This window comes from Dermacentor albipictus, chromosome 10 (genome assembly GCF_038994185.2).
Source record: "Dermacentor albipictus isolate Rhodes 1998 colony chromosome 10, USDA_Dalb.pri_finalv2, whole genome shotgun sequence".
NCBI lineage: Eukaryota > Metazoa > Arthropoda > Arachnida > Ixodida > Ixodidae > Dermacentor > Dermacentor albipictus.
Window position 1 is genome coordinate 85,207,017 of NC_091830.1, and position 288,358 is coordinate 85,495,374.

A 288,358-nucleotide genomic window follows, 5' to 3' on the forward strand; every position below is an offset into this window, starting at 1 on the left:
TTTGGACTCATGTTCTTAGGGATTGGGGCTACTATGATCCTTTCACGAAGGACTCTGGCCAGAGATTCGAGTTCTTCTCCCGCATACTGTGGATGAGTAGGGTAACCCACGCGGCAAAGTAATTTTCTGCCAGAGGTGGTTAAGCTAAGCCGCTCCCGTTGAGATATGAGCGTCGCTGCCCGTAGCTCCTCGTAGTTATTGTGAATCCCGAGGGCCAGCAGGCGTTCAGTAGAGGTTCCCTGTGGTAGGCCGAGAGCCGCTTTGTACGACGTTCTAATCAACGCATCTAGGGCCTTTAGTTCTGTTTTCGTGGGGTCCTGGAAAGGGAGGCTATATGTGAGACGACTTAGCACAAAAGCCTGAACGAGCCGGATCGTCTCTGTTTCCTTGAAACCTTTTCGGTGATAAGTTACTCTACGGATCATACGAGAGATCTGTTTCACCGTAGTCCTAAGGGTTTTAATGGTGTGGTCTACTCGTTTGTTGCTTTGCAGCCATAGTCCGAGGATTCGCATTTTTTGGACTTCCTTTATCTGGCTGTCTCCTAGAAAGAGGTTCACCGGCTCGTGAGTTTGACGGCCTCGCCCTCGTATCCTGATAAATTCTGATTTATCGGGAGCGCAGCTCATTCCACTGCTGCGAGCGAAGGTCTCAACAACGGTCGCTGCTTCTTGCAGGATTTCTTCTTTTTGTCCTAACGAGCCGCTGGTTGCCCATAGGGTTATATCGTCTGCATATATTGCGTACCCTAGCCCAGGTATGACGTCGAGTGATTTGGCTAAGCGTCTCATACCGATATTGAAAAGAAGGGGAGAGAGTATCGCCCCTTGCGGTGTACCTCTATTGGGCATGGGAAAAGGGTCTGAGCGCGTAGTGCCAATGCCTATTGTCGCGATGCGAGAGGTCAGGAAAGAGCGGGCGTAATCATAGATTCTTTGTCCACAACCGATGTCACTTAGCTCAGATAAGATAAGTTCATGTGAAATAGTGTCAAATGCGCTTTTTAAATCAAGAGCCAGGACGAGATGTTCCGCACCAACCGTGGTGTTGCATAGAACTTCTTCGCGAAGTAGCAGGAAAACATCTTGTGTCGACAGATGCTGGCGAAAGCCGAATATGTTAGTAGGAAATGGGTTGCGGTCTTCAATGTAAGACGTGAGACGTGTGTGGATCACCTTCTCAAATAATTTGCCAAAACAGGAGGTTAGTGATATCGGCCTGAGATTTTGTAGATCATGAGGTTTTCCTGCTTTCGGAATAAGCACGATTTTGGCCTCCTTCCACTGTTGTGGAACTGCGCCCCTCTCCCATATTTGTTCATTAAAATACCGGGTAAGCTGTTCTAGGTGGTCGTCGCTCAGGTTCCGGATCATAGCATTTGTGAGCTGATCTGGTCCTGGAGCAGTATTTCTCTTCGCAGCTTGCGCTGCCGCGAAGAGTTCTGCCTTAGTTATCGGAGCGTCTAGCACCGCGTTTTCTTGCCCTTGGTATGGCAAGGTGCATGGGGGAGTGATTACTGCTCCTACGTACTTCTCTTTAAGCTTAGTGAGGAGGGCCTGATCTGTTCCTGAAAATTCTCCGGCAAGTTTTTGAAGAGTGCGGTTATTGGCCGTTTTTGTTTTTCCTGGTTCCATTATGCTGCGAAGTATCGCCCATGTCTTGGAGGTGTGTAACGTTTCGCGAAGTGAGTCGCAAAAGCTCGCCCAACTCGCTGTCTCTAACTGCTGTGCGTACGCGTTTGCCCGCTCTGATATTTCAGCAATTCTGTGGCGCAGTTTGCGATTAAGTCGCTGTTTTTTCCATCGTTTAGTTAGCCCCCTTCTGGCTTCCCACATATGTAGCAGATGGTTGTCAACTACCGGCGTTTCCGCTGTGAGCGCTAGCCGCTTAGATGTTGCTTTATGAGCGTCTCGAATGTGTTTTGCCCACTCTTCAGCGTTCTCAGGTGATATCTCCGGCACGGGGATTTTGCGATAATTTACCCAGTTCGTGATTACCACCTGGCCACAGGGTCGCCGAATTTTCGGGGAGCCTACCGACACACTGATAATGAAATGGTCACTGCCTAGATTCTCTCCTAGATTGGTCCAGAATACCTCGTTGACATTATTTGTGAATGTGAGATCGGGAAAGGTGTCTGCACTGACGCTGTTACCTAATCTTGTCGGGTTTTGAGGGAGAATTATGAGTTGGAGATCATATGCTTCGGTCGCTCGCTCGAGCTCTCGGCCTTTGGGGGTGTCTGTTCGGTAACCCCAGCTGGTGTGAGGAGCATTGAAGTCCCCAAGAAGCAGTATTCTATCCTGGGTGCCGGAGTGACACATGACGTACCGAATGATGACCTCGAAATCGGCCCTCCTTTCTTTAGGGGGGCTATACACGTTCGTGATTATTGTTTTTGCCTTGCTACGCTTCTGCGGTAGTATTGTTACAATTTGATGATTGATGCTGCTACTCGCCAGATAATCTATACTGATTGCTATGTCCTTGAGCACCATCGTCGCGACCTTAGGGTAGTCTGGGTGGATTATCGTGTAGTAGCCAGTCAATCTGACTGGCTTGTTACCGATCTCTTTCAAACAAATAACATCAGGTTTGACTGGCACCGTGTTAATGTATTGTTGTAGAGCTGCCGCCCGTTTGTGGAAGGTGCGGCAGTTCCATTGCCAAATTTCGAGATATTCGTGATGTAATCGCGTTCTACTCGCCATGAATAGTGCTTTCGCTGTCCGAGGTCGATATGGGTCGCGGACGGCGGTTAGATTGAGCGCTGGGGCTAATGCTGGCTCGCTTACGAGCCGCGCTCTTTGCACTGGCCACAGATTCGTCGACGTAAGTTTTTAGGCTTTGAAATTCTGCGTACATCTGCTGCTGAAAATTTTGCATAGTTTGTAATTGATGCACAACCTGTTGGAGTGTAACTTCCACAGAATTCGGCGTCGTTATAACCTCGAGAGGCATGCCTGCTGCTTTAGTATGTGTTGTTTTGTTCGTTTCGGTACAGCGACTAGCTTTGAGGGAGGCCAACTCTCGCTTAATTTCTGCCAAGCTCTCGCGGAGGAGCTTGTTCTCGTTAACGATCTTCCGATATTCGGGATTTTCTGTTATAGGAGCAGTAGGAGAAACGACTCGTGCCCAGCTTACCGTGTTATCTTGTGGCACTTGCTTGGTCACAGTGCCGAAAGCCCCCGATTTAGGTGGTTTTGGTGATTGGTAATGAGGTGGGTTTTTGGGATTGGAGTTCTTTCGGGTCCGCGATCTTGACCTGGATCGACGGCGAGTCTCTGATACCTCCGGCGAGGAATCGGAGGCGGATTCTCCATCATCGGAACTGAACCAACGTAGGCGTTGAGGTGGCTTCGTTGAGCTGTCCTTCCGGGTAGTCCGTTGAACGCCAGTCCTCGGCGTTCTTTTGCTTTGGGGTTTGAGACGCTTTTTACAACTTCGGTCTCCTGTCATGTGACCCTCCCCACAGGCTGCACACTTGGGAGCACACTCATGTCCGGCTACAGGGTCTCGTTGTCCACATATACGGCACACTGGAATGTCCGGCTGGGGACAGACGTCCGATCGGTGACCAATTTGGTGACACACTTTGCACAACTGAGTGGTAATCTTGTAGGGAGAGCAAGCAAGTTCTCCGCCGTTGTAGTAGACGTACCGCGGCGTAATACCTCCAAAAAAGGTGATAACGGCCGTTTTAGTGTTACGGAACATGCGCGCTTGGAGAATTTCAACCCCTTGCGTGCGTATGCGTAGATTCGCTTTTAGCATTTCAGGTGTCGTGTGCGGGTCCAAGCCGTGAATGACACCCTTGGTTGTCCCGTCACTTGTCGCTACGTAGGCGTTGACCGAGTGAGGCCGGCCGTTGATGTTGAGCATTTCAATACGTCTAACGTAGTCCGCCACTGACTGGTGTGGCGTGGACACGATAAAAATGTTGGAGCCCGGCTTGATTCTGAGCAGAAATTGCTCACCTGATATTTTCCCGTTGCACGCAGCAATCACGGCATCCGCCAGTAGTGGACTAGTCAGGTTCTTGACCGGTAGCCCTTGATGCGGTCGCACCACTATCTTAAAATCATCCTTTGGCAGGGAGGGTAAGCGCCTGTATGCTGGTTTGTGTTTAGATTTATCAGTTGCTTGACCAGTGGAAACTTGCTGATTCTTCAAGGTCCCCGAATATTCCAGTGCTCTGATCTTCTTCTCTTTCGCATCCTTCTTTTTCTGCCGAAGCGTGAGGACCGTCTGCCAATCCCCATCTGTTTGACTTTGGCTCTCTGTCCCGGCGTTCTGGTCGCTGGGTCCTTTTGGTGTCGTGAGGTTGTGAGCAGCGGAGTCTTGAAAATCCATGCTGTCAAGGTCCTGGCGGCGCGTGTCCGTCACCCGCGATGGCCCGGGACGCGCAGGTGCGTCAGGCGGTTGATTTGCAAGAGCCATCGAGCGGTCGGTGGGAAACGGCAAGAAAGCCGCTTCCCATATGGCTTCCGGCGAAAGCGGCCCGGCCGAGGGCGGTCGGTGAAGATGGCGTCGTCTTCTTGGTTGGGGAGCGCGCCGACGACACGTCCGTTCCCTTCCAAGGCGAAACTCTCTGGGGTCAGCTGGGATCGGTCGATGCCGCTGGCCTTCACGGACACATTGGTGCAAGCAAAACGAGGTAAATAGCACTGCGTAATTAGCTAGAAATCATGGAGCCGATCTCTGGCTAGGAACGAGCGCTTCTTCTTCGTCCAAGCGCAGGAAGGCTGCATCTCGCGTAACCGAGGAACAAGGCGTTATAAAGCTGCAGCATTGGCCGCGCCGACGTGCCCCATGATATTACTCCGAGAAATTTGAAGAGATATATTATTGTCATTAACCCATTCTTTAGGTATGAAACGTACAGGCTTCATGATAGATTGCGGTCGATAATTATCCCTAAAAAGGGGAGTTTCCGTGCATTTGTAACTCCTTGCCCATTCAAACTTGCAGAGTAACGCTTCATTACCTTCTGAGTGAATTTAACAAGGCAGCATTTCTCTGATGACTACTCTCAGTTCTGTTTTCGCAAGTACAGTGATGTTAAGTAGCTTCCTTTTGGTGCTGTGCTCGTACCTGCAGACGTGTTACAGCAGACGCCCAAAGACAAATGTCACCGGCATATATTGATACTTCAATTATGTTTGGCAAGCATCTGACTAGGCCAACGAGCACTACGTTGAATAGCGTCGGGCGAATTACTCCGCCTTGTGGCACTCCCCGGAACGTTTGGTGTTGAGTCGTTGCGTCATCCTCGGTCATCACGAAGAAGTGCCTGTCGGTCAAATAACTTCACATCCGCTGAAAAGTGCGGCCTCCGATTCCGGTTCAATCAGAGCATCTATATTTGCATAACGTGCTATATTATCATAGGCGTCTTTTATATGAAGGAATATTGCCGCAGTGAGTCATTTCAGACGTTGATGATGCTGAGCGAACCTGATCAAATCGATGACATTATCTGTGGATGAATGCCCACGCCGGAAGCCAGCCATAGCATCTGGGTACACGTTGTAATTTTCCAGGTACCATTCCAGGCGCGTCACAATCATTATTTCCATTATTTCCCTATGCAACTTGCCAGAGCGATGGGGCGGTAGGCTGAGAAATCTAACGGTGATTTACTGGGTTTGAGAAGTGGAACCAAGCGGCTGCATTTCTATTCACGTGGAACCAAACCGCTGCGTCAAGACCCGTTTTAATGGTTTAGCAGCATGAATTGTGCTTTCGGCACAAGATTGGTGAGCTCCGCATTGGTAACGCTGTCCTGCCCAGGTGCTGAAGAGCGCCTGGAAGTCGCCAGTGGCGCTTCAAGCTCCTCCATCGAAAACATTACATCCATGCGGGAATATCGTGGCACAGGAGTGGCACATGGTGTAAGTGCGCGTTGGAGCTGCAAGCTGGCAAGTCTTGAGCAAAACTCTTCAGCAACGTCAATTTCACTGCGACCTCGGTGCAAAGCAAGGAATTTGAAAGGAACACGCTGTGGCGGTGACACGAGAAGTCCACGCAAAGTTCTCCATATCTGAGATAATCGCTGACGTGGATCCAACGACTCACAAAAACGTTTCCATCTTTGAGATTGTAGTCCGTCGATGCGGCATTAAATTTTCTTTAGCGTTCGCCTTGCCTCTCGGAGATCATGGATGGATTTAGTTCTCCTGAATCTTCTTTCAGCCCGTCGGCGAATTGCTAGTAGTAGCTGCAGTTCGCCTTCAAGTTCTTCATGTTTCGGGAAAGGCTGAAAACTATGCGTAGCCTCTTGCATGGTATTCTGAATTTCGTGTTGCAGACTTAAATATTTCCCTTGCTGACCTACTCCCGCCATGTGCGGCCGAAGCACCGACCAATCAATTCGCCGGAGGGTCATGGATGAGTATTTAGATAGTCCCTTGATCTTCAGCTACGTCGGAATATTGTCGCTTCCATGTAATTTGATGTCTGGAAACCATTGCACGTTTCTTTCAAGGCGCCGAGAAACCAGGGCAAAGTTTAGGCAGCTGCTGTACGTAAGCCCATGTAAATATGTCGGACTACCATAGTTGAGGCAGTAAAGGCCGTGCTGAGTGGTAAAGGATGCTACTCTCCTCACCTGGAGTCTAACCTCAAACTCCCCCAAAGCGGATGGTGAGCATTAAAATCTTCGGTGAGAATTGTAGGGCCGGGTGTCGCTGATAGCACGTCGTGCAGTCGTTTAGAATCGAAGCCACTTGAAGGAGCAATGTAAACACCGACGAGTGTGAACGTCAGCTTATTCGTTTTCACTATTAAACCTACTGGTTGTCGACGTGAGGTGCGACTGGGTGCAACACGTTGGTCAGATCGTATCTAATATATAAAATTACCTTGCTTACCGCACCACAGGTGGAGGACACGAATACCTCATAACCGGAAATGCATATAACTTTCTGCACGTCCGGTTCGCAAATTACAAGGATGGTGAAACGGTTATCGAAGACAAAATGTCTAATATATGGAATTCTATGTTTGAGACCACGGGCGTTCCGCTGCAGTAGAGATGATTGCTTGACTTCCTTGTGGAAGGGCAGCGAGGGGTGGGTGTTACGCGATGTTTCAAGTAATGGACTCAGCGCGTCGAATATTTGCAGTGCCCTACGAGCAGCCCGAGTGTCTATGTCAGTAGTAGACGTATGACATTCATAAGCAATTTCAGCATAGCAATCACTTGCGAATCCTTGTCTCGCATTTGGTGAACTGTAGTGATATTTGACTTTAAGTGGTGGGTCATGTGCAGTGGCTCTGGCGCGTGGCATATCTTCGGCAGTGCTGGCCACACCTCATTTGATGAAGCATGAAGCATGATGAAGAATGATGTCCTACTTTGACAAGATTGCTCAATATGAATATTTGTCATCCATTATGCGTTATCGGCAAATATCACTGGAATATTTTATTCTAGGAACAAAAGAAAGCAGCAAATAGTGATGTACACTATTTCGGATTGTTTCATCGCACAAGGGTAAGGGTGAAAGTTGGCTGCCTTTCAGTGAACTAAGAAGCAACAAATCCCGGCTGTACAAACCGCGTCATGAACTAATGCGCAGGTCTTCAAGGTTAAACACCCTAGCTGAAGACAAAAAAAGAAGTTCACGCATGCAGCATGACAAAGGTATTTTTAGCGATATATCTTTTAGTCATTCGATATAAAGGCACCATTTCTTGTTTTGCTGTAACTGCAAAATGAACTATCTTGCTCTTTGAAACACGCCATTTCCGTGGTATTATATCATTTTAAGTAAAAAAAAATATGTCATTCGGGAACAGCACTTTTTATTTGGATTAGCCTTTTCTTGCTTAACCTGTGGAGCGATGGCAAGGCAATGCCACTCAGGGAACACCTCCATTACGCAGAAACTTCCGAATTTCTCCCTCGATGACATCAACGATGCTCTCGCTTACTATATTGCTTAGAATATGGTTGTTCACCTAGAATTACTTTATTGCACTATAGCCAACCAGAATGAAGCGTTTGAATGTACATGTTCAGCTAACAAAATACATTGAAGCTCACTAGCCAATACTTTTGCCTTCAAAGCAAGATATACCTTCCGTTTATACATAGCCAAAGATTATAAAATGTTAGATGCTGTTTAAATAATTCAGTATATGTCGTGAGGAGAGTAGAAACAGACATCTTCAATTTGAGAAATCATAATGAAATTCATCATTACATTAATCATACATTAGGCATCAACTCGCATGTCCCTAATAGCACTTCATCATTATAAATATTTCGGTGCATAAATAAAATTTGGCAGAAGTAACAGCCACGAAGAAGACACACCAGCACCCAAAAAGAGAGCTGTAGTTACGGAGGCAGAATTGATGTGCTTGGTTCTGGAGGAGATTAGGAATGCGATTAGGGACCTAAAGGACACGGTAGACAGCGTTAACCTTAAGGTGGATAAAACATGGAAGTGGAAGTTAATAGCCGAGAAAAGGTTGAAAAAGCTAGAAGCCCAAGGAGAAGATGAAGAATATATGCCCTTGGTAGCCGAAAGCGCTAGAACACCCCCAGGAGCTGTAGGTGGTACAGTCAAGCGAACAGCGACAGGGGTAGCAAGTCAGGGGGCAGCGACAATAATAATGGATAACAGAAATAGACTTATTGTGTGGCAGTGGAACTGCAGAGTATTTCAGCAAAAAATAGCCTCACTAGCACAGATAATCAAAACGGTTGAAAATAGGCTGAAATTATTAATGTTGCAGGAAACTCTTGCGGAGGAGATCGGGCTGTCCGGCTTCAACTAGGTCTGCAAAGGCAAAGAACCGTGCAGAGGAACTGCCACCCTAATTGACGAGAAAATTCCCTACATAGAGCACGATGTAAAATTAGGGGAGAGTAAAATTGAATACATATTGATAGAAATGGTCCTAAAAAGGCACAGAGGTAAAGCGCAAAGCTTGTTCTGCCTCAACATATATAGCAGTCCCAGAGAGATGAGACAGAGCTTCAGAGCGATCTTTAATAAGGCCATGAGGGTAGCCAAAACTGCGCCACTCATAATAGAAGGGGACTTCTACGCCCCACACCAATCTTAGGGTTGCCGCTGGAGTACTAAGAAAGGGGAAGGAATCTGACATCTCGCCTCGGATTTAGGCCTTTCTCTTATCATGGACCCAGCCTTTCCTACCAGGGGTGGCAGTTCCACGCGTAGGGACACTACCCCGGACTTATCCTTCACTTATAACTTACCCTGGGCACGTTGGAGCAACTCTGGTACGGACCTAGGAAGCGACCATTACATACAACACCTATTGGTGGCAACGACGGGGGGGGGGGGGGGGGGGAGGTAAAGCATTTCACTTACATAGACTGGGATCATTTTAGAAAAATCAGTAAAGACAGAGCAGACACAGATAGAAAGGGGCGCATCAGACTACAAGAGTGGTTGGCTCAGCTTACGGACGACTTGAATGCAGCACCTAAGGCTATAGAGACACAGGAAGAGGTCGAACAAATTGATAGTAGATTGGCGCATTTGATCGAAGCCAAGCAACGGATTTTACAAAGATGGAAATCACAACGCTTAAACAGGAGACTTAGAAAACGAATTGCTCAGCTCAATAAGAATGTAGAGGAACACGCACGATATTTGCAGAAACAAAAATAAGATGAGGTGTGTAAATGTGTAGACGGAAGGATAAAACGTGGAGGCAATTGGAGTCTGCTCAGGCATCTGCTCAACGAAAAAGGCACTCAGTCGAACAGGCGTACCGCAGTGGCGAAACTGGTACTCCAGGAAAGTCAGACTGCAAGCGCAGAGAGCATAATGGCGCGTTTGGCTACTAAATACTTGCCTCTCAGGAAAGAAGATCAGGATGTGAGTTATCCCGATTACTTAGGGGTAGAATGCAAATATATCGATCAGAAATTCACCGGAAGTGAGGTACGCACGGCACTGTATGATCTCAATAGTAGGTCAGCAGCAGGCTCGGATGGCATCTCTAACAGATTGCTTAAGAATTTGGACGACGGATCAATAAAATATCCGACCACATACATTAATCACCTATGAAAAGATGGGGTATACCCAAAAGAATGGAGGACGGCCAGTACTATCTTAATACCAAAGCCGGGCAAGCAACACAACTTGAATAATCTGAGGCCAATTTCGTTAACATCATGCCTAGGGAAGACAATGGAGCATGTCATATTGAACAGGCTAACGAAATATGTGGAGGACAATGACATCCTACCATACAATCTGATTGGTTTCAGATCAGGCTTGTCCACACAAGATGCGATGTTGTTAATCAAACATCAACTGCTATTAGCTAAACCAAAAAAACACTAGAGCTCTCTTGTGGTTGGATGTCGAAAAAGCTTTTGACAGAATTAAGCATAGAGCAATACTTGAAGTGATTTCCGAACTGGGATTGGGGAGGAAACTCCATGAAGTGGTCAAAGCCTTTCTGGGCAATCGTTCAGCTCACCCAAGATTCGGGGATAATAAGTCAAAGAAGATGGATCTCTGTGACAGAGGGACGCCACAAGGGTCGGTCTTGTCACCTATGCTTTTCAGCCTGGCCATGTCAAAAGTGGCAAAGGGACTAAAAGGGATAGAGGGCATTCACTTTGCCATTTATGCAGACGATGTGACTATATGGACCGCTGAAGGAAGTATGGGACATGCGGAAAGCAGACTTCAGAAGAGCATTTATGAGGTAGAGTCTATTTTAGAACACATGGGAGTCAAATGCTCTGCAATAAGTCTGAACTTCTTGTACTCAAGAACAGAAGAAGGGGTAGAGAACCGAGGGGATACGTTCCCGAGGAAGAACCCATGTTAGTACTAACCACGAAAGCAGGCGAATCTATTAAGCAAGTAGAATCCATTAGAGTCTTAGGGTTATTCCTGGAGGCAGACGGGGCAAATGGAAGAACAATACAACACATCACACGCAAGACTGTGGAGGCAATAAGACTGCTAAGGAGAATCACTAACAGACACAGAGGGCTGGGAGAAGAGAGCGCCATGAGACTGGTCCACGCTTTCACCTTGTGTCACTTCTCATATGTAGCTGGGATGCTCAGTTGGACACAGACAGAGCTAAACAAGTTGAACAGATTAATTAAAAGGCTAGTCAAAACAACAGTAGGGTTACCTATTAACAGGCCGGATAACAAATTAATGAAACTGGGGCTCCACAACGCAATAGCCGAGGGAATTGAAGCTCAGCAAATTGCACACAGAGAGAGGCGCTCGGGAACAAAGCCAGGTAGAGCAATACTAGAAGAGGATGGTGCCCAACCGAATCCAAAATTTCAGGTGAAGACACAGTAGAATTAAAGATAGCATAAGAAAGATAATAAAGACGACTCCTTTCCCCAGAAATATGCACCCGGTGCACAACCTGAAAAGACGAAAGGCAAGGACCAAAGCTCTCCTGACAGCGATAGAACACGAAAGAGAACACGCGGCATTTCTAGTTATTGCGTAGGTCAGAGAAAAGAAAGCCTTTACGGCAGTAGTAGTGCATACAGATGGTCTCACTCGAGATGCTACTACAATCATGACTAAAGACACGACAGTCGCGGAACAAGTAGCGATAGCATTGGCTTTAGGTATAATAAGTCGACGAATATTTGCAGTGACTCTAAGATGGCTACTAGACACTTTACCAATGGCTTTGTAACCAAAAGGGCTGCCCAGCTGATCGGTGAGATGGACAGCCAAGAGAACGAAATCCGCTTGTTTCCTGCGCACATGGGGTCTGTCGATTCATCTCGGAATAATTTAAACGAGATGGCTAACGCAGCTGCACAAGGACTTACTATCCGTACACTACGCGACCAGGAACATAATAATATACAGGAGGAGAACAGGGACCAATTACTTACATAGAATGACATCACGAGGCATTACTACATGAACAGAAGGGAATTCCCAGTGCCACACGCTGAGCTCAATAGGGCTCAAGCGGTGACTCTGAGATTGTGGCAAACAAGAACTTATCCAAGTCCAAACTTTATTAACAAGATCTATCCTGAAAGAGAGATACCAATCAATTGCGAGAAGTGTAATGGCATCATTACTCTGGATCACATGCTTTGGCAGCGTCCTGTGACTTTCATAGACTGTGACAAGGAGAGAGACTGGCGGCGGCGAGTCCTACAAAGTGGAGTCCTTTGCGATCAAGTACAGTCCGTCCAGAAGGCCCATGATACGGCGGTAAGGTTAAACCTTACTGTCCCGACGTGGGAGCCGCCTGCGTGAACCTAAGGGTTGATCTTCAGGACATTAAATAAAGTTCATCAAACCATACCATAGAACCTGTCTCACGATGACTTTCGATGGTATCTTGTTTCTTGACTTGTATCTTGTATCTTGACTTGTATCTTGCATCTTGACTTGTATCTTGCATCTTGACTTCGATGGCAGCTTGTTGCCGCGGTCGAAACGAGTTGTTTATAGGGTGTCGCACGACCGTTTGCCAAACTGTTCTGCAAAAGTAAGGCTCAAAAATATGTGGTACAACATATGATTATAAGACCTACTGTGTTCGGTCTTCAACGGTCCGTCAAACGAAGACCGTAAGTTTTATGTTCGTATCATGCAGCGTGTTTTCTCATTCTTTTTGTTGTTGTTCATACGCTTGGCAAACGTTAGCTGTAACGGATGGTACGTGTAAAGCGTGTACCGCAGCGGGACTTTCGCGTTTCGCTACGAACGCTCGCCGCCCTCTGACGTCGCTGCCGCGAAGCGTGGGTGTGCCGAGTGTTCTTATGGAAGCGTGAAAGAGGAGCCCTGCTGTATCACATGCCTCATACACAAATCGTGTCTGTGTTGGCATCATGCTGGGACAATGTATTGATTCAATGTTAACACATTGCCGTCAACAGTGATGCTGAAATGGGTTCTGCCGCAATATTTTCATTATTGTTGTTTCTTTATAGGAGTAATTCAGTAGAAATTCTTTACTTGTTTGTTCTTGCCTGTCTAACAATTTCATTAACGAGACCATATCATGATCAGCAGCCTGGTTACGCCTACTGAAGGGCAACGGCCTCTTCCATACTTCTCCAACTACCCCAGTCATGTGCTAATTGTGGCCATGTTGTCCCTGCGAACTTCTCAATCCCATCCACCCACCTAACTTTCTGCCGCCCCCTGCTCCGCTTCCCTTCTCTTGGAATCCAGTCCGTAACCTTTAATGACCATCGGTTATCTTCCCTCCTCTATACATGTCCTCCCCATGCGCATTTGTTTTTCTTGATTTCAACTAAGTTGTCATCAACTCGCGTTTCTTCCTTCACCCAATCTGCTCTTTCCATATCCCTTAAGGTTAGAGCCATAATTATTTCCATAGCGCGTTGCGTCGTCCTCAATTTGAGTAGAAATCTTTTCGTAAGCCTCCAGGGTTCTTCTCCGTAGGTGAGTCCTGGTAAGACACAGCTGATATGCACCTTTCTCTTTAGGGATAATGGCAACTTGCTGTTCATGATCCGAGAATTCCTGCCAAACGCACCCCAGCCTATTCTTATTCTTCTGATTATTTCAGTCTCATGATCCGCACCCGCGGTCACTACCTGCCCTAAGTAGATCTATTATCTTACCACTTCCAGTGTCTCGCTACCTATCGTAAACTGCTGTTCTCTTCCGAGAATGTTGAAGATTACTTTTGTTTCCTGCAGATAAATTTTTAGACCCACCTTTCTGCTTTGCCTTTCCAGGTCAGTGAGCATGCATTTCAATTGGTCCCCTGAGTTACTAAGCAAGGCAATATCAACATCGAATCGCAAGTTACTAAGGTATTCTCCATTACCTCTTATCCCCAATTCATCCCAAACCAGGTCTCTGAATAACTCCTGTAAACATAATGTGAATAGCATTGGAGAAATCTTATCTTCCTGACTGACGCCTTTCTTTCTTAGAGTAATAGTAGATTTTAATGAAGAGAAAAGAGAAGAGGTCGGCCTGGAGAGCGTGTCTCTAGCCTTCTGCTCCTCACTTGGAAAAGGGTAGTTGGAATACAGGGCAAGGAAGGTGGCGGGTGATTATGTTAGGGTACAATGAGATACAATATACACGTTGTCCAAAATGCGGATGCGCACTGTAGACGCCATGCACGCAAGAGTAATCTTGTCCACGCAAAAAGTGATCTTCTCAGAAAAATGTATTGCGCAAAGACATTTCGCACAGACTGCGCGTCTCACAGGTTCTAGAGGACATCGCTCTAACCAGTCTCAGAAACTTCAAAAGTGATTTTATGGAACGTTGGGCATAATCAACACACCTCCACGGGCCCAAAATCTTTTCTTCCGAAAAGTGGCGGGTGTCCAAGCAGTGAACAATAGATTTGAGTGTTCTTCTTTCAGCCGCATATTGAGGGCACACGCAAAGTACGTGAACTATTGTCTCGGCAGTGTGACATACGCTACAGCCAGGGTCCCCTGCTTGTCCAATCTTGCGAAAGTATCGGTGGGTGTACGCCACACCAAGCCTTAATCGATGAATGAGTGTTTCCTGGCCTCGCCACAACCGAAGTGGAAGCCGGAATTGTAAACCAGCGTCAAGTCTGCGGAGGCGCTCTTGCTGATTTTCGGGGTTGCCCCACGTCACTTTATTGGGATTTTGTTGATTTCTTTATGGAGGACAAGGGTGGCTGTGGAGCCACTATAGATATCTTTCAGTATTTTTACATGCGGCTCGTCTACACCCTGATTCCATATTGCCTCCATAACGGCTGAGGTTTCGACTCAATCAAACGCTTTCTCGTAATCAATAAAAGCTATTATAATGGCTGGTTATATTCCACACATTTCTCTATCACCTGATTGATAGTGTAAATATGGTCTATTGTTGAGTACACTTTACGAAATCCTGCCCGGTCCTTTGGTTGACAGAAGTCTCAGGTGTTTATCACTTTTTTTGCTTACCTTAGCAAATACTTTGTAAGCAACAGACAGTAAGCTGGTCGGTCCATAATTTTTCACGTCATTGGAGTCCCCTTTTTTATGGGTTAGGATTATGTTGGCGTTCTTCCAAGATTCCGGTACGCTCGAGGTCATGAGGCATAGCGTATACAGGGTGGCCAGTTTTTCTTGAACAATCTGCCCACCATCCTTCAACAAATCTGCTGTTACCTGATCCTCCCCAGCTGCATTCCACCTTTGCATAGCTGCCAAGGCTTTCTTTACTTCTTCCGGCGTTACTTAAGGGATTTCAAATTCCTCTAGACTACTATGTATTTCATTATCGTCATGGGTGCCACTGGGACTGTATAAATATCTTTAGAACTCGTCAGACACTTGAACTATCTCATCCATATTGCTAATGATAATGCCGGCTTTTTCTCTTAACGTACACAACTGATTTTACCTATTCCTAGCTTCTTCTTCACTGCTTTTGGGATTCCTCCGTTCCTGAGAGAATTTTACATTCTATCCATGTTATACTTCCTTATGTCAGCTGTGTTACGCTTGTTGATTACCTTGGGAAGTTCTGCCAGTTCTATTCTAGCTGTTGGGTGAGAGTCTTTCATACATTAGCGTTTCTTAATCAGATCTTCGGTCTCCTGCGATAGCTTACTAGTATCCTGTCTAACGAAGTTACCACCAACTTCTATTGCACACTCCTTAATGATGCCCATGAGATTGTTCTTCATTGCTTGAACACTAGCGTCTTCATCCTGAGTTAAAGCCGAATATCTGTTGTGTAGCTTCATCTGGAATTTCTGTATTTTCCGTCCTACTGGTAACGCATTGATCGGCTTCTTTTGTACCAGTTTCTTCCGTTATCTCCTCAAGCTTAGGCTAATACGAGTTCTTACAATCCTATGGTCACTGTAGCGCACCTCTCCGAGCGCATCCACATGTTGTATGATGTCAGGGTTAGCCCAGAGTATGAAGTCTATTTTTTTTCTAATCTGGCCATTCGAGCTCCTCCACGGTCACTTTCGGTTACCCCGCTTGCGGAAGGAGGCATTCATTGTCCCCATACCGTTCTGTTCTGCAAACTCTACTAATAACTCTCCCCTGCTATTCCTACAGCATATTGCCCAACCAATTTACCTCCTTCCTGCTTCTTGCGTATGCCACGCTGCAGCGGTGCCGCAAAGAAAGAGCAACCGCCTCACATGCAAGAGGACCGTGGTTCGAATCCCGATGCCCCGCAATTTTCCACCGAATTAAAGAAAAAGACCATAGCTAATCTGTAAATACAATTCACCTTGTATGCTTGCAGCAACCGGCACTTTATATTCAAGCAACAGTGTCTAAAGAGGCAGACGATGTCGCGTGGAGCAACCACATGGACGCGAAAATTGCAGCAATAAATGTACATTGCTGTCCGAATAGGTACTATAGTACACTCGTAACCAAATCTCAAGGAGGTAAACGTTTTGTATTCAGTGCAGTCGTCTAGGTATGCCATATTGTCGTCGCCAGTGTGGATCCCTTCAATGCCGCCAACGGTAAATGTGAAAGTGAAAGTGAAAGTTTATTTTCTTTTCAACGAAGAGAGAACGCCGAGACAAAAGGCAAGAGCCTGACAAGGTCCCGGTCACCCGTAAAACAGCTGGCATTGTGCACGAGCGTGCACAATGCCGGCTATCATCGTGCGCACAGCACGTCAAAGGCAAGTTGTGTGATGAATTGAATTGAGTCGTGTGAAGTGTACAGTCTGCATACAGATGTGGCCAAGTATGCGGATATTTTCATTCCTTAAAGAATCAATCTGTGAAGCAACATACTATGCAGAATATAATTACACTTTATTGAAAAAGACATCACTGGACTTATACCGTATTTACTTTTGCACTCGCTAGCCCCGGCGACCTGCTTCTGTAAAAAAAATCTCCGAAGGTGTTTCCGCAGAGAAGCAAGGTGGTTCTCTAGAGTTGGTGCTGGTGGCCCCATTGGATGATCACTTACGTATTTCTCCAGGCAATATAAAAGAAGAGTGCAATAAATATAGAAGGAAATTGTTTTTGCAATGATTTGTAGCAATAAGTAAATGAAGGAAATCTGCAATCACTTCAAGTGAAAGATCGATTCAACAAAACATTCAAATAACAAAATGCAACAAATGTTACACACAAACATGCTACCCATTGCGCAAGCCAGCTCAGGTTTATTTGGAGTGAGAATGCAAACCCATGCATCGCATTGTTTTGCAGATATACATGGGATGTTTGCATGTTTTTTGCCAAAGCCACGCCTCTTCTCATCGGGAGGTTGGCTTAACTGCAAAATTTATTCCTATGGCAGCTGCGCTGAAAGCCTTATGGGGTGGATATTTGGCTTCTGATTTTGCATAATTTGTCTGCTCTTCGACCACCCGAATTTCTGTCAGATTGGGATAGCCACAATTTTGCTACACTGTCTCTAACGCATGTAAGAGAGCTGCAAGGTGCAAGCTGTCTGGTTTGTCCTTTACATCATTTGTTAGCATTACTTGTTGCTCGTGCAGTTGGTGAGAAAGGAGGTCGTAAGTTTAGCATTTGCTATATAGGCATACAAAAGTTTATGTAAAAGCTGTAATGATTGTTGGCTTGCAAGCTTTATTTAGCTGCAAATGATGGCAACCACTGTTTTTACGTGAAGCTTTCTTTGCCTCTTTTCCCAACATTACGGGCGCTGCTACTGCTATGGTCTTGTCGTGCGTGCCGCTGGATATCTCGCAACATCACCAGATGGCACTCACCACTGCACATTGTGGCTAGCGCTGCTGTGCTAGCATTTCGCAGTTTGTGTGTATAGCACGGGCTGTGCTTGTTTTAATTTCTATGCGAGAAAAATGCAGACGCTGGGCTGTGATAGTGTAAACATTACAATCGTCCTTAGCCTGAAGACAGAGCTTTGAGCTGGAATCTCAACAGTGCGTTGGCCACGTATGTAGAAGGAGCCCGTAAACACGCGCCAGCAAGACGGCTCCAAGGCGTGCACTCGACGTCGAGGACACCCAGGCCCGAAAGAAGCGTCACACAGAACAGGTGCGTTTTCTCTGCGCAGCGAAATGTAGTGCAGACTGCGATCTTATGTATACATTGTATACATACAATTATAATAGCTAATTGAAGTATGCACATCCTCATAATTCAAATAATGTTTAATACTTCTGCCCTGATGTGGTGCACCATGTGAGGCAATGACAACGCTCAATTCCCTCTCAGGGATTATGAACAATGACTCGCAACAACGCCGCAAGCAAACACGTCTCCCTGTGTGTTCTGTGGACTATGCAGATAGACAGAAGTAGTGCACGCAAGGTAATGCTTAACATCAACTCGCCACTCTCGTATTGAACTAAACGCTGAAAAAATTACAGATTTGACACCAACATCACCGTTAATTATTGTCAATCAAAGCAAACAGCGTACAAAGTTTCGTGTACATCGATTCTCACACTGCATGGGAAACGCCATTTTTTGTGTTCTACTTTTCAATCTCCACATTGCTACTTTGCTGAGATAACCTACATCTTCAATGTAAATAAGCCTAAAGAAGCTTCTTAACATAATACAGAGAAATCTTTCATGCTCATCTCTTTAAAAGAACATATTTCTGTAGGAAACGATACCTGCGGCAGAGTGTTGATGCCAGTGCAAGAGTTACCTCTACTTTGATCGATAAAACATTGAATCTTAGCAGAAGAAGAAGGCCAGTTACAGCCACGCTGTATAGTCGTGCATTCTAATCCAGGCTGACAGAAAGCGCTGGAACTCGGCATGATTCCCAGCACCTTGCTTTTTTTGACGCCGACGACAGGCATGAAAATTTTAGGAAGCTTTGCGTAGAACAAGATCAGCTATCCAGGCCACAGTGTACATGCGACTAATGTACGAGGTGCTTTCTTTGTGTAGCAGTTCTTTCCTCATTCTTATGCTTACATAAAATGAGATCACTGAAAGTAAGGCGAAAGTGCTGATAGGCCATATATTACACATTTCAGTAAGCAGAACATCCAAAATCAAAAAAGGGGCTGACAGATGCAATTGCACACTGTGGCATAAAGGTTATAAACAGGGACGAGTTGCCTCAGAAAGGCTGGCCAACGTTTTAATAGGAGGAGCTATCTTCATCAAAAGCGGCCGGGTCAGCCTCGGCATGTTAGTTTTAAAGGGCTTGTAGACTGACGTCACGTGCGGTTGTTGACAGTGGCAGCTGGTTGTAAAGGGACAGACGTTAAAGAGAATGGGCGCAGTTGTCTGATGTCTGTAAGCATGGTTATTAAGACGAGGGCACAATACCTTGAGAGTGGGAAGGCAGTGAGAGAAGAAACTAGAAAAGCAGAAAAAAAAAGATGCCAAGAGGGAAAAAAGAAAGACAACAGAAAGAAGTGCGTGGGAGGGTGTTGGAGATGTGAGGGGTTAGGGAGCATTCGGAGGTGTCGTTGGCAGCATGTTTCCGCCGCTTCAAAAGAGCTGGTAAGATGGTCAGTGCGCGAGTAGCAAAAAAGTCCCAAAAAACATCAGTTGAAATAATGACTTGAGTAGCTTAGCAGCAATGCATCGGGTAATCTTGAAGGAGTCAAGATGGCGACGAGGAGTCTGGAATGCAATGCATGCAGTAGCTGGAAAGGAGTGGCATGATCCTTTAGGAATGGTCCTCAGTAGCTCAAGGTAGGTGTCCTCACGGCAGGATACAGAACTGGTGATATCCTGTGTGGCTGATGCGCAGAAAAAAGTATCCTGGAGTCTGGGACTTTGGAATGTGTTTGTAAGCGTGTGAAAAAAAACATGTTAGAAAACAGACAAAAAAGGAGGGAACTTAAACCGGAATAACAAATAGGAGGGTAGACATGAGTAAAAGCGGGCGGAGGCAGGTATGTATAGGAAAAGGGTCGTGCAGTTGATATAAACGTTAAAACATGAAAGAGTATATTAAATTGAGTAGAAGGCAGGTAAAAATTGGAAATGGTGGAATAGGTGAAGTTAAGAATTAAGGTTAGCTGGTGGCACAATGTGTTTTGTGGCTTGGTTGATGACACGAGACTTTCAGATTTAAGTCACAGCTTTAAAGCTTTTAAACATTCTAAGTTGCTATGTGCTAAATAATTTCCCATTGAATGTAGGTATTTGAACTTCTCTATGAGGTATGATTCCCTGTATTTCCTCTAGTGAGGTAAGCGGAAATTTGTTTGTAGTATATAGAGCCTTGCTTTGTCACATATTTGACATGTTCACTGCAGTGGCTGGCTGCTGCTTTAGGTAAATTGTGTCATGTATCTCCGCGGTGACCTATTAGTCTTCTATGAATTTGTTGTCCAGTCTCGCCTATGAATAATTTGCTACAAGTGGCGCATTCTAGACAGTCGACTACATTGCTTGATGTGCAGGTGAATCTCGAAGTTACCTTGTTTGAGTAATTTGATGCTGTACTTTTTACTCTGGTAGTAGATTAAATATGCTTTCATGTAGAGCCACAGGAACTGGTTCCTAACTTCGTCTTTGTCCCTAGTTTGGCACGTACGTACAAGAATATCCTTAATACTAGTGTTGCATCTCAAGACTACTCTGGGCAGGTCGGGAAAAATCTGGTTTCTGGTTGCTGGTGAGAATAGGGTAGCATTTATTGAGGATGTTGTTCACGTTTAGGAGTGTGTTTCAGAATTTAGTATTAAGAAGAGGCATTGTTTTTGTGATCCTAGGGTGGAGCTTGAGGATCTCGGCTCAGTCAAGTTTGGTTGCATCGGTGTAGGCTTTCTGAAGGGCACTCTTTGGGTGGTTCCCGTTTGATAGGGTTTCCTTAAAGTGATCAAGTATATCTATGTAGTCTTGGTTTGCAACACACATGCGACGTAGCTTTGTGGCTTGACCTTTAAAGATGCCTTCTTTGCAAAGTATGGGATGGTGGCTCGCATTTTCTAGGTACTGTTGTTCCTCAAGAGGTTTCCGATACAGCGTTGTCTTTAGTGTCCCATTGTCAATGTATATTGTGTCCAGAAAGTTCATGCAGTCTATTGAAGGTTCTGATGTGAATTTTATTGTTGGGTGAAAATAATTTAGAAATCCTACATATTTATCTAGGCTGTCTTGACCATGTTCCTATAATATGAATATGTCGTCTCTGTATCGTAGGTATGTGTTGGGCTTGTCAGTGCAGCGCGACAGGAAATCCGTTTCCAGAATCCCTATAAATATGTTAGCATAAGTATGTTTTCCCATGTACACCTGCTTCCGCCCGCTTTTGCTCATGTGACCCTCTTATTTTTTATTCCAGTTCCGTTTCGCCCCCATTTTTGCCTGTTTTTATTATATTTTTTTGAAACAGCCTCATCAACACATTCCGAAGTCCCAGATGCCAGGATACCTTTTTCGGAGTCTCAGTCACACAGGCTATCGTCACTTCTGTATACCGCGGTTACGATACCAACGTTGAGATACTGGGGCTAACGTCCATAGAAAAACCATGCCGTTCCCTTCCAGCTACCCCATGCACTGCATCCCAGACTCCTTGTCGCCATCTTAACCCCATCAAAATTATCCCACGCTTTGCTGCTATACTGATCAAGTCATTCTATCAACTGGTGTCTTATTCGGGTCTTTTTTGTTACTTGAGCGCTGAGGCCTGAGCGGCTCTTCTTAATCTATTAAATAGCAGCGTGACCATATGGTCACGTTAGTCTTCCTAGTGGATTTCTATTATTTAGATTAGCAAAGGGGCACCAACATCGCCTTTGACGTGCCGTTTGACAGATTAGAGTTCCCTTTATGAATACCAAGCGGCAGCAGCTGTCAGTCATTTTGTTTGAGCCCCTCGCAAAGGTGGGGATAAGTGTTGCTCTGCGAGTAGCGTTGCCATGCATCGCTCCAAGGGGTAAGTGTGTTTTCTTTTTCACTAATTGTTTAAGCAATAGTCGGATATCCTTACCTCCGTATTGCTCTTTGAATATGTGACCTTCGATGAGCATTTGTGAAAGATTCAAGTTTGATTTATCCACGAACGAACATGTTATCTTGCGCGTTGCCATATGGTCACGCTGGGCTTTTAGGCTACCTAACTTTTTATTTCTTTAACTGCAGTGTCATCTTTTGCACCTCTGCTGGCGCGTTCTTGCATTGGTTATTTTTTTTTATTGTCTGAATAGGTTGATGTTGGAAAAAATAGCGAAGACAGTCGTAGAGGAAGATGACGTCGTATCAGGGATTTATATCGAGCCGCCAGAGCTAGCACCTATTTGGATGAAGCCTCGGCTGATGAAGAGTCAGGTGGGCTCATTAACAATCTAAGCAGGTGGCAGCTATGAGACGGCGATGAAACGCGGAAAGCCTCTCCGCTTCGGGTATAAAGTATGGTGCCTAAATGCCAAGAACAGATACCTTGCAAACTTCAAAGTGTATCAAGGCAAGCAGGGGAAATCCCGGAACATCTGAAAAATATGAAAAGGACTTCCGAAGAGCAGCGGCGCCACTTCTTCAAATGGTGGAAGAACTCGCAGCAGAGACGCGCGACCTTCCTTTCTTTTTCTATTTTGATTATTCACAAGCATGAAGCTGGTCAGGCATCTCAAGGCACAGGGCTACGAAGGCACGGGCAGAGTGAAGCAGAGCAGTGTTCCCAAAGAGTGCCCTATCGCTTGACCAGAATTCGTCAAGTGCCAACCTCGCGGGCACGAAGATCCCGTGCTGAGCGACAATAGGATAATTGCTGTCGGCTGGATGGACAATTATGTAGTAATGATCGTACGTAAGCACCATTCATGGCGTAGAGCCAATGTCATCTGCAGACAGGTACTCTCGTGTTGAGAAGAAGCAAATCAAGGTGGCCCGTCCAAACACTGTTGCTCAGCACAAGTTTTGTAGGAGGTATGGACCAGATGGATGCGAATGTAGGCGCCTATAGGGTTGCGATCCGTGGCAAAAAGTGTTGGTGGCCGATTTTCACTTGACTTTGTAATGTATCTATCAGCAACGCTTGGGCGCTAATTCGGAGCACAGGGCTCAACGTCACGCAGGTAGAATTCCGCAGGCAAATTGCACAAATCTATCTGCTGCGATGGGACAATAAGCCTAGAGGACCTGGTCAACGCAGAATCCCAAAGACTGGTGATGTCCTGACTGGTACACGGTATGACCAAGTTGCCCACTTTGTTGCACCGATACATGGGTGTGCATGAGATAATTGCAACAGTGCGGCGCACACACAATGCACAAAGTATGACGTCGGCATGTGTATTCCATGATTAAACCATATCACACTAAATAAGTGCTCGACTATTCGCTATGTATGTTTTTTGTGATGTTTCATGGCTTGAAACAAATGTTTTTAACTTCGCGTATTTTGCTGTAGCATAAGGGCCCTGCGTGACCATATGGTCACGGGCTATATTTCAAAAACTAATTAGGCAAGAGTAATAAATTCTTGCATGCGAATTATTAGTATAAAGGTAAGCTTATATATTGAATTTGTTTCAAGATAGCAAGAAAAAAAAGAAACCGGTCACGAATGGGTTAAGCGACAAGAACATGCTGCGAAAGACACCCTTGAACCTTACCTAACCTCTCGCTTCCCCAACACCCTCCTACGCCCTTCTTTTTCTTTTCTTGATCTTTTTTTCACTCTTGGTGTCTTTTTTTTCTCATTTTCTCCCCACCTTCCTTCTCCTGCTCTCGTTCCCTCGTCTCAGGATCCTTGCTTACAGACATCAGGTGACAGCGATCATTCTCTTTCAAGTCTCTCCTTTTACAACCAGCCACTCCCGACAACCGCACGTGACGGCACTCTACTAACCCTTTAAAGCTAACATGCCGAGGATGACAAGGCAGCCTTTGAGGAAGATAGGCCCTCCTATCGAAACGTTGGCCAGCCTTTCTGAGGCACTTTATCCCTGTTTATAACCTTTACATCACACTATTCAGAATAGGGTTTTGAAATTGCATGGTTGTGAACGCTGCAGATGATAAAGCAGCAAATCAGGTGACCACAGTCCACACTTTGGAAAGGTAGTGGTTTAAAAAGCTTCATTTAGACCATACAATTTGGCAACCTGTGTGGGTACGCAATTTTCTTCGGAAGCATTTTTTGAAAAACCGTGGAATGAAAGCTGCAGCTTGAGAAGCTGCAAAACACATGCCAATTCTACATTACAATTTTCAAAGACAATAAGGTGTGTAAATGTTCATTTCTGTTATTAAGACAATAAGCAGCAGGCGAATGCAAGCTGCCAATGTCCTGTCAAAATTACGCACTCGTGTAGCCACCCGACTTTCTTGATTGTTTTTCATTCAAACTGATTAAGGGGGAAAGTTTGTGGGCGGTTTTCACTGGAAACGCATGTACCAAAATTATCTTGTGCTGCTTTTCATACGCACAAAGACATTTAAATTGTGCACCGAGACACTGTATATACAGCAGAAGAATATATACGTATAGGCGATAGCCTGATCTCGCTTTGGCGTTTCTTTTCGCTCTGTATACATAACGCAATGCTAACTCATCCAGATAACTTGTAGATATGCAGTTATGTTTCTTAAATGAGGTGACCGTTGACTTGCTCTTCAAAGCAGCCAGTTTTTCCGGCATTGCCAGAAGCTTCCCGGATGCATGGCACATTGTACGGCAGGCCTGTCCAGTCAGGCTACTTTCACCTGCTTGCACTGTTGTCCACAGGTGCCATGCCACATCTAATTTACAGTTTCCGTCCGAAGCAGACTTGAATATGTAATGCCACTTGTTGAGTGGCATCACAAATTCTACACCAATCTGTACCTGCAATAGATATCAAGTTTTTTTTTCCTGAGCAGTACTCTTAACACTAAAACACACTTGTATAAAACAATATTATATAGGTTAACTAGGACCATAGATTTCTGTTGCAGCTCTTTAATTTCTCTTTTCTGCCCCTCGAACAAGCTTGAAAAAATGGAGTTAAGCCCAACTTCACCAAGAAATTCACCTTTGTGTGAAGGACTAAATAAAATTTTCCCATTTTAAGGGCAGCAAACATTCATATTTCATACATTCTAACCTTCCAATAATGAAATTAACGGAGAAAGCGAAACAATTGGTTCAAATAGGCGCAGCGCCATGCAGAGAACAGTGCGAGAACGAGTGCCATCAAGACCTCCAAGATTGCAATGTCACACGGAGAACAGCGCAGCACATGTTACCTAGAGAGCTAAGCGTGCTAGTCTCCAAAGGCCAACGCCATCATACACTACATGGCCCTGCTCTAAAGCACACTGGACACATGCCTTGAAAGTACGATTACTCTTGCATGGTTGAAAACGAGTGACTTCCCTTGTGGCCTCTGAAAACCACTCGATCATCTCAGCAGTTATATTCTCGTCAAGACTAAACTGCAGCGACGGATGCGCCAAGTCCCGTCGCAACTTCAAACTTCAGAACTTGGTGTCCACGCTCCTTTTACTGCAACCAAGTTTGAAATGTTCGTTGTAACAGTACAGCGCCTTTGAATATATTCATACATGTGGACACAGTTTCCACAACCCTGGTTAGAAAATCGTAAATTAATGCAATGAAATATGGTGATTTTAACCAATAATTCGTTATATGTAGGATTTTTATAAGTGATAACTGCAGTGTATATGAATGTTAGCTGCGAAATTCTTTTGATATGGTGCTCCAGTATTAGCAAAAGTAACGGCATTTGATAAACTGCTGAAAGCCACCACTGTTTCTCACTTCTTCGCTACACTTCTAACTCGCGCTTTTTTTTTTCTACACTGCAAAGTGCAGGTAAAGGTAAGAGTTGCAGAAAGCATCCTCCATTTTCTGCCCCCAATCCCCCTCCCCATGAGGCTGGCTCAATGGAAGTTTCAGTGTGCATATACCGTGAACTCTCCACCACTGTCGGAACACAAAATTGTCTGAGATACCTAAACTAGTGTTTGTACAAAGTCTCAGAGAAAAAAATTCAAGGATATCCAAGGAGTTTCCAGGCCCTGTAAAAGATTTTTAAAAGGTGCAAGGTCCTAAGCAGAAACAGGAGATAAAATCAGCATGCTAAGCTTTTAAAGTTAAAGTCCCTGCTGCTTGAATAAAAGGCTTGAAGTTCAGTGCTTGTGCTCAGCAGTATATGTGCCTTTCCATATGCCCCTTTTTGTGTTAATGACAAGTTTCACAGTTATAAATAAACCATTATGGAGCTTTAACTAACTTCCAAATAACAAACAAGAAGCTTACGCTTCTCGAGGCCGAAGTGTCTCTTGGGAGGCAACAGTGTAAAGAGAAAACCTCGTTACTACGAACATCACATTAACAAACTATTCAGATTTACCAACTTTTCAGAAATCTCCTGCTGACATCTTATAGTTTCAATGTAAAAGCATTTTAGTACTACAAACTTCCGAATACCGAACTTTTCAGAATAACGATTGTTATTCAGTTTCCCTGTGATGTCAAACCTTTTCTACTGATGTATCCCTATTGAAAATTTGCCCGATGCTGGGCATAGTGGAATCCATCATCCATCATCATGGTGGATTATGGTGATGGGTGGCATGCCGGGTGACGGGTGGCACGGTGGGTGCTGGGTGGCATGGCGGGTGACGGGTGGCACGGTGGGTGCTGGGTGACATGGTGGGTGACGGGTGGCATGGTGGGTGACGGGTGGCATGGTGGGTGCTGGGCAGCATGCTGGTTGCTGGGCACAGCGGGTGCTGGGTGGCACGGTGGGTGATGGGTGGCACGGTGCGTGATGGGTGGCACGGTGGGCACTTGGTTGGATATCATCGTGGGCGCAGCACGTCAAAGGCAAGTTGTGTGATGAATTGAAGGAGCAGCCATTGCTATACGGAAGCTCATGACGGGCTATCTTTATATGTGATGTTGAGTCTTATGAAGTGCACAGTCTGTATATACATGTTGCCAAGATGCGGCTATTTTCATGCCATAACCAATCAATCTGTAAAGCACCATACTACGTAGCATATCATCACACTTTATTTAAAAAGCATCACTGGACTTGTACTGTGTTTACTTTTCCACTCGCTTGCCCTGGCGTCCTGCTTGTGTAAAAGAAAGCTCCAAAGGTGCTTTCGCAGGGAAGCAAGGTGGTTCTCCGGATGTGGTGTAGGTGGCATCATTGGATGATCACTTATGTATTTCTCCAGGCAGTCTAAAAGGAGAGTGCAATAAATATATAAGTAAATTGTTTTTCCAATGATTTCCAGCAATAAGTGAATGAAGAAAATCTGCTCTTATCACTTCAAAAAAAGTTTCAGATAACAAAATGCAGCAAATGTCACACACAAACATGCTACCCAGGGCGCAAGCAGGCTCAGGTTTATTTGCAGTGAGAATGCATACACATGCATCACATTGTTTTGCAGATTTACATGGAATTTTTGTATGTTTTTTGCCAAAGCCACGCCTCTTCTCACCTGGAGGTTGGCTTAACTGCAAAATTTAGACACATGGGAGCTGTACACAAAGCCTCATGGGGTGGATATTTGGCTTCTGATTTTGCATAATTTGTCTGCTCTTCGACCACCCAAATTTCTGTCAAATTCGGAGAACCACAATTTGGCTACACTGTCTCTAACGCATGCAGGAGAGCTGCGAGGTGCAAGCTGTCTGGTTTGTCCATTCTATCATTTGTTAGCTTTACTTGTTGCTCATGCGGTTGGTGAGGAAGTCTTAACTTTAGCATTTGCCATATAGGCATAAAAGTTTTCATGTAAAAGCTGTATAATGGCTGGCTTGCAAGCTTTATTTAGCTGCAAATGATGGCAACTAATCTTTTAATGTGAAGCTTTTTGTGCCTCTTCTCCCAACATTACGGGCGCTGCAGCTGCTATGGTCTTGTCATGCATGCCGTTGGATTTCTTGCAACATTACCAGATGGCGCTCACCTCTGCACATCCTGACCGGCGCTGCTGCCCCAGCATTTCACCGTTAGGGTGTATTGCACGTACTGTGCTGGTTTTAATTTCTATGCGAGAAAAATGCAGATGCTGGGCTGTGATAGTGTAAACATTAGAATCGTCCTTAGTCTGAAGAGAGCGCTTTGAGCTGGAATCTCAACAGTGTGTTGGCCATGTATGTAGAAGGAGCCCATTAACACGCGCCAGCAAGGCGTGCACTCGACGTCGAGGACACCCAGACTTGAAAGAAGTGTCACACAGAACAGGAGCGTCTTCGCTATGCAGTGAAATGTAGTGCAGACCGCGAACTTATGTATACATACAATTACAATACCTAATTGAAGTATGCACAGCCTCATAATTCAATTAAAGTTTAATATTTCTGCCATGATGCGCTGCGCCATGTGAGGCAATGACAACGCTCAATTCCCTCTCAGAGATTATGAACAATAACTCGCAACAACACCTCAAGCAAACACATCTCTCTGTGTGTTCTGCGGACTATGCAGACAAACAGACTAAACGCTGAAAAAATTACAAACTTGCTACTAACATAACCGTTAATTATTGTCAATCAATGCAAACAATGTGTGCTTCGTGTACATCGATTCTCACAGGGCATTGGATCTGCCATTTTTTTTCTACTTTTCAATCTCCATATTGCTACTTTGCTAAGCTAACCTACACCTTCAATGTAAAAAAGCCTAAAGAAGCATCTTAACGTAATACAGAGCAATCTTTCATGCTCGTCTGTTTAAAAAAAAGCATATTTCTGTAGGAAATGAAATCTTCGGCAGAGTGTTGATGCGACTACAAGAGTACCTGGTACTTTGATCCATAAAACAATTGAATCTTGGCAGAAGAATGCCAGTTACAGCCACACTATACAGTCCTTTCTAATCCAGGCTGGCGGAAATCGCTGGAATTCCGCATGATGCCCAGCACCTTGCTTTTCTTGGCACCGAAGAGAGGCATGAAAATTTTAGGATGCTTTGCGTAGAACAAGATCAGCTATGCAGATCAGAGCGTACATGCGAATAATGTACGAGGTGCTTTCTTTGTGTAGCAGTTCTTTCCTCATTCTTATGCTTAAATAAAATGATATCACTGAAAGTATGCCGAAAGTGCTGATAGGCCATGTCTTACAAACTTCAATAATCAGAACATCTAAAATCAAGAAAGCGGCTGACAGATGGAATAGCACACTGTGGTATGAAGGTTATAAACACGAATGAGGTGCCTCAGAAAGGCTGGCCAACGTTTCGATAGGAGCTATCTTCGTCAAAAGTGGCCTTGTCAGCCTTGGCATGTTAGTTTTAAAGGACTAGTAGGGTGACGTCACGTGCAGTTGTCAGTGGCAGCTGGTTGTAAAGGGAGAGACATTAAAGAGAATGAGCGCTGTCGTCTGACGTCTGTAAGCATGGTTCCTAAGACGAGGGCACAAGACCGTGAGGATAGGAAGGCGGCGAGAAAAGAAACGAAAGAAAAGGAGAAAAAAAAGACATGCCAAGAGGCAAAAAAAGAAAGACAAGAAAAAGACGGGCATGGGAGCGTGTTAAGGAAGTGAGGGGTTAGGGAGCATTCAGGAGTGTCATTGGCGGCATGTTTCTGTCGTTTTAGAACTGGTCAGGCGGTCAATGTGCGAGTAACAAAAAACACCCCAAAAGACATCAGTTGAAAGAATGACTTGAGTAGTGTAGCAGCAACGCGTCGGGTAATGTTGAAGAAATTAAGATGGCGACAAGGAGTCTGGGATGCAATGCATGTGGTAGCTGGCAGGAAGAAGCATGGTGTTTTAGGGATGTCAGCCTCAGTAGCTCAACACAGGTGTCGTCACAGTGGTATATAGAGCTGGTGATACCCTGTGTGACTGATGCGCAGAAAAAGGTATCCTGGCATCTGGGATTTTGGATTGTGGTGGTGAGGGTGTTAAAAAAATATGATAGAAAACAGACAAAAGGGGGGAACTGAAAGTGGAATAACAAATAGGAGGGTTACATGAGCAAAAGCGGGCGGAGGCAGGTGTACATGGGAAAAGTGGTCATACAGTTGATATAAACATTAAAACATGAAAGAATATAATAAATTGAGTAGTAAGCAGGTAAAAATTAGAAACGGTGGAATAGGTGAGGTTAAGAATTAAGTTTAGGTGGTGGCACAATGTGTTTTGTGCCTTGGTTGATGACATGAGGCTTTCCGATTTAAGTTACAGCTTTAAAGTTTTTAAAGATTCTAAGTTGCTATGTGTTAAATTGATTTCCATTGGATGTAGGCATTTAAACTTGTGTATGAGGTATGATTCCATATATTTCCTCTAGCGAGGTGAGCGGAAATTTGTAGTCTATAGAGCCTTGCTTTGTCACATATGACATGTTCATTGAAGTGGATGGCTACTGCTTTAGGTAAATTGTTTTGTATCTGCGCGATGACCGTTCAGTCTTTTATGAATTTTTTGTCCTGTCTCACCTATGTATTATTTGCTACAAGTGGCACATTCTAGACAGTAGACTACATTGCTTGATGTGCAGATGAAACTCGAAATTACCTTGTTTGAGTAATTTGATGCTGTACTTATTTCTGTAGTAGTAGATTAAATGTGTTTGCATGTAGAGCACCCGGGCAGGCACAGGGACTGGTTCCCAACTTCGTTGTTGTTTTTAGTTTGGCACGTACAAGAATATCCTTAATATTATAGTGTTGCATCTCAAGACTACTCTGGGCAGGGCGGGAAAAATCTTGTTTCTGGTTGCTGGCGAGAATTGAGCAGTATTTATTGAGGATGTTGTTCATGTTTGGCAGTGTGTTTGAGAATTTAGTATTAAGAAGAGGCGCTGTTCTTTGTGATCCTAGGGTGGGGCTTGAGCACCTCGGCTCAGTCAGGTTTGGTTGCATTGGTGCAGGCTTTCTGAAGGGCACTCTTTGGGGGGTTCCCGTTTGATAGGGTTTCTTAAAGGTGATCAAGTCTATCTATGTAGTCTTGGTTTTCAACACACATGTGACGTAGCCATGTGCTTGGCCTTTAAAGATGCCTTCTTTGCAATGTGTCTTGATGGTGGCTTGTGTATTCTAGGTACTGTTGTTTGTCAAAGGTTTCCATACAGCATTGTCATTAGTGTCCCAGTGTCAATGTATATTGTTGTGTCCAGAATGTTTATGCGCTCCATTGAAGATTTTGATGTGAATTTTATTGTTGGGTGAAAAGAATTTAGAAATCCTACATATTTATCTAGGCTGTCTTGACCATGTCACCATATTATGAATATGTCGTCTATGTATCGTAGGTATGTGTGGGGCCTGTCAGTGCAGCGCAATAGGAAGTCTGTAGAATCCCCATAAATATGTTCGCATAAATATGTTTTCCCATGTACATCTGCTTCCGCCCGCTTTTGCTCATGCCACCCTCTTATTTGTTATTCCAGTTTCAGTTCACCCCCATATTTGTCTGTTCTTTATTATATTTTTTTCGAAACAACCTCACCAACACACTCCAAAGTCCCTGGCGCCAGGATACCTTCTTCGGTGCCTCAGCCACACAGGGTATCGCCACTTCTGTGTACCGCTGTGACGACACTCACGTTGAGCTACTGGGACTAACGTCCCTATAAAGACCATGCCGCTGCCTTCCAGCTGCCCTATGCACTGCATTCCGGACTCCTTGCTGCCATCTTAACTCCTTCTATATTATCCGACGCATTGCTGCTATGCTACTCAAGTCATTCTTTCAACTAATGTCTTTTCGGCTTGTTTTTGTTACTCGAGCACTGACCGCCTCACCGGCTCCTTTAAAGCCACAAGAACATGCTGCCAAAGACACCCCTGAATGCTCCCTAACATCTTGCTTCCCCAACACCTTCCTTTGCCCTTCTTTTTCTTTTCTTGTTCTTTCTTTCCCTCTTGGTGTCTCTTTTTTTCTCCTTTTCTCCCCGCCTTCCCACTCCCACTATTGTTCCTACGTCTTAGGAATCATGCTTACAGACATCAAGTGACTGCGCTCATTCTCCTTCAAGTCTCTCCTTTTACAACCAGCCACTCCCGACAACTGCATGTGACGTCACTCCACTAACACTTTAAAACTAACATGCCGAGGATGACGAGGCAGCCTTTGAGAAGATAGGTCTTCCTAACGAAACGTTGGCTACCCTTTCTGAGGCACTTTATCCCTGTTTATAAATTTACATCCCAATAATGAGAATAGTGTTTTGCAATTGCATGGCTGTGAACGCTGCAGATTGTAATGCAGCACATCAGGTGACCACAGTCAACACTTAAGAAGGCAGTGGTTTAAAAAGCTTCTTTTAGACCATACAATTTGCCAAGCTGTGTCGGAACCCAATTTTCTTGAGAAGCATTATTTCAAAAAAGTGAAATGAAAGCTGAAGCGTGAAAAGCTACAATAACGCATGCCAAGTCTACATTAGAAATTTCAAAGACAATGAGGTGCTTAAATGTTCACTTCTGTTAAGACAATGAGCAGCAGGTGAATGCAAGCTGTTAAGGTCCTGTCAAAATTAACCGCTCGTGTAGCCACCCGACTTTCTTGATTGTTTTTAATTGAAACTGATTATGGGGGAAGCTTTGTGGGCGGTTTTCGCAGGAAACCCATATCCCGAAATTATCTTGTGCTGCTTTTCATACGCACAGAGACATTTAAATTGTGTGTCGAGACAAAGTGCATATACAGCAGAAGAAAAAGATATAATATATAGGCACTTGCCTCATTCTTGCTTTGGCATTTCTTGTCGCTCTGTATACATCATGTAATGCTAACTCATTCAGATAACTTGCAGATATGCAGTTATGTTTCTTAAATGAGGTGACTGTTGACTTACTTTTCAAAGCAGCCACTTTCTCCGGTGTTGCCGGAGGCTTCCCAGATGCGCGGCACATTGTTCGGCAGGCCTGTCCAGTCAAGCTGCTTTCACCTGCTTGCACTGGTGTCCACAGGTGCCATGCCACCACTAATGGGCACTTTCCGTCGGAAGCAGACTTGAATATGTAATGCCACTTGTTGAGTGGCATCACAAATCCCACACCAATCTGTACCTGCAATAGATAAGAAGTGTTTTTTTCCTGAGCAGTATTCTTAACACTAAAACGCACTTGTATAAAAGAATATGATATAGGTTAATTAGGTCCGTCAATTTCTGATGCAACTCTATAATTTCCAATTTCTGCCCCTCGAACAAGTTTTAAAAGAAACTGGGGTTAAACCCAACCTCACCAAGAAATTCGTTTTTGTGTAAAGGTATAAACTAATAAAATTTTTCCATTTTAAGGGCAGCAAACACTCATATGTCGTACAGTCTAACCTTGCAATAATGAAATTAACAGAGAAAGCGAAACAATTGATTCAAATAGGCGCACCGCCATGCAGAGAACAGTGCAAGAACGAGTGACGTCAAGGCCTCCTAGATTGCAGTGTCACACGGAGAACAGTGCAGCACATGTTACCTAGAGACCTACGCGCGCCAGTCTCCAAAATCCACCACCATCACACACTAATGGCCTTGTTCTAAAGAACACTGGAGACATGCCTTGAAAGTATGATTACCCTTGCATGGTTGAAACAAGTGAATTCTTTTGTGGGCTCTGAAAACCACTCGCACCAGTCACTGATCTCAGCAGTTATATTTTCGTCATGACTAAACTGCAGCGATGAATGCGCCAAGTCCCATCACAACTTCAAACTTCAGAACTCGGTGTGCACGCTCCTTTTACTGCGACCAGGTTTCAAATGTTTGTTGTAACAGTACAGCGCTAGTACAGCGGCAGCGGAATTCTCTTTAGGGACAATTGCACCTTCTACATCTTTTTGTAGGTTTTTGCGCAATATGTGCGTTGCTGCTTTTTGTCATTAAGCCCTTCAGTTGATGTCTAGCGCCCGTTCAGACTGTGTCTCTTTGTGTGTGTGTGTGCCCTTGCACTTGTCATGATGTCCAAGTTCAGCTACCACCAACTAGAAGTAAGTTTTGCATTAATCAGAAGTACATATTAGCACGCTTTATAAAAAGCCAAAGGATTAGCACTATGCTGACCGGAAATGAGAAATGGTAAGAATATTCTGGCTGAAAACAACATTTCATGTTTATCAACACTGACGGGCAAGTAATTAAGAAAGTTGGTGTACGTTAATGTTTAACTTTTGAGTGACAAAAGGGACAGAAAGAAGACAACAAGACACGAAAACTACCAATTCAACATTAATTTTGATGCAAAAATTAAAGATAATATTTATCCTGCGTGTGCCCTTGCACTGCACAAGCGATCTTTTAAAACAAAGGGCACAAGTTGCAATACAAATGTATAAAATCATGATAAACAGTACTTGCATAAAAATAGAACAAATAAGCACAGAGTGATCACTATTCTGTGTCATTTAGAGAGTATTCCTCTTTGTAATGCAATCATAATGAGCACTGGCTGACAGATGTCCCTCTTTTTTAAATGGTATGCCTCAGCGATATTGTTGATCAATCGGTTGCCTTAAGTAAACAAAAGAGATGAACAATCTAAATCTGGCGTACATCACCAGTTGTGTCAATGCATTGTCAAGTGGGATGAGCATGCTTGTCCCTTGAGTGAATAATGGTGCTCTCCTGGGCACATGCTTATACACCGGCCAGTCTGCCCCGTGTACAAGACCGTCCATTCTTAGTACGAAGATGGTGCAGAGTGGCCGAACTCCGCGGATTGCCAGCGCGCATGGCATGGCTGTGCAACGGAGCTAAGCGGTGCAGGCGCACAGGGGCTTAGAGGTGGGACTTCATGTCGTGTGTCATCCGCTAAAGCATGGCGTGCTCCCGCACTTTAGCAGATGACACGAAGCTCCACATCCCCCCTGCGCCATGCACGCTGGCACTCCGCGGGGCGTGGTCACACTGAGTCGTGTTCGTGCCAAGAGTTGACGACCCTGTACATTTGACCAAACATACACATGAACAGAGGCATAGACTACACTACTAATGACGGACACAAGACATTTAGTGGTAATTTATACAAATCTCCCTTGTCTGGACGCCTTTCTCAATGCGCTTGTGGAATGCTATGCACACATATTTCGAGCGAAAAAATAAAGTAGGCAGGTATGCAGCACAATCCACAAGTGAACTGAAAAAAGCGAGCAGGCAAGCGAGGTACGCTTGGTTAAACATACCACGAAATATGTCTAGTGCGTGTTAGGGGCAGTGTACTGCATTGTAATGTTAGGAACTAAATATGTACCAAAGAAATCACCACATTTTACTGAGAAGACCGGCATGCTCGTCTGACTTGGCCGTGCATTGCCGCGATAGGGCTTGAGGCCAGATTAAATTAGTTTATCTATTTCCACCCACGGTGAAAAATTGACAAGAGAAATCAGAGAGGCATACCACAAGACGTGTGAGCAAGCCCCCATTATGAATGCATGAAAAAAGGCGTCCTTTCTAGATGACAAGGGATAGAAATTAGTCTGACTATTCACCTTTTTTTTACGTAAATACTGTTTATTGTGATTTTTCACCTTTGTATTACAACTCACATTTTCCTTCTCAAGGAACTTGTGCACAATACAAGCACACATTCAGTGTTAATTTTATTCCTTCTATCAAATTCAGTCATCACTGGTCATGTTGTATGGTCTCCCTTCCTTCACTGTGTAAATTTTGTCCTCAAGAGTTATATGAACTCACTGGCAAACTCAAAACGACACTACAAATTTCACCTAGAGGATACGGCTGGTTCTCAGAAAATGCACAAATACGGCGACAGGTGTCTGTTGGCACACTGTAGCAATAATGGGTGGAAGCTACCTTTGACATTGCTGCAATACATCAGTTGTCATATGGCTACAACCCTTAAGAAACAACAGAAATGTAAGTGCACAGCAAAAACAAGCAGGTTCATCAACCACAACTTTGACTTCAGCAGCCAGAACATAGGCAGTTTCATATAGCTAAAGCATTAGCTAATATGTGGAAAATACATGCACAAGCACCCTTAACTTGAAATACCTGCATACCAACATAAAACCATGAGTTGCAGTGCATATGATGCTTGTTCATGACACTAGTATTTTGTGAAAAATACTTTTTGGATTACGTACAATGCTTTCAATTCATCTGCCCAGTAATCAAAGGCGTTTGACAGCATTACACTTTGTACTTGCTAGTTGAAAATATTCTCACCTGAACAGCACCATGCAGAATAAATAGAAAACAGCCCATTGTGCTAACCAAATATGTGGAGAGACCCAAACTAATAGAATTATTTCTGGACAGCTGTAGACTTAGAGCTTGTTGGCTGATAATCACTATTAAAATTACACCACTGCCAAGCAGATGTTCTGTGTGGTGCTGTTGAAATCAAGTTCACTTGATGAGCAACATAGCAATAACCAGCAAATGCTTTAGCAATAGCGAGCAGGCAATCTTGCATGTGCAAAACTGCATGCTTATTTAATGATAGTGCATCAATAGACTGAACTATGTACCAACTGTGTGGTCTATGCAGTATAGACAAAGTCGAAAACGATGCAACTGGACACAGACTCTGCCACAATGCCTACTTGCATGAATGGGTATAGCTTAATAAGAATATAAAAAAAATGTAGAGAAAGAAAGCAAGCCTACTAGAAAACTCCTCACTGCTGTAGTACTTACAGCATAGTGAATAGTGGCCTTCATGTACCATTTAAAGAAATTCAAGCTCGTGTCCATTGTTCTGGGAACTTGAGAAATAATTGTGAAATTAATGGAGAAGGCTGGGCTAGTTGGCGTTGACACAGCTCCTGTGGCATAGTTACTAGCACAAACAACGTGTATGGAATAAAGGTCGGACTAGCCAAAGCGGTAGACTTCAACTGACAAGCTTTATTCAGAAGAAACACGCAAACAGGCCACCGCATGCTCAGTTAATGTGGAGACAGATGCATAAACGAATGTGCCACATAGGGGGATAACGAAATGCACATAGAAGCTGATAAGCATCCACAAGAAGCCATTAGAAAGCATTCACCAGATTTTTCTGAAGACACAACACTTATTTATCAGCTAGTACCAGTGTTGGAGTGCTTATGCATTCATCAGCAGCTTTCGAAATGCAAAACACCCCAAACATTTCCCTATATAACTGCCTGGCAAACTGACTGAGCACTGGTGTGTTATGAAAACATGGGGAGCATTTATGGGTACTTTAACAGTGATCAGCCAAGTAGCCAGCGCCTGTGAGAGCATTTACAGCGTTCCGGTACTCCCCAAGCCACTCATTCAGACACCTCTTTGTTCAATATACCACTTTCTACAGGGAAGTGAAATGTAGTATACCACCACTACATTTCAGTTAACAAAGCAGGTGACATGCTCCTTAGTGCATGTACCTTGACGCCCGGCAATGTTTACCAACTTGCATATTCTTGTGAGCGTTAGTGGTGCTGAAAAAATGCCTACACCAAACTTGTTCGCCACCTTTCTTCTAGGCGGTGAGACACCCTGTGTACGTATGGCAGCGCTGCACGGCTACCACTGGGACATGCGTTACTGCACATCCAGTGGGCAATGTGGTAGTGCCAATGACTTTCTCGTTGTGCTGGCTTTGCTGTTAAAAAACATTGTGGGTGTTTTCGAACAGTGTTCAGTAGGACTCAAGTTCACACATGAGTTGCCAGAAGATGATCGCCTGCAATCATTCGATATTCGTATAATTTTAAATCATACTTTCCTTTATTATATATACTCTCTTAGGAAAAAGAAGCCCTTGCTCGACTACCGTTTGGCATACTCCATGTTAAAGGATGCATAGCTCCTAGCTGCCCCAGAGCTGTTCTGGTTAAATCTTGTGCACCAGGTTTCCTGCAGCGCTCAGCAACAAGCGAGCCATTTAGGTAGGGCCGGGTATCTCGATAACACCTTGGTGTCAATTAGTGGGAGCCTCATTAAAGAGGTAAAAACAGATCTGGCAGCTGCTCGGTGCAATAACGCACGTCCCAGTGGGCGCCCTGTGGCTGTGCCATCTGTACATGGGGTGTCCCACCACCTAAACAACGTGGCAAACCAGTGCAGTGTAGGTGTTTTCTTCAGCACCACTAGAGCTCGCAAGAATGTGCAGGTTGGTAAGCAACGCCGGGAATCAGGGTACATGCACTAAGGAGCATGTAATCTACTTTTTTAACTGCAATGTGGGGGTGGTATACAGGATTTCACTTCCCTGTAGAAAGTGCTGTATTGGACAAAAGGGCAGGTTCTTGAATGAGAGGCTTAGGGAGCACCGGAACGCTGTAAACGCTCTAGCAGGCACTGCCCGTTTGGCTGACCACTGCCGAAGATGTGCTCGTAAATGCTACCTGTGTTTTCAAAACAAGCAAGTGCTCAGACCGTTTGGCAGGCAGTTAGGTAAGGAAATATTTGGTGTTTGGCATTTCAAAGGCTGCTGATGAATGTGTAAGCACTCCTTCACTGGAACTCACTGATAAAGGAGTGTTTGTTGTACCTTGAGAAGAACCTGCTGAATGCTTTGTAATGGCTTGTTGTGGGCAGTATTGGCTTTGTTGAGCATTTGGTTTCCTCCCATGTGGCACATTTATTTATGCATCTGTCTGCAGATATTTTTGAGCAAAGGTGGGACCTCATTGCGTGTTTTCCGAATAAAGCTTGTAAGTTGAAGTCTAGTGCACTGTCCTGTCCAACTTTGTTCAATTAGTCTTGTTCGTGCAAGTAACCCTCACAATAATTGTAATACCAATGTTAAACAATGGTAAGCATGCTTCATGCTTAGACCTGTGACATATTTGGCCCATTACACTTTTAATCCTTACGTTAATTTGCAGAAACTGCACAAGGGTGTAGCCTAAACGAAAAAAAAAAGTAGATATAAAAGGTATAACACAGGCTAGTTTCAAATCAATAAAACAAAATAACAAGAGGTAGATATATTGTGTACTAAGCACAATAAAATGTAACGCGCAGCCAAGTGATTGATGCAAGAAAAAATAAACCTCAAGACATGTTAGGTCTAGTTTTAAAGTGAACAAGGTAATGTGTACATAATGTCTACAAACACAGATAAGCAGCAAGTTGAATAATGTTGAGCAGATATTTAGCCTATTTAGTAAGCAAATTGCTGAGTAATATGTCCATAAACTTATTGACGAATGATACCGAGATCCTACTTTTGCAAACACATACACTTCAGTCATACCTGACCAGACCATCCGATTACACACAGTGCTGCTGCAGCCATAGCTCCTCCCTGACGTGGACACTGTTGTTGGTCACGGCCTTGCCACTGCAAGATAGGTTCTGTGTTAACTTATAGCAGTGGCACTTTAAAGTAGTCATTGTGAACACATGCAAGGAGCACAGAAAAAGTCACACAAACAATGTTTGCACCAATGCAGGGTGGGAACAGAGCACAAGGTCAACGTTACTGATGAATATTGTGATAATAGGGACCTCTTCATGACAATAAAATTTTTAAGACCTACGGCTACAGTACATTACAAACAAATGTTTGTTTACGTAACAATTCATTTTTTTCTATCAGTTAAGCAACTTTCCCTTGTCATCTCTAGTTATGTCAAAGTTATGTCAAAACACCTTGTCTCAAAACGTAAGCTGTAGTAGTAGCAAGCCGTAATTGCTTAAATTTTTTTGCCCGAACCATATGAGGAAGATTTTGAGCGCGACGGCGACGCGCGACGGCTTTGAGCGAGAAAACGGGCCGCCGCGCGAACATATCGCTTGTTCTTTGTCGCCTGGTTCTGGAAATCTAGAATTCGTCGCTCGTCGCCCAGAAGTGCTATGAGCGAACAGACAATAGCGCGAAGCCGGAACTGGACGTACATCAGTCGAATACTACCGCTTGTTGCATGGAACGAGCAAACGATTATTTTGATACGTGCAAGGTTAAGAACCTACTGCAAGACTCTAAAGAAATGTTTTACGCTTCTCCTTTGAGTAAAACACAGCAAACTAAATTAATATAGCACACTTTTGGTGCGTATTTGCTGCCCTCATACCGGCAACACCGGGGAGACGGCCCTCAATGTCGTCGCTCGCATAGGGTACGACTTGTACGGAACGAGCTAGCGCGACAGCCATCTACATCGCGTCTCTGTCGCGCGCAAGACCGCTCGCATGGGGTACGACTTGTAGGGAACGAGCGAGCGCGACAGCCATCTACATCGCGTCGCTGTCGCGCGCAAGATCACTTGCATAGTGTTTATACTTTTTCCCAATAACTGCTCACAAACCGACAACCGCGTAAACAGACATTATTTACAACCTCGAAGCATAATTAAGAGAGGAAACGTCATTGCAGTAAGAATAGGTAAGAGGCAGATGAGTCTTTATTATCCAATTTCAGCAGAAAAGTGGCAGCTCGCGCGAATGAGGACTGTTGCCGAACCTAATCCCTCTCACCGGAAGGAAGCGCTCACCAAGACTTTAAATTTAGCATTAAGCCAATAAACTTGCGCAAGCAAATTATGTCAACCAACGCTCAGCAAGCATCGGCACAGTCAATGTCGTCGTGGGAGTTCGATTTCTTACGCTCGCAAGGCACTCTAGGCACACACGAGAAGCAAGCACAGCATGCGTGTACTCACCTTTTAAATGGTACGATGCGGTCGAATAGCGCCCTCCAAGTTGCCGGAGCTGCAAAGTTATTCCCGCATACATGCAGTTGCGTAGTGGACGTCCTGCGGAACGCTAATAGTGCGAATCATTTCTTTGCGGCGTCCACCGAGCTCTCCACAACCACCACGGACAAAGGGAACGCACTCCATGGCATGAATATCGTTGGTCCACGTTTGCCTGGCGCACCACGCATACCGCGAGTTTGCAGCGAGACACAAGCTATCTTCTGGCACTTTTGTGCACGCGAACTAAGTCACAATTTATTACAGAAAACGCTAAAACACGACCAAACAAACACATCGTAGCAACTCGTACAACCGACAGCACATGTAAACAAGGGAACAAGATTGGTGGATGGATACTATGAGCAACCACTTTGAAACGGGGCGGTGGGTGGCGCTACCTGTGAAATTGGGAGTTTGGTTGGCCTCCGCGATGACTAAAATAATAACCAGCACACACTCGCTTTGTGCCTTGTTGCGCCCAACTGCATATAGATGTTGCAATACATAAACAACCATCGCACAGTTTATATTATCCGCTTTACTTTAGCACAGAAAGAAATTCTATGACGTATGTTCGATTTCCAGGAGCTTCCGCCGCATGCGGGCAGTAAAAAGATGGCCTTCGAGATTCGCATAAGCCATTCTTAGGAAACCTTCTCTGAGCTGTAATTTGAAGAAATATATGTAAAAAGGTTTAGTAAAAAAGAAAAAAAAAGTGTGGAAAGCGAGGGGGTGGAGCCCCTAGCCCAGAACTGCACTGGCTTGTGCGGTCCGCCGCGCCTGGTCGAGGCTGGCGAGCCAAGTCTCCCATTGCTCCCTTCCGGAAAGTTTGCCGCCTACTTTCAGATGTTTTGAAGCCCATGCATGCCCACCCACGACGCCTTGCGCTACTGCCCGTGCATCGACCTGTGCTACCGACGCCGTCACTTCGTTTTAAACGACTTGTTGCTTTCGTCACCCTCTACTGTAGCATTAGAAATTGTTGACATGATCTCGGAAGTAAACGTCCAGTGTGCGATGCTTCCGTGCGCATTGTAACTTATTCAGTCAGAAAGCATCAAATCTACGAGGATTAATCGCTCGTGTGGCGCGGGTTGCACCCGTGTCATCCGCATTGCTTTCGTGTTGGTGTGGTGAATGTGTGCGTATTGCGCTCCAGTCGTCCATGCCTTCTGTATTTATCGTGCGGCCCACGAATATTCCTGGAAAAAACCGCATGTCTCTGCCGCGTGAATGTGTCCTATGTGGTGGGTGCCAAAAATGTGCGGCGGTGTACAATATGTTCGCAGCCAAGTGCTACCGTGCATTCCAGCGAATAGACGCGGCTGCTTATGCACGGTTTTATTCAGTGGTTCTTCATTAGCTTTGTGATTTACTTGCGTCTGCGATAGAATCCACAAAGTACCCCAGTTGAAAAAGACAACAGGAATTCATGTCGCAACTAGAGAAATTTCTGTTGTACGACAGAAATTGTACGACAGTTCCTCACGTTTCCGTAGTTGACAGACATTCCTGACGTTACGACAGAAAGTCTGATGTCGCAACAGAAGCATTCTTTCGCGAAGACCAAGATCTCTGAAGTCGCAACAGAAACGTTCTGCGACAACAAGAGTTCTGAAGTCGGAACAACAGCTTTCTATCATGACAGCGACTCTGACATTACGACAGGAATTCTGACGTCGCAACAGAAACATCCGGTCGTGACGGCCAAGAGTTCTGAAGTCGCAACAAAAGCGCTTTCCGTCGCTGCCCTTTAAAATTGTTTGTCAGTTTCGCATCAGTGGTGTGCACTGTACTTTTCTTTTGCGCGGTATTCAACCGTGCTTCTCTCAAGCCGGCAATGCTGATAGCACTGACACCGGTATTAAAGTCGACGTGGCCAACTGTTATAATTGTGCCGTGACGACGCGGCACCTACCCGACTCTTCAAAATCGGCCGCTGATCAAAATCGTACCATCTGCGGGAATGGCTGCGTATCCGTTTTGTTTTATTTGGTAAGATGTGGCACACAAGCCTGTGGACACATGCGCGGTTACACTGTCACATTAGTTAATTTCCCAGAATTAATGCACAAGCTTATGCGAAGCGGAAAAGAAGTTCTCGGTTGTTCCACAAAGTTGCGTGAAAACCTGTCTCGCTCGGGTCTCATTAATCTGGTACAGCGCTGCCGTGAGAAGCCAGTATGCTGTCAGAATGAAGACTCATCCACGAGTGTTTATGTAGCTATTTTGCGTTGAGCACACGAATTATGTGCGCGCTCAAAAGTATAAAGAGCGAGAGACAACTGTCGAAATTAGCAGTAACAACCCTAACAATGTCCCCGGTCACCGTTGTCTATTTCTGAATTTCTTATTCAATATGCATATCGTACAGCAAAATCGATGTTCTATCACTCCACCTGTCGATGGTAACAACACTTGTGCTCTTCTAGAGATGCGACAGCTGACGCGGTGGAGGGAACCCGCATCTTGGCTTTTAAAATACAAATGTAAACAGCAACGCAGACAGCGGTTTTTACTGTTGACATAGCCAAAATGTTCGCTGAAAGGTAACATCCGTGGTGCAAGAGGGAGGAACAGATTGTCGCGCCGCATCGATTCACAACTGGAACTCCAAATGAATGTTGCAAATACGCGATGCAGTGCCTGAAGGCGAAGTCTTGAGCAGTGCAGTACTTGCAGTACATACATAAGACGGGAAGCTAAGAAAACGTTACACACTTCAGCACGAAAGAACATTGACAAATTCCGCCCTCGCCATGAATTCACTTTACGTTGAATTTTGCCAACTTCTCCCGACCAATGAGCGTTGCTATTTCTATACTGTGAGAGAGGCACACCTAAATAACGCAGATCTTCTTTCCATTGAATGCCTGCGTAATGTGATGGCATTGTGGCCCATAATCCAAACCAAAAACCTGAACTTTTTTCAAAGTTAACGCTTGCACCAGAAGCCGCACAATATTCTTCTGTAATTGCAAGAGCAGTCTTCACACTCTCTTTATCTGTACAAAAAAAGGCCACGTCGTCTGCATACGCAAGAACCCGAACCTCATTAGTCAGTAATTTAAACCCTTGGAAATTTTGTTCTTTAACAATGCTCATACAAAGTGGTTCTAAATACAAGCAGAACAGGAGCGGTGACAAGGGGCATCCTTGTCGTACTGATGATACAAGCCTAATCGAATCGGAGAGAGAGCCATTCACTATCAGCCGCGTTGAACCATTAGCATAGCATATCCTGACACCTCTAAGGAGCAGGGACCCGATATTTATATGCTCTAGTACAGTAAACAGGAATGAGTGATTTACCCTGTCGAACGCCTTAGCCAGATCTAGCTGTACCATTGCCACCTGTCCAAACCCTTCAGCTACACACTCTAGCACCGATCTCGCAACATGAATGTTCGTCTGAATGGACCGGCCCCTGATGCCACATGTCTGATGATCACCGACCACAAATCTTATTACAACTTGCAAACGGTTAGCTAATACCTTAGCAAAAATTTTATAATCAACGTTGCTTAAGGAGATAGGCCGATATCCGTCAACTTTTTGCAATTTAGACTCATCATCGCTTTTGGCTATAAGGACGGTGTGTCCTTCGTACATTGTGGCGGTTAGGTACCCTACTTCCAAGGCCTCACGGTTCACCTGAAGTAACAATGGTGATAAGAGGGAACGAAAACACTGATAAAATTCGGCACTAAGGCCATCGGGGCCGGGCGTCTTGCCCTTCGCTAACGCATCGATGCATGAAGTTACCTCATTGATATCAATGTTTTCATTTGTGTAATCGTAATCATCCTGATTTAACTGGGGCAGCAACGATACAATTTTTTTGGCAGCATCTGTATCCAATGGCTTGTGTTCTCGAAATAGTTTTTGATAATGCTCGAAAAACGCTTTAGTTATTAGAGTAGGCTCGTTAACAATGATTCCACCATACTCTATATGTAGTATTTGTTTCGACAGCGCGTGTCGGCGTTCATCACCAAGGGCCCTACTGCAAGGCTGTTCTTCCAGGAAACGCTGCTCTCGCGCCCGCACTAGTGCACCTCTGTATTTTTCTGCGTTCAAAGTTTGTAACTGTGCCTTCACCTTATAAATATCATCAATATATTGACCCGGGTGTAGGCATTCAAGCTCATGCAATTCATTCAGAAGTTTATACAATGATTTGTAATTATTCTTTTTTTCAAAGGCCAATATCGACGATTCTTCGATAGCTATCATTTTAACTTCCTGTTTGAATAATTCCCACACAGCAAAGAGTGGCAAGTCCTTGCGGCATGACGCATGAGCTATAAGCTCAGTAACACGATTTAAGAAACACTCACGCGAAAGTAATTGGTTATTAAATTTCCACAGCTCCCAGCACATACGCCGACTTTGATACCGACGGCTGCCAAACGATGCTGAGACTAAGCAATGGTCACTAAAGAATATAGGGTGCACAGTGTAACCATAAATAAGAGGTAGTGCGCTAAGTGAAACATAAATTCGATCAAGCCTGGCATGCGAGGTGCCCTGGAAGTGCGTATATCGACATCCTGCCTTTTCATTTTCCCCAATGTCCACAAGCTGATAATCACATATCAGGCGTTGCAATGCATCACTACTTGGATCATGTCTCAGCTTCAGTGACGTACGATCTTGCGCGCTACATACACAATTAAAGTCTCCAAAGAGGACCAATGCACGATCAGTACAGAAATGATGTTCTAGAGATAAGAAGAAGCACTCGCGTTCACGTAACTTGGTCGGAGCATAAATACACACAAATCTAAAGCTCATACCACTGATATCCATATCGCAACATATTAGGCGCCCTTCCCTATCTGTAAACAAATGTAGCAAACAAATGTAGTTCCTCCCTCTTGAACGTGGTGGTCTAGGATTAGTACACCTCTTCATCAGGCAAATTGTTTCACGCCTGTTCTTCTTTCGAGACAATGACCATCCTTTTTTGCGTGAAATGTTGCAACTCCGTTTAGTTCATTATATTCCTAATATAGTAGTGTCATCAAATGCCAAAGATGTCCCACAGGCTCCTTGGGGCTTTCTTAAGGAGGTTGTTGACACATTTCTTTTCTTGAAAGTTAGATTCAACCTGGAGTACGTGTTCACAGCGAGTCGAAAAGCAATTTCTGCGGCACTGGTTGACTCTATTTTCCCAGATCCCTTGTATCGTGCACCTTATTTAAGCCGACCTTATCAGGATGTACTTAAGCGCGTCCGAAAAATGTGTGTACCTCCTGGAGTAAAAACATTTTTCTTTAAATTACATTCGGAAACACTCCCTGTTAAAACTTGGTTGAATTCGAGGGGTTGCTTTGTGCCGTGGTCAACGAACTGTCGGCTCTGTCCACTTGCCGAAACCATAGATCACTGCTTCATAGACTGTAGGGACGCTGTATTCTTTTGGGACATTCTCCAACGGACGCTCAAAAAGGACATTGACATGACTCCATATACAATTAGGTTTCTACCGTTTAAGGTTACGGGTGGTCCTCCCTATGACATGTTCATAGTACTTGGCTTACATAGCCTATGGAGAAGTAGACTGTGTGACCGCCATGCCGAAAGCCCGCGATCTACAAAGTCCTTCTTTCGCGAAAGTGCTGCTTATGTAAGAAGTGTCTACGCTGCGCAGGAACCTCCGCCAGACTGGATGCACTTGTTGGATGCATGTGTGTGTTTGCCTGAGTTTTAAGTGTGTAGTTGTGTCCACTTTGTAATACACCTTCAGTTTTCTTTTCCATGTAATAAAGAAAAAAAAAACATCCGTGGTGCAGTGGTAAGATGCTAGGCTCGTGATCCTTACGTCCCAAGTTCGAATCCCGGTTGAGGAAGTATTTTTTTATAATTTTTTTTTGTACTGAGAAATTTACATTTTCGTTAAAGAGATCTCTCAATTTTTAATTCAATATTCATCAGGTTGTGTTTTCAAAGTGGGACATGCCGTCACATTGTGACTAATTTTGTCTTTGCCTTCTTCAATAAGTGCCCTGTTTCTGCTTGACAGTAAAATGCCTCTAGTGTGGTTGAAATATCATAGCAATAAAGCTGTAGAAATCGTACTATAAAGCAAAATTTTTCTTCACTATGTGTTTCACGAAACACCGAGTACACCCACCATTCACCCAGCATGCACACCATTTACCCACCATTTACATTTCACCCAGTACGTACATGCAGTATTCACCCAGCACATCCATCATTCACCCACCATTCCCACAGTTCACCCAGTATGTACCCACCATCCTCCCAGCACGCCCAGCATTCACCCACCATTTACACGGGTCACCCAGTAGTCATCCCACCATCCACCCACTACACCCACCGTTCACCCAGCCCGCCCACCATTGAGACAAGTCACCCAGTATGTATCCCACCAATACACCCCACCATCTATCACTGTACCCACCATCCACCCATTATACCCACGATGAATTCCACCATCACCACCATGTTTTCCATCATGTCCAGCACATTTTCCATCATGCCCAGCATAAAATTCATGATGGGCAATGCTGGGATTTTCAATAGGGCGGGTGATCATTTTTATGTTTCATGGAATTTTTAAAGATTTCCTGTGGCAGATAGCATACTTCTCGTCTTTGAGCTAGATTATTTGAAGAGGCGGACATTTCTATCATGAGAAATTGAAACAGATTTTCAACTAATTAACAAATATTGACTAATTAACTTTGTAATTATTTTACTGCACATATTGCAATTTACGAATTGTAGGCAGTGAGCATGGAAGACGTATGCACTTGATCTTCCAGGATGGCACCAGTTCAGAAATATTTCCCAAAGTATCGAACAAGATACATGGGTGTTCCAGTTCCTTTTGTGCATCAGTGGATAATAGCGCATTTTGTTAAAAAAGTAAGTGGAACAGTGCATTTTTATTGCAAGTTTGATGCTGCATATCTCCAAACTCGCATCATTCTGGAAATCAATTACAAGTGGATACACCTTGGGATCTCACTGGCTATGATTCGTAATATACAGTATGTACCGTACAGTAATTCATCCAAAAATAGAATTAGTCAATTCTTGTTAATCAGTTACATTTTTTTTATTTCTCGTGCAATATATGTCTGCCTGTTTGAATAATAATGCTCAAGGGCTTCAATTATGCTGCCTGCAACAGGCTACCTTTAAAAATGACATAAAACAGAAAATCATCACCCTGTATAAAGACAATGTGAATTCAAAAACAGGCTTCGGTGCGCCTTATTGAATCTTCAAATGGCCACTGTAACCAGCCTGATCATCCGGTAAATATTTTGTAGCTTATAAGCATAGAGCATTTCAATTACACATTTATGAATGCGAAATTGTCTTGAAAACAGCACTTTCTTTTTAACAGCTAGCATCAATGCCAGTTTGGTTAAACATAATTTTGCATCACTTCAATAGTACTGAAAAATCAGACTTTCTTTCTGCTCCCAGTGTCTAGTAATGTACTTTCGCAGTGTCTTTAGCAGCTGAGATAATTAATGTTGCTGCGGGTAAATAACAGAAAACATTGTGATAACTGCCAAGCAAATGCAATCGTGTTTCTTGTTTACAATACAGTATGTGCTCTACCTTGCTCTAGGTTTGTTCTCAATATTAGGCCAGCATGCAACTTGTACAAGAGGTACCGTTCGCATGCATGAAGATATTTTATGAGGTTATGGTGGTGTCAAAACATCACATCAACCATAATGCTTTAAACTATTATATGAGACACTTACTTTTACATGCCTAGAAAAGGCACCAATTTTAAATTTATCACGTTTGGTTTAGTGTACCATAGCAGAAATGGCTCAACTAGTACAGGTATGCAACCGGGCTAGTGGGTATTGATCCAGGACGTTTGACAGCGTGAACTCGACAAAGGATGGTTAAAGAGGCGATCGCGTTTGTGTCCATTTGTCGCCATCCTTAGTACAAGTCCGTGCTGTCAAACGTCACGGATCAACTAGTACAGCCTGATAAAAATGTATCATGAGAGAAAACTTGGCTTTCAACCGCAAGTCAATTCTGGCTTCATGTATTATGGTTTCTTCAGACTTATTGCTTTATACAAAGTCTGACCCATCAACTAAAGCTTACTGATAAAGAAATGAACAACATCATCAACACCTCTCGAGGCACATGCACCAGAGGAGTCAGAGCTTCATACACATTACCTTTAGTGCAAGAGCATTCTTTTTCTTAGACAAACTGCATTTATATTTTCTTAAAGCTTATATATTTATTTCTCACAGCTATAGGAAAATTACAAGGCAGAAAAAGATGTGTCGGTGCAATTTCAACCATTATGTACAACGAAAGGTAAAGCACAGGAAGTCTCACTGCTCCTCTGCCTAAATGACGTTTAGTTTCATTTGTCGTGTCCCCTCCCATACTGATGGCAACAGCAACGGGAAGACAGCAGCGTGGTTCAGAAAGCAGACGAAGGAGCTGATATCCTAGCTGACATAAAGAGCAAAGAAGGTAGCTGGTCAGGCCATGTAATGCAGACTTGAGACATCATTAACTAGCTTAGAAAAGAAAACGGATGACAGCTAGAAGCACACAAGACAGAACTCTAGCGTTGAACTGAAATTTTTGCTACACAGAAATATAGGATTCAGGGCATGTGCAATACCTCGACGCACGGAAGCAACATTCATCTTTCCCTCTCCCCGTCTGATACTGGAGGTATCGGAAGAAATCGATGGACAGGTTAATTTAGAGTTACGAACTCTTTTCTGCTGAGAGCCAGGGACATGGTGCTTACCCACCTATCACCCGCTTTTGTTATGCAAAGTGCTTTGAATATTTCATATCGACCTGCCTCTAGAACCGCCTGAGCAGATTACTGCTTTGAAAGTGCTCAGTGCACGAGCAGCTACGACAGTGATCAGCCAGATGGCCACCAGCCACTTACAGCTGCCGTATCTATGTTCCGTCAAGCGGTCATTCAAACACCGACCTGTTTGACTTGAGGGAACATAGGGCAGTGCTTTAGTGGCTGGTGGCCACCTGGGCAATCATCGCCATAGGTGCTCGTGCAACGAGCAGCTTCAAAGCAATTGTGTACACAGGAGACTCCAGAAGCAGGTTCATTGGGCAATATACGAACCGCTTTGCATATAAAAACGGGGAATAGGTATGTAAGCACCTGTATGTGGCTATTACCAAGAGTGTTCGTATGTGACATTAACCTGTTCATCGATTTGTTCCGATAGCTCCTGTGTTGTTTCCGTGCGTCTATGTTATGTGCATTCCATCAATTCCATGTTTCTGCGTAGCACAAATTTCAGTTGAAGTCTAGAGTTCTGTCTTATGTGCTTCTTGATGTCGTCTGTCATCTTTTTCGCGCTAGTTATTGATGTCTCAAGTATGTAATGAGCACCGACTAGCCCAAGCGTCTTCTACAACCATGTAATGCATAGGTCTGATAACCGGTGGCACATTAGAGCTACAGAATGGATGCCAAGGGGAGAGAAGGCTAGCAGAGGACGATAGAAAATGGGACTACGATAAAGTTAGGAAATTTGCAGGCTTTACTTCTAATCAGCTAGCGCAAGACAGAGGTAATTGGAGATCACTGGGAGAGGTCTCCATCCTCCAGTGGAAAAAAAAAATTAGGCCAATAGTGATGAAAGAAAGCATACCGGTCGGCTGAGACGTCTACACTGTCTTTTCAGCAATGTGTAGGACCAAGACGGTGAGTCGGTTCCCATGCGATTGCTTCATGCTGACTGCAACTGCATGGGCACGGGAAAACAATTCGCTGTTAATACCACACAGATTGACTACTTAAAAAAAGAACCTCTCAGTAGTACAAATACAAATAAGCATTTACCACCTTAACATATAAATATAAAGGCCAAGTTACAATAACCATAAGCTTTATAACTAGACATAAGAATAAGGTAGTGTACAATAGCCGTAAGACGTTCATTGAAATTTATTTCAGAAATACTGTCGAACCCTGACAGGACGCATTAGGAAGGTTTCAGTCATACGACAAGAAAACATAAATAGTAGTAGAAGTGAGCTTGTCTACGTAAGACCAAGAAACGAATCCAAGGACGACAAAAAAAAAAATAGATTAGGCTCCATGTACTTATGCGGAAAGAGAAATTTATAAACAAATCGCGTAACCGCGCCTTCATCCGTAACAATACCACAGCTTCTAGAGCAAAGAACACAACTGAAAACGAAGGATAAGTGGATAGTCGAGATGGTCGGGGTTCTTTTGTTGTCTGTTAGTTCTAGCGATGAAAGCACAAGCACTGGAGGCTACCTGCGCCATTACCTACCACGTGACCTGTGACAGAAAAAAAAAACCAACAAACCAAGGAGCACTTAACACGGTTGTCACATTGCACACTTTTGGCCGTGATCGATCCTGATTAAGATGGAATCTCTGGACCCGTTTGGCTTCATGCAAAATGTGGGGCGTTCATGCTCTCTTGCGCAATCTGCGGACGGGAGCCTATCGCGGACGAAAATTTCGGTCAAGCACGGGCTTAATCGTGATTGAAGATGGCCGTGTGTCACCGGTATAAGTCTGCGCAAATTTTTAGTTACAGAATGAACCAATTAGGCCAAACCAAAGTCTTATTTACCTGCCTGCGCCGATTACTGACGCGCAGCAGAACTTAAGAGGAAGCTTTAGCTCGGGCCCAACTCCGACGCGGCCTATTCAAATACATGTAAAAACGCAAAAACATTTTTCTGAGATAACCCTTGGACCGATTTTGATGAAATTTGTTGCATTTGAGAGAGTAAGATAAATCCTAGTGACTGTTGGAAGCAGAATTTTGATTTAGGGCTTGAATTTTGTTAGAAAGATTTTCAAAAATTCAGAAGTTTGAAAAAAATAGAAGCATGAAGTTTACAAACTAATAGCTCTGCATCAAGAACAGATATCGCGGTTCTGTAAACGGCATCCATTAGATCATTCAAAGCGGACAAATATTATATGTCATTTTACATCTTAGGTGAATTTGTTACATTGTTTACGAGGGTTCTGCAAAAGTTGTAATTACATACTATTACATTTTTTGAAGTTCATGTGTAACATATCAATTTTGTCCGCTTTAGATGTGCTATCAGATACAATTCACAGAATTGCGATATCATTTTTTCTTGTTGAGTTACAGAGTTGTAAACTTGATAGTTTCGTTTTCTGAAAATTTGCAATTTTCGGCAATTTTTTATAAAATATTGACGGCCTAACTCAAAAATTCGAAACCAACAGTCACTAGATTTTAAGTTTTTCTTTTAAATGCAGCAAATCCAGTCAAATTTAGTGCAGTGGTTGCCGAGAAAAACGAATTCTCCTTTTACATGTATTTAGATAGGAGCACCCGAGCTAAAGCTTCCTCTTAAGTCTCTACAATTCTGTGTACTGTCACAATTAGTTGAGGACACGTGAAGGAGGATCTTTTTTTCACATTTGCTGCCCATCGGCACCGCCTGGTGTACACATAATTCACTCACATTTAACACGCCTTGTGCTTTCCTGCAAAGAAATTATGCGAAAATCAATGCCACAATGACGCACCACAATAACGCGACGCTGAACGTGACTACGTACCTACCTTTTATATGAGCACCATGCGCCTCGCCAATGGCCCTCGGTTTTAAGGTGGAGCGCTGTCACGATGTGTACTCTGGGCATGGTATTAACGCGATAGCGTTAAGGAGCTCGTGTCGCAGAAAAGCCGGTGTCGTCGGCGTCGGGTGTCGGCGTCGGCGGCGTTGACCGTGAGCGATAAATCACGGCAGGCGCTTCATAAATAAAAAGCAACTTCCAAGATTGGCCCGGTGGGAATCGAACCCGGGTCTCCGGAGTGTGAGACGGAGACGCTACCACTCAGCCACGAGTTCGATGCTTCCAAGCGGTGCAAACGCGCCTCTAGTGAATGCGGTGTTGCCTTCGAAACGAGCCGTGGAAAGTTATACTGCGGTGTATATCGGTAATTATGAACATGTAACGTACAGAAGTCACAATTACACGAGTTGCGAAGTGCGTTTCCGCTGCATTTCTTCTGCGCTTTCCGCACACGCAGAGCCATCTTGCGGCAAACACAGAAGACCCCCTCCTCGCAATGTACGGCGCTGCCCCGACAGGAGGCGCGCCGCGCGCGCATTGGGACCGCTGCCAGGCGCGTCGCGGGACTCCCTCTCCCCTGACGACGCTTCGCCGTGCTTCCGGTTTAGATTACTATCTATCTCTCTGCCCGTGCCGATCACGACGTTTGGCTGGCGTAGATCGTTTCCCCTCCGAGACACCGAGTTCTTTGGTTCGTTTCGTTCGCTCAGGCGCACGTTTCGTTGCCGCGCCGAACGCTGCGTTGCTCGACGCTCACCGCGTGATAGGTGGGCGCTAAGTCCGATGCGGGGCGCATCGTAAGTGATTGCTGTGCCGTAGCGCATTGTCTTATAGCCCTTGGCGGGTCGACGGGAACGCTGTCGCGTCCCACTCTTGAAGGCGAAGCTTAAGCGTCCTCCAATTTTTTTTCGTCTACATAGTGAATGTGCGATGTTGACGATGGTTTCCGCCGAAACAAAAACGTTCACTTCATCACTGTTCAGGCCGATTGAAAGGCGTTTTCTCCTTTGCCACGAATCACGGCCGTCGTAGGCATAGTAAACAGACGATCACGACGAAACACCGATGTTGTAGGCCACTGGAGCCGTTCTTTCTCACGCATAATCGCGTCGCCTTCAGTGCGGACGCTCACTTCGCGTCAATAACCACAAACGTTCACCAAAACAACGAGGTGCTGCAACTAAATTCAGCAATAAACCAAGGTCGATTCAAATAGGTCGCGAAGCTTCGGGCGAAAAGCGGTTCAGTACAGATTGTCACCGACATCAGCATGGAGGGTTATGGGAGCAGCGATTGAAGCGCGACTATGTTTGGAGGGAACAAACATTGGGAAAGAAAAACGCGTTTTTTAATTGAAACGAGACACAGTTAGATTCATTCAACGAAAATAAAATTCCTAGTCAACTTTATATATTTGGGATGAGTTCAGAAAATACAAGTTTAATTTTAATATTATTCATAAATGCATTTCTTTTCAGCGCCCATCGCTACAGGGGGGGCGTTGACGCCACTATCACTCGCAATGCTATGCACATCTTGAAATGGGCAGAAAGGCGCACTCGTAAGTTCACCCGCTGAAATACGCCCCCCTCAAAGTTTGTGCTTTCTTGCTTGTCGAAGTTTGTCTGAATTTGGTAACGCGGGTAGCTTCATCGCTTCTTAATCTGTTCAGTTAAAAGGAGTGGGTTACGACCGCCAGATAATTGTGTAGTTGTTTTCGTGAGACTGCGCTGGCCGACGGGCTTGGCATCCGAAAATAGGATCAGCACTCTACACCTAAAGCGTTCGTCAGCCTCCAAAGAAAGAATCTTCTGTGCAGGGATGCGATTTCGACAACCGTACGGCTGGCCTTTTCCTGCATCGCTTTCCACGCTGAAAGTTCGAAACGCCCATCAAGTCGAATGGCGGGGCATTTGAATATATAGCTCCAAAGGAAGGACAACAAAACAAATTTCGCTCCTTCGAAAACAAAATGATGTCACTTCTGCTTTTAACAGACAATGCGTCACATTATTTTTTCTTCCGCCGGAAGTGTTCCCACCACATACAGATGGCGCTAAGCCCCATGAACCGCCGATGGACCGTCATGTTTTGAATGTATGGGCTGCTATGGAAGCTTCGCTACCAGGTATATTTACCTTGAATAAACTATCTAATTACCCACCACAACTTCGAGACATTCACGCAGAACACAGGCATGCACCCGGTGGCCTGCCGCGAGACTCAACAGCGACAGCGGCGACACCCATCGGTGGAAGTTATTGCAATTTCGTTTTCGTTTTCAAGGCATGAAAACAAATATTAGTTTAAACTGCGTGTGTATATTACTTTCTAAGCTATTTATTTTACGCTATATCTAAGCTTTTTTCTGTGTTTACGGGTACGTTCACTGAAAATTTATTCGCACACACATTGGCTGATATCAAATTAAACGGAATGGCAAGGGTGAGCTGGTGGTAACTGCGTGTAATTGCATGTAACGGATAAGTTAATTCATTTTCTCGAGTTTTTTTCTTTGCTTGGACGTTCTTTTGCGGAAAGAGGCGACCATTTCTGATTGTATTAGATGCAGAGGTACTTGCGAGTCTGTCTGTTTTTTTCAACAGAGAAAGAGAGAGAGAGAGAGAAGCTTTAATTGGCATTTTCTAGAAGTCTCCAATGCTGATATATCTCAACTGGATTGGTCACGCAAATTTTAAATAGTTGGACGAACGACAAATATAGAAGCTTACTAATAATTATAGCTTACTAAACGTATAGACCAAAGCACGAAATAGCACATGTACAGAACTACCCGAAAACATTAGGTTTCCAAGTGCAAAGTCTTTCTTTGCGTGTTGTCATGTGTGTGTAGCCAGAACAGGTCCAGTTCTCGCTTTTTTTTTTGGTTTTAGAGCGGGTGAGCGAGTGGGGCCGATGACCGCTCAAACAAAAGAACAAATATAGCACATCTCCTTTTTGGTGGACAGCACCGTGAGTTGCCGTCATTAAAATGTGATGTGGGATTTTGTCTTACTGCACTTGCTTAGAATTGCAGTTTGACGGGTAATGAGGAAGATAGATCCAAAATTGAGGTATTTTTTGCATGCGGTAGACAAGTCATTTTCAGCCCAACTACTCTTGCCCTTAAACTACCTCTATCAGAGCTATTTAGTATTGTTTCCATCCATAGGCTGCGCCTATACCGTCGCCGAATTTTGCTAGGCGAGGGTGCAGCTGTGGTAAATGCTATTGAATAACAACAATTTATTCCTTCTTGGCAAAGTGTGGGAACTGTGATGACTTACAGAGTGATGCGCGAAAAATATTCGAGCTCCCCCTTCATCCCTGTATATGGACAACTCTAAGAATGCCGACCATTCTGACACCTCCCACTAAAAACTCTCGTCCACAGACTCCGTACCTCCTGCGTGCGTGTCTTGCCAAGGCACGTAGGGTTCTCCTGAAGTGGCCCCCGCTAGCAACAGGAGACCTGTAACTACCAGTAATAATAATAATAATAATAATAATAATAATAATAATAATAATAATAATAATAATAATAATAATAATAATAATAATAATAATAATAATAATAATAATAAAGTAATAATAATAATAACAATAACAATAAAGAGATCCAGACTCCACGCTCTTTATGAATCGATATAAGCACAGCTCACTGGTGTATTTGCGTTCACTGAACATATTTGGCAATGATGTTGACGGCCGAGCACAGTCGTGATGTGATTTTGAATGTTATAACACAGAGAGACGTGTTTGCTCGAGGTGCTGTTGTGCGCCACTTTTAATAGCTTACGTGAAAGTTAATGCTCTAACTCCCTTACACGAGCGCATCGCATCGGTGCTAGAGGGTTGATCTGCAGGATAGCCGCTTGCGTATTGTCGTCTTGACGATGCTGTGCTTTAGTGCGGCTTTGCGCCACTGCACGCCCTGCGTCAGCTATCCACGTGCACAAAACTGCACGGTGCCTATTGTTTATAAATAGCAGAAACGTACCCTATCGTACATTGAAGTAAAATTATTAGTTTGCTCGCAACTCTTGCCATGTCTAGGAGTAGTGTTTCTTTTATTGAGGAGACCCCAAACTAAGCATGCTTTGTGTTTGTAGGGTGTGAGACCGGGCTAGTTGGTATTCCACGCCGAAGTGACAGGCGCAGGAGTGGCCACGGGGCACGAAATGGCGACAAGGGCAACAGCGCCCTTACCTTCTCTGGTGATCATCCCATGTATGCGAGCTGCCACGTGCGAAAAGTGACTATTATGCACCCATTTCATCTGGGTGTTGGCTTTAAGCATTCTCTTGTCTCCCCTTAGTATCATACTATCTCTCCTCTGCGCTGTTGCATGTGAATACAAAAGTGAACGCTGCAGCTTCTTCATTAGTTTTGCGAGGGGGGGGGGGGTTAACGCGTAGTTAGTCTTCCATAGGGCATTGTGTCGATGGCCAGGCTGCTTCAGTGGACATTGCGACGACTAAAGAGCTTCACAGACTATTGGAGTGACGCCCACGAAATTCACGCTAAAATGACTCGCACAAGCCTCCCCCGCGTCCCTCTCATGTACATTATACATGCTCTCAAACCACCCAACGACGCGGCTGGCGAGGCAGGGACAGCAGCAGTAGCAGCAGAATGGGAAAGGATGAGGGAGGAGGCATAGAAAGCTTCGCTTTAACATGTGGCATCCAGAACTCTGGTATTTTGACGGAGTTCAGTTTCATTCTACGAAGTATTGCTTTCCCGCATTCAGCATGTGCACCTGTCGTACCCGTCTCGCGAGGGGAGACGGGCGAGTCTCTCGAAGGTGTGCATATGCCAAGACATCGCGAACGTACTTGGAAGGTGGGAAATAGTGCGCACATTTGAAAAACATGTCTCGACACTGTTCCGTGAACAAAGGTGGGTGTTTAATTAAGAAGGCGATTAATTGCCCTATCGCTGCAAATATATCTAGGGAAATTTATACCGCTGTAAGCGAGCGGCGATTTGCACTACACTGTAAAATAATTTACACCCTCAAAGGGAAACAGGTGTAAATGTGTACATAACTGACAGCCTTAGGGTGTTAGTTATATGAATCGCACCCTAGGGGCCAGAGTTATAGACACATTTACACCCCCTTTCACATTTAAGGGTGTAAATTATTTTACAGTATACTGCGCGTGAGGCCGCCGTAGCGCCGGATACTGTCAGTACGGCAGAGTCACGATATATTCAAGAAGGCGATTATTTGCCCTATTGCTGCACATATCTCTACGGAAATTTATACCGGTGTGAGCGAGCGGCGATTACCACTACTGCGCGTGAGGCCGCCGTGGCGCCGGGAACTGTCAGTACGGCAGAGTCACGATTTATTCAAGAAGGCGATTATTTGCCCTATTGCTGCACATATCTCTACGGAAATTTATACCGCTGTGAGCGAGCGGCGATTACCACTACTGCGCGTGAGGCCGCCGTGGCGCCGGGAACTGTCAGCATAAGTCAGAGTTAATTGCCCCCTTCTTTCGTAACAATGATGTTGTTGCCTAGTGGTTCGGCGCTCATTCAGCGAAATCACTGGGCTTCAGAGCAGACGTGCGATAACTGGCCTGCCTGCAAACGTTGGAAGCAGAAGGAATCGATACGCGTTTTTTGTCAAGCGCTTACCAAAGCTCGAAATGTCAACGGCATATCTGGCATTCCTTGGCGAGGTTTTGCAGCGGCCTGGCCATCACTACATTTATCACGTAAGTATTCCACAGATACCAATCCTGCAGCGCGTATTGTGAGGGAAAGGCTTGTTCCTTAATCACAAGTTGAAATGGCGTTGTTTACTCTCATTTCCGCCAACAGTTTTTTTTAATGTCAATGTATATTTCCAATTCGATTTTCAGAGCATTGAAGGACGCGACTTAGGAGTCAGTTGTTACTATACGTGGTTCTAGAAGTAAATTACAAGTGGCTGATTATCTAATTGTATCTGCTTCAGAACCACCATCACAGTAGTCACGAAATCTATTCCGCTCGTTGAGAATCATCAGCGCTGCGGTTATGCCATCTACCCGACAGACGAAGAGCACTAGAGATGTCGGGTCGCTAGTATCGACAAATCATTTAGCGCATCTTGAGGGTGGCACCCGGGAAGCCTTTCTCCCTCTTCGAGATGGCGAATTTTACAAACATGTTCTTGTCAAATGTAAAATACTAAACTAACGATGATGCATTTAGGGAGCTAGAAAAAAATTCAAATAAAGTTGGCCGAATGTATATTGAAGAAGGATGGGAATCGAGCCGTACAGTTGTGGTTATTCACAACCACATAAAGCCAAGAGTCAGTGAGCCAACAGAATCATAGGCGAAATAATTTCGCTATCTGTAAAAGTTCCGTAGAAATGATGAGCCGAGGGAAAACGAAAATGAATGAAAAAACAACTTCCCGTCCTTGGGAACCAAACCCACACCTTCCTCACTACGTGTGCGTTACTCTAGCCCTTCCCCTACGCCGACGGCTGTTCCTTCGATCACATTCTCTGGTGTGCATGCATTTATACAAGATCTAAACCCCGCAGCGTGAGCCAGCGCGGCTCGCACTGGTGACAGCGGATGCAGAACATCCTTATGACCTCAGGCCTAACACAGCAGCTGAACTTCATAACAAGGCGGCTGTAAGAATAAATCCTCGTTTATTACCGCAGTCGAAAAACAGATACGGTGTCTGAAAGGCGCCGTCTATCTGCAGGGCGAGTTGACCACAAATCTCTTCGGGCTTCATCCCTTTGCCGCCTGGAGCACTTCAGCGTTGGGTGGTCATCATTTCCTGTCGTCTACAACCACAGCTCAACACGCAAAAGAAAGAAAACGTATTGCCTTGTAGTTGCAAAATGCATAAGTTGCGAAGTTTAGGCATTTAATCTTTATAATAATGCAAATGTAGATGATTGGTACCTTCATAGCGGTAAGGAACAAATTAAACAGAAAATGTTGATCAGAATTAATACCCATAGGGATCCTTGGCCCCCATAGAATATGCGTAGGGAAGCTTTAGTAGGCGTAGGCAAACTTGAAATTCGGGGGTGGGCCAAATAAAATTTGTGGCTTCGCTTACGCATACTCGGACAACTGTAGATGAGTTTCTGCCACTATTTCAACACTGTTTTGTTCACGAACAATCACCATCACATTATTCTTGCAGTATATTGCATCATTCACACGTAAATGTATATCCTGTGCATTTGTGCACGGGTTATCGTGCCTTTATGTTTCTTGAATTTTCGCCCAAGCGTGCCATGTTAAGCTTCAGTTGGCTACGTGGACACTACTCGGCACAATTTAAAGTTAGAATAGAGTAAGTTGCAAGATGCTCTTGATTAAAGTAACAAATAATAAATCTAACTTCCGCGCTTAGTAGGAATGCGCTTGCTTGGCAAGCATGCTAACCACGAACATCGCTGCAATTCTCAAGCTTTCGTTTCTCGCCTTACGCACAGAATTCGAAAAACTGCACTTCGCAACAGCCGGGTGGTTTTACACTTGTCATAATATTGACCACAAATCTGTTTGGGCTTTATCCCTTTGCCGGCTGGAGCGCTTCAGCGTTGGGTGGTCATCATTTCCTGTCGTCTACAACCACAGCTCAACACGCAAAACAAAAAAAAAGAAAACGTATTGCCTTGTAGCTGCAAAAATGCATATTTTCCTAGTTTAGGCATTCATTCTTTATAATAATGCAAATGTAGATGATTGGTGCCTTCATAGCGATAAGGAACCAATTAAACAGAAAATGTTGATCAGAATTAATACCCATAGGGATCCTTGGCCCCCATAGAATATGCGTGGGGAAGCTTTAGTAGGCGTATGCAAACTTGAAATTCGGGGGTGGGCCAAATAAAATTTGTGGCTTCGCTTACGCATACTCGGACAACTGTAGATGAGTTTCTGCCACTATTTCAACACTGTTTTGTTCACGAACAATCACCATCACATTATTCTTGCAGTATAGTGCATCATTCACACGTAAATATATATCCCGTGCATTTGTGCACGGGTTATCGTGCCTTTATGTTTCTTGAATTTTCGCCCAAGCGTGCCATGTTAAGCTTCAGTAGGCTACGTGGACACTACTCGGCACAATTTAACGTTAGAATAGAGTAAGTTGCAAGATGCTCTTGATTAAAGTAACAAGTAATAAATCTAACTTCCGCGCTTAGTAGGAATGCGCTTGCTTGGCAAGCATGCTAACCACGAACATCGCTGCAATTGGCAAGCTGTCGTTTCTCGCCTTCAGCACAGAATTCGAAAAACTGCACTTCGTAACAGCCGGGTGGTTTTACACTTGTCATCATATTGACCACAAATCTGTTTCGGCTTGATCCCTTTGCCAGCTGGAGCGCTTCAGCGTTGGGTGGTCATCATTTCCTGTCGTCTACGCACAGAACTCGAAAAACTGCACTTCGCAACAGGCGGGTGGTTTTACACTTTTCATAAACCAGGAAACACGCTGTCGTTACACTGGACTTCCACGAGTTGTGAACCACAATAATGTCTCCACAGCGCTAATAAGCTGAGTGCTTTAGGCGGCTAAAGCTGAGCTTGCTTCCTAAAGTATCGTCAGACGCTTCGACTGGTACACAGGCAAATATGGGACAATTTACTAGCGATTCTATTGAAGAGAAGCACAATGTTTGAGTAGCACCGCGCATGGAGCCAGCTGTTGTCATTGACCCCCAGTAATCCGTGCCAATTGACAAGAAAAGCGCAAACTGCGACATCAAAAATGGCCGGTCCCGCAGCGTCGTTCAGACACCTTATCTGTTCTTCCACCGTATTTAGTACCGACACCCTCTCGACGCAGTGAGAGGAAGGAAAGCGGAGTTGAGGTTCCCAAATATTGTTAGCCACATTAATAAGAAATGAAAAGTTAGCAAAGCGAAGGAACGCACGCGATGTCTTTCTTTAAATTAATGTGCAGAAATGAGACCGTAAAAGGTAGAAGAAAGTGCAACAAAAAAATTAATCGCCAATTACGATTCCTTAATGTCAAATTTCAGCGCAGCTCTATACGTGTTTTCACTTCGCGATGTACCTAATAGCTGGCGCGGGCAATTTGTCGCGCGCGGCCCGTTGCAAACGACACAAAACGAAGTGTGGCCCGACTCCCTCGTCAACCTGGAGATCGCGAGAGACAGCGCGTGGGTGACGTGTGGGCGCGATTGCCACCAGCCGCCGCCGCAGACAGACCTCCGCTCATGCAGCGCTTTGTTTCCCTATAGACGACGCATGCTACTGTGGCGCCATCTCGTAGCCATCTGTGCCGCAACGCCCATCTTCCGCGGCACTACGCTTTTCTTATCACGCTTTCACCCTACTCTCTGCTCCCGCATTCCTCCTCGCGCTCTCTTCCCCATCACCTTCTTTCATCTCCGGCTGCGCTGCGCGTTCGCTTTTATCCTTCTCTATGTTCATTCGCTCGCTTACGGGGGACAACGCCGCACGCTCGCCGCCATAACGGTCGTCTAAGAGCTGCGCTCTAAAATGCAGGAAATCCAACATGCCCTGTGGTAATAGAAGTTTGCCGCAAATACATAGGAAGTGCTGAAACGCGTGTGTGTTTATTCAATGTCATTGCAAAGGGAAACGGAATGCTTTATCCAGGCATTTTATGCAGTTGACGTGGTTGCCAGACGGAGCAACGCATGCGCCTCGTGGTGTCATTTCTACCGGTCCTCTCTCTCCTGTCTCATCGCGGCTGTTCACGTCACAGCACGTTGGCCATGTCCGCCAGGGGCAAGGACCCGTATGCGCAGGCCGGCTTCTTCATTCTAACTTCCGCTACTGCGGGCGAAGTAGTGTGAGCCATCGCTACTAGATGGAGCCGCCATCTCGCTGACATGCGTGAGCTATTCGGCGAGAACGTACAAGCTGCAGGTGGCTGTCGCAACCAGCACGAAAGGCGGGAGCGGCATTCGCAAGAAAGCGTTGTGTCAAGAGGCGTTAAAGTTTAATTGATTAAACGCTCAGATAGCAGAGCACGTAGCGAGACGATGACAACCACTCGTTGTCATCGTCTTTTTCGAAGCAGTGCCTGCTGCTCGTTCTTCTCCACTACAATTACCTCCCCAGAGAACAGGAGCCGTCTCTGCGACCAACGGGCTAGATAGCGAAGGTGGATCAAATGCGGCTTGCGCCGCTGAACGTGTACGATTTAGCGCCCTCGGCGGCGCTTATCGGAAGTCGTCTCAAGGGTTTCTACCAAATAGTTCACAGGAGGCGTTTGACTGACCACATTGTAGGGACCCTCGTACTTGGAAACAAGCTAGGGTGAACTCCAGGGCTGGTAGCGGGAACCCAAAGCCAGACTAGTGAGTCAGGGGCGTAGGGTGCCGGAACGGAGGGAATATCCCGAAGGTGTTTCTGTCGCTGCTGATCTTCCGAAGTAAATGTGCGGGCGAGCTTTCGACACTCTTCTGCGTGTGCAGCAGTTTCGGACAGGGTAGTGGCCTCTGTTGCGTCAGGGCGATACGGAAGGATGGCGTCCATTGTGCAGGAAGGCACGCGTACGTAAAAAAGAAAGAACGGGGAAAATGCTGTAGTGGTCTGTGTGGCGGTATCATAAGCGTACGTCACGAAGTGTGGGATTCGGTCCCAATTGGTTTGGTCAGATGCGACGTACATGGCTAACATATCGCCAAAAGCTGGTTACAGCGCTCAGTCATGCGAATAGTTTGCGAGTGGTATGGAGTAGCAGTACGGTGAATTACATCGCATTCCTTGAGCAGGGCTTCTATAATATGAGACAGAAAGACGCGGACTCTGTCGCTCAGCAATTCTGTCGGGGATCTATGGCGAAGTATCAGGTTACGCAGAAGGAACCCGGCAACATCCCACGCACATATGTTGGGTAGAGGCGAAGTTTCCGCGTAACGCTTGAGATGGTGTATCGCTGCTATCACCCAGCGGTTGTCATCTGAAGTACTCGAAAGGGCCCCATAAAGATCAACTCCGACCCGGTCAAAGGCCCCTGCTGAACAAGACAATAGTTGCAGCGGAACAGCTAAGGCATGAGGGGTATTCTTGCGGCGCTGGTAAGCGAGGCAGCAGCGGACATATTGGCGCACCAGTAATAATGGATTCGCAGGTGCACGTATGTTTTTAGTACTCCTTCATGTGCGCATTGCGGGTCATCGTGAAACGCTGCACATAGGTGGCCATGATGCAGTCGTGGTTATGCCATTGCCTTCATTTACGCTAGGTCATCCGACTGCCATCGTGCCACCGTCTTCCTGCTACCATCGGCAAACTGTCAACGTGCGTCCATTGTTGTACCATCATCGTGATAGCATCGGGGTCATTCTACATGCGTCACTCCAGCATCATCATCGAACTCTCGCCATACCGCCATTCTCACGCCGTCATTGTCATACAGCCGTTGCAATATCGTCGTCACGCATCTGCCTTCTTTCCACTCTCCTGATGCCGTAATCATGCCACCATCGTCCTTGCGTCGCTACCTCACGGCCGTCATCGTGCATAGTCAATCGTCATTCTAACTTCGTCACTCGACTCCCGTAATTCCTTCGTTGTACAGCCGTTGTCATACAACTGTAGTCATGTTGTCGTGCTAACACTCCTTTTAGCGTTGTCATCTCTTCAGAAACGTCAAGCGACTGTCGCCATGCCGTGGTCACCATACCGATTTAATTCTTTCGTCGAAATGATTTCGCCTTCGTCGCAGCCGCGCAGTCAACATTGAAGCGGGATTAACGCCATTTTCGTGCCATCATCATCAATTCACATTCGTCATACTGTCGTCGTGACAACATCGTCCTGATATCGTCATCACACCATTGTCATCATGCCCTCGTCGTCATGCTGTGTCGTGTTACCGTCATTATTTTAGAATCGTCGTCTCATTTTCACAATGCCTACTATTTCGTTCAATTAGTTTAATTCCTTAGTTTTCAGTGCGATGTCGTCATGCCGTCATGCTCATAGAGAAGCATGGCAAGCGAGTGGCGCAGGAAAGTGGACTGATACCGGAGACAGGGCATACGGCATATAGCTTAACAAGCGAAATACTCAGCATGACCACTGCAGATTTTAAATAAATGTGACTCCCTCAATAAGGTGAGTCGCTACTTGCGTAAATGGTAGTTTCATTGCCGTCAACATTCATCTAGAGAAAGGCTCTGCCACATTTTTTCTTCCTTGTCATTCTTGGAAATCTTTCCTGATCTTTTTTCTTTGTAGCCTTTGCATCCAATTTACCATCTCTTTTTCTTTTGTCACTTCTATTTTCTAACTACTGCTTGTCTATGTAAACTTTTAAATTTTGGTACTCGCTTGAGAGCTTCTTTTACCTCTTTGTCCATTCAGTGTCCACTATCTTGGAGTACAGATATTTGTGAACTTTAGCCACCCATGAATTTTAATACATCTTCCTTAGTGTTTGCTGTAAACTAATCTTGTTCTGCGTTTACAAGATTTCAAAAGAAGCCCAAACCATGTCACCTTGCACTGCCTCGTGTGTGATTTTACTGTTGGCTCGCGAAACCTCTCGGTCCACCTTCTTCTGGTTACTCTCCATCCCTGACAAGATTTACTACTTATAGAAAAGAATTTCATTTGCAAACATTGCGCTTGTACCATTAGTCCATTTCTGTGTTCCTCGCACCACCTCATGTTTATAGTAACCACAAAGCGTTTTGTTTCATTACTGCCGCCTTCCGCTACCCTTTCATTCTCGGAGTACGGCATCCTGTTAAATTGATACCACGTCATCACTCATCTTGTCGTTGAAGATGATGATTCCCATTCACTGTGCTATGCTTTAATTAAGCCTTGATTCGCCGCTACATTGCCGCCAATATTCGCAAGTCTGAGCAAGTTACTTGCATTTTCCGCTAGAAGCGCCGCATCGTCCGCATACAAGAACTTCATGGATGGCATCGTCACCTATTGTCGAAGTCGAGAGCAAGGCACGACGGTGCGTGGCCTCCGAGATCGGGTGATCTCAGAGGCCATGAACGGCAGGATTGTACTGATCTCACCGCAGATCGACAGACTTTCCATAGAAAGTACCAACGCAGCGTACTTCCGGCTGTCATTGCGCTGACTCTCCTACTTTTCGGAGGCACGCCCAAAATTTGACCAACAGACAGAACCACTTATACGTGCTATGCATCCGAAATTTTAGCGTGCACTATCACGCCATACTACGAGTCAAGCTCGGTTTCTGCAAAGTTCGTTTACGGAACGGTTATTTCCTTTAAACCTAACGGCAACGTTAAACGAAACTGGATAATATTCCATCGAGTCACTGTGGCTGACGATCTCTGTATTCTAGAGTGTGACCTTATGTTTGAAGCATTGGAGCTGTATGGTTATTCTGCCTACGGTGGCATCACTAGATTTGACGTAGACCAAATTCGTCCTGTGGTTTCAACGAGCTGAGGAGGTCGTACTTTTTGCAATAGTGTTTCGGCGCGCGGTGGTACACTTGCAAAAGCTGCTAAACGATGTTCTTCAATGTTGCACTTCAGATGTCTAAATGCAGCAATAACAGGTACAAAATGTTTTATTCCTTTTCAAGGATCAGATGGAGTACAAAAGTGAAAAAATAATGGAGCACGCGCGCCACATAAACCCTGGGTTCACGGCACGAGCTTTTTTCTACAACAAAGAAGGCCGGTAAGTTGCTCTTTAAATCAGCTACAATAAGCAAGTCGGATGTTTCTTGTAATTGGTTGCCACTATTCTGACGCTAAAGCGACAATAATGCTCGAATGAAGTGAGTACTTTGGCTCGTAGACGTCACTCAACAAGTAGAACCGGAACTCTGCATGTGTTTAGATACATTTTAATGCTGATTCATAATAGTGGTTACGGAAGAAAATGAAATAAATTAAGTGTTCATTGCAATTGTCTCTGCATAAAAAGTGCCAAAAGAAAAGCCACCTGACGAAGGGGCCCTGAACCACCCCACCCCTCGAGTTTGCTGAAAAAACATACTCCCCGGATAGCATACACTACTGCGCACACTTGAGCAAAGTTTTGTATGGCGTACGCGGTACATGGATCTCCCAAGCGTATCGCTCGTTCACCTTTCTCTCAAATGTCCTTATTTCAGCTGGAGGCCCAGTCCCCACTATCTTCTGGACGCTTTAGTTCGTCATCGGACGCTTTATTGCGTCATTCCCTTAGATGGCTGCTATTGGCCGATAGTCGACATCAGGATGCGGTCGTCTACACGGCGTAGGTACCGTGGACGCCGCGGGGTGCCACCACGAGTCCACTGGTTAAGCGCACTGCGGCTCGCCGACAACAACCACGTTTGGCTGATGCTTAGCGCCTCATCGGCACCAGAGGTGGAAGTCGTGATCTCTACAATAACATCGAAAACGAAATTTGAACTGCGAGGCACGGTGACGCTTAGAATGCGGAGAATTGGGGCACGCGCCGCTGTGCCGTAGTCGCCGCAGTGCAAGGCATTGCAGAAGGAACGGGGGGCACAGCGGAGGCAGTGCTCGATTGCCAGTAACTGCGCTTCTGCTGAAAGCACTAAAGTACTTTTTTGTGGCAAAGTATTTCTGAAATAACCTATTTTCACTTCAAATGCCTTTCTCCACTCCGACAAAAAGTGGTTCAGGGCCCTTATGGTTGTATTGGCGAATATCGCCGCGACATGACCGTAAGTAAACACATACTAAGCTACCGGAATAGCTTTATGACGGCAGTTTGACATATTACAAGTCATATATTTGTTAACCTTCTGAACGTCATGTCGTTGACAGCTTTCGCCATATTATCACTTGTAATTAACTTATTGCTGTCTACAACAAATGTTTTCCAGAATTGAATTAACGTAGTGCTAGGCCTGGGCTATATATCGCTTAACTTCTGCATTACTTGAATAATGCTTGGCCTCGAAGCTTTTCGTATAAGATTTGCTGGAGCGCACATGAAGAAACTTAGGCGAACTTCAGCACCAGCGCTCTACTTTGATTTGTTTTTGATGGTAGGAAGAATACTACACGGTGAACACTCAGACTTATACAGCTACGCCGTTCTACTATTAGCCTTTTATTCTCATAACCGCTAATATGCCGTAAAAAGCAAAATGAAAGTACCAGTTTCTCTCACTAGTCGGTACCATTGCAACTGGGGCGCGCTACGCTTTTAGTCGCAGGACACGTGATTCAACTGCAACATTATGGATGATTTCTTCTGACTGAGCTTGATAGGGGGTAGTAGGAAGCTCTCTCTCTCTCTCTCTCTCGTTATATATATATATATTGTTACGCTCTTAGGTGCATAGTGGGTTCACGCCTCAACAAACAGTATGCGGGGGCACCGAAGGGTGGTGAACGAAGAAGACGACGTGTGTGGCTGGCTGGCTGAATCTCGACAGGCGCTCAGCTGATCTAGGCCATCGCTTCTAACTCTACCCGGCTTCAAAGTAACGCCTTTTGTGGGTGCAACAGAGTGGTGGAGGTGCGGGGTACGACAGGACGTACCACGGAGTCGCAACATCCAGAACTTCGCCGGAGCCGTCGTCTTGCCGGTCTCTTGCCAACGACCTTCCCTATGGCTCAGGACGGAGGTGGACAAATGCCAGCTCTAGTTTCACCTTCTCAAAGGTCAGCGCCAGTTGGACCTTTGCGGCACTACATGGAACCACGCTCGTTCGCGGGAAAAATGGGCGAAGACGTCGACGAGTGGCTGATGCACTACGCAAGGGTGAGCCGCTACAACCGCTGGGATTCTGTCACTCAGCTTGAATATGTCGCGCTCTTTCTGAGTGAGACAGCGCTGATGTGGTATGAAAACCACGAAGACTCCCTAACAACGTGGGAGCACTTTGTCGAGGAAATTAAGAAGTGTTTTGGCGACACCCACGCCAAACAGAAACGCGCCGAGAGAACACTTGCTCAAAGAGCTCAAGCTCCTGGAGAAACATGCACTATATACATAGAGGAAATCCTCAAGCTGTGCAAAATCGTCAATCCGCAGATGTCCGAGGAAGACCGAGTCGGACATCTCCTCAAAGGAATTGCCGAAGATGTATACAATTTCCTCATAAGTCGGGAACACGTTGATTCCGTCTCAGATGTCGTGCGTCATTGCCGTACGTTTGAGACGTTGAGAACACGTCGCATTGTGCCAAAGTTTGGACGCCTGGCGAATGTGACAACCATTGCCAGCGTCGATGACAGTCCGTCTGCCGATCTTTCGTCTACTATACGGCAGATCGTGCGTGAAGAACTGCTGCGGCACCAGGAACTTGCGCGCGACGTCATACGGCAACCTGACGCTTATTACCCGCAACACATGGCACCTGCCGCACCCTGCGCTTCCTGGCAACCGGCGGTATGTGTCACAGACGTCAACCACAGAGGTGCTCCATGGTCACGTGAGGACACATTTACGCCCGAACACCGACCAGCAGAACACCCTCGCCCCAGCAGGTTTGCACGCAGACCGACCGTTCCTCCTGTGCAGCAGGCTCAGCCGCTCCGCTCTGCTACACGACCCCCCACGGCTGATCGCTTCGAAGGGCAGTTCATCGATCGTCGTTTACCTGTGTGCTATAGCTGTGGCGACTTGGGTCACATTGCCAGGTACTGCAATCGCCGCCAACCACCGAGGTTCGACCGATCGACGATGTCTAGGCGGTACCGCGGTCCTCTGGGCGAAACATATTCGCCCTCGCACACATATTCAGGAAGCTTGCCTCGCCAGCACCCGGAGCCGCTACGGAACCGTTCTCCAGCATCCGATCGCAGCTTGACACCACCACCCGCTCCTCGTGTAAGCCGGTCGCCCTCTCCGCGGCGTCGATACCCGTCGCTACCTCCGGAAAACTAGCCAGCGCGGCCGTTGGAGGTGAGGTCGCTGGACAATCTTCGATATCGACAGAGATACCTCCAACCATTTGTATGTTCAAGAATAAGGTGTTTGTATTAATTGACGGGATTTCATCCATGGCCTTAGTGGACACGGGAGCAACGGTTTCAGTGATGAGTCTTGCGTTTAAAAGCCTCCTAGGACGAAAGGTGATGTTTCGGTGGGACCGTGCCGATACGTTTCGCGGAGTGAGTGGGGAGTTGTTGTATCCTGTGGGCGTGTGTAATGTAGACGTAACCTTGTGTGGTCAAATATTTAACGCGGAGTTCGCTGTGCTACCTCATTCTACGCATGACGTAATCCTGGGCCTTGATTTTTTGAAACTGTGTGGTGCCACCGTCGACTGCAAAACGGGTGAAATCAGTGTAGGTACGAGCTTTTCTGCTGCGTTTATGGAAGGCCCACCGTATCGTGAAAGTGTGCTTTGTGTATCCCGGGATACCGTTGTGCCTCCGTTATCCGCAACGTGTGTTTCAGTCGCCTGTTTCCCCACCACCGACGGAACGTTTGACGCTACCGTGGAGCCCGTTCACCTGAGTTGCATTAAGAGGAATGTACTGATACCGTATTGCACGCTGTCAGTCGTTCAGGGACGCACCAACTTATGGGCCGTAAACTGTTCCAGTGAACCTGCAATACTACCACAGGGTCTGAAACTTGCCGCCTACCATGAGGATCACGTGCTATCGCTCGCCATTCTTACAGAGGCCCTTGATTCTGCGGATGAGCGCCATTTCGCTAATGTCTGCCCTGCGGCGCACTCCTCATTTCTGACTATGGTAAACAAGTCGCTCAGCACTAAGCAGCGTCAGGAAGTGGCGAATATTCTGCGAAAACATGCCCGACTGTTTGACTTCTTCCAGCAAGAGGGACCACCATTGTTTCCTCCTTCTCGTATACACCATCGCATAGATACGGGATCTGCCCAACCGCTGCGACAGAAACCATACAGAGTCTCACCATCGGAACGCAAGGTGATCAATGACCAAGTCCACGAAATGCTAAATAGGAATGTAATCAAAGAATCCTGTAGTCCGTGGGCAGCGCCAGTGATCCTGGTTAGAAAGAAAGATGGTTCATGGCGATTTTGTGTTGACTACCGCCGCCTCAACACCATCACTAAAAAGGACGTATATCCTCTTCCGCGTATTGATGATGCTATCGACTGCCTCTCATCAGCGTCTTACTTTTCGTCGGTTGACTTGAGGTCGGGGTACTGGCAGATTCCTATGCACGAGGCAGACAAGGAGAAAACGGCATTTGTAACACCAGATGGACTTTTTGAATTTAATGTGATGCCGTTCGGGCTCTGTAATGCACCTGCAACTTTCGAGCGCTTCATGGACAACATCCTGCGTGGTTTGAAGTGGGAAGTATGCATGTGCTATCTAGATGATGTAGTGATTTTCGGGCGCACGTTCAGTGAGCACAACGCACGTCTCGATCTTGTGCTAGACTGCTTGGACAAAGCGGGTTTGGTCCTCAACTCGAAGAAGTGCCATTTTGGAGAGCGCCAAACACTCGTTCTGGGACACCTAGTGGATAAGGACGGTATACGACCTGATCCAGCGAAGACTGCTACGGTGGAAGCCTTCAAGCAACCTCGCCATGTAAAAGAGCTACGCAGTTTCCTAGGGCTTTGCTCGTACTTCCGCCGGTTTATTCGTGGATTTGCCAACATCGCGTATCCGCTGACATGCCTCCTCCAGAAGGGCGTTCCCTTTGAATGGACTCCTGAATGTGAAGCCAGTTTTCGTGAGCTGAAGTCTCGTCTGACGTCTCACCCCATTCTCCGACACTTCGACCATGCGGCTCCCACAGAAGTTCATACGGACGCTAGCGGTATTGGCATCGGCGCTGTCCTTATTCAACGCGTCGACACCAAAGAACACGTCGTCGCCTATGCGAGTCGTTCTTTAAGTAAGCCCGAGCGTAACTACACCGTTACAGAGCAAGAATGTCTTGCAGTTATTTTCGCAGTACAGCGCTTCCGGTCGTACCTGTACGGGCGCCCCTTCACTGTGGTGACAGACCATCATTCTCTCTGCTGGCTGGTTAATCTCCGTGATCCGTCGGGCCGGCTTGCGCGTTGGACACTCCGTTTACAGGAATATAACTTTACCGTTTCTTATAAAAGCGGCCGCCGACACGCCGACGCTGACTGCCTCTCGCGCATGCCGCTTCAAACGACGGACTGCGACGCGGACAACTTCGACTGCTATATCGCATCACTGGAGCCGGGGTTTCCTGATATAAATACCTTCAAGGTCGAGCAACAAAAAGACAGAACTTTAGAACCACTGCTAATTACTGCAAGGCAATCAGCACCATCCAATCGTTTCTGTGTTCGTGATGGGGTTCTTTACAAAAAGAACTATTCTACCACAGGCCCACGATATCTTCTGGTGGTCCCGGAGAGTCTCCGTGTCTCCGTCTTGCGCGCTATGCATGACGATCCAACATCTGGACATTTGGGCTCTGCGCGAACTCTCTACCGCCTTCAAGAAAGGTTCTACTGGCCTAAAATGCGCCAGACGACCGCCCAGTATGTGGCCAGCTGCAGCGAGTGTCAACGTTATAAGTGTCCGACGAGTGCTCCTCCTGGTCTACTCCATCCAGTGCCACCCCCCAGCACTCCCTTTGAGCAAGTTGGCATCGACCTCCTCGGTCCTTTTCCGCGTTCATCCGATGGGAATCGCTGGATTATCGTGTGTGCCGATCACTTGACACGCTACTGTGAGACAGCTGCAATACCATCGGCTACTGCAACCGAAGTGTGTATTTTTCTGCTGCGTTTTGTCATTCTCCGACATGGACCTCCCAGAGTCATCATCAGCGATCGTGGGCGGCAGTTCACTGCAGACGTGGTCGAAGAGATGCTTCGTCTATGTGCTTCAAGGTTTCGACATTCCACCCCGTATCATCCCCAAACAAATGGCCTTACGGAACGCACGAACAGAACTCTTACTAACATGCTGTCCATGTATGTCGAGTCAGATCATAAGAACTGGGACAGCGTGCTGCCTTTCATTACGTACGCATTTAACACCTCAAAGCATGAAGTTACGGGCTACAGTCCCTTCTTTCTTCTTTACGCTCGTCCGCCTCGTTATACACTAGACACTATCTTCCCGTTTTCCAGCCACGATAATCTTTGTATATCAGAGACAGTCTGTCTTGCTGAAGAAGCCCGACGACTTGCTTCTTTACGCACCCTTGTTTCACAAGACCGCTCGAAGGCACGCTGCGACCGCCGACGCCGACACGTGATATATGACCCTGGTGATTTAGTGTTGCTCTGGAAACCAACCAGGAAACGTGGACTATGTGAAAAACTGCTGGCCCACTATGTTGGACCCTATGTTATTACGGAGCGCATCAGCGAATTAACCTACCGCATAGCACGTCTCACATCAAATGGCCGACGGTCAGCCAAGACTGAACTTTCGCATGTCGCCCGTTTAAAGCCCTTTATTTCTCGACAGCCTGTTTGACTTGCCCGGCGGGCTTCGTCTCCGCGGAGGGAAATGTTACGCTCTTAGGTGCATAGTGGGTTCACGCCTCAACAAACAGTATGCGGGGGCACCGAAGGGTGGTGAACGAAGAAGACGACGTGTGTGGCTGGCTGGCTGAATCTCGACAGGCGCTCAGCTGATCTAGGCCATCGCTTCTAACTCTACCCGGCTTCAAAGTAACGCCTTTTGTGGGTGCAACAATATATATATATCAACGAGAAGAAAGGGGGTTAACCGAGGGGCCCGATTTTTATTAGTCATATCATAAGCCAACAAACAATGACACCAAGGACAACAGAGGGGAAATTACTTGTGCTTAACAAATGAAACAAAGAAACAACAAAAAATGCGAACATAAAGTGTATGAAAAAACAACTTGCCCCAGGTGGGAACCGCACCCACAACCTTCGAATTTCCCATGTGATGCTCTACCAATTGAACTACCGCGGCGTCGCTTTCCCATCCACTTTCCATGGGTATTTATGTGTGCTAATAGAACCCTGGGAGTGTTAGCGAGCGCAACCACTCAAAAAACTTGGCGGCGGACATGGAACGTCCTTTTTGCCGCAAGCTTCACGAGAACGTGAACTTTCTCTTTCTCCGGGCAGGCAAGTGGACAAACAAGTGGACAAACAGCCCCTAAGTTTGGACAGGTAGGGACAAGAAGGAGTGGGAGGGAATGAACTGTTGAACGTTACCTCGCTCGCTTGTTCATCGCGAGAAGGGCTGGAAAAGGACGCATGCACTTGGGAAAGCGAGCATCCCCTTAGCGTCGTTATCAGCAGTTCGGACTTGCAAGCAGCAGGACGCTCGTCGTACGCTCTGAGGAAGAAGAACGTGCCCTCAAAAGCGAAAACAAGAGCAAAATTGCCAATTGGCGCGAAAGCGATGACAAGCCGCGTCCGCCGAACGCTCAGCGACTGGTCGGGACCGTCGAGTATGTGCCGTGCAGACGGAAGATGGGACCGTCGTCGCGACGGTCTACCTCCACCCGGCTGCGTTCAAAGGAGATATTGAGGCGTTTCACCTTTGGTTGCATTGAATCCGAAGTTGACAAGTCGATGGTAATAGTGGGAGGCTTTCACCTCGACCTAGCGCGCACCCACTGGAAGTGTATTGTATTCTCCCTGTTGGAACGCTTTAAAATTGAGTGCTACACGGGCCTCAATGTGCCGAGAACGCGTCAGCTGTCGTGTGTAGATGTAACCTTTGTCAAGAGCGTGGCTAGCATAGCATTACAACCTATCACGCTGTACCACAGCGACCACACAGCTATGGTCACTGTGGTAACGAGTGAGACAAAATCAAGACGGTACCAACCACGAAGATACGTGTATGTAATTGTTAAATCAAGATAGCAACGAACATATATGTCACTATAGTCAACATAGTTATCCCAATACAGCTTGGCTGACTATCCTTCTTCGCAGAGTGCAAGGGCAGTAAATTTTCTTCGCACGCTTTCGCAGAACGATGAGGGCTAAGTTCCGCCTTCACTGGCTCTGCGTTATGATTTGACGTTATGCCGTCTACTGCCGATGTCTTGTAGCCACCGCGCGAAACCTATCCCACCTCTCCGTTATCCGCTTGGCCGTAGATCTCCAGCAAAAGCTTTCCATGCAGCGTTTGCAGTGTAAGCTTTGTCGTAGCATCGAGCGTGTGTCAGCTTTGTCGTAGCACCGAGCGTGTCCGGCGTTCGGGTCAAAGCAGGCGAGCTGGGCGTTCGGAGGAATGGGTAAAGTCGTAAACTAAAGCCATACTGGTCCCGCTGAGATCGAGGGCGTTTAGCGCAAAGATGAGCGGCCTGAGCGGCCTGTACTGTGCAGCCACCACCTGGTACCGTAGAGCTTGAGAAGCCACACACAATGTTAACGTTGCTGCAAACGAGGGTAAACATTTTAAACATTTAATACAACTTGCTTACGATTACACTGTTACCGAAAACCTACACCAGCAGCGAAATAGAATACACTAGGTAAGTGGTGTGGCTACATGCTACCAGGTAGCTGCAAAGTGCACGTCCGTCTTGCGTGAAAGCAAAATGAACCTCGTCTACAAAGACAAAGGCAATAAGGATAATACTAGCACGTGCAAGCCAGTTACTGTAACGTCGGTGATGTATTGCCACCTGGTGTTTTGAGCCAGAAAACGGTCAGCAATGTGTGCCCAGCAAAAACGGTCAAGAAGACGACGAAGTCAAACATCCCACGCCAGCTGGAGAACCATCCCTTCGTGTCTGGTATTTTTCGTGTCTGGCTGCTGGTACTGTTGCTTACTCTTGCCTTAGCGCGTGACAAACTGGCGGAGGTGCGGGATAATCTAATCTATGCACAAAACCCCTCCGAGCAGCAGGAGCTCCAGCCCCGCACCGGTGGTTACGTCTGTACACCGCGCCAACAGAAGCATCCGTGGACAAGCCCCTAAGTTTGGACTCCTCCCAGAGAAAATGGCAGCTGCGACCGCCCCAAACAGTATGGAAGGCACAGCGCCGATTCATTGTACGCAACTCAATCCGCGAACGCCGAATCCCTTCTACGGCGCCATACATGAGGAAGCTGAAAATTGGCTGATGCACTATGAACGTGTTGCCGCGTTCAACAAGTGAGATGACGCAGAGAACTGAAAAAAAACGTATATTTCAGGCTTAACGATGACGCACTTGTTTGGTATGAGAGCCGTGCAGATGCCCTAACTTCATGGGTAGAATGCAAACGCCGGATTCCTGAGACGCATGCGAGCCCTCATCGCCGAGAGCGAGCTGAGCGCGATATCCAGTCCCGTAAACAAATGCTGAACGAAGGGGTCGCAGTGTATGTCATGGACATGACGAGTCTCTTTCGACAAGGCAAACCCAGCATGTCGGAAGAAAAGAAGGTGCCGTACCTGATGCGAGAGGTGAAAGAGCAGCTGTTCGGCGGTCTCGTGCGCAGTATTCCTAAGACTGTGTCAGAATTTCTTTCCCAGGCCGTAACCAACAGACTCTTCGGCAGCAGTCACCATCATACGAACGCCAACTGAACGCTGCCTCACCTACGGACTGCTTCGGAGCTCTCGGGGGCCACTTCGACTTCTTTCGAGAGCTCATTCGTTCCGTAATCCGCGAAGAACTCCAGAAACTGTCGGTACCCTCACAGCCGACGCTCCGCTCCTTGTTAAGCGTTCTCCGTGACGAAGTCCTGCATACGCTAAGGAAACCACCCTTCAACACAGAAGGTCGACCGCTAAGAAGTGGCAGCCCCCGTATGTCATATTCGCACGCTTTGAGAAACTTGCCCCACCCCACCTTCCTCCCCACTTCGAACCGCGTGCCCGGCCTGGACGGGCTGTCTAAGCGGGCAGCCCGTCCAAGCGGCCTCGTATTACCAGGACCACTGACAGGCTCCAAGAAAAGCAGACGTGTGGCAGGCGCGTGATCACCGTCCCCTTTGCTATCCCTGTCGAGAGCTCCTATCGAGAGCTCGGACTACGCAGATTCTCAGCAAACTCGCCGCGGCCTAGGCTCGGTCAGCTTCCTCACGAAATTGAAGGATACGTTGCCCAGCAGCGGTTAGCGCCATCAGCTCGACACCAGTCACGCTCCCCTTCGCCGCGGCGGTTTCCTCCAACTCGTTGTACGTGTTCGGGTGTGGTTCAGGGTCGGTCGCCCTGCCCGCGCCGCGAAAACTAACCACAGCGGTCTTCGGTGGTGAGGCCGCTCACTCTGGACGTGCTGAAGGACACCGTACTGACGCGTACGCCGACCGACCATACATCGACGGTGACATTACTTGCTGAATAAGTAAGAAGAATTTCCTTGGACATTCCTGTACTGCTCGACGGTCGTGAATTGACTGCTTTAGTGGACACTAGAGCGGATTATTCTGTAATCAGCAAAACACTGGCCAAAGGTTTGAAGAAAGTGACGATGCCTTGGAATCAAACGCCATTTCGTACAGCTGGCGGGCACACCTTCACACTACTCGGCATGTGCACGGCACGGTAGTAAAACTAAGTGGGCAGGTAAGGTGCACAAGTACGTCTGCCTGTAAGCGTAGACGCAGAATGAAAGAAGAGGTCAAGAAAGCTGGCATTCAAGTACAGGGCAATTGAAACAGTATAGGCAATCACCAACAAGAAAGTTAGCGAAAGAGAGCAAGTTAATTGGAATCCAAAGAATGGAAACAAAAACGACCATGGTGATTTACAAGAATGAGCACAAAGAAATTGTACGGAAAATGTTTACGATAATACAAAGGGCAGTGCGTTGCCACTTCAGGATCCGGCCGACCGGCTAAGGACAAAAACATACCGGAGCAAACATTCGGAGCTTGATGAGGCATGTGTATCCTGCAGCAAAATCCGGAGACCACTCAACACACCCTTTTAAAATGCGAAGGGTTCACCCAGTGAGAACAGTGGGTAACGTACACCTTCCACAAGCGCTGGTGTTTAAAGTGGATGGAAGCGTCATCCTGTCGGCTGCCGAGATAACAAAGAGACGTTTAGAATATTGGCGGATAAATAGTAGGGAACAGATTGAAACCACCGGATCTCTGACAATCATAGCTAGCGTTACAAGGTAGATTTCAAAGGAAAAGGAAGATTACGGAGATGTATACAAAATGCTGGATAGTATACCTGTATTGCGTTCCTGATTAAGCCAAACAGGTAAGTCACTATTTTTTATCATCGCATTTCAAAAGAGCTGCAATGAAATCATCATAATAATCTTCGCGTTTACACCTCCGCCCATGAATACCGAACAAGTTAAAAACTATCGTTTTTGGTAGTAGTCTACCAGCGGGAAGCTGCGACCACAAAGGCATAGATTCTGGTGCCGATGGGCTACCGATAGCCCCATTAGATGCCGCCAGTCCTCCCCTCTGTTGCCTTGACGAGGGACATGACATCGCCGCTTTAGTTGTCGTCAATCACTAGTTTTGCAACACATAACGCAACAAGAACAATTCAACAAGGAGAAAGCGGTAGCTGGCCCATGCCATCGTCCTACTGATCCACGCTAACGACGTTGTTGAAGGGAGGAACGTTTCCTCATCGAGAACGAGGAGCACGGGATTTATGAGCGCCTACATGAAGGGTGCAGAACGTTATATTTCAGGATTCCAGCATGACTTGAACGAAGTGCACCGAAGAGACTGAAACGGGTGCGCAAAACCCCCTTTCTCTTCCCTGCCTTCCAACTTTCGTCCAGTCGGAGCGTTCAAAGTCGTCCAAGGACTCGCTTTTGAGGGTGAAAGTTCGCACACTCACTCCCGCACTTTTGTTTGACTGAACACAACGAATGGAGTGGGGCCTCGTAGAAAGTGGTTGCCATGCTTCACTCAAGCTGGCACGTCTTGGTTCCAGAGCGGACTCTGCAGTTAGCTCTCGTGTCTTTCAAACAATCGTGACGATGACCGGTGTCCGTGGGGGAACGCTGTAGAACACCATTTCCCAGGAGTTTTCTTGCTCAAATGAGTCAGCGAAGGTGACAGCGAACCAGCTAACAATACTCCGTCCGCTAAACGTGCCTAGCATTACTAGTTTACTATTAGGCCATTACTAAGCCATCCAACAGCGCACCCCCGAAGGGAGTGCGCTGTTGGCTTCACGAAGTGATTCGCCACAGCGGGGCAGGAGAGGCCAGAAGGTCACTACCCTCGTTGGCCGAACAGTGGACTCAAGCTTGATCGGTGCAGTTGGTGTCAACACAGAGCACGTTGTAAGACAAGCAGGCGTTTCCTTGCCCTTCGCCGGGAGTTCTCTAGTGTAGCGATAAATTGTCGCTTTGCATGCTCTTTGTGCTGCTTTTTGCAAAGAAAGTAATCACTTACCATTGCAACTATTAAAATATTGTTTCGCCATACATGAAAAAAATTCTCGATGATGTTGCATGGGTAGCCAACGGGAATTACAGCTCCACTGACGTCAAGTGTACCAGCTTCCTAGATTTTAAGTGGGTCACTGGAGAAAACATTCTGTGCACCGCAGAGGTACGCGGCATGGCTACGGTTGTGTCAAATGGTTACGAGACAGTAACAGACACCCCCACACGTATCATACCAAATTCGGCTACTTTAATTGATGTTTTTATTACCAACATAAACAAAGATAACGTGGAGTCAGGTGTATTGTGTTGCGATATGAGCGACCACCTAGCACTTTATTTTATTACAGACAGTACTACCAAAAAACCGACGGAGTTACCGATGCAGCCGCGATGTGCACCGCGTCACAACGCGATGCAGCCGCGATGTGACGACCAGAGATAATTGTAACGCAAGGCCAAGAACCCACGATCTCGACGTGGTTCTCGGCGGCCACGCAGTCACCACCTTAGGAGACACAGAAGCCGATTACTCCGTCATAAGTGGACCCACCGCCGCCAAGTTGAAGAAAGTAAGATAGCATGGAAAGCCCTCACATTCGGACCACTGGAGGACACATCATAACACCGACTGCTGTCTGCACGACAAGAATTACAGTTCATGACTGTACATACCCTGCCGCCTTCGTTAACCTCCAACAGTGTTTATGAGACTTCATTCTCGGCATGGACTTCCTGTACCAACACGGTGTAATCATCGACCTGAAGCCTAAGTCAATAACGCTCTCACAAGATCAAGGCATGCCGCCGGAGAGCTCTCGCAGTCACCACGCTTTGAGTCTGCTCGAAGATCAAGTGACCATCCTCCCTTGCTTCAGCATTCATAATTATGTCGGCCGATGATTCCGTCGGCTCGACTGTGAAATTTGTGTCGCAATAGGGATCACGCGACTACATGGAGGGAAATCGGAAGGGACGCTAACCAAGTTCAGCCAGAGAATGCGCACATCAACAAGGGCATGACAATCGCGTACATCAAGACAATTGGCGAAACCAGCAATGCATTTGTCGTCTCGGATTCTGCCGCTTCTATCCCGACGACACAGTTCCCGAAGCAGACTTGGATCACTCCAAGTCTCCCTATGAGCAAGCAGCAACAGCTCAGGACTTTTCGCACCAGTCGCAAAGCATTGCATAATAACTGAAGTGTGTGCTCGACCACTCTGCCAGAGCCCTTGACGAGTTTCGACGCGAGAACATGAAACTATAAGACAACACGTCAGCGAAATGCTGCGCGACCACATCGTCAAGCCGTCTAAAAGCCCTTGGGCGTCCACTGTTGTATTCGTGAAGAAAAAGGATGGAACCTTACGTTTCTGCGTAGATTATTGTCGACAGAACAAGATCACTAAGAAGTACGTATACCCCCTACCATGGATAGACCACGCATTGGATCGGCTCTGCAACGCTAAACACTTCTCGTCGAGCGATCTGACGTCTGGCTATTGGCAAATAGATGTCGGCGAAAGAGATCGCGAAAAGACTGCCCTATTCACTCCAGATGGCCTCTATGAGGTAAAGGTTATGCCATTTGGACTGTGCGCGGTGCCTGCAATGTTCCAGCGCTTGATGACGTGGTTTGAACAGGATTGAAGTGGCAGACCTGTCTTGTTTACTTGGATGATGACGTTGCCTTCGCTGCAAATTTAGACGATCAGCTTAGGCAGCTTGCGACAGTAGATGAGGCCATCAAATCAACAGGACTCATCTGAAGATGTAAAAGTGCCGCTTCATTTAAGTTTATTTTTCTTTACATACAATGCATTGGTAACATACAATATACAGACGAGGGTTCCGAAGTCAACGACTGCAACGGGACCCTCGGTAAATAACAATGTAGAGAAGTATTAAAGAATAGCAAGCTAACTAAAACAAACGAACGCAATCGCGAAAATACAACATAGAAAAATAACATAAATGAAAACAAATGGTATTTATATAAGCCTGTAGTGCATAAAAAAACTGTCTATACATACAAATGACAAATATAGTGCAATGAATGAAGTAAAATTAGTTACAAATATAAAACAGCTTAAGGGCATGACTAAATATATGAAAAGATGAAGATTTAATGCTAACGGGATAATCATCCAACATTTTTAGTGCAGCGAATGAAGATGTCATTTTTCTATAGTTAGAATGAGCCATAGGTAGTAGAAAGTTAGAGGTACGTGCAAACCTGGTATTATTGTTATTTTTGAGGTGCCTGGAATCAATGAATTGGTATGAGAGCTGTTTATAAGTTATTTATAAAAAATATTGATTAGATGATATTTCAACAAGTTCGTTTGAACAAGGATGTTATTTTCACGGAGTCGTGGAGTAGCACTCGTGAAAAACCTACTGTAAGTGATAGTGCGTATTGTTTGGTTTTGTAAGTGCTGAATAGATGAGATATGACATTTATGTGTTTCCCCAGTAAGCAATGCCATAATAATGTGACTGTGAATGAAGGCAAGGTATAATGCTAATAATGCGTCTTTCCGTAAGTGTGGTCTTGATTGATTGATTTATTTATTTATTTATTTCATGTACCCTCAGGGCCATTGCCATTGGAGAGGGGAGTGGTTACAGGCATACAAAACAAGAAAAAAATAGGAAATGTGATACAAGGAATAGGAGTATTGCAAAAAAGTTAACAAGCGTGTCTGCTCATACAATACAGTGAAAGCTCGTTAATTCGAACTTCAATCATTCGAATTTATGTATAATTCGAACTGTAAGGTTTGGTCCGGCCAAGCTCCACAGAAGTTCATGTATAAAAAAGCCCGTTAATTCGAACGCGAGAAGGTTCGGCTACGGATAATTCGAACTACGCTCCACCGTGCTGGCGGCTTGGCGCCTGGCACACGGCCGGAGAAACGCGCCTACTGCTTTAGCACAAGGCTGCGTCGCCTCCGAAACGGAGAGAACGGCGAGAGAAGGCGAAATTGGGAAAAATCTAACCGGCGCGGGGTCGGCCAGAAGGCAGCGGCGGCTGCCTCCTCTCCGTTCTACGTTGACCTCCGAGACTTCTTGCCCGTCGCAAATATGGAGGCTTTGCAAATCTTGTGTAGCTGCTAATGTTGTGCGGCAGATGGCGCGGCAAGCACCAAAACACAGCAAGTCAAGTGCGTCGCAGCTGCGCTTGCAATCAAGAACCGACGAATCGGGGCTTTCGCCACCTTCACATGTTCAGCGTCTTTGTCTCGGCCGTCTTCATCGGTTGTGCAGGTCTGTTTTCAGCTTAGGGTGTACCAGCCGTCACGATTCTTGGTGATGGTTTTAAGCCTCGGTAACATTCGTTTTGGTGGACATCGGTGGTGTGGCACAGTCGGACCCAGAGCTGCGACGATTTGAAAATGGCATCTGCCCGCGGCACACGCTATCACTGCGCCAAAACACTCCAAGAAAAGAGTGATATCCTGCGGGAAGTGGACGTCGGACTCTTGTCTAAGCAAGAAATTGCAAAGAAGCATGCAATACCGAAAAGCACGCTATCTACTTACATAAAGAATAAGAGGGCTATTGAAGATGCCTTGGCGGCAGAAGTTGCCAACGAAAGGAAGAGGCTGCGGCCCGCAAAGTATCCCGACCTCGAGAAAGCGCTACTGCTTTGGATAAAGGACATGCGTGCTCAGGATATTCCACTGAGTGGCCCTGTGATACTGGCAAAGGCAGCGGACTTCGCCATGCAGCTGGGTTACAGCGACTTTGCTGCTTCAGATGGGTGGCTGCACCGTTTCCGCGAGCGCTACAACCTTGTTTTCCGTGCTGTGACGGGAGAAGCAAAGGCCGTAAACGTTGAAACGTGTGAAGCTTGGCGTTCGGTGGTAATGCAAGGCCACATGGAGAAGTACTCTCCGCAGGACATATTTAATGCGGACGAAACCGCTTTATTTTTCAAATTGCTGGCTTCCAAAACAATAACATATAAAGGCGACAAGTGCACTGGAGGGAAAAGAAGCAAGGAGAGAATAACTGTATTGGTTGCAGCGAACATGGCAGGAACTGCAAAGCTGCCGCTTTTAGTGATCGGCAAATCTAAAAGTCCGCGTTGCTTCAAGAACATCCGGTCCCTCCCAGTGGACTACGCGGCCAACAGAAAGGCATGGATGACGGGGGAACTCTTCGGACAGTGGCTAGCGAAGATCGACAAAAAGTTTGAGCGTTGTGGCCGGAAAGTCCTCCTGCTTGTTGACAACTGTTCGGCTCATAAGGTCGACGTTGAGACGAAGGCCATTGAGCTAGCCTTCCTTCCACCTAACACTACAGCGGTGCTGCAGCCCATGGACCAAGGCATCATTAAAAATTTGAAATCATTTTACCGGCGCCATCTGTTGGGGCAAATTATTTTGTGTAATAATTATCAGGTGACGCTATTAAGTGCGCTACACATGCTTGTACGTGCTTGGGAGCAAGTAACTGCGGCTACGATAGCAAATTGCTATCGCCACTGCGGCTTCGGCGCGCAAGCTCTACGAGGACGAAACCAGCCACCTGCGCTCGAAGATGGCGTTACCGCTCCCATGGCAGACGTTTTGGATGACATCTCCTTTGCTGACTATGTCGACGTGGACGAGAATGCAGTGGTGTGTGGTGCGCTGACAGATGAGGACATAATTTCTCAGGTCAGAAGCGCTGAACCTGTCGCTGTCAGTGACGACGAGGAGGAGGAAGACGAAGCACCAGTGCGGCCTTCCGCTGCGGAGGTCATGGCTGGATTGAATGCTGCTCGTCTCTTCTTCAGCGTTGAAGAAGGCGAAGAGGAAGCCTTCCGCCATATTCGCTTGTTAGAGCAAAAAGTGATAGCTGTCGCCTTCAAGGAAAAAGGCAGACTACGATCACAGATTTTTCAAGCATTAAATTTCTGACATGCCCTATTGCTTCCAAATCGCAGTCTACTGTTCTTCTCCTTCACTTTCGTTAGTTCGAACTTTCGTTAATTCGAACTGAAGCCGCTTCCCCTTGCGGTTCGAATTAAGGAGCTTTTACTAGCTAAGGCGTTCTTGAAAAGCTGGCAATCTTTGATGGTGGCTGTCAGTGCGGGAAGGGGAAGGTATAAATGACTGGAAGAAAGCGTTAGTTAATGCTCTAATACAGAAGATACACTTTTTTTCCTAGTGAAGGCAATGTGTTGAGAAAACTTAAGGTTAGATTCTAATTTGATGCCCAAAAATGATACACAGTCGGAGACGGGTGTATGATGACCATCTACAGTTATCTCAGGTTAGCCAGGTTTCTTCTTCATCAGATCATCAGATCAGGTTTCTTCGCTAGATCGAAAAATCATTAATTGAGTTTTTGAAGGATTGATAATTATGCGATTGGACGAACGCCAAGCAGCAATATGGTCAATCTCATTGTTTAGTTTAATGATTAGGTTTGTTAAAGAATTATTACGCAGCGAGACAGTAGTATTGTGTGCGTATAGTACACAATGTACCGACTTAAGACAAGCGGGTAAATCATTATTATGAATAGAGAATAGTAAGGGACCTAGTATGGAGCCTTGTGGTACACCTTGGTTAATAAATTTTGTATCAGAATAAGCACCTCCAAAAGAACTATTTTTTCTCTATCATCTAGACACTTTTTTTAGGAGTTTTACAACTAGACCGGTAACTTCCAGGGCGTCTAGCTGATTAAAAAGTATGTCATGATTAATTGTAGCAAAAACGTTAGTGAAGTCCAAGAATACCGAACCAACGAAGTTACCCGTATCAATGGAGTGACGATTGTAGTCGGTTAGAGATATAAAAGCTAAGGTATTCGAGCTGCCTAAGCGAAAACCAAATTGAGAGAATTGCATCAGTTTTTTTAATTATTTAGGCACTTACAAAATAACTTGTCAAATAATTTACCAATCGACGAGAGAATAGAAATAGGACAATAGTTAAACACCTCCGTTTTATCACCTTTCTTGTGTGCAGGAATAATTTTAGGCCTTGTAGGCGAAGTGTGAACAATACCACATTTAAATATTATTAACTATAATACAAAATGTATCAGAAAAAGGCGGTGCAACAAGTTTAAGATGAAATACAGAAATATTATATAAGCCAGGGCAAGAATTCTTTAGAGCTAATACCGTGGAACATACCTCATCCGCAGTTACGGGAAAGAGAAAAAAAGAATGATTGCAGCGATAAATGGGATAAGTAGTAGTCACGGACGACTGATGTATACATTGTAGAGGTAGCCACTGAAACTATTTGCTATGCTGGAAGAATCTATACGAGTATTTATGTTGTAGTTTATTTTATCAGCAGTATTACCAGACTTAGGTAAGTTCATGAACGCATTAAGAAGTTGCCATTGCTTTTTCGGATTGTTCTTGTGCTTAGCAAATTTATTTTCTGAATATTGTCATTTAGACTTCTTTAGCAAGTTATTCAGAATGTTACAATAATTTTTATAGCGTGCCGCTAAGCGTACATTAAAAAGTTTCTTTTTAGTCTTTTTGGATAGGTTCTCTTTTTTTTCTCATACTAGTCAGTAGACCTCTTGTTACCCAAGGGTTACCGGGAAACTTAGAATGTCTCTTGCATCGGACGGTAGTGGTGTTAGCATGAACGGCCTGTAGAAAGATGGAACAAACATTTTCAAGAGCTTGATAGGGATCATGCAAGGAGTTAATCGCAGACCAATCAGTATTTGTTATAGAGTTAACAAAACTGTCTCGGTAAAGCTTGGATGAAAAGTAGCAAGGCTCGGACTGAGGTGTTTCAGCCTCAAAGGAGACGAATATAGGGAAAGGGTCTGTGATCTGAGTATATATGACACCAGAGTTTGGAGTTGGCGCCATGTTAGTCAGAGCATGGTGAAGAAGCGTATTGGTACCATGAGTAGAACACCTTGCAGGACAAGCACCGTAGTTCCAAGTCCAGCGAAAACGCAGAGTCAGCCTGCTGAGTGTGCGCACTATGCTCTGCAAGGCAGCTGGCAGAATGAGGCCTTCTGCTGCGTCAGAGGGGAGGCACGGTGATATGGACTGCAGACAGCGGGAAACACGAGCTGTAGTAAAAAATGTCGGACAGTTAGGCTGCGTCCTATTTTGTTGCAGCCGCTGCTCGCTAATTATGAGCTTCTGTTCCGAGGCCACGTAATCAGCAAATCTGGAATCAACCCCGACCCGCAAAAGACAGCTGCGATCGCAATGTTCCTGCAGCCCATCGAGAAGAAGGTAGTGCGTAGATTCCTTGGCATGTGTGCCTACTACAGGGGCTTTGTCAAGGACTTTTCTCGCATCGTCGAGACGCTCGCTCTTCTGAGCAAATGTGATATTAAGTTAAAGTGGGAAATGCCTCAGGCCCATGCATTTCAAGGACTCAAAAGACGCATGCACCCACAACCAGTACTTCCGCACTTCGACAAGGACGCCTTTGCCGAAATCCACACTGACGCCAGCAGCTTAGGCTTCGGTGCCTTCCTAGTCCAGAGGAATGGCGGACTTGAACGGCTGATAGCTTACGATAGATGGTCGCTGTCGAAAACGGAAGGCAAATATTCTAGAACTGAAAACGAATGCCTTGCCACCATTCAGGCTACAGCTAATTTATACCCTGGCTTACATAGCAGGCCATCCAAAGTGGTCAGCGACCATTGCACATTGTGTTGGCTAGCAAACTTAAATGACCCTTCAGGACGGCTCGCGCGGTGTATCCTCATACTGCAAGAACGTCGCATCACTGTAATCTAAACGTCCAGAGGAAAATACTCTGATGTTCATTGGCTGTAACTCGCCCCTATTGACCCTCAGCCGCTAGATGACGAGGATGACGACGCCTCCCTTAAAATAATAAGCGTGCAAGGCTTCGCTGAACAGCAACAAATAGACACTGAGCTAAAATGCCTCGTCGAGAATTTGGAAGAGAACACCATCGTTGTCCCTAGGGCATTTAAGCGAGGATTGTCTTCGTTCTCGCTTCAAACAACTACTCGTAAAGAGCAACTTCTCACCAGTCCGCGCCAACTACCTTCGTGTTGTCCTCTCAGCGCTGCGTCCAGAAGTACTGCACACCCTACATGACGATCCACCCTCTGGGCACGTCAGATTCTCCCGGACGCTGCCGAGGATAGATGAAAAGTATTACTAGTCGCACTTGACCACCGACGTCGCCCGTTACGACAATACATGCCGAGACTGTCAGCGACGTAATACAGCACCGACAAAGCCAGCGGGATTACTACAGCCTGTCAAGCCTCCTTGCCGACCTTTTCAGCAGATCGAGATGGATTTTTTCGGACCATTTCCGACGTCAACATTCGGAAATAAGTGGATCGTCGTGGCGATGGACTGCCTTACCCGCTTCGTTGAAACAAGATCTGCCAAGAGGTAGCGCTGCGAAATTGTCGAAAGTTTTCGACGAGAACAGCCTGCTGTGACACGGTGCCCCAGATGTCCTCATCTGCGAGAGAGGAATGTCCTTCACAGCAGAGATAACCCAAGCCATTCTGCAATACGGCTGGACAAGCCACGGGAGGACAACTGCCTACCACCCGCAGACGAACGGTCTCATGGCGCGCCTGAACAAGACCCTCGCCCACATGCTAGCAATGTACATCGACGTCGAGTACAAGACGTAGGACACGGTCCTTCCATACGTAACCTTTGCTTAAAAAACACGGTGGTGCAAGAAACACAGATCACGCCGTTCAAGCTGATTACGGCAGGAATCCGACGACTACTCTCGACGCCATGCTGCCGCACGTCTGCGACGAAGAGAATTTTGACAGCGCTACCTGTCTCCGCCGCGCCGAAGAAGCCCTACAGACCGCCCACCTGCGGATCAAAAACCAGCAGAGGACCTTATTCCGACACTACAAGCTTCGACGACGCTACGTCATGTACCAGCCCGGCGATCGTGTTTGTGTTTGGAAAGCAATATGCCGACGAGGACTTAGCGAGAAGCTTTTACGCCGCTATTTCGGACCCTCCAAGATCATCGGATGCATTGGCGCACTCGATTATGGCGTCGTACAAGACAGTATTTCGCTATTACATCGGTGCCGCTGACGACCTGAAGTAGTCCATGCTTAGCAACATAAGCCTTTCTAGCTGCGCTAACGAATTTTGGGACTTTGCATAGCTGAACTTTGGATGTTCTTTGGATTTTCTTTGGACTGTGTTACTTTAGACTTTCTTTCATTGTTTTTCCTTGGTTTTGTTTAATAAGTGTCCTTTTGCGTTCGACTCTCCTGTTACCTTTATATCATCGGCACGTTACTTGAAAGGGCGGCATTGACACGTGGACTCGTTTAACTTTTACGGTTGAGCGCTTTTCACCACCTAAAAAATGTTATCGCTCAACGCAGGATGCGTCCGCATGTATCGGATGTAACTGGAAAGTTATCGGAGCTGGTTAGGCTGTCTGTTGTCGCCAAACCTTGTGTAATCTGATTGCATGTAGGCGCGACGCGAATGGTGTAGAACTCTCTGGAAGACATGCAGGCACCAGCGATTACTCTGGAACGTTCGGTGGCTCCTGTATAAAAGCTGACGCACTTGACCCGCTAGTTAAGTTTTTTGATTGTGTTCTTTTCTCCTTGAAGTCGACCAAAGTCTCTTCAAGGTGTTTATCGGCGTTGATGAAGCAGGAGGCAGGTTGGAGGTAACAAAACTTGAAGATATATTGTAACGGAAATATTTACACAGTCAAATACACAGTGAGCAAAAGAACACTGATACAAAACACACAAGTAAACAGCGCCTTACTCTTCTACTTTCTCTTAAGTTAGAGCCTAGGACAACTGTCACTACATACGACCAACCGAGTCTCACTGTTCTACCACTAAGTGGTTACGGCCCAGACTAGCGTTGCATCGTACGGAGTCTTACTGTTCTATCAGGTTTAGTGATTACAGCCTAGACTCAGGAACAAGCACCTCGTCTCGGTTGTTATAGGGGAAAGAGACAAAGAAAAAGGGCGGCAGGGTCGTTAGCCCATCCCACGGAAGCAATTGCCAATGAGAGTTGACAGTTTCTTAAGCCACAACCCAAAGGGATGGGCTTACTCTCATAAGTGAATCTATTGGAAAACCACCCTGCTTTCCCTCTTCCCACATCTTCTTCTCCCCCTCTTATTTCCACGTGGTCAGTGACGGCCTCGTCAAACACGCCAGGCATGCATGATTTATTGAGGCCATCTCGCACCTCAGCGGCGTTTCTAGCCAGCAAGGGGGGGGCTCGGGCGCTGGTGTCCCAACACCGCGTACCGTAGTCCCCCTCAAGGTTTTTCCTGGTAGAAAACTAATTACCGCTGGCGGCATCCGGACTCGGGTGCTCTTCAAACGACGCCGCGCCCCTCTCTACGGCGCGCACTGCATGTTGTAACACGACACAAAGCGGGCTCTCCCCAGCGCTCAAAACAAGATGCACGTGGCTGCCGTCCGAATGCGAGGGGCGCGAACCCCCCGCTCCGTACGCGCCAGACGTGGTCAACATTGCTAGCAGCTGCGTCTCTAATTAGCAGGGGACTCAAGAGCCGGCGCCACAACGTCGCGTATACAACCTTTGTCCGCTCGAGCTTTGTCCGCGTGGCCCTATTATGACCATCGGCGGAATGTCAACAAAGCCCGCGTAAAAGCATTTTCTCCGAGTCCGTTTTCCGCCTCTGCACCGCGCCCCCCGCGGCGGCGCGCGCCTCGGCTCGTCACCCAACACCACGCGGGCCGTCCGACCCCTCACAAACAGAATCGGTTGCCGCCCGAGGCGCTGGGGGGTGGACGCTTCCCCATTCACAAAACGCACGGGCCACTCGCGGCACTTCAAAAGTATATACAAAACAATCATGCAGCCCTACGCCGTCCATTCTGCTTGTTCGAGAGATGAGCGGCCTAACAGCTGCGCCAGTTAAGTTTTTTGATTGTGTTCTTTTCTCCTTGAAGTCGACCAAAGTCTCTTCAAGGTGTTTATCGGCGTTGATGAAGCAGGAGGCAGGTTGGAGGTAACAAAACTTGAAGATATATTGTAACGGAAATATTTACACAGTCAAATACACAGTGAGCAAAAGAACACTGATACAAAACACACAAGTAAACAGCGCCTTACTCTTCTACTTTCTCTTACTTGAAGGTAGTAGGAGAAATACGTTTTCACTCGCGACGCGAACTGTGACCACGTTTCCTCCTTCCGCTTCACTGCTCTCTCAAACCTTTGCAGATACTCCGCCGGAGAAAGCTTCAGTTCCATCAACACTGCCTGTTTAACTGACTCGTAATCTGTACTCTCTTCCTGGTTGAGGTTACGCAGTAGGTAGCGAACGCGCTCAGTTAGAGCTGGCATGACTAAATGCACACGACTCTCACACGGTACCCCGTAAGTAGCAAAAAGTCTTTCTACCTCCTCAAACCATAAGGGTACATCCGCGTCACACGGCAGGCGGAACCCTTTCAGCACTTTTGCGCATTGCTCGACGGAGTCGAAGCCCATTCGCCTCCGATCGCCCCGCTCCGACTCAGCGCTGGACGACGTGCCATTGAGACGTTCAGCATTCGTCCTTGCCTGCAACAGCCTTTCGTACTCAATCTGAAGCTGTATACAGGTAGTCTGAGCATTGAGCCTTTGAATTTCAAGCTCAAGCGTTCTTGTATCATTCGGAATTTGCAAAGGCTGAGATGCCTGCTGCGAAAATTCCTGGCTCTGAATGGGTTCTCTCATTTCATTTGACTTATCGGAATTTAACCTATCGTCATTTGATAACTCCCGATTCCGATCCATTTCCGCCACCGTCACACCCTCAAGTCCATTAGACTCCATTGTCTCTGCGCCCCCGCGTGTCCTCACCATTTGCTCTACACATCAACTGCCATGCCAACTTGAGAAAGACGCAAGAAATCCTGCTCACCCTTTGCTGAATGCACTGTCGTTTTCGGATCTCCTCCACGGTGCCGGCTTGACTGCTGTGGGATCTTCTCAAAGGTGCAGGAGGTGCTCGTTGGATGACTTGATCCCTTCACCACTGGTCCAGGATTCGATGTTGTAGAGCTCGCCGATCCTGTCGACTGCGCCAGTTAAGTTTTTTGATTGTGTTCTTTTCTCCTTGAAGTCGACCAAAGTCTCTTCAAGGTGTTTATCGGCGTTGATGAAGCAGGAGGCAGGTTGGAGATAACAAAACTTGAAGATATATTGTAACGGAAATATTTACACAGTCAAATACACAGTGAGCAAAAGAACACTGATACAAAACACACAAGTAAACAGCGCCTTACTCTTCTACTTTCTCTTAAGTTAGAGCCTAGGACAACTGTCACTACATACGACCAACCGAGTCTCACTGTTCTACCACTAAGTGGTTACGGCCCAGACTAGCGTTGCATCGTACGGAGTCTTACTGTTCTATCAGGTTTAGTGATTACAGCCTAGACTCAGGAACAAGCACCTCGTCTCGGTTGTTATAGGGGAAAGAGACAAAGAAAAAGGGCGGCAGGGTCGTTAGCCCATCCCACGGAAGCAATTGCCAATGAGAGTTGACAGTTTCTTAAGCCACAACCCAAAGGGATGGGCTTACTCTCATAAGTGAATCTATTGGAAAACCATTCTCCCCCTCTTATTTCCACGTGGTCAGTGACGGCCTCGTCAAACACGCCAGGCATGCATGATTTATTGAGGCCATCTCGCACCTCAGCGGCGTTTCTAGCCAGCAAGGGGGGGGCTCGGGCGCTGGTGTCCCAACACCGCGTACCGTAGTCCCCCTCAAGGTTTTTCCTGGTAGAAAACTAATTACCGCTGGCGGCATCCGGACTCGGGTGCTCTTCAAACGACGCCGCGCCCCTCTCTACGGCGCGCACTGCATGTTGTAACACGACACAAAGCGGGCTCTCCCCAGCGCTCAAAACAAGATGCACGTGGCTGCCGTCCGAATGCGAGGGGCGCGAACCCCCCGCTCCGTACGCGCCAGACGTGGTCAACATTGCTAGCAGCTGCGTCTCTAATTAGCAGGGGACTCAAGAGCCGGCGCCACAACGTCGCGTATACAACCTTTGTCCGCTCGAGCTTTGTCCGCGTGGCCCTATTATGACCATCGGCGGAATGTCAACAAAGCCCGCGTAAAAGCATTTTCTCCGAGTCCGTTTTCCGCCTCTGCACCGCGCCCCCCGCGGCGGCGCGCGCCTCGGCTCGTCAACCAACACCACGCGGGCCGTCCGACCCCTCACAAACAGAATCGGTTGCCGCCCGAGGCGCTGGGGGGTGGACGCTTCCCCATTCACAAAACGCACGGGCCACTCGCGGCACTTCAAAAGTATATACAAAACAATCATGCAGCCCTACGCCGTCCATTCTGCTTGTTCGAGAGATGAGCGGCCTAACACCGCTGATAAGATTTCGACGATCGCCGAACCGTGATCGCCGCTGTCGCCGTTCTTTGAGAGTAGGTGGTCTTTGTGGGAACAGGTTCGCCCAATAAGAGTTAAGGCCCGTTTATAGTCCGACGTTATCGGCGCGCGGGCGAGCGTCGTTCATGGTCAGTCACGCTACGTCGGTTGCGCTGCGCCAGCCGAGATGCCATCCCCTCTATACTTCAACGCGCGCGCCGTCGGCTGCTATCTTCGGAGCATGCGCAGAAGGTTCGCCAAATCGCGCGCCGGCCGCAAAAGCCGTCTGCGGAGTTGTGTTGGCGCCTTTTTCTTCGCGCGCAATGCATTGTGGTGCGAGAGTTCCGCCGACTTCGACGCGCGAATGGCTCCGGAGCCAAATCGGCGCCAGGCCCGTCGGGGCGCGTTGGAAGCCGCCGGTCACGTTAGCTGCGCCGGTGCGCCCGACTATGGGGAACCAGCGCTGGCCAGGAGGCGCTACGACATTTTTCATGCGTTACTAAAATATGCTGAAACCGTCCGATAGGGAGGCTACGAAGATGGCACGACATATTTAACGATAAGAAACGTGCGCCTGTATCAATGTTTGCCTAGCCCGATGCGGCCAGCCAAGTTCTGTCCATGGCCATGCGCGCTGCGTAGAGCGCATGCGCTGCTACGTCCTAGCACGTCGGTTCCCTGCCATTTGAGGAGCCGTGAAAAGTGTGACTCAAGACAATCGGCGAATTTGCTGACACGAAATCACTGCGTGTGCTACTGGAAACTGTGTCTACCGCTCGCTAGGCTGTGTGTTACGGCGCTGCTGTCGGCACGTGAAGCTTCAGCGCTGGTTGCCCATAGAGGTGCCGTTTTCGCCGACGTGACGTAGCGCGCGCGCGTGCGTTACGTCGGACTATAAACGGCCCTTTAGTTTCATCTTTCACAGTGTTGCTACTGTGTTCTTTACGGTCACTACCACGTGACAACAGACATGTTTAGAATACCGTTTGCGCCTTACGTATGTTCAACATAAGCGCCTTTGCGGGAGATTACGGTGCGTATCCTTTCAAGTCCTTTAGTTTACCTAACCGAAGCACGAACGTAAAGAAAACGGTATAAAACAGGGCGCCGACTGGTGCCTCGTGCCAAACGTATCCAAACTGCTGTTAACGTAACCATCCTGCTGCTGGTATGTGGACGCGTCTCGTTAGGTGTACGGGCGCCAGAATCGCCGAACAATCTCAGAAAATGTACGTGCTATGCGCTCATAACTAGCCTTTCAGGAGAGTTTAGAGAAAGCGAAAGCTCATTACAATAGTTACTGGCGATCAACGAGAGTGAGAGCATAACCACCACGAAAATTCACGCTCAAGTGGGAACCATGGGTCCCGCTATGTTCGACAACGCTATTTCTTAGCGTCTGTAAATATTACGGACGTTAAACTCACCAAATAGCGCGTGTAAACCACAGAATCTCAATAACGTTTCGAGCATGCGCATTGAGGACGACGCATTTCTTTACGTACGTAATGCTGTTACATTCGGGTGCAAATGCTAAACTAAAACTGCCTTATATAATCATAAACGTCGCAAGAGCTTTTAACAAATATTTGTTGCTTTGGCAAACTTAAGATCACTGTGTATGCGATAGTATATTGGCTGCGTCACCTAAGTTTAGCCAGAATCCGAAAATTTGTAAGTACGACGTAGCTGGACAGAACAAAGACAATGTGGTTGCCGTCGCAGTTGATACCCAAAGTATTTTTCTTCTGATTCCGCCTAATTTGATATCACTCATAATAATTTAATCAACTTCTCCAATATTATAATTACCTAGATAAAAAAAATGTCAATCCGAAAATTGGAGAGCGACGTGAAAAACTCCCGGTGTAACTTTCCATTGCTAGATTCTTGCTGCATAACTGTTTTCCGAGCTTGAAAGAAGCCCCTAAATGCATGCAGACGTGCCGCGCCACTGGCCACTCCAGGAACTCTGCATGTATTGGCGGGCTCTCGCGCGCTCGGCAAAGCACTTTTGTGTAATGCTAGGAGAATGCCAGCAAACTTTAGAGCAGGAAAAAATCGAGAGGCAGACTTTTGTGTGGCACATATCGAGCAACAGAAAGCTTAACGGGAGTTTTTGATGTCACTCTGCAGTTTTGTCAATGATACTTTTCATCTAATCGTAGTAATATAGAAGCTGAATAATTATATAAGACTAATTATCGCATTAGGCGGAATGCACAACATAATATGTGTATCTTTGGGCGACGGCAACTGACAGTAGGTTTGTTCCGCCCAGCCACGTTGCATGTGCATATTTTGCATGTGCATATTTTGCACGTGCATGTGCAAGTCTAGCGCAAGCTAGCTTTCACAGCCTGCGTAGTAGTACATGGCCCAGAACGGGAACAACCTTGAACACAGTTTGGAAAATCACGTCCTAGATTAGCACTCCTTGTTTTCTTGATTGTCTTAATTTTGACCAATATGTTCTCGCCACGGTAGGAATGCAGTTTGTCGGGAACAACAAGAAGTACCTCCAAAATTTGGTGAAGTTGCAGCTGAGAGAGTAAAGCGTACATGCAAAACCAACAGCATGCCATCAAGTTTGCCTGCTTTTAAACGGCACCGAGAGCTGCGTATATTTTATTCCGATTGAAATTATATGGAAACCCCAGGTGCATTTCTGCCTTCGGCGTCGCCATCATTGACATGTTCCGCATAATGTCCAAGGATAATATCACCGTCGCTGCTCGCCCTACGCTATTGGGGGAGAGCTCCACCACTGGAACAGCTGGCGCCTCCGTCGCCGTGACGTAGGATGAGGGATTACGTGGACACAGCAGCCGCGTCGGCTGCTTCTGAAGTGCCGAAGTGCGCTGAAAAGGAAAGTTTCAATCCACCACCTGTGCTAGGGTTCTGATTAGGTGATGTCATTTTCGCGCTTAACGTCTGCGCTTAACACTTGAAAGCACTATAATAGATAGTGGCTGCAGTTGAAGGCGTCCAACATAGTAGGCCACTGATTGGTGCCGCAGCAGCGGACATACACAATACGGCCCGGTGTCAGCCTTCAGATGTACCCGCAGGACAAGAAGCTGCGTTAGGCCTGAATTATAGACAAAAAAAAATTCAACAAGAGCGGACACTCCCAGAGAGCCCAGCGGCCGAATTGACTGTAGCGCAACAAGCGGATGGTATTAATACCTTTCTGTTTCGGTTTTGGGAGCACGCGTTTTGAACGCCAGTTGGTGCGCGCCACGCCCGCTCCTCTGATCGGCATGGCGTTTATTTCGTTTTTCGCTTCTACTGCTGAACCACGTGCGGCCTTGGCGCGGAATCATTTTATTATTTCGTAAAAGTGGTTGTGAACGATCTTCACAAGCCTCCACCGTTATGTGTCACGTGCTATTTCATAAAAAAAAAAACGCCAGACTTCGTCTGAAATGATGAAATGTTTATTTTGCTCTATATAACTGTTCGTTCCGGGCTTCTTGTGCATTCATCTCAAGTTGTGGCAACAGGTAAGCAGCAGTCGTTACCGTACGAAACTCCACCGGATGCCATCAGCTAAAAAAAAAGTATATTACAAGCGTGTATCATTTCGGTATCTTGACCGAACAGGTATGTTGCGTGTAGAGGTGAAACGTGCGTACGTGGTAAATGAGCGGCATTGCAGATAAATTCACTTTTACATACATTTCGTAGCAAATAGACTCCGGCCAAACAATGCCTTAAAATCTAAAGAAAACATTATTTTAAGCATCCCTCCCTTCCTGGGCATTATTTAGTGCACTTTAAGAGCACAAATACGCGGGTGACTGCTCGTTTCCAAAACAAACGAACAAGCGAGCGAGATAAGATTTGACGGTTCGTCCTCTCCCCCTCCTTCTTGCCCTTCCCTCTCCCGTTGCCTGCCCGGAGAAATAACACATTCAGAGCTACCGCCGCGACATCACGCGGAAACAGTTCGACGAATGATTGCCCCAGCGCATTGGCAACACCTTGGGCAGCTGTTTTCCCAGATACTAGCCATGGACGACTGTGCTGTAAAAAGCTTCGGGCTGTGCACGAAAGCCTTTGCCACGATGGCTACGAGATGGCGCTAGAGTCGCGCGCGTCGTCTGCATGAAAAGAAAGCGCTGCATGAGCGGGAGTTGGCTGCAGCGGCTGCTCTGAATCGCGCCCACGCGTCACGTGCACACTTACTCTCTCCCGATTATCGAGGCCGTCTCGCCACACTTTGCTCCATGTGGAACCTGCCGCTCGAGACAGATTGTCCGCGCCGGCAAATATATCGCGAATGAATGCACGTAAACATGTGCGCTCAATTTCGCATAAGGCAGTATCGTAATAGTCGGTGCATTTTTTAGACACTGCTTTGCGGCTTCTTCATTGTTTCTCTTACATTTTTGTGGTGTTTAGCCTTGAGAAGTCTTAAAGATGATCAGAAAAGCATGCACGTGCGCAATTGTAGTATGTCATTCCACGCTTTCTGTTTTTCAGGGGCACAGCAGATATCAGTATTTATTATAAAAGCGGCGCCTTTGCGTGGTACATCGAAATGAAGTACGAAGATGGTAAAATGCATGCTATACATAAAAAGAAAACCGTAGTTAAATCTGTATCTCCTGACATCAACATAGAAAATGACTCTATCTACTCACTCACCGTTCATTGCAAGGACGAAGAAAATATGGAGGTAAGTTTTCACCACCAACTGAAGCTAAGGAAGGCCTAACCGGTTCAAGAAGCCTGGTTTTTCTATGTTTTAAGGTTCTGAAAACATGGGACCAGACTGTTTATCAGACTTCGGCGACGTGTCACGTTTGATGAGGTAATGTGTGGCGTAATCGGGGCATGAGAATTTTTTTTTCGGTGCTACCCACTCTTTAACCACTCAAGCATAAAACCACGCTCCTCTGGTGTGCTTGGCCTTACCACACATGAAGTCATTTCGTGCTCCCCGAACAGTTGATCTTTAATGACGTTGTGGTAACGCACAGACTTCAAGCATCGTTGCCGTATCTATCTATGTTTCACGTAAAATACATCCCTAACTTGATCGCCAACTCGCGCTAGGTTCCTCGAGGCAGGAAATGCAAGCTTGACAATAAATGCGCGCCTCCAATGTACCCAAAACTGTGGTCGAACTAACTAGCGAGTTCCGTATTATGAATACGGCCGTTTCACTTTAGAAGCCAAACGGCTTTAAACGTTCAATGCGAGTTGTTTTGCTGTAACTAGTGTTACAAATACACTTTAGATTATTGTCACGTGTAGCTTTGCATCCATACTACCAAAGTACCATAAAGTTGTATGGCTGCGTCGATAAAAAAAAGTATGCCTATCTAGCGAACACTTTAGAATGTTTTTGTGGTGAAACTTTTGTTATGAGGTTAATAAAGTGCTATATATTTTCCAGTTTCTTCCTGCGCCTTTCAAATAATGGAAACTTGTGCGCCCACGTTCACTCGCTCGCTCCTGATACGGAATGTGAAGAGGCTTATGTTAGTATGTGGTCCTTCACGTTTTTTTTTTTTTACATGAAACGGCCGGTACTAGGCCGATTGGCCGTTGTGAGTATCACCTTAAATCATCATAAACCCGCACCACCAAGGTATGGTAGGTTTAGGCCAATCGAAAATAAATGACGAGGGGTAGGAACCGAAAGTGTAAATTGAGAACAAGATAATTGAACAAAGAAAAAAAAACGAGGTAAGTCGACCTAAAGTGAATACAAATGAAAAGTAAGGAGCAGGAATTACCGCGATGTATAGGTCTGCATTGGCACGGCATGTGGCGACTCGCGATTCCGGCCAGTTCTTTATTAAGTCACACAGCAGAAGTATGAAGAGGGAAATCGAGGGAGAAAAGGGACAGCGAAAAACAAAGAAGAAAGAGTCAGTGCGACAGAAGAGGGCAGGGCAAGAGGAGGCCTGGGCAGGTCCAGCAGGATGCCGGGCAGCAGATGTTCGGTTGAGCCGGGCTGCAGGAGGCTGCAGATGGACTGGCACTTGGTAAGTGGCTCCTTGTTGATTAACGCAGTGGTATATGCGTGAAGGCTCGTGGGGCGGCGCGCATCTGGTACAGGTGACCGGAGGTCTCAGGTAGGTGAGACAGTGGGCCAAGCAGCAGAAGCAGAGCACAGGGGCCGCTTGACTGAATATCTGCGCGACTGAATATCTCAATAGGCTTGAAAGCGGTAGCAAAGCAGTTTCATTAAGTGTATATTTAGCATTCAGCAAAGGAGACAGACAGGAAAAGGAGGGAAAATAAACGGGGCTGAGCCGGGAGGTCTGGCATTCCGTCTATCGTGTCCCCGGAGACGAGCTCCACCTTAGTTGGCATAACTAAGGACACTATAGAGCGAAAGGCGAAGAGCCAGGTGGAAAACGTAAGGCAAAGAGAAAAGGAGATAGAAGGAAAAAAGACCAATGATGAAATATGGATGGCTGAAGGAAAGAGCCTATTAGGAGGGATCAGGAAAAGTGAACCAAGGGATGACGCGATAAAGACGAATAAGGAGTGCCCGGCTTTTTTGGTCAGTAAGAAGAGAGTTATAAAGATCAGGTGTCACCGTTGTCGAGTGATTAACTTTAAGGAGATGTGCAATATGAGAAGTGAGGGGACAGTCGTTCAAATAATTTAGCAAGTCTGACCAAGGAGTGCCACATGCGCAATTACAGGTAGCTGAGAGATGAAAGCGCAATTAGTTAAAACAGAAGCGGCCATGAGCGGTGTTGAGGTGAACGATGGGTCTTTTCGGCGCAAAGAAAGGGGCAATGCGATTAAAGTTTTTGATCCATTGAAAAATTCCAGTGTCACTTTTCTCTCGCGTCCAATGAGCATTCCACTGGGCGAAGGACTAGGCACGCATCTTAGATTTTATGGAAGAAGCAGTGGCAAGGAGAAACGTAGAAACACCATGGGAGGCGGCGGAGTTAGCAAGGAAGTCCGCCATCTCATTTCCATCGACTCCCTGATGTGAGGGCTCATGAAGAAGAGACACCTGTCGCAAGGTAGAAATGAAAAGGAGGAGCTGCTTGATGCCCCGGACATAGGTATTGGTGATTGTAAAGGTGCTCAATGGAGTGAGCAATGACAGACAATCGGTGTAAATGTGCTGAGGGGTGAAACGAGGCAGAGTCTGTATGTAGGCTAGTGCCTCTAATAAAGCGAAAGTTTACGTGGCGCAAGAAAAAGTGGCACCAATGTGTATAAACTTGCCGACCTTGGTGATATCGCCAGTTGTATTATAAAGTATGAAAGTAGCGCCAGCAGGGTGGGAAGTATATGAGCCATCAGTATACAGTTGGTAGGCGTGCACAGCGGTAACAGAGGGTACCTCTTGAAGTTGAAGGCGATGATAAGAACGAGATTTAAGGCTGGGAGGACAGTCTCAAGGGTTCAGGGGGTAGGGGACAAGCGACGCATGGTACGTGTCAGGGCGATAAACGTTAAGGGCCATGAGCGTGAATAAGGAAAACTTAGCATTTATGCAGTCGAGTTCAATGGGGAGCGGTAGTTCATTAGTCAAAAACTGAAGAGACGAGGTACGCGTCGTAAGAAAAGCACCGGTGATTGTAAGAACAAGGGTACGTTGGAAAGAGGTAATTTTGAGTTTAAAACTGTGACGTAGGGAAACGTGGGCCACCAGACAGGGGAAGCATGTGTTATGGAAGGAAGCAGAACCTGATTATGGAGGAGACTGAGAGCGGAGGGAGGCATCAAAGAGTGCATTCGAAGGAACAGGAGAAGAATGGAAGAGAGAAGGTCTGCTTTAGCACGGAGATACGTTAAATGCGCCTTATGTGTAAGATGTGTGTCCAAGATACGCCAAGAATTTTGATACTCGACCGAGATTTGAGGGCGAAACCGTTACGGTGAACAATGGGAAGAAGGGTCCGTGAAGGGGAAGAGGAGTGGCTATTGGGGAAGTAGAGGAAAGAGGATATATCGGTACTGATTGTGAGTTTAGTGCGCTGTGCCCAGGTCGAAATAAGAGTGAGAGTGAGACATGCCTTCGATTCTAAGGCGCGACGATTGGCTGCAAACAGCGCGACAACAGTGTCATCGGCGTACGCTGGCACAAACGCGTCCGGTGGAAAGGGGAGATCAAGTAATACGTAAATAACAATATTCCGCAGTACAGGAGTGAGGGGTGTCGCTTGAAGGCTGCCCAAGGTAGCCGTGGCAGACACCGCACCAGCCTGCAATCGGAAAGTGACCACGCGGTGCTCTAAGAAGGATTTTAGGAGCTATTATAGGTTAGACAGGCAATTGGAGGGGCGTAACAAGTGGCGAACGACCGGGTGCCAAACACTGTCGAAAGCGCCTTTGAAGTCTAGGCAGATGAGAATGCCTTGCAGTTTTAGGTCTTTGTTGGTGTTTAAAGTTTTTCGAAGGCAGTACAAAGCGGTGGACGCACTCTTTCAATGCGTAAAACCAAATTTACGCGAATGAAGTAGGTTATTGGAGTGAAGAAAAAAGTGGAGCCGGAAATTGAGAAGACGTTTCAGAATTTTTCTAAATAAAGAATTCATAACAATAGGACGGTCGGATGAAGGAGAGTCAGGAGGGCGGTTGGGTTTGGCAATAGAAAGTTTTAGTTACACGTACTTAGAGGCTTTGCGGACGTAGAGCTCCTACATGTGAGCAGTGCGCATGCGTAGAACGTAGCGGGCGCGCGCGTCTCGCGGACGTATGTGAGATTCATTTCTTTGCGTGCGTTTCTTGCGCACGTAGACAGCTTCGCGCGAGAGTTCCGCGAGATCACAAACAAGCGATAGCGGGCCGCGCGCGTGCAGACGGCTCGCATCGAAACACGGCGACAGGATTGAATTGGCTACCGCCGTGTTCACATTTCCCGATAGATGGAGATACGGGGTCGCTCTTGGTAAAGCCCCTGAAACTTCGTAAAGTAGTGCCACTCTCCTCCTCCGCCTTCACTCCTCCTCGTTTCTCCTCTCTTTCACGCTCCCTCCTCGACCATGGCACCGCCTACTTGCTCGAGCGCAGCAGACGACCTTTCGCAGAGTGAATGCACGCATAGCAAGGTAGTGCTCTTTAGGCGTTCACGTTGGCTTTCCAGCTCCGCGTAACTTCGTGTACAGCATAGAATCTTTAGTCGGATGCTTATACAAATTCGGTAACGGCAGCTTTTGTTTCATTTTTGATAACTATTTCTTTAAAAAGTATCTGACGGAGTGTTAACGCTGTGCGTTGACGACTGCGAATGTATCGCGTGCCCTACAGTTAGGTACGCAACATTTGTCAAGGGCGTGTCGCAAGATCTTGTTGCGAATGGTTGTAAATAATACGTTTATGATCGAATGACAACCTCTTGGCTTCCAGCAAGCCCTCAGCCTAAAGAATCCGCGCCGCCCTTACCATGTGAATTCGCGGCGCGTATCAGCTATGACGTACAAAGGCTGCCGGAGATCACTGCTCTGGAGGCTCGAAAGTGTATTACAAGTACAGTGCCGCCAACGTGCGTGCTTGCCAATCTAAGCGCGCGCAAAGCCTCAGAGGTGGGCGATGGTGCTATTATGTTTCTCGTGTCTCAACGCCGACAGAAATACCGCGGCCGATCATCGAGTCGGGACTGTGCGTACACAAGAAAATAAAATGAGTTTTTAGCATTCGTGCGCGAAGCGGGAGCGCGATAACAATGCTTGACCCAATCTCAAACAAGACTACTGTGGCCTTCAGTAATTTTTTGAGGTTAATGACCTATCACGAATAACACTTCATCGTGCGTTGGTTCGTCCGTTTACTAAGTGACGTACTTGTCGCGAACCGAGTTGCACTGAGGTGCATGCATTGAGGACGGTTGAACTCCCTTCGAAGTAACATTTGCGAGATATGACTTTATTAGTGAAGTCATGATCGCGCAAAGAATCCCCCCGCCATGACGCGGCCGAAATTGCGGCAAGTGAAATGATGTTTTATCCATAGGTTAAAATGATATGAAACGGCATTCGAGTTGCAAGTTAACAGTTTATTTTCACATAGATGCATTACAGATTTGCCTTTGCAGTCACAAGTCCGTGTGCACCATTTATTGTCTCATTGCGTAAATAAACGCACCAGCCTAAGAGTCCTACAGCAAGCGCGTCTCAATAAGGCATAGTGACTGTAGAAACTAATAGTAGCATAGACGAGCAAGCGAACGACTATATGAGCGCGCGAACTAACGAGCGAGCAAACGACTAAACGAGCGTGCGAACGAACGAGCAAACAACTAAGCACGAACGACGACTAAATCAGCCAGGGAACGGGCGGGCGACCGCACGTTTTCTTTGCGAGTGCTGCACCGCCGCATCTTCAGCTTCGCACACTTTAAAGCTCACGCGAATTAGCACATACGTCTCAATTACCTATGATGCGGTCGCTCGACGACGAACGCACCGCGTAACACTGTTTCGGGAAAGCACGCACGCTTTTCATCGGTGCCTCTGTATCGCAAATCCACCGGGCGACCGCCAACGAGGAACACGAACAAATGTGGCAAACAAAGCTAGTCTGTCTAAAGAAGGCTAGTAAGTAACCACAAAAGGCTGAGAGCTGCTCTCCTGAGGCGCTTTCATGATCGAGACTGAAATTTTATCAAAAGGACTGCGCTGAATCTTACAAATTTCGTGATCACGTTATCGCACGCAACCTCGCGTGCCCGCGAACTCAAGCCGGTTGGCGTTCAAAACGATCAAGCGCACCAAATATGACTAACACGACCACGTAGTGCGCATATAAGCAAAGCAGACGTTGCGTAAAAATCATGTTAAAGCGTGCGTACAAATGACAACATGCACAGTGAACTGTGCAATATCTACTACGTTATTGCCCGCAGCACAATACGCAAGCCTGGCACATACAATACTCTGAGAGAGTCACAACTTACATCACATAGTCGCGCGGAGGAAGTTGGTCGGAAGTTCTCCCTCCCGATTCGGTGAAGCCATGTCTTTCTTCTTAACTCGTTGCGCTTACCGGACGGTATCGCGAACATATTCTTGCCTTTGCTAAAACTATATTGGCATCCAAACGCGCAGCAGGTCATGGTAACAGAAAATGACGTGAAGCGACGTCGCAGTTGCCAAAAAACATCCTTCAAGGCGTTCACAAGCTCAAAACAACACAGAATAGGAACGGAAAGAATGCCGCCAACAAGCGCCGCTTCTCGAGCAAAGATGGCACTGAAGCGCGACTGTAAACAAACAAAGCCGGCGCAAGGGGCCACGTGATGCCATTGGGCCAATAGCGACGCGGTGTCGGCTTCGGCCAGAGCGCTGGAGGAGGAGGCGGCATTCTTCAAAGCGTGGCACTACTTTACGAAGTTTAAGGGGCTTTAGCTCTTGGCGTGCGTCGCGTACGTGTAGCTAAAAGCGTTTCAGATGGCGTGCACGCAAGGTCCGTAGGCTTTTTACGCTTGCGTACGTGAAGCTTCTACGTATGTTAACTAAAACTGTCTAATAAACATGACACGTCGTTTACGCCAATCAGGAGGGAGGTAAGATAGATTGGGACATTCGTAAAAATGAAGAGGAAAAAGGACAAAGAGGACGGGTGATGGGGAAAAAAGCGTCTTGAGCTTGACAAGAGCCAGTCCATCAAGGCCTGGGGCAGCGTTCGTGTTGCTTGAATTGAGGGCATGTTCAATGTGGCCGATGGAGAAAGGGAGCCAATAGTCCTCGTAGAGTAAGGCGTGTCGGTTATAGTACGAAAGCGGTCGTGGTCGCATCATCCGTTGAGGGGGAGTCTCTAGAAACGTGAACAGCAAAGATAAAGCGGTCAGAATCAAGCACGCTGCATGTTGAACGACCATCGGGTAATAGGATGGAGGAGAGTTAATTGGTGCGAGAGAGTTTATCAAAGCAGATGCGGAAAGGAAGGCCGGAAAGATTACGTTTCGAGAGATGGGAGCAGATAGATCGGGAGGCCGCAGATTGGGCCTGGCGAATGTGCATATTATAGTTGGCATGGGCATCGTAATATTAAGCCTTAAACGTCTGTCGAAGGAGAGGTTCAGTGGTGCGTTGAAAGCGCCGACGGAGAGCACGGATGCGTTTGCGTTTGACGGTGAACCCGGTAATCCACCAAGAATTGGTCGGTAAGAGGCGCAGCCTAATCCAACGAGAATGGAGATGATAAATCTGGTCAAAGAAAGTGTAAAACTTCGCTAAAACCAAATCGACCGCGTTGGGTGATAGCAAAGTCGTCTGCTGCACCATCGAGAACCATGGAGAAGTAATGAGTGACTGCAGGAGATGAGATGTACTGGATTTGGTTAAGCATTTCTGCCGAGGTTTGGTATAGCCAAAAAGAAAAACAAGATATATTTGTGGTCGGAGACCGTTTCGGCATCGTCTATCGAGACGCTGTAGCTGCATAAGGCGACAGGAACCGATGCAAAGGAGACACCGCTGCAACTCTCAGCAAGGTGGAACTGGAAGGTAGGCGGCCAGCGTGGATCATTCAATGCTTTAAAGTTGTTTGCGGCAGCAAATTGTGCGAGCTGCGCGCCACGGGTATCACCTTCCACGGGGCCCCACAGTAAATGTTTGGCATTAAAATCACCCACCATCACCAGAAATGGCTGAGTGATACAACACAGGTGAGCCTCTAAGGCATAAAAAAGGGGTTACAGTGGTTCGTCGGGGGGGGGGGGGGTGAGGAGGAGAGTAAACTGCGAGGATGACGAAAGAGACGGAAGGTGCGACACAGGAGACCATGACATAGAGAGGATGGGAATGTATTAAAAATACATCATATATATATCATCATATATATCAGATATCAGATATATCATCATATATCATATTTAGGTACTAAGAAAGCCAGGCGCGGAACAACTGGTGAAGCGAAAGTGATGTGAGTGTGAAGTAGGTCCGGAAGAGAGTTGCCTAGTGTATATGTCGATGTGTTACTGCTGAATAAAATCTGACCACAGCAATGTTGGTTGTCGGGAGTGCGCCTGATTTGGCTGCAGGAATTTAATAGGCGTGGAATGGGCCACGGGTGACAGTATACGCGATGGGGGAAGAGAGCATTAAGATGAATATAGATGCGGACATGCCAGCAATGATGGAAGGTAAACTAAACGGAGTAAAGAGACAAAACAGACAGATAAAACGAAAAGAAGGAAGAAAAAGAGAGAGAAGAAAGAAGGGCAGCAACAAGAAAGAACGAAACCACAGAAAAGAAAAGACGAAATGTTGAGCAACAGAAAACGAACGAAGATGGAAGAGGAGGGAGGGACATATGAACCCGCCTTGGAGGGAAAAGGGCTGCACAGTGGCGAACCGACCCTAGCGTCAGGTCCAAAAACCGAGGGATAGTGAGCAGGCTGATGCGTCTGACAGCAGGAAGTACAAATGAGAAGAGCCACCACGAACCCCCAAGTGACAGGAAAAGGCGGTGCGCGTTTGCCTAGCCATAGCCGTGCGCATGCGCATACGCGTAATGCGTTCCAGCAAAACCTGTCAAGTCGCATTGCCCGTGGAATGCGACGACGCCCGAGCCACCCGCCGCGTCCCCCTTGCGGACCGAGCACGTTTCCGCATGATGTGACTCTGCACACTTCGTGCACCCTATCTGCCAGGGGTCCGACTTGTGCGGGAAGGCGCGTTAAGAGGGCCCGTACATCGAGCAGTTAGTGCACGTGGGGACATGAAAACTTCCGGCACCGTAATTGAAGTCGATCTAATGATTAACCTTCCGAGGGCGGTAAGGAAGCCGAAAGAGGCAAGGAAGTGGGTAACGTTACCGGAGCGTTTGCGGAAAGAGACTCGCACTTTACAGGATTCAGGGTCGAGCTGGACAGATGGGTTACGCGCATTGATGGCTGCGAGGAGGCCATGAGTGGGCACGTCAGGATCGACACCTGAAATGCGAACATGGTTGTCGCTTTTCGGCTAGCTTGATGGATATCTCTGTAATAGTTAGCGGGTTCCTCTCGATTGCAGCCATAAGATGGTCGAAGGAGTGTCGCTCATGAGTGAGAATTGTTATGCCGTGGCGTGTACGGCGCATCGAGACGTCTACTATCTCCTCAGTGATCGGCTCTATATTGGCCTTCAGAAGGGCCACGAACCCGCGTGCAGGCGAGGCGGATGGCGCAATAGTTCTAAGAAACATGATAAAATCGTGCTCTCGCCTGAGTGCACCATGTCGTGGAGGAGGTACGCGCGGGTCCGGGTCAGCGTGTAGAAACTATTATGGAGCAAGTGTTGGGGGTTGCCGGGTCGTCAGCGGAGAAGCCTGCATCCCAAGATGCGCCGCAGCACCGTATGTTGTGGACTGCCTGGGAGCTGGCGCAGGAGCTGCCAGCGTATCAGCAGCAAAGCGCCTCGCCTGCTGCAGCTGGTCCCGCAATTCGTCGACGCACCCCGACTGATGGGCAGCAATTGCGCGCAAATCGGAATATGCCTGCAAAATCTCAGCCAATCAGGTGGCAGCGAAGGGTGACCATTCGGTACTTTTGAAGATGGATGGAAAATCAAGTCGTTGATTTGTTTTTGTTTCGCCACTATACGATGGATAGAGGCGGTAATCAGTTGTTCGTGATGCGGTTGTATGGTGGAAACCGAGATGCCACAATTGAAAGGCGGGAAACTGCGGGCAGCAATATTAGGAGGTAAAAGCGCGGTAGTGGGGACATCCCTTCCAGACGGATCGCGTTCCCTCCCAGGTATCTCGGCATCGCTAACTAATGCGTCCCCATCAGCAGAAAAGACTGACTCGTTTGAAACGTCCGAGAGAGGCGATTGGACCCCACTATGGATGTCTCCCGCGGACGGCTGCACGTCCTGGAGAGTCTCAGGATTAGGCATGGCGCCGTACATAGGCGGCCATGGCAATCGGCTGGCCTGCAGCTCACGGTACGAGATGGTCCAGAAAAGCAAAAGGAGCGCATAAAAGGCGCCATTCGCGCGACGGAGTGACTGCTAACAAACTCAAAAGGAGCCTCAATGCAAGATTGCGTTGGCGGGTTCGAAAAAACCTCGCCTTTTTCGAGTAAACCGAGGAGCAGATACAGCCGCTGAACCGTACCCACTGCCACGGCGTACATAATATTTCCATTGTATGGAAATTATCACCATCACCAGCATATAACATGCCCACTGCAGGATGAAGGGCTCTCCGTGCGATATCTAAAGACCCCTGTCTTGCGCCAACTGATTCGAGCTTGTGCCTGCGGATTTCCTAATTTCATCGCCCTACCTAGCGTTGGCCGTCCGCGACTGCGCCTTCCTTCTCTTAGGACCCATTTTGTAAATCTAATGATCCAGAGGATATTCATCCTACACATAATATTGCCTGCCCTGCTCCGTGTTTTGCTGTTTATGTCAACTATAATACAGGGTGTTCTGGTTTTCTCTCTGATGCACATCGCTCTCTTCCTGTCTCCTAGCGATACGCCTAGCATTTTTCGTTCCATCGCTATTTACGCGGTCAACTTTTTCTGGAGCTTCTTTGTCAACCTCCGAGTTTCGGCCTTATATCTTAACACCAGTAGAATTCAGTGATTGCACACCTTTCTTTTCAATGACCCATCATCCTAAACAGCACTTGGACAAGCCTGATAGCCGATCGTCAATTGTGGGTACAGGGTATGGCACAGAACTCATAATCATCCTCAACATAAGGCAATAATTGCATAGGTTCTAGTTGGTCGCACGATATCTAGCGCTCCTCTCTGAACCAATCTAACGCTGTGGATATGTGCCATAGTATGCAAATCATCATCATAATGAACACATGGCGACTTGTTATTGGAATAAATATTTGATACGTCGAGGCGCGCGGTTGTGTGATGAAGTGCTCCCCTCGAGCAACTGTAGCGTCTATGCCTTGCTGCGGGACTATGCAGCTGTGGCAAGTGATGAGCATTAGGTTGTTTTGCCTACGCTTCCCATCAAACTTATTGCAAAGGGTATTGTTTTCTTACGTAGGTAATTTCCGTGCAAGTACATACAATTTCGAATACTTTATAGACATCCTTAGTCACCTATCTGTGCTCCTTGAGGTTTTGCTTTTGGACTGCACTGCATGAGTGATGCCTCGGTTATCATATCTGCTAATCTTAAAGCCAAAAATCTGGTCAAATTCGGTGAGTTGAAAGTAGAAGAGCCACGATGCATCTTGATAAATCCTGGGAACCAAGGTGTAGGATGAAGCTACGCTGACTTCTACACAACATTCCTGACGAAGTTGTCCGACAGGCCTTTATTACTAACGGATAGGTCACAGCGATTGGTAAGGAATGCTGGGGTACCCTTGGTGTGGCTGACAAAGTATCCACTCTGAGGTAACCCACGTTGGCACTGTTTCTTCGAGAACTACAGCTGGATGACTTGCCGCATCTCGAGAAAATTGATGGTAAGTGAGCGCTGGTGGCCGTCACGGTTGGAGCGCCGCTTTGGCTGATGTGCATGGAAAGTACCACATCAGACGCGAAAGCCATGTTCCACGATGCTAAACTCGTCACCGATTTGGGCATAATGAGCGGCAGTGCATACGCACATACGCTGGCGCAGCCAGTCCTGAGGGCAGCGAAGGCTTATCTGAACTGTCCATTAACGAGATGGACGCCGAGATGGCCTCAGCGTAGAAAGAAGGCGAGGCACAGACGCCGCCATCGATGTTGTGTACAGACAATACAGCCCCCACGCGTCACCAAGGACTTGTCGCTCGTTGCTCTGCTCCGTGCCGCTGCAGCGAGAACAGCCAAATCCCTCCTCCTCGTTCTCGGTGACTGCAACGTCAGGCATCTGGACTGGGGTTATGCCAAGGCCGAAGGCCCCGGCACGAGGCTGTGGCAGCTCGCACACGACCTCCACCTCTCCCTGCTCACTGACCCCACGCAACCCACGCGCAGCGGCCACAGCGTGTGCCGCGACACCACTCGGGACCTCAGCTTTTGCCATTACGCGCAGGACGCGCTGGTCGAATACACATCAGTCCCTGGGCAGCGGCCACTACGTCCTCGCCATCCAAGCCTGTACTACCCCGTGCAAGCCGCACCCACACACGACCCGCTATACGGATTGAGATGTGTTCCGAGCCCGCCGGCTGCACTCTTCCGCCCCCGGCATCGAGGGCCTTTCGATGTGGACCGACCAGCTACTGGCGGACCTCGACGGGATCACCGCCTCAATCCCCACCACGGAGGACGATCCGGCACTTCACTCCCGCCTCGCCCACCTGTTAGCCGCTCGCACGGGCCTCACCAACCGTTGGCATAAGCAACGTCGCAACCGTCGCCTGCGCCGCCGTATCGCATACCTCGATCGCGAGATCGAGCATCACACAACTGTGCTCGCCCGCCAACAGTGGGAGCAGCTTTGCTCAGGGATCTCCGGTAAGTTCGGCCGCAAGCAATCCTGGCATCTCCTCCGCCACCACCTCGACCCTGCTTCCGCCAAATCAGTCGCTCGGCAACAATTACAACGTGTTGCCTGGGCCATCGTCGCTGATGGCAGACCTGGCCATCAAATACCTCCAGCTGCCATCCCCTGGCACCTCTTCTCCCCTTCTCGCGTCCTACTCCGGGGCCCCCAACCCCGAACTAGATGCCGATATCACGGAAGCTGAAGTCTACGCGGCGCTGCACAAGCTCCGCACCCCCTCCGCTCCCGGTCCAGATCGCATTCCCAACAAACGTCTCCGAAATCTTGATGCCCCTTCTGTCGTTGCCCTCACGTCGTTCCTGAATGAGTGATGGTGCTCCCGCAACCTCCCCCAGTCGTGGAAACACGCTCGTTTGGCTTTCATCCCGAAGCCGGCCAAGAAACTCACAATTGAGAACCTCCGGCCCATCTCACTCACCTCGTGCGTCGGCAAGCTCATGGAGCACGTCGTCCGAGCTCGCTTGCAAACGTACACAGACGCTCACCACCTCCTTCCCCACACCATGATTGGTTTGCGCCCCCGCCTCATCCCACAAGACGTCCTCTTGGAACTCCACCACGACCTTCTTGATCCGCCCACCTTCTCGGACACTAAAGCTCTCCTTAGCCTCGACCTTCACAAGGCGTTCGACAACGTCTCCCATTTGGCTATTCTTGCCGAACTCGCCATCACCAACACCGGCACTCGCACCTACCACTAGATTCGCTCCTTCCTCACGGCCCGCACGGCCGAAATCATCGTGGGAGATCTCTCGTCTACCACGTATGCGCTTGGATCTCATGGTACCTCTCAGGGCGCCGTCTTGTCACCTTTCCTTTTCAATCTCCCTCTTCGCTCACTACCCGACAAGCTCGACCGTATCGGCGAGCACCCGACCCGTATCCGACGGGCACATTGAGCAGACGTTGCAACGCGCAACTGACGTCGTTACAAGTCACGTGCACGCGGCCGGTCTCGCTTGCTCGCGGCCAAATTGGTCCTCCTCCTCATGCGGCCCCCGACCGGCGTCGTCACAAGACGCCTCCCCCCGCCATCATGATTCATGCCAATTCTACTCTCGTTCCCGTCGTCTCGCATCTCCGGGTGCTCGAGCTGATAGTACAGTCAAACCGCCATAATGCTCACACCATCGACCAGCTCTCGCTTTCGGTTCAGCAAACCACGCGCATGCTCGCTCGTGTCTGAGCGCGGCGCATGGGCATGTGCGAACACGATCTCCTCCGCCTAGTCGACGCTTTCGTCGTTTCCAGTATCACGTACGGCCTTCCTTATACTCGTCTTCTCAAATCGGATCGCGACAAGGTCGACGTCCTCATCCGCCGTGCATACAAGACTGCTCTCCGCCTTGCCCCCAACGCGTCCACGGCGCGTCTCCCCCGCCTGGGAGTCCACAACACGCTAGACGAACTGATCGAAGCTCACCGCTCAGGTGCAATGCGTTCATCGTTCGCCGACCGGTCGCTACATCCTCTCTTCCATGAGTCATGACACCACTTCTAACCCGCCAGACCTGGTCTCACTACCACATGCTCTTCGGGCAGCCTTTTCCATCCAGCCACTACACAAGGATATGCTCGCGGCACACCACGACGCCCGTCGCCAAGCCCGTGCGGCCATGCTTCACGTCAAGTACGCCGACCACCCGGCCATCGCCTACGTGGATGCGGCCCGATACGCCTCGCCCGGGGATGCTTTCGCAGTCGTCTCCGTATCGCCATCCTCGGCACCCTCGGCACCTTCGTGGCCGACAATCACGGCTGCCACCGTTTGAACGCCCTACGTCCTCGAGGCTGAGGAGGCGGCCATAGCTTTAGCCGCCACCTTGACCGACACCAGCGTCATACCCTCCGACTCCAAGCACGCCATCTTCAATTTCGCCTGAGGTTTCGTCTCGCCTACCGCCTTACGGCTCCTTCGCCCACTCCTACTGGAGGACGATCCGTGTCCATTGAACTGGCCTGGGTCCCCTCCCCCTCGGGTCACCCCGGCAACGAGTCGGCTCACCAGCGTGCTCGAGGATTGGTCGACCGAGCGGTGGGCCCCTCCGCGTCGGACGCCCCGGTGCCGGAGCCCCTGGTCACCTACCACGACATTACCCAACATTATCGCCGCCTCGAGCGGTACGCCTACCCACCCCCACATGGCAGTCTTCTCAGGCGGTCCCAGATCGCCTGGCGCCGCCTTCAGACCCGCACCTTTCCGTGCCCCCTAGTGTATTCGCACATCCACCCTGGTGTTATTGATCCACGCTGCTGCCTGTGCGGTGACGTTGCCTCCTTAAACCACATCCTCTGGGGCTGCCCGGAAGACCCCCCCGCCCGCCGACCTCGTCTCGCCACCCCTCACCGACGAACAATGGGAGGCCCTTCTCTCCAGCACCGACCGAGACATCCAAACACAGGTCTTGGCACGAGCTGAAGACTCCATCGTGAAGCACAACCTGGCAGCCTACGTATCTTAGCATCCCTTATCCCTTACCACTTCTAATAATAAAGTTGACACTCTCTCACTCTACCGACAAGGTGGACGCAGAAACAAGAGCTCCACCGTGCACAACTCAGCAAGGCTCTAATTACGACTCCGCGTTTATGCCATGCGATGTTAGTGGGAATTTGATTGATTTGCCTGTTCCGAGATACAGTGGATGGATGCCACGGAAGTCCGGGAAGACGAAGTCGCTAACGAAACCGCTATGCGCCATAGCGAAAAAAAAAACGTTGCCGCGATAGTAACGCCAGACGCAAGCAGCGGTCCATAGCTACCACCCAAAGCAACCATAACGTATAAGAAGAATAAAGCGAGCGACACCCAAAACGCAGCCAAATATATATGCAGATAAGTGCCAGACACACAAGACGAACACCTAATCGCACTACTGTGTTAGGTAGGGCGTGTGGGTGATGATGCGGAATCAGTTTCAGTGACAGCAGTGAGTAGTGCATCGATGAAGAGAAGTGACTCTGCAGAACACTTGGAGGGTAACCAACGTGCACGTAAAGGGATGTGTAGCTACGAAGACTGACGCTATACTACACTGTGGGACACGATTTTGGTGAATTTTACCGATTTCAAGCAATAGTAATTCAAATTAGGACAACCCTTCGTTCCGCCATGCTGAATGTTAGAAGTCTAGGGATGGAACCATGCCAATGTGCGTTGACTTGTATTTTGCTTTAGATTTATCTAGATTTTGTTGCGGTGAAAGAGACAACAGCAGAAACGGAAGAGAAGACAAACCAAATGCTGGCTCTTTTCCGAGATCAGTATGGCGTACGTGTAGGACACTGTTAGATGTCAGGAGGATGTGCTGTCTATTCGAGGGAATTTAGAAATTGTAGAAGTTCTATCTGTATGCGCAAGTAGTCAGTTGTTGGTTATGCACTTTTTTATCTTGGAGTAACTTTTAGGGGTGCTTTATGTATTTATGCACGAAATATTCAGGTGGACCACTTTGTTATTTGGAAAACTTATAAAGTATATCGGTTCCGATAAAACGTTAACCAGTCTAGGTAATTTGAACAATGTGTATACCACTGCCCACAAAGCTACTTGTGCTGCTCTGAGTGCACGAGTACCATGATATTGAACTTGGTGGCAAAGCATAATTTAGAAGATATTAACAGTACTATAACTGTCTCAGCGCCGATGTGCGGACGCACTGACGACGATGAAGCTGGCAAAGGCTCGAACGGAGCGAGCACTTGATCACTGTATAAATAAAGTAGTTGGTACTTGCATTTCAATGTGGCAACTGCGTTTCGTGATGCGCCACAGGGGTGACTCCGGATCACCAAACACAACGTTGGCGAAATTTCCACCGGACCGCTACCAAGCACGGACTAAACCAAGTCCCCACCTCCGACGATGAATTACAACTCATTGCGGCTGCTTCCGTTCTGGTCTGAAAATCCGGACGCATGTGGTTTTTGAAATAGAGGCGAGTTTCCAAGTATCTAACATAACTTCGCAATACGCAAGGTACGGCTACCAACTCTGCGTGATACTTTACCGCTGAAATGTTCGACACAATAGTAGAGCCACCAAGCCAGACACCGTACGACACGCCGATGATGGTCATCCTTGACCGCACAGCAATTTCTCAGTCGAAGCGGCAGAAACGGTTGCTATGATCAATGGATCTTGTTGATCGCCGTTCATCACCACTCCTCAGATAGATGCAAGCACTTCTCAGCACTCGGGTCGGATGTTTCGACGGCGGTATACTAAAGAAACTTTGTCCAGAGCCTACCACCTATGCTTCAGTGGGTCTTGGCATCAGCATCGGAGCTGAACCTGTTCGTGCTCGCCGATCTCGCCGATAAGGTATGCAAAAAAGCGCCTGCCCAGCTATTCGTAGCTGCTACATTGTGGGAGCCGCACACTTATTCCACGCTTATAGGGGCATTGCCCACGAACCTATTTTCCATTCCGCAACCTACTTCGCCATAGCCAGATGACATCGGCGAGATTCACGCCGACGTTCAGCGAGTCACAGGTATTGTGGCGAGCAACCTCATCACAAGGGACGACGATACCTTAGCGAGATATTAGCAGTGGCGGTTGGAGCTGTTCTCCTGAACAAACTCATCACCATTTGGTCGTTTTACATATCCCCGCATTACCAATTAAACAAACATGAATTCCAGTCCTTTAGAGATCAATTGCCAGAACCCTATGCTGTTCTTTGCAATTACAATGCACACAGCAGCTTGGGGGAAGACTCTCTTACCGATGCGCGAGGTCGTCTCGTTGAACATTTTGTTTTTTCGTCCGGTGCATGCCTACTGAATAAAAAGGAAACCACAATATTATTCGCTTGCAAACAGAACCTCTTCTTGAATTGATCTTAGCATTGTTTCCCCGTCTGTACTGCCTGAATCGAATGGGAAGTTACCAACAATTCTTACGGAAGTGACCACTTTCCCATGCTGCTAAGAACACCTAAAGAAAATGAATATCTACCACAGGCTCCTAAGTGGATGATTGATGCAGCCGACTGGGAGAAATTCGGAATTCTCGCTAGTATCTGATCGGATGACATGTCCTCATTAGGAATTGATGCTGCTGTTGAGTATTTTGCAACCTTCATAATAGATGCCGCATCTAAATGCATATCAGAAGTAAATGGCTTGGCATGCAAACGGCGTGTCCCGTGGTGGAACGACGATTATGGGATCGCTCGTAAAAAACAGAACAAAGTGTGGGGGTTGCTACGCGCCTCTTCCATTGCAGAGAACCTTATTACCTTAAAAAAAGTAAAGTCCCAAGGCAGGCGAACTCGCCGACAGGCCAGAAGAGAGTGTTGGCAGAAGTTTTTACCGGGCATCAACTCGTATACAGATGAGGCCAAAGTCAGAAACAAAGTTAATAGGATAAGAGGGCGAAAAACGTATTAACTCCCTTTGGTAAATACACAAGGCCATACAATGAAAGACCAGACAGACTCACTTGGGGAGCACTTTGAGTGCGTGTCGAGCTCAACCCACTATTCCCAAAACTTTTTTAAACGGAAAGAAATAGAAGAACGTGAGCCAATCATAAGTAAATCCAGACAGAATGAACTGTATAACCGGCCTTTTAGTATTGCCGAGTTGAGAGCTGCATTGAACCCATGCAAAAGCACTGCACCTGACAGAGTAATGTATGAGATAATCAGAAACTTGCATACTGACACACAAGTTTACTGCTCACACTGTTCAACAGTATTTAGGCTGCGGGATACATCCCAACCACATGGAAAGAAGCGATTGTGGTCCCTGTTCTTAAACAGGGTAAAGACGCTTCCTTGGCAGCAAGTTGCCGTCCGATAGCTCTTACAAGTTGTCTCTAAGCTTTTCGAAAAAACTGTTAGCCGCAGACTCATGCATTTCCTTGAACTCACCAATATGCTCGATCCCAATCAGTGTGGCTTCAGAGAAGGACGATCGACAACCGATCATCTTGTGCGCATTGAAGGAAATATCCGTGATGCATTTGTTCATAAACAGTTTTTCCTATCATATTCCTCGACATGGAGAAGGCGCATGACACAGCATGCCATTATGGGATCTTGCGAGACTTGTCGGGAATGGGCATCAGTGGAAATATGCTGAACACAATTGAAAACTCTTTGTCAAATCGTATCTTCCGCGTGAAAATCGCCAATGTATTATCGCGACCTTTTATACAAGAAACTGGTGTACCGTAGGGAGGAGTGCTCAGTTGCGCACTCTTTATCGTCAAGGTGAACACACTTCGTTCTTCACTGCCACCAGCCATTTTTCATTCTGTCTACGTAGACGATATATAAACAGGTTTCAAATCCTGCAACCTTACAGTGTGTGAAAGACAGATACAGCAGGGCCTAAGCAAGATATCCAAATGGGTAGACCAAAATGGATTTAAAATCTGTTGTGTCATCACCTCTTAGATAGAACCGGCAGTGGCACTCTTACGTCACTGAAGTCTTGAATTGTGTATCTTAGATAGAGGGCACGTGCTTGTGTGCGTGTGTCTGTGATGTCACTGATTAGTAGCACTGTATAGCTATATAAGACGGCCACGTAAGTACCTTGTGGTTCTTTTTCGTTGTATTGCGAGTGGCAATGAACATGTCTTCTTGCAAGTAGGCTGCTGCGTACTTGAAGACACAACAGTGGCGACGAGGATGAGATACTCATAGCGGATGATAACCAGGCCATGGCTGAAGCGCTGCTTGCGGCTCCAGCAGTTTGGGAACAGCAGGCGTCTAGGCAGACTACCACAGCATGGCTTCCTTCGGCCGCTTCAAGCCGTTCACGGAGGAGGGAGACGAAGACTTCGAATCTTATGTGGAACGCTTTGAACACTACATCCGTGCCACCCAGGTCAGCGACGACTTGAAAGTATCCGCTTTTGTGACGGCCATTGGAAAACAGACCTACCGCACGTTGAAGAATTTGTTGGCCCCAGTGAAGCCCGAAGACAAAACATGCGACGAACTGGTCAGGCCTCTCAAAGGGCACTATTCACCGAAGCCCTTAGTGATAGCGGAAAGGTTCCGGTTCAACCGTAGGTCGCAGCAAGAAAACGAACTAGTTGCTACGTTTGCATTAGAACTGAAAAGGTTGCCTGCATCCTGTGAGTTCGGGCAATTCCTGGATCACACTTTGCGGGATCGGTTCGTGGCCGGGCTGAGAAACGAAATAACAGAAGCTGAGCCCCTCAAGAAGAGTGCCCTGACGTTCAAAGCTGCTTATGACCTTGCCAAAAGCGGGGAACTCGCTCGCACCGAAACAAGGAAGATTCATACAGCGAGGTGAACTTGGTCCAGCAACCCCAACAAAGGAAACCCGAGGCCACTACATGGACAAGACGGGCAGCGAGCAAGCACACGGTGCGGCAAGCCGAATCAACTGACTGTTTCCGTTGCGGATCAACGCATACCGCCGCAACCTGCCCCTTTCGGAACTATCGATGCCCGGCCTGCAAAAAGGTGGGACACCTGGCAAGGGTCTGCAGAACGACGCCACGTTCGTTACGCGCCCTTGAAGAGAGCACTGGATTAGAAGGCTCCTGTGACTCGGACAATATAAGTGGTGAGGACGATATTTTGCTGAGGCATATTTTTTCATGTAACACTAATGACGGTAGCTACATTGTGAAAATTAGGGTGGCAGGTAGGAATGTCAAAGTGCAAGTTGACACAGGAGCATCTGTGTCTATCGTACCAGAAAAGTTGTACCGGCAATATTGGTCTGATTTACCTCTAGAAATTTGTAGTTTACGGCTAAGAATGTACGGAGGTGTCCCGCTGGCAATTGCAGGCAAGTTGACGGTGCGCGTAGAGCACAATGGCCAACCAGCGACTTTGCCTTTAATTGTAGTCCAAACACCACAAATGTGTGACACTTTGTTGTTGGGACGTCATTTGCTAGAGGCTTTGAAGTTGGGTTGGACGAGCGCGTGTAATATCGGTCTTGATAAATCAGCCGCTGTCATCGAAAAAATTTCGGAAGTGTTTGAGCCGGCACTAGGACTGATAGGTGGCGCATCGGTGAACTTAGTGCTAAAAGAGCTGTTTACCTGTACACCTGTTTTCTGTAAGCATCGACCTGTGCCATTTGCACTCAGGAACGCCGTAGCACAGGAATTGCATTCACTGGTGGTATCGGGAGTACTGGTGCCTGTAGAGCAAAGCGATTGGGCTGCGCCCCTAGTAGTCGTACACAAGGCTAACAACAAAGTTCGCATATGCAGAGACAACAAAGTCACTGTAAACCATTGTCTGAGAACCGATTATTACCCTTTGCCAACATTGGAAGATGTTTTTGTCACGCTGCACGGAGGCAAATGTTTACTGTTCTTGACCTTTCTACAGCGTACCAACTGTTGCAACTGCACCCTGATTCGCAACCTTTGGTCACTGTGAACACCCACTTAGGCCTTTTTCGATACACTCGTATGCCGTACGTAATAACAAGTGCTCCGTCTATTTTCCAAGCAGTGATGGATGACATGTTAAAGGGTTTACACAAAGTTTCATGTTATCTTGATGATGTGTTAATAGCAGGAGAAACAATGGAAGAATGCTATAACAAGGCCGAAGCTGTGCTGACACGGTTCAAGGAACGGGGTGTGAAATTGCGGAAGGAGAAATGCAAGTTTTTTGCGAAGGCGGTGACCTATTTGGGTCACGTGGTAGATGACAGAGGAATCCGTCCTTCAGAAGGCAAGGTTCGCGCTATCAAGGAAGCACCAACACCAAAAAAAAAGAACGAGCCTAGCGCCTACTTAGGCTTGTTAAATTTCTATAGGAAATTCGTGCCGAACATGTCAGCACAGCTTAAACTATTATGACTTGCTAGCTGAGAATGTTAAGTGGAACTGGGCGGCGTCCGCAGAAAAAGCCTTCAACGAATCCAAGGGCTGGCTGCTCAGTGCATCCGTACTCACCTACTATGACCCTTCCAAGGAGCTAGAGTTGGTTTGCGACGCGTCTTCGTACATGCCAGTTGACCCAAAATGTGGCACCCAAAGTTCCTGTAACGTCATGGGGAGTATCTAGGCGCCGGTGGGAGCGTGTGCACTCAGATTTTGCTCATCGTGACCAACATTGGTTTCTAGTGATAGTTGACTCCTATTCAAAGAGGGTTGAAGTGTTTGTCATGAAGTCAACTAGTAGTGAAAAGACAATAGAGAAGCTGTGCACAGTATTTGCCGCGTACGGGTTACCGGAAGAAGTGGTCACAGACAATGGCCCGCAGTTTACGTCAGCACTTTTCGAGACGTTCATGAGACGGAATGGCATTCGGCACACTAAATCGCCTCGTTATCACCCAGCATCGAATGGAAGCGCGGAACATTTTGTACAGACATTAAAAGAAATCTTCTTAAGCAGGTCATGGACGAACAAAGGAACGTGGACGTACTATAGGAACACGCCAACAGGGGTCACTGAAGACACACCAGCCCAGCTATTCTTATCGTGGAAACCTAGGACAAGGTTGAGCCTTCTCCATCCAGACATCGAGCAAAGGATGAAAGAAAAACTTAAGCGAACAAATCAGTCGGCAAATCAGCGATGAGGTGCGTGGAGGGACTTCGAGGAAGGAGAAGGCGTCCTTGTACAGGGTCTACGACCCGCGTAAGGGGAGTGGCCGAGCGGCAAGGTAAATAAACGTCTGAGTTAAAGCACTTATGTGGTCGGGATAGGGAACGAAGAGAGGTACGTTCATGTTGATAATCTGCGAGTGCGAACATTTCAGGACTGCTTCCCGCAATCGGTCCATGCAACATCTCCAAACACGCCAGCATGTAGCCAAGACATTGTGTCTCGCACGTCTCAAGCTGCACACCCTGTAAACGATGGCGGAGCGCGAGAGACGGTTCAGGCGCCGTTTCCAAACACCGAACCGCCAGCATGTAGCCAAGACATTGTCTCTCGCAGGTCTCTAGGTGCACACCCTGTAAACGACGAAGGTGCGCAACAGACACCTGACACCGATCAAGCAGGTGAGAAGGCAGTAGCTACCGACAAACAGGCCACCCCTCCGGACCCATCGTCTGCAGGCGGGGAGTCCAGCGGTGGCGCATCGCCATCTTCCCAACAAGAGCTTCGACGCAGCACCAGGCAAAGACGACCGCCTGACCGCTACTAAGAACACTTCAGGGGGGGAAGGGAGTGTTGTGTCATCACCTCTTAGATAGAACCGGCAGTGCCACTCTGACGTCACTGAAGTCTTGAATTGTGTATCTTAGATAGAGCGCACGTGCTTGTGTGTGTGTGTATGTGATGTCACTGATTTGTGGCACTGTGTGGCTATATAAGACGGGCTCGTAAGTACCTTGTGGTTCTTTTCCGTTGCCTAACATGAACACATGTTTATTGCCTAAGTGGCAATAAACATGTGTTCTTGCAAGTAGGCTGCTGCGTACTTGAAGACACAACAAAATCAACTCCCACAAAAGTTCTTGTGTTCAAGAAATAGTGGTCTTCTCCCAGATCCTTGTGTAAAACTGCACGGACAACAAATACTTGTGAACAATGAACACAAATTCCTAGCGTTTATCCTTGACTCTCGGCTTACTTCCAACTCACACATAAAATGTCTTAAGGCAAAATGTCTAAACACTGTTCATTTACTTAAATCCTATCCCACACAGCATGGGGTAGCGACAGGAAGTGTTTACTGAATATTTACAGGGGCCTAGTTAGATCCCGATTAGATTATGGTGCCGCAATATATCACTCTGCTGCACCGAGCGCGTTAACGATGTTAGACCCCGTTCATCATCTGGGTATCCGCCTGGCCACTGGCGCATGTAGAACGAGCCCGGTCGAAAGTCTATATGCAGAGTCAGACGAGTGGTAACTACATTTGCAGAGAACGTACATCAGCTTTACCTATTCTCTCAATGTGCGCTCCAATAAAGAACATCCGTGCTTCAACACTGTTAACGACATGACGTGTGAAACAATTTTTCATAATAAACCCTCTATGAGTCTTCCTTTATCACTACGTGCAAGAGAACTTAGCACGGAAATGGATATCCCAGTTCTCGAACATCGCTTAATGCCTCCAGTTAAGCTATTACCGCCCTGGGGGCGGCAGGTGAAAGACTGACGTATCCTTTGTAGAGGTCACAAAGCACGCACCTGGCCTCGAAATCACTATGCATTTCCGTGAACTTCAATCGAGGTACAGCTGCTCCGAATTCTACACAGACGCGTCAAAATCGCATGCTGGTGTATCTTATGCTGCTGTTGGTCGCTCTCTTTCTAAATCTGACTTATTGAACTCGCTAAAAAGTACGTTCACTGCAGAAGCCTATGCAGTGCTGTCTGCACTGAAATATATACAGAAATTAAAACTCGACAGAGCAATTGTATACAGACTCGCTAAATCTCGTAAAAGCAATAATTTCATGACGAAAGCATAAAAATCCTGTTTCAATGAATTTTACTCCTCTTATGCAGTACTTATCTATCGCATATACATGTAGTAATATGCAGGGTACCTGCCCATATAGGAATCGAGGGTGATGTAGTGGCTGATAAAATGGTGACATCACTCACATCACTAAACACTATTCCTACAGCTGCTGTCCCTGTCACAGATCTGAAGCCTTTCTTGCGCAAGAAACTGCGACAACACTGGCAACGCATTTGGAACGCAGACATAAATAATAAACTGCACATTATAAAGCCACAGTTAGGTTTTTGGCCTTCCCCAACAAAATCACGGCGAACATTCTGCCGCCTCAGAATAGGGCACACATTTGGTACTGACAATTTTCTGCTTACTGGGAATGAACCGCCAACATGTGATCAGTGTGGCGAGAGGCTGACCGTCCTCAACGTCCTCTTGGTGTGTCGCAAAGCTGAATCTGAAATAAAGAAACATTTTCCTCTTGCATATCGTTATTGCGTAGCTCTTCACCCAGCTATGTTTCTTGGTAAAGAAGCATTTTTCAACACCAAAGTAGTCCTCAATTTTTTAAATGAGGTTGTCCTACATGTTATAAGCCCAGTAAATTCGTAACGCATCCTCTTTCCAGAGGATGCCGCTGTGATAGTTGTTTTTTATAGCACATGTCTCCAGGCCCTTGTGTCTCAAGGGCTCTAACGAGGCCATGGTGCTCTAGTGAAATTTAGAAACATAAACATTTTTTATATCGTATCATTATTTTGTAATGCACCTAATGCTCATAGTACACGTCATTTCTCATCGCCATAATCTTAGTACACGTACATTTTACGCACTTTAGAGTAACTATATTTTAGGCCCCTTCACAGCCACGTGATATAAACTTCATAGAACCCATAACTCCACTGCGAAATCACTAACACTTGGCCTCGGCGGCCGCATTTCGATGAGGGCGAAATGCGAAAACACCCGTGTGCTTAGATTTAGGTGCACGTTAAAGAACCCCGGGTGGTCAAAATTTCCGGAGTCCTCCACTACGGCGTGCCTCATAATCAGAAAGTGGTTTTGGCACGTAAAACCCCAAATATTATCAATAAATCACTAACACTTGCGTGTCCCTCTTTGGCCATACCTGGCCCTTGCGCCAATAAAAACCACACATTCGTTCAATCAAGGGGGAGAGTACGGAGCCCAGCGGCGTGCACGCACCACCCATTCGGACCGCCCGCGGCGGTGCCCCATCGATGTTGACCGTCGCCTCGCGCCCATTCAGGAAGCTGCTGACATGTCGGCGGATCCTCGCCCCGTGATTGAGTGGGGTGATGTTGTCCAATATGGCCATGTGCTTCAGTGTCAAAGTCGCTCTTGGGGTCTAGCCTGAGCAGGGCGCGCACGTGCGTGCTCCGAGCGTTTACGACGTGTTCATTGATCTGCTGCATGTCGTCCTGCGTAGAAAGTTCCTTCCGGAAACTGGTGATGTGGGTGCGGAAGGCGTGCTTGTTCTCGAAGAGCGTCGTCACCTTGTCGAGGGAGGCACGCTCCATCACTGTCCCGACGCAGGATATGGGGCAGATCGGCCTGATGTTTCGGTCCTCTGGCTGTTTTCCCGGCTTTGGATTGAGTATAATGTCCGCGGTTTTGCACTCTTGCTCAAATTGGCCCTCCTTCCAGCATGCGTTGATGTACTCGCAGAGCTTCTCGATAGCGTCCTCGTTCAGGTTCCTCAGGATTTTTGGTTATCCTCTCAGGGCCGGGCGCCGATTTTGTCCTCAATAGCTGGAGGAACACTTTAAATTCCTGCACGGGAAAGTTCGCGCCCAGCTTCTCGTTGGCAGCCCAGCGTTCCTCTAGGTGAGTGCACGATCTCTTCCGCGAAGACCTCCGGGTCGTCGTTGTACTTGTGTTGCAGCTTGGCCATCTCTGTACGGCTCGCGGTTCTGGTGCTTGCCGGGTCGAGCAGGTGCCTGAGAATCTTCCAGGTGCGTCCCGCGCTCATGTTCCCATTCATAGAGTCGCACAGCTCCTGCCATTTTCGCTCGCACAGGCGGGCGCAATGCGTCTCGATCTCCCGGTTGATTTCGGCGATCTTCCTGCGTATCTTCCTGTTGAGTTTTTGCTTACTCGCTCTCTGTTGCATGGATTTCCTGGCCGCAACGAGATGTGCCAGCTGGATGTTCACTCTGGACGGTTGGGGAACGCCATCGTCTCCGGCTCCGCGGGATCTGTCTTCACCTTCTATGGGGGGTTCTTGTTGCCAGTCCGTACATTCGATCTCATCGGTAGCTTTCTCTACGTCCGCGAGCAGTTCTCTGCACCATTCGCCAATGTCTTCAATCGGGCCCTCCTTCTTGTCTCGTTGTCTATTTTTCCGAAATCTGTCGCAGTCCACGATTCTGGCCTTTCGGCAGACATCCACCTTGCTTTCAACTTCTCCCATGGTCACGCACAGGGTCCTGTGGTCACTCCCCACGTCCTCGAGAGTGCACCTTTTCGCGTACCCTTCTCACAGCTTATACAAGGCGGATCCCAATAGGTCACGAAGCTTCGGGCGAAAAGCGGTTCAGAACAAATTGTCACCGACATCAGCAAGGGTGGTTATGGCAGCAGCGATTGAAGCGCGACAAAGTTTGGAGGGAACAAACATTGGGAAAGGAAAGAGCGTGGTTTAATTAAAGGGAGACACGTATAGATTCAATCAATGAAAATAAAATTATTGGTCAATTTTGCATATGCATGACGAGTAAAGAAATAACTGGACCATTTTGTTTTGTTATTCTGAATAACTACATTTTTTCATGGGCCAACGCCGCTATCACTTGCAATGCAACGCAGATCTTGGAGTGTGCAGAAAGGCGCGCTCGTAAAGTACCCTGCTACAATACACCCTCCCCCTCCCTCCTCCTCTAACACTTTGTGCTGTTTGGTTGTCGACGTTTGCCTGAATTTGGTGACGCGGGTAGCTTCATCGTTTCTTAACCTGTTCAGTAAAAGTAGTGCTAGCAGTAGTGCTGCTAGCAATGTGCTAGCAGCTAGCACATTGCAGCGCATGAAGCAGCACACGGTGCACCGCTCCAAGCCTCTTCGCAAGCCAGTTCAAAGCTGTCCGCTGGTTTCCGAGTCGTTGTGCTTCTGCATTTCTCTGTACCATTTCTCAACCAGAACAAAAATAGAACGTGCTGAACCTGAACCCAACCAGTATGCTTTTCAGTTCAATATCCATGGGGTATATATATATATATATTTATATATATATATATATATATATATATATTGCCTGTGATTCCAATTCCATAACTTTATGAATTTTTCAACTGAGCCTGGTACCGTGAAAAACTGTTTCTGGTTCAACGATACTTGCAGGAATCCCGATGCTTAGATAACTCTGCGATGTGGATAAAAACATGGATTGATAACATAAAAAATCTCCGTTCAAGCGATCCTGTTAGCATTCATGGTATACTGACTTGTGCAGCTTTGGAAATATGACGTCATGATCCGCCCAGCTCAAGCTACGATGGACTTTAATGTTTAGCAGAATACGATGATATGAATTTTTATTGTGATTGCCTTTTGCTAACTTAAAATGCCCAAAAATGAATCAACAAATGTATAATATACATTTGGGCCAGCAGAGGTTAAAAATGAAGAGCAAATAATGGAGACAGGGTTTCCTGTAGAGAGAAATGTTGCACACATCTTAATAAATAAATACATATATATATATATATATATATATATATATATATATAGAGAGAGAGAGAGAGAGAGAGATACGCAGGAAAGAGACGTCGAAGTTTTTGGAAGACTTCCTTTACTTAACGTTTTCGGCTGGTGGACCAGCCTTCGTCAGAGTACAGTACAGTATATATATATATACACACCCACACACATGCACCCATATTGCTGTGTTGAAAAATTGGCTTAATTGCTTCATCGACAATGTGCATTTTTATGTGGCACACATAGCTTATTGCATGAACCAACTTCTTAATGTTTAATGGTCAAGGGTGAGTGGTTATGTTAACGGTAATGATTATTTATTGACACCCGCCTTGGTTGCTCGGTGGCTATGGTGTTGGGCTAGCTGAGCACGAGGTCGCGGGATCGAATCCCGGCCACGGCGGCCGCATTTCGATGGGGGCGAAATGCGAAAACACAAATGTGCTTAGATTTAGGTACACGTTAAAGAACCCCAGGTGGCCGAAATCTCCGGAGTCCTCCACTACGGCGTGCCTCATAATCAGAAAGTGGTTTTGGCACTTAAAGCCCCACAATGTTTTATTATATATTGCCGTTTTTATTTATGATCACCGTCCTATACAAATGACTGTTGTTCTCTTCAGGGTTACATAGACAAGACCATGGTACATGAAGGATCTGTAGAGAAAATCCCGGGTAAGTACTCTTTCTTACAAACAACAACTTTAGTCTAGAAACTGCAGAAGAATATTAGCACAATTGCAAGTAAGTATTCCTTTCTATAAAAAGCACATTTGGGTAACAAACTGCCACACAATATGGGGCAGAACGTAAGAACGGGAATGCCTGCAGGCCATATACCCTACGTTCTCGTTGCAATAATTTGTATGCAACGTGCAAGATATATTTGCGGTGGAGAACCTTCGAGGGCATTCGGTACAGCAGTTAAACGATGCGTTGGGTATCTTACAACAAAGCTTGTTGATGAACGATTTGATGCTTAGTTTGCATGGCGTAGCCAGCGCAAGCAATACGAACACGAACGACAACCCCGCTTTTTTGTTCATCTGTGTGCTTTCGTTTGCGTCCCTATTCTTTGCGCTGGCGTTACCATATACTGTATTGACCACTTCACTGCATTCCGTTCGTTCTCTTTCTGCATTAGTTAGAGGGAAGTTTCTGATAAGTAATATCTTTAGACGTGCTATGAAAATCGATGAGGTGCTAAACCGAGGAAGCTAACTTTATTTCAAATATTTAAAAGCTTCACTTTCCCCACCATTGTGTGCAGATGTCCATCTTCTGTTTCAGCTTTCTTCCGCGACTAGAGACGCCCAACCTGACATTACTTAGGCGCCATTCTATAATATTTATGTGCACATTGCTGTCTCTCACATTTGCAATATATCACCTAGTCCTTATTTTCTGAACGTTCTAGAGGGTTCATTGTTGGCATTAATCCGCAAGTCAGATTTGCTGTTCTCGTAGGATTGCATGGTGGTTTGTGCTATGGACCTTATTCGCTAATGGCTGATATTCGGATGCTGGAAATTTGAGATCAGGCATTCTACAAATCTAGATTACAATAGTAATGTCTAGGCTTTATTGTGAATATTACATACTGTCTCCATAGTGCGTTTATTTGGCCACTTTCCTTCTATATATCGTGCGCTCCAAGTCAAGGATTTGCTCCTCTACTTCGCGCATATACGCTTGTTTTCGTGCTATGATTCCAAATTGTAGCCAAACGGCACAACCTCCTGGTCACATCGCTTCCCTTCGTTTCAGTGTGCAAGGCAGATTACCGAAGCCCATTTAGGGAGAGCAAGAGTTATGTTCCTTTCTCTTTTCCTTCTGCTAGCTTCCGTATTATTTAGAAAGCAATATTTTTGAAGTTCGAAGTCGGCGGCCCTCGACTACTCACGTGCGAGGCAACAGCTCAGATGGAATAGCCGTTGTCTCATAAAGAGCTGCTTCATTCAAACGCCAGAGTCCGTGTCCAAGGTCGAACCTACGCTCCTCACTCAACCACAGCGTGGTGGTAAAACCCTCGGTGACCTAACCAGTCGCTCACCAGCCAATCACACATGAGTATTCACAACATTACCAGCAATAGCACCAAAGCTTTCGTGAAGAAGGCAGCATAGCTCAAAACAATGACAACACGCAAGGGGATATGTTCTTTTAAAGACACGTCATTACACTCTTCCCTACATTTGACACCGAGTCTTCGCCTTGACGTCCTCCGGCACCGGAGGCCAGGCTCGAGCTCGCACTTGTGGCAATAAACTGTCCGCATGGTTCACTTTTGTCTAGGCACAAGCACACGTGTTGAACACACAGCACGCCTGTTGCTGTTTCCAAAAAGCTACGTCTATTTGCGATATGGCTGACTGACAAGAACTGCCGAGGAAGCGCTAGAAAAACTTGGACACTCCATGCTGCTGTGGGCCGGGTGGCTTGAATGCCCCGAACACAGAAACTGCCCACAGTCAAGTTTTCTGTGCAACCTCGTCCAGTCAGTTAACATGTTTTACGAAACAAAACAATTACCGTCACTGGGAAAGTAAAAAGTATTAGACGTTTAGTGACACACACGAGTTCCTTGTTAACAGCGCTGCGGACAATTCATCGTGGTCAATTTATATCCGTATCACGTGACGTGGGGAGCGAAAATAAACTTTGGGCAGGGTACCGTAGGTCCTATTGGGTGTTTTCTGTTGCACGTATATGCAAAGAATGAAGCAGCAGCCTCGTGGTCACGCTCTTTTCCTTTCCGATGATTGAAGCGTTGTACCCGTTTATCGTGTGATTCGACTTGTGCACGTGTTCCGCCACTGCGTTCGACACACGACAATATTTCTCGACATCGAGTTCACGTTTTTTTCAATCGCCTTGCGAAATTTCTACTTTCGATCATCTAGCAAGAAGCTCACGGTAGCGATCGCATACAATAGCCCCCATTGGTCGCAACCGAATAAATGTTCATAAACAGATCTGCGTTTTCTCAAGGCGAGCGGAAAAAGCGCGCGGATGCCAAACAGCAGTACTGCAAGCGGGTCACCGTCTGCCACGTTGCCCCTCTTCCGTGCATACGCCTCACCGCGCGGCGGCGACGCCCGTAAAGAGGCGACAGTAGCGGCCGCTAATGTCAACGAGGCATCTGGGATTCCCGGGGGCGCCTCGCGGTAGTGTGTGGCTGGCGCCCCACGTTTTCATCTTCTGCTTACGCTAGTCTCACCGTAGGTTTCCCAATCATGTCGCACCGTCCTCCAGCGAGGATTCGGCTTTGGCAACTCTTGCACAGCGCCGCTAGGGCATCTTCCACGCATACATATCGCCCGCATCCTGCATTTAAAAGGGGCAAACGCGAATGGACCATTATACGGAAATTGGCCCATTGAGCAGATAGAGAAGTTATCGAGCACTTTGCAGCATTCACATAAACTGGGCGATTCTGTTCATAAAGCTTCGTAACAAATCTGGGAAGCCCCTAGGTTTCCTGGACAATCTTCATTGGGAAACATTTCAGCTTAGCTCGTCGAAACACCATTGCGGCCGCTGGCAAATTATCGTGTTTGGCCACCTCGTGCAAGGTAACGGCGTGCAACCAGACCCGTAGCGAATCTACGCCATAAGAACATCCCTGTTCCCCGCCCTGCTAATTATATTTGTAGCTTCCTCGGAATAGAGTATTGCTTGTATTTTGTGAAATATTTTGCCGTCAACGCGAATCTGCTTACGGGGCTTTTCAGAAAATGTATCCGTTTTTGAAGGCGCATCCAAGAACCTCCCTGGTTCTTACATATCATGAACCTGCTAACCAGCCCTCTGATTTTCCTACATCGACCACACTGTACCTGCCAAACCTGGAACTAAAGAAATAAGCCACGTAGTCGGCGCTGTATTACACCAGCGCTAGCATGGTCATGATATTGTCATCGCTTACATCAGCTGGAAAATATCGATCGCGAAGCACAATTACGCCACCACAGAGCCCAACTTATGGCTTTTGTGTGGGCGTTTGTGAAATTCCTAGTCTATTTATACAGCAGGCCGATTCTTATATTGCCGCCCACCGCGCGCTCTGCTGGCGGTCCTCATTCAAAAAGATATTCCTTAATATTGATAATTTCCCTCAATATTGCTATTCGGCTCTTTATGAATCTGGCCGCCTACATCGTGATGAATATTGCGCTTCCCGCTATTCGGTCGACTACCGTAACGATGCTGATGTGCACACCATCCAGCCCTTGTCTGACTTGGCTTGCATTGGTGAGGAACCGAACCGATACTCCCTGCGAGCGATCATCGAAAGTGCGATATATTTTGCCTGACATGCTTCCACTCGTCAATTCGCGTTCCAGGATGGCATCTTGTACCACTGCTATTTCCACCATGACCAACCTGACACTCTTATTTTCGTCGCTAAAGATTTACGCCGGAGCATTCTCCATGATGCACCAGTGCCGGTTAACTCGATGTATCTGCTACCTACGAATGTCTCCGCGGTCGTTTCGTTTAGCCACGCCTTGCAAGCTGATCTATTGTGGCAGCTCGCCAGTCATGTCAACATCATCAAACGCACCCGCCGCTATCTGCTGGTTCCATTCGCTCGCCTTCCCTACAGAACCGTTTTTCTTGCGCTATGCTGAACTTGCTAGGGCCTCTTCCCACATTTATTTGAGGAAATAAACTAGCAGCCGTGGCTAATCATTAAGCTATGCGATCACTCGATCCCTGCTGACCAGTTCTGCAAGTCAGGTTGCGTTGTTTCTACTATCTGATGTTACCTTACTTCACAATTGCTTAATGACCACGGCTGTAACTCTTTGTCCGAAGTTATTGTCCACATTTTAAATATTGCTCTACTCAACCTGAAATAACCAATTTTATCATTCCCATAGGAATGACCACACGGAGCGCTTGAACCCCACTTTCACATGTATGCTGGCTATGTATGTTCTGGCAGATAAACGGATGGCGACGAGGTTATAAGAGGTTTATACTAGTTGGTACTGGTAGAGCATCGCACGCGAAATGTGAAGGTTGTGGGTTCAGTTCCCACCTGCCGCAAGTTGTTTTTTTCAACCAGTTTAATTTCCATTAATTTATGGTTTCTGTATATCATTTATTAAGCACAAGTAATTTCCCCTATATTGTCCTTGGTGTCAGTGTTTGTAGGCTTCTTATGATATGACTAGTAAAAATCGGGACCCTCGGTTAACCCCCTCTCTTCTCGTTGAAGTAAAAACGTAGCTTACATCCCACGATGCGGGAAGCTTTCTTCCCAGTGAGGCCTTCCCAGTTCAAGCCGCAGCAGCCCCATTTCAACGACATCTTCATGATAGTTAGAATTACCATATTTAAGTATGGTCACTCTAGCCATCATAAATAACTAATTAGTCATTCTAGTACGGGTGAACTTGAGTTTTCAGAGGCTAGTTGGAAATGGTTCTGATTTTTAGGTAAGGCGCCTGCAAACGCAACTTCGCACGCATAGTATATTTGATAAATTGCCTAAGGACGTTTCTGGCAAATTTACCGAATGACCCCTACACGCTACTTATACGTATGTGCTACGTGCAAATGGTCTTTTTTCTTGTGTATTTCGTGTATATACCGCTTGACCGCACGCTCCATGTCAGTTGCAAATGAAATTAATTTGTACTGCACGAATGTGTGTTCTAGTCGCAGTTTCTAAAATATTAAAGTTATATTAAATATTAAATGCTCCGATTTTGGCGCTTTATCTGGCCCACAACGCACTGCCGAGTCATGTAGTAGGCAAACATGAGAGATTAAGACTGCAGATTAAGCAGGTAACTTTGGTCTTACAAAAGGAATCGAGCAGCCAAATATTGGTGTACCTGGTAGTTACAGCCAATTTCCATCCGGCGAGGACACGTTTGGTTCAGCGCAAATTCCAAATATCAAGGAGCAACACTTAGCTTTGTAATCGTGGAATGGAAAGTATCGCACAGCAGCTGGACTTTGCAAGGAAACGATAGGACCAACATCTATAACATCGATACGGCACATCGATAGGCACATCTTTTCACGCATTGTTCATGTCTAAAATCTGGATGCGAGATGTCAGGTGATTCACCAGTAATGTTATGTCTTCGGCAGTTTTACTTCAAGACTCATATTATAGTCTCAGGTGACACAACGTTGTTTTGTTCCATTAAAATAAATACCTTAAGTAGTATTCCTAAGAATATAACACATGATCTGCCTCGGAAAGCATTTTAGGAAGCGCTATCATCATTTGCCAAGAAATGGCCAAAAAACCTGCGCGACACGCGGCCCGATAAAGAAAAGCAGCCTCTGCAGAAAAGGCTGCTTCTCATATATATGCAAGTTCGCATTACGCAAACGTCAGCATTCTCCGCAAGACATGCCTTTACTGAAGTAAGAAGTTTTTGCTGTGGTACATATTAAAATATTGTTACACACGAGGTGTTTTAATGCAGAACCAGATGAATCTGGGTGATAGGCGCGGTTGTTGAAGAGCGGTCTCGCGGCAGCTTGGCTCACGTCGTTCTCTTCTTTCTTTCATCTGGTTGTTTGCGCGGCAGGCGTGGTTCATGACAGCTTGTGACATTTCCCCGCTGGCAGACGAAGCCCGCCGGGCGAGTCAGTCATCTCGCGGATTGTAACGCCTCAGACGCGCGACGTGTGTCACTTCAGCCTTGGCCGAGCGTCGTCCACTGCTCGTGAGACGCGCAATGCGGTAGTTTACATCGCTGAGGCGCTCCAGAATAACGTAAGGGCCGACGTAGTGGGCGAGAAACTTCTGGCACAAGCCACGCTTCCGCAACGGCGTCCAGAGCCACACAAGGTCACCAGGATCGAAGTAAACGTGGCGGTGACGCCCGTCATAGCGTATCTTGGACCGGTCCTGCGATGCTATGGTGCGTAGCCTAGCGAGGCGTCGCGCTTCTTCTGCTCGACATAGGAGCTCATCAATTGATTCGTTGTCATGAGCGAAGTAGGGAAATATTGTGTCGAGGGTGTAGCGCGGCGGATGAGCATACAGAAGGAAAAATGGTGAGTAACCAGTGGTCTCGTGTCTCGCGGTATTGAAGGCATAGGTAATGAAAGGCAAGATACTGTCCCAATTCTTGTGTGCTGAATCGACGTACATGGACAGCATGTTGGCAAGCGTTCTGTTTGTGCGTTCGACCAGAACATTAGTTTGTGGATGGTAGGGCGTAGAATGGCGGAAGCTACATGAACACAGACGAAGGGTTTCTTCAACCACGTCCGCGGTAAACTGTCGCCCACGATCGCTGATTACTATGCGAGGAGGTCCATGTCGGAGTATAATGTTAGCCAGCAAGAAGATAGAAACTTCTGTAGCTGTGGCCGATGGCAATGCGGCGGTCTCACAATAGCGGGTAAGGTGATCTACGCAAACGATAACCCAACGATTACCCTTGGAGGATCGCGGGAAAGGGCCCAGAAGATCTATACCAACTTGCTAAAAGGGGACGCTAGAAGGGGGAACTGGTTGAAGCAGGCCATGTGGCGCTTGTGGCGGACGCTTGTAGCGCTGGCATGTAGAGCAGCTGGCGACGTACCGTTCGATATCTTTCCGCATCTTAGGCCAGTAAAAACGTTCTTGAGCCCGGTAGAGTGTCCGTGTGGAACCAAGATGACCGGAAGTTGGGTCATCGTGCATGGCGTGTAATACTTGGTGGCGAAGGTTCGTGGGGACAACTAAAAGGTAGCGTGCACCGGTGGTCGAGTAGCTCTTCTTATACAGCGCGCCACCATCCCGTAGGCGAAAGCGACTGCCCGCAGGTGACTCCTGTGCTGCCGCGAAGAGCGGGTGTAAGCTCTCGTCCTTGTGCTGCTCGGATATGACGGTACCCATATCCGGAAATTCCGGGGACACAAAAGCGATGTACTCATCAAAATTGTCCGCATCACATTCAGTTGTTTCAAGTGGCATCCGAGAGAGACAATCAGCGTCAGCATGCCGCCGACCACTTTTGTAGCAAATAACGAAATCGTATTCCTGTAGACGGAGGGCCCAGCGCGCTAGTCGTCCTGAGGGATCCCGCAGATTCACAAGCCAGCATAGCGAATGATGATCTGTTACGACAGTGAAGGGGTGCCCATAGAGATACGAACGAAACCGTTGCACGACGAAGATGACCGCCAGACACTCTTGTTCGGTGACTGTGTAGTTGCGCTCGGAGCGGCTCAAGGACCGGCTAGCGTAAGAGATCACGTGTTCTCGGTCGCCAACACGCTGAACTAGCACAGCACCGATGCCTACGCCACTGGCATCGGTGTGAATCTCAGTTGGTGATGAAGGATCAAAGTGGCGAAGAATTGGTTGGGATGTCAACAGGAACTTGAGCTGGCGAAATGATGAGTCGCAATCTGCAGTCCATTCAAAGGGAACGCCTTTTTGGAGAAGGCGTGTAAGGGGATGAGCCATGTCAGGAAACCGGGGAATGAAGCGGCGAAAATAGGAGCACAAGCCCAAGAAACTTCTTAACTGCTTGACAGAGTTGGGTACTCTAAATGCTTCTACGGCCGCAGTCTTTTGCGGATCTGGTCGGATGCCTTCTTTAGCGACCAGATGGCCTAGCACAAGAGTTTGCCGTTCCCCAAAACGGCATTTTTTTGAATTGAGCACAAGATCCGCTTTCTCCAAGCAGTTCAAGACCAAATCCAAACGTTTGTTGTGCTCACTAAACGTTCGCCCGAAGATCACAACATCGTCTAAGTAGCACATGCAAACTTCCCATTTTAGGCCGCGTAATATCGTGTCCATGAACCTTTCGAACGTTGCGGGCGCGTTACACAACCCGAAAGGCATCACGTTAAACTCGAATAGTCCGTCGGGTGTTACAAATGCTGTCTTTTCTCTGTCGTCCTTGTGTATAGGAATTTGCCAGTAACCTGACCGTAAATCGATTGAGGAAAAGTAAGATGCCGCAAAGAGACAGTCGATGGCGTCATCAATTCGGGGGAGCGGATATACATCTTTCTTAGTAACGGCGTTTAGGCGACGGTAATCAACACAGAACCGCCACGTACCGTCTTTCTTCTTCACCAATATTACGGGGGCTGCCCAAGGACTAGATGATTCTCGAATGACGCCTTTGCATAGCATTTCTTGGACCTGATCACTGATTATCTTGCGTTCTGATGGGGATACACGATAGGGTTTTTGTCGGATTGGCTGGGCGGCTCCTGTGTTGATGCGGTGACGAGTTCTGGACGCAGGAATTGATGGCGGTCCATTGTGCTGCGCAAAGTCGAATACCGAGGTATGTTTCGTAAGCAGGGCCATCAAAACTTGACGCTCATTATCGCTGAGTGACTTATCAATCATGGAAAGTATCTTCGAGCTCCCGGAGCTCGAGACACTGGTTGCTCCTTCATCGGGGAGTTCCGCAAGTACTGCCACCGATACGGGAGAGTCTGTCGGAAACGTGGCAATCTTTAGGCCTTGAGGTAGCACTGCCGCTTCAGTGGAACAGTTTAGCGCCCACAGCCCCGCGCATCCATTGGTCACTGAGACCACGCAGTGCGGAACTAATACGTTTTTCTTGAGGCAGTTCCGATGTACAGGTTCCACTGCAGCATCGAACGAGATAGGAGTCGGAGATGAACAGGCGACGGCAACACGCATCGCGGATAAGGCGGGCACAACTGTATCCTCAGACACGCACAGCACACTCTCCGGGCAAGCTTCACCTTCAAAGAGCACAGGTGAAACACTGGTGTCGACACTGAGTTCTCCCGTCCGGCAATCAACATTCGCACCACACAACTGCAAAAAGTCGATCCCCAGAATCATGTCATGCGAGGAGCGAGAAAGAACAGTAAACTCTGCATTAAAAACTTTCCCACCCAAAGACACATCCACGTTACACACACCAACCGGGTATAATGCTTCACCACTGACTCCACGGAAACTTGTGCACTGGTCCCAACGAAACATAACCTTGCGTCCCAGAAGGCCTTTAAACCCCACACTCATGACCGAGACAGTTGCTCCCGTGTCGACTAAAGCCATTGTGGAGACCCCATCAATCAGTACATGAACCTTATTCTTTAGCATGAAAATAGTTGGAGGCAGTTGAGTCGGCAGCACACATTTTCCAGCGACCTCACCTCCATCGGCCGCGCTGGCTAGTTTCCCGGCGGGGGCGACACGAAACGGCGCCGAGGCGATGGTGACGTGAATCGCGGCCGAGGGGATGGTGATCGGGAGGCTCGGAAGGCTGGTGGTGGCGTCAGAGTACGGTCGGAGGCAGGGGAGCGGTAGCGGTTCCGGGTTCTTTCTGCTCCAAAGTAGGTCTCCTGGGCGGTGCATCGGTCCTCTCGAAAGTGGCTTCCTGAAGAGGAGTCTCCTGGCCACTGAGTGCGCAGTGTACGACCGCTAGACCGCGTAGTCGGCGCTGACGATCCGTAGTTTGATGCTCGGCGTCGGCTACAGTACCTAGCTATATGGCCAGGCATGCCGCAGCAGTAACACACTGGCGAAGGGCGAACTTCAGAGTGCGGATTGAAGTAATCTGCCGAAGACATCGGTTGAGGGTAACGAGGCTCTTCCCCTTGAAAGTCGTAGGTAGTGGCGAGTCTTCGTGGACGAAAGTTGCGTGGGCGTGGATCAAAACGTTGAGGGGGCGAATCATTGCGTGGTGGTTCGGTCGTAATGTAATGCGGTTCGTCTCTGGAGCCGATAAGATCCGCGACGTTCACGGAGTGGTTCCAAGTAGCCGAAGGGGGTTCCCGAAAAGTGTCTCGGAAAACGGAGGAGCTGCAACGAGGCGCCGCATAACGTGCCTGTTCGTCATGTCGCTGGAGCTCCTCGCGGACTATCTGGCGGATGGCGGACGAAAGGTCTGGGAGCAGAGGACTCGTGTCAACACTTGCTACAGCCGTCCAAACTTTGGTGTAATTCGGCGAGTCTTCAGCGCCTCGAACGTACGGCAGTGCCGTATCAGTTCTGATACAGTGTGCAAGTTCTCTTTACCAATGAGGAAGTTGTACACGTCTTCCGCTATTCCTTTTACCACGTGCCCCACTTTATCTTCCTCTGTCATTTGAGGGTTGACGGTGCGGCACAGCTTCAAAATTTCTTCGATGTAGGTAGTGCAAGTCTCGCCGGGTACCTGAGCTCTCTGGGCTAATGTGAGTTCCGCACGTTTCCTCTTTGCGTCCGAGTCACCGAAACACTTTTTGATTTCCTCAACGAAGCGTGTCCAAGTAGTTAGCATGTGCGCGTGGTTGTCGTACCATACCAACGCCGTGCCGGCCAAGAAGAAAACAACGTTCCTAAGCTGACTGGCAGCGTTCCAGTTATTGTATTGGCTTACCCTTTCGTAATGGGTTAGCCACTCATCCACATCTTCCTCTGCCTTCGCCGAGAACGTGCGTGGCTCTCGGTAGTGCTGGATAGGGACTGGGCTCGCCGAGGCACTGCTGGTGAGGGTATTTTGCTCTGTGGCCATGACTGAGCGCGACGGCGAAAGTCCGGCGAGGCGACGGCTTCGGCGTAGCTCTTGTGCTGGTGGCTCCGTTGTAGGTCCTGGGAGTTACCCCGCACAGCTCCACCAAATGTTACACACGAGGTGTTTTAATGCAGAACCAGATGAATCTGGGTGATAGGCGCGGTTGTTGAAGAGCGGTCTCGCGGCAGCTTGGCTCACGTCGTTCTATTCTTTCTTTCATCTGGTTGTTTGCGCGGCAGGCGTGGTTCATGACAGCTTGTGACAATATGTCCTCCCCATCCAGCGAGAAGACGTTCTCTCTGAGTTCGTTACTGCCAATGTGTTGGCATGCGTTCGTTGAAATTCTCGTACGAAAGGAATCATTCCCCGTTATCATAGAGTAGAACTTCATTTCGTTTTAGTAGCTTACAGACCACTAAGAAAAGATGTAATACACAGGAACAAAGTAAACACGTTTTACAGGTATTTCTCCGGCTCTGGGTTTGGTCGCTCTCCTGCGCTTTATAGCACTTTGATGCGTGATTCGATATTTGGCGGGTTGAAACGGAGCTCTCGAAACACGTTCAGCTGGTTCCATCGGTGCAATCGTATCGGGTGGGAAATTCTGTGAGAAAAAGTCGGAGCAGCTCCGAGATCTTAGCGAACTCCGCTAACGTGGTGCCCGATATTTCTGTTAATTGGGTGATGACCGCAGAAGTCGTCATCTTTTTCGGGTTTCTGGCGAAGTCGCGTAATTATCGTGTGCTACAATGTAGTTAAGTGTGTCGTGTGCAGTGGAAGGGAAATCTTTCGCGATGACGCCACAAGACGGCGCCATCCGCAGCAGGCGCGTTCAGAATAAATCAGCTGCAACGCACAACCTGCGCTTACACATGTTGGAAATTTGTTAAAACCAAAAAATAGGCGTTTCTCTTGTATATACAGATTTTTTCTTCCGAGTTCATTCTCCTGCACTTATATTTGCTTCCTAGAGAGAGAAAGGACAGGAAACGCAGGTAGGTCAACCAGACGACCGCTCGGTTTGCTACCCTACACTCTAAGGGTAAGGGAAAGGGGAATAAAAAGAGGGAGAGAAGGAGCATTGAGCGCACGTGGTGTTATGCACGGGGACACTATAAGCGGTCTTTTAAGCCTGTGCACTTCACGTACTATACAAGTGCAGGACTCGCTTTTTGCGCCAGTGTCGCGTTTGGCCACAGTTCGAGTGTCTTTGGCTCAGAGAACGGTCTCGAGTCCAATCGGTTTAAACTTGTCCGCAGAGAGCGGCGTTGTACGTCGTAGGGAAGCATGGTACACAATAGGTGCTCGATGGTTTCGTCGCGCCCACGGGAGTCGCACATCGGACTTTTGGCGATGCGTAATGCGAAGACATGGGATCTTTCCCCAGCTGCGGCAAGCGGTTTCTTTATCCACTTTCATTGCCATTATTTATCATTTCTATAATTCAATTACTAAGTATAAGTAATTTCCCATATCTTTTTTTAGTGTCCTTGTTAGTCGACTTCTCATGATATGATTATAGAAAATCGGGACCCTCGGTTTACCCCCTTTCTCCTCATGTAAGAGATGTAGGATTAGATGCGGTCGTGAAAATATCTGTGCTATAGGTATCGCTATAAATTATGTAGCCCTGAAACTAAGTTAAAGTGTCGAGGTAATTCTCCATTCAAAGAAGCACAGTTGTCAACGCCCCTACGCTCTCTCCAGGGCCCAGAAACAGCTTGGTCATTCTAGAAATGGGTTCTTCCAATGCACCCCAAGTTGCAACTTCTTCCACCTATACCTTTTCTTGCCCCTCAAGCGTACACTTGCGATTGCAATATCTCGGCTTTATGTACTTCTATCATGCTTCAATACTGACAAGGGTATTCGCTGCTAGTTTGCTGCCATGCTCTGCAGCTTCAATTTGGCCCTCACCGTACAGAAATCAACTTTTGATGTCCGAGATAGCGATTTATGACCAAGCTGAGGACACATTGAAACTTGAAAATGTATGTGCTGCCTTACTGGTATCGCCATTCTCAATCCTGAGGCCGTTTACGTTGAAGTTGCACATCTCAGACGCTTCGTTTTCAGCAGAACATCGTCGTCTTCGCTTCAGCGCAGAAACACTGGTCGCGCTGTGTTCTCTCTTAGTTCTCTTCTATGTGCGCTTTTACAATTTCAAGGTACGTATAGCAACTCGTCAGATATGCTGCTTCCTCTCCTCTCCATTGGCAGCAAGCACTTCGGCGCGTCCGGAAATGAAGGAGAAACAGCGTCATACGTGAAAATCGGCAGATCACGGTCGCTCTAAGAGTTTCACCGCGAATTTCGTCTGGGAGGCACGCTCTGCAAATTGAGGCTTGAGCGGAAGTTCACCGACGACGCTCCCGTCACCGATGGTCCTGTCTGTTCTCTTGACGTAGCCGGGCGCTTCGCGACGGTCAGATTCTTCTGCGGCATGAAAAATTGACAGAGCTTCACGCGAACGGCAGGCACGGTTAGAACATGCTGACAAGGCGGCCCTGGCTCGCTTGTATCGCCGCCTTATTGTCACCTTATTGACATTATGTTGCATCACAGTACTTCTTCTTACGCGATCAAAGACGACATAATGAAACAAAATAGCACAAGGTTATTTCGCAGCCGGCGACAGTGGACTAGCTCTCAACACAGGCGCGTAGCATAGAGTGAACATTTCGTCGCACGCCTGCTGAGGACAGCGCCAGGTCGGTGCCCGATTGCTGCGTGGCCCCCCTCGACTTCTTTCTTTTGCGCCGCAGATGGCACACTTCCCATTATCCTTGTACATTGCAGCATGATTGCGTAATTTGCTCCATTTCAGTCTGCTGCACGGGCTCTCTTCCCGGGAAGCATGGCAGTTACACGGCCTCCATTATCCGCCGCGTTTACGCTCTGATTGGTTGTGAGAGCTCACGTGCCTTGATATTTAAGTCGGGAAGCGGAAGTTTTGAAAAATGTAATTTCGCGTTTTCATCAAGATAGCGAAACGTGACGTGTAGGTGCAATTTTTATCGACTAATACATTTTTCTGTTTCTTGACAGCTATTGGGGCCGAGGAGCATCTTTTAAGAACGCCTGCCTTGCGCAGTATAAGAGATAACGCGGCGCGGTCCTCACACATTCGGCTTACGGCGTTCAATAAAAAATACCAGGTGGCGGCCCTCCTAGAGATTGTTTGTATGTACTGTCAAAACGAGGGAAGTTTTTTACTGTAAAATAATAAAATTGGGGTAACTGAAAGTACAGAATCGTTTACAGACGCTATCTCTGCCAAATAGGACCAGTGAACGCCACTGCGCGCGGTCGCCGCTATGGAGTCTCCCGAACCGGCTTCTTGCGTGAAAGGTAGCCAAACGCTGAGAGCAAACTATGCGAAATATGACCTTACCGTGGGCTGTCTGCTTGACCAAATGTAGCATAACAGAATGAAGCCACAATGCGGTGATCGCACGGGTTCTCAGCTACCGAAAGCACGTCCGCATGAATGTCCGCGTGCATGGTTTTGCTTTCGCTGCGAGCGCGTTTTCGCACCGTGCCGTGATCTTTGGGCCGTAGAATACGACCATTTGGCAGTACACAAGCAATCATTGTTACGTGGTCGCTAAAAGAGCTGTTCAAAAATAATTTCGTTGTAGAGACTTCGATGCCTAAGGCGACTGTGATGCGCATCGCGACGATTCAATCTTTGTTAGAGCGACGCTGCAAAGCTCTACCGTCCAAGCAAAGTTTCGTGTCGTTGGCGGGTAAGCAAAGAGCTCCCCATACATGGGCCGATCCCGGAGATAATGAAAGGCCAGGCCGATTCGTGGCGGAGGATTGCGCCGTCCCTTCGACGCACAGTTCCCAGGTTTCCCAAATGTGCGTGCAATGAGAAGAAATTATGCCTCAAGAATTTCGACGCTCGCCCGTTTGGCTGCACAGCGGTGGGCGCACGAGCCGAGCATGCCTGCAAGCAACGCAGGGTGAGTCGAATCCTCATAACGCTACTCCGAGCTCTCAGCACAAAACCTAAATTCAAGAAGAACATTAGGGCCGCAGTTATTCGGGCAGCTCGTATGCCCGCGATGCGTCCAAAAAAAAAATGAAGATCGTTGTGCGGCCACGCGGAGGGCTCGATATTTCCAAAGCAGGAGCGGCATGAGTGGCTACTGCCATCATGGCGGCAGCGAGAAGTGAAAAGGCAGATCGAGCTGAGGATACGGCGTGTCCCAATACCCAGCATTATGGCACACAACACTCGGAGCGAGGAGCGATCGGAGAAGTATGCTCGAAATAAAGCCATCAACGTCCAAGCCAAAATATACGAAGTGAGCGCACACAAAACGACCGCCCATGACATTCAAGGGCGTGATCCGGGGCATAGCGCTCGAGGACAGCGAAGCAGAAATAATGCAGCAGATCGTTGCCAAGTGCAACCCCCTCGACGAGGGGGCGAAGCGTATGCGGAACTCGATGACAGTAATCGTAGTTTTTAACGGTATCAAAGTTCGCAAGTATGTGCGTAGCGCATCCAGGCTGTACCCATAGTCTTTACGGGAAGCAAATAGAAGTTTGCAAAGTATGCGGCGAGGTCAGCCACAGGCGTGACGTGTGCCCCACACTGATCGTCTCTGTTTGTCTTGCATGCGGCGTTTTTAACTCTAGATAGGACCAAAGTTGTCCCCAAGTGCAAGCTCTGCGGCGAAGAACACCCCACCCGGGGCCGCCTCGGCAGAGCCAGATACAAGGTTCCATACGTCGTGCGAAGAATAGCAAAAGCAAGCATCCGAGTCAAGCTCGTTTCCGCGTCTTGGACGCTCACGCTCGCGCAGTGCTTCCCGTAGCGGATCCCGCAGCGCTTCGTGCCATGCCTGACGCCACGCGCATCCCGCCGTCATGACTCTTCTGAGAGGAATAGCTGCGGCGCCAGGCGATCATGCTCCCGTGACAGAGTCAACTGGGCCGACGCAGTAAAGGGCGAAGTTAAAAAGCATAAGTGCTGGCTCCAGCAGCGCCACTAGTGGCTGAAGCACTCCGAGCAGCCGGCAGGCGTGGACTACCAGCGCCTACTACAAGGAACTCGAACTCCGCGCAGCCAACGCGGCGCTGGTAGGAACCACGTGCCAGCTTGCCCAAGAGCTAGCCATGGTCAAGAAAGAGCTCCAAGTAACGCGAACTCAGCCTAACACTGACCCAGATTTGTTAGTCTGTGCTCGTATTGTGGACTTGCTCTCGTCTTTCGTCCGGGTGGCGCTGCCCACCCATAGGAACATGTTCAGCTCTGTCACCAGAGACACCTACACCCTCCGTTATCCTGGAGCAGAACACTGACACGCCATCACGGCAAGGCACACAATCAATGGACACAACCCAAGACGAGCCCCAGGAGGGGAATACCATTGACCTGACCCCCAAGAAATGAGCGCGCGCCGAACCTAGACCCGCCGTTAGCGCTGAACAGAACACCGTTACGCCATCACCCCAAGACACACAATCAACGGCCACCACCCAAGCCTAGCACCGGGAGGAGAAGACCGCTGACCCAACCCTCAAGAAACGAGCACGCACCTCAACATGACATTACAAGGACGTGACCCAATTGGAAACTAAGCTGGACGCCAAAATTGAAGCTCTCGCCAGAACCTACGCCAGCACGGCTGCCATCACCGACCAACAACTGGAGTGGCTGGAGGAGCTGATCACCACGTCCTTCGGTGCCATAAAATAGCATTTCGAATTTATTGAACAGACCCTCAAACCCATACCTGTTGTGCCAAGTCCCAACATCGCCACAACCATGTCCCAGCCGCAATTCACAATGGTAGCGCTACCGGGCCTTACGGTCTGGCAGTGGAACTGCCATAGTTACAAGAGAGCAGCGCTGCAACAACACATCACCACAGTAATCAAGAAACCTGACATAATCTTGCTGCAAGAAACGGCGACGGCGACCCCATCCTTCTTGGGTATCGTGCTCATGTTAGCCTGGTGGAGGGACGGGGCGTCTGCACGTTCGTCCGTAAAGGGCTCACGTTCCACGAGCACCAACTCATACAGGGCAGCATCAGGGTGGAATACACCTTCACCGAAATCATCCCAAGCAAACAAATGAAAGGGAGCCTGTTCATCGCCAACATCTACCATATCTCCAAGCACCAAACACAGAAATTAAAAACCCTACTACACATAGCTAGCTCCAAAGCCAAAAATAACACGTTGCTGATCGGAGGGTACTTCAACGCCGCCCATCAAGCGTGTGATTACGTGAAGGACAACGCCAGAACAGAAGTTAGCACCTTAGGAGACAACCCACACCTTCGGACGAACACCAACTGTGTCCTAAGGAGTAATTTCTGCTCTGGGAAGTCAAAACTCAATGTGAAAGACAGTGTTGACTATTTATTTTTCAATTATCTTACTTTGCTTGTGTCCGACAAGGAGGGCGGGTTTGTAGTGATGCCGAAGCAACTGCAAGGTAAATATACCTTGTAGCGAAGCTTCCATAGGAGCCCATAAGTTCAAAACATGGCGGTCCATCGCCGGTTCATGGGGCTTAGCGCCATCTGTATATGGTGGGAACACTTCCGGCGAAAGAAAAAATAACATGACGCCATGTCCGTTAAAAGCAGAAGTGACGTCATTTTGTTTTCGAAGGCGCGAAATTTGTTTTGTTGTTCTTCCTTTGGAGTTATATATTCAAATGCTCCGCCATTCGACTTGATGGGCCTTTCGAGCTTGCAGCGTGGAAAGCGATGCAGGAAAAGGCCAGCCATACGGTTGTCGAAATCGCATCCCTGCACAGAGCATATGGAACATACTTTCTTTGGAGGCCGACGAAAGCTTTAGGTGTAGAGTGCTGATCCTATTGTCGGATGCCAAGCCCGTCGGCCAGCGCAGTCGCACAGAAGAACAAATATTGTTACTATGTAAATTCCGGAAACGATGTCAGACGTTATCAGGGTATAACGCTGCTGACCTCGGCAAGTACACGACATCGCAGTGCCAACTCTTCTTTGCTGAGGACCCATGTCTAAAGGCGTATTAAACTGCCCGTGCCACTCCGCAGCAAATTTAGAGCAGAAATGCCAAGCTGCGAAGGGGAAGCTGACCACTCAAGGACGCCGTTACCCCTGTCCCGGTTACCAACATACATTGCGGACGCTTGGCCCCAACAAACTTCTCTTTGCGCAGTCCTCGTTAGTCGATTAGATAAGGTAAACCTGTCGATGTAGACAGTCCAAATCACTTTAAAACGAAACGTAAGACACCTCCCATGGTGAACGAGCGCGCCAAAGTGAAAATGGGTATGTCCTTTATGTTTAGTGTGTGTTTCCTGGAGATGGCAGGACGAAACATTCTTTGTATCTTACAAGTTGAAATTTGGCCACTGCTTTTATGTTACCTGCGTCTGTCCGTCCTTTGTGTATATTTTATCTTACCGTAATTTATGTATCGTAGATGTTGAAATTCGGGCACTGCTTTTGTATTTCCTTCATGTGTCCGTCCTTTATGTATAGTTTACGCTACCGTAATTATGCATCCTAGGTGATAAAATACGGCGACTGATTTGATGTTTCCTTCATGTGTGCCACCTTCTTGCGCCCTTTGTGTGCCTCTATTGATAAAATTATGTAGCTCACGTAGACATTCATAGATGAAGAGCACCCTGTGCCAATTTTACACTTACGCACATTTTGTGAGTTTTAATGCTTCGCATTGGTGTTTACTATAAGGTTCCTGATATGTCGTGCCCTGGTATACAAGAGAACTGTATGGTGAACATAGAAAGATGAAACGTTTATTGTTCGCTTCGCGCAGTTTTATATATAGGAGGTCCATGACGTGCACATCACGTGCCTAGAGTCCCGGATGCTGTCTCGCGTTGTCAGCTGACGACACATCATCTTCTCCCCCCTACAGATTGAGGCACACAGGAACTCTGCGTTGTCGAATTGACTTTCGGACTGATGCCTCTGGGTTTGGAGCTTTGACCATTGGCACAGCCTCCGGGTCCGACTCTGACGGCTCATGTCTTTGTGCAGCCCCGCTGGACGGTCCAGACACAGCGTTGTCTCTAGGCTATTGATATTGTTCCGTCTGTTGATCACTCACTGTTTGTGCAGAGGCTTCTCGTTGTCGTACTTGGTCCCAATGTCTCCGCTGAATCACCTGCTGTGACCAATCTTACTCAATGTTGTTCCCTCATTGCCGCAGGTATTTATTTCGCTCTCGCCCAGCTTCGCGTTCACACACATTGACCCTCTTCCCATTATTGTGCACTCGTGTTCTGCGCCACTGTATCCGTTGCGTGCTTGTTTGGTGTGATGCAGTCGGTCTTCGTCCTTATTTGGTACCCATGTAGCCACTCTGCAGGAGACCCTACTTCTTTTCCTGCGGTGCGACGGTGAGCGCACTAGCATCGGGCCAGCCGTGTCTCTAGTTTCACCTGGTCTGTTTTCTTGTGTCCTTATTTTACTGTGCGAAGTGCCCTTTCCGCCATGTCATAGGACTGTGTATGATATAGAGCCGTTTTGAAATTATGTTTGCAATTCTGCTTCTCGATGTCCCCGAAGAAAGTAACTGTGGCCCATTTTCGGTTTCTATGGTTTTAGGAAGACCTAATCTAGCAAATATGACTGATGGGGCGTCCACAGTAGTTTCTCACGTGGCTGTGTTCATAGGACACGCTTCGATCCACTTAGTTGCTGCATATACCACGACTGATATCGCGTGCCCCTCCTATGGTCCGGTGAAGCCCGGATGCAGGCGGCTCCACCTTTCATTGTTGACTGGCCACAGTACGGGCGTATGCTGTGGGGGCGTGGATGCGGTTTCCATACAGATTGAACATGCGCGTAAAAGGCGTTCAATTTCAGCATCCACATTTGGGAACCAAGATAGGGGACCTGGCTGTTTTCATAGCAGCCATCCCTGAGTGACTCTCGTGTAACACATTTAAGACGTGTCTGACGGCAGCTGCTGGTATGACAATACGGTGTCCCCAGACAATCAACTCCTGCGTAAGCGTCAGTTGCTGTCTTTTGTTGAAACATGGTTGGGTTGACTTGACACTCCGCTAAGGCGTTGGGCCAGCCTTTAACAATCCAGCGTCTGACTTGCTGCAAGGTAGCATCGGAGCCAGTGGGCTGTACTGGGTTTCTTGCTGTTACGGCTTTGTTTGCTAAGGAAGCAGTGTACAGCCCGTGGTCGGGTGTTTCTTGAAGACACTTGGCGTCTTCGCTGGTCGGAAGTGGCAGCCGACTCAGTGCATCCGCACTGGTGTTGTCCACACACTTTTTTTCTCTACGCCACATCTGCTCACAGCAGACCTCGAATTCGGTGTCTGGATGGGAGCTCCCAGGGCCCCGAAAAACAAAGCACACAAAGGCCATTTTTTTTCATTTACGAAATAAATTTCATATAGGCAACAAAAATTTACCTGCATGCTCACAGCTAAGAAACATTCAGAAGTCAAAAGGTAGTTCATAAACAAAACAACAGGGTAACACAGAAGCCTTATACTAACTGTTGTTTAAAAGAGACAGGGCTCTTGCTATCTGCCTGTTCAGGTAGGTATGAAACTGCTATTTGATTTCCTCAGTAGTTTTACTGACACTTCAACTGCGTTCTCAACTGTAACAGCCACACGTGAACGGTGGGTGATAAGAGTGACAAACATCGAGTGGAAAGCATCGCTTCAAAATAGCACACCTTATTTTATTACGCAATGCTGCAAGCTACTGCCTCAAAGCAAGATCACAAGCGCTGAGATGTTCTGCAGATGCAAATATTAATAAAATCAACGTCTGATTTATAAGTCTCGATCAAAAAAACAAATTTGGCTGTTGTAATATAGGCCTATGTTTGCCGTGCAACATGGAGTACAACTACGCGAGTACATTCAAGAATAGAAACAATGCAGACAGGTTCTCGCGAAGAAGGACTTGCTAAACTGTATCTAGAAAAAGATCTTCACACAAGCGAATATCTGCTCAATTGTCAAATACAACAGTCGCGCACTCAATTGCGCTGCCCACCATACATCGACATACATTACACACGTAACCTGCGGAAATGCACATGCACGGAAGAATTTCTTGCCGGGAAACTACCAAACAAGCAGTAACTTTCACCGTTTACGTAAATTTTTGGCCTTTCAGCCCAACAATCAGTGGTGGTAACGCAAACTTCACTGCACAAGAAAGTAAGCGAGAAGAACACATTTCGGAGTAACTCTCGGGAAACTGATTGTTAAATATGTAGAATCGCATGAACAACCTAAGATCCGAAAGTGGTCTGTTCGCGCTGCACAAAGCTTATCAGATGAACTACAAGCTAAAAGCTAGAAAAATGCGCGCAAGCGTGAGACATGCTTACTTTTGAAGATGTGAACTCATCAGAAGCTTCTTCGTCTCGCTGTCACCACGGCACCAAAGCTCTTTGCGGCACGAACACTGTCGAATTGCCAACGAACTGCAGCAGGAGAAAACGCAACTTACAACAAATTAATCCAGATACCGCGATTACAAGCCATAGTACCACGTTTTTCACAGGAGAACGCGGACAGGCGAATACAAAGGCAGCTCGTATGGCCGCTGTAGTACACACTGGCGTATCGCACAAAACCTACGGCGAAATAATAGCGTTACGAGTCCAGAGGTTTCGTGATGGTGAATGCACAGAATAGGGACCACATTTTATTTAGGCCCTTCCAAGATATGGTTAAATTACCCTCATTCTGCAAAGACCACTCATTCGCATAAATGTGGTCCAGCGGCCGCGCTCAATATAACGTCCAGTACTTTTACCGGTCATACGCGTCACGCTGCGGCAGAGCCGCACCCTGGCTAACAAATGAATGTAGCGTCCGAAATCAACGTTCGCTTCTGGAGAATGCCGCTTGGGAAAGCACGGTCTTCGGGATCTAGTTTTTTGTTTTTGTTGTTAGTGAGACTTAGTCTTAGCTGGAAAGACGGCTGGTGTTTAAACACTATTTATTTCCATCAAAGTACCTGGGTGTGCTGTCGCTTTTATCAAGCATATAGAGGGATTTCAGGTGGACTAGGCGCAAACATTCGCTGGCGGACACGAGCAATCAGCGCGCAGCATGTGCAGCTCCATCTGCTTGCAAAGGCGGACCGCGTCTACAGGTAACTGCGAGACCCGCCGAGCAGAAATTGCTGATCACCGCCTATGTACACGCTTCTTGCGGCGCTAAGTGTTGTGTTTAGGAGGCTATGCGACCACATCTTCAATCAGCGGTAAACATTTCTTTGTACCGTATCGAAAAAGGGTGGCAAAACGCGATGATGGCTCGTTTGCTACGGCAGCTGCAGCTTTGGCAGAAGTGAAATAGGCGTACTGCTCGCATGCACGTGCAAACAAATAAATAGGGCCATGCTCTGTATAGAATTTTCAATACACAGCCCACTTACAGTTACAAATTATTCAGTTGTGCACCCAAGCAAGCATTCGCGAGATCGGCGCTGCCGTACTACTACCGCTGCTAAGGTCAACAGAGCAATCACACGTAGTGTTCTGAAGAAATGAACCTCTACCAGCGGCCGTAGGTTCTGCATTTGTTAGTGCGCGGTCTTTATTGCATTAGATTATTTTCGTAAAGTAAGAGAGGGAAGGCATAATAACAAGACCGGAAGTCCGAAAAGGCCCAGCTCCCCCCCCCCCTTGCTCTTTACCTGGAGAGGCCAGGAAATACTATATCTTACAGTTACATTATCTATCTCTAGCATGTCTTAACTGATAATCACTGTATGCACTCTATCTTACCTGGATGTGCACTCGAAGGAGTGCAGAGCTAACATAGAGTGCACATACAGGTAACATCCTGCCGTAAGCACAAAGGACACATACTACACGAAAGAATATGTTTCAATTCAATTGCATTCTTTATTTGCACATATAGAACATACACAAATAGCAAAACTAGTTGGACCCACAGCCACAGCCTAGCTGTGGGTCCAACACACAGCCTAGTTGCGGGTCCAATGAAAAATGAATAATAATTGCAAGTACAAAGGAAGAAAGATACATCACGTGCATACACATATTTGTCGCATACCATTAAATTGCATGAGTATACATAATGAAATACGAAACAGTGAAAAACATGTGGTACTGTTAAACATTTCTAAGTAAACACATAATACATTAGTTAGGTGGATTTCAGGCAAGTTCCTGCATAATTATGAGCATACATTATTAATCTCGACAAAATTGAAGCACTAGTTAGATATGCTCAGAAGGTTTCAGCGAGTTAGTAAAGAAAAGAAAGGAAATCAAGATTGTTCACATTGAAAAGCATTATTGAGGCTAAGCAAGTATTTCTTAAGCACGGATGTAAAATTATTTGCTTGTGTTGTTTCTGCTGGTAGACCCTGAAATCTATAGCAAACTTTGTCCGTAAATATTTTTAGTTGGAGGAAGATTAAAATTACCGCACGTTTGATTTCTGGTAGCACGAAACGATGACTAAAATGTAGAAACTTTAAAAGGCAGGTTGTATTTAACAATGTCGAAGGCACGCGTGGCAATTTTTAATTCGTGAATCTTATCATACGGCAAAACATTCATTCTATTAACTAAGATCAGACTTGTTTCATCGCAATATGAATGGGTAATTATTCTCAGGGCCCGCTTTTGAAGTTTGCGTACAAGTTCAAGGTAAGTTTTGTGTGTCGCACCCCATGATTCATTACAATATGTGATATGGCCATGGATGAGTGCAAAATATAAAATACGCAGTGTCTTATTATCGAGATTATGCCGTACTTGTGGAAGGGCATAGCATCCTGATTGGAGCTTTTCACAAACTGCGCTTGTTTGTTCTTGAAAGTGCAGATTTCTGTCGAAAATCACGCCAAGATATTGAAACGAGTTTACTTCGTGAAATCGCAAATCGTTTATTTCTAAATCTAATGATTTAGCAGGCAAGGTAGTGTTACGAGTTGGAAATAGCACATATTCGGTTTTATTACCGTTACTCGTAAGTTTGTTCATTAAAAACCATTCACTTGCTTTTTTCAACTCTTCGTTTGCTTTAGTTTTCAGATCAGAAATTTTGTCGGCTGTTACTCAATACAAGTGTCGTAGACGTACATAAGGGCGTCACTTGTACCAAAAATAAGTGGGAAGTCGTTAATGTTTAAAAAAAATAAAAGGGGTCCAAGGACGGATTCTTGAGAGACCCAGTGCGCGTACGGTTAAGTGATTATTTCAAATTGTTAAAGGGAAGCTGAAGAATCTATCGAATTCTGTAAGACGCTCATATACGGATGCGGGAACTTTTTAAACCATGTAGGTAAAATTTGGGGGTTTTGTTTCAATTAGGAGCGATGTAATCATCGGTTGAAATTGCGCTGTAGCTCCGCCCCCCGTTGAGTGAGCGAGCGGAGCGGACACCGGAAACCGCGGTGCTGTGACGTCAACTCTGTTTCGTTCCTTCGCAGCGTCGACGACCGTGCCTGACCTCGCTTGTTTCTGCGTGCGTGCCATCGTAATCTGCTTCGATCGACCCTGCATTCCTTTGTTGGTGCGTCTGCGTGTATGTAGAGTGGTAGTCAACGTGCGTGGTAGTCAACGTGAGTGGTAATGAACGTGAGTGGTAGTCAACAGATGAAGGTCACTACACGTACTGCATGAACCGGGAAGCTTTTCACGCGCTTAAACCGTCTTTGTAGATTGCCGACAGCTTGGACAGCGCACAAATGCCGACGATCGCATCCCCGCTTACGTTCCACGAGGAGGCATGCAGGAACACAACACTACAGTTGTTTGACCGGAAGCGAGCTCACTAGATCGGCGAAAGATCGGCGAGATCACTAGATCGCTTTGCAAAAAACATACTCACCAAAGAGCATTTCCAACACAAGGAGATCCCAAGACTTTGCTTTCGTTCGCGTCGAAAGCACTGCTCGCACCAGCATCGTTTGCTTCTTCGAGAGGCCGGCTCTTCGCAATCGGCTCGTACATGTAAGGAGTAACGCCGAACTCCTCACGAAAACGCAGTCTCTCTAAATTTTCCATTACCGTCTCCGAAAAACAGTACCAAACTACCTGGCACCGCGCTTCATGTGTAGCGGCAGCGGTCGGTTACTAAAGTTGATGTCACGAGGCGCACCGACCAATCACAGGCGGAAACGAGACGCGCGAGCTGGGCGTGCCCGCTGCAGCACTTTTCGTCGAAATAAAATATAGTTGCGCTTTCTTTCGCTCAATTTCGATACGATATTCGAATTCGGAGGGTTGATAACCGTTATGTACAGATGTTCACTAATTTTTTCTGGAAAACGTTTCAGCTTCCCTTTAATTCTGACTACTTGCACCCGTTCATAAAGGTAGTCAGTAAGAAGATCTAATGAGCAACCGCGAAAATCACAATGTTGTAGTTTGTGTAGGAGTATGCTGTGATCAACTGTATCGAAGGCTTTTTATGGCCTGGAATATGACACAGACAAGTATATTATTTTTCAAAGCTACAATAATCATTTGAATTAATGTTAAAACTGCTGTCGAAGTTGAATGATTCGGACGAAAGCCATGTTGCTGTGGGCACATAACCTTGCACTTATGAATAAATTTGTGGAACCGATGCGTTAGAATTTTTTTCAACTATAGTAATAATGGCACTGGGCACGGATATTGGCCTGTAATTTAAAGGGTCACTTCGGTCTCCATCTTTCAAGATAGGGATCACCTTAGCCATCTTCAGTTGAGACGGTTATCTAGAGCACTTCACGGAGTGATAGAACAGGTGGCACAATATTGGCCCTAATATATCTGTAGTCTCTGTTAGCATTCGAATAGAAATACCATCTAGTCCAGAGGGTTTAGAGGCTGACATCTTACTATTTCCATAACGTCTTCAAGTTCACTGGTATACATAACGAAAGTGTTAGGTACGGGACTCTGAAAGATAGGTATATTTTCTGATTTACTAAACTTTTCAGCCAGGGATGGACTCATACATGCGAAGTGTGTGATAAAATTATCTGCAACATCTTTATCAGTGGCTTCAGGAATTACAGTTATCTTGCGTTGTTTTCCTATGATCTCGTTTTTAATTTCCCACAGCTTTGTTGTGCTACCAGCGGTATGTGTAATTAGATGAACATAATACGCCCTTTTACGTGATCGAATCATAGCGACAGATATATTCCGCTGTACATTAAATTGCTGTAAGTAGTATATATTAACTTTATTAGGCGCCACTTTTCATGCCAGTATTCCTTGGCCTTACGTGTTTGAAGTATGTACTCTGTGATACAAGGGCACATGGGTGTACCATGTTGACTCTTCGAGGCCTTGCGATTACTCCTATCTACAGCGATATTGAGATACGCACATAGATTAGTTATTTCAATGTTGATATCCTTGTTGAATATTTCACTGAATTTAATGCGAAGGATTTCTTCTCGTAATACTTTGTAATGTACTTTCATTGCAATGCTGTTTCTTATTTCCTTGGCACTAGTTGGATGATCTAAAGCGGAAAGATAGGTAGAATATCAGAGATGGGCTCTATGTAAACGCCTCCGATAATCCGAGTGTCTAGATTTGTGAATGCGTGGTCAATTAAAGACGAAGGCGCCTTAGTAATACGCGTCGGTGGAGTAATTAAATTACGATAGCTTTAAGATTACAACAAATAGCTGTATTCACGGTTATGCATGCTATATGTGTTTATGTTCATCTCGCCTACTGTATTCACTGGTTCATTTCGCTGCTTTGACAGAGCGCAGAAAATTGTTTCCAGCTTATCAAGAAATGCTACGAGGTTACCGCTCGGTGGCCGATAAACTGTACCAATGATGACGTATGAAATGAAAATAGAGTCAAAGTCATAGCAATGATATGTCGCCGCTGCAATTTTACGATATATTATCTTTTACAAACAATGCAACGCCACCCCCACGTTAACGTGAGTCGCCCGATCAGTCATGTTCAGTAACGTGGAAGACTGTTTATTTCAGTTTTCCACAGCTACGTTTAAGTTGTTGCAATGACACTGAACGAAGGTGCATGTAGGGACAGGAAAGCAGAAAGCACGTCTACGTTTTGGTTACTACTACGCATATTGAAATGAAGAACTGATGTAGATTTTGCTGAATCTGTTTCATTGAATAAGGCATTGTTAACGAATAGGGTGCGCAGTTATAAAAAATATTAAACTATTTCTGGCAAGTCTTCTTTACGTGTTAGATGCATTACTCCGGAGTTGTCAGATTACCGCATTTGTATTTTCCCCTCAGAAATCCATACAAATTTCTATCCTTTCTCTCGTTATTGTTGGATGTCTTTTCCAAGCAAGATTTTGTTTTCAGGGCTCAAGTGTTCGTTTATGTAAACTGGATCGCTATTCCGAAAATCCAGCATGGCTGTATTCAGTAGCCTCATTTGGCTGCCTACAACAGTTTGTCATGAACTGATCTGGATCTGAACTTCACAACCACGTTTGAAGGCGCATTGTTCTTCGATGGGACGTGGTGAGCTACGTCAATGTCACCATCACGCAGCTGGACGCACAAGGAAGATGCAACTTTTGCTATTGTTCCGAGGACGTCTTCATTGTCAACCTTTGGTACACCTCTTAATTCAAGGTTATTGAGGCTGCTGTACTGCTTTAACTCAATAAGCTGATTTGTCGTTTCCTGCAGCTCTTTGTTTAATCTTAGGTTCCCATTCTTGCATTCCAGGCCCTGGTTTTTCATTTAGGTAAGCTCAAGTCGAAGGCTTTTTATTTCTTTGCGGTAATCTTCAAAGTTTTCGTTCTCGTACCCGATTGATTGGCTGATGGAATTGAGCTCAGCTTTCATGAGTTATTCGTCGCATTCATTTTGTTCATATCCTTTGTTCAGGTCCCCCATTGCTTCAACAAATTTCGAGGTCATCTCAACGAGCACCTTTGATACCTCTTTAATGCTAGCTAGCCCCTTTTCAAACAAGGCTTCAGCAATATCCGACAGAGGTTGCCAGAAGCTATTTCTACAGTTAACTACGCACACTTGCAAACCTTAACACAACCGCGTAAACACTATAGACAGGCACTGTGGTACACTGTGGCAGCAGTGACAGCGAAACTTCAAAAGAGGTTTAAAGAGGCAAAAAAAATGAATGCTAACCTGCAGTGTGAAGCAGGAACCGTTTAGCAGATGTGCAGTACATGCTGTCACTGCTGCCAAATGATTTCACTCCCGAGCATTTTCTTCTGTATAGGCTGTAAGTTGGTCACGAGGTCCTGGTGTTCAGCGCCATTTGAACAGGAACGATCCGGCTTTGCGCAGTTGCGCAGCTAAGTAGTTCGTCACCTTTATCGTAGGCCGGCTCACCAGTGATGCTGATACGGTTTTCGGGTTTCGTGAGCAGCAAACCGACAATGTGAAGCAGGAACCGTTTAACAGATGAACAGTCGATGCTGTCACTGCGGCCAAATGTCTCTCCGGAGCATTGCCGTCTTTATAGCCTGTAAGTTGGTCACGAGGTCCTGGTGTTCAGCGTCGTTTGAACAGGAATGATCCGGGCTTGCGCAGTTGCCCAGCTCAGTCGTTCGTCACCCTTATTGTAGGCACGTTCACCAGCGATGCTGATACGGTTTTCGGGCTTTCATGGGCGGCAAATCTGCAATGTGAAGCAGGAAGCGTTTAGCAGATGTACAGTCAATGCTGTCACTGCCAGAAAATGATTCCTCGAGTCGTATGAAAGGATAACTAAAGATCCAGTACATATGAAGTATGTTTCCTCAAGTTTCCATGAAATACAAGGGAACAGAAAGACCACGTAGGGCACAAGAAGGAAACATACATGAAACATAAAGGTCATGGCCATTTTCACAGGGGTGCCTCCTACTCAGCTGAGCAGGAGGCACTGTGGTAGCTTCAGTGTGAAGCTTCAGCATGCTGACACCACGAGAACAAGCCATGAAAACAGTACGAAACTTTGGACGATAGGTTATGTGCGCCTCTATCAACATTTGCTTTAGCTCTGTGCCTGCAGCCATGGCGAGGCCATAACCGCTATTGTAGAAGCGCATCCTCTAGTACGTTCTAGCACGCCGACTACCAGTCATGCCGGAATCCTGACCCGTGTATCTCAATATAAGCGATAAAATTGATGACACGAAATCACAGCATGTGCTGCTGAAAACTGCTTTGGATGTATGTTAACGGTGCAGCTGTTGATACGCAAAGTTCCATCGCTGGCCGCTTGAAAAGGAAAGAGTTTGACTGAGGATGTTCAAGTAACGTGGCAGGCCATCACCCATGCTTGCGGAGGTGGTTCCGTGAATTGACGTCAGGAGATTGGAATGAAGTCACAGTGGAATGATTTTGCATTATATCGCTAGTGCTCTCATGTTCTTGGGTGATTTTTTATGAAAAATGGTTGCCATTGTGCTGCTCGATGTTGTTGGAGCCGGTGTTCCCTGGCTGCCACAGTACTGGCGGCATCGGAAAGGCGTTCCGTTAATGCTACAAGTTAATCCTTCGAACCAACGGCAGCTCCGTTTGGAAGAGTGTTTGACGGTAAAACAACGAGCTTAATACAGGAGTAGGTGCAATGAATATTAGGCCTGCCAAATGCACGTAATATCCACTCGTCTTGTCTTGTCTCCTCTTGTGTCGTCAACTCGTCTTGACCTGTTCTGCACATGCTGGGTACTTAAGGGGAATTACCAGATATGTTAATGTGGTAGCATACTGCTACCCAGGACTGAAGAAGTATAATGTTCGTTAGGTATGGGCATAAAAGTGCAGGACAGCCTACTAGGAACTCGTACACATAGTTACTTCGGAATCGAGTGCTTGCATTTCTCGAGTCCAATGTTTCGTTCGAGATAAACACCGATGCATCTAAATACATTCCTGGTGCATCCTAATGCTGTAAGCTGGGTAAGCGAAATAATACGCTTAATACTACCACTAATTGTATTTCTTGAAAACCATTGTATGATACAGTGTTTTGACTCACCGTTGTTAAGTTTTCTCGCCATTTCCGCATAAGGTTCTTGTTGCTAAAGCTATTTGTAACTTGTGCACAAATTGTTACAAAACTTGCTCAGCTTCTACCGTTCCTCGAAAAAGGAAATGTAAAACAAAAAACGAAAACGCTTCCTAGGAATAAAGAAAGTTTTCCAGGAAAAGCAATCTGGCAGAACAATACATGAAATCCTCAGAAAATTAAGCAGATGTAAAGATAGAATGTGCTCAATCTACGTCTTTGTTGACTCATTCGCTGTACAATCACGTTTCCTGTTTCCTTTTCACAGGTTTCAAATGGGACATCACCCTCCAGAATGAGCACCAAAAACTTCTCTCTCTACATTTAACATATGAGAATCCGGCAGCGGAACTAAAAGTATCAGACTATTGGGTAAGCTTCCCTTTGCATTAGATATATTCAAAATTACGACATAGCAATAATTTTTTATATGAAATGTAAAAATAAAGAAATTTTATTTGTCCTCCTCAAGGAAATAAACGCGAATTTTTTTTAATGCCTGCGGAAATCTTCATGTGCATATCCCGTTTCTAAAAGCGGCATAATATCTGTAATATCTTTGCTGACAATGTAGTTTGTGTTAAAAGCGGTGCTCGTTTTATTTATAATTGTTTTCCGTGTTTCGAAGCGAAGCTCTCCTGAGATACCGTTCCGGCATGCTCAAAGTGCTCGCATAAAATAGCGGTATGAAAGAGAGATATAGAAACGGGACAGGAGAGGCATATTGATGAACAGGATAAGATTCTCGTGTGCTACTCTCCTCTGGGGGAAGGGTAACGGGAAACGAAAGGCGAAAAGAACAGTGGGGAGAAAAAGTAAAGAAGCGAAAAAAAATTTAAAGAATGTCCTGAACGTCCATGAGAGTTACAGTGCCTCCAACAGGCCACTAGAACGTAAACGATTACAAGAGTGTCTTCACAGTCTTATGGTGTGACGACTGCATAGGTCGGCGTTCCAGGACTGTCTGCTCCCAAAACGACCGGTTATCAAGACGCACCCGCGCGGTTGGGAATGGCTGCCTGTGTCCGCTGGATCGGGCACAATGACAAAGAACTTGTTCGATAGTTTTCTCGTCGCCGCAGTGGTCAGACGGAGCGCCATCGTCCCAACCAATGCGGAAAGCAGACGACTTCGTAAATGCGACGCCGAGCCACGATTGGTAAAGTACCGTTGTCTCGGGTCGCCATAGTCCAGGTGTAGCATGAAGCTGCAGACAGGGGGATCCAGTCAATGTAGACGTGTGTGCTGGAAAGTTAAATGTGTACCACGATGAGTGTGACGCACCATATGCAAGACCTCGCAGTTGCGCTACTGAATCTGTTCTTTACAGCGGAATAGGTTCCATGCACGCCGTCTTCATGAGCACATAGACCAGCTTCATCGGCGCGTTCATTACCCATCTATTACTACGTCCTCAAAAAAAACTTTGAAACTTAAGAGCCCCAAAAGTGAGCACATTTTTAGAGGCAACAAAAGTGTCAGACAACGCAACGTTTTACGCGCCCCGCCTTGACAAGCCGAATAAACGGACATTTTTTTCTCAAGCGCTTCACCTCTTAATGTCTGAGATTATTATCTAAAGGAAAATTTAAAAGAAGTTGAGCCATTCTCTCGTGCAGTGTTATTTATTCGAAGCGAGTTTGTGCGATGAGCACTGAGATCTATGAACATTTAATTAGGGCGGTATGACATAAATTTTAATACCTGATATTCACTACGCGTGTTTTATTTTTTAGGGGACGAAGTCATACCTTGAAAAACAGTGGGTTCCAACAGGAACCGTTGGAGTTATCCAATGTGTTTTAGTAGAAAAATCTGCACCGTAAGTATTACGCTTATCCTGAATATAGAATTATGCTACACATCTGCTTTCTACGATTTCAATTAAAGGTGTTAAGCAACCGAAAAATGAGTTAGACAGAGCACTCACAATTATGATACGTTAGGTAAACATCCGTGATAGAGTCGCGTGTAAGGCCCTGAGTAGAGGGCCGTAATATTCTTTCTTCTAAGAGCTTGAGCGCCTACGTAACATTCAAATAAACATTCATGTCCGCTCTCTATATCCATTGCTAAAATACGCCTAGTCTAGACTGCTGAACTCCCGTCATAAGAGGACATATCACCAACATACTGAATAGAAACCCGACGAACGCCTACGCAAGAATGCATGCTTTATAGTATAAAACTTGTTTTATCATGACGCTCACGTGGAGATTGGTATTACCAAGCCCACAAACACTACACACACGCTGTGAGGACCACATACGTGGTCCTTATTAAAATAGAGTACCATGCGGAGGTACCAATACTGGAGTTCATGCAGTACTTTTTAGGAGTGGGCAAAAAAGGCTGCAGCAAGAATACCTATTCTTTTTCCTACTTCAGCGAGAAAGGTGGTCAAAGTCGTACAAACAAAACAGTAGGATTGTCATCCGCATACCTACATATCTTGGAGTTGGCAGCTGTTCCTAATTCGACTTCCAAGTGCCCGTTGTATTGTGCCAGCAAACCCCCGCTTAGCACGGACCCTGTGCAGGAAGCCATGGCAACGCATTATTTTTATGATTACAGACATCTTTAATTCGAAGTACGAATGCAGAAAAAAAGGACATCCGTAAGTTTGATCATGGCTATTCTTGCGTGAGTTCTGGAAACTTGAGTTGCCTTGCCATATATACGTCCTGATGCCTTCATGGAGAGGTCCAAGCAATGCATCGTAGGCTTAGGAACAACACAAGTCCTAAATGCCGGTTGAACAGGCACTTATTCGTGGAAACCATTCGCCTGCATGATAAAAGGGGTTAGTAATGGTGGCCGGCCGGCCGTAGTTCTTTCCCTACTCGATAATTTACAACTAGCTGCTTTATCTGTTTCTTTTAAGGGGAACAGGATTCTTTGCCTACTTTAGCCGTTTTGAATCTATCTATCTATCTATCTATCTATCTATCTATCTATCTATCTATCTATCTATCTATCTATCTATCTATCTATCTATCTATCTATCTATCTATCTATCTATCTATCTATCTATCTATCTATCTATCTATCTATCTATCTATCTATCTATCTATCTATCTATCTATCTATCTGTCTGTCTGTCTGTCTGTCTGTCTGTCTGTCTGTCTGTCTGTCTGTCTGTCTGTCTGTCTATCTATCTATCTATCTATCTATCTATCTATCTATCTATCTATCTATCTATCTATCTATCTATCTATCTATCTATCTATCTATCTATCTATCTATCTATCTATCTATCTACTGGCCTCTTACGACTTCTTTTCAAAATGTTTGGGCCAGTAGGTATGTGATCCTGGTAATGACGCCGTCGTGACTGCTATGTTGTCGCATATGCAGCTTCGTGATCTTAATATTGTCATGCCGTCATCCTTTCGCTTTCTCACCTGACCCAGTGCTCCAAGGTGTCTCATAGGTAACTGTCTACTGTATGTATGGCTACGTTGTGGTGACATCGACGGGTTCGTAGCATCGCGTCATTCCAGTTTTCTCATCGGACACTCGCCATCTCATCATCGTCATTCTATCTGCATCATTCAGTCGTCATGCATGCGCCATCCCCCAGCAAAAGTGACGCCTTCGTGCTCATTGAATAGTTGTCGTTCAAGCTTCGTTATCTGACTCGTGTCGTGCTGTCGTTGTCATGCCAACTACTGCGACGCAGTGGTCCAAGCTGGCTACTTGTTTGCGCAGCTAGGTATGTGTTCAGGGTGGTTATGCCATCGGGGTCGTTGCGTCCCCGCTTTGCCATCTTAGTCTCGCCTTGCCGTGATCACACTATCGTCGTCACACAGTGGTCGGCATGCCACCGTCGTCACGCTGTCGTTTTAACAACACAGCTTCTGTAACGTCACTTCGTCATTCCATCGACGTTAATCTTTCTTCGTCACTGTTTTATAATCATGAAGTCGTTATTCACTAGAGGTTATGTCGCTCTTGTCATGCCATAATCATAAAACATTACCTATCATGCCTCCATTCTCACACCGTCGTCGTGGTGCCGTCGTGGTCGTGTCACCATCGTCAGTGCAGCTTCGTGATCCGACTCTTGTCATGCAGTCTTCATCACCGCATCTTCGCTATACAGCTCTTCTGACGCAGTTAATGCCGCGTCATTCACATGATGCACTCCTCGGCACCATTTGCATCATGCCGCTGTGACGTATGTGCTTTCACTGCATAGTCGTCATGCTTTTGTCCTCATAGCGTTGTCGTGGTGCCGTCGTGGTCAATCCGTCATCACCGGTGCATCTCCGACATCCTACTGTCGTTATGTCGTCATTGTGATCATTTTTTGTCATACCGCTGTCGTCATGACGTAGTGGTCGTACCTCCTTCGCCGATCCCTCGACGTCTTTCCGTGTTTGTCATTCTATCGTAATCATGCAGTCTTCACTGAATCGTGATTATGCCATCGTCATCATTACGCCGTTATGGCACATATATTGTCATACATCCATTATCATACCGTCGTTGGAAAGCAGTCTTGGTGGTGCCATCGTTGCCATTCTCGTTTCCTCATCCGGTTGCCGTCACTTCATCGTTTTGACGCAGTCGCCGTCATGTTTTTTTATTTTTTTTTTGCAGATGTCTTCGTTATGCCTTTCTCATAATTTAAGAATCGAAATCTCCTTGTCGTCACGCTACTGTCGTTATATGCCTTCGCAGTTTCACCAAAATCATTCGTTCCTTCTCATTTCATCGTCAATCTCTTAACCTCACAGAGTAGTGGTCATGTCTCTATGCTCGGGGGCGACATTGGCTAGTGAGTGCCATAGGAAAATGGAATTGTATCAGGATACGTGGCATACAACCGAAGCAACAAAAGTCTCTGAGATACCACAACACGTGTTACACAAACGCGACTCCGGGAATTGGTCGGCCGCTACATTGCTCGATTGCTATTCCCACTGATATCGACAGTTATCGTGAGATGAGTTGTGCATTATATTTTTGTACGTTTACATTCATGTCTTATTGCATCCCGCTTTCTTGTTCGAATTTCTGTTCCTCGAACAAAACCACTTGCTAGTATTCCGCATTTACGTTTTCGTCTTCCGTTGGGGCTCATCAGTTCGCTGTTTGTCCAGTACATTATATTGTTCAATCAGCTGAATTTAGCACTCTTGTTCATTATATTTCTTCTACAGCGGGCCCTTCTGTAGCTTTAGTTTTTCCCGTGCAGCGTCGTATAGGATTAGTACACAAAACTTCTGGTTCCGGCTTATGTCCATACCCTGCTCTTGTTCGCCATGAAGAACTATGTCCTCTTTCCGAAAGTAGCATTCCTCTTCGGTTCTGTACCGCATTCTCTGAACCAGGGTCTCATTTTGTGCCGCAATCTCCGAGCCGAAGATCCGCATCAGGTATGCCTCCTGAACAACTCACGGTACGCGTTCAAGAAGCACCTGCGGCACAATACCATCGAACGTGTCGCCTAGAACTTTGGTGTGCAGGCCAGCCACTTGATTGTGGCTCACACCTTTCCCGCTCCTGTTCAGAAGAAACCTGTACCTTAACCCACCAATCAGGTTGTCACCCAAATTGGGAGCGCGAAGTTACCAACAGAAGCAAGGGAAATCCTCGAGAACGTTTAAAGTTCTGCCTGCCCCCGAGATTCACAATAGTAAAATTTTCGCCTTCATTCGGAACAAGGCGGCTGGGCCGAAATCCAAAAGTGAGGATGACAAATTAGTCCTGGAGGGCACAGACGTACTGCATAAGATTCAATCATCTAAAGTGCGACTGAATCACCCAGCCACGCCATAGTCTGTGGATGATAGGCAGAAGTGGTGCAATGGAGAGTACGGCATGCAGTAAGGAGCATGTCAACTACATCAGAAAGGAAGACACGTCCTCTGTCGCTAAAATTTCCCAGGGGCGCACCACGGCGATGTACAAAGTGTTGCAATAGAAAACACGCAACATCGCGGGCTGTGGCGTTTGGTAGGGCAGCTGTTTCTGCATAGCGCGTAAGGTGATCTACAGTGACAACAATCCATCAATTCCCAGCAGGTGCGCAGGGTAAAGGCCCGTAGAGGTCGATGTCTACGCGGTAAAATGGTCGCGAGGGGCGGGATTGGCTGCAAGGGATCACAAGGACGCCGGGCAGGAGACTAGCGGCGTTGGTATTCTGACGTGAGCGGACGTACGTCTGACCAAAGGTGTACGTCCCAAGCCAATAAAAGCACAAGTGGAGCCTGGTGCACGTTCAGAAGAGGGCAGCGTGGGCGCGTTGTGGGTCTACATGGAACGCGGAGATGGTCAGAGACGACTAACAACCTCTTTCGATCGCTGATAGTGCAGTTGTGGCGATAGAGCAATCCATCCCTCACCCGCAAAGTGGGAAGCTTGACGGCAGAGAGTACGGGAAGGGCGAGTCGCCGTGGAGTCAGGTAAGCAGTCCAAAAGAGCCGCAATCCACGGAACTTTGGGCTGCACCGCAGCGATATCAATGGGCGCTCGTGACAAAAACACCGAGCCAATGGCAGAAAGCCAAACCGTGCCACTTGACGTAGAGGGGCGAGAGAGAGCGTCTGTGTCGGTGTGTTTGCGGCCAGATGGATAAATAACGCGCATGTCGAAGTATTGTAACCGGAAGGCCCAGCGGGAGAGGCGGCCTGATGGGTCTTTGAATGGCGACAGCCAACACAGGGCGCGGTGGTCCTTAACGACATCAAAGGGACGGCCGTGGAATTATGATAGAAATTTTCCGAGGGTCCAAATTATAGCTAAGCACTTCTTATCAGTGACGGAGTAACTGGATTCGGCATTGGTTAGTGTCCTATTGGCGTAAGCTACTACATATTCAACGTATCCACTTTTGCGCTGACCAGGCATGGTGCTCCATGTCCTATTCCGCTGGCGTTTGTGTGAAGTTTAGCTGGAGCTATGGGGTCGAAATGGCGCAGCATAGGATGCGAGCGAAATGAGCAGACGGCGCTCGCGATGTGAGCGGATGGCGCAATGTGGTAAGCGTGTCGTCGCAACCTAGGGACCCGGCAGAAAGGCCGGTGTCGCCTCGCAGGAGTTGAGTTAACGGAGCAATGATAGAAAGAAATTCTTCATAAAAGGATGAAAGTACGAGCAGAACCCAATGAAGCTTTCAAGTTCCTACAGGGTAGCCGGTTTCGGGAAATTGGTGACATCGCGAAGCGTAAAGCATCGCGTTAAATGCCCTATCGGAATCACTTGTCTGAGTATTGTAAGTTGCTTGGCTCAAAGCGAAATTTTTTCATATTGAGTTGGAAGTCCGCGTTAATTAAGCACTGCAAGACTTGCTCGATACGGCACAGGTGGCAGGCAAAGTAAGGAAAAAAGACAACCACGTTCTCAACGTAACATAAGCACGTCTTTCTTTTTAGACGACGGAGGAGATTGTCCATCATCCGTTCTTAAGTATCAGGAGCATTGCAAAGACCAAACGGCGTAACGAGAAATTGATACAGACCATCTGCTGTTACAAAAGCAGTCCTTGGGTGATCGGCTCGAGCCATGGGCGCTTGCGAATAGCCGGAACTTAAGTGTAATGAGGAAAAGTAGTTCGCTTCTTGCAAATAATCGAGGGCGTCGTCAATGCGCACCAAAGGACGTACGTCTCTGCGCGCTATCGTGTTAAGACGGCGATAGGCCAAGCAACACCGGATGGACCCATTTTTTTTTTCTTCACAAGCACCACAGGACGCGCTGGGACAGTTTGAAGGTTGTACAACTCCGCGGTGAAGGATATCGCTGACTTGGTCTTGAATAGCACGGCGCTCTGTGGGTGACACGCGACAAGGTCGTCGGCGCAGCGAAGCGTGGCCACCCGCATCAATCTCGTGATACACCGCTGATGTGCGGTCCGAAGCCGCTTGTTGACAGTCCAATGAAGAGGAGTACTTGTGAAGCAGCTTAAGAAGCTGGGAACATTGTGCGAGGCTCACGTTTGTATCCATAGAACTGCCAAAGACGTCCCGTGGACACAGGGGGCAAGCAGGAGAACAAGCCAGTGTACAGATTTCGGAGCAGGGGCCATCAACAAGTACGTCGAAGTTGATTATAGAGTCGATGCGCTCGAGACGTCCGATGCACTCACCGTGACAAAAAGTGAAGGGGGAGGCATAACCGTCGGAGCAACCATATGTGTGAAGCTCCCGTTGACAGAGATGACAGCGAAAGGAAGAGGAAATCGTCGATGAACAAAAATGCGCCGCGGTGTAAAAAGAGCAATGGTATCTGTAACAGCATTGGAGCAGGCACTCGAAATCACATATGAGTGCGGAGGTATCGCAGTGTCGTGAGCAACGAGCAGCTTGACGCCGGAATCATCAGCATCATGATGTTAGGCGTCAGGAAGCGGCGAAAAATTCGACTTCGGTGCGAGAACAGTCAATGACGGCGGTGTGATCGGAAAGAAAGTCCCACCCCAACATTAGGCATGAACGTGAAGACAGAACGAAAAATTCGACCGTGTGCATGAATACTTGAATGGCTATGCAGCTATTGCATGCAGCAACAGGGGTAATATTCCGTGCGCTTGCTATAAGGAGCGATAGGGCAGACAAGGGTTTCGTTACTTTTCTTTGCGAGCGATAAAGTTCTTTGGTAATTACAGAAACGGTAGCTCCTTTGTCGACTAGTGGAAGTGCAACACTTGAACCTACAGATACTTCAATAAGGTTTGTCCGAGAATAGCGAACCATTCTTGTCTCGGGAACTGCGGCGACTAGTTTTGCTGTCAGGGAAGAGTTGGACGACGACGCATCGTAACTCTGACAAAGATCAGTGACTTCGATGATGGTCTGCGTGTTTTCCTATAGAACAATTGGAAAGGCGTCGTCTTCGATGGCCTTCAAACTATGAAAGCTCATATCGGATTCGGTCATTGGTGCATTGACGCGGTTGCAAATTTCGACAACCTTTTCAATGTAGTCGAATGTCTCATCGGGCTGCTGGGAACGCTTATGCAACCGCTGTTCGGCACGATCTTTCCGCATCGTGTGGCAACCGAAACTTGGGTGAAGCTCGTCTTGAAGTTGAACCAGGGGAGAAGGTCAGCTTCGTGGTTGCGGAACCACACGACGTTACGACCGTGAGGTAGAAGGCTGCGTTGTTCAGCTCTTGATCATCGCCCTATTTGTTGTGGGCACTCCCGCGTTCGTAAGATAAGAGCCAGGCTTTGACGTCGTTTTCGTCAGAGCTACCGAACAATGCTGTATCCCTTTGAAGCAACGAGCCGGAACAGAGATCGTTGGACGAGGCCTGCGTAGGTGTTTGGCTCGGGTCGTCAGGCATGATGGGAGGCAACTTCTCGCTACAGAGTTCCAGTATGAGGATAATCTAGCAACCTCCACCAAATACATCATCATCATCATCAGCAGCAGCAGCAGCCTGGTTACTGCAGGGCGAAGGCCTCACCAATACTTCGCCAAACACCCCGGTTATGTACTAATTGTGGCCATCTCGTGCCTGCAAAATTCTTAATCTCATCCGCGCACGTAACTTTCTGCCGCCCCCTGCTACGCTTCCCTTCCCTTGGAATGCAGTCCGTAACCCTTAATAGCCATCGGCTATCTTCCCTCCTCATTACATGTCCTGCCTATGCCAATTTCTTTTTGTCGATTTCAACTAAGCTGTCCTTAACTCGCGTTTGTTCCTTCACCCAATCTGCTCTTTTCTTGTCCCTTAACGTTACGCCCATCATTGTTCTTTCCATAGCTCGTTGCGTCGTCCTTAATTTAAGTACGACCCTTTTCGTAAGCCTCCAGATTTCTGCCCCGTACGTGAGTACTGGTAAGACGCAGCTATTACACACTTTTCCATTGAGGGATAGTGGCAAACTGCTGTTCATGATCTGAGAATGCCTGCCAAACGCACCTCAGCCTATTCTTATACTGATTATTTCAGTCTCGTGATCCGCATCCGCGATCACTACATGCCATAAGTAGATGTACTCCGACAACTTCCAGTGCCTCGCTACCTATTGTAAACGGCTGTTCTCTTCCGAGACTGTTAAACATTGCTTTAGTTTTCAGCAGGTTAATTTTTAGACCCACATTTCTGCGTTGCATTTTCAGGTCAGTTAGCATGCATTGCAATTGGTCCCCTGAGTTAATAAGCAAGGCAACATCATCAGCGAATCGCAAGTTACTAAGGTATTTTCCATTACCTCTTATCCCCAATACTTCCCAATCCAGATCTCTGAATACCACCAGGAAACAGGCTGTGAATAGCATTGGAGAGGTCGTATCTCTCTGCCTGACGCCTTTCTTTATTGGGATTTTGTTGCTTTCTTTATGGAGGACTACGGTGGCTGTGGAGCCACTATAGATATATTTCAGTATATTTCTATACGGCTCGTCTACACCCTGATTCCGTAATGCCTCCATGACTCCTGAGGTTTCGACTGAATCAAACGTTTTCTCGTAATCAATGAAAGCTATATATAAGGGTGGTTATATTCCGCACATTTCTTTATCACCTGATTGATAGTGTGAATATGGTCTGTTGTTGAGTAGCCTTTACGGAATCCTGCCTGGTCCTTCGGTTGACAGAAGTCGAAGATGTTCCTGATTCTATTTGCGATTACCTAAGTAAACACTGTTTAGGCAACGGACAGTAGCTGATCGGTCTATAATTTGTCAAGTCCTTGGCGTCCCCTATCTTATGGATTAGGTTTGTGTTAGCGTTTTTCCATAATTCAGGTACACTCGAGGTCATGGGACACTGCATATAGTGGGTGGCCAGTTTCATTAGAACAATCTCTCCACCAACCTTCAACAAATCCGCTGTTACCTGATCGTACCCAGCTGCTTTCCCTCTTTGCATAGCTCCCAAGGCTTTCTTTACTTCTTCCGGCGTTACTTGTGGGATTCCACATCTACGTCTAGACTAATCCACATCCACGTCTAGACTAATCTCTCTTCCATTGTGGTCGTGGGTGCCACTGGTCTGTATAATTATATATACAACTCCTCAGCCACTTGAACTATCTCATCCATATTAGTATTGATATTGCCGGCTTTGTCTCTTAACGCGTACATCTGAGTCTTTCCTATTATTAGTTTCTTCTTCACTGCTTTTAGGCTTCCTCTATTGCTGATAGCGTGTTCAATTCTATCTATATTATACTGCCTGATGTCAGCTGTTTCACGCTTGTTGATTAACATGGAATGTTGTGCCAGTTCTATTCTACCTGTAGGGTTAGAGGCTTTCATACATTTGCGTTTCTTGATCAGATCCTTCGTCGCCTGCGATAGCTTACTCGTATCCTGTCTAACGGCGTTACAACCGACTTACAGTCCACATTCTTTAATGATGCCCACAAAAGTGCGGTTCATTGCTTCAACACTAAGGTCCTCGTCCTGAGTTAAAGCCTAATAGCTGTTCTGTAGCTTGATCCGGAATTCTTCTATTTTCCCTCTTACAACTAACTCATTGACCGCCTTCTTAAGAACCAGTTTCTTCAGGTCCCTCCTCATGTTTAGGCAAATTCGAGTTCTTACCATCCTATGGTCACTCCAGCGCACCTTGCCGTGCACGTGCATGTCTTGTAGGATGCCAGGGTTAGCGCCGATTATAAAGCCCATTGCGTATCTAGTCTCGCCATTCGGGCTCCTCCACGTCGAGTTTCGACTTTCCCGCCGGCGGAAGAAGGTATTCATTATCCGCATAATATTCTGTTCTCCAAATTCTACTAATAACTCTTCCCTGCTATTCCTAGAGCATATGCCATATTCCCTCACTGACTTGTCTCCAGCCTCATCTTGCCTACCCTAGCTTTGAAGTCGCCCATCAGTATAGTGTATATACATCAGTATATAGTTTATAAATCTGTAATGCGGTTTAATGAACAATGACGTAACATGACGTAATAACGTAACACGACACGCAGCCTGGCCTCTTGATCAGGCGTTGGGCACCCAGCGCGAGCTCTGTTATCGAGCGAGGCGTTGACAATGCGCCTGTAGTTCACGCCTGTCTTCTTCGCTACAATATTTACAGTATGCGAACATATATTTAGAGGTAGGCAAAAAGGAGAGAATACGGAAGCCGTAGGGCAGGGACCTACTTTTTTGGTAATACAATACCCGATGTCTGTCACGACCCTCCACTGCACAACTCTAAATTTGACACTCAACACCAGTGCGACAGTTTTCGTGCGGTCGCGTGCATGTCTCCTTTCCCTCGGTTAGTCCGACCCCCGACACGGAAAACAGATTTCGCAGCAGTTAGCACGGGTCAACTCGCTCGACTCAGGCATACCGAGGACGTTATATTCTTGAAGTCTGCTCCCAGCTCTCCTCTTGTAATTGTGTCTAAATGAGCAGTTATGCAGCTGGCGTTACACTACAATAACCGCTGCGCCTGTCGTTGTCTGTCCAAGTGAGTAATACACTGTTAATTAACATGTACCAAATTTAGCTGTGAAACAAACCACTTACACCAGACATATCCCATAAAAAGGTCGGAGCTATGTGCCTGCAGTTGCTGCACAGCATAGCAATGAAGAGTTCGCACCTTCCCTCGTTATGTAGGCCGCCTTCAGAAAGGGCATACTTGCAGAGTTCCTTTGGAGCGTAGTTCAGGATGCAGAAACAAAGAGTTGCGATTTGCCGACAATAGAACAGCGATGATCGAGACGGCTTTGATGGAACAAACACTGGCTCCGACCATAATAAACGTCGACATAAACGTATTCAGTAGACAAAGGCGTAGTAGCTTTACACAGGCACTGACTGCAGTCTCGCGACAAGGCCTATTAACCCATAATTTATCACCAACATTCTTTCTACAACAATGTTCAGTAATGCCAGATGGCGGCACTGTGCGTCACAAAGAGTGTTTATTGTCCTTTATTTCGAAAAAATTATACGCCCCATTACTCGAAAATCTGGCGTGGTCAGTGACGGCGTGACCAAGCGATCATAAAAAATTGACGAAGGCGCAAAGAGGAAAAAGCCATCATGAATCCTGTGACTGACACCTGATTTCTCATGGAGGTTCCTGTACACAAAGAAGTGGCTCTGAAAAAAAAAATCGGAACAATTGGTATGGGTGGAAATAGAAGACGGGCCTCCGTGGTGCGGGATGGGCCCTCTTCCCCGACGCCACAGTGGAGCCACGTTTCTGGCTGACTAAAGGCGTGGCCTAGTGGGTGCACGACTGGACACTTGTCGGCGAGGCCGATAAGGAGAAGGTGGCTCCACGTCATGAGCGTGTGAAGTATGGGTGGTGCCTCACACGCGTCCTCAATCGAAAAAATTTCACCAAAGGATGTATAATGCTTCGCATTCGCACACCTGGGTAGCCTTAAGTGTTTCTGGCCATTATTTTTCTTCTGTCATCTGGTATAGTTTTGACGCACTCCCCACGCATACACAGGTACCGATTTTTGACGTTGCCTTATTTAATTGTTCTAACGAGCTTGCGGAACCGTTTCTTTTAATCAAGTGTGAAGAATTTTGTTACAGCAGAGCCCATTTCTCTATTATTGCAGGCATTGGTTACAACTTAGAGATTATAGGAACAATAAGCACAAAGTGGAGTTCCAAAGCGGCGCTTTGAAGCAGGACTCTGAGCTCTGCTATAATATACGCCTATCACCCGTAGCATACATTGTGACTACTAGTTTTGACTTCACCTCCACGGCCATATACGACTCTAATGGTGCCAATTACATTCAGGTCGAATTCTCCCCTGCTGTGTACATCAAGCGCTACGATATGGTAAGTATCTTTACATTTCGCAGATCGCATATCGCAGTTTCTGCAGGCATGAAGAGCACGCGCGTCACCTGTTTTGGGGGCCGCGGTTTCGCTACGTTATACACAAACACGCTACAAGCAGGCTTTGTCGCTTTCAAAGCAAGAACACTGACCACATCTTGGCCGGCGCGGACGAGGATAACGCCCGCGAAGCACAGGGCACGGCGATGCTGATCGGCAAATACTTCTGGTCATTCCATTTATATTTGTTGCACAGGGCCTGCACGCGGTGTCAGCGGGGCGCAATCAGTATCGCAAATTTAGCCAAACAAGGCAACTGTCATCCACAACCTAGCAGGGCCTTATATCACTGGCACGAGAGTTCCACTCCACTAGACCAATCTTAGGTTCCTGACGTCCCCGGAGGCCGCAGGTATAAATGGGCAGGTTCCCGTGGGACTTTTCAGATGGCGCGGCGGCGATGATGGGCAAAGATCCCTAACTACGCCATTTACCTTCGTTGTGCAGTTTATTTACCGCTGTTCAGTGCGTAGTTGCGATAAGTCTACAGTTATTCTGCCCTGCCCGCACACGCGCTTGTGCAGTGGGTATCAGGGCTTTTGCTCTAGCAAGCTAGTTCTTCGCGCTGTCATCAAAGAAATTTCTGGACCTTCGGTGGACGAAATGTTTAAGAACTTCATGAAAGGCCAAGAAGCCATATGGTCTAGCATTTTTTTACCTGAAGCCCTGAAAGCCTTTTGCCCTTGAAAATACTAAGAGTTCTGAAACTATAAAAACCGCTTTTCAAACATTGAATGAAAGACACGGTCGGCTGATCGATGTGTAACGGTTACAACAGATCCACGAACAGCTATGGATGCAGTACAGGGGACTCTGAAGTCATCGCACGTCAAGCTACACTTTTTACTTTAGTAGACTTTGTAATCTTGGTGTACTTGGAATTCCGAGCAACCTTAATGAATCGGGGTAAGCTTTTCTCAAGAACAACCTGCTTCATGAGAAGTTAGGCGTAAACTGCCTATCTGTTATCGGCATATATTGTCTACGAAAACGGGCGCCAAAAAGGCTCATTAGATTACGCTTCCAGGATTTCAGAGAAAAGGAACTAGAGCGCAAAGCTCGCAAGTTCAAAATAACAGGTATGTATGTACAAAACGATTATTGCGCTGAAACACTTCGAAGGCGTAAACTGATTTGACAACGCTCAAAGTTGGACAGAGATGAAGGAAAGGTGAAAAGTCTAGTTCATGTCAAACTTCGTATCATTGATGACTGTCGGATGACGCGCAAAGAAATTTCACAAAGAAAAAAAGAAACGCCGTGACAAAGTTACGCAGGTAAGGACCAATGCGCTACACTCACGTTTGCTTCCTTTAAACAACACAAGTATATTCAACAAAAGCTGCCTGCCTCTAATACTTTTACTTAAGATACACATGTTTGTGTAATCTGTGAAAGTTAACTGTTGAACGCTATTAGTGATTCCAAAATCATACCATCGGGATAGAGCTTGCATCGGCGAAACCTTGACAAAATCGAGAAAACCTTACGATGCATCACAAGTTCTGTTCAAGGTCCCATTTACAACAGCTATGCGAGGGCTAACCTAGAACACGTCGTTATTCTGAGGAACCTACATAATAAAGGCGAAAATGCACAGCTGGACCGAATTCACAGAAAGCCACTGCGGTATATTTTCAATACCGCACATATGACTCGTCCACACGATTTTTGCCTCACGATTGTATTTGTTTGCAGGAGACTCGCTGGAAATAAGCAAACGCGTTTTTGCCATACCTATGTAACTGGCAATAATAAACTTACCATCCCAGCATGTGTAAAGCCCCACACAACTAAGAAAGTCTCCATGCTCGAAATAGAGCACCTGCACCTTTTTTCATCAAGACAAACGCATTTAGCAGCAGTTTCTTTCGCAAACTGCATCATCACGATAACGTTAAGGGCCCTATGTCGAAGAAAAGCCGGCGTTGGTGCACCGCGTCGAGCGTCGACAGTCGTTTCGCGAAAAATCGTTCCGAACAATGCACACCCTAGCCTGCGTGTAACGGAGGGAATTTACTGAAGTAATTGAATTTCTCAAATAAAGTGCGTCATAAAAATGCTAAAGAAGTACCTACGCACAACCTGCAGACGTGATACTGTCGGATTGCAAGACGACTATACAAGAAAACATAATTCTGTTAACCGGAAACTCAAACGCAAACACGTTTTCTAGCGTTTCTACCATTCGTAGTCGAAAGCTCAGCCGTCATGGAGGCGTTACGGAATCAGGGGTGTGGACGAGCCGTATGTAAAAATACTGAAAGATATCTATAGCGGCTCCACAGCCACAGTAGCCCTCCATAAAGAAAGCAACAAAATCCCAATAAAGAAAGGCGTCAGGCAGGGAGATGCGATCTCTCCAATCATATTCACAGCGTGTTTACAGGATGTATTCAGAGACCTGGATTGGGAAGAATAGGGGATAACAGTTAATGGAGAATACCTTAGTAACTTGTGATTCGCTGAAGATATTGCCTTGCTTAGTAACTCAGGGGACGAACTGCCATGCATGCTCACTTATCTGGAGAGGCAAAGCCGAAGGGTGGGTCTAAAATTTATTCTGCAGAAAACTAAAGTAATGCTTAACAGTCTCGGAAGAGAACAGCAGTTTACGATAGGTAGTGAGGCACTGGAAGTTGTAAGTGAATACATCTACTTAGGACAGATAGTGATTGCGGATCCGGTTCTGGAGACTGAAATAATCAGAAGAATAAAAATGGGCTGGGGTGCGTTTGGCAGGAATTCTCAGATCATGAACATCAAGTTGTCATTATCCCTAAAGAGAATAATGTAAAACACTTCTGTCTTACTAGTACTCAAGTACGGGGCAGAAACCTGGAGGCTTACGAAAAGGGTTCTACTTAAATGGAGGACGACGCAACGAGCTATTGCAAGAAGACTGATGGGTGTAACGTTAAGGGATAGGAAAAGAGCAGATTGGGTGAGGGAAGAAACGCGAGTTAATGACATCTTAGTTTAAATCAAGAAAAATAAATGGGAATGGCAGGGCATGTAATGAGGAGGGAAGATAAGCGATGGTCATTAAAGGTTACGGACTGGATTCTAATGAAAGGGAAGCGTAGCAGGCGGCGGTCGAAAGTTAGGCGGGCGGATAACATTAAGAAGTTTGCAGGCACGACATGGCCACAATTAGTACATGACCGGGGTAGTTGGAGAAGTATGCGAGAGACCAGGCTGATGATGATAACCATTCATAGAGCAGCGCGCCCCCTTTCTTGCAGCAGCTCCAGATGGCGCTCGCCTCCACGCAACGCGGCCAACGAAAGAGGCCGTGTTTCTACCACAAGGCCAGTATAGCGTTCGCCACAAGAGTTTCTTGGTAAACATTACGGTTACAGAAGCGGCAGTTTTCAGCGAGCGTGGGAAACAGTCAGGGATCTTCGAATGTTATCGCATTCCAGTCTTAAAGGCGAAGCTCCGAATTTTTATTAGAGGAGTGAATAATCTGTAACTATACTTGATGCTAATTATTTTGTTCGTGAACTGAAGCGCAATTTTCATTTTTGCAATATACTGTCCAGGTGCATGCTGTTGACCTGCTTCAGTTATATTGAGTAATTGGTTGTCTTTTCCTCTTGCTGTCTTCTTTGGTACAACTGAAGGTACAACTGTGATACAACTGTGTTTGGTACAACTGTGTTTGGTACAACTGTGAATCATGCAGGAGGGACTCCTGCATGATTCACAGAAGTGGTTAACAATATATTGAAAGAAAAATAAATAAACATTTAGGCGACCGCTAAGCTTCATCTTTCAGATTGGAACGTGACAGTGTTTAAAGATCCCGGAGTCTGTTTCTTATGCTTCCCGGAACTGCAGCTTATGTAACCGTAATTTTCACCGGGAAATGCTGGTGGCGAATGCTATGCAAGGCGAACTTTCTCGTAGAAACGCGGCCTCTTGCCTGGCCGATACCGGGGGTTGTGCACAGCTTGGCCAAAAAATTACATAAGTTTCAGGTTTATGTTATTTGGTCGTGCTTTCAATATTTAACTATGAGAAGATTTGACATGAAAAGCATGGGCTGTTGGTGTTTAGTTTCATAAGATTTGTGCGTAGGCTATCATCATCAAAGTTCCGAGAAATAACTTTGTCAGAAATGTAAGACAATGTGGATTAACTTCAGGTATAGAATGGTTCGGTATTGAAACCCTCATATACCACGTTATATAGCAAGATGTCTTTCGCTCACTCGCAACTTCAGCGACGCCGACACCGGATTTCGGGCGACACGGGGCCCTTAAACGCTTCGGCGGTAAAAATTCCACCCTCTCCCACACCGTCTTTCTTTAACTACGTTGCCTTGGAGTTGTTTTGGGACTCGCCTACTTCACTTTTATTTTTATAGTGCAAGTGAGCGAAGTATTTTTGTGTAGCAGCTTTACATGTAGAGGCTTGCGGATACCCCATAAGCAAGCCACACCTAAAAACTTCGGTAACTAGTAAGCAACTGCGCTGCTAAAAAAAGGAGGGAAGGTAAATGAGAACCCACTAAGACAAGCAAAGCTGAAGGATACCCTGAGTTAGTGTATCCTTGGGCCCTGCTTTGCTTAGTAGAGGAAGCTCTCCACAAGTCTTAAAGGGGCGCTCACGCAGCCTTTGACCATGATACACACGCCTGAATTCAGGTACCAGTGGTCAATCCTCACGTTCGCCCAAGACCCGCCGCGGTTGCCTAGTGACTATTGTTGGGCTGCTAAGCACGAGGCTGCAGGATCGAATCCCGGCCACGCCGGCTGCACTTCGATGCGGGCGAAATGCGAAAACAACCGTGTACTTAGATTTATCTGCACTTTAAAAGTGCCCCACGGTCCAAATTTCCAGAGTCCACCACTGCGGCACGCCTCATACTCAAATCGTAGTCTCGGAACGTAAAACCCCAAATATCTATTTTTTTCGCCCACGAGATTGAAGGGCTGGTGTCGACGTAGTATTATCAGCGCCAGTGCGGTTCTCCGCACTCTGCCCACAGTAGACATACAAAAGAAACCAACGAGGGTCTGTGCAATCAAGCACAAGCAAACTTAAGTCACCTGCCCGGAGCGGATTATTAATTCGATTCCGCTGACATGTGATCACGTGTACGGTGGCCAGACAGTTATGTGGCTAAACAAAGACTTCCAGAGCATACATGCCAGTGCTCTAGGAAAGATACCGATCACATGCCGTTCGATAGTAGGGATTGCAGTTGAGTGCCGGTGTTGAAAGATAGGAAAGTGGTCTGAAAAAAAAAAACGGAACAAACTGACACATGATATCGCCACATGGTGTGGCACAGCAAGAGGACTGAAGAAGAGGAGAACGAGGTTTGTCTCGGCATCGCGCGACGACGCTTACGTTTCGTAAAGGCAAACGCCAGCATCTTCTGTCAGCGTGTATACTGCTACAGGGTATAGGCGCCAGTTTGTTGGAACTTGCTGGGTACACTCAACTTATGCAGGAGACCCCACTGGCCAGCAAGAACCTGACCCACAAGTAGAGTTGACTCCCTTCACCGCACAAGCCGGCGAGTCCGAGGCTTCTCTCCAGAATGTGGAAAGCTGGAGGAAAAGTGAGGACTGCGACCACTGCGACTTCTACGGAAAGGGTGACACCGACTTACCTAACGCTGCTAAACCCTCAAGTGCCAATGGCTTTTTATGGTGGCACATTTCAAGACGTGGAAGACTGGCTAGCGGAGTTCGAGCGCGTGGCTGCATTTAACGAGTGGGACACCAACGCCAAACTCAGGAACGTCTACATTAGCCTTCGCACAGTGCGTGGTCCTCCCCGTTCATTCTGGTCAAGAAAAAAAGACGGAACGCCTCGTTTCTGCGTTGATTATCGATGCCTCAACGATGTTACCAAGAAGGACGTGTACCCACTACCACGTATCAATGACTCTTTAGACAAATTGCGGCGAGCTAATTATTTTTCGTCGCTCGATCTAAAGAGCGGTTACTCGCAAATTAAGGTAAAAGAACGAGACCACGAAAAAACTGCTTTCTTCACTGCAGATGACCTTTACGAATTCAGAGTACTTCCTTTCGGTCCCTGTTCGGCACCAGCAATTTTCCAGCGAATGACTGACACCGTTCTCGCAGGTCTGAAGCGGCAAAGCTGCCTCGTTTATCTCGATGACGTGGTTTCTTTTTCGGCGACATTTGACGACCAACTGAAACGACTGCGGCAGGTTCTCGAAGCCGTCCGATAGGCTAACCTCACCCTTAAGCCTCAGAACTGTCATTTTGGCTACACGAAGCTGTTTTTTTCTGGGACACGTGGCCAACGCGGAAAGCGTTAGTCCCGATCCCGCGAAAACTGCCTGTTTAGCCATGTTTCCAACACCGACCGGCAAGAAAGGTATCCAACCCTACATGGGCCTTTGCGTATATTACCTGTGTTTCATCGAAAATTTTTCAGAGATGGCGCAGCCGCTGACTCGCCTCACGAGGGACGATGTATCGTTCGTCTGGCCCTCACAGCAAGAGGCTGCTTTCACCGACCTTCGACAGCGCCTGGTGTCAGCACCAGTTGTGGCCCACTAACGAGGAGGCGAACATGGAATTTCATACAGGCACCAGTAACGTTGGTGTTGCTGCGGGGCTTGTACAATGGCAGGAAGGTATTAAAAGAATGATCACCTGCGCAAGTCGCACACTATCCTGTGCAGAGACCAACTACCCCACCACAGAGAAAGAGTGTCTTTCCGTCGTGTGGCCACTGGCCAAATTTGAGCCCTACCTCTACAGCCGCCCATTCGAAATTGTAACCGATCATAACTCGTTATGCTGGCTTGCAAATCTGCGGGACCCTTCCGGATGACTAGCATGGTGGAGGCTACGTTTGCAGGAGTACGACGTGATCATCGTGTACAAGTCTGTCCGCATATCGAAAACGCAGACCCACTCTCTTGCGCCCCTATTGACACTATCAACCAAGACATTGAGGACAATGGCGTTTTCCTTGGGACCGTTAGCGTTACTGATTTGGCCACACGGCAGCGCGCAGATGACGCACTACGACCTATTTTCGAACCTCTCGAAGGACGAAACGCATCACTACCCCGGCATATCGCTCGAGGATTGTCGTCTTTTAGAGCGCAGCTCTTTGGCGTCCGTTCCTGGGTTTCGCGTCGTCGTCGGCGTCGTCGTCGGCCTCGTAACCAGCTCGCCGACGAATCTGCTGCTCCGCCGCCGCGCATGCGCGCTGTCGGCTCTCCGGGCGAGGGAGGATGATGGAAGGGAGGAGGAGAGACTGTGGAGGAGGGCTGGCTACACAAATGGCTCTTTGGCGTCCGTTCCTGGGTTTCGCGTCGTCGTCGGCGTCGTCGTCGGCGTTGTCGTCGGCCTCGTAACCAGCTCGCCGACGAATCTGCTCCGCCGCCGCGCATGCGCGCTGTCGGCTCTCCGGGCGAGGGAGGATGATGGAAGTGAGGAGGAGAGACTGTGGAGGAGGGCTGGCTACACAAATGGCTCTTTGGCGTCCGTTCCTGGGTTTCGCGTCGTCGTCGGCGTTATCGTCGGCCTCGTAACCAGCTTCGCCCCCCTTTCATCCCCCCAGCGCTAGCAGCGACCGACTGATACCGCTTTCGTGAGTCCGCTACCGCACTCACGAAAGACGTCGTGCACTTCCTGCAACTCGCATTAACCGTCCATCGATCCACACCGATGTTAGTAGTGGGGGACTTCAATGTTGACATAAAGACAAACAGCAATTTCCTAACACTTATGCGGGAGAACATCCCGTTCCTCTCGCTCGTAACGCGTCCCACGGCTGTGACAACCTCGCGACGCACTTGTATAGATCTCGTCTTTGAGAATCAAGCATTGGTGTACCAAGTCGAACATATATCAGTCTATTTCTCCGACCACAAAGCTTCCTTCATGACTGTCAAGAACTGTTAGTGGAGTCTTTGTTAAAGGAATACGTGTGAAAAATAAAAAAAAAAATTCTGTGATAGCGCATACATGTGTTGCTCGATTTCTTTGCCTCAATCTATCGAAAAGGTGAAACAGCTTATTTGCTGCGCTCAAATTTCGTATTAGGAAGTAACGTAATCGTCGGTAATTTTTTTTTTGTTAACGATATGGCTTCTTGTATAAGAACTCCGCTGCCCCCAACAAAACCTATCTTTTGGTCGTTCCAAGAGACCTCCATGCCGAAGTTTTGTTCGCCTGTCATGCCGGGCCTCCGTCTGGCCATATAGATTTTATGGGAACGCTTGATAGAGTGCGCAAATCTTAGTACTGGCCGAAAGTTGCCGACTGTATTAGGCAGTAGGTCTAAGCCTGCAGTGAATGCCAGCACCGAAAGTGGCCTGCGGGATTACTGAATCCGATTGAATCACCTGGCAAACCTTTCGACCAGGTCGGCATGGATCTTGTGGGCCGGTTTACACTTTGACCTCCTGGCAAGAAGTGGTTAATCGTCGCCCCAGAGTATTCAACGTGGTACGCCGAGACAAAGGCGACGCCTCGAGGCACAGCTTCCGAGGTCGCCCAGTTTTCCATACAGAGCGCCGTCCTCCGGCATGGCGTCCCATCGCACATCATCACAGGCCGAGGCAGAGCCTTTACAGCACAGCTCATTGAAGACGTTTTTAAACTCAGCTGCACAACCCATCGAAGGACAACTGCCTATCATCCACAGACAAACGGCTTGACGGAACGACTGAACAAAACGATGACTCGCATGCTGAGTATGTATGTAGACGTACAGCAGAAGACGTGGGACCAGACAATAGGTAACGTTTGCCTATAACACTGCTACGCAAGAAACAACACGCTTCACGCCGTTTTACCTCGTTTAGATCCGTGAAATTCAGACTATGCTAGAAGCAATGCTGCCGTGCTATAACATTGAGCATGTCGACCTCGTCCAAGATGCCAAACTTTTCGTGCAACGCGCGGAAGAAACCCGTCAGCTTGCCAGAGTGCTCACAAAGAAACAACAGTACATCAATGCGCACCTTTACAAGCTCCGCCATTGAGAAATCGAGTTCCAACCTTGTGATCAAATTTGGGTCTGGACTCCCGTGCGCCGTAAAGGATTATCCGAGAAGCTTTTGAGTCGCTACTTCGGACCTTACAGAGTGTTGCAGCGAATTAGTGTCGTGAATTACAAAGTCCTACCTAACGGAAGCCAGTCTCCTCTACTTCAACAACCGCAATCTGAGATTGTGCACGTTGTGCGGTTGAAACCACACTATTGCTCCTAATATTCGAACTTTTCAGCAGCTTAGGTTAGTTTATGCTGTGGCTCATCCCCCAGTGCCTCGTGACTATATCGCACACCAGAGTGATTGTGACTATAGCCTATGTGTACGCCCTAGGTCATCTCGGCGCTCTCACGTGAAGGCTATGTATGTTTTCCTGCTCTTTGTTTTGATGCGGGCGTAATGCCACAAGATGTGGCACAGAAAAGTTACTGAAGAAGAGGAGAACGAGGTTCCTCTCGACATCGCGCGTTGACGCTTACGTTTCGTAAAGTGAAAACGCCTGGATCCTCATTCAGCGTGTATACTACAACAGAGTATACGCAACCTTATAGAAGCTGAGAAGGAAGCACTCAGTGCCCTTTCTCTGTGTGAAGCATGATGACCTGCGAAACTGTATATGTGGACCCGTTAATGGCGAACTGCACCTCCGTCGCGGGTTGGCCCGGTATTGCACCATCTTCGTGATCGGCAGACGTTGAGGAGGGCTTAACGCCTGTTTCACCTCCGCCGCGCGTCGACCCGCAGCCGCACTATGTGGGGGGCTTTGTGTCTTTACACGGGCACGCACCTGGGGGAAGTAGCACTTAACAGCATCTCTGGAAAAGTGCACGTTCGCCCATGGTCGCTTTATCTGACAAAGAAGAAAAGGTTTTTATGTATCTGAACGAGGCAACGCCAGATCGTGCGCTTATATCGCTTTTTTTCTGTTTCCATTTCCTTTTCGTGCTGTACAAAGGTTTGTGAAGTATGATGTTTTCTGCCGCATGAATGCTGTTTACTCTGATGAGTTGTCGAAAATGTGTGTCGTTCTCTTCTCTGAACTGATCCACGCATGTGGTGGAAGGCATCTTCATGTATGATTTGCCCATCATTAAAGCCACAGCTGCAATAGACCACGTCTGTTTGTTCATTCTGCGTGACGTCGTTGTTTCAAAGTGGCAGTGCCATGTTCCATCATCACTAGCGAGCTAGCCAACCAACTAGCATTTAAGTGAATTCCGCGGTTTTACTTGGAAGAACCCCGATTTGAATATAAGGCGCGCCGTATTGGCGGCCTCGGGATTAATTTTGAACAGAAGTGAGGGAAGAACGCTTGGCGCTTCGAGTCGTGCGGATGGGCTCCCGAGTTCTTGGTCTTTTCCGAGCAACTATCTGTACCAGAAGACCCGGACCTGCTCCCACAAGGTCACGGAGAGTGCCTGGAACCCTGCCGCTGTTTTTCGAGGCACGCAAGACACCTTTTTGCCCTTTTAGGGGCATTTTCGTTCACCGGCCGCAGGAAGTCGAGCTGGGCCTACTACAGGCCTAGCGCGATTAGGGACGCTATCGGCGTCGCCACCAGCCCCTCAAGCCGTCACCGACGATGTGGTGATGGAGTACGCCGTAGACGGAGAAGAAACCTCCCCGAAGGAATATAAAGACCGAAGCCTATGGATACAGGCTGCCATCAACACCCATTATCGAGCTCGGCCCAAGCATGGAGACGCCAACGCCCAACAGGCTACAGCTATGACACCGACGGACGCCACCGCCAAGGCTGTCCAGACCAGTGGGGTGCGCCCGTCGATAAGATGCCGCCCATATAAAAAAGCCGCTCCCGCGTCTGCCAGAGAATGACTACAAGATCGTACACCGGCCGAGAGGCGGACTTCGGCTCCGAGACCACACGCCACTACACTACTGTACGCCCTTTGCCTGGACATCGGAATGAACTTTGGAGAAATCAAGCAACGCGACCAAGTAAGGATCAATCCTTTTAACAACTCCTTTTACCGTGAGCACCCCTTCTATGGAACGCGCAGGGAAATACGCGGAAGTACAACATATCAAAATCCTAGACCAAGTCTATTCTACGTGTGCCTACGTAGCGGCACCGGACAACAGCATCAAGGAGATTGCGGATCACGTTCTAGAAGACCAAAGCCACGCCGAGATCATGGACGACATCGGTAAAGTCAAGCAGCAGCTAGAGATTGTGGACGCAAGAAGGATGGGGAAATCATCAAAAGCCATGCTCATCACTTTCGCCAACACCAAGAGAGTCCCGGACTCCATTCGATTCGGCGTAGGAATCCACAACTGCTACCTCTTCAGACCCAAAGTGGAAGCATGCTACAACTGTAGAACACCGGGACATAGCTCGGACGTGTGTCCGGAAGAACGAAGAAACCTCTGCTACAGGTGCGGCGATGAGCATCCGGTCCAAGACGAGCCAACGTGCACGCTGAAGTGCATCCTGTGCAAGGGAGAACATTTCACGGGATCCAACCAATGCAAGATCACATACGAGAGACCGCCTGCCAAGGGAAACAGGAAAAGGAATGGCAAGCCTAGATTGGAATTTCAGCGACCAGAGGGACAGGGAGCGCAACCTGCGCACCCGAAACAGCAGCAGCAACGGTGAGGCCGAAGCAGATCGAGAAACCGAGCCCGGGGTAACGACCGAGGAAAACGAGACCACTCGGAGTCCTACCCGGCGCTACCGAACACCTGGCGGGAAGGAGCACCACATCAGGTGAGCGGGACACCGCAATCCTCCCACGAAAGTAATGAAATTAAAGAACTTAAAGCAATACTAGAGAAACAGGTAAGAATCATTCAGGAACTAATGAAGGCAATAACGCAACAGCAGCAAGAAAGTAAAACACATATTGCACAATAACCCGCGATCTTAACACAGGAACCGCGGAAGGCCTCCCTCCCCCCTTCAAACGCATCCTCGAGGGCACCCTCACCTGCAAGAGGGCCACCGGCAAAAAAGAGGTTCATTGAAGGCTCAGAGAATCACGAAAACCGAAATCACGAGGAAGTTTTCAGCCTATTAGGAACAGCGGCAACGAGATTACACAAAATTGAGGAAAGGCAAAACAATATTGAAGGAAAACATAGAAGCACGCTTCACAGCTATCAGAAACGAGACCAGGGAACAATATCAAACCTTAGCAGAACAAGTAAGAGTCCTTACAAACGCAGCGAACGCTACAAACGAGCTAGTACAGAAACAAGACAAGCAACTGGTTAAGGTGATGGGCAAAATCTTTCCGGCCCCAGGACCCATGACCTCCACCACAGCGCAGTCCATCTCCATCTCTAAAGCCAATCATGGGGAAGGGTCAGACGAAGATAAGAATATGGCAATCGAACTGTAGGAGCTTCCGCGGAAAGCGGGATAACCTAGAGCTCCACATTCAAAACCTTCAAAAAGAAAAAAAAATCCCGGATGTCATAGCCCTACAAGAAACCAGGAAAAAAGTAAAGTTTCAGGGTTATAAAACACAAAAACGGCAAGGAAGAAAAAACGACTCACGGCCTTGTTGGTCCATAGAAATCTAACGGCAATAGAAATTCAATCAAACGGTGCAGACTGCCTCCTGATAGAGGTCATACCGGTAAAAAGGAGGGAGGCCCCGCTCTTCATCCTAAACATATATAGCACCCCCAAGGCAGAACCCTCCCCCATAATGAAAGGCATGAACGAAGCCAGAAAAATCAGTGAAACGAATCCCTTAATAATAGTCGGCGATATGAACGCACAACACATGGCATGGCGTTAGAGAACACACTTAAAGAAAGGAACTAGCCTCTAGCAACATGTTCAGGACGAAGGAAACATGCTGCTGACATATCCGCTGGTGCCGACTAGGATAGGGAACAGAGTGCAAGCCAACACATGCCGTGGCCTGACCCTATGCAAAAACATAGTAGACGCACAATGGCACAACACGAACGAAAACCTAGGGAGCGACCATTACATTATAGAGACCACTATACCCAGCAGTACGCTCAACAAGGAAAGAAGAAGGGTGACACGCGTGGTAGACTGGGATAAATTCAGAGAAAGGAGACAGGGTAACGCAGATGGCAAGAAGATTGAAAACCTAAATGAATGGATTCACAAACTCTTGAAAGACGCGGAGCACACCACCAAGACGATAGAGATAGCAGCCGAAAACAAAGCCGCTGACAGCAGATTATTACACATCTGGCAGGCACATAATAGGTTACAAAAAAGATGGATGAAACAAAAACACAACAGAAAACTTCGAATGAGAATAGCCAAACTAGAAAGAGGAATCGAAAGTCATTCTCAAGACTTAGTAAAACAACAATGGGATCAAATCAGCGGAAAATTGGGGCTCAAAGACACATGGTATCTTCTGGGACATCGTTTAGGCCCAGAAAACAGCAGAGCTACTCACCAGAGAGATGTAGCACGCATAATTTATGCAAGCCCACTTAGTGATGAAGAAATGATAGCGGAATCACCAAACCGATACCTATGCACAAAAAAAAACCTGGCGCTTCCCAACTACAGTGGCAACCCCAACCTTGAACTTGACGAAAACATAACGGTAGCAGAGGTGAAGGCGGCCATGCAGAAACTTAGAACATCCTCCGCTCCAGGAGCGGATGGGGTGACGAACAAAATACTAAGAAATCTAGACGAGGACTCTATTCAAGAGATCGCGGAGTACTTTAACAAGTGCTGGAAGTGTGGGTGGCTGCCAGAGACGTGCAAACACGCCAAGCTAACTCTCATACCTAAGCCAGGCAAGAAACTCGAACTAAGCAACCTAAGACTCATGTCCCTAACATCATGCTTAGGGAAGCTATTGGAGCACGTGGCGCTATCCAGATTACAAGACCACATGGACAAGCACAATCTCTTTCCGCAAACGATGATAGTCTTCCGGCCCAACCTGTCTAGCGCAAGATATAATGCTCAGGCTTACGGAAGAGGTAATAAACACACCGAATAACACCTGCACTAAAGCAATAATGACACTGGACCTCACCAAGGCCTTCAATAATGTCACCCACAATGCCATCATGGAAGTCCTCTCCGACTTAAACGTGGGGGAGAGAATATGCTCATACATCAAGGCTTTTCTAACCGACAGAACGGCTCAAATAACATTCGGAAGCATCAAGTCCGACACACTACAATTAGGAAGCAAAGGCACACCGCAGGGGTCAGTGCTCTCACCCTTTCTGTTCAACATAACCATCATACCCATGGCCAAGCTTCTTGCCGCCATACCAAACTTATCCTCGACACTCTACGCCATCATCATCTGCACAGTCAGGAGAAACGAAGGTGATATCGAGAGCACGCTACAGACGGGAGCAAATATAGTAACCGGATACGCCAGCAGAGTTGGAGTAACGTGTTCGCCACAAAAATTCGAACTTCTAGTTATCAGACACAGACCTAAGAAAAACGATCCCCCGGCACAATTGGATGTTAGGGTGGATGGTACAAAAGTTCCAGAATTACAAACCTTGAGAACCCTGAGAATGTACATTCAAAACAACGAGAAAAACGCAACTACACTAAACAAAGTAGTCGCATGCGTTGGACAAGCCAACAGGCTCATAAGACGAATAGCTAACAAACACGAGGGAATGAAAGAAACCGATTTTAGGAGGCTAGTGCAGGCTTTCGTTCTCAGCCGCATAGTATATTCTCTCCCCTATATCAAACTTAAGGCAGCGGAAAAGAACAAGGTTAAATGCCTCATAAGACAATCATACAAGGCAGCTCTTCATCTCCCTAAGTATACATCAACAGAAAGGCTGCTAATGTTCGGCATACAGAACACGCTTCCCGAGCTAGTTGAGGCACTCAGAATCGCACAGTACGACAGGCTAACAAAAACACCACGGGAAGACACATTCTAAGGACCTTGGATAACAGGCAAGAATACACAGCGACGGATGTCTTGCAAATGCCTAGAGACATACACAAGTATCTGAGAATAGATCCAATCCCGAAAAACATGCATCCCGAACACCACGCAGAAAGGAGGAAGGCGAGAGCCAAAGCCCTCCACAGGCAATGTTCAAACCATAAGGAGGCAGTCTGTACGGACGTTGCAGAGCTCTGTGATCACGATGCCTTTTCGATAGGCGTCGTTGGCACGGACCTAAAACCAATCTCAGCCGCCTCTGTGCGGCGCAAAAAGGCACACGAGGCGGAGGAAGCGGCCATCGGCCTGGCCATTATAAGCACTGAAGCCAACACGATCTTCAGCGACTCGGAGACAGCCTTTCGAAACTTTGCAAAAGTGAGGGTCCACAAGCCCACCAAAGAAATCCTAAAACCGCAAAATTTCAATGTCAGACCCATTAGAATCATATGGGTTCCGGCCCACGCGTCGCATCCTGGGAACGAGGCGGCCCACAACTTAGCCCGAGGTTTCGTCAACCGGGCAGTGGGCGAGCCAGTCCTGAGGTCGGCCAGAGAGGCCTTGACCACCTACCAGGAGGTAATATTATATTACAGAAACAATAGAAGGACGCTCCCGCCGCCGGACAAAAGCCTTAAAAAACATCAACAAGTGGCATGGCGGAAGCTACGAACTAACACCTTTCCCAACCCCTATATATACTCAAAGGCCTACCCAGGAATCTACACCCCCGAATGTAAGCTCTGCGGGGTCACAAAGGCAGATTTAAAACACATTTTATTCGACTGCGACAATATAAAACCGAAAAGAGAATGGCAACTCTCTAAAGAGCAAGCGCATAACATGTGGCACTAGATGAACTGATCGGACGGCCACCTCACGCACCCTGGAAGCCCATTAAAGTAAACCAAATCCTTTCTGTTGACGAAATAAAGTTTTTACCACCAGCAACACAAGTGAATCTTTAAGGTACCCCCGACACACCCGACGCGGACACTTTTGCATTTCTCCCCCATTGAAATGCGGGTGCGGCAGCTGCGATGTCATCTCGCGATCTCGTGCATAGCAGTGCAGACCCATAGGCACTAAGCCACCGCGGCGGGTACTGACGATGTGGATGTAATGACCAGAAGAAAGCGACATAGACAAAGCGACCCGGACACTATGAAAATGGTTCAGACGTTTCTTATAACTGCGGGAAAAAACGAGGACAAAAGAAAAGAACACACACCACACCACGAGTGCAGACTGCCAACTGTTTATTTTTGGAAAGCAAGCCACATACATTTCATTCGGGAACCTGTTCACGTGTCTGCATCGTTACTCTCACATGTGCCAACAAACATAAGCACGTAAAAGAATATGTACTGGGCAACAGGGTATCCAAGATTGCGACAAGCGATCTCCAAAATAACCATGAGCCAATCTTACAGCATCATAAAAGAAGGAGAGATAAAATAGAAGAAGAGTAAGAGACTGCGAAAATGTGAAGGAAACGGATATGGCACTTACCAATAACCAGTGTAGAGGCGAAACATTAGGCCATAAAATCGTTTGAAGAAAGCCAAAAGAGCGACAAAAAACCAAAAATAAAAGGAACATAACAACAAAGGGGGATATCACACCGATCAACAAATGAGGAAATGACGGTATGAAGTGATGAACCCTCAAAATATGGCCTAATGAAAATAACCATGAAAAGTGGGGATGGCAGCAACTGTTGAATTTACAAACGTGACTATTGAAAGAGTGATACCTGTTGAAAAAGCTAACGTTTGGCGGCACTCACAGCACAAAACGCCAACAAGAAACAAAACAAAAATAAACAAGAAACAAAAACCTCACACCGCCAAAAGGAATATTTTAAAAGGAATTTTCCCTGAAATTGACTTCTGGAGGCAACGAGACAGATGGCGGGCTGATACATTTGTCGGCATTTTTATATGTGAAACGCTTCGATGATCTCTCTTTCAGTGTGATCCCTCTAAAAAACCGGCACGTCGTTTCACCAAAAATTGCTTTGCAAGAATTGTTTCTTCCGCCCTCTTCCTCTGCATCTGCCTCATTGCATGGCCAAAGGGTCTCCTGCCTTGTTCTCTATATGCAGCTGGTGTTCCACTTTTCATTGAAGCACCTGTCCGTTTGTTCAAAATAAATCTTGCTACATGTCTAGGGAATCGAATACACTACCCCACAAACACAATCTGTGTAGTGCGTTTTCTGCATCGTTGAACATTGTGGCCCACTATTTCTCTTCCCTGTAAACATGGGGAACACTCTACTGAGCATGCATGGAGCCGAAAAAACGATCTTGACCCCGTAGCGGCTGGCCACTTTTTCGCTGATGTGCGAAACTCGATAAATATAGGGTATGACCTACAGACATACCGTGGATACAGGGGAAGACTTACAGGGTATACTCGAAAAAGGGCCGATGTTTTCGTTCGAGCCGCCACCTGAGCGATCGGAGCTTTTTGCCCTTGTGCGTCTAATGCGGCAGCGAGTCCTGGAAAAGCAGCGGGAACGCGCTGTGGGGGACGGTATGGACTGCCTGCAGCGCACCGTAAGTGATCAGTGGGGGAAAAAGAACCCCTTCAGGAAAGTAGTGAGCTACATCAAGAAAAATGACCTCGCCATCTGACAGGCAGATAAAGGAGAAGGCTTCGTGGTTATGCCTGCTGCCACCTTTGACAGAAAGGCAACTGAAGCTGTAAAAAATAATTTCGAGATGGCTGATTTCCTTCCGAAGAGACAGAAACGACTTGCCGTCAAGTTTCTAAAAAATCATTCACCTGGATTTGTTAAGGAATGTAGTTGAGAGCGAAGGAACGAGCCACCTTGAGACGTCTTGACTGGAAAGACACATAAATCGGACAGCCCCCTGATATCCATCATTTCAGAAAAAGACACTTCGCAAAGGATAATTGGGAACTTTCTTCAATGAAACCTGCAGATGATAGTTGGCAAGGACCCTTTTATAGTCCGATCTTCCACGAAAGTCGTCAGACACCAGGAAGAAGATCTTCCTAGGGCTACAAAGGGGTTCTCGATTGACATTGAGGACTTGTCCTACTCAATCCCACATGACGGTCCGTTCACAGCTATTAAGCCACAAATTCAAGAGACCAAAGAAGTAGCCTGTCGCAATACGGCAGGGGTGAGCTCAGAGGATTTCCTCGAACTGTTAACCTTTTATTTGAGTTCCACAGTATTGCCTTTTATGGAAATCGCTCTGTGAAGATGGCTGGAATATGTATAGGTTCTTTAGTTGCACCTATTCTTTGAGATATATATCTGCAAGCGTTTGATAAACGAGTTCAGCAATTATTTTCCGGGAATCAAGTCGTGTACAATTTCCTTTATGTTGATGACTCCTTAGTCATAGCCTACGTGCCCGCACAATATAAGCTTAATAGTGCGGTAGATAACCTATATGAGATATTCCAATCAGCTTCGAGGCGGCACCTTTTCACCCACTAGTTAGGCAGGGTTATATACCACCCTTAAGTTTTTGCAGCTCCGTCATAATTTTTAGCCAAAACACATCTGTTTGTTTTAGAACCCGAGGACAAAGAAAGCCCCACTGTCGTTTGAAAGTGCACATTCCTAACTAGTTAAGGGAGCCAACATAGCCTAGCTTGTAAGTCCGCCCTGAAAAAATGATGCGAACACAAGTTAGAAACCAGTTTCAATCCGCAAGTTTAGTCGTATTTTCGGCTCCATGAAAGCTCAGCAGAGTGTGCCCCATTATTACAGATAATGTAAAGAATACGCCACAATAATAAGAATACGCCACAATAATCAACCATTCACAAAACGCACTACATAGTTTGTGCTTGTGGGTTAGTGTATTCGATTGCCTTGGCATGTGACAACATTTATATTGGACAAACGGGCAGGTATTTCAGTGAAAGGGCACGAGAACACCAGTGGCTTGTAAAGAACAAGGCAGGAGAAACGTTGGCCCTGCACTGTGACAGATGCGGAGGAATAAAAGGGCGCGGAAGAAACTACCCTTCCAAACCCATTTTGACTACAACAACGTTCCTGTTCTAGTGGAGGGATCAGACTGTGAAGGCGATTGTCGAAGCGTTCTACGTACAAAAAGAATAACTACACATGTATTCGCACGCCATCTGTCTCGTTGCTTCCAGAAGAAGTGATGTTTCTGGAATATGTATTTAAAAAAAAATGGCGGTCTAAGGTTTTTTTTTTTTGGTGTTGTTCGTTGTAGGTGCTTTGTGCTGGGAGTGCAACCGAGCGTTGGTTTTTTTCACCAGGTCTCACTCTTTCCATAGTCCCGTTTGTAAATTCAATAGTCGGCGTCATTCCCAATTTGCATGGTTGTTTTCATCAAGCCATGTGTTGAGCCTTCGTCCCTTGGTGACGTCATTTCCACATTTGTTCATCGGCGTGATATTCCCCGTTTGTAGTTACGTTGTTTTCTTGTTTTTGTATTGCCCGTTTTCCTTTCTTCAAACAATTCTATGGCCTCATCCTTCGCCTTTACATTGGTTATTTGTTGGTTGCCTTATTCGTTCTCCTTCACATTTTAGCGATCTCTGCCTGTTTTTCTTTCTGTTTTTTTTATTTTATGTCTCCCTCTTTTATAATGCTCTAAGATTGGCTCGTGGTTATTTTGGCCATCGCTTGTCGCAATCACTGATACACTGTTACCCAGCAGATAACCTTTTACGTTTGTATGTTTATCGGCACACTTGAGAGTGACAATGCGACACGTGCAGAGTTTCCCGAACAGGTTCCCGAAAATACGCTGCGCTTGGCCAAGAGGCAACAGCCCGCGCTAGCTTCTAATCGTCGTCGTCGTCTTCACACTGCTGGCCTTTCGTGATCGCACATATTGTGCCGTAGCAATATATATGTATGTTGCTTGCTTTCAAAAAATAAACACTTGGCACTCTGCGCTCGTGCTGTGGTGTGTGTTTCTTTCTTGTCCCTGTTTTTTTCGTGCAGTTATAAGAAACGTCTAAAGCTATGAACCGACTAGCCCTCCAGAACGTCCAACTATGACAATGGTGGTATGACGATACGATTCCTAAATGATTGACATGTTACATTGACGATAATGTGACGACGAAGGATTGAGGACAAGGACTGATGGCGTATGTGTGACTGGATAGCACGGCGACGACTTCATTCCAAGGGCTGTATAACGACAAAGCTATGACAAGAAGCGGATGAGGAAGCTTCATTGATGTTGAAGAAACATGCACGATCGTATGATGAGGCCTGTTGCATGCCGATGCAATAACGCCGATGGCATGGCTATGGCGGCATAATCTTCAGTGAATGACGACAGTTACGACATAATGACGAATTTATAATGACGTTTATAGAATGACGAAACCATTTGATGAACCATGACGACACTGGGATGACGTTTGCGAAGTGATGAAATTGCAAAGGGAGCAGCACGACGACAGTGGTATGAAGATGGCTGTGTGACTGCAACAGAATTACGAGTGTCAGGTGAGCGAGTTAAAATGCCGAAGATGGAGCAAGCGCGACGCATCACACAATGCTTTGAAAGCGGAAACATGATGACCAATACATGACAAGGACGCAATGAATACGGTAGCATGACAATCGTATGAATGCAATAAGATGAAAAGGGGGTACGATTAGAATGGCGTGACAGTGACTCAATTAGCAAAACACGTTGCGGGACTTGGTGATTAAAACACTTTGGCGGGCTAGTTGGTTACAATCCATGGTAGAGTGTATAAGCGCGACAGTACGAGGACATAGGAAGAAACAGATACACAGACACAGCTCTTCGCTTTCAGCTATGGATTTTATAATCACACGCATCGCTAAAAATACACCGTACGAGTGGAAACAAATGTAGCAGCAAAGAAGAACATTCAGTGGTGAATTTCGATAAACCATGCACGTGTGCGAAGCACAGGGAAAACATGTACTGCAGTGATCACAAAGATAAACCGAGGAATCGTATCTCCTTTTCAGGTAGCGATACCGAAGGCTTGCTTACGCACTTTTCGTCTAATTTTGCAATCTCGTAGGCCTCCACAATCTCCTTCGTCATCCTGTTGTTGGTGATGCAATTTTTTCTTAAGGACACTGAAACACAGTATGGGAAGGCCACCCACTCTTCATGTCTTTCCCTGTCCTCGTCAAGAATGTAGCACTGAATTATTTGCTTTGGCAAAAAAAAAATTATGGCAATTACGTCGGGATGGTGACGGCATGATGAGGATCTCATTAGGAAACTGGAGGGACGTTACGCATGAAATGCATGACGACTGTGTGACGACGATGGCAAGATGTCAGTGGTGCGGCAAAGCTGGTGCGACAACGGAATGAGCATGGTGGCACCATGCGTGCGAGCACAAACTAGTGGACAAAGTTATTAGAGAATTTGCGAGAAGGGTTGACGTAGAAGGCGTGGCGACAATGGTGTGACGAGATTCGTATGACGAGCCTGTGGTGACGGTCGAAAAACCACAGCGGCGTACCACCGACGGTACGGCAACGAATTCATGAAGGTTTTATGACGTATTTGGCGGGACGACGAAAGCTTGACGATACTCGTTTGACGCGGCTGGAAACACGACGATGAAACAACCAATACGACATCACCACCACAAGTGCATACCTTCACTGGCAGAAGCTATTTGACAACTTCGATCAGGGAGTCCTTCTAATATGCGTGAGGCTCTCGCATAACCAAGCTGTAATGCCGGCGGCGATACAATGACCGCGATGGCATTACGACCACAAACACATGCCTAGTGACCCGAACTAGCGCACAACTTCGGCCCATGGGTCGATGTAATAGGACGGACCTACGGACCGATTGATTGACAGACCTGTCTAATGTTACGTCAGACGCAAGCGCCAACAATCCAGTGTGTGACCTAAAGAGATGAGAAATGGTACTGGGCTGTTCGGCAAAGCACTGCGCGGATATTCGCACTCCCTTTCGAGTACAGAAGTAAAAATACATGCAGAGCTGCTTCTCGCACGTACGCTTTCCTGTCACCACATGTGCTCGCGATGAGCACGCACAAACACGAGGGCGTAGTTTGTGCCGTGGAGCATTTCGACGGCAATCAATGCTAGTGCGGCGCACGCCTTGCAACCCTAAGGTGCATCTAGAAGCGTTCCTAGGTGGCAGGTCGGTTATATGACATGATATTAACGCGTAATGTTCCTAAAGCGCACAAGAAGCGCGATTGGAAACTTCGAAAGGAACAGAAATATTGCGGTGAAGGCTTTAAGAGAAATTCAGCAATGGGTAATATAACAGCTAAGTAAGCGATTCGGCAAGAGTCGCCAGTAGCGTTTGTAAGCGCAGCAGAATGTGCGACAGCCATGCTGAACCACCGCCAAAGACTCGTTTTTTTTTTGAGGATCTTCTCACGTTCGTAGAGTGTGCGCGGCACAAGAAACACTGCTGGGCTGGATGTCTTTGTTGGACGCCTGCACATGTTTGCCTGACTTTTGCATGTGTTTTCAGCCACCTTTAACTTCTCTGGCACGCCCTTTTGTTTTCCTGAAAATTCAACTCCCGTGTAATAAAGTATAAAAAGAACAGTCAGCGGTGGCGTTGCGGTTACGTCTGTACTTGATACGCTGCGATCCAGGGTATATTTATTTATTATTTTCGTGTTTATTTTCCCGGGCCTAGCATTCTTTTCTTGCGTTTTTTTTCATCTTTATTTATTTTTATCTTCGGCAATGTCTTTGACGTGGCGGAAAACATTTTCGCCACTTGGATGCGATAACGGCAAGTGACCGCAAGCAACATGTCCTGACGTCACTCAACCAAGAGATCTGATGCGAAATCGGGTCATGTATATGAGTACGCTGATTGCGCTGTTTCTTCGATAAGTATACCCTTCTCTCATTGACACGTGCCTTCTTGTGCGTGTAAGAGAAACACTAGAAACTTCCGTGCGTCACCCGACAGCAACTACGAAGCTTTACCTTGTAAGATGTATAAAGGCGGAAAACCATTCATCACGTCAGGAAAGCTGTCAGAGACAAACCAAGTAACATGAAAGTACGGGATCAAACTGCTATCAAACCCACGTGCCCCGAATAAGAATCGATAATTTTCCTGCAATGACAGCTAACTAGACGGCTGACTTGATACGAGGGACCTGCTGGTTCAACGGCGGAAGGAACCCCGGCGGTGCAGGAATGACGCATACGCAGAACGGCGAAGAAGAGCGAGTAGTTGCAGATCACCGCGGCCCAAAGATATTCTAGTACAAACCACGATGACAGAATGACTTGTGCTGACAACGTGGTCGGTTGTGGAAGCGTGTGCCGTTGTCCGGTATGAATGTGCAAGCTGGACTAGTGTGTCCGTCATCTATGAACACCTACAGATCGTGTATGATAAAGAGGTAACGTCTCAGGCAATGCATCGCAGGGCAACGAGTTCTGCCAGAGTGGTTTCTTCCAGCTGATTCCACGCTACGACAGCAGTCTCCTTGTTGGTGGTGACTATGTAGACAATTAGTGCGTGTCGTGTAGTTGATGATGCCGTGGTGTATTCTGTTTATATCCGGTAATGATTCCGTGTGAAAATTAATGACGAAACTTACTTTCGAAACGTACCTCGCATTTTATGTGCATTTTATGTTTCTAAAAACATATCTTTGTGCGCTTTACACAAGTTCAATACTGAAATGTCGTCTATAATATACTAAACAAAAACAACCACTGCATGCTCAGTTAGAAAAGCAGCCCTCAGGCGCACTGTCACTGATTACCATCGAAGTATGTCCCTTCTAGATCACGTTTGCGCAGAATTCCCTCTGCATTGCAATACGTAGATTGTGTAGACGAAGCTATGACAAATTAGAAGTGGGTATACTCTACGTACACACCCGTAAATGATTTTAAACGTAAGCAGAGCGATGACGACCAACACGACGCTCTCACTCGCGCTACTAATCTTAAAATTTTTGTAACTGATTCCCATAGGGATGTGCCAAAAGCATTATCCCACCGAAGCGTCGAGAAGGAACTGCGTTTAGCGAAAAAGCAAGTGGTACGACAAGGGTCGCTCGTGCCTGGTGGCGAACGAAAACTGAAGGTTACTTGAAGAGCGCTTGGCGGAGCTAACTGAACTGAGAAGAGTTGCGCTTCACTGCTTTCGTCAGTTAGCTATCGTGCTGCTCCGTGGATTGCAGTTTCGACTTCCACGTCTTCACAACTTTGAAGTGCTCCGATTCGACAGGACGTCCACCGATCATTTAGTGAATCGGTAGCGAAGCGCAAATGCAGCAAAGGCTTATTTGCGATACGCATGCGTTGTCAAAGCATCGAGTCGAAGGCCACCAAATCGAACGCCTTTTTCCAACTCTGGAAGCGCGCACAAGTAGCTGCGGCAGTTGTCGAAGCACTGAGGAGCACAGTGATTTGCGGACGCTGTGCCGAGACAGGCACGCAGAACGCTGCTCTACACCGCACACGGGAAAAGCTCTGTAGCGAGATAACATTTAATCAGCCGTTCAACAAGCCTGACGTATTCCAACTTAAAAGATAGTGAAAGCAACGAGAACATCGGACGTACTTGAACAAAATCACTGACCAATCCTTTATAACGTACTTATAAAGAAACCTGAAGAAAGACGTCGGACGCACTTTTAGGCAAAGCATAGATAGATAGATAGATAGATAGATAGATAGATAGATAGATAGATAGATAGATAGATAGATAGATAGATAGATAGATAGATAGATAGATAGATAGATAGATAGATAGATAGATAGATAGATAGATAGATAGATAGATAGATAGATAGATAGATAGATAGATAGATAGATAGATAGATAGATAGATAGATAGATAGATAGATAGATAGATTCAAAGCCTCCAAAGAAGGGGATCAATACTAATCGCCATAAAAAGTATTCGTGAGGAATCAGATAATGAAGAAGTATGTAGGACCTTCTAAATTTTTGGTGCTTACCTCCTTGACAAATGTCTGAGGAAGGTTTTTACAGTCTTCAATAGTGTTTCGTAGAAAAGAATGCTTGCAAGATTTGGTATATTCATGAAGTCACTGCATACAGACTCAATTGAAAAGACGGCGGGAATTACTATAAAGAATTAGCAGGAGAGCACCATGATAGCAGTTATAGTATAGTTTGTGGAATAAATGAAAAAGACAATTGGTCCTGTGGCGCACTGAAAAAGGTGGAAGACAGTGGGATGGCTTGATGTTTTCACTGATGTTTTAGGCTGCATCTAGATGCTCAGGCTTGGGGTGAGACCTTTATACGGTGCCGAGGGTGTTCACGCTGTTAAAAACGTCTCGTCTTCGGTCACGACGACGAGCCTATCCCAAACCCATCACTATGGGCCTGAGCGTCACCTTCACCTAAATATATTTATTCATTCATTTTTTGCACAGTTATTGGTCTGTGAACATATTTCTACTTGTTTCCTTGAGGACCATGTATTGGATGCTTACACTATGTGGAAACAAATGTTATGCGGCTTGCTATCCATGAATAAAACAATGATCCGGAGATATTGTATTACATATAACTACGTTTTGTCTTCTTAAGCATTAGGAACTGTTATTAGTAATAACTAACATTAAGAGGACAACCTAGAAAATATACCTATTCGCCTCTGAAATGGCGTATTCCAAATTTTCTTGCAACCGCAACTTTCATACTTTACAAAAAATATAGGGGACTGCACTTTTGGGCATCAAGCTTCCATGATTTGCCTCATTTATTTAATCTCATCGCTTAGTTCGAAATTCCCACCAGTGCACAATTTTCGCATTTCTATTTTTTAGCTCTCTCTGTCTTACATATTTCTTGTCATAGCGCAAATCGTTTTTGATCTAACAACCCTTACGTAGCGTAATATATCTGATTATTTTGCTGTCATTTATGTACTGTTATGCTTTCATTCCCTGCGCTCGCAGTCAGCAGCGCAGCCACATGTACGACATTCGCTTTTACCTTAGCTGCCATGTAAAACTTGATCTGTCATGGGTTTGAATAAAATTGTCGCTTTATTTAGAGCAGCTGACGTCGATTTAGGCCGTGCTCCGGAGCTGCGCGGACTAAGACAATGTTGGCATAGGCCCGCATGCCTCCAGCACGCCGACGTAGCACGGCAGCTCACCATTGCGTTAGGTGCCACTAACAGATGCGCACGCGGCAGAAGTGTTCGCTAGAACACGACGCGAAATGTCAGCCCCAGGAGCGTGTTCGGGTTCGGAGTACAGATCGCGGATGCCGACGTAGTGGAACATTTGTATGTCCCACACTCTTACGCAGAGTCGACAGTCACGCGCTCTACGACACCACCTAGTGTGACCTGAGCACACTGCGCAAGCTATCGAAGTGTTTCTCTATTTCTTTTCGTTATTACGGGATAGAGAACTAGCACGTTTATATTTTCATGAGCATTGGGTCGATGCTTGTTGAAAAGAGAACACTGCAAAACGTGCGCTGCGCTACTGTCTGCCTCTCGCCGCTTTCAACGAACTATTGTGACATCATCAGGTAAAAGCGCAAGAGGTTTGCCGAATCAAATGACACATGCAACGGCAAAACTGTCACGTAATGTAGAATAAATGAAGGAATCAGAATAATAATTTGGATCGCACGTTGACTTATGCATGAACACTGAACTGACTTGATCCCTCACATTAATTTTGATGACCGGCGAAGGTCCTTGAACGATACGGTGGTCACAAAAGCGTAAGTTTTCGGCCTAGCCATAGGTTCCTGTTCAATCGCTTAATCGCCTTTCTACTACTCATTACAATTTAATACCGTATCTATACACTTAACATAAGTTCTGTTGACATTGTGGTTCACATGAAGCTCAAATCTGAATGCCAGGTGTCATTAGACAATTTTGAAATAGCGCCACAGAGTGCAGACATCAGACTACGGGAACTCGCGAATGCACATGATGTCGAAAATGGCAGGGCGAGTGTAGAGGTTATTAAGACGCAAATATATTTCCACTGGTTCCGCATACGTTGTGGAACGTTGAGCTGCCGTATGTTTCAATAGCGCCTTTGACACTTTTCCTAAGTGCACCGTGTGTCACGTAAAAAATGCATGTCATCAACACGAATGAAATATAAAAGACCAGACGTGGACGCTGGATTTCCAGAGAGCCCGAAAGTTCCACAGGACATCTTATTCGTAACGTATGTCGCACTCAAGGTAACCCGAGGGAATCATGAAGGCACCCTATGTACGGCTTTCGCCATGCATTGTTACGCTCAGAGACGATGACATGGAAATGGTAGCCTTTTTTGTAAGATCCGAAAAGGAAACAAGTTGCTAGGAAGATAAATTATTCATTCTTTATCAAGGCTCTCGGGCTTCACGTGCCTTGTATGCGCTGTTTATCCTGTAAGCCGGGATTAATCCAAATATCCTTAATTGGCACTCTCCCGTACAGATTAGAATAGCTTTGACAAGCAAACGTAGGTATCACGTACCACTGTTTGAATTATGAGGAGATTGCGCCACGTAGGACAAGACTTGTCAGCACAGTTTGAGCAATAAATGTCTTTGGTGCGAGGAGAGGACATCTCACTTAAAGAGCCAAGTCCGCTTATTACATCAGGAAGATTCGTTCAACCACTCCAGATCGTTTGAACTATTCCTCTTAGAGCGAACCTCTTTTTTGGGGGAAATCACGATCAGGATTTGCGAGCGGCTTGCCGTCAGACGTGACTGAGGGCGCTCTTGGCGCTAGCTACTGACGTCTGCCTCATTGAAGCGAAAGAGCTCGATTTATTTGTCATACCATATGACGGCTCACTGCTCACTCAGCAGGAAAACAGTTCAGTTTAATGAGTCATACAGACATTCATCGTGGGCGTATCAAACTTGTCTCTGAAGTACAGCAAAATATATTCTTTCTCTACGCCCGACAAGATATGGCTCTCAGAAAAGCCATAGAAAATTTTATTTTGACGTATATTTATTTATTAATTTGTTTATATAAACACATTTTTACAGCGCCAATGAGAAAGCGGTAGGAATTTTAAGAAAATCTACCACCCCGGATATTCACGTCAACTTCGCAATACTCAATACATCAAGCAATATGTTGCTTCATGCTTCTGAATACGTGCAAAGCTATGTTTATGCGCTAGCGTTTATGCGAAAAAGTTAACGCAAGCCTGGTTGTCTTGTCGCTGATATCGCTGGCTTATCTTGATTTCAAACAATGTAATTCAAATCACGAAGCTTGAAACGCAATATCGATGAACGCCCACGGAAGATATCTGATGGAACTCTCGGTCATCATAATGAGAACAAAACAAATTATTGCCATTTTATTGCGGTACTGTAAAAACACGCACATTCTTAAGCGGCACCTTCTTTAAATTGCATTCCTGTTTCAAAACAAATTGCTGAGTTATTATTCGATATATTTTTCTTCCAGAAAATTCCATACTTCAAGCCTTAATAGCCACAGCCGCATCACTCGGATACTGGTCAACGTTTAAACAGATTCAATAAAATTACCACTCGGTTCTGAAAAGAAGTAGCTTTCACAGCAGAGTCCTCATTCTTTCATGCTTGTGTGAATGTTTAGATGTATGATATATGTATGAGTAAGTACAGAAGCATGAATATATTTTATAAGTTTCCGAATTTGATGACATCAGATCGGTGGGCCAAATTTCAGCAGCTAAATCAGCACAATTGCTTTTTTAGAACAACATTTTGACAGTTATATGTGGTTCCCAACAAAAAAATCTGATTCAAAATTGGTGAATGAAGCAGAGAGAAATTATTCTGGATAAAAAAAGCAATTTTTATAGTTATCGGAATCTATGATATGACTTCTTCCAGTGCTAATATGAAAAACCCAGCCAAGGAAGATCGTTACCATTAGATTCGCTGCCATTTGCGCTAGAACATGGAACGCTTACCGTACTTTCAAGCGTATAAGACATGGTCTTTTCTGATGATTCTGCCTGTGCGTCTCACACAGCGACGCATCCTATATATGAACTTTAACCCATTGAAGATCGGATGTGCCGAATGTATGGACTAATGACAAAGTCGTAAGAACGTTCAGCTAACAACTTTCGCTTGACGTGAAATAGTTTCATTTTGTGTACACATGAAATGCGGCGAGTTGTTTTGGCGGGTGGAGGTGGGAAGAAACCTAAATCTCTTATAAAGAGCGGTTTGTGGGAGGTGAGCCTTACTTGCCTCAAAATTGCATAAGTATGGAATTTCGTGACGAAGATGCACGCATGTGAACCCATTAGTAGCTCGTTGCAAAATGTGTGCATTTGTAGAAGACGTGCGTCTTTGCAAAAGTGAATCTCATGTATCAAAAGTTTCCTACAAATCACTGTTTTAGGTGAAGAATATTATAGATGAGTGGGGCTTTTACACCGGGAAATAGTCGAATTTTTTTCTTTAAAGATCTTTCGATACTTCGTTTACATACTCAATAAAAATAACCTAGCCTTATTTCCCGAGGGCTATGCGATTTCGCACGTTGTTCGCGAAATAAAAATTCGCTCAACCGTTCTTTCATGTGAGGCAAAGGTTCTGCACATCGGAAGCATTATTAAACACTTCAAATATGACAATTTCCTGCTTCTTTTCTCGCGCATTAGAGACAGCGCAAGCGAGATAACGAGCACTGACACCAGGCCATGTGGCAGAACAAGAGACAGAGAGAGAGAAAGGCAATGACAGGGAGGTTAATCAGTGATTAGCTCCGGTTGGCTACCCTGTGCTGGAGGAGGGGCAAGGGGATGCGATAGGCGAGAGAGAAGAATTGAAAGAAGGAAACAAACACCTAAACACATACACGCACGTACACACGAACTGTTTCTGTGGGCACTGTCACACAGCCCGCATAGACGTTCCAAGTGTTAAACAGTGTCACCGTATACATCACATCAGACAGTGTACCGTCACAATTTGTCAAAAAGTCCGGTGTCTTTTAGGTACCGCAGCAGCGCCTTCATAGCGTATCGCGCTGATGTTCGCGTAGGCCAGTTTTCCAGGATCTTGTTTTCTGTCATTGGGCGCTTGTCCAGTTGGTCTAGGGTGGCTGAGAGGACTGCTCTTTGCGGATTAAAACGAGAGCACCGACAAAGAAGGTGCGCGTTTTTTTTCATTCATTGCACCCGCAGAAGTCACAAAGTGGGCTGTTGGCCATTCCGATAAGGAAAGAGTACGCATTTGAAAATCCTACTCCAAACCATAGACGGACTAGAAGGGTGCAGTCACGTCATGGAAGCTCGCTCGGAATACGGAGCTGTAAATCAGGGTCCTTGGTATGAAGGCATGCACTTGTGAAATCAGATGAAATCCACTGAGTTAATGTAAGGTCACGCGCAAGTGCGGAAAATTTCTTCGCTGCGTCGGCTCTCGAAAGAGGAATGGCAACGCAGTTGACGCTGACATGAGCAGATCGGGCAACTGCGTCTGCTCGATCATTGCCATGTATTCCACAGTGACTAGGCAACCGCAGATATATTATATGGTGTCCTTCGACTATGCGATGGTGTACTTCTCTGATCTCTGCGACGAGCTGCTCACGTGATCCATGGCGCAGTGCTGCGAATACACTCTGTAGGACTGCCTTGGAATCACAGAATACTGACCATGCATTGGCTGGTTCCTCCTGAATGAAATGAAGAGCCGGACGCAGGGCCACCAATTCAGCAGTTGTCGCTGATGATGCATGTGACGTATTTAGCTGAATTTCGACGGACCTTGTTGGTATAACCAAAGCGGCAGCTCAACTTGCAGATGTGACTGAACCATCGATGTAAACATGTACGCAGCAACTGTGCACCTTATGTAAAATTTCTAATGTGGCTTGCTTCAGGGCGAGTGACGGCATGTTGGGTTTCTTCATGATTCTTGGGATGATAAGGCGTATTTCAGGTGTGTGCAGGCAACATAAAGGTGAGGATGGTCTTGCTGCAGGCACGTAGTTCGTTGACAAGGAGGTACGATTGGCCACAATTATACTACTGAAACTCGCGTGTGGCCTTTCTGCGGGTAGAGCGGCAAGATGGTGAGAAGGTAGCCGGGCAACGTGCCGAATATGCGCCCTGAGAGCGTTGGTTGCCAAGTACGTTGATATTGGGTGATCTCGAGCTATGACAGTTATTGCCGCTGTAGACGAACACCTCGGAAGGCCGCGACACGTCCTTAGGGCTTGAGCTTGCAGTCAGTGGAATACACGCAGTTTTCTTTTGCACGTTACCAAGCACAGGAAGGCTGCATCTTGCGTAACCGAGGAACAAGGCGTTATAAAGCTGCAGCATTGACCGCGCCGACGTGCCCCATGACATTACGCCGAGAAATTTGAAGAGATATATTATTGTCATTAACCTCTTCTTTAGGTATGAAACGTGCAGGCTCCATGATAGGTTGCGGTCGATAATTATCCATAATAAGCGGTGTTTCCGTGCATTTGTAACGCTTTGCCCTTTCACACTTACAGAGTAACGCTTCATTACCTTCTGAGTGAGTTTAACAAGGCAGCATTTCTCTGATGACTACTCTCAGTTCTGTTTTCGCAAGTACAGTGATGTTAACGTAGCTTCCTTTTGGTGCCGTGCTCGTACCTGCAGACGTGTTACAGCAGACGCCCAAACACAAATGTCATCGGCATATATTGATACTTGAAGTATGCTTGGCAAGCATCTGACTAGGCCAACGAGCACTACGTTGAATAGCGTCGGGCGAATTACTCCGCCTTGTGGCACTCCCCGGAACGTTTGGTGTTGAGTCGTTGCGTCATCCTCGGTCATCACGAAGAAGTGCCTGTCGGTCAAATAACTTCACATCCACTGAAAAGTGCGGCCCCCGATTCCGGTTCAATCAGAGCATCGATATTTGTATAATGTACTATATTATCATAGGCGTCTTTTATATGAAAGAATAATGTCGCAGTGAGTCGTTTCAGACGTTTATGATGCTGAACAAACCTGACCAAATTGATGACATTATCTGTGGATGAGTGCCCACGTCGGAAGCCAGCCATAGCATCTGGGTACACGTTGTAATTTTCCAGGTACCATTCCAGGCACGTCACAATCTTTCTTTCCATTATTTCCCTATGCGACTGGCCAGCGCGATGGGGTTACACGCTGACAAACCTAACGGTGATATAACAGGTTTGAGAAGTGGAACCAATCGGCTGCATTTCTATGCACGTGGAACCAAACCGCTGCGCCAAGACTTGTTTTAGTGGTTTAGCAGCATGAATCGTGCTTTCTGCCCAAGATTGGTGAGCTCCGCATTGGTAACGCCGTCCTGCCCAGGTGCTGAAGAGCGCCTGCAAGTAGCCAGTGGCGCTTCAAGCTCCTCCATCGAAAACATTACATCCATGCGGGAATATCGTGTCACAGGAGTGGCACATGGTGTAAGTGCGCGTTGGAGCTGCAAGCTGGCAAGTCTTGAGCAAAACTCTTCAGCAACGTCAATTTCACTGCGACCTGGGTGCAAAGCAAGGAATTTGAAAGGAACACGCTGTTGCGGTGACACGAGAAGTCCACGCTAAGTTCTCCATATCTGAGATAATCGCTGACTTGGATCCAACAACTCACAGAAACGTCTCCATCTTTGAGATTGTAGTCCGTCGATGCGGCGTTAAATCTTCGTTTGCGTTCGCCTTGCCTCTCGGAGATCATGGATGGATTTCGTTCTCCTGTATCTTCTTTCAGCCAGTCGGCGAATTCCTAGTAGTAGCTGCAGTTCGGCTTCAAATTCTTCATGTTTCGGGAAAGGATGAAAATTATGCGTAGCCTCTTGCATGGTATTCTGAATTTCGTGTTGCAGACCTAAATTGTTCCCTTGCTGACCTACTCCCGCCATGTGCGGCCGAAGCGCCGACGAATCAATTCGCCGGAGGGTCATGGATGAGTATTTAGATAGTCCCTTCATCTTCAGGTACGTCGGAATATGGTCGCTTCCATGTGATTTGATGTCCGGAAACCATTGCACGTTTCTTTCAAGACGCCGAGAAACCAGGGCCAAGTCTAGGCAGCTGATGTACATAAGCCCTCGTAAATATGTCGGACTACCATAGTTGAGGCAGTAAAGGCCGTGCTGAGTGGCAAAGGATGCTAGTCTCCTTCCCCTGGAGTCTAACTTCAAACTCCCCCAAAGCAGATGGTGAGCATTGAAATCTTCTGTGAGAATCGTAGGGCCGGGTGTCGCTGACAGCACGTCGTGCAGTCGTTTAGAGTCGAAGCCACTTGAAGGAGCAATGCAAACACCGACGAGTGTGAACGTCAGCTTATTCGTTTTCACCATTAAACAAACGTACTGGTTGTCGACGTGAGGTGCGACTGGGTGCAACACGTTTGTCAGATCGTATCTAATATATAAAATTACCTTGCTTACCGCACCACAGGTGGAGGACATGAATACCTCATAGCCAGAAATGCATATCACTTTCTGCACGTTTGGTTCGCAAATTACGAGGATGGTAAAACAGTTTTCGAAGACAAAATGTCTAATATCTGGAATTCTATATTTGAGACCATGGGCATTCCGCTGCAGTAGAGATGATTGCTTTCCTTCCTTGTGGAAGGGCGTCGAGTATTTGCAGTGCCCTACAAGCAGCCGGAGTGTCTATGTCAGTAGTAGACGCATGACATTCATAAGCAATTTCAGCACAGCTATCACTTGCGAATCCTTGTCTCGCATTTCGTGAACTGTAGTGATATTTGACTGTAAGTGGCGGGTCATGTGCTGTGGCTCTGGCGCGTGGCATGTCTTCGGCAGTGGTGGCCACACCTCATTTGATGAAGCAAGAAGCATGAAGAAGAATGATGTCCTACTTTGACAAGATTGCTCAATATGAATATTTGTCATCCATTATGAGTTATCGGCAAATATGACTGGAATATTTTATTCTAGGAACAAAAGAAAGCAGCGAATATTGATGTACACTATTTCGGATTGTTTCGTCGCACAGGGGTAAGGGTGAAAGTTGGCTTCCTTTCAATGAACTAAGAAGCAACAAATCCCGGCTGTACAAACCGCGTCATGAATTAATGCGCAGGTCTTCAAGGTTAAACACCCTAGCTGAAGACAAAAAAAGAAGTTCACGCGTGCAGCATGACAAAGGTATTGTTAGCGATATATATTTGAGTCATTAGATATAAAGACACCATTCCTTCTTTTGCGGTAACTGCAAAATGAACTATCTTGCTCTCTGAAACACGCCATTTCCGTGGTATTATTACAGTTTAAGTAAAAAAAAATATGGCATTCAGGACAGCACTATTTATTTGGATTAGCCGTTTCTTGCTTAACCTGTGGAGCAATGGCAAGGCAATGCCACTCAGGGAACCCTCTCCATTCCGCAGAAACTTCCCAATTTCTCTCTCGATGACGTCAACGATGCTCTTGCTTACTATATTACTTAGTATATGGTTGATTCATCTAGAAAAACTTTATTCCACTATAGCCAACTAGAATGAAGCTTTTGAATGGACATGTTCAGCTAACAAAATACATTGAAGCTCACTAGCCAATATTTTCGCCTTCAAAGCAAGATATACCTTCTGTTTATACATAGCCAAAGATTATAAAATGTTGGATGCTGCTTAAATAATTCAGTATATGCCGTAAGAAGAGTAGAAACAGGCATCTTCAATTTGAGAAACCATACTGAAATTCACATTAACTTAGGCATCAACTCGCATGTCCCTAAATAGCACTTCATCATTATAAATATTTCGGTTCATAAACATAATTTCGCAGAAGTAACAGCCAGGAAGAAGTCACACCAGCGCCCAAAAAGAGAGCTGTAATTCCGGAGGTAGAATTTATGTGCTCGGTTCTGGAGGAGATTAGGAATGCGATTAGGGACCTAAAGGACATGGTAGACAACGTTAACCTTAAGGTGTATAAAACATAGAAGTGGAAGTTTATAGCCGAGAAAAGGTTGAAAAGGCTAGAGGCCCAAGGAGAAGATGAAGAATATATGACCTTGGAAGCCGAAAGCGCTAGAACACCCCCAGGAGCTGTAGTTGGTACAGTCAAGCGAACAGCGACGGGGGTAGCAAGTCAGGGGGCAGCGACAATAATAATGGATAACAGAAACAGACCTATTGTGTGGCAGTGGAACTGCAGAGGATTTCAGCAAAAAGAGCGTCACTAGCACAGATAATCAAAACGGTTGAAAATAGGCTGAAATTATTAATGTTGCAGGAAACTCTAGCGGAGGAGATCGGGCTGTTCGGCTTGAACTAGGTCTGCAAAGGCAAAGAACCATGCAGAGGAACTGCCACCCTAATTGACAAGAAAATTCCCTACACAGAGCACGATGTAAAATTAGAGGCGAGTAAAATTGAATACATATTGATAGAAATTGACCTAAAAAGGCACAGAGGTAAAGCGCAAGGCTTGTTCTGCCTCAACATATATAGCAGTCCCAGAGAGATGAGACAGAGCTTCAGAGCGATCTTTAATAAGGCCATGAGGGTAGCCAAAACTGCGCCACTCATAATAGGAGGGGACTATCAACGCCCCACAGCAATCTTGGAGTTGCCGCTGGAGTACTAAGAAAGGGGAAGGAATCTGGCATCTCGCCTCGGATTTAGGCCTTTCTCTTATCATGGACCCAGCCTTTCCTACCAGGGTTGGCAGTTTCACGTGTAGCGACACTACCCCGGACTTATCCTTCATTTATAACTTACCCTGGGCACACTGGAGCAACTCTGGTATGGACCTAGGAAGCGACCATTACATACTACACCTAATGGTGGCAACGAAGGGGGGGGAAGGTAAAGCATTTTACTTACATAGACTGGGATCATTTTAGAAAAATCAGAAAATACAGAGCAGACACAGATAGAAAGGGGCGCATCAGACTACAAGAGTGGGTGGCTCAGCTTAGGGACGACTTGAATGCAGCAACTAAGGCTATAGAGACAGAGGAAGAGGTGGAACAAATTGGTAGTAGATTTGCGCATTTGATCGAAGCCAAGCAACGGATTTTACAAAGATGGAAATCACAACGCTTAAACAGGAGACTTAGGAAACGAATTGCTCAGCTCAATAAGAATATAGAGGAACACACACGATATTTGCAGAAACAAAAATAGGATGAGGTGTGTAAATGTGTAGACGGAAGAATAAAACGTGGGAGCAATTGGAGTCTGCTCAGGCATCTGCTCAACGAAAAAGGCACTCAATCGAACAGACGTACGGCAGTGGCGAAACTGGTACACCAGGAAAGTCAGACTGCAAGCGCAGAGAGCATAATGGAGCGATCGGCTACTAAATACTTGCCTCTCAGGAAAGAAGATCAGGATGTGAGTTATCCCGATTACTTAGAAGTAGAACGCAAATATATGGATCAGGAATTCACCGGAAGTGAGGTACGCACGGCACTGCATGATCTCAATAGTAGGTCAGCAGCAGGCCCGGATGGCATCTCTAACAGATTGCTTAAGAATTTGGACGACGGATCAATAAAATATCCGACCACATACAATAATGACCTATGAAAAGATGGGGTATACCCAGAAGAATGGAGGACGGCCAGTACTATCTTAATACCAAAGCCGGGCAAGCAACTCAACTTGGATAATCTGAGGCCAATTTCGTTAACATCATGCCTAGGAAAGACAATAGAGCATGTCACATTGAACAGGTTAACGAAATATGTGGAGGGCAATGACATCCTACCGTACAATCTGATTGGTTTCAGATCAGACTTGTCCACACAAGATGCGATGTTGTTATTCTAACATCAACTGCTAATAGCCAAACCAAAAAACACTCTAGCTCTCTTGTGGTTGGATGTCGAAAAAGCTTTTGACAGAATTAGGCATAGAGCAATACTTGAAGTGATTTCCGAACTGGGATTGGGGAGAAAACTCCATGAAGTGCTCAAAGCCTTTCTGGGCAATCGTTCAGCTCACCTTAGATTCGGGGATAATAAGTCAAAGGAGATGGATCTCGGTGACAGAAGGACGCCACAAGGGTCGGTCTTGTCACCTATGCTTTTCAGCCTGGCCATGTCAAAAGTGGCAAAGGGACTAAAAGTGATAGAGGGCATTCACTTTGCCATTTATGCAGACGATGTGACTATATGGACCGCTGAAGGAAGTATGGGACATGCGGAAAGCAGACTTCAGAAGAGCATTTATGAGGTAGAGTCTATTTTAGAACACATGGGACTCACATGCTCTGCTAATAAGTCTGAACTTCTTGTACTCAAGAACAGAAGAAGGGGTAGAAAACCGAGGGGATACATTCCCGAGGAAGATCCCAGGTTAGTACTAACCACGAAGGCAGGCGAATCTATTAAGCAAGTAGAATCCATTAGAGTCTTAGGGTTATTCCTGGAGGCAAACGGGGCAAATGTAAGAACAATAGAACACATCACAAGCAAGACTGTGGAGGTAATAAGACTGCTAAGGAGAATCACTAACTGACACAGAGGGCTGGGAGAAGAGAGGGCCATGAGACTGGTCCACGCTTTCGCCTTGTGTCACTTCTCATATGTAGCTGGGATGCTCAGTTGGACACAGACAGAGCTAAACAAGTTGAACAGATTAATTTAAAAGGCTAGTCAAAACAACAGTAGGGTTACCGATTAACACGCCGCATTACAAACTAATGAAACTGGGGCTCCACAACGCAATAGCCGAGGGAATTGAAGCTCAGCAAATTGCACACAGAGAGAGGCGCTCTTGAACAAGGCCAGGTAGAGCAATACGAGAAGAGGTAGGATGGTGCCCAACCGAATCCAAAATTTCAGGTGAAGGCACAGTAGAATTAAAGATAGCATAAGAGAGATAATCAAGACGACTCCTTTCCGCAGAAATATGCTCTCGGTGCACAACCTGGAAAGACGAAAGGCAAGGGCCAAAGCTCTCCTGCAAGCAATAGAGCAGGAAAGAGAACATGCGGCATTTCTAGATGTTGCGTGGGTCAGAGAAAAGAAAGCCTTTACGGCAGTAGTAGTAGATAAAGATGGTCTCACTCGAGATGCTATTACAATCATGACTAAAGACACGACAGTCCTGGAACAAGCAGATATAGCATTGGCTTTAGGAATAATAAGTGGACGAATATTTGCAGTGACTCTAAGATGGCTATTAGACACTTTACCAATGGCTTTGCAACCACAAGGGCTGCCCAGCTTATCGGTGAGATGGACAGCCAAGAGATCGAAATCCGCTGGTTTCCTGCGCACATGGGGTCTGTCGATTCATCTCGGAAGATTTTAAACGAGATGGCTAACGCAGCTGCACAAGGACGTACTATTCGTGCCACTACGCGACCAGGAACTTAATAATATACAGGAGGAAAACAGGGACCAATTACTTACATGTAATGACATCACGAGGCATTGCTACATGAACAGAAGGTAATTCCCAGTGCCACACGCTGAGCTCAATAGAGCTGAAGCGGTGACTCTGAGATTGTAGCAAACAACAACTTATCCAAGTCCAAACTTTATTAACAAGATCTATCCTGAAAGAGAGATACCAATCAATTGCGAGAAGTGTAACGGCATCATTACTCTGGATCACATGCTTTGGCAGCGTCCTGTGACTTTCATAGACTGTGACAAGGAGAGAGACTGGCGGCGGCGAGTCCTACAAAGTGGAGTTCTTTGCGATCAAGTGCAGGCCGTCCAGAAGGCCCATGATACGGCGGTAAGGTTAAACCTTACTGTCCCGACGTGGAAGCCGCCTGCGTGAACCTAAGGGTTGATCTTCAGGACATTAAATAAAGTTCATCAAACCATACCATAGAACCTGTCTCACGATGACTTTCGATGGTATCTTGTTTCTTGACTTGTATCTTGTATCTTGACTTCGATGGCAGCTTGTTGCCGCGGTCGAAACGAGCTGTTTATAGGGTGTCGCACGACCGTTTGCCAAACTGTTCTGCAAAAGTAAGGCTCAAAAATATGTCGTACAACATATGATTATAAGACCTACTGTGTTCGGTCTTTAAAGGTCCGTTAAACGAAGACCGTAACTTTTATGTTCGTACCTTGCAGCGTGTTTTCTCATTCCTTTTTTTTTGTTCATACGCTTGGCAAACGTTAGCTGTAACGGATGCTACGCGTAAACCGTGTACCGCAGCGGGACTTTCGCGTTTCGCTACGAACGCTCGTCGCCCTCTGACGTCGCTGCCGCGAAGCATGGGCGTGCCGAGTGTTCTTATGGAAGCGTGAAAGAGGAGCCCTGCTGTATCACCTGCCTCATACACAAATCGTGTCTGCGTTGGCATCATGCTGGGACAATGTATTGATTAAATGTTAACACATTGCCGTCAACAGTGATAGTGAAATGGGTTCTACCGCATTTTTTTCATTATTGCTGTTTCTTTATAGGAGTCATTCAGTGAAAATTGTTTACTTCTTTGTTCTTGCCTGTCTAACAATTTCATTAACGAAACCATATCATCAGCAGCCTGGTTACGCCTACTGAAGGGCAACGGCCTCTTCCATACTTCTGCAACTACCCCAGTCATGTGCTAATTGTGGCCATGTTGTCCCTGCAAACTTCTTAATCCCATCCACCCACCTAACTTTCTGCCGCCCCCTGCTCCGCTTCCCTTCTCTTAAAATCCAGTCCATAACCTTTAATGACCATCTGTTATCTTCCCTCCTCTATAAATGTCCTGCCCATGCGCATTTGTTTTTCTTAATTTCAATTAGGTTGTCATCAACTCGCGTTTGTTTCCTCACCCAATCTGCTCTTTCCATATCCCTTAATGTTACACCCATAATTATTTCTATAGCTCGTTGCGTCGTCCTCAATTTAAGTAGAAGCCTTTTCGTAAGCCTCGAGGGTTCTTCCCCGTAAGTGAGTACTGGTAACCCTATTGAAAATCCCAGCATTGCCCATCATGAATTTTATGCTGGGCATGATGGAAAACATGGTGGTTATGGTGGAATTCATCGTGGGTATAATGGGTGGATGGTGGGTACAGTGGTAGATGGTGGGATGTATTGGTGGGATACATACTGGGTGACTTGTCTCAATGGTGGGCGGGCTGGGTGAATGGTGGGTGTAGTGGGTGGATGGTGGGATGACTACTGGGTGACCTGTTTAAATGGTGGGTGAATGCTGGGCGTGCTGGGAGGATGGTGGGTACATACTGGGTGAACTGTGGGAATGGTGGGTGAATGATGGATGTGCTGGGTGAATACTGCATGTACGTACTGGGTGAAATGTAAATGGTGTGCATGCTGGGTGAATGGTGGGTGTACTCGGTGGTTCGTGAAACACATAGTGAAGAAAAATTTTGCTTTATAGTACGATTTCTACAGCTTGATTGCTATGATATTTCAACCACACTAGAGGCATTTTACTGTCGAGCAGGAACAGGGCACTTATTGAAGAAGGCAAAGAAGACAAAATTAGTCACAATGTGACGTGATGTCCCACTTTGAAAACACAACCTGATGAATATTTAATTAAAAATTGAGAGACCACTTTAAGAAAATGTAAATTTCTTAGTAAAAAAAGAATTAAAAAAATATTTCCTCAACCGGGATTCGAACTCGGGACCTTAGGATCACGAGCCTAGCATCTTACCACTGCACCACGACTGTGGTAAGAAGGCTAACGAATTACCACTGCAGCACGACGCTGTTACGTATTAGCGTGCATTTTGGCTATGTCAACAGTAAAAACCGCTGTCTGCGTTTCTGTTTACATTTGTATTTTAAAAGCCAAGATGCGGGTTCCCTCCACCGCGTCAGCTGCCGCATCTCTAGAAGAGCACAAGTGTTGTTACCATCGACAGGTAGTACACCGTGGAGGGATAGAACATCGCTTTTGCTGTACGATATGCATATTGAATAAGAAATTCGGAAATAGACAACGGTGACCGGGGACATAGTTAGGGTTGTTACTGCTAATTTCGACAGTTGTCTCTCGCTCTTTACACTTTTGAGCGCGCACATAATTCGTGTGCTCAACGCAAAATAGCTACATAAACACTCGTGGATGAGTCTTCATTCTGACAGCATACTGGCTTCTCACGGCAGCGCTGTACCAGATTAATGAGACTCGAGCGAGACAGGTTTTCACGCAACTTTGTGGAACAACCGAAAACTTCTTTTCCGCTTCGCATAAGCTTGTGCAATAATTCTGGGAAATTAACTAATGTGACAGTGTAACCGCACATATGAGTCCACAGGCTTGTGTGCCACATCTTACCAAATAAAACAAAACGGATACGCAGCCATTCCCGCAGATGGTATGATTTTGATCAGCGGCCGATTTTGATGTGGCGGGTAGGTGCCGCGTCGTCACGGCACAATTATAACAATTGGCCACGTAGACTTTAATACCGGTGTCGGTGCTATCAGCATTGCCGGCTTGAGAGAAGCACGGTTGAATACCGCGCAAGAGAAAAGTACAATGCACACCACCGATGCGAAACTGACAAACAATTTTAAAGGGCAGCGACGGAAAGCGCTTCTGTTGCGACTTCAGGACTCTTGGCCGTCGTGACCGGATGTTTCTGTTGCGACGTCAGAATTCCTGTCGTAATGTCAGAGTCGCTGTCATGATAGAAAGCTGTTGTTCCGACTTCAGAACTCTTGTTGTCGCGACAGAACGTTTCTGTTGCGACTTCAGAGATCTTGGTCTTCGCGACAGAATGCTTCTGTTGCGACATCAGACTTTCTGTCGTAACGTCAGGAATGTCTGTCAACTACGGAAACGTGAGGAACTTCTGTCGTACAACAGAAATTTCTCTAGTTGCGACATGAATTCCTGTTGTCTTTTTCAACTGGTACCTTGTGGATTCTATCGCAGACGCAAGTAAATCACAAAGCTAATGAAGAAACACTGCATAAAACCATGCATAAGCTGCCGCGTCTATTCGCTGGAATGCACGGTAGCACTTGGCTGCGAACATATTGTACACCGCCGCACATTTCTGGCACCCACCACATAGGACACATTCACGCGGCAGAGACATGCGGTTTTTTCCAGGAATATTCGTGGGCCGCACGATAAATACAGAAGGCATGGACGACAGGAGCGCAATACGCACACATTCACCACACCAACACGGAAGCGATGCGGGTGACACGGGTGTAACGCGCGCCAACCGAGTGCTTAATCCTCGTAGATTTGATGCTTTCTGACTGAATAAGTTACAACGCGCACGGAAACATCGCACACTGGACGTGTACCTCCGAGATCATGTCAACAATTTCTAATGCTACAGTAGAGGGTGACGAAAGCAACAAGTCGTTTAAAATGAAGTGACGGCGCAGGTAGCACGGGTCAATGCACGGGCAGTATCGCAAGGCGTCGTGGGTGGGCATGGATGGGCTTCAAAACAGCTGAAAGTCGGCGGCAAACTTTCCGGAAGGGAGCAAAGACTTGGCTCGCCAGCCTCGACCAGGCACGGCGGACCGCACAAGCCAGTGGAGTTCTGGGCTAGGGGCTCCACCCCCTCGCTTTCCACACCGTTTTTTTTTCTTTTTTACTAAACCTTTTTATACATATTTCTTCAAATTACAGCCTAGAGAAGGCGTCCTAAGAATCGCATACGCGAATCTCGAAGGCCATCTTTTTACTGCCCGCCTGCGGCGGAAGCTCCTGGAAATCGAAAATACGTCATAGAATTTCTTTCTGCGCTAAAGTATAGCGGATAATATAAACTGTGCGATGGTTGTTTATGTATTGCAACATTTATATGCAGTTCGGTGCAACAAGGCACAAAGCGAGTGTGTGCTGGTTATTATTTTAGTCATCGCGCAGGCCAACCAAACTCCCAAGTTCACAGGTGGCGCCACTCACCACCCCATTTCAAAGTCGTTGCTCATAGTATCCATCCACCAGTCATGTTCCCTTGTTTACATGTGCTGTAGGTCGTACGAGTTGCTACGATCTGTTTGTTTGATCGTGTTTTTGCGTTTGGTGTAATGAATTGTGACTTAGTTCGCGTGCACAAAAGTGCCAGAAGATAGCTTGTGTCTCGCTGCAAACTCGCGGTATGCGTGGTGCGCCAGGCAAACGTGGACCAACGATTTTCATGCCATGGAGTGCGTTCCCTTTGTCCGTGGTGGTTGTGGAGAGCTCGGTGGACGCCGCAAAGAAATGATGCGCATTATTAGCGTTCCGCAGGTCGTCCACTACGCAACTGCACGTATGCGGGAATAACTTTGCAGCTCCGGCAACTTGGAGGGCACTTTTCGACCGCATCGTACCGTTTAAAAGGTGAGTACGGGCATGCTATGCTTGCTTCTCGTGTGTGCCTAGAGTGCCTTGCGGGCGCAAGAAATCGAACTCCCACGACGACATTGACTGTGCCGATGCTTGCTGAGCGTCGGTTGACATAATTTGCTTGCGCAAGTTTATTGGCTTAATGCTAAATTTAAAGTCTTGGTGAGCGCTTCCTTCCGATGAGAGGGATTAGGTTCGGTAACAGTCTTCATTTGCGCGAGCTGCCACTTTTCTGCTGAAGTTGGATAATAAAGACTCATTTGCCTCTTTACCTATTCTTACTGCAATGACGTTTCCTCTCTTACTTATGCTTCGAGGTTGTAAATGTCTGTCTAAGCGGTTGTTGGTTTGTAAGCAGTTATTGGGAAAAAGTATAAACACCATGCAAGTGATCTTTCGCGCGACAGCGACGCGATGTAGATGGCTGTCGCGCTAGCTCGTTCCCTACAAGTCGTACCCCATGCAAGCGGTCTTGCGCGCGACAGAGACGCGATGTAGATGGCTGTCGCGCTAGCTCGTTCCCTACAAGTCGTACCCCATGCGAGCGGTCTTGCGCGCGACAGCGACGCGATGTAGATGGCTGTCGCGCTAGCTCGTTCCCTACAAGTCGTACCCCATGCGAGCGGTCTTGCGCGCGACAGAGACGCGATGTAGATGGCTGTCGCGCTCGCTCGTTCCCTACAAGTCGTACCCCTTGCGAGCGGTCTTGCGCGCGACAGAGACGCGATGTAGATGGCTGTCACGCTCGCTCGTTCCCTACAAGTCGTACCCTATGCGAGCGACGACATTGAGAGCCGTCTCCCCGGTGTTGCCGGTATGAGGGCAGCAAATACGCGCCAAAAGTGTGCATTATTAATTTAGTTTGCTGTGTTTTACTCAAAGGAGCAGCGTAAAACATTTCTTTAAAGTCTTGCAGTAGGTTCTTAACCTTGCACGTATGAAAATAGTCGTTTGCTTGTTCAGTGCAACAAGCGGTAGTACTCCACTGAGGTAGTACATCCAGTTCCGGCTTCGCGCTATTGTCTGTTCGCTCATAGCACTTCTGGGCGACGAGCGACGAATTGTAGATTTCCAGAACCAGGCGACAAGGAACGAGCGATATGTTCGCGCGACGGCCCGTTTTCTCGCTCAAAGCCGTAGCGCGTCGCCGTTGCGCACAAAATCTCCCTCATAGGGTTTGGGCAAAAAAATTTAAGCAATTGCGGCTTGCTACTACTACAGCTTACGTTTGGAGACAAGGTGTTTTGACATAACTAGAGATGACAAGGGAAAGTTGCTTAACCGATAGAAAAAAAAAATGAATTGTTACGTAAACAAACATTTGTTTGTAATGTACTGTAGCTGTAGGTCTTAAAAATTTTATTGTCATGAAGAGGGCCCTATTATCACAACATTCATCAGTAACTTTGACCTTGTGCTTTGTTCCCACCCTGCAGTGGTGCAAACATTGTTTTTGTGACTTTTTCTGTGCTCCTTGCATGTGTTCACAATGACTTCTTTAAAGTGCCACTGCTATAAGTTAACACAGAACCTATCTTGCAGTGGCAAGGCCGTGACCAACAACAGTGTCCACGTCAGGGAGGAGCTATGGCTGCAGCAGCACTGTGTGTAATCGGATGGTCTGGTCAGGTATGACTGAAGTGTATGTGTTTGCAAAAGTAGGATCTCGGTATCATTCGTCAATAAGTTTATGGACATATTACTCAGCAGTGCTTACTAAATAGGCTAAATATCTGCTCAACTTTATTCAACTTGCTGCTTATTTGTGTTTGTATACATTATGTACACATTACCTTGTTCACTTTAAAGCTAGATCTAACATGTCTTGAGGTATATTTTTTCTTGCATCAATCACTTCGCTGCGCGTTACATTTTATTTTGCTTAGTATACATTATATCTACCTCTTGTAATTTTGTTTTATTGATTTGAAACTTTCCTGTGTTATACCTTTTATATCCACTTTTTTTTTCGTTTAGGCTACACGCTTGTGCAGTTTCTGCACACGTAAGGATTAAAAGTGTAATGGGCCAAATATGTCACAGGTCTAAGTATGCAGCATGCTTACCAATGTTTAACATTGGTATTACAATTATTGTGAGGGTTACTTGCACGAACAAGACTAATTGAAAAAAGTTGGACAAGACGGTGCACTAGACTTCAACTTACAAGCTTTATTCAGAAAACACGCAATGAGGCCCCACCTTATGCTCAAAAATATCTGCAGACAGATGCATAAATAAATGTGCCACATGGGAGGAAACCAAATGCACAACAAACGCAATACCGCCCACAACAACAAGCCATCACAAAGCATTCAGCAGGTTCTTCTCAAGGTACAACAAACACTCCTTTATCAGTGAGTTCCAGTGAAGGAGTGCTTACACATTCATCAACAGCCTTTGAAATGCCATACACCAAATATTCCCTTATCTAACTGCCTGCCAAACCATCTGAACACTTGCTTGTTTTGAAAACACTGGTAGCATTTACAAGCACATCTTCGGCAGTGGTCAGCCAAACGGGCAGTGCCTGCTAGAGCGTTTACAGCGTTCCGGTGCTCCCTAAGCCTCTCATTCAAGAACCTGCCCTTTTGTCCAATACAGCACTTTCTACAGGGAAGTGAAATCCTGTATACCACCCCCACATTGCAGTTAAAAAAGTGGATGACATGCTCCTTAGTGCATGTACCCTGATTCCCGGCGTTGCTTACCAACCTGCACATTCTTGCGAGCTCTAGTGGTGCTGAAGAAAACACCTACACTGCACTGGTTTGCCACGTTGTTTAGGTGGTGCGACACCCCATGTACAGATGGCACAGCCACAGGGCGCCCACTGGGACGTGCGTTATTGCACCGAGCAGCTGCCAGATCTGTTTTTACCTCTTTAATGAGGCTCCCACTAATTGACACCAAAGTGTTATCGAGATGCCCGGCCCTACATAAATGGCTCGCTTGTTGCTGGACGCTACAGGAAACCTGGTGCACAAGATTTAACCAGAACAGCTCTCGGGCAGCTAGGAGCTATGCATCCTTTAACATGGAGTATGCCAAACGGTAGTCAAGCAAGGGCTTCTTTCTCCTAAGAGAGTATATATAATAAAGGAAAGTATGATTTAAAATTATACGAATATCGAATGATTGCAGGCGATCATCTTCTGGCAACTCATGTGTGAACTTGAGTCCTACTGAACACTGTTCGAAAACACCCACAATGTTTTTAACAGCAAAGCCAGCACAACAAGAAAGTCATTGGCACTACCACATTGCCCACTGGACGTGCAGTAACGCATGTCCCAGTGGTAGCCGTGCAGCTCTGCCATACATACACAGGGTGTCCCACAGCCTAGAAGAAATGTGGCGAACAAGTTTGGTGTAGGCATTTTTCAGCACCGCTAACGCTCACAAGAATATGCAAGTTGGTAAACATTGCCGGGCGTCAAGGTACATGCACTAAGGAGCATGTCACCTGCTTTGTTAACTGAAATGTAGTGGTGGTATACTACATTGCACTTCCCTGTGGAAAGTGGTATATCGAACAAACAGGTGCCTGAATGAGTGGCTTGGGGAGTACCGGAACGCTGTAAATGCTCTCACAGGCGCTGGCTACTCGGCTGATCACTGTTAAAGTACCCATAAATGCTCCCCATGTTTTCATAACACACCAGTGCTCAGTCAGTTTGCCAGGCAGTCATATAGGGAAATGTTTGAGGTGTTTTGCATTTCGAAAGCTGCTGATGAATGCATAAGCACTCCATCACTGGTACCAGCTGATAAATAAGTGTTGTGTCTTAAGAAAAATCTGGTGAATGCTTTGTAATGGCTTCTTGTGGATGCTTATCGGCTTCTATGTGCATTTCCTTATCGCCTATGTGGCACATTCGTTTATGCATCTGTCTCCACATTAACTGAGCATGCGGTGGCCTGTTTGCATGTTTCTTCTGAATAAAGCTTGTCAGTTGAAGTCTACCGCTTTGGCTAGTCCGACCTTTATGCCGTACGCCTTGTTTGTACTAGTAACTATGTCACAGGAGCTGTGTCAACGCCAACTAGCCCAACCTTCTCCATTAATTTCACAATTATTTCTCAAGTTCCCAGAACAATGGACACGAGCTTAAATTTCTTTAAATGGTACATGAGGGCCAGTATTCACTGTGCTGTAAGTACTACAGCAGTGAAGAGTTTTCTAGTAAGCTTTCTTTCTTTCTCTACATTTTTTTATATTCTTCTTAAGCTATACCCATTCATGCAAGTAGGCATTGTGGCAGAGTCTTTGTCCAGTTGCATCGTTTTCGACTTTGTCTATACTTCATAGACCACACAGTCAGTGGCGTAGCCAGAATTCTTGTTCGGGGGGGGGGCTACGCTACTGGCCCAATATATATATATATATACATATATATATATATATATATATATATATATATATATATATATATATATATATATATATATATATATATATATATATATATAGCTGCACGTTGCACCTCAGCCTCCTCCTTAAGAGGAAGCTTTAGATCGGGTGCTCCTACTTAAGTACATGTAGACGGGGAATTCGTTTTTCCCTGCAACCAATTCACCAAATTTGAGGAGGTTTGTTGCATTTAAAAGAAAAAGTTAATTCTAGTGACTACTGGCTTCGAATTTTTCATTTAGGTGGTCAATTATTTATTAAAAATTGGCCAAAATTGAAACTTTTCAGAAAACGAAACTATCAAGTTTCCGTGACTTTTTTTTCCGTGACTCAACAATGAAAAATGATATCACAATTCTGTGAATTGCATGTAATAGTACATCTACAGCGGACAAAATAGATATGTTACACATGAATCTCAAAAAAATTTAGTATTGTGGAAATACGGCTTTTGCAGAACCCCTGTACACAACTTAACCAATTCACGTAAGATACAAATTGACACAGTAAACTTGTCCGCTTTGACTGTTATAATAAATGCCGTTTACAGAACCACAATATATGTTCTTCATGCAAAGCTATTAGTTTGTAAACGTCGTGCTTCTACTTTTTCAAACTTCCGAATTTTCCAAAATATTTTAAACGAAATTCAGGCCCTAAATCGAAGTTCTGTTTCCAACAGACACTAGGATTTAACTTTGTCTCTCAAATGCAACCAATTTCAATAAAAGCGATTAGCAAAATTACCTCAGAAAAGCGTTTCTGCGTTTTACAAGTATTTGTATAGGCCGCGTCAGATTGGGCCCCAGCTAAAGCTTCCTCTTAAACAATTTATCGAGGGATCAAATACATGGATAATAACTGCATTGTCATTGCCAAAGATGCTGCAAACGAATTCTTGAAAGCTACGCTCTGTAAATACAAGTAAAATATGTATTTTTTTATAAAATATTATACTCGTATGTGCCAAAAATTGTGCCCAACATAACTGACGTCAATGCTTCCATGTTTTTTGTCTATTCTTTAAGTAAAGAAAATATCACACGAGCTTTAGAACTATATCAGTTCGAAACAAGGAAAGCAGTGCATGCCGCTGATATGAAAAATTAAAAGGCAATGTACTGAACAAGTTGAGGACAAATATGTTAATGAAACTTTGTCATTCAAGAAAACCGTGCTTACATTCTTGTATATATGCAATGGCCTGTGAAAAAATTACCGACGATTACGTTACTTCCTAATGCGAAATTTGAGCGCAGCAAATAAGCTGTTTCAACTTTTCGATAGATTGAGGCAAAGAAATCGAGCAACACATGTATGCGCTATCACAGAAACAGAAATAGTAGTAGTGTCGACGGCGGCGACGGTAAGCTTCTGCTTCGGCGGCACGCACCTCTGGATTCTGACGGCGACGGCGCTGGGCCTCTGCTCTGGCAGCTCGTTTAGCAGCAGCAGCAGCAGCAGCAGACGGAGGACTTCCATCGGTCGTCTCGCTCATGGCTCAGAAAGAACTGGCAGATAATTTCGCAGTGGCGAACGGCAGCGGCAATTTCGGCTCGGGCGGTGCACATATACAGATCCGCCGCCACCGATCTGGCTCTCTGATTGCCACCGCACAGGGCGAACGGCAGCAGCAATTTCGGCTCGGGCGGTGCACACATACAGATCCGCCGCCACCGATCTGGCTCTCTGATTGCCACCGCACAGGGGTTGCATTGGAGGAGGAGCGAAGAAAGGAATTAAGTTCGAGCCGGCGCTTTGACAACCGGAGACTCGCAGGAAGAGGGGGGAGGGGGGCGGCGTGTACACCCAGCGGCAAACGATGGGGGCAGAAGCGCGCGCAGCAAGCGGCCAACACGATAAAGGGAGGAGGGAAGAGATAGCAGCGACTGACTGATGCCGCTGACGCCGATAGTGAGTCAACCCCAGCTGCGGAGTTGGTTTCAGGGACAACGCCGCCGATGCCGACACAAACAATATGATACCCTCGCTTCCGCAGCGCTAAGAACCAGGTCTAGCCGTGGGAAGGTGGTCACGTATTCGTCGACGTGCCGGGGCCTACGTGAAATAACCGGCGCGTCGGCAACTGAAGAGCACCCTATCCGCCACACAAGAACAGGGGGGGGACCCTTTCCTCCTCTTTCTGCATGGCGGCGACGGTGTTCTATGCAGTCACGTTATCTTGACTCTCTAGCGGCGTCAGCGGCATCCAGCGGTATCAGTCGGTCGCTGCTAGCGCTGGGGGGATGAAAGGGGGTCGGAGCTGGTTACGAGGCCGACGACAACGCCGACGACGACGCGAAACCCAGGAACGGACGCCAAAGAGCTGCGCTCTAAAATCTCAATGACGCTGTCGTTTGTTCCAATGTATTACGCAGGAGTAGCTGCTCCTTGTCGTGTATCGTGAGTAATTGCACCGAAGTTATAGTCGGGACAGCGAGCACGTATAAAAAGCAGGAGTTCTGCAAGATATATGAGGGCACGTCAAATGAATGAGCCAACAACGGGGTACTTTATTTAAAAGTAGTCTGCATGAGAATTTATACATTTGTCCTATTGACTAACGAGCTGCGTGATTCCCGTCTTATAAAACTCCTTTGGTTGCTGCTTCAAAAAGTCTGTACCTGGTTCCCTTGAGCTGTTTTTTCGGTTGCCCCAAAATGTATAAGCCGCAAGGTGACAGGTCTGAGCTGTATGGCGGATGTTGCAGCGTTTCCCACTTGAACTTTGCCAGTTTTGTATTAACCACATAAGAGACGTGGGGACAGGCATTGCCGTGGAACAGGATGACCCCATTCGTCAATTTTCCACGTTGTTCGTTCTTGATTGCGACACGCCGCCGTTCTCGCGTTTTACAATATCGGAAACAGTTGATAGCCTCTCAAGATTTAGCAAATTCTATCAGTAATGGACCCTGTCGATCGAAAAAAAACAGGCAACAACACCTTTCCAGCGGAAATAATGGCCTTTACGTTCTTTGGGCGTGGTAAATTCGAATGTTTCCACTGTCAGCGTTGCCGTCGTGTTTCAGGCTCGTAGTAGTGGCACGAAGGTTCGTCCCCGATCACAGTTGCAAACAAGAAGTCGTCATAATCATTGTGATACCCGATCAGATGAGTCAAGGCAGCGCGAAACTTCTCCGTCTTCTCGCGATGGGTAAAAATCTTGGGGATCCATTGCGCACCACAGAGCCGATAACCGAGAAGCTCATGAATTATGGCGTGAACCGAACCGTGACTGATGTTCAGACGGTCTACCAGTTCATCGATGCTTATCCTCCGTTCTTGTTTCAGCAGCTCAGGAACCTTTGAAATTGTGTGGGGGGTGATTGCACGATGGTTTTGGCCCGGTCTTGGAATGTCTTTGCAGCGTCCTTTGAACCGCTTGCTCCAACGCTTCACAGTGGTCAATGAAATGCAGTGTTCAACGTACACGGCAGTCATATGGTGATTAATTTCTGTTTTGGAAACACCTTCAGCTGTCAAAAACTTCGCGACACCGAGCTGTTCAACCTTTGAAGTGTCCATTATGTGACGCAACCATATTCAACCCAGTGTATGAGAGCATTAAACAACATTTATCTTCACACCTGCGTGTGACTTTTGTAAATGAGACATGCCGTTCTCCTACGCGCATGCCTCGCAGATAATGAACCGAACCATTATTGCGCAGTTAGGGTAGGCTCACTTTCATTTGACTCTCCCTCGTACATTAGAAATGCAAAGATACAATGGGATATGCAAATGCGAAAATACGGCTTGATAAAGGACAAAAAAGTTTCACTGGAAACAAAGTTCACTGCATGTGTACACAAAACCTCGCAACAAGATATTTAAGTATACGTATAAGTCTCCAATGAGTCCATGTATGTAAGAAGAAGTAACTGTATATATTGCGTCAAACAAGGCAAATGAACATGTTGCACAATCATAGATTCACAGAATCCTAGATTCCGCCCCCATTCCATCCACTCCAAGGCGGCGCGCTTGCTCCCCGCTTTTCTCCTTTGCGCACACAAGACTGAGCCACCATCGTCGGCTCACCCATTCCACCTCCCCTCCTACGCTTTCACTCGCACATACAGCATGCGGCGCGTGGTCACGATGTTATCACCCTTGGACTTTATACTAAAGATGAGGGCGATGGCAGGAATGCGCCTGGAGTGTCCATATAATTGCTTTCGCAATAATATAATAAACGTATCCGGCAACTGAAGCGTCCTGTCGCCCATTACTTTCCGCAAAAGAAGTATCAAAATCGAACTTTCACCATGCGACAATTCGCTGCGCCGCAACAATGTATTTTTTTTTGTTTGTGAGGCGGAGGCACCGAAATGAAAAAAAAAACGCATAGGAAAGTATGTTGGCCAGAATCTAATGCCCACTTCGGGCACCTAATGGGGCTACGGAAGGAAGACCGAAGAAAACATGAGACGCTTGGTCCACTGAGAACCATACGCATACTGCTCAGTATCCTCAGCGGCGAAACAAGACTTTCCGGAAAGGTTCCGCTCAAGGAATTAATGCGGTGCACTCCTTCGAGTCCCCACAGTGATGGCGGCGAGCGACCATTGTTTTTTTTTCTCCTCTGCTAGCCAGAAAGCGTCCAAAACTCTGTCCGGTGAAAATCCACTCGGCCAGAGCAAACCGAACGCGCACCGAAGTGCACCGCACGGTTATCGGGGCCATACGAGAAAAACGTATGCGCTCCGGCTGTCTCTCGCAGCCCGCGGGTAGGGTAGCGAGAACAAAAAAAAAATTTAAGAGGCTCAATGTGTCCTCGCGAATAAAAGTCAAAGTAGAAAAAATAAATAAGAACGTAGTTACTTTGGCTGGCTTTAGCGTCTTGACATGGATGTTCTGGCGTAGGTTAAAAAACATGTTGATATTTTTTTTTATGTGACATGACGGCACAAATGAACCACCCCAACGCTTCGTCTCATTGGACCTCGCTGCCTGCTTTGTCAACTCGTCTGCTAGTGTGTTGATTTGGCTTGTCTCGTTGTATGTTCCGATGTAAGACTTTAGAAAAGTCAATAGACCTTTGGCGTCAAATGTTTATAACAACATTAAAGCCAGAAAGTTCCACAACTGAAAATCTAAAGCACAACTTTGGAAATGTCAATGAACCTTTCACATCACGAGCTTATGAGATTTATACCCATAAAGTTTGGCAATTGGTATCCATGCGCTCCATAGATTCCGTGGCCTCAGTGAGATGCCGCGGCGAGCCCGCTCACCATCAAAGCGCCCTTGAAACTTTGTGCTCGGATGGGACTGCTTGGCGTTATGCGACTCCCGGTGTATGGGCGTTGCCACGAAATCCAGCCCGAGTTTGCAATCTTCGCGGTTAAATGTCTTTTCGAGCGTCAAAAAGACATTCTAGACAAAATCCACAGTTATTTCCGGCGCCGGGGGTCGCTTTGATCGGCGGTGCATGGACAGCACGAAAAAATTTCGGGGGGGGGGGGGCTGAAGCCCCATAAGCCCCCCCCCCCCCTGGCTACGCCCCTGGCCCTGTGGCTGTGCCATCTGTACATGGTGTGTCCCCCCATATAAACAATGTGGCAAACCAGTGCAGTGTAGGTGTTTTCTTCAGACGAACTAGAGCTTGCAAGAATGTGCAGGTTGGTAAGCAATGCCGGGAATCAGGGTACATGCACTAAGGAGCATGTCACCCACTTTTTTAACTGCAATGTGGGGGTGGTATACAACATTTCACTTCCTTGTAGAAAGTGCTGTATTTGACAAAAGGGCAGGTTCTTGAATGAGAGGCTTAGGGAGCACCGGAACGCTGTAAACGCTCTAGCAGGCACTGCCCATTTGGCTGACCACTGCCGAAGATGTGCTCGTAAATGCTACCTGTGTTTTCAAAACAAGCAAGTGCTCAGACCGTTTGGCAGGCAGTTAGGGAAGGAAATATTTGGTGTTTGGCATTTCAAAGGCTGCTCATGAATGTGTAAGCACTCCTTCACTGGAACTCACTGATAAAGGAGTGTTTGTTGTACCTTGAGAAGAACCTGCTGAATGCTTTGTAATGGCTTTTTGTGGGCAGTATTGGCTTTGTTGCGCATTTGGTTTCCTCCCATGTGGCACATTTATTTATGCATCTGTCTGCAGATATTTTTGAGCAAAGGTGGGACCTCATTGCGTGTTTTCCGAATAAAGCTTGTAAGTTGAAGTCTAGTGCACTGTCCTGTCCAACTTTTTTCAATTAGTCTTGTTCGTGCAAGTAACCCTCACAATAATTGTAATACCAATGTTAAACAATGGTAAGCATGCTGCATGCTTAGACCTGTGACATATTTGGCCCATTACACTTTTATTCCTTACGTTTGCAGAAACTGCACAAGCGTGTAGCCTAAACGAAAAAAAAGTAGATATAAAAGGTATAACACAGGCTAGCTTCAAATCAATAAAACAAAATAACAAGAGGTAGATATATTGTGTACTAAGCAAAATAATATGTAACGCGCAGCCAAGTGATTGATGCAAGAAAAAATAAACCTCAAGACATGTTAGGTCTAGTTTTAAAGTGAACAAGGTAATGTGTACATAATGTCTACAAACACAAATAAGCAGCAAGTTGAATAATGTTGAGCAGATATTTAGCCTATTTAGTAAGCACTGCTGAGTAATATGTCCATAAACTTATTGACGAATGATACCGAGATCCTACTTTTGCAAACACATACACTTCAGTCATACCTGACCAGACCATCCGATTAAACACAGTGCTGCTGCAGCCATAGCTCCTCCCTGACGTGGACACTGTTGTTGGTCACGGCCTTGCCACTGCAAGATAGGTTCTGTGTTAACTTATAGCAGTGGCACTTTAAAGAAGTCATTGTGAACACATGCAAGGAGCACAGAAAAAGTCACAAAAACAATTTTCGCACCACTGCAGGGTGGGAACAGAGCACAAGGTCAACGTTACTGATGAATATTGTGATAATAGGGACCTCTTCATGACAATAAAATTTTTAAGACCTACAGCTACAGTACATTACAAACAAATGTTTGTTTACGTATCAATTAATTTTTTTCTATCAGTTAAGCAACTTTCCCTTGTCATCTCTAGTTATGTCAAAGTTATGTCAAAACACCTTGTCTCAAAACGTAAGCTGTAGTAGTAGCAAGCCGTTTTGCTTAAATTTTTTTGCCCGAACCCTATGAGGGCGATTTTGTGCGCGACGGCGACGCGCGACGGCTTTGAGCGAGAAAACGGGCCGTCGCGCGAACATATCGCTCGTTCCTTGTCGCCTGGTTCTGGAAATCTAGAATTCGTCGCTCGTTGCCCAGAAGTGCTATGAGCGAACAGAGAATAGCGCGAAGCCAGAACTGGATGTACACGGTCGTCCACTTCCAATTTGAACACGGCTCCGGGTGGCCGGCGAGGCCGGCGCTCCGCGGAGCGCCGCTCGTGGGCGCCGGGGTAACTAACGCGCCGGCGCACTGGCAGCAACAGGCCTGGCCTCAGCCGCCAGCACACACTAGTGCAGACACGCTGTAGCAGACGACGCGGCTCCGGCAACGCCTGTGGCTGCCAGTGCGCCGGCGCGTTAGTTACCCCGGCGCCCACGAGCGGCGCTCCGCGGAGCGCCGGCCTCGCCGGCCGCCCGGAGCCGTGTTTAAATTGGAAGTGGACGACCGTGTACATCAGTCGAGTACTACCGCTTGCTGCACGGAACAAGCAAACGACTATTTTGATGCGTGCAAGGTTAAGAACCTACTGCAAGACATTAAAGAAATGTATTATGCTGCTCCTTTGAGTAAAACACAGCAAACTAAATTAATAAAGCACACTTTTGGCGCGTATTTGCTGCCCTCATACCGGCAACACCGGGGAGACGGCTCTCAATGTCGTCGCTCGCATAGGGTACGACTTGTACGGAACGAGCTAGAGCGACAGCCATCTACATCGCGTCTCCGTCGCGCGCAAGACCGCTCGCATGGGGTACGACTTGTAGGGAACGAGCGAGCGCGACAGCCATCTACATCGCGTCTCCGTCGCGGGCAAGACCGCTCGCATGGGGTGGGGTACGACTTGTAGGGAACGAGCTAGAGCGACAGCCATCTACATCGCGTCTCCATCGCGCGCAAGACCGCTCGCATGGGGTACGACTTGTAGGGAACGAGCGAGCGCGACAGCCATCTACATCGCGTCTCCGTCGCGGGCAAGACCGCTCGCATGGGGTGGGGTACGACTTGTAGGGAACGAGCTAGAGCGACAGCCATCTACATCGCGTCTCCATCGCGCGCAAGACCGCTCGCATGGGGTACGACTTGTAGGGAACGAGCGAGCGCGACAGCCATCTACATCGCGTCTCCGTCGCGCGCAAGACCGCGCGCATGGGGTACGACTTGTAGGGAACGAGCGAGCGCGACAGCCGTCTACATCGCGTCTCCGTCGCGGGCAAGACCGCTCGCATGGGGTACGACTTGTAGGGAACGAGCTAGAGCGACAGCCATCTACATCGCGTCTCCGTCGCGCGCAAGACCGCTCGCATGGGGTACGACTTGTAGGGAACGAGCGAGCGCGACAGCCATCTACATCGCGTCTCCGTCGCGGGCAAGACCGCTCGCATGGGGTGGGGTACGACTTGTAGGGAACGAGCTAGAGCGACAGCCATCTACATCGCGTCTCCATCGCGCGCAAGACCGCTCGCATGGGGTACGACTTGTAGGGAACGAGCGAGCGCGACAGCCATCTACATCGCGTCTCCGACGCGGGCAAGACCGCTCGCATGGGGTGGGGTACGACTTGTAGGGAACGAGCTAGAGCGACAGCCATCTACATCGCGTCTCCATCGCGCGCAAGACCGCTCGCATGGGGTACGACTTGTAGGGAACGAGCGAGCGCGACAGCCATCTACATCGCGTCTCCGTCGCGCGCAAGACCGCGCGCATGGGGTACGACTTGTAGGGAACGAGCGAGCGCGACAGCCGTCTACATCGCGTCTCCGTCGCGGGCAAGACCGCTCGCATGGGGTACGACTTGTAGGGAACGAGCTAGAGCGACAGCCATCTACATCGCGTCTCCGTCGCGCGCAAGACCGCTCGCATGGGGTACGACTTGTAGGGAACGAGCGAGCGCGACAGCCATCTACATCGCGTCTCCGTCGCGCGCAAGACCGCGCGCATGGGGTACGACTTGTGGGGAACGAGCGAGCGCGACAGCCATCTACATCGCGTCTCCGTCGCGGGCAAGACCGCTCGCATGGGGTACGACTTGTAGGGAACGAGCTAGAGCGACAGCCATCTACATCGCGTCTCCGTCGCGCGCAAGACCGCTCGCATGGGGTACGACTTGTAGGGAACGAGCGAGCGCGACAGCCATCTACATCGCGTCTCCGTCGCGCGCAAGACCGCTAGCATGGGGTACGACTTGTAGGGAACGAGCGAGCGCGACAGCCATCTACATCGCGTCTCCGTCGCGGGCAAGACCGCTCGCATGGGGTACGACTTGTAGGGAACGAGCGAGCGCGACAGCCATCTACATCGCGTCTCCGTCGCGCGCAAGACCGCTCGCATGGGGTACGACTTGTAGGGAACGAGCGAGCGCGACAGCCATCTACATCGCGTCTCCGTCGCGCGCAAGACCGCTCGCATGGGGTGCGACTTGTAGGGAACGAGCGAGCGCGACAGCCATCTACATCGCGTCTCCGTCGCGCGCAAGACCGCTCGCATGGGGTACGACTTGTACGGAACGAGCTAGAGCGACAGCCATCTACATCGCGTCTCTGTCGCGCGCAAGACCGCTCGCATGGGGTACGACTTGTAGGGAACGAGCGAGCGCGACAGCCATCTACATCGCGTCGCTGTCGCGCGCAAGATCACTTGCATGGTGTTTATACTTTTTCCCAATAACTGCTCACAAACCGACAACCGCGTAAACAGACATTATTTACAACCTCGAAGCATAAGTAAGAGAGGAAATATCATTGCAGTAAGAATAGGTAAAGAGGCAGGTGAGTCTTTATTATCCAACTTCAGCAGAAAAGTGGCAGCTCGCGCGAATGAGGACTGTTGCCGAACCTAATCCCTCTCACCGGAAGGAAGCGCTCACCAAGACTTTCAATTTAGTATTAAGCCAATAAACTTGCGCAAGCAAATTATGTCAACCAATGCTCAGCAAGCATCGGCACAGTCAATGTCGTCGTGGGAGTTCGATTTCTTACGCTCGCAAGGCACTCTAGACACACACGAGAAGCAAGCACAGCATGCGTGTACTCACCTTTTAAATGGTACGATGCGGTCGAATAGCGCCCGCCAAGTTGCCGGAGCTGCAAAGTTATTCGCGCATACATGCAGTTGCGTAGTGGACGTCCTGCGGAACGCTAACAATGAGCGTCATTCCTTTGCGGCGTCCACCGAACTCTACACCACCACCACGGACAAAGGGAACGCACTCCATGGCATGAAAATCGTTGGTCCACGTTTGCCTTGCGCACCACGCATACCGCGAGTTTGCAGCGAGACACAAGCTATCTTCTGGCACTTTTGTGCACGCGAACTAAGTCACAATTCATTACAGCAAACGCAAAAACACGATCAAACAAACACATCGTAGCAACTCGTACGACCGACAGCACATGTAAACAAGGGAACAAGATTGGTGGATAGATACTATGAGCAACCACTTTGAAACGGTGCGGTGGGTGGCGCTACCTTTGAAATTGGGAGTTTGGATGGCCTCCGCGATGACTAAAACGATAACCAGCACGCACTCGCTTTGTACCTTGTTGCACCCAACTGCATATAGATGTTGAAATACATAAACAACCATCGCACAGTTTATATTATCCGCTTTACTTTAGCACAGAAAGACATTTTATGACGTATTTTCGATTTCCAGGAGCTTCCGCCGCATGCGGGCAGTAAAACGATGGCCTTCAAGATTCGCGTCAGCCATACTTAGGAAACCTTCTCTGAGTTGTAATTTGAAGAAATATATATAAAAAGGTTTAGTAAAAAAGAAAAAAAAAGTGTGGAAAGCGAGGGGGTGGAGCCCCTAGCCCAGAACTGCACTGGCTTGTGCGGTCCGACGTGCCTGGTCGAGGCTGGCGAGCCAAGTCTTTGCTCCCTTCCGGAAAGTTTGCCGCCGACTTTCAGATGTTTTGAAGCCCATGCATGGCCACCCACGACGCCTTGCGCTACTGCCCGTGCATTGACCCGTGCTATCTGCGCCGTCACTTCGTTTTAAACGACTTGTTGCTTTCGTCACCCTCTACTGTAGCATTAGAAATTGTTGACATGATCTCGGAGGTACACGTCCAGTGTGCGATGTTTCCGTGCGCGTTGTAACTTATTCAGTCAGAAAGCATCAAATCTACGAGGATTAATCGCTCGTGTGGCGCGGGTTAGGGCCCGTACATGGTCAGTCCGCCCGTCCGTTCCGCCCGCTTCCGCCCGCGTGCGTATGACTCTCTCCTGGTGAGCGAGGAGCGGACGCAAATTTCCCGTCCGGCCGCCTGCTCGTCTATCATTGGCTGGTCCGAGGCGGATGGTTCGGCTGTCGTCACAGCAAACATGGCGCGTGCTCGAAGCGACGGGAAGCGGGGACGTAAGGCCTAAGCTACAGCCGCGTCAGAAACAGTCTATTTTTTCTCCTTTTTGTGATTTTTACTCGAGATATGTGGCACCCACGGAGATAGCCATCTGAAGAAGCAAGCCGGTGTATCCTTCCAGACCTCATCAGTGCGTGCGATCGCCAACAGAAACAGACGGAGCGCAGGAAGTGTGTGTTGTGTTTACGAGAGCGTCGGAAGAAATATTTGAAGCCGTCGACTTCGTGATTTCTTGTGCCATGCTTCGCGTGTGCGTCGCAGACGACAACTCCATCACATACACGTGCATTCTGAGCAGCACACACGTTCAAGGCGTAGCGAAATAAGTAGCGTCCGACTGGCGCACCCAGTGTACACGTTTGGTTTCTGCTCTGTGTATGCGGATCGTTGCACGAAGTGGTGAACGCCAGCCCTTCGCAACTTTCAGAAGTAATGATACGATCAGTAGCGATAAGTTTTTATCGCGTCGTTATCGCTGCCATTCTGCGTGTGCTATACTGCGTGAGAGCCGTTTTGCCGGCTGCGATGCGCCGTGGTGACCGCGACGTCCGAGCTGTGTTCTTGCTGTTATGAAGTGTGTTTCTATACTGCGTGTGAGCCGTTTTGCCGGTTGCGACGCGTCGAGGTGACCGCGACGTCCGAGCTGTGTTCTTGCTGTTATGAAAAGTGTGTTTCTATACTGCGTGTGAGCCGTTTTGCCGGTTGCGACGCGTCGAGGTGACCGCGACGTTCGAGCTGTGTTCTTGCTGTTATGAAGTGCGTTTGCAAGCTACAAACCGTGATATATATGTGCGATGTGTCGCAGCGTTGCGGGGTGTAGAAGTGCTCGTTCTACGCGATGTGCGTTTGCTCAGAAGTGAACTGTGCAGAAGTGTTGCCGATCGCGTTTTCATATTTAGTACCCTTACAGATAAGCCCTATCACACCGGCCTTTTCTGCTTCGTACATCTATCGTTTCTTTCAAAAGTTGTTACTGCACGGTTGGAGATGCTTATACCTGTGGGAGGAAATTAGGGAATATCATAATAATTGCATACGTCAAGACGTTCAGCGCTTTCGTGAAATGTGGACGCCCCTGAGAGCACTAATGTCATGAATGCAAATTTCTGGCAGCTTTGCTTTTCATAATGTGGACACTAGTGTGAAGATCAAGAATTTCTAGATTTCACGAAGTAAATTGCTTTATATTTTGTGATGCAAGTGGCTTACATAGCCAAAAATCTGAGCTGCTTGTTTTTGACTAGTGACTAAGCACAGAGTCTGTTTGTGAAGACACTAGTGGCATGGTAGATGAATATGTTATAGGTAGGAACTGGATACTACTTCTTATTAACTAAAAATTTTGCGCTTGCTGACAAAAAGCAATATGAATGTAAAAATGAACACGTAGGACGGGTAGTAACAAGTAAGTAAGTGTCACAGGTATGGTGTTATATAACATTTTGCTAGCAGCCAGCAGAACTGCGTGAAATAAATTTTGCCCAGAGTTCTTCCTCACTGGCCAGCCACGGTCACCTTACTAATGCAGGCAGAATTCGGTAAGCAAAAGTTTGTGGTTACTTTGTTTATCCACTCTATTTGATTATCTGGTTCGTGTCGTCTGTTTTGGCACGAGCCTTCAGTTTAAAGCGAACAATAGCACAAGTACCAGCATTGTATGCCTGACAGGTGCTTTATTTTCTTTCCTCATGTTCATTCTGCCAACAGTCATTAGCAAATAATGTGCATTAAACTGACTTGGGCCTGTAAAGTTGGGCCTGTAAATTATATCCATTAAATGTTTTTCCAGTGCACTTTCATCTGCCAGTAAGTTTACTGCTACCTATCATTGGTGGGTGCGGGATGTTGGACGCTATAAGTGGCTATCTGACTGATCTTCATTTTGAATAGGCCACAGTTCCACTCATTAACTGAACCGTTTTCAGCTGCGCTGCCAGACTATAGAAAGGGGGACCTCGCCTCTTGTCATTCTTTAGCATGCTCATGGCCACAGTGCGTTGTCCCTGAGAAGTCAGCTGCTATCACAATTTAAAAAGTGCCTATTGGCTGCTATGAGTTTATCCTGAGCACGAATTTTCACAGTTATATAAGCATTAGTTATGTGACCGAAGCCAGCCAATGAGCACGAACTGCTGGCAAAATTTTGAAGTGACTCTACAGGCAGAGTGTCTGCTCCCTATATTATGTTAGCCACACTGCTTTGTCAGTGTGCTGAATTGTTCTTTTTTTTACAGAAATTTACTACCCAGCCAGAAAAGATATTGCGAAATCATGAATTTTAGGCCTGTACACATGGTCACTTCTTTATTTTATGATATTCTGGACATGACACCCAAGTCTAGCTTAGATTAGCAACATCAGCTTAACTTATGCATGGAGTTGAGTTGCTTCCTGTGAGAAAAAAAGTCACTGCATTGCTAATAGGAATTAGACTGGTACAAAAAATTATTTGTCTTTATGGCTTGTAGTATAAGTGGTGCTGTTCATTTGATGCACACAGTAACACGTGAACACAAATGTATGTGTACCTTGCATTTATGTGCATGTGTGTGTGAATAAAACAGCACAACTTCTAATATCAAGGCACGTTGTACCAACTATACCCATTAAAGATGTTCTATGTGGCATTCAGCCGATCTTATTGAAATTTTATCACATGGTGCAGTTACAACATTTCATACCTGTATGTAAACCAATTTAATAACTGTATTCACTGCATGTGAGAATGCATATTTTAGGCCAATGCAGTGCCTGGGGTACCAACGTTTTAGTTAGCTTTGCCACAGCTTATTAGAGGGATCTTGTTGATTATGCCATCCGAACAACTCGTATAAAGGTTTGTGTTTAGTATACCAGCAGTGAAATACTGAATGCAGCTGCAATTCTTTGTATACTAGGGAGATTAATTCCACTGCTCATTGTTCTGTAACATGTTCTTCAGTCACACGTGTTGACAGTATTTGGCGTCATGAGTTCTAGGCTAATTTTCACATGGGCCTTTCGATGAAGTCAAATCTGCCTCTTCAACAGTCAGTTTAGTGGAAAGCCACCACTGAACCAATAGCTCAAAGACCAATTCCTGCATGCTTTTTGCCAATTGGGTAGTGCGCAGAAACTATGTGTGATACATCACTTCAGCTACACCAATAATCACACAACTAAACCTGCCACATATAGTTAAGTGATTGATATAGGCAGAGGAACATGATGCACGTATGTAACAGTTACTCATCCCTTGAAATGTGAATGATCCAAACCTTTGCGAGCATATCAGTCACAACCATCCAGCAGCACAAGTGGGAACACTTGTGCTATCACAAGCAAAAACAAGTACAATAGTACTGCCGTCTCAGCTGGTTTGTCGTGATTACTTTGCCTGCAAGTTCCTTGTTTATATTGGATAGGCTTCCTACTTTATAAATTAACAGCTTTCACAACATTTACTGTGCTAATGAAGGCACAGCACAGATACCAGTACTGAAGTAGGTATATACAAGTAGGGCAGAGAACTTGTGGGTAAGCTCAAAAATAAACGGGTAAAACTATGTCGAACAAACCATTTTCACATTAGAAGATATGTCATCGGCAAATAATGCACATGCAATAAGTGCCCTGTGTGGGAGATTGAGACCTGTGATGCCAAACACCTGTTTGCCTTTTAAATATTGACATAAAGAAAAATTCCAGTCTGTACTTCTGTGTCGGAGGGTACAATATCAAAGGAGAGGTGCAAAACGGATTTTGCATGTAGTAGTCCCTTATGAATGTGCTACTCAAGTTGTGCCAAGCATAGCCATCTGTGTGCAAAGCATTGGACAAGGTACCACATGTATGTCTGACACATTAAAAATCTTTTGCATTGAACATTCTGAGCTCTAAATGTTATGCATGCTGTTTTCAGCTACAAATAGCGTGCATACATATTTGACCGGCTCCACAAAGAGCTGATGTGACAAAAAAAAAATGTGTATACCTTAGTGTTATGTTGCTTTGCATGGTGTCTCAGTTTACTTAACACAGTTTTGAATTTACAGATTGCTTCACATATTTATAGCTAAAAACCACAGAAAACTACTTGCATTGTGACTGCGAGGTCACAACACGAGGATTTGTGTGGTATCCTTCCTGTTCATTGGTGTGTCCTTGCACTGTAAATGTAAAACGTCACACCTGCAAACCTGAGCATCCACCCTTACATTTCAAACACTTTTTTGAATGCTTGGCAGTTATGCTTACAAGCACATTGTGACAGCAAAGCTACACCACCTTAATTTAAGTGCGATGTAAAGGGTTGTTTGTGCATAGCCAAGCTGTTCTAGCGTGCCTGCAGGGATACAGCATTGTCCAGTGGCGCCGTATAGTTCAGGCGTAACAGTGAACTAGTAAACAAAGCGGCTGATAATACTAAGCTGACCCATATGTAGGAGCATTGCATTATCTAACCCACATGCAAAGTTGCTTTCAGTGTACTGAATAACCACAGCTTTGATTTACCAAGTTATATTGCTGCACACACACAGTACTGAAACAAAGTCTGTACAATGGTGAGAAATGCGCCAAGGAATGAAAGATTACTTGTGATGTGTGAATTTGAATAGTAGATGTGAATGCATACCCAATTCACCAGTATGCATGTTTTCTTTTGGAACAATTTTACATTTGGCACAGAGGCTGAGCCACTACGGCCTCTTGACTGCATATTTCTGTGCTCTCACAGTGCTAATGGGAGTATCATTCATTTGGCTACCCGAATAGTGAATACGTAATAGAGCACTACAATCTTTCAGTTTTACACAGAACACCTTGTGCATTATTCACAAAGCTGAACCTAAGGAACTATTCGCTGGTTTGCTATGGAAATAAAAAAATGGCAATGAATGTTTCCTCACTTTTTGTGTGGCCCTGTCTTCTGCCCTACGTGCCTTCATTTCATTGTCATGAGCATGTTAAAACAGCAACTAATTAAAAAAGACAAACACAAAACTACTAACTACATCAACCTTTTCACACCACAAGAGGTCACTGAACTCACTGCTAAGCTACACTTGCTAATCTCGGTTTGCTTTCAAATAAATACAGGCACTGGCCAGCTGTTTATGTTTTGCTATGCATTTTTCATTTTTCTAAAACACGGCTGTGCATGAGCTAGCTAGGTTGTTACTGCATAAATAAATAAACATGCAGCCCATGCCCAACTACTCATATAACCTGAGTAGAGCTTATTTTTTATATGTAGAGCAATCAAAATAGAACACGCACGTATGATGCTGACAGTATCAAACAGTCTCAAGTCCAACATCCTTGTTTGGTGCCATGGGTGAGAGGAGCATGACTGTCAAGGTACTACTGAATTTTGTGCGCTTCGGTAATGTTTGTACATTGTTGAAATGTTAAATTAGGTATGTTAAGTAGAGAAGGTGGCAACATATTGGCCACCCAGGCTGGCAGGAAAGAATGTAATTGTTCGATTTCACTCAAAATAAGTTTTCTTATCAGCAATGTAAGTTATATGCTTTCAAATAAATACTCCCCTTGGAAACATCTCATGAGTATACATATATCTGCATAAGGTCACCGCTATACATACATATTGCTTTAAGCCAGTCATAGTGAATTGTACACTCACTGCTTAACCTTCAATTCCTTGCTGCATGAAGTTAACCACTTATGCACAACCTTCTTGCAAACGGTGAGAACTTCATTCATCGCTGGGCACATCATTTAAGGTTATATTTTGTTTAGAAAGTTTACAAGCAGCAAGTATTAAATTCCTAAGGTGCATGTTTCATGCCTCATCTTTGGTGCCTTTATATCTGTAAAAAAAGAAAAGGCATTCCATGCATCCAACTACTTTAAGCACTCTCATAAAATTGGCAGAGTGAAAAAAAAAGCACGAGCAAGCGTATCATGTACTCGGAGCCTCACACGCGTGCTCAGTGGTAAAAAGGTGTCTTGGCGACCTACGCAAATGCATTCCGCGACAGATGTGCGTGTGTTCCGTATTCTTGCAAGCTGTCACTAGCACTACAGAAACCGCGCTTCCGGCGACACTATCCGTTTCGCGTGACGCAGAAGGCTTCACGTTCGATAATTTGAGAGGTTTTGTTCAACCAGCATAGGCAGCGCGCACTGAAAGTAATCATCCGAGAATACGTCGCCTGCTGCGACGTGATGCGATTGCAATACATCTGTAAACGGTGGCGCAGATAAGACGACTGCGCAATGTTTCGAAGAAGGATGACGGTGTCAATGCAACTTATACAGCTGCAGAACAGAATGTGGCAGCCTAGAGTCGCATTTTCACCGGAACGCGGAAACTTGAAATCACATCTGCAGAAATATGCCAGTGTCGTCTGCTGTCAAAGGTCGTTGCCAACCTTGAACACCTTTGCTCCGCCGAACGGTTGCCAGCTGTCAACAGGCCGCGTCGCCCAATAGGAGTGCGCGTGCGTTGCGCTCGTGCGGATTGAGCGTGCATCGAATTTTGCGACACCTTCCGCCTTTCGGGCTTCCGCACGCGACCGGACGAGGGCGGAACGGACGGGCGGAGCGACCATGTACGGGCCCTTACACCCGTGTCATCCGCATTGCTTTCGTGTTGGTGTGGTGAATGTGTGCGTATTGCGCTCCTGTCGTCCATGCCTTTGTATTTATCGTGCGGCCCACGAATATTCCTGGAAAAAACCGCATGTCTCTGCCGCGTGAATGTGTCCTATGTGGTGGGTGCCAGAAATGTGCGGCGGTGTACAATATATTCGCAGCCAAGTGCTACCGTGCATTCCAGCGAATAGACGTGGCTGCTGCACAGTTTTATTCAGTGTTTCTTCATTAGCTTTGTGATTTACTTGCGTCTGCGATAGAATCCACAAGGTACCCCAGTTGAAAAAGACAACAGGAATTCATGTCGCAACTAGAGAAATTTCTCTTGTACGACAGAAGTTCCTCGCGTTTCCGTAGTTGACAGACATTCCTGACGTTACGGCAGAAAGTCTGATGTCGCAACAGAAGCATTCTGTCGCGAAGACCAAGATCTCTGAAGTCGCAACAGAAACGTTCTGCGACAACAAGAGTTCTGAAGCCGGAACAACAGCTTTCTACCATGACAGCGACTCTGACATTACGACAGCAATTCTGACGTCGCAACAGAAACATCCGGTCGCGACGGCCAAGAGTTCTGAAGTCGCAACAGAAGCGCTTTCCGTCGCTGCCCTTTAAAATTATTTGTCAATTTCGCATCGGTGGTGTGCACTGTACTTTTCTCTTGCGCGGTATTCAACCGTGCTTCTCTCAAGCCGGCAATGCTGATAGCACCGACACCGGTATTAAAGTCGACGTGGCCAACGACGCGGCACCTACCCGCCTCCTCAAAATCGGCCGCTGATCAAAATCATACCATCTGCGGGAATAGCTGCGTATCCGTTTTGTTTTTTTTTTGGTAAGATGTGGCACACAAACCTGTGGACTTACATGTGCGGTTACACTGTCACATTAGTTAATTTCCCAGAATTATTGCACAAGCCTATGCGAAGCGGAAAAGAAGTTTTCGGTTGTTCCACAAAGTTGCGTGAAAACCTGTCTCGCTCGGGTCTCATTAATCTGGTACAGCGATGCCGTGAGAAGCCAGTATGCTGTCAGAATGAAGACTCATCCACTAGTGTTTATGTAGCTATTTTGCGTTGAGCACACGAATTATGTGCGCGCTCAAAAGTGTAAAAAGCGAGAGACAACTGTCGAAATTAGCAGTAACAACCCTAACAATGTCCCCGGTCACCGTTGTCTATTTCTGAATTTCTTATTCAATATGCATATCGCACAGCAAAATCGATGTTGTATCACTCCACGATGTACTACCTGTCGATGGTAACAACACTTGTGCTATTCTAGAAATGCGGCAGCTGACACAGTGGATGAAACCCGCATCTTGGCTTTTAAAATACAAATGTAAACAGCAACGCAGACGGCGGTTTTTGCTGTTAACATAACCAAAATGTACCCTGAACGATGTCGGCGCCGTGGGACATGACGTCACATTGTGACTAATTTTGTCTTCTTTGCCTTCTTCAATAAGTAAAATGCCTCTAGTGGGGTTGAAATATCATAGCAATCAAGCTGTAAAAATCGTACTATAAAGAAAATTTTTCTTCACTATGTGTTTCACGAACCACCGAGTGCACCCACCATTCACCCAGCATGCACACCATTTACCCACCATTTACATTTCACCCAGTGCGTACATGCAGTATCCACCCAGCACATCCATCATTCACCCACCATTCCCACAGTTCACCCAGTATGTACCCGCCATCCTCCCAGCACGCCAGCATTCACCCACCATTCCCACAGGTCACCCAGTAGTCATCCCACCATCCACCCACTACACCCACCATTCACCCATCCCGCCCACCATTGAGACAACTCACCCAGTATGTATCCCACCAATACATCCCACCATCTACCACTGTACCCACCATCCACCCATTATACCCACGATGAATTCCACCATCACCGCCATGTTTTCCATCATGCCCAGCACATTTTACATCATGCCCAGCATAAAATTCATGATGGGCAATGCTGGGATTTTCAATAGGGAACTGTTTCTTTATAGGAGTAATTCAGTAGAAATTCTTTACTTGTTTGTTCTTGCCTGTCTAACAATTTCATTAACGAGACCATATCATGATCAGCAGCCTGGTTACGCCTACTGAAGGGCAACGGCCTCTTCCATACTTCTCCAACTACCCCAGTCATGTATTAATTGTGGCCATGTTGTCCCTGCAAACTTCTCAATGCCATCCACCCACCTAACTTTCTGCCGCCCACTGCTCCGCTTTCCTTCTCTTTGAATCCAGTCCGTAACCTTTAATGACCATCGGTTATCTTCCCTCCTCTATACATGTCCTCCCCATGCGCATTTGGTTTTCTTGATTTCAACTAAGTTGTCATCAACTCGCGTTTCTTCCTTCACCCAATCTGCTCTTTCCATATCCCTTAACGTTACAGCCATAATTATTTCCATAGCTCGTTGCGTCGTCCTCAATTTAAGTGGAAATCTTTTCGTAAGCCTTCAGGGTTCTTCCCCGTAGGTGAGTCCTGGTAAGACACAGCTGATATGCACCTTTCTCTTGAGGGATAATGGCAACCTGCTGTTCATGATCTGAGAATGGCTTGCCAAACGCACCCCAGCCTATTCTTATTCTTCTGATTATTTCAGTCTCATGATCCGCACCCACGGTCACTACCTGCCCTAAGTAGATGTATTATCTTACCACTTCCAGTGTCTCGCTACCTATCGTAAACTGCTGTTCTCTTCCGAGAATGTTAAAGATTACTTTTGTTTTCTGCAGATAAATTTTTAGACCCACCTTTCTGCTTTGCCTTTCCAGGTCAGTGAGCATGCATGCATTTCAATTGGTCCCCTGAGTTACTAAGCTAGGCAATATCAACATCGAATCGCAAGTTACTAAGGTATTCTCCATTACCTCTTATCCCCAATTCTTCCCAAACCAGGTCTCTGAATAACTCCTGTAAACATAATGTGAATAGCACTGGAGAAATCTTATCTTCCTGACTGACGCCTTTCTTTCTTAGAGTAATAGTAGATTTTAATGAAGAGAAAAGAGAAGAGGTCGGCCTGGAGAGCGTGTCTCTAGCCTGCTGCTCCTCACTTGGGAAAGGGAAGTTGGAAATACAGGGAAAGGAAGGTGGCGGGTGATTATGTTAGGGTACAATGAGATACAATGTACACGTTGTGCAAAATGCGGATGCGCATTGTAGACGCCATGCACGCAAGAGTAATCTTCTCCACGCAAAAAGTGATCTTCTCACAAAAATTTATTGCGCAAACACATTTCACACTGACTGCCCGTCTCACAGGTTCTAGAAGACATCGCTCCAACCAGTCTCAGAAACTTCAAAAGTGATTTTATGGCACGTGAGGCATAATCAACACACCTCCACGCGCCCAATATCTTTTCTTCCGAAAAGTGGCGGGCGTCCAAGCACTGAACAATAGATTTGAGTGTTCTTCGTTCAGCCGCATATTGAGGGCACACGCAATGTACGTGAACTATTGTCTCGGCAGTGTGACATACGCTACAGTCAGGGTCCCCTGCTTGTCCAATCTTGCGAAAGTATCGGTTGGTGTATGCCACACCAAGCCTTAATCGATGAATGAGTGTTTCCTGGCCTCGCCACAACCGAAGTGGAAGCCGGAATTGTAAACCAGCGCCAAGTCTGTGGAGGCGCTCTTGCTGATTTTCGGGGTTGCCCCACGTCGCTTTATTGGGATTTGGTTGATTTCTTTATGGAGGACAAGGGTGGCTGTGGAGCCACTATAGATATCTTTCAGTATTTTTACATGCGGCTCGTGTACACCCTGATTCCATAATGCCTCCATGACGGCTGAGGTTTCGACTCAATCAAACGCTTTCTCGTAATCAATAAAAGCTATTATAATGGTTGGTTATATTCCCCACAGTTCTCTATCAACTGATTGATAGTGTAAATATGGTCTATTGTTGAGTACCCTTTACGAAATCCTGCCCGGGCCTTTGGTTGACAGAAGTCTCAGGTGTTTATCACTTTTTTTGATTACCTTAGCAAATACTTTGTAAGCAGCAGACAGTAAGCTGATCGGTCCATAATTTTTCAAGTCATTGCAGTCCCCTTTCTTATGGGTTAGGATTATTTGGCGTTCTTCCAAGATTCCGGTACGCTCGAGGTCATGAGGCATAGCGTATACAGGGTGGCCAGTTTTTCTTGAACCATCTGCCCACCATCCTTCAACAAATCTGCTGTTACCTGATCCTCCCCAGCTGCATTCCACCTTTGCATAGCTCCCAAGGCTTTCTTTACTTCTTCCGGCGTTACTTAAGGGGTTTCAAATTCCTCTAGACTGCTCTGTATTTCATTATCGTCGTGGGTGCCACTGGGACTATATAATTCTCTTTAGAACTCGTCAGACACGTGAACTATCTCATCCATATTGCTAATGATAATGCCGGCTTTTTCTCTTAACGTGTACAACTGATTTTACCTATTCCTAGTTTCTTCTTCACTGCTTTTGCATTCCTCCGTTCCTGAGAGAATTTTACATTCTATCCATTTTACACTTCCTTATGTCAGCTGTGTTACGCTTGTTGATTAACTTCGGAAGTTCTGCCAGTTCTATTCTAGCTGTTGGGTGAGAGTCTTTCATACATTAGCGTTTCTTAATCAGATCTTTGGTCTCCTGCGTTAGCTTACTCGTATCCTGTCTAACGAAGTTACCACCAGCTTCTATTGCACACTCCTTAATGATGCCCAGGAGATTGTTGTTCATTGCTTGAACACTAGGGTCCTCATCCAGAGTTAAAGCCGAATATCTGTTGTGTAGCTTCATCTGGAATTTCTCTATTTTCCGTCTTACTGCTAACGCATTGATCGGCTTCTTTTGTACCAGTTTCTTCCGTTATCTTCTCAAGCTTAGGCTAATTCGAGTTCTTACCATCCCATGGTCACTGTAGCGCACCTTGCCGAGCACATCCACATCTTGTATGATGTCAGGCTTAGCCCAGAGTATGAAGTCAATTTTATTTCTAATCTGGCCATTCGAGCTCCTCCACGGTCACTTTCGCTTATCCCGCTTGCGGAAGGAGGCATTCATTGTCCCCATACCATTCTGTTCTGCATACTCTACTAATAACTCTCCCCTGCTATTCCTACAGCATATTGCCCCACCGATTTACCTCCTTCCTGCTTTTTGCGTATGCCACGCTGCAGCGGTGCCGTAAAGAAAGAGCAATCGCCTCACATGCAAGAGGACCGTGGTTCGAATCCCGATGCCGCGCAATTTTCCACCGAATTACAGAAAAAGACCATAGCTGATCTGTAAATACAATTCACCTTGTATGCTTGCAGCAACCGGCACTTTATATTAAAGCAACAGCTTCTAAAGAGGCAGACGATGTCGCGTTGAGCAACCACATGGACGCGAAAATTGCAGCAATAAATGTACATTGCTGTCTGAATGGGTACTATAGTACACTCGTAACCAAATCTCAAGGAGGTAAACGTTTTGTATTCAGTGCAGTCGTCTAGGTATACCATATTGTCGTCGCCAGTGTAGATCCCTTCAATGCCGCCAACGGTAAATGTGAAAGTGAAAGTTTATTTTCTTTTCAACGAAAAGAGAGCGCCGAGACAAAAGCAAGAGACTGACAAGGTCCCGGTCACCCGTAAAACAGCTGGCATTGTGCACGAGCACTTCACAACAAATTCAGAATGAATTTCTCAAGCATTGTAAAAGCATGAAGCAGTAAGCTAACATGTACAAATTTTGTACAAGAAAGGAATAAATTGAATACACAACTTAACGTATGAGCGGTTTACAGATACATACTTTTTTTTTCCTTTTTTTACAAACATAAAAATATAAGTCCTAAAACACAGAAACAATATCACACAGCTTACAACATGTGCGGTATGGAAAAAACATTTGAGAGGTACTAAAATAAATACAGATAAATACAAAGTACGTCGACTAAATAAATATGTCATTCTGTTTGTTCCAATAGGTATTTTTTAGTTCTAGATTTAAAACGTCGTTGCGGAAGGTAATATTCAGTTTCAAAGCGAAAGTTATATATTACCGTGGGAATTTGGTAGCTTAGTGTTTGCTGGCCATAATTGGTGCGTGTGATAGGAACAAGCTTGCGTTTTGTCCGAAATGCATAACGGCTGCTGGAATTATCTGGACAAGAAAAGAACAATCTATGATGATGGATGTATATAAGTAGACAGAAGTTGTATACTTCTTTTACCTTAAGGATGCCATATTTCTGAAATAGCGGTGACGTAGGTATATCTGAAGATCAGCCATGAAACCCCTCAATAGCACGCCTAGCGCGTTTCTGAATTGAAATAAGTTTAAGGTAATTGCTGGACGTCGTAGTTCCCCGTACAAAGATACAGTAAGATAACCTTGAGTACAGAAATGCGTAATACATGGATATCTTTAACCACGGGGACAACAAATGAGATATCTTATACAAACAGCCAACTGTTTTACTTAAATCAGACATTAATTTGGTGGTATGAAAATTCCAAGAAAGATTCTCATTGAACCAAACGCCAAGAAGTTTCTGGTTTGAAACACGCTTTAATCCAGTATATTCGTAGAAAGTTTTCAGAGTGATGCTTTCTACTGTAGTAATAAGATGAAAAATTATGTAGTTAGTTTTTGATAAATTAAGGCTTAGCCGATTCCTCAATAACCAGTTATGTAGCGTTCTTAAATATGCATTTGGGACAAGGCGTGCGATGAAAAAAATATATTCGTATCGTCAGTGTACATGACCAGATTAGGCGATTCAGATATGCTAGCGATATCATTCATGTATACTAAAAACAATAACGGTCTTAACATAGATACATGAGGAACACCATGCCGAATTGCCAATTTCTCTGAGGGTATGCCATTTACTTGAACATAGTGTAATCTGTTATTTAAATAGTTCTTTAGAAAGTCAGATGCAATACCACGTATGCCATAACTGTTGAGCTTGCGTAGCAGGGTGTTGTGATGAACGCAATCGAATGCTTTTCGGAAATCTAAGAAAAGACCAAAAGTGTACTGTTTCATTTCGATATTCTTAATAATTTTTTCTTTTACAGTTAAAAGCGCCTGCTCTGTTGATTTGCTTTTCAGAAATCCATACTGCGAGAAAGTAATAACATTGAACTTCTGGAAAAAATTCTCGAGACGAGTATTAATGACACCTTCAAAAACTTTTCATGAGACGGGTAGTACAGAAATGGGTATATAATTCGATATGTCATTCTTTCCCCCACTTTTGTAAACTGGACATACACGTGCTACATTGAGCTGATCTGAGTACACTCCGCTTTCTAACATACGATTTGCGATGTAACACAAGACGTCACATATTTAAGAAGATACATGCTTCAAAGGTACCGCTAGTATACCATCATGCCCCGGTGAAGCATGATTTTTTAAGTTATGTCTTAATGAAGCTATTTCATGAGTAGTAGTTGGCATAAGCACAATGGAATTTCGCAAGGGAGTGATTAGATTAGAAAGCACGTCTGGCACTGATGACGTACACACATAATCTGCTACATTAATGAAAAAATAATTGAAAGTGGTTGCGAGATCAGAGCCTGTGTGTTCGCCATTGACTGTCATAATAGTAAGGGGCGGGTCCCGATTATATTTATTAGTTAAAAAGGCAATTTCACGCCAAACTTTTCTACTGTCAGAATGTACTTTGGTAAACCGATCAATATAGTAAGTAGATTTAGCCATTTTAACATCCTGGTTAAGGTTATTTCTGTACTTTTTTAAATACAATGAGGGTATTGGCATCACGGCTCTTGAGAAACTTTTGATACAAATGGTTTTTCGTTTTAATTCTTTTGTATAGTTTCTGAGTCTTCTAAGGCTTTTTAAACGTTTTCCAAGTTTCAGTTTCCTTTAGTGGAAAGGCAGTGTCGTAGCACCAAAGAAACTTTAATAAATGCCTTATATGCTTTGTTTACGTCCGTTGTATCATACACACTATCCCAATGGCTAATGTTTTGAACATACTCATCGTGTTAGCATTAATTACTCTGTACAACCGGACCTTCGCATCTGTGTCGTGAATGACAGGCAGCAAGCAAAAGATTGGCAAATGATCGCTGAAGTCATGGGACAGGACACCAGAGAGAATGTTGTTAGACACCACATTTGTAATACATACGTCTAGCAGACTACTTGTTTCAACAGTTACCCTTGAGGGTAAACGTTTGCAGTTCCAGCAGGCAAGTTATGCAACGGTATCATTGAATTGCGTTGCACATGAATCGTTCGACAATAAGTTAATATTTATGTCACCCATAATAATAAATGCGCATCCGGTAGAAGTTAGATACAACAGTAAATTTTCAAGGAAGTCGAAGAAGGGCCGTTTGTTACCGGTGGTGTGTCTGTATGTTGCAACCACCACTACATTTCTAGTAGATACAGTAATGCATTCCACATTAGAATCTATTACGCAAAATTCATCTATTACAGAATGCTTGTACAATTTATTTACATACACAGCAAGACCACCACCCTTGCAGTGAAGCCTTAATATTCCATTATAAGTGTAATTGTCAAAGCCGGGATGATCCTCATGGGGTGTTAGCCATGTTTCTGTAAACACCAAAACATCAAATTTATGCTTTGTGGACGCAAAAAACAAGTTGAGATGGTCACCATTGTGTTTGATACTTCGAGCATTAAAATGAAAAGCACTGAGCCCTTTCTCTAGAGAGCTGAGCTTCGTTTTGAAATCTTCAACATTAGAGCCAGCACAAGTTGGCTCACAGTTCATGGCGGTGCGACAGTCCATCTTAGGAAGACCTTACCTAATCATTTTTTCCGGATCACCATGATCAGTGATCCTCAGAGCGTCAGTCAGTTCATTTTGACGTGCGAACACCTTACCCCTATAGTCCAGACGCATTTCCATGACACTAATTTCTTACGTGCCATGTGGTGCCACACATTCCACACATTTCTTCGTGGTACCATCTGCTGAGCAAAACCAAAAGCAATTTTGCTGCTCTCGGTAGCGTCTCAGGCCTAACTGCGTCTAAACCATACAGCTGATCAGAAACGCTCTGGAGTAAAAGCTCCACGCAGCACCAATGCATCTAAATCGGCAACTGCAAGAGCGCCGCCATCTTGTTACTCTGTGAAGGCGCGCAAGAGGCCACAACGGGCCGCTCCGTCAACGCTTTCTCAGTAAGGTGGCGCCATCTCATTCGGGCATCTTAAAACCCGTCATTTTATACACCACACCACAGATCGGTTGGCTTCCAAATAGCCAACCGATCTTTCTGAAAAATAGGCGGGGCGAACGTTGGGTGTTGTCCATACGTAAGCGGTAAGCGTTAATGCTTCTTTGTGCGTATTATTCTGAATTGTGTCACGTTGTAGTGACCATGCAAGACGATGCAGTGTAGAAACTGTGCGTTAAACTAACTCTTTATTGGGCGGACCTGTTCATAGTATACAGGTTAACTTAAAGGACAACGATAGCGGTGAGCAAGGTAGGCAATCGTCGAAAATCTCACGAGTGGTTCACGTGCTTGGGCTCCAAGGAGATTCCAGTGTAATCACTGGCGCCCGCTTTGGTGACAACAACCCTCGGATAGAACTATCGATAACACTGGAGAGACCTCTGATACATCTAGTCGCGTCTTACGCCGAGCGGTAATCTTTAGTGATTGTTAGTCGATGAAAAGCGGCGACCGAAGAAAAATAAAGAATGACGCGGGTCAATATACTTACCGTTACAAAAATTTTTCATACCAACATGGAGGCGCCTTTGTGCGTGCCACATTTAAAGCGAAGCTTTATATGGCTAGGCACAACGAAAATCTCTCTGTCCGCGCCTGGGTATAAAAAACTTCGTAGTAACCGCAGGCGCACGCGCGAGAAAACACCGTAGGAGATAAAGTAAATGCAAGAGGAGAGATAATGGCTGGCTTTAAGGATGGCGTAGGTACTCTCTCATCAACCTGCGAGGTAAGAGCGCCGCATACGGCGAAGCGAGCGCAGCTGCGTAGGCGGAGCGCGCTCAGCAATTATAAAGAAACAAAGAGAGGCACGCAATTGCCTACGCTACAAGTCACGTCGTCCGGCTTCGGAAACTTCCTGCTCTACTGGGAGAGGTAATGGGCGCCATCTATGAGGAGGGTGGAGCCGAAAATTCGTTTCCCTTACATTGCCTCGTAGATCGTCGCACGCTCATCCACGTGGCCAAGCCCTTCCCTCCACCCCCTTACTCCTCTTCCCTTGCCCTCCCTCATCACTCCCTCGTAACTCCCTACCTTCGACTGTCTCCGAGTGCGCCTGGCGGCCCGCCGGCAGATTAGCCCGCTGCATGACGTTTGATGTTACGTTATCTGCTGTTATCGGGAAGCGTGCGCTGCTGTGCGTTGACCGGCGTGGGTAGTTACGTCACTGTCGCGGTCATCGATAGTTTTGCGATTTAACTCTGCGATGTTTTACTCGTTTCACGACTCGTACCGCTCGTGCATTGTGCAGTGGTGCACGAAATCCTCAAAAACAAGCCCTGCAAGGTTGTTCCGTGTGCCTAAAGACAACAGGGGAGCGTGCAGAACCAAGGACATCAGAAGGCGCATGTACACGAACGTAGCCCTGTCCATGTGTGGGCTCCACGAGCCCCCGGACGTCGTTGCACCTTGATTGTGTTACTCTTCCCTCTTACCGGTAAAGAAAGCTGATAAATAGATGTTCCTCCTCATTGTCACCTGGTCTACGACTTGTGTTTTTCTGTGCCAAGTCGTATTCTTCAAATTCAGTGACTTACCTTTCCATTCCACCCTCAGTGCTGTTTTCTGTGTGTCCCGTTCTACAAATGTACTAACAGCTGAAAAATTACTGTTCGTGTTTGTGTATTATCACCAGTAATCGCCGATGGGAACACCGCGCGAACAACCCTCATGTGTAGGCATGATACGCTTTTTTTTTTCTTCCGGAAAGCATGAGCACTGCAGGTGTCCTAAATACAGATTCTTGCTCTTGCTGTTCGTGTTCATTATACAAAGGAGTGCCCAGTAGGTACGACTTAGTGCCCTACGTAACGTAAATTTACTGCTAAGAATTGCATTCGGGGTGAAAGAAAAGTCGTGTTGTTGGCATATTTTACCTGGTCTTATTGAGGAATAGGCACTTCTGCGAATGTTTTCTATGTGCTTCTGCAAAAGCCGACTACCTTCTCTTCCCCCTTGCCACCGTTCCTCAAGTTGCGGCCATGTGCATAATAATGTGATAATGTGTATAACAGTTTTTATTAGAACGTTATTTTTGTTCTGCCATGTGATCTTCATTTTTCAGTAGTAATGAATATGTCACGCATTTCATATAATTTCGTGAAGGTTTATAAGTAAGCTGTGGTTTTTATGTGTATGGCTGTGAATATAGATCTTCATTTTATTCTAATTTTTAGGTGTTCTGCGTGTCATTGTTTCTGCCATTACCAGTGAGGTTTCCCTTCCTTTAATTATTATGACTGTCATACACGTCGTGTTTTGTGCAATATCTTAATGCATATATCAGAAGCTCGTCTACATTTTGGTCTTGAGGGCATTATTTAAAGATAGTGTATTTTTATATGTGTGTGTACATGAAAAGGCTTTAGCGTTTCCTAGCGTTCTTTTTGTCATTTCACTGTCTGTGAACTTTTGTGTTTGGTACTCATGTAGTTGTCATGCACCTTTGACTTACGTTCATTTCTTTAGCGTGTTTCACACCACACATATTGAAAATTTGCCCGATGCTGGGCATAGTGGAATCCATCATCCATCATCATGGTCGATTATGGTAATGGGTGGCTTGCTGGCCGACGGGTGGCACGCTGGGTGCTGGGTTGGATATCATCGTGCGCACAGCACGTCAAAGGCAAGTTGTGTGATCAATTGAATTGAGTCTTGTGAAGTGTACAGTCTGTATATAGATGTGCCAAGTATGCGGCTATTTTCATTCCTTAAAGAATCAATCTGTGAAGCACCATACTATGCAGAATATCATTAGACTTTATTGAAAAGACATCACTGGACTTATACTGTATTTACTTTTGCACTCGCTTGCCCCGGCGACCTGCTTCTGTAAAAAAAATCTCCGAAGGTTCTTCCGCAGAGAAGCAAGGTGGTTATCTAGAGTTGGTGCTGGTGGCCCCATTGGATGATCACTTACGTATTTCTCCAGGCAATATAAAAGAAGAGTGCAATAAATATAGAAGCAAATTGTTTTTCCAATGATTTGTAGCAATAAGTAAATGAAGGAAATCTTCTGCAATCGCTTCAAGTGAAAGATTGATTCAACAAAACTTTCAAATAACAAAATGCAACAAATGTTACACACAAACATGCTACCCAGTGCGCAAGCCAGCTCAGGTTTATTTGGAGTGAGAATGCAAACACATGCATCGCATTGTTTTGCAGATTTACATGGGATGTTTGTATGTTTTTTGCCGACGCCACGCCTCTTCTCATCGGGAGGTTGGCTTAACTGCAAAATTTAATCCTATGGCAGCTGTACTGAAAGCCTTATGGGGTGGATATTTGGCTTCTGATTTTGCATAATTTGTCTGCTCTTCGACCACCCGAATTTCTGTCAGATTGGGATAGCCACGATTTTGCTACACTGTCTCTAACGCATGTAAGAGAGCTGCAAGGTGCAAGCTGTCTGGTTTGGCCATTACATCATTTGTTAGCATTACTTGTTGCTCGTGCAGTTGGTGAGAAAGCAGGTCGTAAGTTTAGCATTTGCAATATAGGCATACAAAAGTTTATGTAAAAGCTGTAATGATTGTTGGCTTGCAAGCTTTATTTAGCTGCAAATGATGGCAACCAATGTTTTAACGTGAAGCTTTCTTTGCCTCTTTTCCCAACATTACGGGCGCTGCTACTGCTATGGTCTTGTCGTGCGTGCCGCTGGATTTCTCGCAACATCACCAGATGGCGCTCACCACTACACATCGTGACTAGCGCTGCTGTGCTAGCATTTCACAGTTTGTGTGTATAGCACGGGCTGTGCTTGTTTTAATTTCTATGCGAGAAAAATGCAGACGCTGGGCTGTGATAGTGTAAACATAACAATCGTCCTTAGCCTGAAGACAGAGCTTTGAGCTGGAATCTCAACAGTGCGTTGGCCATGTATGTAGAAGGAGCCCGTAAACACGCGCCAGCAAGATGGCTCCAGGCGTGCACTCGACGTCGAGACCCAGGCCCGAAAAAGCGTCACAAAGAACAGGAGCGTCTTCGCTGTACAGAGAAATGAGTCCTGACCGCGAACTAATGTATACATTGAATACATACTATTATAATAACTAATTGAAGTATGCACATCCACATAATTCAATTAAAGGGCAATACTTCTGTCATGATGTGGTGCGCCATGTGAGGCAATGACAACGCTCAATTCCCTCTCAGAGATTATGAACAGTGACTCAAGCAAACACGTCTCCCTGTGTGTTCTGTGGGCTATGCAGACGAACAGAAGTAGTGCACGCAAGGTAATGCTTAACATGAACTCGGCACTCAAGTATTGAACTAAACACTGAAATAATTACAGATTTGCCACCAACATCACCGTTAATTATTGTCTATCAAAGCAAACAGCGTACAAAATTTCACGTACATCGATTCTCACAGCGCATGGGATCCGTCATTTTTTTGTGTTCTACATTTCAATCTCCACATTGCTACTTTGCTGAGATAACCTACATCTTCAATGTAAATAAGCCTAAAGAAGCTTCTTAACATAATACAGAGCAATCTTTCATGCTCGTCTATCTTAAAAAAAGAAACATGTTTCTGTAGGAAATGAAATCTGCGGCAGAGTGCTGATGCCAGTACAAGAGAGACCGCTACTTTGATCCATAAAACATTGTTTCTTAGCAGAAGAAGAAGGCCAGTACGGCTACACTATATAGTCGTGCAATCTAATCCAGGCTGGCAGAGAGCGCTGCAACTCGGCATGATTCCCAGCACTTTGCTTTTTTTGGCGCCGACGACAGGCATGAAAATTTTAGGAAGCTTTGCGTAGAACAAGATCAGCTATCGAGGTCACAGCATACATGCGACTAATGTACGACGTGCTTTCTTTGTGTAGCAGTTCTTTCCTCATTCTTATGCTTAAATAAAATGCGATCAGTGAAAGTATGACGACAGTGCTGATAGGCCATTAATTACAAATGTCAGTAATCAGAACATCCAAAATCAAGAAAGGGGCTGAGAGATGGAATTGGACACTGTGGCATAAAGGTTATAAACAGGGACGAGTCGCCTCAGAAAGGCTGGCCAACGTTTCAATAGGAGGAGCTATTTTCATCAAAAGCGGCCTGGTCAGCCTCGGCATGTTAGTTTTAAAGCGCTTGTAGAGTGACGTCACGTGCGGTTGTTGACAGTGGCAGCTGGTTGTAAAGGGAGAGACGTTAAAGAGAATGGGCGCAGTTGTCTGACGTCTGTAAACATGGTTGGTAAGATAAGGGCACAAGACCTTGAGAGTGGGAAGGCAGTGAGAAAAGAAACTAGAAAAGCAGAAAAAAGATGCCGAGAGGGAAAAAATTACCGACGATTACGTTACTTCCTAATGCGAAATTTGAGCGCAGCAAATAAGCTGTTTCACCTTTTCGATAGATTGAGGCAAAGAAATCGAGCAACACATGTATGCGCTATCACAGAATTTTTTTTTTATTTTTCACACGTATTCCTTTAACAAAGACTCCACTAACAGTTCTTGACAGTCATGAAGGAAGCTTTGTGGTCGGAGAAATAGACTGATATATGTTCGACTTGGTACGAGTCTTACACTCACCGCATTAAGTTGTGGAAGGTGCGCTGGCCTCGAGGGATATTTATAACCGTTTGTTGTCGAAATAACAACCAAAACAAGCGCGAACGAGACCGACCCAACAGAACCAAACAGGCGCGGGCGAGAGCTGTGGCGCGAGCAGACGATAGTACGAAACGAGCGGATCGGCTGAGACCAGACACGAGTGCGCATCGAGCCGTAAGGAGGGTCCGCATGACACCAGCATCGCGCGCGCACGTCACTGAAGGGGCCGCTCTCATTGGTATCCGCCATTCGCGGCTCGCGTCCTTCGTCTCCCACTCCAGCGAAGGGGGGCGGAGCTGGTTACGAGGCCGACAACGCCGACGACGACGCGAAACCCAGGAACAGACGCCAAAGAGCTGCGCTCTAAAAAGAAAGGCAACAGAAAGAAGTGCGTGGGAGGGTGTTGGAGAAGTGAGGGGTTAGGGAGCATTCAGGGGTGTCGTTGGCAGCATGTTTCCGCCGCTTCAAAAGAGCCGGTCAGATGGTCAGTGCGTGAGTAGCAAAAAAGATCCAAAAAACATCAGTTGAAATAATGACTTGAGTAGCTTAGCAGCAATGCATCGGGTAATCTTGAAGGAGTCAAGATGGCGACAAGGAGTCTGGAATGCAATGCATGCAGTAGCTGGAAGGGAGAGGCATGGTCTTTTAGGGATGTTAGCCTCAGTAGCTCAAGGTAGGTGTCCTCACAGTGGTATACAGAACTGGTGATATCCAGTGTGGCTGATGCGCAGAAAAAGGTATGCTGGAGTCTGGGACTTTGGAATGTGTCTGTGAGCGTCTGAGAAAAAATGTGTTAGAAAAGAGACAAAAAAGGAGAGAACTGAAACCGGAATAACAAATAGGAGGGTGACGTGACTAAAAGTTGGCGGAGGCAGGTATATATGGGAAAAGGGTCGTACATTTCATATAAACGTGAAAACATGAAATAGTATATTAAATTGAGGCCGGTAAAAATTGGAAATGGTGGAATAGGTGAGGTTAAGAATTAAGGTTAGCTGGTGGCACAATGTGTTTTGTGGCTTGGTTGATGACAGGATACTTTCAGATTTAAGTTACAGCTTTAAAGCTTTTAAACATTCCAAGTTGCTATGTGCTAAATAATTTCCCATCGCATGTAGGCATGTAAACTTCTGTATGAGGTATGATTCCGTGTATTTCCTCTAGTGGGGCAAGCGGAAATTTGTTTGTAGTATATAGATCCTTGCTTTGTCACATATTTGATATGTTCATTGCAGTGGCTGGCTGCTTCTTTAGGTAAATTGTGTTTTGTACCTCCGCGGTGACCGCTGAGTCTTCTATGAATTTGTTGTCCAGCCTCACCTATGAATTATTTGCTACAAGTGGCACATTCTAGACAGTAGACTACATTGCTTGATGTGCAGGTGTATCTCGAAGTGACCTTGTTTGAGTAATTTGATGCTGTACTTTTTACTCTGGTAGTAGATTAAATATGTTTTCATGTAGAGCCACAGGACTGGTTCCTAAATTCGTCTTTGTCCTTAGTTTGGCACGTACAAGAATATCCTTAATATTAGTGTTGCATCTCAAGACTACTCTGGGCAGGTCGGGAAATATCTTGTTTCTAGTTGCTGGTGACAATAGGGTAGCATTTATTCAGGATGTTCACGTTTAGGAGTGCGGTTCAGAATTTAGTATTAAGAAGAGGCATTGTTTTGGTGGTCCTAGGGTGGAGCTTCAGGATCTCGGCTCACTCAAGTTTGGTTGCATCGCTGTAGGCTTTCTGAAGGGCACTCTTCGGGTGGTTCCTGTTTGATAGGGTTTCTTTAAAGTGATCAAGTATATCTATGTACTCTTGGTTTTCAACCCACATGCGACGTAGCTGTGTGGCTTGACCTTTAAAGAAGCCTTCTTTGCAACGTCTGGGATGGTGGCTTATATATTCTAGGCACTGTTCTTTCTAAAAAGGTTTCCGATACAGCGTTGTCTTTAGTGTCCCAATGTCAATGTCTATTGCGTCCACAAAGTTTATGCACTCTATTCATGGTTCTGATGTGAATTTTATTGTTGGGTGAAAAGAATTTAGAAATTCTACATATTTATCGAGGTTGTATTGACCATGTTCCCATAATATGAATCTGTCGTCTGTGTTGGGCTTGTCAGTGCAGCGCGATAGGAAATCTGTTTCCAGAATCCCCATAAATATGTTAGGATGAGTATGTTTTCCCATGTACACCTGCTTCCGCCCGCTTTTGCTCATGAGACCCTCTTATTTGTTATTCCAGTTCCGGTTCGCCCCCATTCTTGACTGTTTTTATTATATTTTTTAGAGCGCAGCTCTTTGGCGTCCGTTCCTGGGTTTCGCGTCGTCGTCGGCGTCGGCCTCGTAACCAGCTCCGCCCCCCTTCGCTGGAGTGGGAGACGAAGGACGCGAGCCGCGAATGGCGGAGACCAATGAGAGCGGCCCCTTCAGTGACGTGCGCGCGCGATGCTGGTGTCATGCGGACCCTCCTTACGGCTCGATGCGCACTCGTGTCTGGTCTCAGCCGATCCGCTCGTTTCGTACTATCGTCTGCTCGCGCCACAGCTCTCGCCCGCGCCTGTTTGGTTCTGTTGGGTCGGTCTCATTCGCGCTTGTTTTGGTTGTTATTTCGACAACAAACGGTTACAAATATCCCTCGAGGCCAGCGCACCTTCCACAACTTAATGCGGTGAGTGTAAGACTCGTATCTCCGGGAATCCCATTCATGCAAGTGCGACGACTGATGCACGGCGGAGGCCAATATGGCATTAAGGGCCCAGTTGTGAACGTCTTTGTGAACGTCCTCGTGAACGTCTTTGAGAATCAAGCATTGGTGTACCAAGTCGAACATATATCAGTCTATTTCTCCGACCACAAAGCTTCCTTCATGACTGTCAAGAACTGTTAGTGGAGTCTTTGTTAAAGGAATACGTGTGAAAAATAAAAAAAAAATTATGTGAGAGCGCATACATGTGTTGCTCAATTTCTTTGCCTCAATCTATCGAAAAGGTGAAACAGCTTATTTGCTGCGCTCAAATTTCGCATTAGGAAGTAACGTAATCGTCGGTAATTTTTTTGAAACACCCTCATCAACACATTCCAAAGTCCCAGATGCCAGGATACGTTTTTCGGAGCCTCAGCCACACAGGGTATCGCCACTTCTGTATACCGCTGTGACGATACCAACGTTGATATACTGGGGCTAACGTCCATAGAAAGACCATGCCGCTCCTTTCAAGATACCCCATGCACTGCATCCCAGCCTCCTTGTCGCCATCTTAACCCCTTCAAAATTATCCGGGGCTTTACTGCTATGCTTATCAAGTCATTCTTTCAACTGGTGTCTTTTTGGGTCTTTTTTGTTACTCGAACGCTGAGGCCTAACCGGCTCTTCTTAAACGACAAGAACATGCTGCGAAAGACACCCCTGAATGCAACCTAACCTCTCGCTTCCCCAAAACCCTCCTACGCCCTTCTTTTTCTTTTCTTGTTCTTTTTTTCCCTCTTGGTGTCTTCTTCATTTGTCCTTTTCTCCCCACCCTCCCCCTGCTGCTCTCGTTTCCTCGTCTTAGGAATCTTGCTTACAAACATCTGGTGACACCACTCATTCTCTTTCAAGTCGCTCCTTTTATAAACAGCCACTCCCGACAACCGCACGTAACGTCACTCTACTAACCCTTTAAAGCTAACATGCCGAGGATGACGAGGCAGACTTTGACGAAGATAGGCCCTCCTATCGAAACGTTGGCCAGCCTTTCTGAGGTACTACTCCTGTTTATAACATTTACATCACAATAATCAGAATAGGCTTTTGAAATTGCATGGCTGTGAACGCTGCAGATTGTAAAGCAGCAAATCAGGTGACCACAGTCCACACTTTCGAAAGGCAGTGGTTTAAAAGCTTCATTTACATCATACAATTTGGCAACCTGTGTGGCTACGCAATTTTCTTCGGAAGCATTTTTTGAAAAACAGTGAAATGAAAGCTGCAGCATCAGAAGCTGCAAAACACATGCCAATCCTACATTACAATTTCCAAAGACGATGAGGTGTTTAATGTTCATTTCTGTTATTAAGACAATAAGCAGCAGGCGAATGCAAGCTGCCAATGTCTTGTCAAAATTACCCGCTCGTGTAGCCACCCGACTTTCTTGATTGTTTTTCATTCAAACTGATTAAGGGGAGAACTTTGTGGGCACTTTTCGCCGGAAACGCATATACCGAAGTTATCTTGTGCTGCTTTTCATACGCACAAAGACAATTAAATTCTGCACCGAGACAAAGTGTATATACAGCAGAAGAAGATATACGTATAGGCGATTGCCTCATCTCGCTTTGGCGTTTCTTTTCGCTCTGTATACATCATGCAATGCAAACTCATTCAGATAACTTGTAGATATGCAGTTATGTTTCTTAAATGAGGTGACTGTTGACTTACTCTTCAAAGCAGCCAGTTTCTCCGGCATTGCCGGAAGCTTCCCGGATGCATGGCACGTTGTCCGGCAGGCCTGTACAGTCAAGCTACTTTCACCTGCTTGCACTGTTCTCCACAGGTGCCATGCCACATCTAATTTGCACTTTCCGTCGGAAGCAGACTTGAATATGCAATGCCACTTGTTGAGTGGCATCACATATCCTACACCAATCTATACCTGCAATAGATATGAAGTGTTTTTTTTTTATCAGTACTCTTAACACTAAAACAAAGTTGTATAAAACAATATTATAAAGGGTAATTAGGACCATCGATTTCTGTTGCAGCTGTTTAATTTCTGATTTCTGCCCCGCGAACAAGTTTTAAAAATGGGGTTAAGCCCAACTTCACCAAGAAATTCGCCTTTGTGTAAAGGAATAAATAAAATTTTCCCATTTTAAGGGCAGCAAACACTCATATTTCATACAATCTAACCTTGCAATAATGAAATTGACAGAGAAAGCACAACAATTGATTCAAATAGGCGCAGCGCCACGCACAGAACAGTGCGAGAACGAGTGCCGTCAAGACCTCCAAGTTTGCAGGGTCACACGGAGAACAGCCCAGCACATGTTACCTAGAGAGCTACGCGTGCCAGTCTCCAAAGGCCACCGCCATCATACACTACATGGCCCTGCTCTAAAGCACACTGGACACATGCCTTGAAAGTACAATTACCCTTGCATGGTTGAAAACGAGTGACTTCCCTTGTGGCCTCTGAAAACCACTCGCTCATCACAGCAGTTATATTTTCGTCACGACTAAACTGCAGCGACGAATGTGCCATGTCCCGTCACAACTTCAAACTTCAGAACTTGGTGTCCACGCTCCTTTTACGGCGAACAGGTTTGAAATGTTCGTTGTTACAGTACAGCGCTATTGAATATGTTCACATATGTGGACACAGTTTCAACAACGGTGCTTAGAAAATCGGAAAATAATGCAATGAAATATGGTAATTTTAACAAATAATTCATTATATGTGGGATTTTTATAAGTGAGAACTGCAATGTATATGAATCTCAGCTGCGAAATTATTTTAATATTGTGCTCCAGTATTAGCAAAAGTAAAGGAATTTGATAAACTGCTGAAAGCCACCACTGTTTCCCACTTCTTTGCTACACTTTTAGCTCGCGCCTCTTTTTTCTACACTACAAAGTGCAGGTAAAGCTAAGAGTTGCAGAAAGCATCCTCCATTTTCTGCCCCCAATCCCCCTCCCCATGAGGCTGGCTCAATGGAAGTTTCAGTGTGCACATACCGTGAACTCTCCACCACTGTCGGAACAAAAAATTGTGTGAGATACCTAAACTAGGGTTTGTACAAAGTCTCAGAGAGAAAAATTCAAGGATATCCAAGGAGTTTCCAGGCCCTGTGAAAGATATTTAATAGGTGCAAGGTCCCAAGCAGAAACAGGAGATAAGATCAGCATGCTAAGCTTTTGAAGTTAAAGTCCCTACTGCTTGAATAAAAGGCTTGAAGTTCAGTGCTTGTGCTCAGCAGCATATGTGCCTTTCCATGTGCCTCTTTTTGTGCTGATGACAAGTTTAATAGTTATGACTAAACCATTATGGAGCTTTAACTATCTTCCAACTAACAAACAAGAAGTTAACATTTCTCGAGGCCGAAGTGTCTGTTGCGAGGCAACAGTGTACAGTGAAACCTCGTTACCACGAACGCCACATCAACAAACTATTCAGAATAACGAACTTTTCAGAAATCTCCTGCTGACTTCTTATAGTTTCAATGTAAAAACATTTTAGTACTACAAACATCCGAATACCGTACTTTTCAGAATAACGATTGTTATTCAGTTTCCCTGTGATGTTAAACCTTTTCTACTGATGTAGTAGATCTTTTTCATTCTATTCTGCAAAGGCAAAATTTTGCGCGGACCGACAAAACATCAATGGCTTTGGACCTGTTGTATTTCAAAATTGTACTCGTTTAAGCATTGACGACGTTATGGAATTTTTAAGATTTAATCTGTGCTCTACAGCAGTCACTTGTAATCACAGCCCCATCCTTAAAAACGAGGTGATTTGTGTTGAATCAATGTATTGCTCCTGTTTAGGTGATCTTTTTTATTATTTTGTGACAAACATAATTGCACATGCCTTGACACAGCATGCGTATCTAAGATTTTACATATTTTCATTTATGTTGATGATTGCCGATTTATCCTAAAGGATGTGCGGACTGAGCATTCTGAAGAGCTTGTGAACCAAGTGCTTGGTGCTTTTAATTCTTGTGAAAAAAGATTCAAATTCACGTCCGAGGTACCTGAAGAAGGGTGCCTTCGGTTTGTATCAATATTGTTTTTTTTTGACACTCAGGTGCGCTATTCATCCCACCCACGGGCCAAGAGCCAGTCCTTAGCTACAGTTTAGCCAATTCAAAAATTCTGGAAAGATGTATTGCAAAATAGTACACGCACATTACTCTCAAAAAGTTTTGTGACCATAAGGTTGCATGCAGCCTTCAACTCTAAGTATTACGCCTGCACAATGCTGGCTTTCTGGCGAAATTGTGGGCTTTTATAGCAGTAAGCCTCATTAAAGAAGTGAATCGAGGGAGCCAGACATCCCACGATGAGCTTGAAACCAAAGGCATCGCCTGTTGTGCCATACATTCACGACCTCATCCAACGCCTCAAGAAAGTGGCTGGGAAATGCGCCACCCTGGTCATTTTTCGGCACCTGGTAAGCTTGCACGCATGTGCAATATTGTGAATAGTGCTGCCAAGGCAGACTGCAAATCACAGGACACTAGATGTTGCAAGAAGTTCAGAGTGGGTGTGGGGGGCAGGATGCCACTTTCATGAGGAAAATTATATGCGAGCTAGACCAGCAGATGCGCCAATGAAAGTTTGAGAGAGCACAGCACTGCTGTTAAGTCGGTGGCAGTGGGTGAACATTTGGCAGATCACGGCATCCGATGCTTGTGCAAGCCTGACTTTCAGGGCACCCGCGTGTCATGCGCATCTTTGCAAAGCAAGCTAGAAAAATATTTGAATATTTGGGCATTACCAATGAAGTTGACAAAATAGTCCTTGCATGACAAGAAAAAAGCATATCTCATGCGCCAGTGGAATTCTCTTGAGTGACAACTACACCTTGTACAACTTGTAGGTTTCTGCGTAATATGTGCGTTGCTGTTTTTGTCATTAAGCCCTTCAGTTGATGTCTAGCACCCATCCTGTCTGTGTTTCTTTGTGTGTGTGTGCGCGCGCCTTTGCGCTTGTCATGATGTCCAAGTTTAGCTATCACCGACTAGCCGTGACTTTTGCATTAGTCCAGAGTAAATATTAGCACGCTTTATAAAAAGCCAGAGGAGTAGCACTATGCTGACCGGAAATGAGAAATGGTGAGAATATTCTGGCTCAAAACAACATTTCACGTTTGTAAACACTGACTGGCAAGTAACTGAGAAAACTGATGTATGTTCATGTTTACTTTTTGAGTGTGAGACAAGCGACAGAAGGAAGACAACAGGACACAAAAGCTACCAATTCAACATTAATTTTTATGCAAATATAAAGATAATATTTATACTGCGTGTGCCCTTGTACTGCGCAAGCGATCTTAAAGACAAAGGGGACAAGTTGCAAAACTTTGCCTTGCGTGCGCCACTGTCGTTTGTCGGTGTAGTACACAGAACACGCAGTAGGAGGTGTTTGCTTGAGACGTCGTTGTGCGCTATACCTCATAGGCTCTGAAAGGGTTGAGCGTTGTCATTTCTTCACATGACACATCACATCTGAACAAAAGTGCTAAACTTTAATTGAATTATGAGGCTGTGTTTGTATAAAGCAAGATTGGATTGGGAGGCACGCATTAGTGGTTGACTCCAGCTAATTTTTACACCGTCATGTTCTGTAACCTGTCCGTAAATATAAGTGCGCGAATGTATTTTCCTTTATATTTCGCCCCCGTCGAAATGCCGTGGTCGGAATCAAACCTGCAACCTCGAGGAATGCCATAGTCGCAAGCCTACCGCAGCTGGCTCAGTAGTGTTGATTTGTCGTGCAACCGGCCGTCACATACGCAATATCGTCAACACGCCAACGCGTCAGTGCAGGAGTGCGGTAGACAGAACGGGTTCACGCGAGATACTCATTTCAACCATTGCACCGAGTCGGGTGTACAAAATACCCTCTTGAGCTCCCTGGGTGTCACTACATTGAGCCCCCGACGGCTGTAATTATCCGTGAACTCCTGCTAAAGCAGAACTGATAGTTGGCTGAGTTAGTAGGAATTCATAGTGAAATATTTAGCGCGCACAATCGACAAGGACACAATGTGCCCGCTTCATTGTGTCCTTGTCGATTGTGCGCGCTAAATATTTCTTTATGAAGTCCTGTTAAATCATTGTAGAAATAACAGCGCTTAGATTTCAAATAACGTGCAAGTGCAGAGGAAAGCAAGACTGAATCATAGGGAGCAAGGGGAAAATGTGGACCGGACAGCGCTCACGGGCAAACCGGATAATTTTCGGAAAATAAACATCATCCAAATTTGCCAAGAGGACAATTTACGCAGGGCGTGCAGAAGCATAGCCGTGTGAAAGCGCACAGTACAGTCTAGACGACTCTACGGAAGCGTTCAGAGATCGGCAGAAATGGCAGAAACGTACCGTAGAACCGCATTCGTGTTTATATAGTAGTAGCGTTTCCTCGCTTTCTCAAGTCAGCTTTTCCCACTGTAAGAACCACTTTCTATAGGAATAGCGTGTGAAGAGTGGGAAGAGTTTTAACTCGTTCCGCGAATTTTATGCCTACGTTCCTCCCTCTTCGCTGTCTTTTCATCTAGCTTGCCTCCCTACTTGCGCGTTAGCGGAAAGGTGAGCGCTCACGCATAATTCCAGCTGTTCAAGGAGCTCATGCGGCGGCACCGAAGGCACTTCAGAGGTCATGGGGCACATTCGGCGCGGAAGCCTCACTGTAAAATTAGTTATGAAGAGCGACTGTGGACAATGGCGAAAAATATGTGGTCTGGATGACGGTTCAGATAGTTGTGCAAGAAAAACATTCATTCACAGTGGAGGAAAATAACTAGGAAGCTTTCCAGCAAGTAGACGATCGGTATGGTGATCAAAATGAGAAGAAACCACGTGAAGCGCAAAGTCAGAGAGGCTGAGGTAATCTCATGGGTGGCGGCAATAGAAAAGAAACCAGCTATGAGTAAGTATACTTAAGAAGAGAAAACAAAAAAGGGAAAGGAACAATTTATAGTGAATCTAATGGGAGCACAATAGATTTAGAAGCGACACCAGGATGCTATATAACGCGCACGTATAAGGTGACCAACAACAAGGAAGAAGTAGGATGTGCTTGTTGCAGTAAAGCTAACGCAACGATGGAACACTTTATATAAGAATGTGAAGATTTCTGCCCAGTGGTCGATTTAGGTGCCTATGGCTTCCTGAAGCCCTTGGGTTCAGCGACATCATGGGGAAAGTAAACATATTCGCAACAGAGATTAGTAAGAAGCGATGACATTATTGATGGAAGAAAAGTAGGGAAATGACAAACAACGGCGGCGTAGACGAACAAAGTTACCAGTCGCGCTTCAGAAAGTTTTGAGATTGAAATCCTTGGTGGCTTTTTCCCCATTCCTGTCTTTTTTTCATGTTTTTAACATAGGTAGGACACTGGGCGATATAATGGCAAGAGCTTCGTGGCGTAAGCCACAGCCGCGTTCCCAAGGTGACGCTTATCGCATGCATCCATCCATCGAAGCAAAGAACCAGACGAGTTTCACGCGCCACCTCTAATCTCTGCCAGGCACCTGGCTTGTGTTCACACGCTCTGAGCCGGCCACTCCCTGATGTCTCGTGCGAGACAACAGCAGTAAGTAAGGAAAGTCGAAGGAAGAGGGAATGAAAGTTCCACTTTAAAAGGCAATCTGCAGAGGCAAAAATCAGTCACAAGAAATTCCAAGGCCGTCATATCTGTAGACACCAGCGTCCTTTCACGGACCGTACTGGTAGCCCAAAAGCGCAATCGGGTCTTCTCAACCTTTAGTCGATGAGTCATACAGGGGTTCCAGGGACGTCATGCTGCCCTGATAAATCCAATAATAAATAATCCCGGTCCACGAAACGCACAAGCGACGCACATTCAACGTGGGTGTTGGTACGTATGTCACCGGGTGAAAGCCATCGCACGGCTCAAAAATGTTTCCAGCGGTGTACGCCTGAAGGCAGCAAAGGGAAAGTAACAAAAAGACGCGATTGCAACCTGTTGCAGATTACGGCTGTTTGACAGATTGTGGTACTTTCGAAAAATGGTGGTGCTCTTGCGAAAACCGTCGATATGTTAGCGTTATGATTAATGGAAGCTCATAATAACGTTGAAGAAAATTTTACGTCGAGAATCATAGCAGACTTGTATTTCTACGTTACTGTGGCAAAGCTGTCTTTATCAAGAATCAAAAAGTTAAGAGGCCGGTCATCGCGAGTTTATTTTCTTCTGGCGCGTAAATGCTACAAAATATAGAAATTACCATTGGCTAAGCATTCCGAGAGCGCGAAGGGGAGTGTCGATCACAGGATATGATAACCATCAAAATATTCTTTGTGAAAAATCACTCTGTTCATACTCTGTTCATAAACACCGGGGCCGCACATTTCAGCTTCGCTGGTTTGCCATCAGTACGATGTGCATGGGCGGTGTTCCTTTGTGAACTTTCGTAACATGTCATTCTTGCAGTGCTTTTTCTCCTTAGGACTGTTCCAGTAGCAAGTGAAATCAGCGGCGGCCTTCCGGGCATTTCATGTGAGAAGACTGCCAGAAGATCTTCTAGGAGGCCTCGACCCCGACGAAGGAGACCCCTTTCGGTTTGCGTAGCTGCGCTACCATAGGAGACAAATAGCAAGATTAGTGCATTTTTGCATGAACACAGTGTTGCGAAGTAACTTGAGCAGTGTTGTGAACTTAGTTGAACACTACCAAGTTTTGATGAAGCAAATTTACAGTCCACGAAAGCACCCTTATTAGAACCAAAAGTTCTTCAATTTTTCCATTGTTACCAATGATGAGCTGGGTACACATGACATGGCCGCAAAAACACGCGGATAAAACTTTGCTTCTCCTGGAACAGCAACATGAAAAGCGCTGGGACTACTGATGAGCTCTACAGATTTTATAACGAAAATTCCTGTTTCCCCACTTTGTTTTTAGATGGCAGGCTTCGTGACTAAACAGAAGACATATATTACTACAATGCTTTAAAAGCACAAAGATGTGTAGGCGCAAGCAAGGGCCACTGCATTTAACACCGCTGAGTGCTGACTGTAAAAATGCTGTTTCTAGTGTGCGAAAATTTAATCAAGTGGGTTGAGGTTCATGCTGCTAAGCCTTCTGCGCAGTGTTAAATCTGCACTGCTAAAATCACCGAAAGGTGATTACAGTATGTATTGTTACGTCCAAGCGCGTCAAAGGGACGCGGGGATCTAGAAGAGAGGGGAAGAGGAGAACGAAGAGTGTGCAGCGGCCATTCCTGTTGTTCGTAGCCTGCCGTTCCTGCTCTCGCACGCCTGAATAAACCCCTTTTCCCCGTGCTTGTAACAAATTGGTGGACGGTGCGGGGTACACCTCGTAACCACGGAGCCTACGCTGCTACAACTTCGCCGAAGCCGTCGACTTGCCGGACTTCCGCCACCATCACCTGACATGACTGAATACGTCTGCCAGATTCCCGAAGGTTCTGACGCGACTTCAAGGCCAGCACCTGGAGTTCCGTGGCAATACTACCGGGTGCCACTCACTTTCGGAGAAAAAGCCGGAGAAGATGTCGACGAGTGGCTCACAAACTACCGAAGGGTGAGCCGATCTAATGGTTGGAACTCGACCGCACAGTTGTCAAATGTTGTGTTTTCCCTTACCGACACAGCACTCGTCTGGTATGAGAATCACGAAGACACGCTCACTTCATGGGAGCTTTTCGTAGAGGAGCTCAGAGCGTGTTTTGGAGACTCTAGCGCAAAAAAGAAACGCGCCGAACAGACGTTTTCGCAAAGAGCTCAGATTCCCGGCGAGACCTGTACGACTTATATCGAAGAAGTGCTGAAACTGTGCAAAATAGTGAACTCTCAAATGTCTGAAGAGGACAAAGTTGGACATTTGTTGAAAGGGATAGCCGAAGACGTCTACAATTTTTTGATCGGCAAAGAAAGCTTGGATTCCGTGTCTGACGTCATTCGCCACTGCAGGACCTTTGAGACGCTGAAGATGCGACGGATAATACCGAAGTTTGGTCGCCTGGCTAATGTCACAACGGTGGCAAGTGTAGACCCGAGTTCGTGTGTTGACCTTCCATCAACAATACGGCAGATTGTCCGCGAAGAGTTGCTCCATCGGGAAGAGATGTACCGTTGCACACCCGGCATCGCTGGTGCGCACTTGCCACACGAGATGCGAAACAGGGCCGTTTCGACCGCATGGCAACCCACGGTTCACTCAGCGACCGTCGAGTATAGGTCTACCCCACAAACGAGAGGGACCCTGAGCTATCAAGATCATGACTACGAACAACGCCCTCGCCGCACGCACGCCTCCGGGCGGCCGATGCCTAGCCATGATGAATGGGACCCACCTGCTGGCTATGCAGTCGACAGCAACATGCGTGACTACGTGCAAGAACATCGAAATTTGCGGCATCTGCCGGTGTGTTTTCAATGCGGTGTCGCGGGCCACATAGCGAGATTTTGCAATCGTCGCCCAACAACGTGGAATCGTCGATCGGGGTCTTCAACAAGGACCACACCTCCTACGAGGACAACTCAACAGCCATGCACCACCTCTTGGTCAGCTGGCGTCCCTCCTGGCAACGAATACTGGCAGAGAAGCTTCCGGAGCCGCTCGCCGATATCTGACAGGAGTTTGACGCCACCGCCAACTTCTCGTGCACCGCGTTTACGTGAATCTCCATCGCCAGTGCGCCGCTCAGCCTCGCCTTCACAACCGGAAAACTAGCTAGCGTGGCCGATGGGGGTGAGGTCGCTCGACACGTGCTATCGACAGAAATGCCCCCTGCAGTTGCTATGATTAAGAACAAAGTGCATGTACTTGTGGATGGTGTTCCTACAATGGCTTTAGTGGAAACCGGGGCAACTGTATCCGTAATGAGTCTCGGTTTTAAAGGTCGGTTGGGGCGCAAAGTTGTATTTCCGTGGGACCAGGCTGCAACGTTTTGTGGAGTGAGCGGCGAGTCGTTGCGCCCTGTTTGTGTGTGCACTGCTGAAGTGTCCCTGGCTGGTGGAGTTTTCGCGACGGAGTTTGTAGTTATTCCCCGATCGACGCACGAAGTGATTTTGGGCATCGACTTTTTGCAGCAGTGTGGTGCGACCGTCGATTGTCGCACGGGGGAAGTTTGCGTCGATGGCCATGTTTCGTCCGGGCTCTTAGAGGAGACTTGCAGTCAAGGTGAACTTTGTGTGTCTGCAGATACTGTTGTGCCTGCATCCACCTCGGTGTGCGTGCCGGTTGAATGTCGCGGTGCAGTTCCAGACAGTTTCGATGCCTCCGTAGAACCAATGCATCTAAATTGTATGAAGAAGAACGTTTTTGTCCCTCATTGTGTGGTATCCATCGGCAACGGGCGTGCTGGCTTGTGGACGGCCAACTGCTCGGCAGAAGCCGTCCTGCTTCCAGACGGCTTGAAACTCGCCTACTTTACAGAATACACGTCTTCGTCCGTAGCCGTACTAACAGACTCGCCGTGTGAACCTGATGACCTTCGCCAAGTCTCAGACAAAAAGCTTCTGTCTATGATAAACAAGTCGCTCAGCACAAGGGAGCGCCATACCTTGGTGGATACGCTTTCTAAGCATCTGTCAGTGTTTGACTTTGCGCAGCCGGACAAAGCGTTCTCGATTCCCGAGTCACGAACACGCCATACTATCGATACGGGATCTGCGCGCCCGATCAGGCAAAAGCCTTATCGCGTGTCGCCTAACGAGCGCAAGATAATCGGGGAACAAGTGAGTGACATGATGAAAAATGGGATAATACAAGAGTCCTCGAGTCCTTGGGCAGCTCCGGTCACACTCGTCAGAAAGAAAGACGGTAACTGGAGATTTTGCGTCGATTATCGATGATTAAACGCCTTGACTAAGAAGGATGTCTACCCGCTGCCCCGGATTGATGATGCAATCGATTGCCTTCATTCGGCCTCTTATTTTTCTTCAGTGGACCTGCGCTCAGGATATTAGCAAATCCCGATACACCCGACAGACAGAGAGAAAACCGCCTTCATAACCCCGGATGGATTATTCGAATTCAATGTGATGCCATTTGGGTTGTGCAATGCTCCAGCAACCTTTGAAAGGTTCATGGACACCATTCTGCGTGGGTTAAAATGGAACATCTGTATGTGCTATCTTGACGACGTTGTTATATTCGGGCGCACATTCAATGAGCACAATACGCGCCTGGATATTGTCCTCGACTGCATCAAAAACACCGGCCAGGTTCTGAACTACAAGAAATGTAAATTTGGTGACCGTCAAACCCTTGTGCTGGGTCATCTTGTTGACAAAGACGGTATCCGGCCTGATCCCCTCAAGACGGCAGCTGTCGAGGCATTCAGTGCACCGCAGTCAGTAAAGCAACTTCGTAGTTTTCTGGGTCTTTGCTCTTACTTTCGCCGATTTATTCCTGGTTTTGCTGACGTCGCTTATCCTCTGACAAATGTGCTACATAAAGACGCACGGTTTGAGTGGACACCCGAGTGCGATTCTGCATTTCGTCAGCTGAAGTTCCTGTTAACCTCTCGACCTATCCTTCGCCACTTGAATCCTACTGCGCCGACAGAAATCCACACAGATGCTAGTGGCGTTGGTCTGGGTGCCGTATTGGTCCAACGCTATGACGACCGTCAGCACGTGATTGCTTATGCAAGCCGCTCATTAAGCAAACCTGAACGGAATTACACGGTGACAGAGCAAGAATGCCTCGCTGTAATCTTTGCGGTTCAGCGATTTCGCTCGTACTTGTACGGATGCCCATTCCAAGTCGTCACAGACCACCATTCCCTGTGCTGGCTCGTGAACCTTCGCGACCCTTGTGGTCGCCTTGCGCGCTGGGCTTTGAGGTTGCAGGAATATAACTTCACTGTCTCCTACAAGAGTGGCTGAAAACACGCTGACGCAGACTGCCTTTCCCGTATGCCGCTTGCCACGACGGACTGCGACGCAGACGATTTTGATCATCTCGTCGCTTCTGTGACACCCGCTTTTCCAGATATCGATGCGTTCAAAACAGAACAACGGACAAACACTAAATTGGAGCCACTCTTTACTTCTGCCCATTCAAGTGCAACAAGCAGCTACTGTGTACGTGACGGGCTCCTGTACAAAAGGAACTACTCAAGCACGGGTGCACGCTTCCTTCTAGTGGTGCCGGAGCGTCTCCGGCCAGCAATCCTTCAGGCTATGCACGATGACCCTACCTCCGGGCACTTAGGCCCTGTGCGCACACTTTATCGCATTCAAGAACACTTTTACTGGCCCCGGATGCGACATTCGGTTGAGTTTTATGTCGCCAGCTGCATACAGTGCCAACGTCGGAAACGCCCAACCACTGCCCCATCAGGTATCCTTCAACCTGTGCCGCCTTCCAGCTCACCCTTTCGGCAAGTTGGAATTGATCTGTTAGGCCCTTTTTCAAAGTCATCTAAGGGGAACCGCTGGATAATTGTCTGCGCCGATTATTTCACACGCTATTGCGAGACGGCGGCTATACCATCAGCAACTGCCACCGAAGTGTCGCTTTTCTTACTTCACGCTATTGTTCTACGACATGGACCACCTGGTGTTATCATAAGCGACCGGGGACGTCAATTCACGGCGGATATAGTGGAAGAGCTTGCGCGTTTCTGTCACTCGCACCTCAGGCACTCGACGCCATATCATCCGCAAACGAACGGCCTCACTGAGCGCACTAATCGAACGATCACAAATATGCTTTCCATGTATGTTGCGTCCGATCACAAGAATTGGGATGAAGTTCTACCGTTTATTACTTACGCATATAACACCGCCAAGGACGAGACAACCGGCTACAGCCCCTTCTTCCTTCTATATGCTCGGCCGCCCCGGTATACGCTCGACACTGTCCTCCCTTTTTACCACCACGACATTCCTACGGTCGCCGATACGCTGTGCCTCGCTGAACAGGCTCGGAGACTTGCGCGTCTTCGGACTTTGGCATCACAAGAAAACTCCAAAGCCCGCTACGACGCACGACATCGGCCAGTTACATATAACCCTGGTGATCTCGTTTGGCTTCGGACTCCCACAAGGAAGCGCGGTTTGTGTCAAAAGCTGCTGGCAAACTACGATGGACCGTATGTTGTCATCGACAAAGTCAGCGAAGTGAACTATACTCTCGCGCGCCTCACGAACACTGGTAGACGTTCTGCTAGGACACACGTCGCGCATGTCGCACGGTTGAAATCATGCACGCCACGACAAGCTAGTTGACTCGCCCAGGGGGCTTTGTCTGCGAGGGGAGGTATGTTACGTCCAAGCGCGTCAAAGGGACGCGGTGATCAAGAAGAGAGGGGAAGAGGAGAACGAAGACTGTGCAGCGGCCATTCCTGTTGTTCGTAGCCTGCCGTTCCTGCTCTCGCACGCCTGAATAAACCCCTTTTCCCCGTGCTTGTAACAGTATAAACAAATAATAAATGAAAATGTTTCGTGTATATATTGCTTTTTTCTATTCTATAACTTTGGATTTGTCTTTGTTGTCTATGCGTCTTTGATAGTTTTGGCTGCAAAATATTCGACGTCATTTCCGTGCTACAACATGAGGTGCTCGCAGCATCCCCATTGCCTCATTGTCAGACCACATGTTTGTGCTGTGTTTACGGATAAATTCCTACGTGCTTACTTTGGTTTAAATGCAGCGATAAGATTTCTTTATTGAGTCAATAAAAGAATCGGCCACCTGGACAAGACGTAGGCCGCATTTAAAAACCAGACATGGGTTTACACTAAAACACAGCCTTTATTCACTGTGCAATCATTTGTGTAGGCGCATCTTTTTGCCAGTCCTGTCATATTTTGGGCACAATAAAAGCAAGCTGAACCTCTAAATGCGCAATGTGGCTTTATCTGACTTCGATTTACCGAGTATTGCAGCCGAAGACTACTGTCTTTGAGTCGTTACCATGCTTGAAGGTGAGTTTGATGTGCAGCATTCCACCAATGCGCCTTCTGTGATTTCTTTTAAGTATAGGACCTATAGCCTCACATCGAGCTCTGAGTGGACGCTATTCGGTAGTGTCCATTTTTCTGAATTGTCTCAGATCGGTATGTGCTGTTGTGAGCGTTCATGTTCACACATGTCTCCTCACAATTTTTCTATCGTCGAAAATCGAATATTGCCGTCATCGTGTGACAATATTGTAAGCGTCAACCTTCAAAGCACCTTGTTCACCCGAATGAAATGTGCTTTGCATTTTTGCATGGCTTATGAGCTGTGCAATGCGCAAGCAAACATTACATGAGATTAAAGTTATGACCTGTGATGCACATGAAGGTACACATTGCGAGTGAATACACGTTAGACATAATCCGATGCAATCATACGCATTACATTAAGCGTTGTTGCATGTAGTTATTCGTTTGACACCGATTCAAACATGTGCGTTGTATGGGCACATTTTTTTTTTCTGTGCTCGTACTGTCTACAATGAATAACTCGTACGTATTCTTCAAGCGACTCACTGAACCTTGTAAGGAAAATCAATCACAGATGATAACGATTAGAATAGAAATGTAGAAATTCTGAAATGACGGTATACAAGTAACACTCGTTGAGTCCCAGAAATGGAGCTTTTACGAAGGCAATGTAACAAAGCAGGCCAATATAGCACAGAGTAAGCTGACAGTCTCAAATATTGTGTGCCTTGAATCTGACTTCACAAACCACACGGCGGCGAGGATGCCAGGCTGATCAGTATTGTCAAAGCACAAGTTTGCGAATGCAGCTATACGCAATCTTAGAGAGGCGCTAAAAGGAAAAAAATCTTTCAGCTGTGTTTGAAAATGTCGTAGTAAACAAATGGGCATAGGTGGGAGTACAAAGGTCTGATCGTCTAAAGCTTTTGAGAACGAGCGTTAATATATATATTGTACTCCACTCATACCAAGTTGTGGTCAACTTGGTCACTAATAGCATTTAGGTGTTCAAATAGCAGGGACCATTAATTCCTTTCTGACCTAAATTAGTTTTGCCTATTTTAAAAGCAGTAAATACTGCACTTCTGTGGAGTGTCTCACGGGGAGCTTGCTGAATTATTTGTACATTTTCTGCAAAGAGCTCATTAGGCGCTACTTTCGCGCCAGCAGCCTCAATACAGTGATGAAACGTTGCATGCGCAGTGTTCTGTACCACTAAGAACTAAGCATATAACTAAAGTCCCCACCTTTCTAATTGGGCACGTTTTGAAATGAAAATATAATTTGAATATTGTAGTATTGTAAGCTGCAGAATGGAAGTGAGAGCGAATTACTGCTGACGTAACCGCATCTGCTTCTCTAGACAACTGCCTTCATAGACAAATCAGAACATGAGCGAGAGGATTCAAATGTGGCATGAGAAATTTTGGTTTGAATGCACTTTGCAATTCGAAGGCTTGACAGACGCCCATCCTCGTTTAGCTTCTTTTGTTGCTACGCTATGTTCGCTATGAATTAATGAAAGAAATAAAACAGTCCTCTATATGGACCAAGTGTACTTTATTTTCTCCGGACAATACAATATCTCCATGAAATGGAGAAAATCTCGGTGTTACAAGGGAATAAAAGTGACAAATATTGGAAAGCAAGTATTGTACACGGCATGCAGAGATTTCTGCGGTTTTCTAAAGTATAAAACATAATCCCGACGAATCGGAAATATCGCATATTGAAGAGAAGACGGGGAGAAAGAGTGCGGTGGGTAAGTACAGATGAAATACAACGCTAAGTACATCCACTCAGAGCGAAATGTGCAGCGAACATTAGGAAGCTTGGTATTTCTTTTTTTTCAGATAGTTAGGTGCACCCTATAATTTTCGTTGCCTCTTGCATCTTTATCCTTCTTCAAGGCCGCCATGGTTTCCTTGGGTGAATCTTTTGCCTTCACCTTTCGCAGCGACCGTTGTTATTTCCTTCCGTGAGACACGTCGCATCCATAATATTTTGTATTAAACATGTCACGTATTTGATAAGTGTGAAGGTAGCAATAGTTTAGACCCGCCGTGGTTGCTCAGTGGCTATGGTGTTGGGCTGCCGAGCACGAGGTCACGGGATTGAATCCCGGCCACGGCGGCCGCATTTCGCTGACGGCGAAAACACCCGTGCAGTTAGATTTAGGTGCACGTTAAAGAACCCCAGGTGATAGAAATTTCCGGACTCCTCCTCTACGGCGCGCCTCATAATCAGAAAGTGGTTTTGGCACGTAGAAGCCCATAATATAATTTCTTTAACCATACTTTGTGCCCAGATTTCTTTCTCCACGTCCCCGACAAAAGAAAATCATACCGACCACACGCGTTGTGGAAACCGATGTGAGCGAAGCTTTCTTTGCCGTTTGCTTTGATTAATGATAATTAGGCGCGATGTCGACGGCATATATTTATTTAATTCAGCGTTTCGTCCAACAGGAAAGTGCTTAGTTGCGGCTAAGCGTTGCCTTGCGTGCGCCCCTGTTATTTTGCCTTTGTAGTACGCAGAACACACAAGGGAGCGCTGTTTACTCGAGCCGTTGTTGTGCGTCACGCTTCATAACATCTGATAGGGTTGAGCAAATTCAAATCCGAAATCCGAGGGCGATAAAACCGTCGCCGCACGCTGTATGCTGTATGTGCCAGGGAAAGCGTGCGAATGTCAGTCCCCGATCTCGGGTGTAAGCTTGGACCCGCAAGGGAGGGAAGCGAGAAAGAAGAGCGCGGTCTTCCATCGCGCGCTTCACGGTGCGGTGGATGTGGGGGGGGGGGGGGGGTTGTAGGAAGGAGATGGGCGCGTTCTGCTTCAAGGGGCCCGGGTGGCAGCGTGCGCCCGCCTTGGCCGCTGTGTCTTGAACGCCATCTGAGAGGCGACACATACCGCCGCTGGCTGTGTATCCGTGGTTTACATAGCCTCGATGCGAGACGCAGTCCGAAGGCCAAATCGCTCGTTGCTGCTGCCGCGCTTCCGAGCTCCAGTGCTTTAACAGGAAGCTAACACTGTCACCGTGTGCGATATGTGGTTATTTTTGCATGTATGCGCATGACACTATGATTGTTAGTTTAGTTGGTATGCCTGTGTTTACAAGTTCATGCTACCAATGAAGCTACAATCCTTAATTTATACAGCTATCGATTTATTTGCTATCGCAATCGATGCTTCGATTTTCGGGTCAAACTGCGACATTTTTTCATTGTTCTGAAAACATGCGGAATATATGGACGACCAGCTTTGAAACTTCACGGCCCAGCAGCAGCACCGAAAGACACAGCCTAGCAAGCGGTGCAAACAGGTTTCAGTAGCACATGGAGAAATTTTATATTATGAATTTCGCCGCTCATCTTGAGGCACATGTGTCCAGAATACCGCCTGACTGGCAACCGGTGCTAGAACGTTCTTCGGCACGCACGGGTGTAGCCGCATGGCCACGGCTTCGCTGGATGCATATAGCAAAAGCAAGCGTTGGTAAAGGTGCGCGTCTGTTATCCAAAATGCCATACAATTTTAACGGCGTCCCTATCGGATTGTGTCAAAATTTTTGAGCTGCATACCCACACTGCCGTAGCGTTACCTGGTTGCAGCGCTGGTCTTCCGTGCAGGCCCATGCGCAACACTATCTTTCATCCCCAAATTTCTGCATGCTTATCTGCAGTACTTTTCGTGCAAACAGTTCTTTTAGGTACCACCACACTACTGATGCGCGCTGATGCTTTCACCGTCACATTCAAAAGGCATTGCGAAAGCATCAATATAAACTCATTAGATCTTTTCACGCGCTCCATCACGATCTTTTTATAAGCTCACAGTTTAGGAATGTCTTCGAAATTGTTACATTCAATCAAACCTTTATTTATTGATGAGTCGGTCATGCCCTCTAGGTATGTTTCATGGGATAGAAGGATTTTGATTTGTCAGCAGGTATAGGCCATATTGCAACGTTGCAACGTCGTATATTGAAGCATTGACTATGTGATCGCTAGACGCCATTTTAATGGCGTGTCTGCTCCCTCGTCAATAATTTTTCTTTTCAGTGTCTTCAGACCGGGACAGCGCCTCTTCCATGCGCTGGCGAGGCATCGGTAAGGGAGCTTTATTATTTCTGCATTAGGATCTCCTGCAAGCGAACCACTTCATATATCACAAACTGTTTGTCACTATCTTCTGCCGAGGCAGTTTACTATATGCACCGCGGCGTGGTGAGTGTAGATAGATGAGAGACTCATCATGCAAGGTGCAGCCCAGCCATTTCTGTGTTGGGCGTCGGTGAACCTTCGGCGGCTGCTCGCGCATTCGTCGTCGTCATCTTCCACAGTTGGCTCCGAGGCCGCTCATCATGCCAGTGTTCCCGAACTGCGCCTCCCTCTGCGAAGGCGCTGACGGCACTGGCCCACTGCCAGTCGGTGCGGTGAATTCAGTCTGAAATTCTTTGCCTCAATATATTGCGAGATGGAAACAAGTATACAGCCGCACTCAAATTTCGCATTAAGCAGCATCGTAATCGCCGGACATTTTTTTTTTCAGAGTACTGCGCGTGTCGCGCGTGACGGGATCCCTCGACGATCCAAATGCAGGTTGCGTATGTGTCATCGATGCTGTGAGAGCACGACGTCTGCATCACCGATGGCGTGAGAACACCTCCGTTGTCCCCATAAATGTTATCGTAATATTTCTGCCACATCATATCCAATGTAATTGCGCGTGTCTCATACAGCCGCCCATCGCCCATCAGGCGCAGGATAGAACACAAACGACACGCTCCTTGGGCGCGACTTTCGACAACGAGTATTTATTGCGGGTTCCCAACACACACACACACACAGTTATATATATATATATATGTCACGAGAGGACAAGCCAGTCAGACAGTTCTAAGCGAACGGCCGTTTACAGTTCGTTTTTGCAGCAGCTACCACGCGCACTTCTTCCTCGACTTCTAGCCTAACTAGTGCGTGCCGTTACCCCTCTCTCAAAAAAAAAAATTGGGGGAGATGTTAAATGCCACAACGAGAAAATAAAAAAAAACAGGAGAAAGTCAACGGGCTTGACGACAGGGGCCGCACCACACAGTTTGTGGATGAGAGTCAGCGCGAATGGTAGGGCTTCATCCTGGTAACGTGAACAATGTCAGAGGAACGTGGTCTATGGGAGTGGTGTGAAGTGTTGGCTGGAATAAATTAGTAGTTGACAGGACTTAGACGACGCAAAACTATGTACGGTCCAAAGTATCGGCGCAATCATTTTTCTGACCGGCCTCGTTGACGTATACGGGTCCAAACCCATACAAGATCTCCCGGGTTGTATGTGACGTCTCGATGGCATATGTTGTATCGACGAGCATCTTGACTTTGTCGGGATAGAATTCGTTGCCGCGCAAGGCGCCGCGCTGCTTCGGCACGCTGAACAAAGGCGTCTGTATCTGGTGTGGTAAGTTGAGACGAAGTTCGTAGGAGCATCACGTCGAACATAGTGATGACGTCGCGTCCGTAGAGCAGACGAAAAGAAGGAAACCCGGTGGCTTCTTGTAGGGCAGTGTTGTAGGCGAATGTCACATACGGGTGCAGTGCGTCCCAATTTTTATGATCCGTGGCAACATACCTGGAAAGCGTATCCGCAATCGTTTTGTTGAGACGCTCAGTTAAACCATTAGTCTCCGGGTGATACGCAGTTGCCGTACGGTGCGTTGCTCCGCTCAGATGCTTCTGTCAAGATGCGCTGCGCTCTACCGGTGGTTGGTTGAGATTACCGGTGTCACGAAAGCGTTTGTGCTTAAGAACTTTTATAATACAGTGAAACTTGTATTAATTTAAGAGCTGACGACAGAACTTCCGTATTTATACGCAAATTTCTGTCTTGTCTCGGATGCCTTCTATAGGTGCAAGTGTACCCCTTTCATACTGCAAACGACAGACGTGGACACAGTTGTCTCAACGCTCGCTTCTTCGAAGTCTCATTTGATGCACCCACGTTATACCGCGCGTACGTCATTCCTTCAAATAAAGAATCTTTGGTGGAAAGGCCTTTGAAAGTACCCGTGTGACAGGTGCAGAGAACACTTCTGGGTGGAATATAATAAATCTTTTTTCGGGAATGCGCTAAATATCCAGGCGTCTCCAATCTTAACTTAGTTCCTTTGTATAGTTTGTTTGGTATTGCAGCTCAAAGGACCGTTATCTTTGGTGCATATTTAATGACAGCGCCTCTGCACAAAAATTTGCGCTTTGGCTACCGACCAGCCTGGCTTCCTTGCCACCGCGTCTTGCGTGATGCTGGATTCATTTAGGGCCCGCAATATTTTAGACATCTTGTTCTGGCAATAGAATCGGTTTACTCTATTCATATTTCTATTGGAAACGCTCCCTTTGAGACACATGGAGTACCAACTCCTACATCGTCATTTGAGGATTTTTATATGGTGCTTAAAATGTTGAAGCACATGCTCGCGATTTTCGACCAACGGCGACAAGAGGCACGAGGGTAGGGTTATTGTGCAACAACAACAGATCAATACAAACATATTCAGAATTTCAGACATACTGATTTTATTTCCCTGGTGAGCATCAAATCAAGCGCGCACGCTACGCTAGAGTTGTCGGGTCAATGCGAGAACTAATGTGACGCATTGGGTGACTTGAACTATACCATTTGGCATTTTCAGTACACGAGCAGGAACAGACTGCCTTGTTCAGAATTATAGTCAGCGGTGTACTAATTCCCTTTTACCACAGGGCACTTGCTGGAAGCGCCAAAGGAAGATAGTCATTGGTTGCGCTTTTGTGGTACGATATAGTGCACTTAGTTCCATCGATACACCATCTCACCCTTTCACCAGCTTTGCTAGTAAGACACATAGCACCACTCTTACAAATCTCTAAACACAAGAACATATTCATTTCTGATTCAGACCACCGTAATTTTTTTTTTCGATATCGAGGTGGCACGACATTGCAAAAACTCGGTATCCCAAAAGGTAGCTGCTTTTGCTTATGCAGAAGGAGAAAAAGCTGTTGATTCAAACGAATTATATTGTAATTGAATCACCAACAAATTTGAGAAGTCAATACATCGAATGATAAATTAGCAACTGGCGGAAGCACTGCTTCGGAAACAAAGAAAGCTTCGCAAAACACGGCATTCCCACCCGCACACAATTTAATCGAGCTGGCATTGTAGAATTTAAGTTCGGCATATGAGACACCGTATGAAGTATGGCGCGACTGCGTAAGCGCCTGTTTCAGGCACAAAATAATAGTCATTGTAAGTCTTAACCTCACGCGTTCAAATTAAGTGGCCCATGCCCCTGCGATACGCGCACAAGGTGAAAGAGAATATAAAAGATTGAAATGTAGGAAGTAGGCGAATTATATGTACTAAAATGATAAATTTTATGCTGTACATGGCAAGAACATGATCAGATTTTGTGTCGTGCCGTAGAGGGAGGTTCCGGAATATTTCGACCTCCTGGGCTGCCTTAAGGTGCACGCAGTGCAAGACAATTTTCACATTTCACTCCCATCGAAATGAGGCAGCTGTGGCTGAAGACCTAACACATGATTCGCGGTTCACCAGGGAAGAATGACAATTTTATCGTTTTGTTTTTGTCAGGAGAAAATTTGAATGAGTTACACGAAAAAACATGCGCAAGTTATTGGGTGTAGGCATTACGAGCACACACAAAAAATTATGCACATTAAACCCGCTCGTTTGAATCGGTATGATGCGAATAATTAGGTGCCACAAGGTTTAGCGTAATGCGTATTTTGTTTTTATTTTCAGTCTTTGCTACGTGTATTCTGCCGCAATGTGCATGTTTGTGTCACAAATTTATATTCATGCAATGCTTGTTTATCTAATGCAACACTTATATGTCATGCAGAAACGAAAACAGCGTTTCCTGCGGGTGCACACTGTCACGTGATCGTTCACGTTTGCAAAGTTGTCACAATGGCGGCAATTTTTCAATTTTTGACAAGAGAAGGATGGCGACGAGATATGTTTGCTGATCAACACACCCACAGCACATATTCGATCTTGGAAATTGCCAAAGAATGGACCCTACCAAATGGCTCATACCAGAGAGCGAAGGGTATGTCCAATACTTCAAAGAAATAGCAGAGGCGGCAGTTGTCTTCGGCTGCACTAATCGCTATAATGAAGTCAGACAAACCGACATTGTGTAATTAGAGGGCTCAACATTGTCTGCGTTGTTCATGGTGAATAACTGACAAGTCAGGCAACACGAGGCACGTACATCAAAGTTTACACCGTGAATAAAGAGCTTGTGGTAGTCTAAATTATTTGGTATTAAAAATGGGAACAATATCCTCTGCATTGGCCTAGGTTTTTATTGACTTGATAAAAAGAACGTTGTCGCAGCATTTGCGGAAAAACGAGAACCTAACGATTTCTCCGGGCATACAGCAGAAATAAGCTGTTTGGGCAGGGGGCAATGGGGACTCGGCTAGCACATTACGTTACATCACGGAAGTGACGTCCAAGAATTTGTGGCCAAAATTACCAAACTGACAGTGATGGGCAAAAATCTAAATTTATGAAATATAACTACAGCAACATACAGATAAAGTCATCAAGTTCGTTTCACAAGAAACGTCAGAAACATCATAAGAACTCTGAGGAGAAAGTTTACGACACGAACCTAAACGCACTGAATTAAATTTGCGTGGACTAGAAAGGTCACTGTTGCAGTGAGCACACTTCAGTTTTAAATACAGTAGCTCATGGCCTTCACGTAATCTCGGTTTTTAAAAATGGCAGTTTTTAAATACTCTAGTCAGTTATGTAGCCCGACGTGAAAAACGTGCGTGGAAAGGGAATTCTCGCTTCCAAATCAGTGAAGACATGTGTGGTCGTCAACATTCAGAGCCCATTTTTGGGGCCATGTCATGTGGATTTGGTACCAGCGCTCATTATTGAGTCGAGGGCAGGGATTGAAGGGCTCCCGCTTCGAAGACTGCGTTCGTGGATTTCACCCTTGCTTCGCCATAAATTCTCAGTGCTCAGTTCGCTTCACAACACTGTCCCCTGTTCGGGCACCTTTCACAAATGCACTACACACGTTCTTTGTGCCGTTCGCTTTCGCCGCTTGGACAAGCAGTGGAGGTCTCCTTCGTTTTGCTGGAGCCCCCGTAATGGCCCTTTGGCAGTCTTGGCAGATGAAAATGCTCTTATGTCCGCCGCTCCCTTCGTTTGATACTGGAATAGGGCGAAAAAGCATGGTAAAATTGCCAGAATACAAAAAATTGTAAACATCACAAAAGGTACACAGAACTAATGTATGGTGCTCAGCACCTGATGGGTGACAACTGCGCAGAATATATACGGACAAAGGAGGAACACAGCATCAGGGCTCATTGCGAACTACTAGAGTTTAGAAGACAGTTCACGTATCTTCGCCACTAATCTGGTTTTATAATTCAGAGACCACTTTTTACGACTTGAGGCATGCGCGGATATATTGCAAATCGCGACCCCCGGCCTTTTTTAAAGCGAAGCTTTCTTTGCATCTTCCTTCAACTTTCCCACTGCTGCTGCTGTGGGCTGCTGCCGCGCACACCACCTCGGGGGCAGGTTCAGAGCGTGTATATACATGACAACCGTGAGTAAAGGTGGAAATTCGACGGAGGAACACGTTTCTACCCCACCGCGTCGAATTCGCACAATGCCCTCAGGAGCTCCTCGGCAGTCGCCACATAGTGCCTTGACAGCTGTAATTATCCATGACTCCCTTCAGAACCATTGCAGAAACTGCAGCCCTTCCCGTTCTACAAATGTGCAAGGCCAGAGGCGACGCAGATAGAAGTGTAGAATACAGAAGAGAAGAACGAGAAGAGGCGAAGAGGTATCAAGAATAAGGGAACGGGCATGCACTTGAATCAGCGCAGCGAAGCATCAGTGAAGGTAACTTCGCCGACAAGCGACTGATGTTCAGCGCTGAGTGACAGCCCACATAGTAGGCTGTTTGCTAGCGATACCACATTTTTTGCGACAAGGTAAAACAAAGTACAGAACATCTACGTTGCCGGCTGGCTTGTGCGCAGCAAGAACAATTTATAGCAACTGCCGTATCTTGCGAGTTCGCTTGGTAGGGGCTGGCTCTGCAATCAAGACAAAGTGCTCAACGAGCGAGTGCACGTGTTTAACAAAGACTAAAATAAGCGAAAGAACTGCATAGGCAAGATAAAACATGTACGCAGGGCGAATATTGCTACGCTATAGTGAAGAGAGTTAACCAAAATTAGTTAACAAAAATTTACAAGGCTACGTTCGCGGAGATAGCAACGTTCGTTTTACCTTGAAATGACATTGCTGCTGCGTGCCCTTTAGGCCACGAGGGCGCTTCACTAACTTTCCCCGCGTGTGCACGAAAAAAAAAATTTTTGATGGATTTGAAGTCACGAATGAAATTTCATAGCTTCAGAAAAGGATATAGCTATATCATTCGACTAGGCATCTATTGCAGCACAAGTAGCCCAGCCATTGTAAGCACAAAGTTTTGTCCAATATGTCGTTTTTGCATTACCAAGCATTAGCGTAATACTGATACATACGGTATGGCCACTTGGGACTTCGTACAAGCTATAGTACTAAGCTTGAACGCAACGCTATATTTGTTAACTGACAGGAAAATACTTCGCTTGAAGAAAAGTGTCTTACCAGAAGGTCGGTGTCTCTTGCGACAAGGTTGGTCAGCTTCGTCGCCTAGAGCTGGTCTTCATGGTCAGAAGTATGCTAGTGGCGTCTTGTCTTGTTATTCATTAAGCTGGTATCAACGTAAGGCTTGTGCTGGCGGGCACTGGCAAATGCTAAACCGAGTTTGTCGAATTTGCCTTCGAGTATTTCTTCGGGATTTATTTGCAGCACGACGTGGAGAGCGGCATTGACACGCAACTGACAGCTCGTTACGGAATGTACGAACAGATACGGCAGCGAATGCTGAATGCACATGCAGATGACGTCGTGCTCCAATGACGTGTCTCCGGGACGCGTGGCCATGACGCATGCGTAGATGACACCCGCACTCTCGGTTTTAGCGCACTTAGTATGGCAGCCCCAATATTTGAAGACTGTCTCCAATCGCTTGTGCAGAACGAAGCTGGCGGTCATCACTGCCGCAGCGGCTGTGAGGTCGCAGCTGGCACGATACGAACGCCAGGAGCGAAGCGCCTGCCGCTCGGCGAGGCAGCAGTAAAGCCAGGCCACGAGGAAGGTACGGGTCTCAAGAACGTTGACAGCTTCCAGGGCAAGTCGAATGGAGCGGACGGCCTCCATCTTAGTAGCATTCCTCAGGACTGGTATCCACGGGATATTTGAATTCTCCAGGGACACAACACGCTTGGATGAGTACACCGCACAGCACGTCCAAGTCTCTTTCGCTCATCGCAGAGGCTGAGAAGGGCTGGGGCTAAGTTTCTATAGCGTCAGCATCGACCGTCGATAAAATGACCCTGCTCTGCGACAGTTCGTCGCTGTCGTATCTGTTTCGGCTCCGGTGCTGCACAGCAGTTCTGCGTTGCGGGTGAACCAAAACTTGCCTGCAGTGAATCCAGTAGAGGACGCAACGTCAATGACTATACGTGGCGACAGTACTACAGTACAGTGAAATGTTAGCAAGTGCGTCGCAGTTTATTGGCATTTCCTCGAACGGGCTTTCACAGCGCCCTCTAAAGTTCTGCATTTCACAATTACACGTCACGAGAACTGTTTCTTGGCTTCGAGCACGGTTGTCGCAATCTTGATAGCACACCTACCCAAGAAAAGTAACAAGATAAACGAAGCTAGGCAAGCGGGCATATTACTAAAGAAGACACCTTATAGAACCAAAACAGGGCCATAAAGCCTTCCTTTGTCATTCTTGGCCATTCCGTACATGTACGCAGATCCGCGTGAGGTGAAGACTGGTCACAGAAAAGGCGAGGGTTCTTGTGGCTGTTGCAAGAAAGAAAGGAAGAAAGAAGGAAAGGGCACAATTCACTCGCCCACGCCTGAACAGCTGACAAATGTGGGCACTACCCAACTCTGCTGTCCGCAATACAACTAATAGGGCTAATAAGGACATCACAGATGAATAGGCAGATTTACAGGGGGCATTGTGCCTCTCTTGCCGCGTAAACCTTATGACTTTGAATTAGGTCCAACCAAACAGTAAGTTTGTTTTCCCTACGTTTCAGGACCGTTAGCTGACTCCTTCATCCGAGGATTAACGACGGCGATGTGGAGGTGGAACTTTTAAGATTTCATAGTCGTGGAGGGGGAAAGGCTGTAGTGGAGAAAAGGTCAGTGTATGCGAAGGTAATAAGAACTCCGACTATCCGACTATGCTCCGTGCCTTAGGAGTGTCCGGCTTGGGAGAAAAGAGCGTTTCAAATTGCTTGCGAAGAAACTGAAATTCTTACAACCGATACGAGCAAAAAACTAAGGCTTAAACCAATTCAACGGAAGCCTGTGTCGAGTTATATTCAAGGTGCGCGCAGATTCATCTCGCTCCGCACCTGGCCTACCCTCCTCAACTAGCCAAGAAAATTATACAACCGCTCATCCATCCCTCCCTTCCACTCTCTTCCCCCACATGTACAATGAAAGATTAAAATTTGCGTCTCGACATCGCCATCATCACTCCCCCTTCAAGAAGGAGCCGAGCTGCTTCCGGAAAGTCAAGAAAATAAAATTATTTTTGGTTGGGAGCGCTTAGAGTCATATTCAAAATTAACCCAAGAGTCAGTCAATCTGTCAAAATGTTTAGATTTAAGGGTGCACCTTGAGCGCGCGCCAGCAATGGACATGATACGCCATTGTACCCACAAGCCATTGTGAATAAACTGGCGTTGCAGAAATTTGCAGGATTAAGCCAAACATTCATCCGCCACTGCTGAACAATTTTTCAACGGGGCGCGAAACTTATCTTCTCCGCCCTCAAATTCTCTGGCACGATCGCCGTTACATGGCAGGTACAGAACTCGGTGCTGCTCGCCCGTATCCCCTCTTAAACTGCCTCGGCAGAAGATAGAGACGAAAACTTTCTAATATATGAAGTGGTTCACTTACAGAAGAACCTAATGCCGTAATAATAAAGCTCCCTCGCCAATGCCTCGCCAGCACATAGAAGAGGCGCTGTCCCTACCTGAAGACACTGAGAGAGAGAATGAAACTTTTATTTGAAGTCGTGACTTGTCAGTCGAGGTGGGAGGGTCCCTTATTCCAGGAACCCTCTGGCTTGGATCGCCCTCCGGGCCCGGGCGACTAGTTCGCGCGGGTCGACAAGGTCCGACTTGGAGATCGCAGCCTCCCACGTTTCAGCGAGGAGGTTTGGATCTGCGTCTGCTGCTATTAGTTGTGTCGCTGTGATGCTTGCGCGGGTGTTCTTGCATAGCAGGAGGAGGTGCGCCAGGGTGTCAGTCACGTTGCAGTGTGGACAGGTGTAGCTGTATAGCGTTGGGTGGAAATGATGCAGCAGGATTCCGTGGGTAAAAGTATTGCTCTGGAGTCGCCTGTAGTCGGTGCCTTCGTTTCTTGTTAGTTTGGGATGTGGTGGAGGGTACACCCAGCGTCCAAGCCGATAGTGTTGTAGTATGTAGTAGTGCTTGGTAAGTTAGCGGTATTGTTTCCGTTTCCTCCGCTGAATTGTGTGGGTGGGACCTTTCTAGGATACCGTGCGGGGAAGCCCGGTTGACGCTTGCGCGGGCCGCGGTGTGTGCTGACGACACTGAAAAGAAAAATTACTGACGAGGGAGCAGACACGCCAGCAATATGGCGTCTAGCATTTGTGTAGTCAATGCTTCAATATACTACGTTGGCAAGGTTGCAATATGGCCTATACTTGCTGACAAATCAAAATCCTTCTGTCCTATGAAAGATACCTAGAGGGTATGACCGACTCATTAATAAATAAAAGTTTGATTGAATGTAATAATTTCGAAGACATTCCTACACTATGGGCTTATAAAAAGATCGTTATGGAGCGCGTGAAAAGATCTAATGAGTTTATATTGATGCTTTCGCAATGCCTTTTGAATGTGACGGTGAAAGCGACAGCGCATATCTGTAGTGTGGCGCTACCTAAAAGAATTGTTTGCACGTAATGTACTGCAGATAAGCATGCAGAAATTTTGGGATGAAAGATGGTTTTGCGCATGGGCCTGCACGGAGGACCAGCGCTGCAACCATAAAACACAGCGGCAGTGTGGGTATGCAGGTCAAATATTTTTACACCATCTGATAGGGACGCCGTTAAAATTGTACGGCATTTTGGATAACATACGCGCACCTTTATAAACGCTTGCTTTTGCTATATGCATCCAGCAAAGCTGTGGCCATGCGGCTATACCCGTGCGCGCCGAAGAACGTTCTAGCACCGGTTACAAGTCAGGTGGTATTCTGGACACAGGTGCCTCAAGATGAGCGGCGAAATTCATAATATAAAATTTCTGCATGTGCTACTGAAACCTGTTTGCACCGCTCGCTAGGCTGTGTCTTTCGGTGCTGCTGCTGGGCCGTGAAGTTTCAAACCTGGTCGCCCATATATTCAGCATGTTTTCAGAACAATGAAAAAATGTCGCAGTTTGACCCAAAAATCGAAGCATCGATTGCGATAGCAAATAAATCGGTAGCTGTATGAATTAAGGATTGTAGCTTTATTGGTAGCATTAACTTGTAAACATAGGCATACTAGCCAAACTAACAATGATAGTGTTACGCGCATACATGCAAAAATGACCACATATCGCACATGGTGACAATGTTCGCTCTGAGTGGATGTACTTAACGTTATATTTCTTCTGTACATGCGCACTGCACTCTTTCTCCCGGTTTTCACTTCAATATGCGATATTTCCGATAAGTCGGGCTTATGTTTTATACTTTAGAAAACCGCAGAAATCTCTGCATGCCATATACAATACTTGCTTTCCAATATTTATCAGTTTTATTCCCTTGTAACACCGAGATTTCCTCCATGTTTTTTTTATGGAGATGTTGTATTGTCCAGAGAAAATAAACTACACTTGGTCCATATAGAGGACTGTATTTTTTCTTTCATTAATTCGTAGCGTACATAGCGTAGCAAGAAAAGAAGAAAAACGAGGATAGGCGTCTGTCAAGCCTTCGAATTGCAAAGTGCATTCAAAACAAAATTCCTCATGGCACACTTCAATCTTCTCAGTCTCCTGTTCTGACTTGTCTATGAAGACAGTTGTCTAGAGAAGCAGATGCGGTTACGTCAGTAGTTTTTCACTCCCGCTTACACTCTGCAGCATGCAATACTACAGCTATTAAGCATACAACGTGCTTAATTAGAAAGGTGGGGACTTTTTTACCCTTATGAAAATCAACCATGCGTTTCTGTAGAGGACGTTATGCGTTCCTAATGTGACATCAGATATTCATAAGAAATGCATCGTCTAACGTTTTTTGGCATCACAAGTACATCAGAGACCCAAATGACAATGCACCTTATGATTTCTGATGAGAGGAGTATACAGCTTTTGTGTGTTATTGCTGATGTCGAAGTACATCATATATGAATGTCTACGGTGCCAAGTCGTGAAAAATTCTTTGTAATGCCATAGCATTAAATGGCTGATGAGCCGGAAAATGCGGCATTGTCGGCGTGAGCACTCGATGTACAAAGAGGTTATAAACTCTCAACCTTGCATAGGAGTCGAACCGACTACATTTGGCGGTACTTAAGACTACGAACCCACGACTTTGGTGTTGATTAAGGCACCATTATTAAGACAGTTATTTAAGATATAGGTAATTAATGCACTCGAACCCACGTACGACCCTTAGTGCGAATCGAAGCATGTTAATTATTATGCTAATTAAGGTGCAGTTAATTATTATATCGTTAATTAAGATACTTAATTAACGCACGGTTAATTAAGGCGCACTAAAGATACAATTATTTGAGGCACTCCAACCCACGAAATTTGTTAATGAGGACGATGCTAATTAGGGTACAGTTAATTACGACCTAGTAAATAAGTAACTCGAACACATTACCTTGTGTGGGAATCGAACCCAATGTCTTTGTGGTGAATGAAGGCGATGTTAATTAGGGTGATGTTAATTAAGGTACAGCCAATTAAGGCACTCGAGCAAACAATATCTGGTGTTAGTGAAGGCTATGTTAATTAAGGCGCAGTTAAGATACAATTATTTGAGGCACTCGAACCCTCGACCTTTCTTAATGATGAAGGTGCTAAGTAATGCACAGGTAATTAGGATCTAGCAATTAAGTCCATCGAACCCAGTACCTTGGGTGGGAATCGAACCAACGACCTTTGTTGTTAGTGAAGGCGATGTTAATTAAGGTACTGCTAATTAATATATATTCAGTTAATGCACTCGAACCCACGTCCCTTGTTTTTAAAGGTTATGTTAAGTAAGGCATATTTAGTTAATGTAGAGTTAATGAAAGCACTCGAACCCATGATCTTGTGTGGGAGTCGTGTCCACGAACTTTGTCGTTAACGAAGGCGATGCTAATTAATGTACAATAAACTAAGATATATATATAATGAAAGCACTAGGACCTTTGGCTATGGTGGGAGTCGAATCCATGGCCATTGGTGTTAATAAATACGATGTTAATTAAGGTACTGTTAATTAGGATATAGTTAAATAAGACACTCGGACCCTTGGCCTTTGGTGCGAGTGGTTCAGAGTAATCGTTGGGAGCAGTCTAAAAGACGAAAATGAAGAAAACTATATAACACAGCGTGAGCGCCGAGTACTCTGGAAACGCTTCCGATTTATCAGGGCTAGGCACAAAACAGCCACGTCATGTTCTTTTCTTCTTAAAAGCATTGTAAGTTCGTGTTACGCCGTTATCACATTTGGTTAAACAGTGCAAACCTAAAGTGTATGCCTTGTTCTGCGCAGTTTGATTTATCGGATGTGTTACTTCTCTTTAAGTGGCAAACCGAGAATTGTGCAGAATGACATGATCATATGGAAAACTGCGCATAAGCGGCAGCGTCTACTTGCTGGAACGCACTGTAGTACAGTCGCGATCAATATGAAGGTGATCGCGCGAGCATCGACCGGCGGGCCTTTCCAGCTGCATAGCGGCCGATATCGGAACTGCGACGATAACGATTGCGTTGTCTTCTTTCCCTCGTAGGCTCTTCCGGGCTACAACCTTCATCCCTATCACTACCTCGCCACCTTTTTCCTGTGTTTGTTCTCTGGGCTTCGGTTTATCTGCATTGTATATCATTTCATTTTCATTTTTGCCGATATAGCAGGGGCGGGTCTTTCTGCCGTCACAGGTTTTGATAACAATATCACAGTTTCTACGGCCCACATGCGCCGGACTTCTAATGCATAAAAAAAGTCACCTGGCGTCCTCAGTGTGCAGCATTCGGCCAGCATTTCAGACTTATCAGAGCCTCTTCGTGACACATAAATGCCATTTCTTTTGTTCCCGCCTTCAGTCGTCCCCAATGTGCCACGGTGGTTACCTGTGGAAGAAAGGAGCGAAATAATCGGTCTAGGAAAGGCAGGCTTCTCTCAGAGATAAATTACTGCCATAGGAGGCCGTCCACAGAAAAGTGTAAACCGTACCATCAATGCCTATTTCAGAGAGAACCATGTAGCGGATGCCCCTCATCGTCGCAGGCCCAGGAAAACGACTGCAGATGAACACCACCTCATCGTAGCTGCAGCCGTCCAAGACCCCTTCACAACAGCAAAAAAAAAAAATGCCGAGCAGCTCGACGTTGATGTCAGTCTGCTCACTATTCCAAGGCGACTTCATGAGGCAGGACTGAAGAGCCGCTGAAGAGCCGCAACGAAGCGGCTCCTTACAGAAACTCACCTTCAGAAACCGTTAGAGTTTGCCAACCGTCACAGAAACTGAACGTCGCGCCAATGGCAGCAAGGCATATTAATCGACGAGTCCAGATTCTCCACTTACTGGAATCAGTGCCTCCGTGTCCAGGTCCAATAATAATAATATATGGGGTTTTACGTGCCAAAACCACTTTCTGATTATGAGGCACGCCGTAGTGGGGGACTCCGGAAATTTTGACCACCTGGGGTTCTTTAACGTGCACCTAAATCTAAGTACACGGGTGTTTTCGCATTTCGCCCCCACCGAAATGCGGCCGCCGTGGCCAGGATTAAATCCCGCGACCTCGTGCTCTGCAGGCTAACACCATAGCCACTGAGCAACCACGGCGGGTAAGTGTCCAGGTCCAGGTAAAATAGTAAGATAGGAATGCGCCTGCTTTTCGCGCATTTCAAAATTGATTCTTTTTTCTTTCTCTTTTCCGGAAGGTGCGATGAGGACAACGTCCTGAACTTTGCTGCCTGCAAAGGTGTCTCTGTGAACGTGTGGGGTGCCATCAGCTACGCAGGTCTTGGCGCACTGTACCCCATTCCGGGGAGGCTGACAGTTGAAGCTTACATATAAATTTGTAACAGCATTCTTCGCCCATATACTCCCATTACACAGCTGGAATGGCCACCGCGGAGTCCGGACCTAAACATAATTGAAAACATTTGGGGGATTAAAAAAGCTAACCTGGCTCGCGTGCATCCGGAGACAGGGAGTCCAGAAACATTGTGGCAAGCGGTAGAAGGCGAATGGAATCGCATTCGAGGAGACCCGGTCATAGCAGAGTCACTCTGTGCATCTTTGCCCAGGAAAATTGAAGACCTCCAGAGGAAAGGAGGGTGCCCTATCAAGTATTGATAGAAAGTCAATGCATGTCTGAAGCGGGCATTATCGACAGGGTTTATGTTGCTTGTTATGTATGAGTGCAGCGTGCTGAAAATTATCCTTTTTTTTGCAGTGAATAAAATATTGATCAACGTTATGCCCTGATTCGTTTTGAATCTTTAATAGCAACTTTTGCGGCTGCAGAAAGGAGTAGAAGCGAACGGCAGTGTTAAACACCGAAACAGTTGATGGTATTATAATATTGTAGTATTGTAGTTACAGGAAAGTGAAGGCGCAGTAGATGTCTTTCCTGGTACAAAAGGGAGTAAAGAAAAGGACGGAGAAATTGCGTAGTAGAGGGCACCGCAACGATACGGGGGCACTTGAGACTATTTTCGTGCTGGTAATGTGAAAGTGCTGATTCGAGTTGTCATAGATCACTATCTGATCTTTAATCGGTTGACTAAAATAGTCCCAACCATGAGTATTCAATTATCACCCCATTCCCCCAAGAATGACATAGATGATGCTTTCACTTCCTTGATTTTCCTCCGTTCACTCTATTGCTAATCGAAATTCGGGTGTGCAATTATCCCTTATAGCGAAGTATCGGAGCCCACGTAAGCAATAGGATAGAGAAAGCACCTTTCCATTCCTATGGCCGACTACCTTGGGCGGTTTTCGGTGTCGTTTTTTTTTTCTGGACGCTGCCACGTCTACCGCTTTCTCCTGCCAATTACTCATGTATCCCTTTTGCATTAATAATTTCGATCAGCTGGGAGCTTCAGAATCGCAGAGCTAATAGATGCGGCCGTGTACAGTGCAAATGAGGAATTGAAGAAAAAAGCGAAACGTGGCACTATCGTTACTGAGAAAACGGCCCGCTCTTTGTGGTCGAGCCTGAGTGCAGCGGAAGCTAGCGTAACTTTATTCCTGAAAGATAAAAAAATTCCGCACAACGCGGCTTTTTCTAGCATAGGTTGACGCTCGCATGATTAACTTCTAATTGATTGCGTCCGGTCTAGCAGTATACACAATATTACGACACGTTCGTATCTGTCTGCTGACGCGTAAAAAAAACAACGCAATTTGGAACTTGCTAGAAGGGAGTGACAGCATCTCAAGGAACAGCGAAAAGAGAGAGCGAAGCTACTCTGATGTACGCCTCGCCACGGAGGGTGTTGACGTAACGTGGCGCTGCTCCTTTCCTCGGTCGCCACTCGAGCGATCACGAGGGTGTGAGCCATTGCGTTGCTGAATGAACGTGTTCCACGTCAGCTGTCTGAATTTTCGCCAATTGCGCCGATTGTTCAACTGGGATCTTCATGAAACTGCATCGATCGGATGTATGAACCTACGTGGACCACCGGGATACCTAATTCCGAGGTAGGCGTCCATTTCCTCGGTAATTAGAGCCGATTTTGTGACCCACGAAGAGCGCCCACCGGCCTCGGCTTCGGCCGAGGGAAGCGGTAGGCCTACTCTCAGGCCGCATCGAGCCGCAGCCAATTACCGACCAATCACTAATTTGGCAAGCGGACAGTGACCCAATATGTCGACCGCTATGAGAATTGAGGGCGATGGCGAAGAAATATCGCCGGATCAGCTCACGAGAGCCGAGGGGTGGAAAACCGCCGGCGAGAAGTTGAAGCAAAGGTGCCAAGCAAGCCAAGATGGCGCCGAAGCCGCAGTTGACGTTAGCAACAGACGTGGCGATGACATCTATGGCACCACAGACAAGAGCCTTCGTCACAGGATGAAGCGAGTGAACAAGGGCAAGCTGCTGAAGGGCGCGAGAATGCCAGACCGCCCGCGCTACGACGTGAAAATTGTAATGCGGCCACGCGGCGGGCTTCAAGTGAGCGATGTCGCCCGGGTCGAAATCAACCGAGCCATTACTGTGGCGGCCCAAGTCGATGCAATTGCAGCAAGAGAAGATATTACTTTTCCGAACCATGAACAGAACATAATCGTCGTGAGTACCTCGAAGAGGGAGCTCGCCGACAAGTACGCCATGGTGAAATGCATCGACATTCGAGGAACGGCCCACGAGGTGAGAACTTACGAATCGGCGCCTCACGGAAAAGTTAAAGGAGTGACACGGGGGATCCCGCTAGAGGACACCGCCCAAGAAATTCAAGACCTAATGGTGCACAAGCACAACCTGACGGCGTTGCAGGTGCAACGGATTGGGAAGACCAGGTCCGTGGTAATCGCCTTCGAGGGACCCAAGGTTCCCAATTACGTGCGTTGCGGGAACCTGCTCGTTGAATGTTCACTGCACCGCAAGCAGATCGATGTCTACTACCAGTGCGGCCGCGGAGGACACCGAATGGACGTGTGCCCCAATCCCCAAAATCGCACCTGCCGGGGGTGCGGCATCGCCAACCTGGAAAAAGAGCATGCGTGCGTGCCGAAGTGCGGCCTCTACGGCGGCAAACATCTCACCGCCGACCAGGCCTTTAAGGCAAAATTTAAGACGCCGTACGTGGTGCGGCGCCGGCGCTGGGAGCGGCGCCGGGCCATCGACGACAGCAGCCAAGAAGAAAGAGGTCCTGCAGGCCGACCCCAACGTAGCATCTCTTCGCGGAACAGTTCGAGAACGCCGACCCGCAAGGGAAGCCACCAAAGCCGTCAACGATCGAGATCCCGTTCCCGGTATGGCCCGAACAGGGCCGACCAGGCGCCATCGGCTGGCTCCAAGGACGGCCGCCGCTGGGAGACGATGGGGAAAGGAGGCAGTCGTAGCTCGAGCGCAAGACGCCGGGGATCCCGTTCGAGGTCCCGGACCAGATCAAGAACCCGGGTCGAATCCAACGAGGGATGCTCGCCGAGATAAAGGTGGGCTGGACCAACAGGTCTTCTGTCACTCTAGGGAACGACAGAGTTCCCACCCCTTAACCCTACCCCACCTCCCCCTCTAACAACGATCATTTACCAATGGAATTGCAGGGGCATCCGCACCAAGGAAGCCGAGTCACAACTTCACATAGATGGGCTCGACCAGAAACCGGATATGATCGCGTTACAAGAGACATACAGCAGACCCAGACTCTTGGGTTACGTGACCTACACGGATCCGACGGAAGGCGGGACGGCGTTACTGGTGCGCACCAGCATAGCAGCT

General features: G+C 46.6%; 1 protein-coding gene, 2 long non-coding RNA genes and 1 pseudogene across 4 annotated transcripts; 2 read left to right on the forward strand and 2 right to left on the reverse strand.

Moving 5' to 3' along the window:
* Positions 1-57,588: 57,588 nt before the first annotated feature.
* LOC139050826 (uncharacterized) lies at positions 57,589-196,818 on the forward strand. 2 transcript variants are annotated; one of them, XM_070527601.1, is made up of 8 exons: positions 57,589-57,778; positions 65,620-65,717; positions 96,099-96,294; positions 124,738-124,789; positions 154,844-154,947; positions 156,312-156,397; positions 168,074-168,302; positions 196,717-196,818. In XM_070527601.1, the coding sequence occupies exons 1-8, from the start codon at positions 57,710-57,712 to the stop codon at positions 196,738-196,740; spliced, it is 858 nt and encodes a 285-aa protein (XP_070383702.1). In that variant the 5' UTR covers positions 57,589-57,709; the 3' UTR covers positions 196,741-196,818. The 2 variants fall into 2 exon arrangements, with proteins under 2 accessions (XP_070383702.1, XP_070383703.1); XM_070527602.1 differs by having other exon boundaries at positions 65,626-65,717.
* Positions 115,485-120,859, forward strand: LOC139050619 (uncharacterized; annotated as a pseudogene).
* On the reverse strand, positions 154,983-169,920 carry LOC139050827 (uncharacterized). Its single transcript, XR_011509098.1, has 3 exons — positions 169,799-169,920; positions 157,019-157,106; positions 154,983-155,820 (listed from the first exon to the last, which is right to left on the reverse strand). It is a non-coding gene; the product is annotated as an uncharacterized lncRNA (long non-coding RNA).
* Positions 196,819-274,874: 78,056 nt separating the features above from the next.
* LOC139050365 (uncharacterized) lies at positions 274,875-278,444 on the reverse strand. Its single transcript, XR_011508847.1, has 2 exons — positions 277,224-278,444; positions 274,875-275,762 (listed from the first exon to the last, which is right to left on the reverse strand). It is a non-coding gene; the product is annotated as an uncharacterized lncRNA (long non-coding RNA).
* Between the last annotated feature and the right edge of the window lie 9,914 nt (positions 278,445-288,358).

What these genes read in the sequence shown, in the direction of transcription:
- LOC139050826 (XM_070527601.1), top strand. Translation starts at nt 57,710, where the DNA reads ATGTCAACGGCATATCTGGCATTCCTTGGCGAGGTTTTGCAGCGGCCT. An exon ending in GCCATCACTACATTTATCAC is followed by an intron (nt 57,779 to 65,619) that starts GTAAGTATTCCA and finishes TTCCTTTTCAAG; the next exon opens with GATCAGATGGAGTACAAAAG. An exon ending in TTAGTAGAAAAATCTGCACC is followed by an intron (nt 156,398 to 168,073) that starts GTAAGTATTACG and finishes CTATTATTGCAG; the next exon opens with GCATTGGTTACAACTTAGAG.